Source organism: Eptesicus fuscus, chromosome 10, assembly GCF_027574615.1.
Source record: "Eptesicus fuscus isolate TK198812 chromosome 10, DD_ASM_mEF_20220401, whole genome shotgun sequence".
In the NCBI taxonomy this organism is placed as follows: domain Eukaryota; kingdom Metazoa; phylum Chordata; class Mammalia; order Chiroptera; family Vespertilionidae; genus Eptesicus; species Eptesicus fuscus.
Genome location: NC_072482.1, coordinates 12,774,580 through 13,051,370, shown reverse-complemented (window position 1 = coordinate 13,051,370; position 276,791 = coordinate 12,774,580). Strand labels below are relative to the sequence as shown.

The 276,791-nt window shown below is 52.9% G+C and overlaps 13 protein-coding genes, 1 long non-coding RNA gene and 1 other non-coding gene across 27 annotated transcripts in view; 6 read left to right on the top strand and 9 right to left on the bottom strand.

Annotated features, from left to right (window-relative positions):
- The window catches only part of TTBK1 (tau tubulin kinase 1), a 33,767-nt gene extending 4,329 nt beyond the window's left edge, over window positions 1-29,438 (bottom strand). The window contains exons 1-12 of the mRNA XM_054722362.1: window positions 29,331-29,438; window positions 24,742-24,889; window positions 24,438-24,511; window positions 24,102-24,242; window positions 23,309-23,413; window positions 22,838-22,903; window positions 22,066-22,158; window positions 21,858-21,983; window positions 20,519-20,673; window positions 19,164-19,395; window positions 18,756-18,934; window positions 16,083-16,644 (exon numbers count right to left, since the gene is read on the bottom strand). Of these exons, the coding sequence (XP_054578337.1) occupies window positions 16,083-16,644; window positions 18,756-18,934; window positions 19,164-19,395; window positions 20,519-20,673; window positions 21,858-21,983; window positions 22,066-22,158; window positions 22,838-22,903; window positions 23,309-23,413; window positions 24,102-24,242; window positions 24,438-24,511; window positions 24,742-24,889; window positions 29,331-29,438 (1,989 nt within the window). The remainder of the gene's footprint in view (window positions 1-16,082; window positions 16,645-18,755; window positions 18,935-19,163; window positions 19,396-20,518; window positions 20,674-21,857; window positions 21,984-22,065; window positions 22,159-22,837; window positions 22,904-23,308; window positions 23,414-24,101; window positions 24,243-24,437; window positions 24,512-24,741; window positions 24,890-29,330) is intronic.
- Window positions 29,439-45,778: 16,340 nt separating this feature from the next.
- Window positions 45,779-50,640, top strand: DNPH1 (2'-deoxynucleoside 5'-phosphate N-hydrolase 1). Its single transcript, XM_054722328.1, has 4 exons — window positions 45,779-45,959; window positions 49,941-50,009; window positions 50,148-50,258; window positions 50,430-50,640. The coding sequence occupies exons 1-4, from the start codon at window positions 45,779-45,781 to the stop codon at window positions 50,576-50,578; spliced, it is 510 nt and encodes a 169-aa protein (XP_054578303.1). The 3' UTR covers window positions 50,579-50,640.
- Window positions 50,641-51,063: 423 nt separating this feature from the next.
- Window positions 51,064-88,652, bottom strand: CUL9 (cullin 9). Of its 2 annotated transcripts, XM_008153272.3 has the most exons (41): window positions 88,618-88,652; window positions 86,246-86,849; window positions 85,529-85,683; window positions 84,681-85,193; window positions 84,034-84,169; window positions 83,691-83,884; window positions 83,029-83,434; window positions 81,543-81,735; window positions 78,044-78,251; window positions 76,004-76,200; window positions 75,429-75,646; window positions 74,362-74,611; window positions 74,169-74,274; window positions 73,251-73,478; window positions 72,874-72,964; window positions 72,568-72,739; window positions 71,163-71,268; window positions 70,797-70,892; window positions 70,361-70,536; window positions 69,969-70,102; window positions 69,437-69,616; window positions 69,144-69,253; window positions 68,863-69,045; window positions 68,564-68,724; window positions 68,098-68,326; window positions 67,824-68,013; window positions 62,158-62,297; window positions 61,914-62,043; window positions 61,578-61,777; window positions 60,885-61,135; window positions 59,576-59,921; window positions 55,445-55,585; window positions 55,137-55,301; window positions 54,763-54,926; window positions 54,324-54,417; window positions 53,761-53,835; window positions 53,536-53,646; window positions 53,276-53,393; window positions 52,144-52,277; window positions 51,492-51,562; window positions 51,064-51,398 (listed from the first exon to the last, which is right to left on the bottom strand). In XM_008153272.3, the coding sequence occupies exons 2-41, from the start codon at window positions 86,838-86,840 to the stop codon at window positions 51,215-51,217; spliced, it is 7,551 nt and encodes a 2,516-aa protein (XP_008151494.2). In that variant the 5' UTR covers window positions 86,841-86,849; window positions 88,618-88,652; the 3' UTR covers window positions 51,064-51,214. The 2 variants fall into 2 exon arrangements, with proteins under 2 accessions (XP_008151494.2, XP_027983836.2); XM_028128035.2 differs by having other exon boundaries at window positions 67,824-68,326; window positions 88,618-88,637.
- A 668-nt stretch (window positions 88,653-89,320) lies between these two features.
- SRF (serum response factor) lies at window positions 89,321-99,291 on the bottom strand. The gene is made up of 7 exons (XM_008153275.3): window positions 98,419-99,291; window positions 96,572-96,838; window positions 94,731-94,992; window positions 94,058-94,177; window positions 92,902-93,093; window positions 92,453-92,529; window positions 89,321-91,716 (listed from the first exon to the last, which is right to left on the bottom strand). The coding sequence occupies exons 1-7, from the start codon at window positions 98,929-98,931 to the stop codon at window positions 91,621-91,623; spliced, it is 1,527 nt and encodes a 508-aa protein (XP_008151497.1). The 5' UTR covers window positions 98,932-99,291; the 3' UTR covers window positions 89,321-91,620.
- LOC129150473 (uncharacterized) lies at window positions 98,642-100,867 on the top strand. The gene is made up of 2 exons (XR_008557228.1): window positions 98,642-98,707; window positions 100,741-100,867. It is a non-coding gene; the product is annotated as an uncharacterized LOC129150473 (long non-coding RNA).
- Window positions 100,868-107,842: 6,975 nt separating this feature from the next.
- Window positions 107,843-172,727, bottom strand: PTK7 (protein tyrosine kinase 7 (inactive)). Its single transcript, XM_008153277.3, has 20 exons — window positions 172,487-172,727; window positions 135,422-135,709; window positions 134,848-134,950; window positions 134,263-134,453; window positions 134,018-134,168; window positions 132,641-132,789; window positions 132,117-132,383; window positions 127,881-128,014; window positions 127,606-127,741; window positions 127,331-127,450; window positions 125,690-125,839; window positions 125,421-125,571; window positions 125,195-125,322; window positions 123,876-124,079; window positions 122,978-123,133; window positions 122,111-122,343; window positions 121,059-121,139; window positions 110,312-110,463; window positions 109,306-109,484; window positions 107,843-108,825 (listed from the first exon to the last, which is right to left on the bottom strand). The coding sequence occupies exons 1-20, from the start codon at window positions 172,563-172,565 to the stop codon at window positions 108,665-108,667; spliced, it is 3,213 nt and encodes a 1,070-aa protein (XP_008151499.1). The 5' UTR covers window positions 172,566-172,727; the 3' UTR covers window positions 107,843-108,664.
- A 1,518-nt stretch (window positions 172,728-174,245) lies between these two features.
- KLC4 (kinesin light chain 4) lies at window positions 174,246-189,115 on the bottom strand. Of its 3 annotated transcripts, none has more exons than XM_054721872.1 (17): window positions 189,062-189,115; window positions 188,157-188,247; window positions 187,099-187,384; window positions 184,814-185,044; window positions 183,348-183,429; window positions 182,504-182,714; window positions 181,940-182,027; window positions 180,046-180,147; window positions 179,109-179,282; window positions 178,692-178,791; window positions 178,440-178,492; window positions 178,155-178,225; window positions 176,914-177,022; window positions 176,178-176,318; window positions 175,776-175,891; window positions 175,055-175,115; window positions 174,246-174,391 (listed from the first exon to the last, which is right to left on the bottom strand). In XM_054721872.1, exons 3-17 carry the CDS (start codon window positions 187,357-187,359, stop codon window positions 174,341-174,343), a joined length of 1,851 nt encoding a protein of 616 aa, XP_054577847.1. In that variant the 5' UTR covers window positions 187,360-187,384; window positions 188,157-188,247; window positions 189,062-189,115; the 3' UTR covers window positions 174,246-174,340. The 3 variants fall into 3 exon arrangements, with proteins under 3 accessions (XP_054577847.1, XP_054577846.1, XP_008151502.2); XM_054721871.1 differs by having other exon boundaries at window positions 175,055-175,118; window positions 189,062-189,114; XM_008153280.3 differs by lacking the exon at window positions 188,157-188,247 and having other exon boundaries at window positions 175,055-175,118; window positions 189,062-189,099.
- Window positions 189,116-189,301: 186 nt separating this feature from the next.
- Window positions 189,302-193,026, top strand: MRPL2 (mitochondrial ribosomal protein L2). Of its 2 annotated transcripts, XM_008153283.3 has the most exons (7): window positions 189,303-189,485; window positions 190,849-191,014; window positions 191,550-191,691; window positions 191,801-191,916; window positions 191,989-192,099; window positions 192,371-192,444; window positions 192,777-193,026. In XM_008153283.3, the coding sequence occupies exons 1-7, from the start codon at window positions 189,390-189,392 to the stop codon at window positions 192,987-192,989; spliced, it is 918 nt and encodes a 305-aa protein (XP_008151505.2). In that variant the 5' UTR covers window positions 189,303-189,389; the 3' UTR covers window positions 192,990-193,026. The 2 variants fall into 2 exon arrangements, with proteins under 2 accessions (XP_027983842.2, XP_008151505.2); XM_028128041.2 differs by lacking the exon at window positions 192,371-192,444 and having other exon boundaries at window positions 189,302-189,485; window positions 192,777-192,914.
- A 570-nt stretch (window positions 193,027-193,596) lies between these two features.
- CUL7 (cullin 7) lies at window positions 193,597-207,878 on the top strand. Its single transcript, XM_028128038.2, has 26 exons — window positions 193,597-193,727; window positions 194,539-195,126; window positions 195,550-195,701; window positions 195,838-196,338; window positions 196,910-197,048; window positions 197,147-197,343; window positions 197,606-197,834; window positions 198,368-198,605; window positions 198,695-198,800; window positions 199,713-199,940; window positions 200,214-200,304; window positions 200,405-200,576; window positions 200,746-200,851; window positions 201,139-201,234; window positions 201,421-201,596; window positions 201,912-202,045; window positions 202,376-202,558; window positions 202,820-202,926; window positions 203,020-203,202; window positions 204,959-205,119; window positions 205,288-205,504; window positions 205,620-205,884; window positions 206,603-206,748; window positions 206,890-207,016; window positions 207,097-207,302; window positions 207,502-207,878. The coding sequence occupies exons 2-26, from the start codon at window positions 194,547-194,549 to the stop codon at window positions 207,823-207,825; spliced, it is 5,064 nt and encodes a 1,687-aa protein (XP_027983839.2). The 5' UTR covers window positions 193,597-193,727; window positions 194,539-194,546; the 3' UTR covers window positions 207,826-207,878.
- A 4,695-nt stretch (window positions 207,879-212,573) lies between these two features.
- Window positions 212,574-224,542, bottom strand: KLHDC3 (kelch domain containing 3). Of its 4 annotated transcripts, XM_028128050.2 has the most exons (15): window positions 224,389-224,542; window positions 222,069-222,281; window positions 221,718-221,894; window positions 221,476-221,591; window positions 220,931-221,002; window positions 220,586-220,799; window positions 220,419-220,505; window positions 220,163-220,271; window positions 219,961-220,034; window positions 214,959-215,106; window positions 214,757-214,823; window positions 214,574-214,678; window positions 214,159-214,233; window positions 213,947-214,064; window positions 212,574-213,316 (listed from the first exon to the last, which is right to left on the bottom strand). In XM_028128050.2, the coding sequence occupies exons 2-15, from the start codon at window positions 222,220-222,222 to the stop codon at window positions 213,180-213,182; spliced, it is 1,653 nt and encodes a 550-aa protein (XP_027983851.1). In that variant the 5' UTR covers window positions 222,223-222,281; window positions 224,389-224,542; the 3' UTR covers window positions 212,574-213,179. The 4 variants fall into 4 exon arrangements, with proteins under 4 accessions (XP_027983851.1, XP_027983849.1, XP_054578474.1 ...); XM_028128048.2 differs by lacking the exons at window positions 212,574-213,316; window positions 213,947-214,064; window positions 214,159-214,233; ... (1 more) ...; window positions 214,757-214,823; window positions 214,959-215,106 and adding exons at window positions 217,727-218,344; window positions 219,759-219,837; XM_054722499.1 differs by lacking the exons at window positions 212,574-213,316; window positions 213,947-214,064; window positions 214,159-214,233; ... (2 more) ...; window positions 214,959-215,106; window positions 224,389-224,542 and adding exons at window positions 217,727-218,344; window positions 219,759-219,837; window positions 223,666-223,739.
- Window positions 224,543-224,560: 18 nt separating this feature from the next.
- Window positions 224,561-226,689, top strand: MEA1 (male-enhanced antigen 1). 5 transcript variants are annotated; one of them, XM_054722500.1, is made up of 4 exons: window positions 224,561-224,630; window positions 225,339-225,619; window positions 225,705-225,807; window positions 226,322-226,689. In XM_054722500.1, exons 2-4 carry the CDS (start codon window positions 225,350-225,352, stop codon window positions 226,471-226,473), a joined length of 525 nt encoding a protein of 174 aa, XP_054578475.1. In that variant the 5' UTR covers window positions 224,561-224,630; window positions 225,339-225,349; the 3' UTR covers window positions 226,474-226,689. The 5 variants fall into 5 exon arrangements, with proteins under 5 accessions (XP_054578475.1, XP_027983857.1, XP_027983853.1 ...); XM_028128056.2 differs by lacking the exon at window positions 224,561-224,630 and adding an exon at window positions 224,714-224,800; XM_028128052.2 differs by lacking the exon at window positions 224,561-224,630 and adding an exon at window positions 224,746-224,829.
- Window positions 226,583-248,803, bottom strand: PPP2R5D (protein phosphatase 2 regulatory subunit B'delta). The gene is made up of 16 exons (XM_008153289.3): window positions 248,674-248,803; window positions 243,043-243,120; window positions 231,783-232,005; window positions 231,353-231,552; window positions 231,158-231,268; window positions 230,974-231,066; window positions 230,452-230,582; window positions 230,272-230,331; window positions 230,052-230,160; window positions 229,786-229,839; window positions 229,304-229,474; window positions 229,075-229,202; window positions 228,335-228,436; window positions 228,170-228,242; window positions 227,912-228,028; window positions 226,583-227,766 (listed from the first exon to the last, which is right to left on the bottom strand). Exons 1-16 carry the CDS (start codon window positions 248,698-248,700, stop codon window positions 227,629-227,631), a joined length of 1,815 nt encoding a protein of 604 aa, XP_008151511.1. The 5' UTR covers window positions 248,701-248,803; the 3' UTR covers window positions 226,583-227,628.
- Window positions 234,357-234,462, bottom strand: LOC114226967 (U6 spliceosomal RNA). The gene has a single exon (XR_003613069.1). It is a non-coding gene; the product is annotated as a U6 spliceosomal RNA (small nuclear RNA).
- Window positions 248,804-252,138: 3,335 nt separating the features above from the next.
- PEX6 (peroxisomal biogenesis factor 6) lies at window positions 252,139-264,102 on the top strand. Of its 2 annotated transcripts, XM_054722263.1 has the most exons (17): window positions 252,139-253,096; window positions 254,868-255,031; window positions 255,509-255,592; window positions 259,021-259,123; window positions 259,208-259,341; window positions 259,934-260,045; window positions 260,362-260,570; window positions 261,001-261,196; window positions 261,379-261,455; window positions 261,606-261,738; window positions 261,819-262,024; window positions 262,114-262,175; window positions 262,419-262,527; window positions 262,817-262,933; window positions 263,059-263,136; window positions 263,283-263,422; window positions 263,647-264,102. In XM_054722263.1, the coding sequence occupies exons 1-17, from the start codon at window positions 252,209-252,211 to the stop codon at window positions 263,781-263,783; spliced, it is 2,949 nt and encodes a 982-aa protein (XP_054578238.1). In that variant the 5' UTR covers window positions 252,139-252,208; the 3' UTR covers window positions 263,784-264,102. The 2 variants fall into 2 exon arrangements, with proteins under 2 accessions (XP_054578238.1, XP_054578239.1); XM_054722264.1 differs by lacking the exon at window positions 255,509-255,592.
- A 115-nt stretch (window positions 264,103-264,217) lies between these two features.
- GNMT (glycine N-methyltransferase) lies at window positions 264,218-267,490 on the bottom strand. Its single transcript, XM_008153295.3, has 6 exons — window positions 267,194-267,490; window positions 266,039-266,166; window positions 265,235-265,351; window positions 264,880-265,022; window positions 264,664-264,785; window positions 264,218-264,574 (listed from the first exon to the last, which is right to left on the bottom strand). The coding sequence occupies exons 1-6, from the start codon at window positions 267,436-267,438 to the stop codon at window positions 264,403-264,405; spliced, it is 927 nt and encodes a 308-aa protein (XP_008151517.2). The 5' UTR covers window positions 267,439-267,490; the 3' UTR covers window positions 264,218-264,402.
- Window positions 267,491-276,791: the final 9,301 nt, after the last annotated feature.

Here is a 276,791-nt window from a genome sequence, read left to right as displayed (position 1 = left end):
AATGAGGTCAGATAAGCATGGGCCTGGCATGTAGCAGTTTCTTGATCAATGTTAGCTCCCGCCCACCTACCCCCTACTCTGATTTGGAGATCATTGCTTCTATCCCTGACCTCAGAAACGTCCAGATACCACCTCTGTGGGTGGGGGTGGGGATAGAGTGGTGGGGAAAGAAGGGAGGCCTTTGTGCAAATAGTTAGCCCAAAGGCTGGTGGAGGGGAAAGGCAGAAATCCCCAAGGCCGAGGAGCGGCCCATGGCTGTCTGATTTCTACCATCCCCAGCTGCCATACGCTCCCTCACAGCCAGACCATCAGGTGAGGACTTGCTGATGCGGCTTGGGCGGGGGAGGGGGGGGGGGCGGGTGGAACTGATGAAGACATGGCAGCATCAGCCCCAGACAGGACCCCAGCCCACCCTGTTGGAGCCCAACAGGGAACTTCCTTCGAGCACTGTCCCCTTCACGATCCAGCGGGAAGTCTCCAGCAGCTGTTTTCTTTTCCTGCACCATTCTCATTATTCGTTTATTCATTGATTCATTTAGCAAACATTAACACTGCTTCTGTGCCAGGCCTTGCGTTGGGCCCCTTTGCCATGTTTAGTTTCCAACATCAAGGTTAGAGAAGATGACTGGGCAGAGGTGGAGGGGGTTGCTGTGAGCTCCGGGGTTTGTGGGGCCCCCCGTTCAGGTGCTGGCCCTGACAGCCAGGGCAGGCAGAGAGATGCAGAGCTCTGATCAGGTCTCCCGTCCAGCTCGGAACCCACCCACCCAGCACCAGACACATCCCACCTGGCAAGGATATCCTTCAACCACCAGGCATCCTTTCTCAGCAGAACCTCTGCCTATTTGCCCTGCCCCATCTCTGACACGTAGGGCATCCCTGGCAGAACCACTCTGTCCTCCGGCCAGGTCCTGGATCTCTGAAAAAGCCCATCCATCAGAAGGACCCGCCTTTTACAGCGCCCACTTAGATGATCACAGCTGGAACCTCCTCCCATTCCACCTGAAAGCCCTCCCCTTCCATTACATGGGAAGAAGGAGGGAGGAGAACTAAAAATCAGTCATTGGTGATAATAGCAGGCTGGAACACTGAGGCCTGGAAAGAGGTATTGATATGCCCAAGTCACAGAACCCATCCACCAGGGTGGACTAGAACTCTTTCCACTGCCTCACTGTCCTCCCTGCACCCCACCCTCCCAGCAGGGAAACCTGGGCCCCTCTTCCCTTTAGCAGGAAGGGCTGTGAACCTCACAGTGGGGGCAGCTTTGTCCCACAGATCACTGCCAAGCCCACCTCCGCTGGGCATGCTGGATTTTCTGTTCAAAATCCCTCTGCCCTCCGGATCTGGCTCCATGTGGGAAGTCCTCCCTCACTCTCTCCGGACCTCTCCTGGATGCCTGAGCCCAATGAGCATTCATTCATTCACCCATGCAATCCAGTGCTCATCTGCTCAGCCAGCAATCACTAGATAGCCTCTGTGCGCTTGGGGAACAGCCATGACACCCCCCATCCAGCTCAGAGGGAAGCAAGAGTGCTGGGTGTCAGCAGGGGATGCAGGAGTCCCGGGAAGCTCCCGCCTTCCTGCTCCCTCTCAAGGGCAGCGACCTTTATGATTCCAGTTTGCTCACTGTGCTCTCCAGCCTGGTTCCACAGCATCATCTGGGAGTGCTGCTTGTTTAAAATATGTATGTGTATATATATTATTGATTTCAGAGAGGAAAGGAGAGTGAGAGTGAGACAGAAACATCAATGATGAGAGAGAATCATTGAAGGGCTGCCTCCTGCACGCCCCACACTGGGGATCCAGCTTAAAACCCTGGCATGTGCCCTGACCAGGAATCAAACTGTGACCTCCTGGTTCATAGGTCAACGCTTAACCACGCCAGCCAGGCTTTGGGGGTGCTTCTTACAAATACAGAGTCCTACCCCCCAGAGCCTGTAGGTCAGAGATGAGGCTCAGAACTCTGTTTAAAGCTACCAGTGATTCTACTGAAGTTTGACAAAAGGCAAATGTCATAAGGGTGAATGGCGGTAGGAGCGGAGGCGGCCACTGGAGCTGAGACACAGAGAGAACGAAAGCCCAGCCCTCTCCCTGCCCCCACGGAGTCCAGACCAGAGGGCTAGGGCCTCACCAGCTTCAGAGCCCAGCCTAAGTTCGTGTTTTCTCCAGTCAGCAGGAAAGAGAGGCGGGCGGACAGACTGATCTTCCCTACCAACAGCAAACCTGAACTCTCCTCAGCCCTGACTCCTCTGACACCGACCGACACTGGGGACAGGCTACTACACACACACACACACACACACACACACACACACACACACACCAACACAGGGCGCACGGAGCAGCTCTCCCGCCTGGACCCTGGCCAAGCCCCATCCTGCACATCAGCACACACAGGTCCCAAGGTCGGAGAAGGGGGGTGCTGAGTGACAAAAAAAGGGAGAGTGAGCCCTGATGCCCACCCTTCCCCCCACCTCCCGTGGGGGTGGGAAGGGCTTTGTGCCTCTCACAGTGGTGCCCCCTCCTCTCTCCTCAGCAGCCACCAGGTGCACACCTCCTGTCGCCCCTCCTCCCCAGGGGGAGCTCCCCCTGCCATCACTGCCCAGCCTGAAAGTTGGAGATGAGAGGTCAACAGTGTAGCCTCCTCTGCCAACCCCCACCTTCCCCGGATTCTTTACTTGTCTGTCTGAGTCTCTACTCTCAAGCCACAGCTGTCAAGCTAAGAGCTTCCCCCGTTCCTCCGCCCCAGACTCGCCGGCCAGACAAACCTCTGAGTGGAAGTGTTAGGGGCAGAGAGGGAACAGCGGGGACCAGCTGTAACCATAAGAAATATTAATCATGCTCTGTGAACCATGATGGCTCTGTTCTGATGAGAGAAAGCACATTCTAACCTGGCCGAGAGCTGTATGCCCGGGACATGGGAGCTAACATCGGAATGCAGTCCATCCTCCTTTTCTGAGAACTGCCCATAATCCTGGGAAGATTAACAACCTTGTGTCCGCCCTTTGCCCCCCCCCACCCACACACCCACACACACACACACACAGCCTGCATTGCCTGTAACCTGTAACCATTATAGCTTGCCCACTTCCCCAGGCCTGTAACTCCTACTCACCCATGAAATCTTTGTCCTACCCAATATCAGCAGCTGGCTTAGGGGAGGGGTAGAGCAGACTTTTGCGGATGACCTGCTGCTCTCCCATACTGCCCGCATTATTGGAATAAACGCTCACATATGATTCAACCCTGTCTCTGCTGCATTGGCTCAAGTAGCGACAGGCAGCCTGGACCCACCGGCTGTCCAGTTTCAGAAGGGGCGAGATGGCCGGGGAAGGTGGCTGCCTGCCCTGCATCTATGCAGATCTCCACACACTTGATCTCCAGGTCTCTTTGCCCCCAGCCCATCCCTGCCTGCCCCAAGGCAAGGAGCTGGCAGCCAGGGGCGGGGGTGGGGGTGGGGGGCTTTCTGAGTGCTCTGGAGGTCCAGGCACGCAGCTGCAGCTTGCCCGTCCTCTGCCCCCACACCTGCTTCAGGCCCCAAGGAGAAAGGCGTCTTCCTCTGTGGACACTGCCACCAGGCCTGCAGGGCGGGGTGGGGGTCCCAGAGGGGCGGGAGAGCCCCACCCTCGGCAATCTCAGAAGTTCGAGCCATCCTCTCCTCCATGTCCCCACGCTCTCGTTGGCCTAGTCCTCCCTCAACCCACATGCTATCCTTGCACCCCCACTCCCTCACTGATCCCCCTCAACAGACCTTTCCCCGCAGGCCTGAGCTACCTCAGACCTCCCCTGGGAGCAGAGGCCAGGGAAGGCTCCTGCGGACGCCTCACAGAGCTCCCTGGTGTCCTAGCTTCCCACCGCACCCACTCGACAGTCTGATCCGAACAGGAACTATCAGTGGGCCCACCTCTTACTTCTCCCCCTGGCCTTGGCAAGATGGCAAGCTGACAGTTTGGAGTAGGGCCCCAGAGACCAGAGTCCAGCCCCAAGCCCCTCCTCCGGATGGATGACCGGAGACAGCCAGCAGGGAGAGTTGCCCCAGCCCCACCAAGCTGAAGCCTCCTGGGGACCCCTTCCCTTCCCCTCCCCATCAGCCCAGGTCTTTGCTGCGGGTGGAGGTAGGGGTGGGACTGGATCCATTGATCTGGAATTTGACTCCACAAGATCCCCGAGTCAGCAAAAGACTAGCCCCTGCCCTCTGCCCTCTGCCCTCTGCCCTCTGCCCTGCCGGCGACTCCAGCGTTAGGATCTGCATGAGGGTGGGTTAGGAAGGAGGTGGGTGAAAGAAAGTAGGCGAGGCGCAGGTTCCTGGAAGGCGTCTTTAATCAGGATTTGGTAGTACACAAGCTCTCCGGATTGTCTGCATGAACATACAGGGACTTAAAAAGGCACAAGATCCCTCGCACAGCGACGTGTGACGGCGGGGCGCCCCCACCCCCGCCCGTGCGCGCGTGGGTGCGTGTCCGTGTCCCACCCCGTGGCGGCGCCGCGCGTGTGCGTGTCGGTTTCAAGTGTTGGATTTGTACAGTACTCGCCGTCTGGGGGCGGGGCTCAGTGCATGCGTTTCCACCCGGCCGGCCCGACGCCGCTGTACGCTGAGGGCGCACCCCGGAGAGAGGGAAAAAGCGTCCCATCCTCGTGTGTGTGGTTTTGAGTTTTCGTGCATGCTCGCCGGGGTCGGGGAATAGTGCAAGCTAGAATACAGGATTATTGCAGTACAAAAGGGGGGCGGGAACTTATGACGGGAGGGGAGGCTCGGGAGTACACCAGCTGGGATCCGGGGGGTCCTCTCGCCACCCCCCTTCCCATCCCTCGCTCCCCTCTCCACCGCGATCAGCGAGCGTCCCCCGAAGGTGGGAGGGGGTCCTTGGTCCTTGGAGGGAGGGGGCTGAGCTCCTCCCATCCCACCAGTCCCACCTCTCAGGGGGCAGGGGGCAGGGGCCCGCTCTCTCCTGCCCAAGAGTCTGCCACAGAGCCCCGAGCCCGCCTCCTCCCCCGCGGAAACCCCTCCCAGTGCGGGGAGGGGTCGACGGAGCAAGTGCAAAGGAAGCAGATGTTGGTCCCTGAGTTTTATTTTCGGAGGTGGGGCGGGAGAAGTGCCGGACGTCGGGGCAAGTTTGAGGTCCCCCCGCCCCCGCCAGGGCGCTCAGTGATGGAGTGGGGCGGGGCAGGAGACGCGGACGCTGGGGCGCGGGCTGAAGAGGGTTTGGGTGGCTCTGAGAGACCTAGACTCAGAGCTCGGCACCCCCCTCAACTCTGGGCTCTTTGGCATCCAGTTGCAAGGCCAATGATTTGGGGAGTGGGGGACAGCCGGGGGGCGGTGAGGTAAGGGAGTCAGGGGTGGGGCGACGGGGGTTCTTCGAGCCGGAGAGCCGGCCGGCTCCCCCTCCCAGCCCCTCGTCGGCATCCCCGACTTGGAAGTCCTGGGGGGCGAGCCTCACTCCAGCACCCCCCTCACCCCGAGGCCAGGGAGCCGGCGGAGGGGAAAGCAACCGAGGACTGACTGAGCGACGTCGGGGCGCAGGGGGCGCGAGCCCAGTGGGGTGTGTAGCAGCAGGCAGCTCGGCGGCCGGGGGCGGGGCCAGGTCCCCTGGGGTCGCGCAGCAGCGAGTGAAAAAGACGGAACGTACATTCGAGGTGCAACGGCGGCGGACAGGCCCCGGGGACGGGGAGGGGCGGAAAGTGAGGCTTGGGGTCCCGTTACCCTCAGAACCGCGAGGTGCGGCAGCGCGGGCCTGTGCTCTCCCTGGCGGGGCTGCTGGTCTGCGGTCCGGAGAGTGGATGGCGTGTGCGGTTAGTGTGGCCAAGGGACCCCGCCCCGCCCTCCCCCAGCCTGTGCAGGTAGAAAAGAGGGTGCGTGGGGAACTGACCGTGAGCCTGGTGAACAGACAGGTGTGGGAGGTTCCCATATTCCTTTGGGTGTCGTTGCCCCTGCTCCCCCACTGCTGCGCCTCTCAGCTCCTTCCTGGGGGCGGGACCGCTCAGCCTCAGGGCTCCTGGGCTGCGAGCCCACTGGGCGGCGTGGGGAACCATTGGGGTATCTGAGGGACTGTCCTCAGACTGGGAGCTCTCCCCTAGGGAGAAGGTTGCCTTAGCATTTCCAGAGGCTGGCCCACCGGCCCCAGGGGCTCCTCTGCTCCTAGTGGGAATAATGGGAAGTTTGGGGACATGCCCCCCAACTTAAGGAGAGTGATTTGCCACACTCCTTGTTACCAAGGTCTGCCCATGAGGGTGGGCTGTTCCTGCCCTTCAGGTTGGGATCTCAGTGGAGTTTGGGGTGGGGTGGGGTTCAGGCCCTCCTTAGGGGTCTATGTTTCCATCAACCCGCCGATGTTAGGGGACACAGTATTCTCGGTGCTCCCACAGCCAGGGGCACCCACACCCTCCCTAAGCATGGTCCCCTCCCCTGGCCACCAATACAGACACATTGACACAGCTCTTTCTGCTCACCCCAGTAGCCCAGGCTCCCCCCCACCCCGCCCCCCGCCTGGGCAGAAGCACCGCCCCTCCCCAGAAAAAGGGACCTATGCGGGGCAGAGGAGAGGAATGGTGAGGGAGGGTCCTGGGACCCTCCACAGAGAGGATTGGAGAGGCCTGCCCCCCTTGGCTGGGGAAGCAGGAGTTGATGTGCCAGCCTGGCTCAGAGATGCCATCACCCCCACCTGGGCAGCTTTAGGCCCATTTTCCCCAAAAGGGGAAATGCAGAGGGAGATTGCTGGGCGTGGGATGCTAGTGGCTGGGAGAATGTTAAGTAGTTATTGCTGTGACCCAAGCTGCCTTGAGTGTGTGGAGGGTCTATTCATTATGGAGAATTTACTAGAGCATTTTTCACTGACTCAGAGTTCTGTCCCCCAGAGAAAATACTGGTCCTATGAGGAGGGCCCTTCTCACCACGAACAAGTCCACCGGCCCCCACTCAGGCACACACACACACACACACACACACACAGCACACCCCCTCACCCTGTGCGCTCGCTCTGAGAAGCCCGCCTGGCCCCGGGAGAGCCGCAGCCTTGGACAGAGGGAGGTCGACAGTGCTCAGGCTCACGGCTGCAAACTGAGTTTGGGGTCTCTGCCTGTACACTGGTTTTGTTTGGCTCACACGGTGATTTTTCTTTAAAAAGCTGTTGTCGTTTTTTTAAGTTAGATGCCAATAATTAAAAATTGTGAGACTTCACATAAAAAATTGGAGATTTCAGCAACAATTGGCTGAGCAAAGTGATGGTGTGGTGGGTCCGCTTTTACCACAGTCCCTGAATCTGCCCACTCCCTGACACGCTGGCCTCCTCTTGACACTCAGCTTAAATCCCTGGTCAGTGCTCACCAACGTCAGGACCTGCCCTGTCTGTGAGCCCAACCAGGAGGGTCCTACCGTGACCCCCAGCCCCCCCCTGAGGTCAGGGTTTTGAGCATCTGCTTTCTCCACTGCAACTCTTCCTCAGCCGCCTAAGCCCAGAGCCGCCAGGGGATGCTTGGGGTGGTGGGGGATTGAGAGGTTGGGGTCTCTGGAGAGACAGGCTCTGCCATTTCAACCAACCCCAGTACTCTGGAGTGACCCCCACCTGGACACCATCCGAGTCTGGCTCACAGACAACTCCCTTCTTACCAGATGGGGTGGGGAGGGGCCAACCAGGAAGGACGGTCAATAGACCGAAATGCTTTAAAACTATCAAACAAGACCTCGGGTTTTCGGCACTGGCAGAGGTTATTTTTTTAAAATGTTTTTGTAAATTAAATATTCTAATTAATCCATTAACTGCAGACAATACTGGGCTCTACCTCGTAGGCTATTATGAGGGTTAAATGAGTTAATTTTGTAAAGTGCTTAGACCACTGCCTGGCACAGAATAAGCCCCGGGTGCCAGTGACTATTAAATGTAATAAAAGATAAATAATTGGAAGCCACTCCAGTGGGCTGGGTGTGACCGTAAAGTACAAAAACACCATCTTCAAAGGACGACAGAGTGCTGCCTCTTCTCAAAACTGACGCTGGGGAGCTGTCCCTCTCCCCGGGCAGAGTGGCCTGCTCCTCTCGGGAGGGGAAACCTTCAGAAAGGAGGAGCCTGCCACATGGCAGGCTCACACGCCCCTGCCCGCCTGGGACCTGGGCCACTCAGCTCAATCCAGGCAGGGCTCTGCCAAGCTTCACGTGAACTTGAACATGTGGCTTCCAATGGCCTTAGCTGTTTCCAAAAGTCAAAGCCACCCTCAAAAGATAATAACATCATCAAGATCACCTCCCGTCTGCTCTGAGCGGTATGGCTTACAAGACACTCTCTCCCCGCACCTAGAGGGCATGTAAAAGAGTGTCCCTCAAAGGACAACATGTTTGGAATCATAATCTTACTTTAAAGGACACACCCACTCCCACAGGTACCAGTCCTGGTGTGTGTGTGTGTGTGTGTGTGTGTGTGTGTGTGGATTCAGCCACCTTTGGGATGGATTCCCCACTTCCAAAGGCTTTGGAAACAGTAATATGCACTTGATGCTAAAACAAGGCTGAAGGTAGTGCCACTGTCTTTGATTAGTCACAAGGCACTTTGGGATCTTAGAGTACCTCAGGGTGCTAGTCACTGGTGGGAGCTGTGCTCAGGGTCAGGTAGTGGAACCCTCTAGAAGGGAATGCCAGATAAGGGAGTGCTTGGTTTCATCTAACCCCAGAGAGCGGGGCATTGCCCCCACTGCTGCTGACCTTTGGGGTGGCTGGTGGACAGACTCCACGTCACCGCCTGCCACTAGCTGGGAGGACAGGGGGAGGGCCAGGGGGGAGGCGGGAGGGGCTACTGCTCATCCCACCCCTCACCTTTGTGCTTGTGTTTTCTGTCCCTTCTGGAGAAGTCTCTACCCTGACCCCTTCTCTACCTTCTGCACCCAAAATAGCCTGGAGGGAGGGTCTAAAACTTAGCAGCCAGAACTGGGGTGGGGCAGGGCACAAGGTCCATCCTAGATGGGGAAGGTGATCCCGGCCCAGACATGGCGGGGGTGGGTTTTGGAGAAAGGAGTGAGGTGGGTGTGCATAGCTCACGTGGATGAGTCACACTACAATGCTGGCCATCCAGGAGGGCACTGTGTATGGCCGCCCCCCACCCCCACTTATGGTACCCCCAGGCCTCTGAGCGTTCTCTTCCAATCAGAGATAGCTGGGGAGGTGAAGGGAGTGGAGTGGGAGGGAAGCAGAGGTCAGGGGGAGAAGAGCATAGAGAGAGGAGCCGGGATGAGCGTAGGGACGTAGGAATCCATCAAGGACTGCACAGAGATCTTCCTGATTCCCTAACACACACGTGCACTCTCCAACACACCCACACACGGAACTGTGCAGTGCACAGCCTAAGCAACCACCCCCGGCGGCCCTGCCACGCACACAAGTGCTCACATGGAAGCACACAAGAGTGCAGGCATGCGCGCAGGCACACACAGCCTCATACAAAACACCTGTGCAAACCTTCAGGCCTCCCTTCCTTCCCTCCCTACACAGGCACTGTCCCTTCTGGTGCCTTCGCCATCACTCCCTCCTTGCCTCGGGGGACAGAGGTGCTGGCTGGCATGGGCGGGAATGAGAAAAGGGAACCTTGGGGGTCCCTGCAGTGATAGGTTAGGGGCTGAGAAATGGGCAGAAAGGGCGTAAGCAATCTGGCATCCCCACCCCCCATCTCCAGATCCCCATCTGCTCTGCCGCCCTGTGCTCTGACTTCCCCGCGGCCCCTTGGGACCAGCCAGCTTGGCCGAGCACCTGCAGGAAGGAGCTGTCCCTGAGAGGGCAGGGGCGGGGCTTGTCCTGAGTTCACAGGTCCCGCCTCATCCTTAACAACCCCCTCTCTGTCACTACTTCCAGACCAGGTCCCTCGCCCCTCGCTCCAGCTCCCAGCTCCACTCCTCCATCCTCGGCTCCCAAGGAGCCGGGCCAGGCCACCCACAGTGGGTGAGAGCACACGCGCCTTGGCAAGGGCAGCCTGCAGTGGACGGAGCTCCGGCCTCCTGAGCTGAGTGTGGGAGGCAGGGACGCTGTCCGCTGTGACAGCGGCACGGGAAAGGCTTGCTGGGTCACAGGGCTGCTTCCCCACATCAGGGAGCCTGGAGGCACACCAAACCCCAAACTGGCTGGCCAGGCCCCCCTCTCATACGCAGGGTCACCGCCTTGCCCCACGCAGACAGATGGGCATTCACACCCCACCGGGAGGCCCAGCTCTGCCACCCCCTCGGGGTGGACCGGGCCCAGCCAGGCCAAGAGATCACAGATTAAACAGAATAACCATGCCAGACTGCCTCTGACCCAGCATGCCTCGTGGCCTGACCCTGGGTTTCTGCTGGACTCTGGACTCCCTGCGGCTCCAGCCAAGTCCCCCTGCCCTGTCCCTGAACTGCGCAGACAGCACCGCCCTTCCTGCACCACCGGCTGGCACCGCGGAGGGGCCGCGGGGTGGGCATTACGGTACCTTGGGCCAGCGTCTCGGGGCTGTATTGCACGGTGGGGTGCACGGGGCGTGTGAGTGTGATTATTGCGTCCTGGGAAGGAACCATGGTCTCTGTCTGCTCCCCACCCCCCCCACCTGCCCCCTCCAGGAGGGGGGGGGCCCAGCCTAGGTCTTGTGGGTGAAGCGGGCCCACACCTGCTGCAGCTGGGACCGCGAGATGCGGAGCACCGAGGGCACGAGTCTGTGGTTGCCGGCGGCGAGGGGCGCGTGGCGCCGGTGGGGCGCCCGCACGGGGCTGCTCTCCGCCGAGCGGCTGCGCTGAATGAGGGAACCGGAGGAGCCCGAGGAGCCGCCGCCGCCGGGGTGCGGGTAATGCTCGGTCTCCAGCGTGGAGGAGGAGAACACGGAGGACGCCAGTCGTCGCAGGGGGCTGTACCGCGGGAGGGAGTGCCCCGAGAGTCTGTCCTCCTCCAACTGAAAGAGACCAAGAGAGTGGAGGGAAAAGAGGTGTCAGGCACAGACTCGACAGCTCCGTCTCGGGGACCACCCCCCGCGCACAGCCCGCGGCGACGGCGTCCCGGGGGGTGGGCGGGGTCGGCAGGGTGGAGGGGTGTGCGGGCCACCCCGTCCTGCCTGGGGACGAGGCTCTCGCGCCTCCAAAGCCCCCGTCCCTCCCTCCCTGGCACTTCTCACACCCGGCCTCTGGGCAGAGACCTCGCCGCTCACCTCCTGCCCGCAGCTTCCCGGCTCAGCCCGCCCCGCTCGGGGCTCCCTCTCGCGGGGGAACCCTGCTCTGCAGCTGTCACTGCCATGTGTCGGGCAGCTGTTCCCCGCCTGTCTCCCCAGCCGGACTCCTGAGGTCTAGCGCAGACGCCCGCACACCCTCGGCCCCGCACCCCAGCACATCTCAGGCGGTGCCAGGGTTTCAGTGACGCTCAGAAGGGCAGGATTCTGGAGTCCAACTGCTCACGGTGGAATCCCAGCGCCACCACTTACTACCTGGGTGACCTCAAGCAAGTTGCTTCCTTCACCCGCCTCAGCCTCCTCGTGGGATGCGGGGTGACAGCGGGATGCAGTGCTCCTACCTCACACCTCAGGCGGCTGCCCGGTTAGCTGTGGTAACATGCAGCGCACATAGACCAGCACCCGCAGCTTGTAAGCGGCGTTATTACCCTTCAAATCCCTCGTGAGGAGGAGGAAAGGGAAGAGGTTGGCAGGAGGTGGGGCCCACAGAAATCATTTCTCCGAAGTGGCTCTCCTCCTGTCCTCGCCAAGGCTGGAGCCACAGGCAGAATCCTAACTGGTGCCCTCCTGGCCTTGTGCCCTCAGAGGGTAAAGGGCACATGGGACCGAGGATCCCAGGCATGTGGGCATGGAAATGGTGGCTTGGGTGTCACCGGACTCCTCCCGTCCTGACCCCTACTTCTGCCTGGGACTGAGGCCAGTTTAAGTAGCTTTCGGTGGGGCAGTGAGGACCGGCCGGGCCAGCGGCTAGAGGGCCGAGGGGGGAGGGGCCCAGGACACTCAGCCCCAGTGACCCCTTGCAGATGTCAAACGGGGGCCCAGGGACCCAGCACGGAGCCTCCCGCAGAGAGGGGTGGCGAGAGGATACTCTGATAGGGCTGTCCCTGCCCTCGCCCTGCTTCGCCTTCCGCTTCTTTTTGGTCAAGACCAGGATCTGTCTGAGCTGCTGCTGTCAGCCCTGAGGGTGGGGTGTAAGGCCCACCCCGAGTCACCACGGACAGCGGCACCCACAGTTGCCCGCGGCCCCTCTCACGCATGTGTGGACAGCTCGAGCTTCACAGCCAGAGTTTGGTCAGCCGCCAGGGGGGTTTACTCCCAGCATGCTCCTGCCCTTCCCGCCAGGTGCCACCTGTGATTGTCTTCAACCGCAGCTGAAGCGTCACCGCGGGGAGACCCTCCCGTTTGCCAGGCAGCCTCCTTGTTCCTGGCAAAGAAGAGCTCTCTGTGCCCTCCCAGGCCTTTGATCATGAACCTCAGGTCTACACACTGCACCCCACCCCAACCCTCCTGACCGCGAGCTCTGAAAGCCACATTGTTTGCATTCGTCCCTCGGCCCCGAGTGAACTGCCTGGCACTTGGCAGGGCAATGTCCTCGTGGCTGCCAGCAAATGTCCATGTGCTCCGGGCATGCCGACTGCTGTGCTATCAGCCAGAGAGGACCTGGCAAACATCCGCCCCCAAATCACACGCTGACCGACACTCTCCTCTCTGCCCTCGCTTTCCCAGCCACTTCCAATTTGCACCTTACATTCCCAGCGAAGAACCCAGGTGTGTGTGAAGGAAAGCGGTTAAAGCATCACGGCACGCACACCAACAACTCCTGGGTGCCTGGTCTAATCGCGTGCCAGGCCCCCATTATCCTCGTCCCTGCTCCTCACGGGGGCAGGTGGCAGAGTTACGGGTGCCTATAGCTTTAAGGACTGCTGCTATGAGGAAGTTCATACGTGAGATCTGAGCAGACAAGCTAGGTCTGGGAGGGAGGGATTCCTTGCACAGAGTCCCTATAGAGACTTCCTGCCTGCCCTGAGCCATTCAATCTCGTTGGGGGTGGGGGAAGGGAGGGAGTTCCACTAACTGTAATTCCAGCTGCAGCCAGGTTTGGGAGCCCCCACAAAGTCAAGCTAAAAAGGAGAAACATGCTAGTCCATTTTCCCTCTTTCCATCCCCTGGGCCAAGGAAGGTCTCCGCTTCACCCTGAACTGAAATACTTGGTTAACCATGCGACCCCTGTGGGCACACCTGCTGTTATGGCCCAGCCAGTGCGTGCAAAACACACACACACACACACACACACACACACACACACACCAGTCTGACTCTCTCTGACCCCACCCAAGCCACCTGCTCTCTCAGGCCTGTGTTTGCTCCTCTCCTAAACACACAGGCCTCAGACTGACTGGAGTCAGCTGCCTGGATTCAGATCCCGGCTCTACCACTTGCCAGCTGGTGACCCCGGGCTAACGACAGCTCCCCTGAGCCTCCGTCGCCTTACTTTTCCACGGGGGCTGCCCATTCACAGTATTGTTGTGGGGAACACGCATGCACAGTGGGGAAGTGCTGAGAGCAGCGACAGCCACTGTCTTTGTCATTAGAACGGTCACTATGACTGTTAGTCTCCTTCCAGGCTTCTGTGGTTCTCTACACACTCACAGGTCCACTCCCGACTTTACACAGGCGCGCTGCTGTGCCCCCACACACGTGTGCACACATATGGACACACTGTCACAGCCCTGAGCTAAGCCGACACAGAAACGCACACGCACATGTGTAGAATGCTAACCAACCTCTCTTCTGTCGGGAAACCACGGCCTGCAGTCACCCAACGCCCCTTTAGACACACAAGTCATCGCTCACGGGGACGAGCAGAAACGGAGCCCGAGACTGGCTGGCTGACGGCACAGCAGGCCTGGACCTGCTCCCCCAAACCTCTCTCCTCACCCCCTTGGCCAGAGTTCCCCAGTGGGAGGATGACTCCAGGACACGAGTGGGAGTCTGAAGTGGGAAAAGCCTCCCAGACAGCTCACTCTGAGGCCAGCTGGCAGGAAGGGACTGGCCGAGCCCAGGTCCAGAATCCAGGCCTCCTGACTCTTAATTCTGGGCTTTCTCTCGGTCCCAGACTGGCTCCTTCCTAGACTTTGTGCTTCCTGTGGGCACAACCTATTGTGCATATGATCTCTGATGCCCCGGGTACCCGGCCTAGAGTAGATGCCCAGTAGGTATGGAATGAATAAATGAATGAGCGAATAAGTGAATAAGTGAGAGGGCAGCGGAGGAGTCCCAAGCAGATCTTGCTCCTACTGCTTCCCCAGCGCTGGTCCCGAGGGACAATGCTCAGGGCAGCAGCAGTCATGCCAGCCCACACTGCCCCGGTCGAGCCTCCAACACTGGCTAAGACATCTCTGGGTGAGGGCTCATGGTACCTCTTTCTGAGCCCCCAATTTTCCAGAATCCAGGGCAAGGCCAGGATGCACACTCCTCTGGATCTTGCCTCAGAGTCCTCTCTTCTAGACACAGGGATGGGGCTGAATACAGCCCTGCCTGCCCTTCTTCAGGGCACCGCACGCTCCTGGGGCCGGGTTCCGGATCTGAGCGCGAAGCAGAACTGGCCCCAGCCCTGCACCGTCCCATCTCCTGGGTGCATGTCTCCAATGTGGCACGATAAAGTGACAAAGTGATAAGGTGATAAGGTGAACCGCGGCACAGCCCCTGAGCCCCGGCATCCCCTCCTGGGCTCTCCCAGCCTCTGAGAGAACACGGGCCCCATTCAGCACCCGGGTAAGAGTTGGCGCCACTTTCTGGATCAGACAGAGGTCAGCCTCTTCCCCACACAGAGAAGCCAGGCCCGGCCAGTGGCCTTCCGCTGCGCATCCTCAGCCGGCCATTCGCGATTTGGCCACCCCCCACCCCGTCCTTCCAGCCTTGTCCCCCAGTCCTCCCATACGAGAAGGTGCCGCTGCAGCTAACCGGGTCCTCCCAGGGCCCCCCACGTGCCCGCCCCTGTGCCCAGTCTAGGGTCCCTCCTGCCCTGGCTCGGTTCCTCCCTAACACTGTCTGTTCCTCCTGGCTCTCAGGGCTCAGCTCCCGCATGGAGCCTGCCCCAACCACAGAAACCTCCTGCCCTCCCTGCTGCCCCACCCCTTCAGCCACCCCTTCCCTGGTCTCCAGGACTCCTCCCGGGCGCTCCTCCCACGCTTTGGCCCCTCTTTCTCAGTCCTTCTCCAAACCCCTTTCCCTCTCAGTACCCCCCTCACCTTACCCCCCGCCGGGGCTGAGTAGTTCCTGGCTCTGCCCTCACCCTTGGTTCTCCCCACCCCACACAGGGTCTTGGGTGACATCACCCACTTCTGTGGCTTCCATGACTCCCAAATCCCGTCTCCAGCTGAAATCTCTCCTGAGCTCTGAGGCCTCCATGTGGACATCCCACAGTACCACGGGGTCTCTGTGTCCAACTCTCCAACCATTCAGTGACGGCACCGCCGTCCAGCCAGAATGCTGGGCATCAGCCGAGACCCCCTCCAGCCTGTCACTGCCCCAACACCTCTTGGCTACGTCCACCTTGACCCCCATCCAGAGCTCCCACCCTGGTCCAAGCCACCAGGGCGCTTTCCTGCTGGGGCCGGCCATGTGGCCTTCCTGCTTTGAGTTCTGTGCCCTCCGATCCACTTTCCACACAGCAGCCAGAGGGGTCATTCATAAGGACCAACGTGATCCCGTCACACCCTGTTTAACAGACGCTGGTGGCTTACCAGCTTTCGGATGGAGCCCCAACCCCTTAGCTTAGCCCCAGGCCGCCAGGACAGGCCCAGGCCCTGCCTCGCAGCCTCTCTGTGACAACATGCAATCAGCGCCGTGCTTCCTGACTGCCACCTCCGCGCCTTGGCACATGCTGTCCACGTGGCCGGGGAGGCCTTTCTCCTGCTTTGCCACCTGGTGACACCGCCCATAATGCAAGACTCAACTCAGAACTCGGAGGGCACTTCCTCTCGGAAGCCTCGTCTGCCCCCCACGCAGAATTGCAGACCCTTCGCCCTGTCTGCCCTCATCGATGCATGCAGCTGTTGCCGGCTGGTCGGTAGAGCCCTTGCACTTCAGGCTCTCCTGCCAAGACTGTGGGTGTCCGGGGAGGGGTGTGGGGTGCAAACCCAACCTTACCTGCCTCTGAGGGCCAGTGGGATCCGACTCTCTCCGTCGAGGGCGGGGTCCGGAGTGCAAGGGTGAGTGGGAAGGGCTGCCGGGCGTGGGGGGCTGCGATGTCTCTGATCGCCCGTCGGCCTGGCTCAGCTGGGGTGGTGGGAACTGGGACGGCGTCTGTCGCAGGTCCTCCTCGGCCAGTGTCTGCATGCAGCGTCCCCGGGGCCGGGCGGTGGGCTCTGGCCCTGGCCGCCGCCGCTCCTCGCCCTCCTCGGGCAGCGGCCGCAGCTCCTCCGGCTCCTCGTCCGTGGTGCCCGAGGTGCTGGGCTCGGCCCCCGGGGGGAAGTCCTTGAGCTCCGTCTCCTTGTCGATGATGACCCACTCCTTGCTGTCGAAGTCCTCCTCCTCAGCCAGCGGCACCGAGCGGAAGGCGTTGCTCAGGGCCTCCTGTTCCACGGAGGCCGACACGTCCATGCGGCCGCTGGCCTGCCGGTCGGCCTGGCCCGTGTCCACGGACAGCATCTGGGCCGGCTGTGAGGAGCAGGCCTGGCGCGAGGGTGAGCCGGGCAGGTCCATTCGTGACCTGCAAAGCCAGCCAGGTGGGGCTCAGTGCCGGCCTCTCGGGAGCCCCGAGGACTCCACACAGGTGGCAGGGTGGCCCGCGACATCTGGACCCTCCTGACCCTGCCACCTCTCCCACCCTGGGAGCGGCCCCGTCACCTCCTGGTTGTCACCCTCTGCCCTCACTCCCAGTAAAGCTCTCATTCATCCACTCATGCACTCCCTCGACATGCTTACTGTGTTCCAGGAATGTAAGCGCACAGGCAATAAGGTCTGCTTCCTGTGCTCAAGCAGGCGCTCCCACACCACCCCAGGGAACCTTCATCTCCCTAAAGCCAGCCTTCCGGCTGCCTGCCCCGCGCTCACTCCCCACCAGGCGCTCCCTCCTGCTGCATCCCGGGCAAACGCCTGGCCCTTGGGTTTGCAGATGGTTTTTCTAGCCTCCTCTACTCCCACCTCCAGCCCTGCCTGGCGGGTTTCACCACCTCTAACCAACTCCAGGGGCTCCCAGCCCCGAGGAAGAGTCCACATTCCTGAGTGTGGCACCAAGGCCCTTAACTGCCAGACTCAGGCCCCGTTTCCCATTCCTCTGCCAGACCCACCTCAGGCTCACACGCCTTCCCCAAATGGCCCACACGCTCACGCCTCTGTGCCTTTGCGCATGCTGTTCCCTCCACAGGCCCGTCCTTCCACCCTGTGCTGTCCACCCCAGCTCAGATGTGTGGGTCCTCTCCATCCTCCGTGGTGGACAGTTGCTCCCTGGTCCCCTCTCATCACAGAGCACCTGAGTTTACGTACCTGCCTCCCAGGGGCTGTGAGCTCTGCCAGGCGGGGACGGGCCCGTCTGCCGTCTGACTGCTCACGGCTGGGGCACGGACCTGCCTTGGGACATCTCCCACTGTTACCTTAAACTGTGCCGTGACCCTCACATTGCTTCCCGAGGCTGTCACCCAGGGGTGCACGGCCCCAGCGTGGGGGACTCCTGTCTGTCTGACAGCGTGTGGAGGACAGGCCACTACAAAAGGGAGAACTGTCCCCTCCCAAATGAACCGGGAAGGCTTGGCCCTGGGTGTGCTCACCCCGCCCTCAGCCTGCGGGCAGGGGGCTGGCTCATCCTCCCTGACATCGGCCTGGGAGGGGAGGGGTGCAGGTCGCAGCCCCTGTGGGCTTTCCCGACATACTGCCACCACCGGCCTCTGTAGGACCTGCCAACTCTGACTCCACACTGTTTTTATGGATTTGTTAATAAATCCACTTTGTTAGAATACAAACACCCTGAGGGAGGACGTCCAGGGCCTGACACTGAGAGTCCCGTGTAGACGGCTGCTGTCACTGCCTTCCCTGAGAGCACGGTTTCATGGACATAGAGGAGAGGGGGCACCCAAGGGAGAGAGGGCTGAAGATCGGGGTGAGGAGGGCAGGGAACTGAGGGGGGAGGGGGAAACCCAGATCCCATCTGCTTCAGATTTTCTCCTGCTCCCCGGAGCCTCCCCAAACCTTCTGCCCTGCCTATGAGATCCTGAAAACTCCCTTCCAGAAAAATCTCTCCGCACCCCTCTCCTTACCCTCCCCGCTCCCGGGCTCTCCGGGCCACCGGGTCAAAGGGAGGCCAGCCGAGTGCGTGAGCGTGAGCGTGAGCGTGAGCGCTTCCTGAAGACGCAGCCCTCTGTCCTGGGTCAGCACAGGGGCCTCCAGCCCCGGAGGAGCACCGGAGGGGCGCGGTGCCCCGTCCCGGAGGGGTGTGTGGTTTGGGGCAGAATCCAGAGGCGGGGCCACGCACTGGGTGTGGAAAGGCCCTCCGCCCAGAGCTGGGCCTGGGGAGAGATCCCCCTCCTGGTGCGGAGAAGGCCTCAGCCCTCTGCGGGGTGAGGTCCCCCCAGAGCCACGTGGGTGGGGATGGGGTGGGACATTGCTCCTCCACCCACCAGACCTGCCGGTCCCTGCTGGCCATCAGCCACCCGGCTCCTCTCAGCTCTAACCCCAGCCCTGCGGGCCCTGGCACAGACTCTGAGACCGGGTACAAGCCTCTCTACACTGAGTCCCCCCACCTCTGCCTGAACCCGACCTTTCCTCCCGCCCAGCCCGGGGCGGAGGGAGCAAGGCGCCCTGGACCCTCCCTGGTCCCAGACCCACCTCCTCTCATGGAGCTCCGCCCGCCCATCCGCGGTGGACAGCCTCTCCGACTCCGGGCTGTTGACCCTCCGGTAGCGCAGGGAACGGACTGGGGTTGTCGGTGAGTCTGGAGGGGCTCGCACCGGAGAGCTGGGGACCCCCACCCCTCGGTTCTGCTCCTCTTCCACCACGCAGGGGGTCTGCAGGAGAGGGGAGTCCATGAGCTGGGGCTGACAAGGCGGCTGTGGGTCAGGTGGTTTCTGGGGTGAAGGAGACAGGGGGGGGGGGGGGGGGGGGGGGGAGCACCAGGATGCAGTGATCCTGAGAGGGGGCGAGGCCACAGCTGGGGGCTGGGGAGGGCGCTCAGAGGACGGGGAGGGGCCCGCGGGCTGGGAAGGCCGCCATGCCCTTCTCCCGGGCTGCAGTTACTTTGCCGATGTTGATCCGGAGTTTGTTCCTGTTGACATCTGTCTCCTCCCAGACTTCAGCTTCAGGGCCCCCGGGATGGGGGGCCAGGAGGGGGCCGGGGCCCAGCCCCTCAGGGAGCCGCCCAGGCAGGATGGGGGGTGCGTTCTCCTGGTCACTCAGGTGCTCGCCCTGCAGCACGTCCTCCGTGTTCTCCCGCAGCAGGTCTCCAGGCACCGGCGTCACGTTGACCACCCTGGAGAGGCCGGAGGGGTGATGGGCAAGGCTGGCATGGGTGCCCTCTCCTGCCAGCACAGGCCCTGGAGATCACTGCCAGATGGGCATGGGCACAGGGGAGGCCCCAGCAGGGGTAAGGGTGGCTCTCGGCCCGTCCCCACCCCGGCTCACAAAACCTCCGAGACCAGAGGGTTGTAAGATGTGGCTGTCCGGACGGGCACACCACCACCTCGCTCCATTTAAGAGATCCCGCCCGGCTGGCCTGGCTCAGTGGTTGAGCGTCGACCTATGAACCAGGTGGTCAGGGTTCGATTCCTGGTCAGGGCACATGCCCGGGTTGCAGGCTCAATCCCCAGTGTGGGGCATGCAGGAGGCAGCCGATCAATGATTCTCTTTCATCATTGATATTTCTCTCTCTCTCTCTCTCCCTTCATCTCTGAAATCAGTAAAAATATATAAAAAGAGAAAGAGAGAGAGACCCAGCTGCTTCCTAGGCAGGCCCAGCCGGATTCCCACTGCGATCACTGCTTGGCTTCCTTTAGTCCAGGAGTGGGCATAAAGAGAAGGATCACTTGAGGTTAACTGAGCGACGTCTTTATAGATCTGAGCACCATAGCGTGCTGACAAGTCCTGCGGAGTCTCCTTCCCAAAGGTATCCCCGGAGCCCCGGCCTGTCTCCCTGGCTCACTCCTGGGGTTGGGTAGGGAGCCCCTTCTCACGTGGCCACCTTCTCCTTGTGCTTGTCACCGGTGCTGACATGGCTCCCCACCATTACAATCACCCTCGACTCCACTGAGAGCCTCGGAGGGTCTCCCTCTGCACCCCCGGGGGTGGGGGTGGCCTCGGACATGCTCCCTGGATGAACACACGTGAGCTGGAGAAATGACACCTGTGGGCTCTGGCAGTCTCACTGTTGGCTTCCTGATCCCCACTGAGGTCAGCAGCCCCAAATGAGGACCTAACGCTGCACCCGGGTTGAGGGTGCAGACGTGGCAGAACTTCCTGGGATTTGAGAACCCCCCTGTTGAGCACCGAGAATAGGAGAGACGGCCAGGTGTGTCCAGGTGGGAAGAGGAGGAGAGAGCAGGCAGCTCTGGGCAGGGGTCATAGGCCCCCCCAGCCATTGCCCCTCCGAGACTCACCCGAACATGGCTGCCGTCTGCCGCGTGTTCTGCTGGGGCGGGGTGGAGGTGCTCGTGGACAGGAGCGCGTCCGTGCCAGCCTTCTCCCAGTCAAAGGCCTCGTTCTCAGCGATGCCCCTCTCCTTCATGCTGTTCTCAAACACCGACATGATCAACTGCAGGGGCGGGGGTGGTGGGAGGACAGAGAGGTGACCCTGGGGCTCCCGGGAGGAGGGGCAGTTGCTGGGATGGCAGTGGGGAGAGAGGGGCCTTCCAGGACAGGGTGGGCCAAGAGGAGGCATTGGAAGGAGAAGGGCACATTGATTTTTCAATGAAAACATGCACACAATATGCAAATCAGCATGCAAATTATCATCTTGGTTTAAGCCCCACTGGCTGGACATAAGCCCCCTGAGACCTGTCCCCTGTTGACCCGGCTCCAGACTCCTTTGCTATTTCCAGCATCTCAGCAGAAGCCACAGCAGCTGCAAACCACTGTAGTTCCCAAACCCACCACCTGGGGGCGGGGTGTGCACAGGCAGCTTCCCTGCCGCAATGCTTCCCGCCCACCTCTCCTCTCTGAGGCCTCCCGGGTCCCCCCACCACACAGCTCCCTTGGTTGGGCACAGTGCATGGGCTTGAACTTCACACACCCACCTGCCCTTTCCACATCTCTAGCCGCCAGCACAGGGCCCAGCACAGGGTGTGCTCACAGCCGTTTGGTCTGGGGGACCCCGCGAGGCTGAGCTAAGAACTGGCTGGGGGAGGTGGGGGTGGAGAAGAGGGGGGAATATATGGCCTCCTACTGCCCAAGTGTGGCATCTCTGCCAGCATGCAGGGCTCTGCGCTCAGCTGTTTTCCCCACTCTCTGATCAGGGTCGTGGGTCCTACAGGGGTGTGTGGGCCTTGCAAAGAGCACTGGACTTGGAGTCAGATGTGCCTGAGGCCAGCCCTGCTCCTACCCAGGCTACCAGGCCTCAGTTTCCTCATCTATGACATGGGCACAGTCACCCCACTTGGACTCCTGCAGAGTTTGGTGCAAAGTGCTTGAAAGCACTTGGCTTGATTGTTGAATGCTGAAACAATGACATAAGGAACACACAATTATCACCAAAGCCTTGTTTTGAAACTTAAATAAATTAATGCACGAAAAGCACTGAAAACAGGGTAAACTCTTGATAAATCTTAGCTGTGCCTACTGTTCATAAGAGTGCAAAACAGTTTCGTGCAGTTGGAGGGCCAGGGGGAGATGGTCAGGGCCACGCTGGCAGGGGCACGGGCCTCGGCAGGAGGGTGCTGCTGGCGGAGGTCGCCCACAGAGAGGTGTCCGGGGACGCAGGCGGGCGGCAGGCTCCCCCACCTGGTAGTCAGGCTTGGTGAAGTAGTCGAGGCTGGCGATGTGGTCCAGGAACAGGTGGAACTCAGAGGGCATGTGCTTCAGCAGCATCCGGTGCTCATACTTCTCCTTGATCATCCCTACCTGCTCCTGGAGGCAAGAGGCACAGGGAGATGGAGCCCAGCTGCCCCCACCCCACCGGCCGCCTCAGATCCAGCTGCACGGGACTCACCTTGTCCTTGATCTTCCTCCAGGGCAGCTGCCCCACTGCAAACTCCACCAACATGTAGAAGAGGGACCACAGGTCATCATGGCGGCCCATCTCCTGGGGTGGAGAGATGGGTGGGGGGGGTCACCCACAGCTCTCAGGTCATTCCCTGGGAGCAGGAGGCTGACCCTCCACTGAGGCACATCAGTCAAGGAGACCTGACACCCAGGCATCTGTGGGCACAACTGAGGTCTCCCTGAAGCCATGGCTCTCCCCCCGATCAGCCAGCACACATGGAATCACAGTCAGCACTTCTGTGTGTGCTGCCCGGCTAGTGTGGCTCAGTGGTTGAGTGTCGACCCATGAACCAGGAGGTCATGGTTCCATTCCTGGTCAGGGCACATGCCCAGGTTATGGGCTTGATCCCCAGTGGGGGGCGTGCAGGAGGCAGCCGATCGATGATTCTCTCTCATCATTGATGTTTTCTCTCTCTCTCCCTCTCCCTCTCTGAAATCAATAAAAACATATCTATATTTTAAAAACTTCTAAATGCTTTCTCACCCCACAGAGATTTGTGTTGAGAACAGAGAGGAGAGGAGCCCCACAAACAAGGAAGAAGGGGGAGTCACAGGCAGAACCTTCCTCCAATGGGGGTCTCTGGAATGGCAGCCTCCAGCCCCTGCCCCATCCTTCTCTCCGCACCTCCAGGCTGCCCACCCCACCCTCTCCCTCAGCAGCACGCTCTGCCCCTGACCTTACTGCCCTTACGTCCCTCGGGGCTGGCTCTGCCACTCACCCGGTTCTTGTGGGCATTGACCGAGGCATAGCGAACAGTCCCTCGAAACCCGGCCACGTTCCGAGGCTGCAGAGGAGAGAACACCACCGGGAACCTCACCTGCTGCCCCGACCTTGGCCCTGCTCAACCCTGCTCACCAAGCCTGCCTCTGCCTGCTTTAACCAGGACTGCCTCCCCGCGGCACCCCCCACCCTGTCACCTTGGCCTGGTCAGGAGCAAACCGGACACTCCAACCTCAGTCCGAAACCTGCCTCCTGCCCCGGTGTCCGTCCTTGGCCAGAGTGTGGGGGTGGCAGATCACTGAGTGTGGGGGTGGCAGCCATCAAGAGCCCAGGCTGAGGGGGGAGGGGATGGCCAAGTATGCACACAGAGAGGGGTGCTGCTGGCACCGAACACAAGCCGGGCCTGGTCAGGCAGCGACAGGGAAGCCTGGGGAGGGCCCCCAGGACTGCCGTGTGAAGCGGTACTCACGGGCCGAACGTCCCCCGTGGTGTTGGTGTACTGCCGGGCCAGCCCGAAGTCCAGCATGTAGCACTTCCTGTAGGTGGACGGCAGCCGGCCCATGGCAAAGTTCGACTGCAGGAAGACAGCAGTGTGAGCGCTGGGCTCCAGGAAGCAGCGTGCGGGACCCTCAGCCCACATACCCTCACGTAAGAGTAAAACGCCAGCCGGCGCAGCACCTCATCGGAGGGGCAGGTGGGATTCTCCCCGTTTTAGAGATGAGGAGAATGAAGGTCAAGGGGCTCAGGGGGCTGGTCCAAGATCACACAGCCACTGATGGCTGAGCTGACGGCTGAAACAAGGTCTGTGGCTCTAAATCCTTGGGACTCCCCAGTAGGACAGTGAGGCCTAGTCTAACTGAGGAGGAGGGCACCTATAGTGTTCTTGCTGTGTGACCTTGGGCCATTCAACCAACCTTTCTGAGCCCCAGTTTTCACCCCTTAAGAAGGGCACTTTTTTCAGCACCAAGATCCAAGATGTCACACAATTAGCTACTTGGAGTTCTTGACAAAGGCCCAGCCCTGGTCCCCTTCCCTCAACCCCCCTGTGCTTCCCCGACCCTTCACCTTTCTAGGTTCAAGGACTCTTCAGGTCAGGGGTGAAGGAAAGGGAGAGAAGTTCAGGAGAGGGCATGGGCATGGCCCAGGGCGGACAGGGCTGTGTGCTCCTGCGAGGCAGGTAAGAGGCAGCGACGGGGCTTGGGATGGAGAAGAAACCAGGGGCCCCGGGAGGGAGAGGAGGTGTGGGGCAGGGCAGCCCTCACCGGCTTGATGTCTCGGTGCAGGAAGCCCACGGAGTGGATGGCCTCGATGGACTCCAGGATCTGCTTGCCCAGCCGCAGGGTGGTGCTCAGCGTGAAGGTGCCTCTGGGCTGGCTGCGGCGCAGGTCAGCCAGGTTCCGGCCCTGGGGGGAGGGGCAACCTTGCTCAGCGGCCGCCCCACCACCACCACTGGGCCCTCTGCCCAGCCTCGCCCCCAAGGCTGTGGCCGCGTCCCCCTCCTCCCGGGGTCGCAGTCTCCCTTCCTGCCCCCCCCCCAGGAGTTGCAGCCCACGTCCCTGGGTGACTGGAGGGAGGATGCGTGGGCCACGGGGACTCACCTGGAGCTGCATCACCACGTAGTTAAACTTCTCATTCCGGCCACAGCCAATGAAGCGGCACACGTGGTCCTTCCCTGGGGACACAGACAGGCGGCTCCCAACCCCTGCTCCTCACTCCCCACCCGCAGGTGGGCTCCCAGCGTATTCTGGATTCCTGGTCCCCCTGCCCTTCCTCCCATCGCTCTTCGACTCTGGTCCCCTCTTCCCTCCACCACACTACACCTCCCAGCCTCTAACCCATCACCTCTCCCAGCCCCTGGCTCCATCACCTCTCCCCTCCCATCCTCCTGCCCTAGGCCCGTACCTTGCAGCTTTTTGAGCACGGCCACCTCCATCTTGAGGACCTGCTTGGGCTGCTGGGCCGACTCCACCTTGAGGGCCACGTTCTCCCTGGTCAGCAGGTCCATGGCCTCGTAGATCTCACCAAAGCCCCCACCTCCAATCTTTTTCAGCTACAGAGACAGGTGAGGGGGATGGGGGACACAGGGATCAGGCTGAGCAGCTCCTCATCCCAACCATTGCTGGGTGGGATCCTTCATTGATGGGGGCAGGGGCCATCCTTGAAGGGGAGGACCTCACGTCTCCCTCCTTGCCCCGCCCACCAGGGCCCCCACCTCCTTTCCTAGTGCTGGAGACAGACAGCTCAGCCCATGGTGGACACACACACACACACACACACACACACACACACACACAGGGCCAGATGGCAGTGGGCAGTGGGAAAGGGTATGAGATGTGTGACTTCATATAGACATGGAGCCAAGGTCACGTGGATCCTGAAGAGATAATCGGCTGTCATGAATCTTTTCTTCTCTGGAAGGACAATCAATATCATGCTCCCCCATCCGCTGCCTAGATTGAGCAACCTCCGGAAGGAAGACCAATTTCCAGAACCTCCCAGCTTCAGGGCAGACCCCCCGGAAGGGGTTAGCAGAGTCCGAAAAGGTGTCACCAGAGTATTGGGTGGGGGAGTATTTGGGGAGGAGACCATTCCTGCTCTGAAGCTCACCTCCCTCCCTAGGCCCCTGCAGGTGCCCCCACCCCGGCGGGCCGCCTCTTCGGGGCGGGGGGACACTGGAGCATGTGGGAAAGGAGGTTTGGAGTGAATCTGCTTATTCCCAGGGGCAGTGCAGTGGAGAGCTAACCTGCCAGGTCCTCCTCCTCCTCCAGCGTCCCAGGGCAGGTAGTGAGGGAAGACAGAGAGAACTGTGATGGAGGAAGAATCGGCAGCCGAGATGAGCAAAGCCGAGTTATGGGAGGGATGAAAGTCATGTCAAGTCAGAGGCCCAGGGATGTTGGAGAGTGAGGGTGCTGCTGGCAATGATGGGGGGACAAGGGAGAAGGCGCTGAGTTCTTTGGTTGAAGAAAGATGTACAGCTCAGTTCTCACCTCCGCAGGGAGCCTGCGCCTCACGGGTGGCCTGCCCTCCAGTGCCTTCATGTGCCTCCTGTTGGCTAATAACTGAGCTGACATTAATGACTGGGTGGAGGCACTCTGGTCAGCCAGCCGGTAACTGACCCTGAGCCGCCTGCCCCGCTGAGCCCTCCCCTGAGTATTTATTCCGCGGGAATGAAGGGAGGAGGGGGCGGGCTGGGCGGAGCACTCGGAGCACCCAGCAGGTGAGTGTTGAAGCCTCTCTGGAAAGAGAAGGATGAAGGGAAGATCTGGAAGAGGAGCGGGAGGCCGGATGGGATCCTGAAGACTCTTGTGCCCAGGAAGGAGGCAGGGAGAAGGGGGGCGGGGGGCAGGGGAGAACAGTGAGAAACCAGAGTCCCTCTCTACTTGAGACAGAAGTTGAAGGTCGACTTCCAGGAGAATTTCAGAACCAGGAGGGACAGATGCAGACTCCAGGGAAGCAACGGCACGCCTTCCCTGGGGAACTTTAAATGCGGGGGAGATTCTAGTATCTTCTGGGCTCCTTTGTGGTTTGCTGTGTGTGAGCATGGAGGAAAGGGCGAGGGGGTGGGCATCTCGGTTCTGTGCTCCAGACTCACAGCCGCCATCGCCGCTGATCCCCAAAGGGTCCCAACAACACAGGTGGGGAGTCATAGGAGTCGCCGTTCTGCACAGAGGTAAGTGCCCGGCCCCAGGTCACAGGGCTAGGAAGTAGCAAAGCCGGTGTCCTTCAAACCCGGGCAATCGGATGCAGACCCACACTCTGAACTATGGTGTTATGGGAACAGTTGATCACACTGGGGTTGAAAGTGTCGGGGCTGAGATTCAAGCTCAGATCTACCAGGCTCCAAAATCCTTGCCGGAGAGGGTAAGGAGGGTTCGGGGCCCCCAAGACTCTTCTGACACCTACTCCCCAATTTCCCAGGGTGCCCAAGGTTATTCCTCTACCACTTTCATTTCCAGAGTCTATTGTTCCTTCCTTAGTCCCCTTCTTACCCCCCCACCCACTCTTTACTGAACCTCCCTGGGGTGGGGATCCGGGCCTCTTCACTCACCCACTCACCCAACACCCTCCTCCCTGGGCCCTTACCCACGGGCCACAGCAGGCACAGTGATTAGGCCCATAATACTTTCAGGAGACAATGAAAATGTGTTCGTTTCTTTTAAAACCAGGAGGAGAGAGAAATTAACATTTCGGTCAAAAAGAAAATTTAAATATGTAATATTAATGTGTTCCTCTTTATACCACTGTAGTCATAAAATACAACTTTTAGTAATTTATTATCGAGGAAGGGGCCATAGGAGGAGAAGTGTCCAGGGCCCAGGAAAGCCAGAATGCAGCCCCGCCCACAGCCCAGGAACAGGAATATTCTCTCAAACTCCCTTCACCAGACCCTCTTCATGATCCCCTCCCCGGCCAAAGGGCCCCCCTAAACTGGAGGAGAAATATACCATAATAGGACCAGCATTCACACAGGAAAAAGGAAGCCTGGTTTCACGGCCCAGCTCTGGGTGACCTGGGGTTAGTTTCTTAAATTTTTGGAGGTTCCACTTTTCCTCCTCTGTAAAATGAGAGAGTTGGGCTAGCATTGGTCACAAAGACCCATCAGCTCTATGGTCCGATTCTTGGATGGGCTAATTCTTGGAAAGCGTTACTGTTGGCCCAGCAGTCAGACAGACCTGGTTCTACCTACCGGTCAAGGTAACGTGACAAGTTAAGGAATCTCTGTGCCTCGGTCCCCACACCTGTGAAATGGGGCTAACAGTGTCTACGTTTTTCACAGCGTCTGGCAATAGTAAGTGCTCAAAACAAATGCTGAGTTTTTGTTACTATTATTGTTTGTGATTCTACTTCTGAGAATCCTGCCTCAAGAAGAATGCAAGGTTATTATTTTTAAATACTCCATCTGGTGTCACTGACCCTCATTTTCGCCTGGCTACCGCCTGTCTCTGGCAACTTGTTCTTGGTTCCTGAGCTCTGTCCCATCCCTCATGGGGAGATGGCTGAGGGAAGCGTCTGGCACCCCACCATGGCTAGTTGTCCAGGGGCCAGGGAGGAAGTGAGCGGTAAAGAGAGGTAAGCTGGCAAAGACTGCATGCATGCCCGCTTTCCCTAACTCCCTCTTGTCATCTCTCTCCCACTCATCTCCCACTTCCTCCCAAAGAAACACAAGAAAGTTATAACCCAAACTCACGAACACCATCTTTTTCTCACCTCTTCAGTGCAAATGTCTGCCTGCCTCCAATCTGCCAGCACAAGAAGCTCTTGTAACATTCCTCATTTTACCAGACCTTCATTCCTTTGATTACTGTCCTGGCTCCTCCTCCCCCAATCTCTGTCTTGTTACTCTCCCTCCCAGGAAGCTCCCGTGGGGACACAGACAGCCCCTACCTGCAGCTTTCCAGCTGCTCCAGTGTGACCCCCTCCCGAGACATCCCTGAAAAGGCTGCCACCATTGCCCCTGTCCCTGGCCTCTAAGGGACCTGCCCAGCGGAGTGGTTGTTGCCATGGAGACCCACCTGCACCCAGGCCCCACTCTCCTCTCAACCCCTAACCTAGTTGAACCTCTCCCAACACACACACACACACACACACACACACACACACACACACACACACCGAAAGAGAGAGGCTCAGTATAGACCTGACCTGTAATGCTTTCCTTCTCTTCCTCCTGGCTCCCCACCCAGGTGCAGATCCACAGTTCACACACTGTCACCCCGAAAACCTAGGGCCCAGCAGCCTGCCCCCACAATAAGTGGCAAGCAGAAGCTCTTATGTGAAGGAAAGACGGGGGGGTGGGGGGAGACACGGATTGATTTACAGTAGGTCCTGTTCCCCAGACACTGCCTTTTCCCTAACCTTCAAGTGTCCCCCTCCCATCCAGACCCCCCCCCCCGGAAGGCTTGGACTACAACTCCCAGCAGGCCGAGCAGCCTGAAGTCCTGGGCTGGAGGAGCAAGGCACGCTGGGAGATGGAGTCTCGGCGTGTTGCACCTGCCGCAGGAACCAGTGAGGGGAGGAGGGTGGATGGAGAAGATGGAGTGCGGGTGCGGTGGGAGCAGGCTGCGGGGCCTCTTTCCCGGAACCCAAGCCTTTCCATCCTCTGCGGAAGCGGACGGACACATGCTCACTCACTGCCCTTCTCCAAGGTCCGGCAGAGAAAGAGCCCCCTCCCCCACCCTCCCTCCGCCCCCACTGAGCTCTGCAGCTCCAGCTCAGACTTCCAACCAGGAGTTGTTCCAGGCTGGGACGGACCAGCGTGACCTAGCCGGGAAAGGGGTGAGAGAGGGCGGGGCTGGAGAGACGGCCCTGGGAGAAAGCGAGTGTCCACAAGTGCAGGCATAAATAAGGGCCTGCAAGCACTATGCAAATGAGCTCAGGGGCACCTCCCTCATTAGGTTGGTGCGCTAAAGGCACCTGTTTTTTACTGGTCTCCAGATCCCCTCCTCCCTCCTCTCCCGCCCCTCCCTCTGACCCGCCGGTCACTCACTCACCACCTTCCAGCGATCCTTGACCACGTAGTTGGCCGGCAGGATGTCGGCCTGCTCCCCTCCCCCACTCATGTTGGTTTCGTCCTTAGGAGCAGCCGCTAGGCCCTGCATCCGCCAGCCGGAGGGAGGGGTGTCCGCAGGGCCTGCCCTGGGGGGGCCATCTACCTGGGGGAGTGCAGAGGGGCTGTGAGTGGAGAGGACCAAGGACCACCTTGCAGATATGCTGAAGGGGAGTTCCATCCTTCCCAGGCCCACTAGATGGATGCTCCAGGGGCTGCTGGGGAAAGCAGCCGTGGAGGTCAGAGGAGAAGACAAACACTCTCCACGGGAAAGGAGATACAAACTACTAACTAGAGATGTGAGAACCAGACACACATGCATGGGAAAAGGAGAGGACAATGATTGTGAACAGGCTGTGGGGAAGGTGTTTCCCAAAGAGACATGTGCTAGCTAATGTGGGGGAGACTGCCTACCAAGGAGCACACAGCCTGGCACTCAGGCTTGGACTGGGGAGACCTAGGCCGAGGAGGACCAATCTGAGTGACTCCACCTGTGACCCCTGGCACCCACCCCTTCCCTGTGCCACAACATGCCGGGGAGAGGTGCAACTGAGGCTTATTGAAAGGGGAGAACTGCTGACGAAGGGGTGACCCGTGGGGGACACACGGCAGTGACAGAGACCTGCGCACCCACCAGGGGAGATGTGATCATCAGAGAAGGAGGAGACACCCAGCAGCCCCTCGAGCCTGGTGCTGAGCGAGGAGATGCAGCTGCCGGGAGGCACATGCGTTCTCCGTGTGCCTGAGAGGGCAAGGATAGGAGCGAGGAGGTGAACATGAGGCAATGGACTCAAGGCTTGGATTTTAAAGGGACAGCAGCATAAGGCCTCTCGGAGGGAGAGAGGCAGGTTGAATTGGGGGGAACTGGGGACTGCAGGGAAGCAGCCTAACAAATGAGAGACAGGAGGAGCAGGTCTGGGGAGCGTGGGGTGAGAGAGCCTTTGGCCACACCTTTCTGTGTCTGCTCAGGGACCAAGCAGGAACACGGCTCCTGTTGCATTAGGATAGGTACAAGCTGGGTATGGGGGAGAGCGTCGCAACTGTGAGGCTGGGAGCCAGCCAGTGTCACCCAGGGAAATGCAAGGGTGTGCATGTGTGTCTGCGTGTGTATCTGTGCATGTATCCCTCTGTGTGAGTGTGTGTATTGTGTGTCTTTTTTATTAACTTTATTTGGGTGACATTGGTTAATAAGATCATATTGGTTTCAAGTGTACATTTCTATGATACATGTTCTGTATATTGCATTGGACCCACCACCCAAAGTCGTCATCTTCCATCACCATGTATTTGTCCCCCTTTATCCTTTTGCCTTTCTGTATGTGCCTGTGTGTGTGTGTGTGTGTGTGTGTGTGTGTGTGTCTTTGTGTCTATGCCTGCACATCCATGTCTGTGTGTGCTTGTGTGTGTTTTTGTGTCTCTGTGTGATATGCATGTGTAGGCAGGGAGCCAGAAGAGATAACTTGAGATCTCTGCCAACCGAGTACAGGAGTGGAACCAGGGTCTTTTCTTCCCCTACACTTTCTACAAGCGCACTGCTCTGCCCTCACAATGACCCTGGCATCACAGAGGGAAGGAAGTCACTCGGGCTGGGGTTGGGGTGGGGGTGAAGAGGAGGAAAGTGCCTAAGATACCTATGGATGGGGTGGGAACTCCATAAACCTGTCTTTCCTTGGGATGGGATAATGCCCCAGGGCTCCTGTGTCCAGCCATCCTGATGGGGGAGGGGGGCAGCATGGAATGGTGAAGGCATGGAGACATCCTTCGACAGGTCATGGTGTGCCACGAGGGACATGTGGAGAAGGGATCTTCATGGGGAGGAACACTGTCACTCTTGTTCTGTCTTTCTTCAAGTGACTCAGCTGACTGTTTCCTCCAGTCCACACAACTGCAGAGTATCAGAACTGCCCTCAAACAGGCCTCTGCCCTCCTCCTGCCAAGTGGCACAGGGGGCAGGAACTTGCAGGGCAGAGAGGGCAACGGCAGGAGGAAGGGCGAGTTAGGGTTGGGGGAGGGGGGGAGTCTGGAATACACGTGGAGGAGACAGGTTGAAGACAAGATGAAAGGACCAATTGAACGGTAGGGAGGGGTCCTTGAGGAGTTGAACAGGGTGACCTCTGGTGGGCCTTCCAGTCCTGTGAGGGTGGGTTCTATAGGTTGATGGGGGAAATTTAGGTCCTGCTCCCCTTTATTGATGGGCAAGCCTAGAAGGAACAGATGAGGTGGGAAAGGAAGAGTGGAAACAGGAGGACGAAAGAGGGGTCCCTGCTTCTCCCTACTCACCATCCTTCCCACTCCCTGCCTCAGAGGACTACACGCAACTCAGACTAGGATTGGATGACACGCACACAAGTAATGTGGCTGCCCCACTGCTGCCCCCTCAGGACCCTGTGGGTGTGTGGAGGCATGGGTGTGCGTGAGAGAGGGCTTTCAGAGGGGGTTTTTATGGACCTGTATCAGAGAGCGTGTTTGAGAGTGTGGGGCTGATGAGGGAGAGCGAGGTCTAAGTGGTTGGGAGCTCATGGTATGTGAATGTAGGTGTGGATGTGTAACTATGCAAGGTGTGAGCCAAGCATGTGTGGGAATCTGGGAGCCCAGGTGAGGAGAGGTAACGGAGACCAGTGAGGGCTAATGGGAATAGATGAAAAGATGTGTGGGAGGGAATAGCGGGGAATGGAAGGGACCAGGAGTGACAGGATCAGAGGAGGGGGTTGGGTAAGACAGAGACAGGTGGGAGATCATGATGGCAGGTGAAGAAGGCACAGGACGCTGGGAGGGGTTTCTGGGCACAGCGGAAGGGGTGAGGAAGTTGGGAAGAAGGCTAGTGGCAGGAGTGGAGGGGCAGGACAAGGGAGAGAGGTTGCGGAGACAGCTCGGAACGACTGGCCAGGGGCGGCAGAAGACTGAAGCCCTGGAGACCCGGACGGAGGTTAGAAGTGAGGAGCAAAGCCCGCCGGCCGGCAGGAAAGGGTGGGTCTGTGTGCGGGGGCAGGGAGCTGGTCCAGGCCTCGGTGCGGCCCAGGCAGTGTAGGCCAGCGTCCCGGCCCCGGCGGGCGGAGACGGCAGCAGGGAGGGGGCGCTGGGGCAGCTGCGCTGGGAGGGGAGCCAGGCCCGAGGCCCCGCGAGTCCACAGAAGGAGCCCCCTCCCCGACCCCCGCCCGGCCCGCCCGCCTCACCTGCTCTGTGCCCGCTGCGGCGGAGGCTGCGGCCGCGGAGGCAGCGGCTTGGGGCGGCGCATCCCCCGGGACCGGGGCGGGGTGGGGGCGGGGGCGGCTCAGTGCGGCGCTGGGCGGCCCGCTCCCTCCGGCGGCGGCGGCAGCGGCGGCGGCGGCGGCGGCGGCCTCCGGACCGGGACCATCCCGGCCCGGCCGGCCCCGATCCTCCGCGGGCGACAGCGGTGGCAGCGGCAGAGCGGGGAGCTGCCCACAATGCACTGCGCCGCCAGCATCAGCACCAACCCTGACATCACCGCCCCACCGCCCTGGCTCTTACATCACCGCCCTTTCTCTGACATCACATTCTACTCCGCTCCTCTCTCCTCTCCTGCAGCTCTGGGACTCGCGCGCGTGTGGTTCTGCTCTGGCTCTTAGGATCTCCTCACTGGTCTCAAGAGATCACTTGATCCCCGTCCCCCAGCAGGGCCCCATCACTCCTCACCTGTCCCCATACGCCTCACCTGTCTCCATCGCCCTTTCCGTCTGCACTCCCAGCGTGTTCCCATCACTCCCCGCCTGTCCCCATCAGCCTCAACCGGTTCCCTCGCTCCATCCTCCATTAGCTCATATTACTTTCCTCTAAGCTCACTTCCCCTCCCTGCCATACGTCCCCACCCCCTTCCTTCTACCCATCCCTCACCTATAACTCTCACCTCACCACACATACACCTGACCTCCTGGCCCAACCTGGCTCTCTCTCTCTTTGGCCCTTCCTCCCATCTGCTGGCAAACTCTGCCGTCGTCTCTGACTGCTCACCAAATAAGATGCACTCCTTGACCGAGACATTAAACATTCTTCCTCCAGGGCCCCACAGAGGCTACGACGGTCCTTCTGACAGATTGGGGTGCTCAGCATTCACTGGACACACTTTGCACATTGTCTCTCTCAGGTCCTTCCTCCCATGCTCACGCCTTCGATAAATGCACACTGAGCACCTTCAACAACAACCACAGCAGCAGCTACTGACTCCTGCCACTGTTCTGACTTCACACATATTAATTCATTTAATTCTCATAACAGTCCTATGAGGTAGCGGTACTGATGTTGTACCCATTTTATAGATGAAGAAACTAAGATACAGAGATTTGAGCACTTGCCTTAGGCTCCACAGCTAGCGAGGGGCAGAGCTGGGATCCAAACCCTGGCTCCAGAGTCCATGCTCCTGCCCACTCTGCTGGGAGGAAGTGCCACTGAGGCTGCAAGACCAGTCAGAGGAGGCATCTCAGAGGAGGTGCATTCAATTGTCATTTTTTATTTATTTTTTATTTTTTAAAAATATATTTTATTGATTTTTTACAGAGAGGAAGGGAGAGGGGGAGAGAGTTAGAAACATCGATGAGAGAGAAACATCGATCAGCTGCCTCCTGCACACCCCCTGCTAGGGATGTTCCCACAACCAAGGTACATGCCCTTGACAGGAATCAAACCTGGGACCCTTCAGTCTGCAGGCCGACGCTCTATCCACTGAGCCAAACCGGCTAGGGTTCAGTTGTCATTTGAAGGATTAGAAAGGGCCAGGGCAGAGGTGGGAGAGGTTTCCAGGCTGGGAGGAGAGCCTGAGGTGGCAGGGGGAGGCAGTGCAGGGTCACGAAGGGCCTTTGTGCTCTGCTAAGAAGACTGGGTTTCCTCCCCGTGGTTTCTGAAAGTGCAGTGGGTGGGGTGGTGTCATCTGAGGCCCCTTCAGAGTCTAGGCCACCTTTCCCAGCTGCTTCCCTCTCTGGGAATGTCCCTTGGCCTAGGAAGATGCCTCATCCCAGACCACACGCCCTCCCTGGAGCATCCCAGACCTGATCAACGATCAGCCTGTGAGAGCAAAAGCCTCCACCCTCCTCCTCACCTCAGGACAGCTCTGGAGGGACATCCATTTTCAAAACTCCTGAGAGGGTCCGCCGAGGCTTCTGTTGAGACTGCAGCAAAGCTCCGCGTCCCCTCCGCCCAGCGCTGCGCTCTTCACTCCTCCGTGGATGCTGGTCCTCGGAGCACTTACCTGTGAGCCGGCTGCAGGGTCACCTCTGTTTCAGAGCCAGTGCCCACAGCAGGCGGACCTCCCGACAGGAAATCACTGAAGAGTTCTGAGCAGCAATGAGACACAGTCTGACCTGAGTACCGGGTTAGAATTCTAAGTTGGCCATTTGTTTCAGTGCTTAAAAGTGTTGCTCTACGGTCTTCTGGCTGCATTGTTTCTGATGAGAAATCTGCAGTTACCCTTATCTTTGTTTCTCTCTCTGTAAGGTGTCTTTTTCTCTTCTGACTACTTTTCAGATTTCCTCCTTATCACTGGTTTTAAGCTATTTCATTATGATGTGTAATTTGATTCATTTTTCTTGTGCGTGGGGTTTGTTGAGCTTATTGTATCTGTGGATTTACAGTTTTCATCAAGTTTGAAATATTTTCAGCCATTATTTCTTCAAATATTTATTCTGACCTCTGCTTTCCTTCAGGGGCTCCCATTACCCTGGCTGTCAGGCTGTTGGAAGTTGCCCGTTTATACTCTGTTCATTTTCTCCCCCGCCCCGCCCTGTATTTTTACTCACTGTGTTCATTTCTGATAGTTTCTACTATGTATTCAAGTTTATTAATCTCTTCTTTTTCAGTGTCTGATCTGGTAATAACCTCATCCCCTGTATTTTCATTGTAGCTTACATCTCTAGAGGTTCAATCTGGGTCTTTTAAAATCTTCCATGCTCAGTTTTTCTTCTAACTTCCTCTACATATTGAGTAATTATAAGAACTCTTTCATGCACATGTCTACTAATTTTATTATCTGAGTAATTTCTGCATTTGTTTTTAAAATATTTTTATTGATTTCAGAGAGGGAGGGGAGAGAGAGAGAGAGAGAGAGAGAGAGAGAGAGAGAGAGAGGTCAATGATGAGAATGAATCATGGATCCGCTGCCTCCTGCACGCCCCCACTGGGGAGCGAGCCTGCAACCCAGGCAAGTGCCCTGACTGTGCCCTGACTGGGAATCGAACTGTGACCTCCTGGTTCATGCTCAACCACTGAGCCACGCCAGCTGGGCTCTGCATTGGTTTTAATTTTTCTTCTCACTCTGGGTCCTATTTTCCTGCTCCTTTCCATACTGTAAATTTTGGTTGGATGCCAAATACTGTGAATTTTACCTTGCTGGACCCTGGATATTTTTCTATTTCAGTAAATACTCTTGAGCTCTATTCTGGGATGCAGTTTATTTACTTACAAATAGTTTGATCTTTCCGAGATTGAAGTTTTAAGTGTTTGTCAGGTGGGACCAAAGCAGCTTCTAATCTAAGGCGAATTTCCCCACCCCTGGAGCAAGCCCCCCCGGTATCGTTTACCCGATGCCCCGTGGACGGTGAGCGCTCCCATGTCAGCTGGAGGGAACGGTCACTATTTCCATGCTTGAGTGAGTGCCGAGGAGGTCTGCTCTGCTCCTTTCAGATGGCTCTTTCCCCACTTTGGAGAGTTTCCTCACACCTGTGTGCTGAGGGAGACCCTCTGAAGACTCCAGATCTTTCCCTCCTGTCCTGGGCTCTATCCTGCAGACAGCTGCCTTGGCCTCCCAGGACCCCCACGCCCCCTCCTCAGCTCCAGGAGACAGCCAGGCTCAGCCCTCAGCCGGGGTTCCTCCTGCCCGCAGCCCGGACACCCTGCAGGCCGCACGCGGGGCCACGGGGAAGCTCACCTGGCTTGGTTTCGGTGTTCCCAGGATTACTGCCCTGTGCGGCTGCTGGCCGACGTTCCCACGCCGTTGTTTCATGTACTCCGCCCAGGATTTGGGCTGTTAAACACGGGAAGGTGGCCAGCGAGACTCACAACATTAAGATGAGCTGAGGAGCCGGCACGGTGGCTCCGTTGGTTGGATTGTCCCATGCACCCAAAGTTTGGGGTTAATTCCTGGTCAGGGCACAGACCTAGGTTTTGGGTTTGATCCCTGGTTGGGTGTGTACAGGAGGCAACCGATCGAGGTTTCTCTCTCACATCAATGTTTCTCTCTCTCTTTCTTTCCCTCTCTCTTCCTCCCTCTCTAAAATCCATAAACGTATCCTCAGGCGGGGATAAACATAAATAAATAAAATGGACAGAGGGTCTGAAATAGACATTTTCCCAAAGAAGACATACAAATGACCGACAGGTACATGAAAAGATGCTCAACATCACTCATCATCAGGGAAATGCACATCAAAACCACAGCGAGACATCACCTCACACCTGTGAGGATGGCTGCCAGCAAAAACGGAAGGAACAAGGGTCAGCGAGGATGCAGAGAAAAGGGAACCCTGGTGCGCTGTGGTAGGATTGTAAGTTAGCGTAGCCGTTAGTGTAATGGCAAACAGCACGGAGATCCCTTACAAAATTACAATAGAACTATTATATGACCCAGCAATACCTCATCTGGACAGTTATCCAAAGGAAATGAAGTCACTATCCTGAAAAGATATGTGCACCCCATGTTCACTGCAGCATTGTCTACAATAGCCAAAATATGAAGCTAACCTACGTGTTCATTGATGGATGAATGGGTAAGGAAAATATACTATTCAGCCAATAAAAGAGGAATATGTTGCCAGTTGAGACAACATGGAGGGACCTTACGGGCATTGTGCTAAGTGAAATAAATCAGACACAGAAAGACAAATACTGTATCACATCACTTACATGTGGATTCTAAACACAACAAATTCATAGATACAGAGAACAGGGTGGTGGTTGCCAGAGGCAGGGGGTTGGGGTGAGTGAAATGGGTGAATGTGGTTATAAAGTAAGCAATCCTGGGATGTAATGTACAGTGCGGTGACTATAGTAATAACACTGTGTTATATATTTGAAAGTTGCTAAGAGAGTAAATCTTGAAAGTTCTCATCACAAGAAAAAATAATGTATAACTACGTTCGGTGATGAATGTTAATTGGACTTATTGTGGGGATCGTTCTGCAATATATACAAATACCCAGTCATTATGTTGTACAGCTAAAGCCGATACGGTGTTATATGTAACTCTACCTCAATGTTTTAAAATCCACATAAGAAAAATCATGAGAAACACAAAAAGGAGCAAGGAAAAGCCATGGTAAAGGTACAGCACAAAAGAGGATGATAGGAAAAATCCAAATGTGTAATTAATCACAAATACAAATGGATAAAATTCAGCGATTAATAGAGCATCAGCTTTTAAAAAAATGCAGGTATAATAAGCCCTAGCCAGTTTGGCTCAGTGGATAGAGCATCAGTCCATAGACTGAAGGGTCTCAGGTTCAATTCCAGTCAAGGGCATGTACCTCGGTTGCAGACAGAAGCAACTAATCGACGTGTCTCTCTCACACTGATGTTTCTCTCTCTGTCTCCTCCCAAACACTCTCTCTAAAAATCAATGGAAAAATATCCTTGGGTGAGGATTAGCAACAACATAAAATGCAGGTATAATAAGCTGCTTATTAGAGACACACTCGTACTATAGAAAGACTGAAACTAAAGATGTAAAAATATGTAAGTCCAAAAGAATTTATTAGGAAAAAAAGTGAATCACATCCTAAAGATAGAAAGTATACTACCAAGAACACACAACAGTTCTAACCTTGTACTTAGTGGCAGTCTCAAAACATAAATAAAAATAGGTAAAATTACAAGGAAAAAATTTTAAATCTACTGTCAAAGGGAGATTTTAACAAAATTACCTCAGTAATTGATAAAAAATGGGCATTACCTAAAAACAGTAAAGATATAGAAGATTTGAAAGCCCTAACTGGTTTGGCTCAGTGGATAGAGTGACGGCCTGCGGACTGAAGGGTCCCAGGTTCAATCCCAGTAAAGGGCATGTACCTTGGTTGTGGGCACATCCCCAGTAGGGGGTGTGCAGGAGGCAGCTTATCAATGTTTCTCTCTCATCGATGTTTCTAAATCTCTATCCCTCTCCCTTTCTCTCTGTAAAAAATCAATATATATAAATATATATATATATTTATATATTAAAATAATAAAAAATGTAACAAGCTTGATCTAATGTACTGGAATATGTGTGTATAGACTATCATATATAGATAATATATTATCTGTTACAGTGTATCTATTATAGCTATTTTAGGTACTATATGATCTGTTATATACATGAATATCTATTATACATAGATATTATATTCATACTATTATATGCAAACTAGATAATACATGTATCTCATAGATAATCCTATATAATAAAAGCATAGTATGCAAATTGTCCCCTTGACTGGGAGTTGTCCAGGAGTTCGACCAGGGGGCAAGGCTGGCCAGGGGAAGGGAGGGAGTACCCGGCTGGCAGCCAGCAGCCGGCAACCCCTAGGGACCCTACCAGTGCACGAATTTCACCACTCAGCCAGAACAACTGGTTGCTATGATGCACACTGACCACCAGGGGGCAGATGCTCAATGCAGGAGCTGCCCCATGGTGGTCAGTGCGCTCCCACAGGGGAAGCACCACTCAGCCAGAAGCCAGGCGGCGGGGAGCCTCTCCCACTGAGGCAGCGCTAAAGAGCAGTGAGCCCGGCTTCTGGCCTGTGGGAGCACGGCTCAGCCGGAAGCCGCGCTCATGGCTGGCAAGCACAGCCGTGGTGGCGGGAGCCTCTCCCGCCTCCACTGCAGGCGGGCAGTAAGGAGTGCGGGGTCCCGAACTGCGAGAGCCCCAGACTGCTAGAGGGATGTCTGACTGCCGGCTTAGGCCCGATCCCCAAAGCCGGCAGGCGGACATCTCCCGAGGGGTCCCGGACTGCGGGAGGGCACAGGCCGGGCTGAGGAACCCCCATCCCCCAGGGAACAAATCTCGTGCACCGAGCCTCTAGTAGTATACAATATTCAGGCAGAGATTGTCATCTGTTTCCTTTGCAACATAAATGAGAAAGGAAAATCACTACTTGAAAGAAAGAAACAAACAAAAACACAGGAGGGTAAATCTGGTCCCTGCTCCTCCTTCTTGGTCAGAAGCAGATGTCTGATCTGGGTGTGAAGTAGACAGCGTGTGAGGATAAACTGGGAGGATCCTCCGCATGCCGGATGTCTGTCTTCTGTGCGTCGCTCGGCCCTCTGCACATCGCTGCCTGGCATAATTTGACTTCTCTCATTCTTGAGCTGAGGCTGGCCCTTCCCAAAGCAAACAGAGGCCAGAGCCTCAGACCCTCCTTTCCTCCTTGTTATAGCTCCTTTAGTGCCTGCTGAGTGTCTACACAAAAGAATGCTTTTGAATATGTGTCCCCAGCCCGGCAGGTGTGACTCAGTTGGTTGAGTGTCGTCCCCTGCACCAAAAGGTGGCCAGGTCTATTCCCGGTCAGGTCACAAGCCCAGGTTAGGGCTCGATCCCCATTAGGGGGTGAGCAGGAGGGAGCCAATTGATGTTTCTCTCTCACATGGAGGTTTTTCTCTCAATAAAAACATATTTTTGGAGATGTATCCCCAACACTGTTAAAAGACATATTAAAAAATGAGAAAGGTTAAACCATATGTCCAAAAATGCACATTTGGGTTATAAAGAAGCATAAGGAAGTTGATTTGTGTTCATTTTTTTAAAACTTCTTTTTTGTTGTTGTTGCTGTTAATCCTCACCTGAGAATATTTTCCCATTGATTTTTTTTCTTTTAGAGCAGGGGTCCTCAGACTTTTTAAACAGGGGGCCAGTTCACTGTCCCTCAGACCGTTGGAGGGCCAGACTATAGTTTAAAAAAAACTATGAACAAATTCCTATGCACACTGCACATATCTTATTTTGAAGTAAAAAAACAAAACGGCAAAAACACCCGCATGTGGCCCTCGGGCCTCTAGTTTGAGGACGCCTGTTTTAGAGAGTAGAAGGGAGGGAGGGAGAGGAGAGAGAGAGAGAGAGAGAGAGAGAGAGAAACATCGATGTGAGAGAGACACATCAATTGGTTGCCTCCCACATGTGCCCGGACTGGGACAGGGGATTGAAACTGCAACCCAGGTACATGCCCTTGACCGAAATCGAACCCACAACCCACGTCAATGGTCTGACGTTCCAATCCACTGAGCCAAACTGGCCAGGGCTGTGTCTATTTTTTAAAAATATGTTTTTATTGATTTCAGGGAGAAGGAGAGAGAGAGAAACATCAATGATGAGAGAGAATTATTGCTCCACTGCCTCCTGCATGCCTCCCACCGGAATCGAGCACACAACCTGGGCATGTGCCCTGACTGGGAATCAAAGGTCGATGCTCGACCACTGAGCCACACAGGCCGGGCGATTTGTGTCCATTTTTATCCTTCCTATAAAAGTAAGCACAGTGGTCACTTTTGGAGGGAGCAAGGGGGCTGGGATTGGGATGGCACAGATGGAAACCTCTGGGTGGCTGTATTTCTTTTTTTTTTTTTTAATTTCTTTATTGATTAAGGTGTCACATATTTGTCCTCATCCCCCCATTCCCATCCCCCCCTCCCCACGGATGCCCCAACCCCCTGTTGAACTTAACTGTTAGATAGGCTCATATGCATGCACACAAGTCCTTTGGTTGATCTCTCCCCGCTCCCCACCACCCTCCCCTATCCTCCCTCTGAGGCCCGATAGTCCGATCGATGCCTCCTTGTTTCTGGTTCTGTTCTTGTTCCTCAGTCTATGTTGTTCATCATTTCCCCTAGATGAGCGAGATCATATGTCACTAGATATATACTTATGAGAACTGAATGTGAGACGAGCAATAATAGTTATGCTGACAGGCAAATGAATCAGTCTGTAGTGAGTTTCTTTCTAGACCAACAGTTCTTTTGAGACCCAATTTCAATGTCCACCAGTTCCTTATCTGTACATGTCAGCACTGACCCCTCAGCTCTGGATGGTGGACAAATGGTGGTAACGGAGCTCCGACTCCCTCTGGTTTGGTCTCGGCCGGACCCAGGGGCACGGCTTCACCCGGACTAAGGGGCACGTGACCTCACCCAGACCCAAGGGGCGCGTGGCCTCACCCGGGCCCGGGACCCAGCCTCACCCGGATGGATCCAGTGGCACACGGCCTCACCCGGACCCAGGATCCGGCTTCACCCGTACCCAGGGGCGCAAGGCCTCACCCGGGCCCAGGGACCCAGCCTCATCCGGGTCCAGTGGCGCGTGGTCTCACCCGGACCCAGGGGCGCGTGTGGCTGTATTTCTTAATACAAGTGCTGATTGCGAGAGCGTTTGTCTTATAATGTATTTGCTGTACAGTGGTTTTCAGCTGGTGGGTTTTACCTTATAATAAAAATATTTTTATTGTTATGTCCCCTGAATGAATGATGGATGGATCTAGGCATTGCGTTGCTAACATCAAAAAAGAGAGACAGACAGACCCTGTGCCCCATGAGGGGAGTACATGCCACCACGTGTGAAGCAGTCTTGCCCCAAATCGCACCTGAACCTCGTCAAACTTCTAGGTCCAACTTCAGTCGAAAGGACAGAGGAGCACTTTAAATGACATCACAGGGACATGGTATAGTCAGCCCCCTCCGGACTGGAGGAAACTGCAGGACAAATGAGGGGAGCGGAGAGGACGTGCCGCAGAGCATGTCAAGTAAAACAGACTAAAAGACATGCCCACCCATCACAGTGTGTGGACTCTTCGTGACTCCTGCTTTTAAACAAATAAATTGGAAGCAAACATTTCTAAACAATTGGAGATTTGGACACTGATGGAGTATTTGATGACATTAAAAACTCTTGTTAATGGCCCTGGCCGTTTGCTCAGTTGGTTAGAGCATCGTCCCAATATGCAAGGTTGTGGGTTCGGTCCCCAGCCAGGGCACATACAAGCAGCAACCCATGAATAAAGTGGAACAACAAATTTTGTCTCTCTCTTTCTCTCTCCCTTCCTCTCTCTCTAACATCAAAAATAAAACATTTTTTTTTTAAAATCTTGTTAATGGAGCCCTAGTTGGTTTTCTCAGTGGTTAGAGTGTTGGCCCGAGGACTGAAGGGTCTCAGGTTTGATTTCGGTCAAGGGCACGTACCTGGGTTGCAGGCTCGATCCAGGGTCAGGCAGGTGCAGGAGGCAACCAATCGATGTGTCTCTCTCACACCGTGTGTTTCTCTCTCTCTGTCTCTACCCCTCCCTCCCACTCTCTCTAAAAGTCAGTGGAAAAAGTATCCTCAGTTGAGGGTTAACAACAACAAAAAATCTTGTTAATGGATATGGGTGTAGAAAAAACAAGATTGGCCATAAATTTATAATTGTTGAATCTTATTATACTATTTACTATTTTCCATGCTTTATTTTTGCTTCTTTCAAAACAGCTTTGTGGGGTATAATTTACATATTGATAAAATTCACCAGTTGTAAGTGTACAATGTCATAACATTCTGTAAATTTCTAGAGTTGTGCAATCATCCCTACAATTCAGTTTTAGAACATTTCCGTCGCGCTTAGAAAGTTTCATTGAGCCCTTTCCCACCCCAGCTGGTACTGGTCTGCTTTCCACCCCTCTAAATACATATGTCTTTTCTGGACATTTACACTAAACTAGAGGCCCGGTGCCTGGCATTCATGCACTGGGGGGATGGGGTCCCTCAGCCCAGCCTGCGCCCTCTTGCAGTCAGGGACCCCTTGGGGGATGTCCCACTCCCACAGGGGGAGCGCCGCTCAGCCAGAAGCCCGGCTCACAGCTGGCGAGCAGTCCTACCTCCAAGGCAGCGCTAAGGAGCAGCAAGCCCAGCTTCAGGCTGAGCCGCGCTCCCCCTGTGGGAGCGCACTGACCACCAGGGGGCAGCTCCTGCATTGAGCGTCTGCCCCCTGGTGGTCAGTGCGTGTCATAGCGACCGGTTGTTCTGCCATTTGGTTGATTTGCATATTAGGGTTTTATTATATGGGATGGGGTCATACGACATGTACTCTTCTGATACTCTGTTAATGTGCACTTGACATTTTCCATAATGAAAACAATTTTGTTGACTTGAACGATGACTGACGTTTGCATGGCATTTTGTGTTTTGTAAAGTGCTTTCATAAACCAGGTGAGTAAGGCAGGATAACCTTTGTCACCAATTTTACAGATGAGGAAACAGACTCAGAGGGCTTAGGGCACCTGACCCAGGTCACAGAGCTAATTAGTAACTGAACTAACTGAACTGGGATTCGATTCTGGCCTCCTGTCACCTGGAGATACTCCCCCCACCCTCCATCATGCTGCCTCACTAGACTGCCCACTGCCCTTGGTTCCCCATCCCATCACTTAATGAAGGTGAAGGAGGTTGCCCACCAACCATCTGGCACATGAGGCTTCCTTCCTGAAGGTGCATGTGTGAGGGTGCTGGTGGGGGCACTTTTGTCCCAGGGTTTGTGTATCTGTGGCTGTGCCCAGAAATATCCTGAAATCTCTCCGCCTTCTCTTTGTGTCTTTGTATTTTAAAACATTATTTTTTGTTATTTTATTTATTTTTAAATATATTTTTATCGATGTCAGAGAGGAAGGGAGAGGAAGAGAGAGAGAGAAACATCAATGCTGAGAGAGAATCATTGATTGGCTGCCTCTTGCACACCCCACACTGGGGATCGAGCCTGCAACCCGGGCATGTGCCCCAACCGGGAATTGAACCGTGATCTCCTGGTTCATAGGCCGACACTCAACCACTGAGCCACGCCGGCCAGGCTAAAACATCATTATTATGAAGAAAACATTCTTATTTTTACGCCTGCTCTGGGACCCTATACTTTGACATTTTAATCATTATCATTCAGAAGAAACTCCAGCGGTTTTCTCTGGGGAATGAGATTGGGGTCGCAGGGGAATGAGATTGCATGCCCTTTGTTCCACTTGAATTTTTTGTCCTATATTTGTGTTATTTTTATAATAAAGTGAAGGGGGACTCATTATTATTACCGGTGAGCAATGGTGTGTTTGCCTGTCTCCCTGAAGATCCTCCTTCCACCAGCTTCTTGGGATTGAGCAGATTACAAAGTGCTGCCAAGTGGAACTTATTTAGTGCACTCTTTCACTCAACAATATGAATGCTTCCTATGTTCCAGGCACAAAATTAGAAGCTGGGGATATAGCAGTGAACCAAACAGATAAAAAGTCCTGCCTTCCTGGGACTTATATTCCACCAGGTGTGGAAAGATATACAACAAAATTAATAAATGACATGGTACATGGAAAAGGCAAGCCCGGGAGAGATGACGGAGAATCTGGGGACGGGAGGCTGTCCCATTGAAGAGGGTGGTCAGGGAAGGTGACCTGTAAACAAAGGCTTGGAGGAGATGAGGGAGTGACCCGGGGACAGAGGGGACATTGGGACAAAGGGTCCCAGGGGGCAGGAAATGTAAAGACTCTACAGCCAGCGCTGAGGAGCACCAGGGAGCAGCCTGGCTGCAGAAAGGTCAGCGAGAGTATTTGGAGGGGGGGCGGGTGCGGGGGGGTGGGCAGGAGGGCGGGTACAGAGGTAAGAGAGTCACCGGATCAGGTGGGCCTGGTGGGCCACTGTGGGGTTTTGGTGTTTTTGTTTGTTTGTTTTTAAATATATCTTTATTGATTTCAGACAGGAAGGGAGAGGGAGGAGAGAGAAACATCAGTGATGAGAGAGAACCACGGACCGGCTGCCTCCTGCACACCCCACACTGGGATCGAGCCCAGGACCGGTGACCTCCCGGTTCCTAAGTCATTGCTCGATCACCGAGCCCCGCCAGCTGGGCGGGATTCTGGTTTTACCCTGAGTGAGAAGGAAGGGAGCCATTGGAGGGTTTGAGCAGAGGGTGATGCCCCAACTAATGTGCTCCCGGGGTCAGTCCGGCTGCGGAGTGGAGACCTGACGGTGGCCGGGAAGTGGAGAGGCTGTGAGGAGCTGCTGAGGGGTCAGGGAGGTTTGGGGGAGCATGGCCGCACTGGGGTGGTGGGTGGGACCCGAATCTGGAAATCCTCACAAGGGAGAGCCGACAGGGGTTGCCGATGGGTTTGCGAGAGAAGAGCCGGGGATAACGCTAAGGTTTGGGGCCTGAGAAGCGAGGAGGATGGAGTTGCCCTTGGCTGAGACGGGGAGACTGGGGGGCCGCGGGGAGCCAAGTGGGTGAGGCAGGGAGGACCGAGGGTTCCGGGGGACAAGTTAGAGGTGAGAAGTCCGGGAGGCGGTGGGTTCCCCACACACGGGAGTGCTCACTCATCCTCTCAACCCCGCCCCGTTTCACAGCTGTGGACACTGGCGCGGGCCCGGCCGGGTCACGTGGCCGCGGGCCAGCGCCCCCTGGCGCGGGGAGGGGCGTGCCGGCGGGGATGGCGGCGGCGGCGGGCGCGCGGGGGTGCGGGGCGCCGGGCCGTCGGGCCCTGTACTTCTGCGGGAGCATCCGGGGCGGACGCGAGGACCGGGCGCTGTACGAGCGGATCGTGTCCCGGCTGCGGCGCTTCGGGACGGTGCTCACCGAGCACGTGGCGGACGCGGAGCTGGGCGCGCAGGGTGAGGGGCGGGGGAGGGAGGGGGCGCCGGGACGGGGTGGGTCGGCCGCGCCCCTTTACCGAAACTGCCCTGGGGGGGTGGGGTGGCCGGTGGCCGCTCGCCACTCCGCCGCGCGAACGGGGGGCCCCAGCCAGCGCCCCGCCCCAGAGGAAAGGGAGCCGGACTCAGACCGCGCGTGTCCGCCCGCAGCTGCGGTGCGCGCCCCGCCGCCGCGCTCAGCTGCTCTCTCGGCCTTGAGCTCCTTCTTGGAGCGCTTTCCCCAGCCCTTTCCGGGGAAGTGGGGGCGGGGGCGGGGGGGAGGCAGGTGGGCGCAGACGGGGCTGCTTGGGTTTCCACGTCCCGCCGGTATCTTCTCCCCGACCCGAGACGTCCTCCTGCCTGCGCCCCGCCCCCAGGTGCCAGCCCCTCCTTAGCCCCGACCGCCCCCCGCGCTCCCCCCGCTGTCTCCCTGCCCGGCGGTCAGGCTGTTACTGCTCTGCTCCCGCCGCTGGGGTTTCTTCTTCTCCCCAGTTTTCCTGAGCGATAATTAACCTAAGTCTAAGGTGTACAGTGTATGGGCTCAACTTTCATAGTGAGTGCAAGGATTAGCACAGAAGTTTAGTTAACACCAGTCACCTCGTGAAAAAAATTCTTTTCCTTGTATAAGAACTCCTAGGATCTCTCTTAACAAATTTGAAATAACCATACTGTGGTCATTGTGTACTTTACAGCCCTAGTACGTCTTTTATAACCGGAAGTTGGTACCTTTTGACCACCTTTATCCAATTTCCCCATTTCCTGTCCCCCACCTCTGGTAAGCACAAACCTGATCTTTTTTTGCTAGGAGTTTCAGTTTTTCTGTTTTGGGGTGTGTGTGTGTGTGTGTGTGTGTGTGTGTGTGTGTGATCATACACTATTTGTCTTTCTCTGTCTGACTTATTTCACTTAGCGTAGTGCCCTCCAAGTCCTTCCGTGTTTTTCCAAATGGCGCTTTCCTTCTTTCTCATGGCTGAACGATAGTCCATTGTATATATACACCCCAACTTCTTTATCCATTCATCCACCCGTAGACACTTACTTCCCAGGTCTTGGCTGTTGTAGGTAATGCTGCTCTGAACATCACTCCGATGGTGTTTTCATTCCCTTCAGTTACATTCCCCACAGTGGATTGCTGGATCATATGGTAGTTCTATTTTTTATGTTTTTAATATATTTTTATGATTTCAGAGAGGAAGGGAGGAGAGAAACATCAGTGATGTGAGAATCAGCTGCCTCCTGCACACTCCACACTGGGGATTGAGCCCACAAGCTAGGCATATGCCCTAACCAGGAATCGAACCGTGACCTCCAGGTTCATAGGTCTACACTCAACCACTGAGCCACGCCTGCTGGGCGGTAGTTCTATTTTTCATTTTTTTGAGGAACCTCCACACTGTTGTTCTCCATAGTGGAAATTTATATTCATACCAACAGAGCATAACCCGTTCCCTTTTCTCCACATCCTTGTCAGCATTTGTTATTTCTTGTCTTTTTTATGATAGCTGTTCTAACAGATGTGAATTGGTATCTCACTGTGGGTTTTTTAATATTTTTTTAAATTTTGTTTATGGATTTTAGAGAAAGAGGGGATGGGAGAGAGAAACATTGATTTGTTGTTCCACTTATTAATGCATTCATTGGTTGATTCTTGTATGTGCCCTGACTAGGGGTCGAACCTGCAACCTTAGCATATTGGAATGACACTCTCACCAACTGAGCTATAGGCCCAGGGCTCATTGTGTTTTTTTGTTTGTTTGTTTTAAAAAATATATATTTTTATTGATTTCAGAGAGAAAGGGAGAGGGAGATAGATATATGATGGGAATCATTGATCAGCTGCCTCCTGCACACCCCCAACTGGGGATTGAGCCTGCAACCCAGGCATGTGCCCTTGACTGGAATCGGGCCCTTCAGTCCACAGGTCCATGCTCTATCTACTGAGCCAAACCAGGTAGGAAATAGTATTCTTATTTAAAAATATATTTTTATTGATTTCAGAGAGGAAGGGAGAGGGAGAGAGTGATGAGAATCATTGATCGGCTGCCTCCTGCACACACACCCCTGTAACCCAGGCATGTGCCCTTAACCAGAATCAAACCTGGGACCCTTCAGTCCGCAGGGCTACTCTCTCTGCACTGAGTCAAACTAGCTATGGCTCATTGTGGTTTTGATTTGCTTGTCCTTAATGACTAGTGATATTGAACACCTTTTCATGTGTCTGTTGGCCATTCATGCATCTTCTTTGATAAAAGGTCTTTTCAGGTCCTTTGCCTGTTTTTTAATTAAATTATTTGTTTTCTTGCTGCTGAGTCGTATGAGGTTTTGTTTTGTTTTGTTTTTAATAAAAGTGGGGGGAAAGCACATTTACAGATGTTTATATGGAAAATAATACAAGAATAGCTCTGTGTTTTGCGTACTCACAACTGTAAGCCTACTTTTGCCCCACCTGTATTTTGGATATTAACCCTTGTCAGTACATGGTTTGCAGATATTTTCTCCCATTCTGTAGGTTGTATTTTTGTTTTGTTGATTATTTCTTTTGCTGTGCAGAAAGCAGCTTTTTAGTTTGGTGTAGTCCCATGTTTATTTTTTATTTTGTTGCTTGTGCCTTAGGTGTTATATCCAAAAAAACCATTGCCAAGATCCAAGGAGCTTTTTCCCGTGTTTTCATCTAGGAGTTTTATCATTTCTGGTCTTACCTTTACATCTTCAATCCATTTCGAGTTAATTTTTGTGAGTGGTGTAAAACAGGGATCTAGTTTCATTCTGTTACATGTGAATGCCCAGTTTTCCCAGCACCGTTTATGGGAGAGATAGTCTTTTCTCCATTGAGTATTCTTGGCTCCCTTGTCAGATGTTGGCTGAGTGTACATGCGTGGCTTTATTCCTGGGCTCTTGATTCTGTCCCATTGGTGTTTGTTTTTATGCCAGTACCATACTGTCTTGTTTTACTTTATAATATAGCTTGAAATCAGGAAGTGTGATGTCTTACTCACGGACAGATACACGATTTGTGGGCCCTCATGCAGTCCTGGGAGACCTCTTTAAAAAGACAGAATTGCCGGGCATGTTGGAAAGGGCCTGTATGAGGGACCCTAAAGCTCATGGTTCATGGTCTCACGGTATGTCCACCCCTGCCTGGTGGTTCTCAGGCTTTAGTGTGCTCAGCTATCATCTGAGGGAGCTTGTTCAAAATGCAGATTCCCATAGCTGGGATGAAGCCTTAGAAGCTCTTTTTAACAAGTTCTCCAGGGACTCTGGTCCGGTGCAGGCAGCTGTGAGCCTTTCAGTCCTAACGAATGACATTTAATCAAGCCGAACACCAAGATCCTTACCCTCTTTCCCCAGGATGCCTCTCCTACCTTGATTCCCACCCCCAACAGGCCACTCTGCATTCAGGCATCGGTTCTCAAATTTGGTGGGAACGAAGCAGCTGGGCCCACTGACACCTGGGTCTTTGTCGTTCATCAGGTTCTCAGGTGATTCTGGAACCTACCAAAGCTTGAGAGCCACTCCGTTAGGCTTTCGTCTGGCCGTCCTCCGGCCTTTCCCGGCAGAGACCAGTCCTTGCTCCTGCCTTCCATTCCCCCACCTGGATGCTCTTCCTCCTCCTCTCCACCTGTAATCACTCTGGCCCACAGCCAGTTAGGCCTTCACTTAACCACGTGGATGCCATAAGCATCTATAGACTCAAGCGGCGGAACTTTTTAAATTCAAAATATCGTGGCGGTTAACTGGTTAATCTTATTTGTATCACACATCCCACCTTGCAGAGGATTGATTTTTTTCTTGTGGCTATTCCATTTCCTCACTCCCTTTTCATAGACTTTTAGTTTTGGGCAGGGCCTCAGAGGTCATGTAGTCATCTCCCTCCCTCCCTGAGCAGGGTGGATGTGGGGGTGGCTGGGGCGGGCAGAGGACCAGATGAGGGTGCTGCCCTGACCAGCTTTCCCTCCACCACAGGGGAACAGTCTGCTGAGGGTGACAGGTTCATCCACGAGCGGGACCTGGCCTTGCTGCAGCGGGCGGACTGTGAGTGCCCTCTCCTCCCCGTGCGTTCCCCTGGGGTGTTCCATTCCCTGAACATGCCTGGCCTCCCCCCTCACCACACTCACTGCCGTCTTTCTTACAAGCCCAGATGTTGAGCCTCAGTCTCATTTTTCTTCCCAGTGATTGTGGCGGAAGTGACCCAGCCGTCCTTGGGTGTAGGCTATGAGTTGGGCCGGGCCATGGCCCTCAATAAGCGAATCCTGTGCCTGTTCCGCCGGAAGTCTGGCCGAGGTGAGCACTCCAAGCCCTGGATGGCCACCCCCTCCCTCCCCAGCTGAGGACCCAGCCCTCAGCTCCCTTTCTTGGGGGGCTCTGAGTAGTGTCTATCCTCAACAAGGGCTGGGAAAGAGAGGACGGAGGAGGGAGTGTGGGAGGCACCTTCACCTGCCTTTGCCTCCCCAGTGCTTTCAGCCATGATCCGGGGAGCAGCGGACGGCTATCGGTTCCAGGTGTGGGACTACGAAGTGGGAGAGGTGGAGGTCATGCTGGATCGATACTTTGCCACTTATCCTCCTGAGCAGGTGGCTTCCTCCCTTGACCCAACCACTTGACTTCACCCCTTCATTAAGTTCTTCTGATCCCCTTCCTGCCTAAAAGCCCAGTACCAAATTAAAAGGCATGTCTACACTTCTAACTTACGTCTGTGTGTGGGGTGGGGTGGGGCAGGGCCGGGCCTCAGTAATGTCCCCCCCGCCCCATACTTCACTTTGAGATGCAGAGAAAACCTGTAAGTCTGTAGGCCCCCAAGAGGAGGGCACTTCCTAATGCCGCAGGCCCCTCCCAGGAACGTTCAAGAGTTGAGAGGAAGGCCGACCCTGGGGATGGCCGTTCCCGTCTCCTCTGAGGCTGGGCTGGGTCTGGGGCAAGTGGGCAAGCCTGTGCCACGTGGACCTTCATTTCCCTTTATCAGCTTAGGTCACACGGTCAGCTTTGGGCCGTCTCTGACAACGGAAGACTCTGGAGGTCTAAAGAAAACCAGAGGAGGAGGGTGGGTGTGGGGGGAGCAGGGGAGTTAGAATGGCCTGCTTCAGAGAAGTATATGAAAAAAGTTTATTCAGTAAACAGAAGGTGCTGCAGATGCTGGGAGCCGCCCCCTCCGAGCACCCCAGGACAGTGGTTGGGGATGAACTCCTGGCCCCTGGCCCCATGGCTCTGGGCGGCTCCAGGTGCTCCCTGCATGCTGCCCCTCAGTCATAGCTCTCATCCTCATCCTCGTCCCCGAAGAAGAAAGCGTCCCTGTCCAGGTTCTCGGACTCCTCGTCATACGAGAAGGTGTCGTTGTCCAGCTCCTCATCAAACTCGTCGTGCTGCCACTCGGGCATGTCGTCTTCGCCTTCCTCATCCGTCTCCAGCCCCGAGGAGCCCCGGGGCCTAGGTGGACAGATGGAATCAATAGGGAGAGAGCCGTTCAGCCCGAGGAGGCCGCCACATCCCACTCCCCTCCGGGGCGCGGCCCATACTCACCGACTGGGCACGTTGGACCCTTTCGCCTCCCGGGCCTCTAATGATGGACTCTGGAGACCAACCCGAAAGTCCTGGCAGAGACGGAGGACATGGGAGTAGGAGAGAGAGGCCACTGGGCCTCTGCCCAGTGTTTCTCCAACCATCGTTCTCCGAGGGCCTACTAGGTGCCATGCCCCTGGCAGGTTGTTCCCACCTGCTCTCCCTCCCTCCCCACAGCACCAGAGGTGGTCTCCAGGGACACGGGACACAGGTCGGGCACACCGGCCTTGCTTCAGGAGCTTAGTGTATGCTCATGTCTTTCCTACTCGTGACTTGTCAGTCATACGCTCCCTGAAGGAAGGACTCCTAGTTCAGACTCAACGTTAGCGTATTACAGCTGGAAATTCAGCTCCCTTACTCAGTGGACCCCATCCCCTGGCCCCCACTCCTGGGATTCTGAATCCACACCTGGGAAGTATGTCTGAAAACGTTCCCCAACTGATTCTGTAGAGCAAGGATCTGGGCTCACTCCTTTATTTTGTAAGAAATGCCAGGAGGTTAAGTGGCAGGGTCCAACAGCACCCAGCAGGCTGGCCCAGGAGCTGGGACCCCCTCCCCCCACCCGGTCTCCTTCTGGGTGCTGGGCACGGGAGGTCCAGGTGGGGCAGCCTACCTGGGTGGAATGCTGCAGGATGGCGAGCAGCCTTTCCTGGATCCGCCGGAGCAGCTCCAGGCCCATGTGGAGGCAGTCGGCCCGCAGGAGACGCAGGGCCGAGGCCAGGTCTCTGCACTGCAGCAGGAGCTCCTCTGCAGAGAGGGCAGGGCGCAGGGGCTCCCTCCCTTCTTCCCTCCCTCCATTCCCTCCTCCAGCAAACCCCTACTGTACATCCACCAGTTCTACCAACACCTAGCAGGCCCAGCTCTAGACACCCATTCTCCAGAGGCTTACACTCTAGTGGTGGGGAAAGATCATCCTATATATTAAAGAGGTAATATGCAAATTAACCCTTACGCCCTCACAAGATGGCTGCCTATGACCAGGCTGGCAGGGGGGTTAGTGAGGGACAACCAAACGACTAAACAGCAGGCTGCGTGGGGCGACCAGGCCGGCAGGTGGGGGGCCGTGAGGGGTGACCAGGCCAGCGAGGGCGGGGGCAGTTGGGGGCAACCAGGCCAGTGGGTTGGGGGGCAGTTAAGGGCAGCCAGGCCGGCAGGGGGGTGGGTGCAGTTGGGGGTGACCAGGCCAGCAGAGGGGGCAGTTGGGGGCAATTAGGCTGGCAATGGGGGCAGTGAGGGGCAACTTGGCTGGCAGGGGAGGGACAGTTGGGGGCGACCTGGCCAGCAGTTAGGGGCGGCCAGGCTGGCAGGGGGGGGGGCAGTAGGGGGTGATCAGGCAGGCACGCAGAGGCAGTGAGGGGCGATCAGGCCGGCGGGGTGGGGTGGGGCAGTTAGGGGCAACCAGGCAGGCAGGCAGGTGAGCGATTAGGAGCCAGTGGTCCAGGATTGTGAGAGGGATGTCCTGGATTGGAGAGGGTCAGGCTGGGCCGAGGGGACCACCCCCCCACCCCCGTGCATGAATTTCGTGCACCGGGCCTTTAGTAATCAAATAAAAGGTCAAGTGAAGACCTGTGCCCTTAGGCACTTACAGCTTGTACTGTATGCCTTTCCAGCAGAATTTTAAAAGGCCTGTGGTGATGAGGCTATGAGGAACAAGGAAGAGGACAGAGTGAAGGTGAGAAGCTGGGGGGGGGGTACTCATAGGGGGGGCAGGAGAGAGGACTGAGCAGGCAGGGGGCAGGCCTCACCCAGGAGGATCTGCAGGGCATTGGTGTGCAGCTCCAGGTTCTCGGTCTGCTGCTCCACCACGTCCATTTGCTCCGTTTCCTGGTTGTAGAAGCTGTACACGCAGGCATAGGCCAGCACCTAGGGGGGCCCAAGTCAGGCCTCCCGGCTGCAGGGAGGCACCTGCCTCCCACCTGCTCCCTCCTCCTTCCCTCCATCCAAACCGGTCAGAAGACAGCTGCCCTGCCACCAGTCCCCTTGGCACATTCCTCGCCCCCCCAACCTTTCGAGCCTGCTCAAGTCCCCGGCAGGCATCGCTGAGGAAGGTGAAGGACTTGGGTGGGGGCACCTCATGGATGGCAGATACTCGGTTCCACAAGTTCACAGCAAACTCCTGTGCAGAGGAAGGCGGGTCAGCACAGCGCATGCACACACATCCCTTCAGAACAGCACCCATCGATTCGGACCTCGGGCCCCTCCCGGCCTCTCCCCGCTCCCCGCTCCTCACCCGGGCCTGGTGATGGAAAGTGCACCTCTCGTTGTAGTCCTGGAACCGCTTCTCCTGGCGAGCTGCCTTGCTTACCTGTGAGACACATCAGGGGGCTGCTGTGCTTCGCTGGGACAGCGTGGGCTCGTCAGACTAGCTACCATCCACAGAGGCCTTTTATGCCTTGCCCAAACTTTTAATCCTCAGACTCTGTGAGGTAGGTCACATTATTACCCCTTTTACAGGTGAGAATGCTAAAGAGTGGACAAGTAAACTGACCCAAAGCCACATACTAACTGGAAGAACCAGGTTCTGACTCAGTCCTTGCTCTCCGCTCTGCCCTGCTGCCCAAGAATGCCCAGCCCACCCCAGCCCTCTGTAGCCACCTGGGTGTGGAAGTCCCACTCTGCGCCTCTGGTCCCCGTGCATGGACCTCCCAGCACTGCAGGTCTAGGTGGCTTCTGTCTTCTCCCCGCTGAGCCGCTGTCCCAACAATGGTTAGGCTGCTCTTCACACGGAGCCCTCTGCTCAGGGCCCCTCCTGCCTGCCTTTGGGCCTCTGCTCCTCGGTGCCCAGCCCCTTACCATGGCAGAGCAGTTGTAATAGTCTTTGTGATTTGGCTTCCAGGACTTGAGGCAGCGCCAGCAGAATCCATGGTTGCATTTGGTGCAGGTCATGCTACGGAGGAAGCTGTCTGGTCAGAGGACTCCTGCCTCTGGCCAGGGCCACACCAGGAAAGCCAGGGGCCTAGATGCACCACCAACCGTGTCCCTGGCCCCCCACGCCTAACCTTACCAGTTCCTACTGAAAGCACCCTTGCTTCTGAGTCCCCCATACACTGTAGACTAAAAACGGGGGGACATGAGGTGAGGGAATCACTCGGGAGGGTGCCCAGAGGGTAGTTGAGTAACTGCCCTCGTTGCTCAGCTTTTCAGAAGCCCCACCACCCCTTTCTTACTACCGGGCCTCTACTCTCTCCTGTGCCTGCTGACTCCCCCAGGGCCCACAGCACCCCCTTCTTACTGCAGACACCCTTCATTCTTCTCGATGGGAGTCTGACAGCTGGGACAGCGCTTAGAGATGAGCTTGGCCAGGTGCTTGCTCTGGGCCTCCACACTCATGCCATCATAGTAGCCGCCATCATCAACCCACTGAGACATGTGGCCACAGCTGGCAGGGTAGTGTGCCTGGAGCAGGAGGGGAGGGGAGGACACAGCCCAGCCCTTACTGAAGGTGGCCCTCCTGCTATCGTTTGTGCGAGGCGGAAGGGAGGGAGGTTCCATTTGGAGGATGACAGGAGGAGGCGGCGGAGGATGAGGACAAGGCAGAATCTGCATGTGCTGAGCAGGGACGGGTGTGGGTCCTGGCTCAGCATCAGGGCCGGGGTGGGCACCCACCTCAGGGAAGCTACAGTTGAAGCAGGAGGCCCAGCCACACTTGGAGCAGGTGGTCCCTGAGCCCAGGCCCTGGCGGCACAGGATGCGGTCACAGCCCTGGGGGTTGGTGCACCACGTCAGGTTGGAGCAGCTGTCCACATAGCCACGCAGCAGGGCCTTCTCGTACTGTGGGGACAGAGGTGCCACAGGTGAGGGCCTGGCTCTCTAGGTCGCCACACCTCTAGGCCCCCCAGCACCCCGCAGTCAGCCCATTCCCTGGGGTCTGCCCCTCTGGCTCGCACCGGAGCCGCTCTCAGAGGAGAGGGTACCTTGGAGATGACCTCTGGCGAGGAGACGATGGCACGAATGAAGGCTCCCGTGGGCTGGGCAGGGCAGTCGGCAATGGGGCAGGTGCAATTCATCACCAGGTTCTGCTCGATTCGAGTTGTCAGATACTCATTCCAGCAAGACTGGGCGGGCAGAGGAGGGGCCGCTCAGGGAAGCGTGGGAGCAGCACCAGGAGGCGGTGTCCTGGTCATCACCGCGCACCTCTCCCCAGTGGCGCACAAGGCCAGAGACAAGCAGCTTAGATCAACCTCAAAACGGACCCTAACCTTTCTGGCTTCCACTGATTTTTCTGGGATTGGTCCAAATTACAGTTGTCTTTGAGGATATGTGGGCCAGGATAGCAGCCTAATTATAATTATTGTTGGGATGGACATAGAGGGAGCAGGTAAAGAGAATTAAACAAAATTAGAAAGATTCAAGTTCTAAGAAAGAATTGGCGAGAGCAAGGTCAGAGAGGAAGAAGGCCAGGGAGGTGGGTCCCCTTCCCCACTGGGTGGCCTCGGACACTGCAAACACAGCTGTGGCCTCTCCTCCTGGCTCCACTGCTCATCTCAATGCCTGTCTGGAGGCTCTGTCCCCCCAGACTTGGCCTCTTCTCCACAAAACAGACTTGCCCACTGCAGCCCCCAAATCCTGAGAAACGGCACCCCGCTCCCCTCCAGTTCCAGGATCAGAACCTTCCATCTCTTGAATCCTTGTCTTATGCCCATGTCACTGCCTCACCCTAAACCAGGTCATTGTCGACTCCTAAACTACTGCCGGAGCTGATCCCCAAACCTTCCCAACCTTGTCTCTCCCCATCAGACCCACTTGGTTTATGCGTGATCAGCAGCCTGAGCCTCCTAGAAACTCCATTAAGAACCCCTTCCCTCACACTGCGGATGGCGGAGCTTTCCGCACGATGCACTAGACCCCAGGAGAGGACGTGTACCTGTGGTACCAAAGCTCCAGGATAGTGGGAAGCACTGGCCTGGACTTTCACTGAACAAAACAAGGATAATTTTTTATGGATTTTTAGAGTGGAAGGGAGAGAGAAACATCAATGTGAGAGAGACACATCAATTGGTTGCCTCCTGCACATGCCCTGACCAGGCCCAGGGATTGAACCTGCAACCCAGCCACATGTCCCTGACTGGAAATCGAACCCGAGACCCATTGGTGCATGAGCCAATGCTCTAACCACTGAGATACACTGACCAGGGCAAACCCGCCCCCCTTTTTAAAATATATTGATTTTTTACAGAGAGGAAGGGAAAGGGATAGAGAGTGAGAAACATCCATGAGAGAGAAACATCGATCAGCTGCCTCCTGCACACCTCCTACTGGGGACATGCCCACAACCAAGGTACATGCCCTTGACCGGAATCAAACCTGGGATCCTTCAGTCCACAGGCCGACGCCAAACCAGTTAGGGCCAAACCCCTTTTTATATCGTGAAAGAAACCCTGATAAATTGAGAAGTTGAATGCAAAATTCCTGTATTTCCAAGATAAAACAGGAAATTTCTCCAAATTCAGACAGCTACTTGCAGGCACATAGAGGAAGCAGGACCCTCACCGCCACAGAGGACAGCTTGGTTGACCTCTCACCCTTAGGTACCCCCTCAGCTATGGGCTTGCTCTTGCTCATGCTGTTTCCACTGCCCAGCCCAACTGGTATTGGGTCTCAGGCCCTCTGACAATCCCACCTGCCACTCAAGGCTCTTCCTGGAAAGCTGATGTCTATGAGGGAGGGAACATCAGACCCTCAGCACTTGAGTTCCCTGCCTCTGAAAACTATGTACTTGCTTCCCAACCTACGGCCTTGTGTACATCAGCTTTACAGCAGCAAACCCTGCCTTCCCATACTTTGGGGCTATGTCCTGGTTTATAATACTTCTTTTTATTTTTATATTAAATAAGAGTATATACTAGAGTGGAGCAAAAGCAGGTTTGTAGTTGAGTCCACGAAACAGTTTATTCCTATATTATTATTTATTATCTAGAGGCCTGGTGTGTGGGGGTGTGTGTCCCTCAGCCCAGCCTGCACCCTCTAATCTGGGACCCCTCGAGGGATGTCCGGCTGCCCATTTAGGCCTGATCCAGGTAGGATCAGGCCTAAACCGGCAGTCGGACATCCCTCTCACAATCCAAGACTGCTGGCTCCCAACTGCTCGCCTGCCTGCCTTCCTAACCGCTTCTGCCTGCCAGCCTGATCACCCCCTAACCACTCCCCTGCCAGCCTGATTGATGCCTAACTGCTCCCCTGCCAGCCTGTTTGCGCCTAACTGCCCTCCACTGCAGGTCTGGTCACCACTAACTGCCCTCCCCTGCAGGCCTGGTCACCACTAACTGCCCTCCCCTGCAGGCCTGGTCCCCCCCAACTGCCCTCCCCTGCAGGTCCAGTCGCCCCCAATTTCCCTCCTCTGCCGGCCATCTTGTGTGTTGGGGTGACAGTCAATTTGCATATTACTCTTTTATTAGATAGGACAGAGGCCTGGTAAACAGGTGGGGGCTGGCTGGTTTGCCCTGAAGTGTGTCCTGGATCAGGGTGGAGGTTCCCTTGGGGCGTGGGGTGGCCTGGGTGAGGGGCCTGTGATGGTTTGCAGGCCGGCCATGCCCCCCAGCGACCCAAGCAGAGACCCTGGTATCTGGGATTTATTTATCTTCTATACTTAAAATTTTGTAGCCTTGAGCGGAGCCAAGCCTCCTGCTCGTTCCGTGGCCACAGCCATTTTTGTTGGGATTTATTATCTTCTATAATTGAAACTTTGTAGCCTTGAGTGGAGGCCTGGGCCCGCCGGGGCAGGCAGAAAGCTTGGCTTCCTCCACTGCCGGGGAAACCCAAGCCTCCTGCTCTCTCCATGGCTGCAGCCATTTTTTGTTGGGTTAATTTGCATACTCACTCCTGATTGGCTGGTGGGCGTGGCTTGTGGGTGTGGTGGAGGTATGGTCAATTTGCATATTGCTTTTACTAGATAGGACTAGAGGCCTGATGCACGAAGATTTGGGCAAGAATGGGCCTTCCTTCCCCTGGCTGCCGGCACCGCCTTCACTCTGGCCTAGAGCCTCCTTTCCGCCTTCCCACACTGCCCAGAGGCCCAGAGTGGCTAGGGCGCTCAGTGCCTGTGTATGCAAATTAACCCACCATCTTTGTTGGGTTAATTTGCATGCTCGCTCCTGATTGGCTAGTGGGCATCATGAAGGCACGGTCAATTTGCATCTTACTCTTTTATTAGTGTAGGTTAGTGTATTATTTTCTATATGAACTATAGACCTACTTTTGCTCACCCATATAAAAGAAGTGAAGATGTTCTAAGATAAAGACTTGAATGGTGAAAAGGAAACCATAAACTATTGTCATCACCAATTTAATAACACCTCATTTACCAAGTGCCTTAAAGTACATTGTGTGTGAGATGTGTGTATGTTTGTGTGTGTGTGTGTGTGTGTGTGTGTGTGAGAGACATGTGTGTTAAGATGTGTGTGTGAGACGTATGTGTGTGTGTCTGTGTATAGTCCTCGAATTTGACTGATACTGGAATCACCTGAGGAGCTTTTAACGCTCCATATGCTGGTGTTTCACCTGCAGAAATTCTGATTTACTTGGCCTGGGATACAGCATGATCATCAGGATCTTTAAAAGCTCCCAGTGAGTGCCCTAGCTGGTTTGGCTCATTGGGTAGAGTGTCGGCCTGCAGACCGAAGGGTTCTGGGTTCGACTCTGGTCAAGGGCACATACCTCAGTTGCAAACTCCTCCTGCCTGGGCCTTGGGCACTGGTCAGGGTGCGGTGCAGGAGGCGACCAATCAATGTGTTTCTCTCATATTGATGTTTCTCTCTGTCTTTCCCTCTCTCTTCCAAGAATCAATGGAAAAATATCCTTGGGTGAGGATTAAAAAAAAAAGCTCCCAGTGACTATAATATGCAGCCCCGTTTGAGAATCACTGATGCATACCAATATCGCTGGATCCTAACAAGCACCCTTCAGAAGGTCAAGGCAGATGACAAAACTAGTTTAAGAGGGACTAAGAGACCTGTCCCACATTCCCGGGGTAGGCAATGGCGGCACTAGGGCTAGAACCAGTAGTTGCCAAGTAGAAAGCCAGGGGCAGGAGAGAGCTGGGGCCTCACCTTGCAGCAGTAGTGCCTGCAGCAGAGAGAGGGCAAGTCGTCATCCGGCTCCAGGGGGCTCACACAGACAGGGCAGTGGTCGGGGTGTGTAGGGGCAGCCTGGGGCTGGGGCACCCGCAGCCCAGCTGCCAGCAGCAGTGGCTGGGGGTTATCACTGTAGCTCTGCAGCAGCTGTTCAGCACTCCAGTGGGAATGAGCCAAAAGGTGCTGAGCTACATCTGGCTCCAGGTTCAGTGTCTCCTGCACCTGCCGCACCGTCTGCTCCATCAACCCTTCCACCTCCTGGGGGCTCATGGTGCGGCCTGCAGGCAGCTGAAGGGATGCCAGGGCGGCCACAGCTTCTGGGCTGGGGGGGCAGAAAAGAGTCAGTGGTCAGTCTCCCGGTCCTGCTTATACAAGCTACTAACTGAACCCCACCTTGTCCCCCAGCTCCCTGCTTGCACACCCCTGCTCACACTTGCTTAACCAGCCAGAGAATAACCCCCCAAACCAACTGTCACAGCAGGGTCCTCCACCGAAGCATCTGTAGGTGTGGGGGTTGGGCTGGATGTCAAAATGACTGCGGGCACCTAGTGGGTGGGGGTCAGGATGCTAACTGACCTACAGTAGATGGGACGGTCCCACTGTAGGTCCCACCCAAATGCTACCAGCATGTCTGGTGAGAAAGAGTGTGGTGTGTGGACCAGCAGCACAGGTATCAGAGGCAGCTCTACTGAAGCAGGATCTGCATTTTAACAAGACCCCAGGTGATGTATGCACATGTGAAAGGTGAAGAAGTATTCTCGTCTAGAGAACTCACCCTATACCCAATGCAAATAACAGGCATTGAAGAAGTGCCCTAAAAACTGTTGAATTGGATCTGATGCAAAAGTTTTAGGTACTTAAGGGACAGCTATGGCAAATTCCTCTAGAACAGGATTCCCATTATAGTTTGTATATTTCACTGAGCAGAGAGTACATAGCACTCAATACATATTGCATATTTCATATTTGCTTAAATGAGACATACATAAAGGAGCTCACATGTGTGGATCCCTTGCTAAAGGCTGACTCTAGGAGGAGGGGGACAGCAAGGCCCTTGATTAGAAAGGAAAAGAAGGGGTGATGGCACTGAGAGGAGGAATGAGGACGATCGAATTGGGGAAAATACAGGGAGAGGGAAAAGGGGTTAGACAAAGAAATGATGTGCATTTCCACCAGGGAACCCGGCCCCTCCCACGTTATTGAGGTGCCATCTGTCACGGGGAGCCCATCTCTCTCTATGGGCTTGGAGCCCCTGCAGCAGGGAGTTGGGGCTGGGGGTGGCTACCTAGGCTTGGAGGTCTCGGTGGTTTGGTTGCCACAGAAGGGGATCTCTGCCTGGCCCCGGCAGGGCCCCATGGGCTCTGGGGTGGCATACATCAGCATCTGGGGCCAGTCATCACGCTGTTTCACATAGCCCTGGCCCAGGAGGTGCAGGATACAAGAGAAGACATCTGTACTGGTACAGGCCACGCCCCCGGCAACAGTGCGGCCCAGGCTCCCGGGAGGGTTTGGGCCCTTCTGCCAGGCCTCCAGCACCTGGGTGGGAGGAGGAAACAGGCAGGCATGTTACCTAGAGGAGCAGCCTGCCTAGGTTCGATGCCCAGCTGTGCCACTTACTAGCTGTGTGACAAGGGATAAGTTACTAACTCTCTCATGCCTCATTTTTCTTACCTGTCAAATGAAAAGGACGATAGTAATAATAATACTGCCTATCTCACAGAGTTGTTGTGCGGATTAAATGACTTAATAATGAGAACTCTTAGAGTTAGGACCTGGCACAGGGTAAACACTCATGTCCTGTCTCTACTTTCGGTCTACCGGCCCTATCAGGGATAGAAAACCCAGACAGAAATGTCACTCTGTGAGGGCTCACACAGAGAGTTTACCCTGCCTTGTGGTGACCCCTGGCTCTAACCTCCAACCCCAAGCACAGCTTCCTCCCCGCCTCCCCTAACTTCAGGGCCCCCTCTCAGCCTACCAGACAAACCAGCTGATCAATGTGGAGGCCCTCCTCCCCATGGGCTTTGAGGATACGGACAAGAAGACAGCTCAAGAGGTTCCTCTTCTGTTCCAGGGTTCGACCCTCATCCTTCTTTACATCCAGGTACTTCTGGGGAGGCATCAGCCACAGGGCCTCCCCACAGGGCCGGAGCGCAGGCTCACGGACTCGCAGCACACCTGGAACTTACTGCCAGTTAGTACCCGAGGAGGGGGAGGGACAGAAAGGGGACCCGTTCTCATTCCCTACTACACTACCCCACCCGGGGGCCCCACACCCTATGGGCAAAGTCTCAGGCCAGCCCCACTGACCTACCCCCATGTGGAAAGTCCTGACCCTCATGCAGGGTCAAAGGGCCATTCTCAGAGGTGAGGGGCAGGAGTGCCTGGAGCAGCAGCTGTGGGGTGAGGTCAGAATTCTTCAGCAAGGTTTCTACTGACACCTCCTGGTGAGGAGAAACGGGACAGTCAGAGTGGGCAGAAAGGACGGGAGGAGGAACAGTTTAGAACAGTGGCAGACGAGCGGGGAAGAAGACAGAGAGGCTGAGGAGCTGAGGCACCTCTGTCTGATTGAAATTCAGCAGCAGCCACATCTGCACGGTGGACACATGCAGGGTCTGGCCCCCAAACTGCACCTCGGCCCGGCCCAGCCACGTCCACTGCAGCCGCCGATGTGGCCCCCGGACTGGATGGTTCTGACCTGGGAGCATGTAGAGGAGAAGGGTGGAGACACAGAACAGGGAAAAGGGGGTTAGGCGCTGAGGCGAGGGTGTGCTGTTAGTTAGGTTTGCTCCTGCCAGTCTCTCAGGCCCCAGCATTTACAGCCTCCGGAGCGCAGCCTCCTCTAGGCCGCCTCCCTGGCAAGTCACGGGTACCTGGGAGCCCACCCTGCGTCCCGCCCGGCGTCAGACAGGCTCCACGGAAGGAACACCAGAGGCCTGGGCTTTGCCCTTAAGGAGCGACAGATCCTCCAGGCTGGGTCTATTCCTTGCCCTGGGTCCCAGCTCAGACTGGAGAGCAAGGACGCTGTCAAAGGCAGAGTTTCAAATGGAGCCACCTGAGAGGTCTCTCTGGCCTACGATGGGACAGTCTGAACAACAGAAGAATGACACCCGCGATGGATTAAAACACATAAGATTTTTTTAAATCCATGAATTCACAATGATGATTTTTTTTTTTTTAGAAGACTTCATTGGGCATCTTTAGAGAATGCTAGAGAACCAACACATTATTTTGAAAACTGGTTCAAAATAAAGGGGAGGAGGAAAGAGTCAAACCTTTCCTGTATCAACGGTACGTCAAGGTAACTAAAACGCTAATGAGAAGCTTCTCTGTATAGAGAAAGCATTCCAGCAAATAACACGAGGAAGGAATGACAGAACTAGAATGTCACTAGTCCGTAACCCCTAGTGAAATGATCAACCTATGCAATGACAACGAATGACTGTCTAGTGGAAAGCTGATGGGAAACTATGTGTAATGTGTACATCAGACTAACAACACTGACACCCACTGATCCACCTTACACAGAAAGACAGCTAGACGTAACATGCCTCCTGGAGAAGTACGCAACACCACCTATGCAGTGTTCCTGCCCAAGAAATCAAACCCAAAGCTGAATGAGCTCCCATAGTTAACGATCAGTTTTTAGGAAATAAAGGAGACAGAAGAGCATGCTAGAGGACGCCATGTGGATACAATCAGCAAAATCCAGCCTGTCAACAACTCTACTTGGAAAACAACCCAGTTTCCTCCACAAACAATCGCAAAAGGGGTAGAAAAAAAAAGGGAGACAGGAACCCATAGATTGAGGGAAATGAAAAATAGAACTAAATCAAGTGCAATACATGGGCTTGGTTTAGGTCCTCAATAAACAAAAACACCTAATTTTAAACACTCTTGACAATTACATAAACATGAACACTAAATGTATATTTGATATTAGGATTTGTTAACTTCTAAAGGTTTGATAATGTAGTGTCCTTGCCTTAAAAAGAGAGTCGTTATCTTTTCAATTTCAGAGCTGAGTTAAGTGGGTGGGGATAGAGATGAAACAAGATGGCCCTAGCCGGTTTGGCTCAGTGGATCGAGCGTTGGCCTGTGGACCAAAGGGTCCCAAGTTTGATTCCAGTCAAGGGCATGTATCTCGGTTGCAGGCTCCTCTCTGGCCTGGGACCTAATCAGGGCTCGTGCAAGAGGCAACTAATCAATGTATTTCTCTCACATCGATATTTGTCTCTGTCTTTCCCTCTCTCTTCCATTCTCTCTAAAAATCAATGGAAAAAAATATCCTCGGGTGAGAATTAAAAAAAAGATTAGCCATGAATTGATATATGTTGCTACACTGGACTTTATCTAGTCTGTCTACTTTTGAGTATGTCTGAAATTTATCGTAATAAAAATATTTTTTAAATGAGGCTGAAAATAAACCATTCTCAAACAAAAACTGATCATTTCTACCAATATGCCCTCAATGAGGAAACTTCTAAAGGATAGACTTTAGGAAAAAAATTAAACTCAAAAAGAAGGATCAAGATGCAAAAGGAATGATGACTAAAGCAGTTGGTATGATGGCGAATCTAAACATTAACTGAATAAAACAATAATAATAATGACTAAAAATAGATAATTCTAAAATACTGAACAACAGTAACCAGCAAGATGGAAATTAGCGTTGAAGTTAAGATTTTTCTATGACCCTTTTGTTATTCAAGAAGGTGGGAAGTAATATTAACAAGTCAAACATACAGGTTAAAAATATAAAGGTAACCAAGTATAGAAATAGAATGCATAACTCCCAAAACTGATAGAAACAAAAAAGGAGTTTTGAAAAACCAATCCAAAAGAAGGAAAAAAAAAATCACAAATACTCAGTGTAGAACCATATCTATAAAGGTGTTCAAGTAATTCTTCTTTTAACTATACCTGTTTGTGTTTTTTTTTTTAATATATTTATTTATTTATTTATTTATTTAATATTTTTTATTGATTTTTTACAGAGAGGAAGAGAGAGGGATAGAGAGTTAGAAACATCGATGAGAGAGAAACATCGATCAGCTGCCTCCTGCACACCCCCCACTGGGGATGTGCCCACAACCAAGGTACATGCCCCTGACCAGAATCGAACCCGGGACCCTTCAGTCCACAGGCCGACGCTCTATCCACTGAGCCAAACCGGTTCCGGCTATACCTGTTTTATATACAGGGGTTAGCAAAGTAGGTTTACGGTTGTAATACAAAAAATAATACAATAATTAATAAATAATAATACAAGAATAAACTGTTCTGCGTACTCACAACTGTAAATCTACTTTTGTCAACCCCTGTATTCTGTTGTGTAAATGAAATAACTAAAATGTTAAAATATAAAAATGATGAACTAAAATACAAAAAATGAGGTTAGAAATAAAAACCCAATACATGGTTACTCATAGTAATTATAAACAGGCTAACATTGACAACTCAAAAAGAGAGATTATTAGTTGAATACAAAATAAATTCTAGCCCTGACCGGTTTGGCTCAGTGGATAGAGCGTCGGCCTGCGGACTCAAGGGTCCCAGGTTCGATTCTGGTCAAGGGCATGTACCTTGCTTGCAGGTACATCCCCAGTAGGGGGTGTGCAGGAGGCAGCTCATGGATGTTTCTCTCTCATCGATGTTTCTAACTCTATCCTTCTCCCTTTCTCTCTGTAAAAAATCAATAAAATATATTTTTAAAAAATAAAATAATAATAAATAAATTCTAGGTATTTATAAGACACATGCCTAAAATATTAGACTATGGCAAAAAAAGTAAATGATACTGGAGGAAATTCTGATGAGAGTAGAATATTGGCATGGTTTAAAAGTATCTCCCCCAACAGACTGCTTATTAATAACAGCAAGGGAGAAAAAATATTAACAATACAGCTGTCAAAATTAACATCCCAAAAGAGGGATAGAGGGAAATTGTGTGCTTCCAAATGTAATACCCTGAGCCCAGCTCTTGTGTCTCAGTGGTTGACCTTCAACCTATGAACCATGGTAGTGGTTCCCTGATATACTCTCTAAAAATCAATGGAAAAAATATCAATTCCCAGTCAGTGCACATGCCCAGGTTGCAGGCTCGATCCCCAATAAGGGGCGTGCAGGAGGCAGCCGATCAATGATTCTCTCCCATCATTGATGTTTCTCTCTCTCTCTCCCTCTCCCTTTCTCTCTGACATCAATAAAAATATATTTAAAAAATAAATAAATAAAAAAGATCTAAAGAATTATCCATCCAAACAAAAAGTAAAAGGATAAAAAAAAGACAGTAACCAAGGAAAGCTGGTATACTATTAACACCAGACTTTAAGAGCTTCACTAGGAGGTCACTCCATAATAACAAGATCTAACCATGAAGATTCTATACCTGCACAGCCCATTGTGACAGCCAGGAGCCACATGTGGCTACTTAAACTTAAACTGGTTAAAGTAAATAAAATTAAATATTCAGTTCCCCAGCGAACTAGTCACATTTCAAGTACTCAATAGCCACAAATGTCTATCATACTGAACAGTGCAGAACATTTCCATCCTTGCAGAAAGTTCTATTAGCAGCACTGTTAAATAATTTTAAAGTTGTATGTAATAACATAGTCAAAATATATAAAGGGAAATTTACATACTTAATTTAGAAATTCACTATCATAATGGTAGATTAGAGCACACCTCTCTGTCATAGATCAAGCAGATAAAAATAAGGTTATAGAAAGCTTGAACAATACAATGACAAGGTCAATTTAGTGAAATACGTGTAATCTTGTATCCAGCAACAGAAAAAACACATTCTTCTTAATCACACATGGGACACTTATAAAATTTGACCATCTACTTGGCCACAAAGGAAGTCTCAATAAATGGCAAAGTTCAGTATCACAGAAACCATGTTCTTTGGCCACAATGGAATGAAGGCTGAAACCTAAAACAAAAAGAATACTAAACAGCCCTGGCCGGGTGGCCCAGTTGGTTGGAGCATCATCCAGTACACCAAAAAAAGAACACTAAACAAACAAAACAAAGAAAAACCTGCTTGGAAATTTTAAAATCTACTTCTAGAAAACTAATAAGTCAAAGAAAAAATAATAAAAATTAGAAAATTCTCTGAACTAAACAATAAAAATATTACATAATAAAAACTTATTCAACATCCCAAATGCCCGTCAGCAGCAGAAAGGGTAAATATATTCCTATAATGGAATATGACTCAGCAATACAAAAGAACAAAGTAATGATACAACTGACAACCTGGATCACTCCCACAGACATTAAGCTGAGAGAAGGAAATTAGATACAGCAGAATATATACTCTCTGATTCTAATTATATGATGTTCATATACAGGCAAAAATCTATGGTGACAAAGGGAAGAACAACAGTTTCCCTTGGAAGAAGATACTGACTAGAAAGGAGACATGAAGGAGATGAAGGAGGGAGCTTTCTGGGTGCTGGAAGTATTCTGCATCTTGAGCTGGGGGTGGTTAAGGAAATGCATATGGATATAAAATTCATTAAGTCACAATTAAGATGTGTGCACTTTACTGACTACTAGTTATACCTTAATAAAAAATATTATATATATATTTATATATACATATATATTTAAAATAAACAAATCCACCCTAGCTGGTTTGGCTTTGTGGTTAGAGCATTGGCCCCCGGACTGAATGGTCAAGTGTTGGTTTCCAGTCAAGAGACATTCCTCAGTTGCAGACTTGGTCCCCAGCCCTGGTCAGGACATGTGTGGGAGGCAACCAATCGATGTGTCTCTCTCACATTGGTATTTCTCTCTCTCTCGCTCTCTCTCTCTCTCTCTTTCTCTTTCCCTTCCCTTATACTCTCTCTAAAAATCAATGGAAAAAATATCCTGGGGTGAGGATTAACAACAACAAAAAATATAGATCTTACAGAATGCAGCTAAAGTAATATTGAGAGGGCAATTAATAGCCTTAAATACTTTTTTTTTAAAAGTCTGAAAAGACTAGCATGCAACTTGAAGTTAGAAAAAGAAAAATAGAACCAATTCATATAAAGTTGAAGGAAATGAGAAATTAATGAAAATCTAACCCACACTTCTTCACCCTTCCCTAGGAGACTGCTGTTGCTAGAGAATGTTTCTTCATTCCTGTCCAAAGGTCACCTCCTCTTCCTCTCTTGCCACCCCAAATCTCACCCCAATATCCAACTGCCTGTCCCTATCGCCTCACTCTGGCTGTAGAAATTGGAGAAGCGGTCAAGGGCATCACAGAATTCTGTGGGAAGGCACTTTCTGGGATGGTACAGGTAGCAGAGTGGGGAGACGGGCCAGCAGCGTGGTGACAGGACCAGTATAGAAACTGTTGGGCCTGGGTCCTCGATAAATACTTCTTTCCCAGACTCCTCTTCTTCCTCTTCCTCCTGAGAGAGAGAAGAATTTCGAGGGCTCTTGGGCTCCCTTCTTTCCTCTCCTGTTCTCCCGCTCTTCTTCTCCCTTGCTCTTACCTCCTCTTCTTCCAGGCCCTGTTCTTCCTCATCCTCCTGCTCCAAGAGCAGCCTGTCAAGCCGCTGGAGCTGGAAGAGGTGGAACTGGCACTGCAGCCGCTCGGAGGCACTCAAGCTCTGCAGCATCTGCTGGGGGAGGCGGTTGGGGAAGCAGGAACCGATCTGCTCCAGCACGGCCCCCTCCAGCCAGCTGGAGCCCAGGCTCAGGAGACGGTCCGCCATGTAGTGCCTGCAGCACACACAGCCCAGGCCCGGCTCAGTGTGGACAGTCAGCACATAGGTCCCTCTGTTGCAGCCAAATGGGTCACAGCCCTACCTCACCTCTTCCTTCCCACCAATGCCATGGCCATCCCTGGATCTTAATCTCTCCTCCCCACTGCCCTCCTTCATCTTCCCTCTAAGACTCAGTCTTCGTCCTCTCTACACTCTAGTCCTCCCATCCCCTACTCTGTAGACCTTTACTCACTGGTAAAAGTGCTCAAAAGTAGTGGCCAGCTCCAGGCCAGAAAGGACCATGATGGGCTCCAGGTGCCGCTGAAGTTGCCCCAGCATGTCTGCTCCAGGGGTTCCGCCAACCAGGCAGCCCTGAATCTGCTGGTCGATGTGTCTGGCAAACTGCTCACTCATCTGGGCAATGGAAAGGGCACTGGTGAACCAGGAAGAGGGAGTGGAGGAGAGTGGAGAGTAAAAGGAGATGAAAGGGCAGAGAGGGGTGAGCCTTGCATGAGCTTACGCCCCGCCGACTGGGAGGCTGGTGGTACTCACGTGAGCAGCCGTGAGAAAGGACTGCTGCAGCAAGGCGCCTGAGAAGCCACTGTGCAGGGCCAGCGTGAAGGCTGCCCGAGGCCCAAAGAGCTCTGAGCCTGCTCTCTGCAAGTGCTCATAGAGTGCACAGTAACGAGGCACGAAGTCTGGGGCCCACCAGGCTGCAGCCAGGAACCTGCTGACCTGAGGAGAAAGAGCAAGAAATGTGAAAGGGAAGTCCCAGTATGTGGCCAGACTCGCAGACCCCCGCCCTCCACAGAGTTCAGCTTCCTTCTGCCCACCTGCTCCTGCACCACGCTCAGCCAGCACTGCGTCATGTTCCTCAGGCTACTGCTCGGAAGAACAGGTGAAGGCCCAGGGCTCCGATCCTGACCCTTACTGTTCTTGCTGGCTGTCGAGACACAGGGCAAAGTAAGGAGTTTCATCTCAGCCTCCGGCAAGTCTCAGGGTCTTGGGTACTGACCCCTGGAAATGCCCACAGCAAAGCAGTAAGGAAGAGTAACACCCTCAAGGGGAGGAGCCAGGTATTATCGCAGCCCAAGTTCTCAGCTCGGCCGCCCGGGCGGGGACTTACGGGGCTGAGAGGATGGCTCAGGAGAAGGTCCCGGGGGAGGCTCCACATGCACCAGCAAATGGCAAAGGCGACGAACTCGAGAGGCAAAGGATGCTGCTCGACTCAGGGGGTTCCGGGAGCTCTCCCTCTGCTCTAAGTACTGACCCAGCAGCCATCCCAGGGAGCTCACACCTTCCGCATCTAAAAGAAGATAGGTCAGGAACAGGTCCCCATGGGAAATGGGGCAACAGTCAGCCCAGGAGGAGAGAGAAGGAGCAATTGTACAAACAGGTTTGGGGGCCCTCGCCCCCCTCCCACCACGGTCCAGCTTCAGCTGGAGTCTGGGGATATGGTAACAGACTGGGGGTGGGGTGGAGGGAAGAGTCAAATACCAGAGTCTCAGGGAGCAGTCTGTGGAGGAAGGAAATGAACACTGAGGTGACAGGCCTTCGGGGATAAAGACAGGAACCAAGAGAACCAAGAGCATTAACCCAGGCGGTGCCTGGGAATGGTGACAAGGAGCTGGTTAGTGGGCCAGGGTCGGGATGGTTACCGGGGGAGGTGATGTTCTGCACCAGGGGGCTGACCAGGGCCTCCCAGCAGGTCTTGCCCAGCGCTTGCGCGGCCTCGTCATCAGGGAGGAAGCGATCAGCAAAATTCTGTTCATGGCGCAAAACCTTGTTCAGTCTGGGGATAAACAGTGTGTGGTCCAGGGTTAAAGGCGCACATTTCCTTGTGGCCTCCACTCGAGTGCAGTCACCTCCGAATCACCCCACGCTCAGTCCGCCCCAGCTCTTCCCTGGCACGTACTTCTCACCTGTGTTCATTTCCCTGTGTCCTGGCCACTGCTCTACCTTTCAGACTCCACAGCATATCCCCTTCGCTGTCCTGCTCCCTTAACCACCTCCTCCGGCCTTTACCCTGGGCACTTCCAGCCTCACCCACCTGGGACAGAGCTGGAGGAGGCGCTTGCGGTCCTCTGCTATGTCCCGGCTCCAGGCTTGTGCCCGGATTGTGTAGAAGAGACATGTACGGCGACACAGCTGCTCTCGGAACAGTGGCCAGAAAGTGGGCTTGGGGCCCAGGACCTCCACACCCCGCACTCGGGTGTCGATGCCGCCCTATAACATGCACACACTTATCTGTCACCTAAGTCACCCCGTCACCAAGCACTACCAAAGCCTGGCCTCACCCCTGAGTTCCCTAGAGCTCCTCGAGACAGTCCTGCATCTCTGGGACTCAGCAGGGTCCTGGGCCATCGCCCAAGCAGACTGAGGAGAAGCCTTGGTCCGAGCCTGGCCCCCAAATGCAGGAACCCAGTCACTATGGAAACCCTGTGCTACCTCTCGACCCCCAGACCCCACCTCTGCCCCTGCCCTACCTGCTGGCAGCGCTTTATGCGGATCTGGATGATGGGCCAGAAGCGGTTCAAGTTCTCCAGGAGGACCACCCGGCTGGCAGAAGGCACCACATTCACCTGGCGGGGCAGGCGAGAAGACGGAGAGCTGTCACCTCCAAGGTGGGGCTGGAAGGACTGTTGACAGCAACCAAGTGTGTGATGGTGTGTGCCCGTCACTGCTCCTGCACAGAACCCATGGACCCAGGCGGATCCACATCCTTAATTCCACTCACTGCTCACAAGGAGGAAGGGATATGGAATTCCCCAGGGGGTGGGCCCTTCTGATAAGGCCCTGGGACAAACAGAAGGACAGGGAGTACGGTGCAGGGGGATCACGAGGGTCCCCACCATGTTGAGCTCCGTGCTGATGCAGCTGGTGCTGTCACCCCCATACACCACCACCCTGGCCGGCATGTAACTGGAGTCTTCACTGGCCACCAACAGAGTCAGCTGCCTGGGAGAGGAGAGAGGGCTCAGTCAGAATCAGGACTCTGAGCTTAGCTCACAACTTCAACCCACCACTTCGTCCTCAGACTCCTGTCCCTCTGCTTAAGCGTCAGTCTTCCTAGACCCTCTGCTTTTGCCTTTATCTTCCCCAAGTGACTTCATTCAAGCTCATACTTCCACTGAAATTCCCTAATGACTCCAAATCCACATCTCTACCCTACACTCCTCTCCTGAGCTTTCCTGCTGTGTCCCACAGGCATTTCCATGTCATGCCTCAAAGTGGAAGGCACCTCAAGGTCAACAGGCCCAAGTGGAACTATCATCTGTCTTCAGAAACCTTCTCTCTCCTGGGAAAGAAAACTGCCATCCCCGCAGTGCCACAACCGGACACTGTCACCGTGACATCTCCCTCTTCTGCTTCCCTCCTCAGGCCCATGACCCGTCCCGTGACCCCACCTAAGATGTCCCAGTCCATCATCTCCTGGCTATTCCCATTCCCTCTGCCTAACTGAAGACAGCCATTATTTTTCAACTAGACCGCTGCATAAACCTTTCAACTCCCATAATGCCAGAGTGAGTGATCTAAATTTAAAAATCCAGTTCTGTCTCTTCCCTTCTTAAAACCTTTCAGTGGCTCCCCCACGTTGCAGAATAAAGCTCACACCTCTTAGCTCACACAACTTTTTGTGATCTGGCTCAGCCTACTTTTCTGGCTTCATCTCCTGCTGCTTCACTACACATGACCTTCGATCCAACCAAATACATTTACTTCAAGTCCCCACATACACCACTGTTTCCTACTCCCCTTTGGCTCACATGCTGTCCCTCTGCCTAGAATATCCATTGCCCTCGGTTTCTCTCGCTATTTTCTACTTCAGAACTCAGCTCAGTCCACCCCTCCTTCTGGAAGCCTTCTCCGGCCTCTCGGCTGGGCTGGTGAGCCAGTGCATGTTGGCCATGTTCTCACTCTATGCTCTTAGTCGACCTGGTTCCCCAACTAGACTGCAGGTGCCCTGATGACAGGTCCCATATCTTGTCCTTGTAGCTCCAGACCATTGCAGTGCCTGGCACAGAGTGTACGTTAAACAAATGCCCACAGAAAGAGAGGCTGAGTGAGCTGCTGATCTCCTTCAACACCAAGCACAGGGAGTGACATCTGTACCTGCTGGGGAGCACGTCGCCAGGTTCATGGGGGGAGGGGGTCTCTGTACCTAGCAGTCTGTGTCTACTGTTCACTGCACAAAATGGGTTTGAGTGTGTCCCTCAGAGATTTCAGATGGGGCTGTGCATGTGGGTGTATGCGCACCTAACAAGAATACCACGGCGCATGTGCACGGTGATGTAGTGGGAGCCGGTGCTGCCATTGGACTCCCAGTAGGTCTTGGGGTTGCGGTCCGTCAGCTTGCTGGCCCGGTGCGGGTTGGAGGACACCTCCACCTTCTCCCAGCACTTGTCCTCCTTCACTTCCACACTGGAGCCTGGGGGTGGTGAGAAGGGGTGGCGATCAGAGCCTGGTTATTTGAGAGAAAAAAGGAAAGGGACTGGAGAGCAGAAGAGAAGGGAAGAACAGATGCTGGGTTGGGAGCCAGGAGAAGGCAGAGGGGGCACGAACCCTGGCAGAGATGCCTGAGGAACACGTCAAAGAAGGGGATGTTGATGGGCTGGTAGGTTCGTCTGTGGTCTTCGATCTGGCCCAGCACCATCTGCAGCCGGAACATGAGAGAAAGGGAAGGGAGAGAGGGGAAAACACAGAAAAACCAACAAGATAAAAGACATATGTGAGAAAGAATCAAAGGGCAACAGATACTCAACCCACTTTTCCCCAGATTTTGGAACAACAGGAGCAAGTGAGGTAGAGGCTGGGAAACAAATGGCCCAGGTTTGCTACGACTCATGTCAAACAGGGATGCCAACTGGGGACACACTGAATCCCCTTCCCCTGGTTCTGCCTTCCATCTCCCTTCGCTCTGTACCCACCAGCCTGCCTACCTGAATGCAGCCAGCCAGGATGCTGGAGGTGAGGCTGCTGTACAGCTGGGAGTGCTTCTCGCAGTCGGTCAGCAGGTCGCGAAGCTCGCAGGCCAGCAGCACCGGCGCCGAGTGCTTGTCCAGGACTTTGGAGAGGGCCTCCTTGGCTCCCAGGCAGCAGAGCACCACCGCGTAGTCCTTGTGCGCGGAGGCCAGGCGGTGCAGGAAGCGGAGCAGCTCCTGAACAACCTGAGCCAGAGCCACAGAGAGTAACGTGTGGGAAACAAGGGCAGGTCACGTTAGGGTGGGTTTAGTAAAGGGAAGGTCGTGGCTGAGATTCTGGAGCAACTCGGAAGCCCAGGGAAAGGAGAGGACCAAAGACAGGAACGGGACACCGGGGTGCTGGGAGTCCAGAGTGAGCTGGCAGGAGCTGGGCACATCTCCCCAGGCCTCTTCCTGCCAGGGCCAACCTATCTCAGCAGCCAACCTCGGTGCCCAAACCTCTCACACCCTGAAGGGTGGGGAGCAGGAATGTTTGGGTTGCTAAATGTGGGCTTCTCCTTAACCCAGAATCTAAATCCAGGTGCAGCCAAGAAGCTTATACAGGCCATCTCATTTTATTGTGTTTAGCTTTATGGGGCTTGACTGATGTTGCATTTTTAACAAATTAAAGGCAAGACCCTCCACCAGCAAAAAGATTACAATTCACTTTATTGCGATTCTCGCTTCATTGTGGTCTAGCACCAAACCCACAGTATATGGGACGGACACCTATATGTCAAAGGCCAAGTTCTGGAGACTCTTAGGTGACATTAGCTTCTTCTTCTTACACACCCTTCCAGTGTCCAGACCCCTCCAGAAAGGCTGTGCTGTCCCTCCAGAAGTAACTGGGGCCCGCGGCTCCCTTTCCCTCCCCCACCCTTGCCAGGTCTCTGGTACCTCAGAGTCACTATTGGGGCCACTCAGGCAGTTGAGGCAGGGCTCCAAGACCTCATGCCAGGGAAGGGCCATTGCCTCAGAGTAATCCAGCAGCTGGGTCATGACCCTGGTGAGGGGATGGAAACAAGTGAAGTCCCTACAGTCTGCCAGCCGCCCTTGCCACCAACACACGGTGCCTGGACAGGTCCCTCACCCCAGCGCAGTCAGCAGCAGGGTTTTGTTGGGCCCGGGGGCATCCAGAGTCCGCAGCAACAGGAGGAAGGGCTGGGCCTCCTCCTGGAGGCGCTTGAGGAGGGGCCTCAAGGCACCCCCAGGACCCCCCTCACGGCTCAGCACACGCTCCAAGTCCAGGAGGAGTTCTGCAGATGGGCCTCCAACCAGGGACCGGATCTGCAGCTCGGGGGACCCATCCTGGCCCTGGGCACCGAGGGGCTCCAGTGTTGCTGCCCAGACACACGGGAGGAAGAAAATACATACAAAGAGGATTCATACAAGTTGGCCAAACAGAGAAATGGGCGGGTCTTGAAAATCACCCCCAGATTTTCCTCCCATTCGGAGGGCGCCTGCAGATTTTACAAAACTATAGGGGATTTTCTTTTCTGGCCCCAAATATATACCTAGCTACATCTGAAAAAATGTTTAGTAAGGCAAACACTGTCACATTTACCGTTTTTAATCTCCTATGCCATACAATTATATTTTATTATTAAATGTGAACTATGCTGTTACATATGCCAGTAAACGTTAGCTGGTATAACATAACCCTGCACTTACCTAGCCTGGGGGCTTTAGACACACACTAAAAGACACTGCTTATTTCAATCTCCCCCCTACTTCTGGGTTTTCACTTGTTTGTTAAACACAAAAGGTTTCCTCCCTATGGATCAGTATTTCATGTTTCTAGTCATCAACTTTCTGTACTGGAACTTACAATTTCACCAAAAAAGGCCTCTCTATAAATTACTTCAACCAACCTTTTGGTGTCCAGTAAGACTGTACCAAACCCAGACCACACAGATGGCAGCCTCACATGTCTGAAGCCATTCAGAGAAGGCAATTTCCTTGTACCTATTCTAGGTCTCCCTCCCCTCTTGGGCAGGAAGTTCTACTTAAGACCTAACTTGAGCACCAAAGCCTCACTCATTTCCTGAAGGCTCCTTGTGTCCCTCTAATAAGGTCTGAGGACGTACACGGTAGCCTTCCTGGACACCAGCGGGCTCTGACTGACTCCTCAGCAGAACCACCCCTCCACAATGGTACCTGTGCGCTCAGGACTGCTCGGCGGCTCCGAGTAGCGGTTGAGGAGCATCATGAGGATGGTGCGTGTGGTGGGCATGGGGTCCGTCCCCAGGGCTATCCCTGAGTGCCTAAACAAGGTGTCTCTCAGCTCTTGGGTGATGATCTGGTCTCCCAGGGTGTGGTGGTTGCACAAAAGCAGGCTGAGCAGGATCAGGCCATTTCTCACTGCAGAGGAGCACCTGGGAGGAGAGAGGTGGCCCGGGGAAGAAATTGCCAGAGTGAACACAATGGAAACAGGAAGTAAATGCACAGGGGAGAAGCCCACCATCTGGGGAGGAATGGGCTCCAAGGGTCCCCGACCTCAGGTCACTCCTCCCAATCCCGAGAAGGAAGGAAAAGTTAGGGTGTCTCTGCTCGCTGGGAGTCACCCTACCCTCAACCACTTGGCCTCTCCTCCAACGACAGTTAGAGAGGGCCACTAAAGTTTCACCCAGAGGTACAAACAAGCGAATTTCTGAGGGGCAGATGAGACTTGGGTACAGCAGTGGTGACTGGGGCGTAGCGGGAGTTTGAAGTTTGGAGGGTGATGCCCTGACCCCTCAGTGTTCAGCATCAAGATCACCGCTGCAGGGATGGTAAGGAGCAGGCTCTCAGAGCCTGGGCGGGTGGCTGAGTCGATGCTGGCGAAGATCTCTCTGGTCATCTGCACATCAAACAATGGATGGACAGAATCTTGGCTCGTAAAAATATCGAGGTTCTCCGAGGAACTGGCAATGGCCAGCATCTTCAATGCCTGCAGGAGGGATGTGGAAGCAGAGTTAGGAGTGAGCAGAGCCACCAGGCAGAGGAAGGAGAGAGCCAGGCCATCATTCTAGATCTCAAACTTTGGGGGAGCTGAGCTGTTTTGCAAACAGGTCAAGTAAGAGATGGAAATGGAAAAGGCACCGATGGGACATTAAATGCTAAAAAACAAAAACAAAGGAAAAAGACAAAATAAAGCAAAGAACTCTAAGGCTCAATGGTGGTAACATCAGTCCACAGTTCCTCTCTACCAGCACCAAGGCTGGCTGATGGGATGGCTGCCCCTCCCGTAACGTTGCCTCAGAACGGGGCCCTTTCACAGCATTTAGTTGTCTGCAAAAGCTTTCCTTGAAGTTGTTTCCTTCTTGCTTGACCACTCTTCCCTTTGCAAAACCTCTCTTCCCTGACTTCTATAACTTCATGTCTGCCGGGCTGTTCTCCCTCCCTGGTGTTCCTCTGCCTAGTCCTTAAACATGGAAGTTCCTGTCCCCCTTCTCTTCTCACTCTGCATGCCCTCCCTAGGCAACCGTGGCCACTCCCATAGCTTCAGTTACCACTTACATGACAACACTCCCAAACCTATGGCCCCTGGCCTCCAAAACCAGTGTCCCACCCTCCTCAACAAGGCTACTTGGGCTTTCTCACTGGCAGAATAGTTGTAATTATAGGAAAAAATACTTGCAATGTGCAAACTTGTTTGCTGGTACTATACAAAAAATAAATAAATAAAGATGAACACTCTACCACTGGAGTAGAGAATGTCTCTCCTGGGGAAAGAGTTGGCTCTTGAGAAGAAACCCTCTAGGAATTAAAAATAATTCCCAGGATAATCACCCTCCTGAGACCTGGACCCTCAAAGCAAGTGCTGCCTCATAATAAGGTTTTCTCCCTTTGGTTACCCCACTCTCTCCCAATTAGCTGAATTCTGTAGACCTTACATTCGATACAAAATGATGCAATTTTGTGACAGGGCAAGAGGCAAATGCTATATTTTGGTCATGCAACTTGAAAAGGTCAGGGAATTCTTTAAGCAGACATGGCCTAGGCGATGAATGCTTGGCTGCTCTTGGGAGAAGCAGCACCTAGTAGGCCCACATAGAAAAGAGCCTCCCGGCCTCTCCCTGGGACAGCCTGCTCCAGGAGGATCTGTGCTCCTGTCCACTCACTGCCTTTACATTGTTGGAAAGCACTCTCATACCTGAGGCCTACCAGTCTCCCTCCAGGACCCTCAGGCTATACAGAGCACACCCTGCCCGCATCCTGCCACCCAGCACGTATGTCTGGATCATTCTAGAAGCCAATTCTCTTAAGCTCCCCTGGACGAGGGCCTCCCTTCTCCATTTTCTGGTCCCAGGGTGGCAAGACAATGGCAATGTTGGCTTTGTTTTACACACATATGGGAGGGGGTATTTTCTGCGTAAGGGTAAAAACTCAGATCAAAGGGTAAAAACCTACTCTGTCACATCTAGAAAATTAGTCTTTAACCAGACACTTAATTGTAACTAAAAAGGCATGGAAAATTCAACATACCTAAAAACTCAACTCCTGACCTTCTCCCATTCCTCCTCCTCCTCCAACATTCTTCCACCTAGTAAATGGCCACCTCCATCCATCTGCTGCTCAATTTCAAACCTGCAGTCATTCTAAAGACATCTTTCCCCCTTTCTTCAAGCAGGCACTCAACCTCCAAGACTGTCCAGCTGGAACTCTTAAACCCATCTGCATCCTTTGGTCCCAAGGTCTCCTCCCTGATCTAAATCACCAGAGTACCTCCCCGAGGTCAGCAGGCCCCCACCCTGCCCATCTCACCCATCACTCACCCCCAGTACACTCACCGCCAGCCCCGCCTGCTGCACCAAGACAGAAGTCTTGTATTCTTGCATGCAAACCAGCACAGCGTAGATGCCACCCTCCCTGGCAAAGAGGGGGCGCCATTCATGCTTGGTCATGAGCAAGTACAGGAGGCGCAGGGCCAGCACCACCACCATCTTCTCTCCCACCTGGTTGGTCAGCAGCTCCACCAGTGTCTTCACTAGCTTCTCTCTGGGAGGAGAGAAATCGGAGTTTCCCACCCCAAGAGTCATGCCTGACTCCCCGCCTAACCCTATACACCAAGTTCCAGTCCCTCACCCCTTACCCCTTTCCAACCTGCTCTTCTTGCCTCAGTCTCACTCCTGATGCCCCCTCCACAGCAGTCTAACTGCCTCTGGCTCCTCACTGCATGAGGGAGTCAGCAGAACAAACTAGTTACAAACTCTGGCTCATCTTTTCAAATAGGTCTATAAATTCAATGAAATTCTAATCAAAATGCCTAAAAAGTTTATTTTTTTAAACATGATAGGCAGATTTAGGCCCAGGAAGGTAAAATATGCAGGAACAGTCAAAAAATGTTTGGAAAGAAATAATAGCAGACTTGCCTACTAGTTATCAAAATATAAAGTTCTAATAATTAAAACTCTGGAAATAATACAGGGAAGTCAAACAGATCAACAGATGAGAAGAGAGACAAGGGCCGCATCTCAGTCAGAAAGGACAGGAAGGACCATGCAAAAGTGACGTGGAGACACCTAGCTATCCATCTGAAAAAAATAAAGCTGGACTTTGCTTCACTTCATTTGCAAAAATAAATAGCAAGCATTTTAAAATAAATATAAAAATCAAAATCGTGGATATTTTTAGAATATATATGGAAATATATTTTTTTTATTTTGGTTCATCCTGATCCGAGGACATTTTTTCCATTCATTTTTTTAGCTTTTTAAAAAATTGATTTCAGAGAGGAAGTGAGGAGAGAGAGATAGAAACATCAATAATGAGAGAATCATTGATCGGCTGCCTCCTGCACGCCCGCCCCCCCCCACCCCCCACCCCGGCATGTGCCCTGATTGGTATCGAAGCCTGATCTCCTGGTTCATAGGTTGACGCTCAACCAGCTCAACCACTGAGCCAAGTCAGCTGGGCTCCACTGATTTTTAAAGAGAGTGGAGGGAGGAAGGGAGAAGGGAGGGAGAGAGAGAGGAAGAGAGAGAGAGAAAAAGAGAGAGAGGCAAGTATCAATGTGAGATAGACACACAGATTGGATGCCTCCCGCCCGAGACCCTTCAGTGCGTGGGCCCACACTCTAACCACTGAGCACACTGGCCAGGGCGGGAAATATTTTTGTAATCCTGAAATAGGATAGACCCTCTTAAGTAGGACATAAAATCTAGAAGCCAAAAAAAAAAAAAAGTTGAAAAACATAGCAACACTGCAATCTAAAGCTTGAGCACAATGAAAGACACTATCCACAAAGTTAAGAGATAAGCAACAAGAGTCAGAGAGCGGGTCCAGTGGAAATGCTATCGGAAGGGAAGGAAGAAGTACTCCCAGAGTCCCTAGATCACAATGACCATCACAAGAGGGGGGAAAACCAGGAATGACATCTTTCTCCACACAGAGATGCACATTGCGGAGGTAGTCTATGAACTATGGAGTTAAGAAACACAAAAGGAGAAATTCTGGAAAAAGAAGGCAAATAAAGGTACTGGGAAAGTCCTGTTTTTATCTGTCTTTTCTCATGCTTTATGATTTCAATGTGACTCAAATACGCTTTAAATATATATCCCCTTCTGTAGTCATGGTTCTGACAAATGAGCTAACATACATAGGTACTGTATCTGAATAGGTATAGAAATATAAATAAGGATGTTTACGGAAATGTTAGCAGTGACTATCTCTGCATAAAGGGTTTCAGATGATTTTTACCTTCATAATTTTCCCATTTTCTTACAGTGAGCATGAATCGTTTTACACTGAGGAAATAGTTACGATTTTGAAAAAAAGGCAAGATATTTGAAACATAAGTAACAGATTAATATCCAGAATGTCTATAAATCAATAAGAATATGCCGAAACCGGTTTGGCTCAGTGGATAGAGCGTCGGCCTGCGGACTGAAGGGTCCCAGGTTCGATTCCGGTCAAGGGCATGTACCTTTGTTTCGGGCACATCCCCAGTGGGGGTTGTGCAGGAGGCAGCTGATCGATGATTCTAACTCTCTATCCCTCTCTCTTCCTCTCTGTAAAAAATCAATAAAATATATTTAAAAAAAAAAAAAAAAAGAATAAGACCCAGTAAGAAAGTGGGCAAGGGGTAAGAACAGAATATTTAGCCCGGCCGGCATGGCTCAGTGGGTGAGCATCAAACTGTGAATCAGGATGTAATGGTTTGATTCCCAGTCAGGGCACTGGGTTGCGGGCTCTATCCCCAGTGTGGGATGTGCAGGAGGCAGCCAATCAATGATTCTCCCTTATTGATGTTTCTGTCTCTCTCTCCCTTCCTCTCTGAAATAAAGAAAAATATATATTAAAAACAAAGAAACAAACAAAAACCAGAATATTTATAGAAGAAACACAACAAATGAGTGCAAATATACCTAACTTCACTACAACTAAGAAATTAAAACAAGGAGCTACCAATCATTTTAAATTTTGCCAATCAGACAGATTCTTAAAATATGCTAATATTCAGTGTTGGCAGACGTGAGGGAAACTGATCCATTAGAACACTGTATTTGAACTTGGACATAATCATATTGCAGAGTCCTACGCAGAGTGAAAATATTGAGGCAGCTCTATGTGTACTGACAGGGAGAGCCCTGTTAGACATACTGAGTGTGGGAGAAAAGTTGCAGAAACACGTAGCGCGATTACATATATTAAGATACAAACTCGGGAAATGTTCTATATCCAAACAAACCAACAAATGTAAAACTAGAGAAGGTTAGAAGGATACACACCGGAATGACAGTGGTGAAAAGAAATTAGCTTTCATTCTATGTTCTTTTATAGTCTTCAGGTCTTTTAAAAAGAGAATGTATTTGTATATTATTTACATAAGTAAGGGGTATTAAAAACCCATTTCAAAATAGCAAGTAGGAAGGTAGGAAAAAAGAAGGGAAAAGAAAAAAACTCAAGTTCTAGAGCCAAAAGGACCTAGGTTTGAGTCCTAGCTCTGCTTTCTGTCAAACTCTGGGCAAGTTGGTTAAACTCCCTAAGCCTCAGTTTCCTCACCCATACAATGGGATGAGAATAGGTGTGAATCTTTCTCAGATGATAGGACTTAATGAGAATCCAAGCAAAACTTTAAGCCCAGAGCCCAGCAGAAAATAAATGCTCTGACAATATTAGCCATGGTAATATTCCATCCTCCTGCTCTGTTGCTCCTCAGACTGACCCTCCTTTCACCCCTAGCCTTTCTAATTCTTAATCTCATAGATCCTTCCCACCCGACTACTCCCCTTCCCCCCTCCCCCCCACTAGCTTAAACCAAACCGCTTCCCTCTCCACTATTCCAACCTCAGGGATCTGTCAGGACGGACCAGAGGGTGGTCCCGCTCAGTGACCTCCTCCACAGCCTGAGAAAGGGCATTGAGGCTTGAAAGCTGCAGGTTTGTGTCCAAGCTGGATATCTGCACAGTAGCCACAACAGCCGCCACTTGCTGATCCAGGGAGCTGCGTGGACCTGGACCCCGCAAGGCTCTAGCCATTTCTGAAATTGATGAGGGAAAGGCAGTGTCTTAAGAAAACATGGCACCTCCAAGTTAGAAGTCCTTAAAGGTCAAGCCCAGTTTTCCTACTGACATCCTATATAATAAAGAGCTAATATGCTCATTAGATCGAACAGCAGAACAACCGTCTGGACAACCTTCCGGACAAAGCCGGGGCTGAGAGGGCTGAGCCCCTTGCACAAATTTCGTGCATCGGGCTTCTAGTTTAATGTATTATTCGTTATTGTAGCTTGCATTCAGAACATATCCAATTCTGTGAAAAGCATTTAATAGTCAAACATTGCCCTAGCTAGTTTTCTCAGTGGTTAGAGCGTCAGCCTGCGGAATGAAGGGTCCCAGGTTCTATTCTGGTCAAGGGCACATGCCTGGTTTGTGGGCTCGATCCCCAGTAGGGGTCATGCAGGAGGCAGCCGGTCAATGATTCTCTCATCACTGATGTTTCTTTCTCTCTCTTTTTTTTAAAATATACTTTATTGATTTTTTTACAGAGAGGAAGGGAGAGGGATAGAGAGCTAGAAACATCGATGAGAGAGAAACATCGACCAGCTGCCTCCTGCACACCCCCTACTGGGGATGTGCCCGCAACCAAGGTACATGCCCTTGACCGGAATCGAACCTGGGACCCTTCAGTCCGCAGACCGACACTCTATCCACTGAGCCAAACCGGTTTCGGCTGTTTCTTTCTCTCTATCCCTCTCCCTTCCTCTCTGAAATCAATAAAATAAAAAAATATATATTATATATATATTAAAAAAAAGAAAAATAGTCAAACATTGAAGACAAAGAGTCCCTGGAAAATGGGCCCTCCTTTTCCAGGGATACTAAAGGGAGCTGTGATTGATTAGATACAATCAAGGCCAAAGGAAGAAAAATTGATATATGCTTCCAAATCATTTTCCTGTGCAAACGTGACTTTTTTTTTTTTTTTTTAAATCCTCACCCAAGGGTATTTTTCCATTGATTTTTAGAGAGAGTGGAAGAGAGAGGGAAAGAGAGAAACACTGATGTGAGAGAAATACATCGATTGGTTGCCTCCTGCATGTGCCTGACCAGGGTCCTGACCAGGGAGGAGCCTGCAACCGAGGTACATACCCTTGACCGGAATCAAACCCGGGACCCTTCAGTCCGTAGGCTAACACTGTATCCACTGAGCCAAACCGGTTAACATGACTTTTTTTTCATGTCTTTCCCTCTACCCTGACTGCCCATTTCTCTGGAGACCACCCAGGACTTTTTCCAACTTTACTGCCCTCCCCTCCCAGCACATAACTCACCATTAGCTGCCTCCTTTATTTCGGGGGACAGAGTCATGCCCTCCGTCAGCAGAAGCTGGTTAAACAGTTGTGAATCACTCTGTGCCATGGGGGGCTCAGTTTTTCCCTTGGAAGGCTCTGCCTCTGCTCTGTGGGGCTCAGCCTTTGCTTCGGGGGACTCGGTCTCTTCCTCTGAGAACCTGGCCTCTGACTTGAACTCCTCTTCTGGATCTGGGGTACAGGAGCGACTTCGTGAAGATGAGGAGCTGCTTAGTTCAGCAGGTCGCAGCCCGTACTTGGTGTAGATTTTGGAGTTGAGCAGGTCACTGAGGGTGCTCCCCTCAAACCGATTCCAGAGAACCTGCAGCACGCCTTCAGCCACCTCTTTGGGCACGGAGATTTCACCGAGGGCCTTTTCATCCAGGGTCTGTCAACAGAGGGGGGTGTGCATATCAGGAGCAAGCAGACACAAAGGTCCCGGGGACGAGTGGCCACCTCTCGCCATGCCCTGCACACCGACATACCGCACCCTCACCGCATGTCTCCTCCCACAGCAGCAGCCCTCATAATCTCTAACCTATTGCACCAGCCTCCTCCTAAGCACTCCTGTATCTAGGATTCCCTTGGACAACCCCACTTCTAACCCCACTACAAACCCCCTAGGTGTCTCAGGCCTGTAATACCTCATCCAGGTTCTCCCGAAGATTCTGAAAAATTGGCTGCTGCTCACATACGTCCAACTTCTTGATGAAGAAGAGCAGTTCCCACCACTCAGCCTGGGTCAGGTATCCCAGCTTCTCATTCTTCTGAGGCTCAGGCTGGAGATATGGCAAAGAGTAGAGCCCGTCCACAGGCTTCCAGTCCCAGGAGGGAAGTGCTGAGAATATAGGCAAAGGGTCTCAGCACCCACCAGGAACAGAGTGGATTTCTGAATCTCGGGGACCGCTGCTAATCAGGAGTGGCTTCATCCCAGCCACCCCTCCTCTGTTCAGACACCACACTGTCAATGTCCCCTCTAAGACTCACCTGTGCCCAACAGAGTGGGCCCTGCCCCCTTCTCCACGGCTGCGGAAGCTGTATCCACAGCAGCTTCCTCAGGGCCCAGTATCTCTAGCATGTGCCAGTGCACCCAGTAGGTGCGACCCATCGACTGCCAGAAGACCTGGTGTGGAGCAAGACAGAGGGAAGAAGAATAGAGAGGGCTCGCCATTTGAGTCCTGGGTTGTGCAGGCTTGAGAGGACGTGCTGGGCCAAGACCGGGCCACATAGCCCTCAGATGCACACCTGGCCAGGCTTGGGAAATCCTCCTTATAGCAAAAGGCTCCTTTTCCCTGTCAGAGGAGGCCCCACCTCTCATCGCTTCCTAACCTCGATGGCCTCCGCTTCTACACTTCCTCCCAGCCAACTATACCAGTAGGGGGCAGGGGTGTCTCGATATATGGGGTTCTGCTTCCTGGGTGTGAGTCTCTCCTTGACCTCATAGCCCACCTACTCCCGCTGGATTTTCTCAGGCCCCCAAAGCCTCCCTTCCGTTGCTGATCCCCTTTAACCAGTCTAATTCCCTTGGGAGTTTTCTCCTTGGGTGGCCTGCCAGAGTCCCCTGCATGGACGCCCCAGCTATGCGCCACCCAAAAAGATGCCCATCGGTGTCCCACCGCCACGCACTCGCTCACCTGCACCGGGGGCACGCCATTGTTGCTCTGCCGGAACTCGCCCTCTTCCCCAGCACTGACCTCCTCGTAATCATCCAGCATCCGCACTCGCATCCCTGGCACCAGTGTCTGTTGCACGTATTCACCATAGCCACTACGGCTAGAGAATTCATAACGCTGGCGGAAGGCCCGTTCTTGCTTTCTGGGGGTGGTAACCATGGTGGGGAGTACACCGCTGGGGCCTGAAATCCAGGGCTGAAAGATGGACCGGGATGGCCGGGGAGGCGACATGCCCCTTTCGCCGAGGTTCTGGGCCCAGCCCATGCTCCGCACCAGCTCTGAGATGAGGTTGCCCACAGCCATACTGAACTCCAGCTCCCGCTGCCCCCGGCTTTTCTCCCGGGCGAACTCCTCCCCTGGGGACAGGGAGCCTCGGTCTCCAGCCCCTGGCTCTGGACTGTTATTCAGCTGATCCAGCAAGGAGGTGACACATAGGTAGCGTTTCACCAGGGAGAAGAGCAGCTTTCCTGGGATCTGTAGGACACAGTCTGTGGTGTAGGTTCATCTCCCAACTTTAACCCACCTCCTTTCCCCTCAATAGCATCCTCTACAGGAAAATATAAAGGCCTCATCCACATACCTATAGTTATCAAACTGTGATTTATATAAGAAACACACCAGAAGTGTCTTAAAACACAGATTCCTAAGTTCTAATATCAGGAGTTCTGAGTGGGGAGGGGGGCAGGAACCTTCATTTTAACAATTTCCCAGGTGGCTCTGATGCTGAGGCAGTCCTGAACCACACTGTCAGAAACGGTGCCCAAGGCCTACAACAGCATTTGCCCCACAGCCTGAGGCAGGCTGAGTACCTGAGGCAGATGAATGCCCTCAAAGGCCATGCAGTGCTCCTCAGAGGATGTGGTCTCTGCAAACAGCTCCAGCAAAGTATAGCGGCTGTCAAAGTCCATGTGCTGCTCGATGCCATCTTGCTGGCTCAGTGACAGAAGGACGTGAGCCCGACTCCCTGTAATCCACACCCAATCCGTATCTTCTCCTCAATCCCCAACACTTTCCCTCTGTCTTTCCTAGACTCTCCATCCCCTACCCGGGGTCTTCACTTCTTTGTGGCTGAGACTCACAGTAAGATATACATTTTACATGGCAGCCTGATGTAGGTGTATACGTCTATAACCGAAACATGTATTTCATGCTACAAAACTTACCTTAAATGCAATACTAATATTTTACATTTTTTAAAAATGTTGGTTATAACTCACCAAACTGGTTTTACAACTACGCGCCACCCAAGACAGAGGGAAGAATAGAGAGGATTCACCAACTAATGAATCTCTACCCACAGTTTAAAAATATAAACCTACTCTATTCTCTTCTTTGTCACTGCACTGAGAATGAACAAACAAACCAGTTCCTATCATTTTATCCAATGTAGATTAATAAGTAATAGCCTATTAACCTATAGTTTTCCTTTGCATTGAATTGATATTAGAGTTGGGAAATCCTTCCTCTTCCTGTTCTTACTCCTTATGGCCCCATTCTCTTGCCTTCCTCCCCTGGCTATCTCTTACCAGCATCGTGGGCTGCCAGAGCCTGCAGCAACTTGCCCGCACTCCGACGGATCTGAGGCTCAGGGTTGCACAACATGTGCATGAGCAGGTCCAGGGCTCCTGTCTCCCTGAAGACCGCAGTGAGGGGCCCGATGCTGGCGTAGGCACTAAGCACATGGATGGTGTGGAGCACAGCAGCCGTGAGGCTCGAGGTCCCACCTTCTGCCAGCTGCCTGGCAGCCCTCTGCACCAGCGCCCGTACATCAGCTTCCATCTCTCCCATTGCCACATCATCCAGGCCTCCTGGATCTCGGGGAAAGCTTCCTGAACCCCCCGCTGGTTCACGCTGAGGTCCTTTAGATAGTGCCCACTCACCTAGCAGCATGGGGCAATTGGCATAGACCTCGGGGGCTGACAGCCACATGAGGATGTGCTCTGCCTTGCCCTCTTCCACACCCACTCTACCCACTTCCCCACACTTCAGGACGCTCCACCGGATCAGGTATTCAGGACGTCCATCGTGTCCAGGACGCTGTCGAAGAAGTTCTTCAGGATATGCCTGCAGCCGAGGCCCCAAAGGCACCATGAGGTCCCCAGTGCGCCGTTCCCCCACCATCCTGACCTCCTGGGACACACAGGCAGAAAGATAGAGGTAATATGGAATAAGGGGTGTAGGTTCATCTCCCAGCTTCAACCCCTCTCCTTTCCCCTCAATAGCATCCTCTACAGCCGAGGGGGTAGAATCTTGAGACACAGGTAGGGTGGGTCGTGATTGGTAGGGTTGCGTGATAGAATTTAGGGGCCAAGTAGAAAGGCCAAGAATAGCATGAAATAAATAACTTGAACATACTCTGGGATATATACAAGAATGGAGTGAAAACAGCTAAGAATAAAACAAAGAGGTTTAAGAAATGGAAGCGGTTATGAGGAAAGGCAAGGTAACAAAAAGAGTTGACAGTTAAGCAGGACAATCTGGGCAGAATAGCAGGGTGTCTGAGGGATACAGATCAGGACTCAGAAGAATGACAAGTAGGAGCAAGAAGGACAGCAGCATGGGAGACGGTGGGGTCAGAACAAGTGAGGAAAGTCAGGGTGGGGGAGGGGCGAGCCAGGGGGTATAAATGACAGGGTAAAGCTGGAACGTGGATATAAAGGAGTGGGCCATGGCAGATATAGAGGATATCGATGAAAGGAGGGTGGGCTGTAGACACCACATCCAGATGGCTAGATGGGAAAAGTGTATGAAAGCATTGTGAAAGGAGGGGTCCAGGGAACCAGATAGAGTAACGGGAGGTAAAGACCAGACCCCGTCCTCCATTTATTCTACATGTGTGGTGAGGGTCTAAATCAGGCAGCTATGGAGGGAGGTGGTAACCATGGAGCTGAAGGGCTGGGAATGATGTCAGGAGATGGTTGAGGTATTAGAGAGGAAATACAGTGCAGATTTCAGAGTCAGATAAATGTGACTCTGAATTCTGGCTCACTGACTTACTATGTGTATAGTTTTTGGCAAGTTACTTAACCTCTGAGCCTCAGTTTCCTCCTCCGCAAGATGGGAATGATATTCATACTGAACTCATAAACACTGAAGATCAGCCATGTAAAGCGCTGAGAACAAACAGCCTCTCTGCACACAGTGAATGCTCTGTAAACATGATCTAACAGCATTACTCTTAGATGGAGAAGGCAGGCCAGTCCTCGGATGGGACACGATTAAGTCAGATTATAAAGGGGTGCAGGGTGATGGCCATGCTAGTAACCCCAAAAAGACGGGTATGAAATAAAGAGTGTGGGGCAGCAGGGAATGGCGAGAATAAGAAGGGAAGGTAAACCCAGATGAAGAAATGGTAATCAGGAGAGGGGTCATATTGGGGTACAAGAATAGAAGATGAGAGTAAAAAAAAAAAAAGGTGTGAAGAGAGGGGAAATACAGGATGTGGGCCTCCATGGAAGCAGGGGGTCTAGTTACCACGGGGCAGGACAAGACTGGAAGGAAACCAGTGACGTGGTGACCCACACCTGATGAGCAGGGTGGAGAAGTAGAACGAACGGACAGGCCTAAGTTTGGGGGATGGGTAACTATACGGAGCGACACACTGAGGTATGAAGGTGAGGTCTAGACGCGGGAAGAGGCAGCCGGTAGGTGCAGGCAGCACGGTCAGGCCCAAGCTTGCAGAAAGGCAGGGGCGGTGCAGGCCGGAACGGCGGTGGGAACAGGTTTGGGGGGTGGGGTGAGCGGGGGAAGGGGGGAAACACGCGGTCCGAGGAGGCTGACAAGACCGGGCGAATCTCAGGGAGCAAGACCTGGCTCCCGTGGTCGCCCCAATAAAACTGGGCAAGGGACCGGGGAGGGAGAGGGCAAGGATTGGGTCCACGCGGAACTCTCCTCTCACCTCCCACCGCCCGGCTCGGCCCTCGCTGGAACCCCGAGGCCGGTCCCGCCGTCCTGGCCCCGCCTTCTCAGCAGCTCCCTTCCGGGTCACACGGCGAGTGCACGCCCAGCCGGGCGTCTACGGGTCCCCCCGCGGCCCACAGCGGAGCGGAGCGCGCCCGTGGAGCATGCGTGGTCTCTGTGAGCCGCTGCGCCGGGGCCGCGGCAGGCGGAGCCCGCGGTCGCAGTCACGGTGTTCCATGCCTTTGCAGCAGTAGGCAGCCCTTTCCATCCACAGACAACTTTGAAGAAACCCCCTTCCCTTTCTCTGGGTGTGCCGTCCTCATCCCCCTGAAACCTAGTAACCCACACTCCCACCTAGGGCTGTCCTTTGAGGTTTTATTAGGTCACGTGGCCATGAGTTTCCCAAACCCCTCAGCAATGCTTTAGATTGGTAGAGTCAGTTTCTATTAATTAAAATTGCTTATCTCTGTGTTGACCTAGGCACCCAGCAAAGCCATGCAATTAGATAAGATCCCCAGCCCAGCGAAATGTTTCTTAAATTAAATCGTTCAGAGTTTAACAGCGCAAAGCACTCCTTAGTATTGCTGTTGTTTTCATCAAGCAACTAGGCTTCCTTCTCAGAGAAGCAGCTTTTGGGGTTTAATTCCTGTTCAGACCTCCATCCCTCCCTAGATGGAAAAACAGAGGCAAAGATCCCACAGTCTGTGCACAAAAATGATACATTTATTGAAAGAGTAATTTTTTTTTAATACAAAAGAAAGCTCTGTACATAGGACTGTGACCACGTCCACTATTCCTGGGTCAGCATCCCAGGGAAGTAGAAATCACTGACATACACACCCCACATTCACACACACATTCACTCAAGCGCAAGCACACGCACGCACACACACACACACACACACACCCCAGAGCCACCAAGGAAGGGAAACACCAAGGGTTGCTGCACATATAAATGCCACCTTATCCCTGATGCACGCATGTTCTCCCAAGGCCATGCTCACACAACACACACTATAAGCACTTTGCCTGATTCACTCACTGGGTCTGTCTTTTGTGGGAAGGAGAGGAGGAATTCATCAAGGTCTCCTCCCCTTGTGGGGGAGTTGGAAAGTGAGTGAGTGAGGGTGGAGTGAAACAAGAGCAGAGAAAAGGGCTGGGCAGTTACAGACCTGAGTCCCAAGCCCCCCCACTCTCTGGCCCCTGATTTGCCATGCCCCAGCCTTGTAAGCCACCCATAAGCCCCAGCTCTCTCCAGGAGAAAGCGCAGAAAGGTGACTTCTATCTTGGCACCCTAAATTGGGGCAAGACAGCAATGGGGGTTAGAGGTTAGGGGATACTCAAAAAATGTTGGCAAATCATCCCCTTGATAACTAGGCTGTGCGTAAAATCTCCCCCCACCCCTTCACCTAATCACAGAAGAGGCTTGTTCCTACTGAAGGCAGTCATAGGGTTAATAAAACTCCACCCAACTGCTGCCCTGTTCTGAAAAAGCTTCCTTTCTGGATATTGGGGGTGAAGATGGGCTCTGACACAGGGTAAAAGACCCTCCCCGTGTTGGCCCACCCTGAAGGTCTACCCCAAAGGGGGGAGGGGGGTGGGGCACGGCCCCTGTACAAATTACATAAATACTGAGGTTACACTTAGAAAAATAAAGTCATTTTCTTCAAGGCTTTTTGTCTTAATTTTAAAAAGTTACAGTAGCTGCTCACTCCCTGGGAGAGCTGCCCACTTCTGGTTCCCCTATCACTGCACTCAGCCAAGAGCTGCTCCCATTTTTCTGACCCCCTTTCCTGCCTCTCACCCCCTCCCAGATCCCACCCTGCTCACTGCAACTTGGACCCCAAGCAGCTGCAGGCCTGGGGAGCACAAGGCTGCAATGCCCATGCATGTGGCACAAATGAAGTCAGTTTCCTCTACCTGACACCCCACCATTTGGTCTCCCTCTTCCCTCTCCCTAGCAACAGCCCTAGAGGGCAAAAAAAGAGGCCCAGAGCTGTGGGTCACCCTCCCCATCCCATTGTGGCATGGTCTGAGGGCCCCTCCCCCGGTTTCCTCCTGGAAATAACCCAGGACCGGGCAATCCCAGAGTCTCCCCCACACACTGGTGGGCCCCAAGCTCAGGGGTGGCTCTGTCCCCAGAGGCCCAGCCAGTTCTGGGGAGCCCTGGGCTCCCCAGGGAAAGGGAGCTTGGGCAGGGAGGGGGACGAGAAAAACTCCATAAAAAAAAGTTAAATATTTTAAAAATATATATTTATAGATTTGTTTTCACTTCGTCTCCTCAAATAAAAAGTTCAAAATCAACTTTAAGTAAAGCAGCTGGGAGGAGAGGGGGGGGAAGATGGGGAGAAGGAACAATGATGGTTCCCTCCAACCCAGGAGCCCCTGGAGTTCCCAAGGGAGCGGCAAGGCAGGGCAGACGGCCCCAGGGACCTGCTCCCTGCACAGGCCCAGCTACTTGGAGCTGTAGGGGCTGCAGGCGGGTAGCATGAGGGAAGAAGCCACGTCTCCGCAGCTGGCTCCCTGGAGAGGGCTCTACTGACCCAGCCTGTGGCAGACACAGTACTGACATGGGGTCAGCACTGAGGCTGGACAGAGGACCCCACTGCTTCCTCGAGGTGGGGGGAGGGGGGAGGGAATGGTACCTAGTCCCACAAAGATCTGTTGTGGTAGGTGGGGCACGGTCCCACTGGGAAAGCTAATACTCATGGCAAACATGGAGCCAAGCTGGCAAGGGAAGTCTGAGGAGGGAGGGCAGCCCCACCATCAACAGAAATGGGAGGTGGAGCCAGAAGAAGGGGAGAGTGAGGGAGGACGGGGTGGAGGGTAGGCTGGCCCATTTCTTTGGCTGGAGTGAGAGGGCTCAGTCCTGTGGCTGCCCACTGCTCCTCCCCGCCTCCCTCCTGCGGCCCGTCAACATGTGTGTGAAGAAAACGTGAAAAGGCAACAATAAATAAGTGGTGCCATCCCCTGGGCCATCTGTCCAGGGCGGCAGGGCAGATCAGTCACTCTTGGTGCTGTGGGCGGCGTCCAGGTTCACCACCTGTAACTCGGTGAGGTTGCTGCTGCTCCCGGCCTGCTGCCCTATGACAGCCATCTGGAGGGAAGTGGATGTGTAAGGAAATGGGGGCAGGAACAGGTCAGCCAGCTCAGACCTCCGCTTGCCTGCCCGCCCACCACAGGTCTGACCAGGAAAACAGATAGGCCTTCTGGCTAGGAATCTTAGCTTTGACTAACTAGTAATGGAATCCCCAAGATAAAGAAGTAGCTGGCTGGCCGTAGCCAGTTGCTCAGCGGTTAGAGCATTGGCCCAAGGGCTAAAGGGTCATGGGTTCGATTCTGACCAAGGGCATGTACCTCAGTTGCAGGTTTGATCACTAGCCCTGGTCAGGGCACATGCGGGAGGCAACCAACTGATGTGTCTCTCTCACGTTGATGTTTCTCTCTCTGTCTCTCCCCCTCCCTTCCACTCTCTCTAAAAATCAATGGAAAAGCCCTAGCCAGTTTGGCTCAGTGGACTGAAGGGTCTTGGGTTCGATTCCGATCGAGGGCACATGCCCAGGTTGTGGGCTTAATCCCCAGTAGGGGGCATGCAGGAGGCAGCCGATTCATGATTCCCATCATTGATGTTTCTCTCTCTCCCTCTCCCTTCCTCTTTGAAATCAATAACAATATATTTTTAAAAAATAAAAATAAAAAGAGGACCTGGAAAAAACTAAAAAATAAAATAAAATCAATGGAAAAACATATCCTCGGGTGAGGATTAATAATAACAAACACAACCAAACAAAGTAGCTGGCTGGCTGGGATGGGTGGAAGGGGTTCCCACCTACCTGGTGAAGTTGAACTGCAGAAACAGGGATCTGCACTGTCCCAGATGGTGCTGTCAGGAACACCTGGGGGACGCCACCTGCATTGGAAAGTGGGAGATACGCAAATTGCTTGCTCAAGAGAAACTTCCAGTTATTGGAGCTGATAAAGGCACAAATGACTGGGTGAGTCTCAGATGTAAATGCCCTAGGGTGAGTGTCCAATTGTGTCCAAGTGTGTGTGTGAGTGTGAGGGTTCAAGTGTGCATGAATGTCTAAGTAGACAGGCATGGGTGCCAGAGTGTGTATGCAAGTATCTGTGTGTATATGTGTAGAAGCATGTATGAGCATCCTAGTTTGTGTGGACATATATACCAGAGGTGGGGGAGAAAGCGTGTGTGTGTATGTGTCGGTGTGTGTCTGTGTAAGGGAGACAATGGTCCTCCTTTTCTCAGCCCTACCCCCCAACTCACCTTGCTCCTGGACCTGGCTGTGGGACACCTGCATGGTGGATGGCGCCTGGGAAAAGGCATTGAGCACGGTGAGGCTGCCATCAGCCAGGCCCGAGGTGGGTGCATACATCACCGCATGGGGGCTAGGGTACATCATGTGGCCGCCCACAGTTGTGGGTACAGATGACGTCATGATGGTAGCGGGCAAGGTCACTGGCAAATACAGACACATGTCAGTGAGGCTGACACTGGTCCCCACTGATATCTCCCATCCCACCCCTAGGAATTCCAAGCTTCCGGAGCTCTCTAGCCATTTCCCAGCTCAGCAGCCAGACAAGACTCGTTCCTCTGCTACCTGTCATCAACTAAGAAAAGCCTTATTTTTCTAGAACACAACAGCACCAGCCTTTAATTTATCCTACCACATCGTGCTGTTCAATTGTCTATTTGCTGAGTTCTCTGTTCCAAGACCCTAAGGCCCTGGGAAAAACAAAGATTACAGTAACTGACCCAACCTAAGGAACCTCAGATACTATTCCCCCTTTAGGGAGCTTCATTATTTTTATTTGTTTTCATTCCTCCTCCTTCTTCCTAAATGTGTGGCTAACAAATGCATCTTTTAAACCTGCACTTCTCCAATGTTAATGTGCATACAGTCACCTGGGGTTCTGGTTAAAAATGCACATTCTGATTTAGTGGGTTTGAGGTGAGGCTTAAAAGTCCGCATTCCTCTCAAGCTCCAGGGTGATGCTGGTCCTCCATAGATCACACTTTGTATAACAAGGTTGTAAATAACAAGAACTTAAAAGTAACTTTATTCTGAAAGTGTTTCATCATATCTGGAATGACTAGAGACGCTGAGGAGAATTATGGCTACTCTAACCCTAGGACACCCTCCCACAAGGAGATATCTGCCCTATAAATCCTTCCTGGTAACTAAGCAAATGTGAACCTTTGGGCAAGTAACTTCTCCTTTCTGGGCCTCAGGCTTCTCATCTGAATGAGGAGGAGGGTGGCTTCAATGGTCCCTGATTTCTTCTTTGAATCCACAGCCCTACTGCAGGGCAGGATACAAAACCCAGCCACCCCCACCTGACTTTCTCTTAAGGATTAGGATAAGGGTTAAGCCAAAAGGCTCAGTCTCCACATGAAGAAATGACAGAGCTTCAAGCTATACCTGTCCCGCTGGAGGAGGTCTGCGTGAGGTCTGTGCTGCTGTCGCGAGAGGGAGACGCTTGTTGTGGGGCCTGGTGCACCTGAATGGCCTGCACTGGAACTTGCTGGGCCACTGCCCCACCTATGAGACACAGAGACTTACTTGTGCTCTGTCCTACCCAGCCACCACCTGCACCAAGCACCCTCAAACACCCACATGCCCAGGGTCTGACACACTGCTGCCCAATTCCCATCACTATCTTTTCTGGGAGCCAAAAAGGCCCTTCCAGTCCTGAATCTTGGTCTCCAGGGGCTTCTATACTCTGCTTTTGCTCTTCCCACCTCCTCCCGCCCTATGCCTTGCCTCTTTCCTTTTCAGGGAGTTGGTATTGACCCATCAGGGACATGATCTGCCCTCTAGTCAAGGTAGGGAAGTGACAGAATGTCTACTGTCCCTGTGGCAATGGGGGACCCAGGGCTGGGCTGGCTAGACAAGGCCAGAGCATATGGCTGAAACTTACTGACAAGGATAACAGAGGTTCCAATGGGGAGAGGCATGCTTGCCAACGGGACACAATAGGCTTCTCTCAGGCCCTGGCCCCCTGTTCACCCTCCTTCTGAGCAGGGGAAGAGGTTCTCCTTGTGCCAACCCTAAACCCACTCTTCCCATGCTCAATTTGCCCCTTGTGACTCACCAGGCATGAGGGTGAAGCTGGTAGGCAGCTGCATGAGGCCCCCAGAGGAGACAGGGCCACTGCCTGTACTCTTCAGCACAGTCCCGTTGGCACTGCTGACAGCACTGGGACTGACACTAGCAGACACTGGTGCCAGGTAGTTGGTGATGGGGAAGGAAGGGCCGCTGCTGACTTGCATGGTGGTAGAGGTGCTAGGTGCTGTTTGGATGGTGGAGGTGGTACCCGGCAGGTTGGTGACTGTGAACACTGGTTTCAGTGAGTCCTGCACCCAGAGTAGAGATGGAGCAGTGAGCCTCTACCAGACCCTGACCCTGCAGAAGCTTAATGCAGATTGACAGCCCAGACCGGAACTAGGGTACTTGGGTTCAAATCACAGCTCTGTCATTTATCTGCTGCCTGGTCCATGGGCAAGTTATTGAACTGCTATGCTCCAGTTTCCTGTCTATGAAAGGAGGATAATACCTAGCCCATAGGTGTTGTGAAGAATAAATAGGGTAACATACTTAAAGTTGTTAGAACAATGCCTGGCACATAAAAAGAGCAGTAAGTATTTGCTGCTCTTATTTATCATAAGATAATGATAAATATGATTATCATAATTCCCTGAGTTCTGCCCCAATGGACTATGGCCATCACCTTGGCTGGAGGATCAGGACACCAGGGGTCTGTTCCCAGTTTTGGCATTTGTGTGACCCTGGGAAATTACTCACTCTTTCTGAGCTTCAGTTTTCTTCTTCTGTAAATATGAGAGGACTGGGCTACTGTGCCCTCTTTAAAAGGGTCCTTCCAGCTCATATTTGCCAGGCTTCTGAGATAGGGACCGAGAGTTTTTCAGGGAACTTATGGTTTGAGAGAGATTTTAGGGGGTTGGCACTTTATGACAAATACTTAAGATTTCAATTACCAAAAGAATTTATTCATCCAGCAACATTTTCTGGGAATAAGCCCTACTGCTAAGAGTCTAAAAATTATTACAGATGCCACCACACGAGGGGAAAGTCTAAAGCATTGACTTTCCCCTCAGGGAGCCTTTGTTTTTAGAAGGGGAAGGAGGAAACCAGGGGCTGAGAGCCAAGCCCAGAGGACTGAGGGGCTCTAATACTGGGGATTGGTCAGAGCGGGATGTTTGCTAATCAGACGCGCTCAAAGCCCCTGATTGGTGAAGGCGTTGCTAAGGCAAACAGTGCCGCTTCCTCCAATTGGCCAGTTAGTGAAGGACCCGGAAGGTGGAGTACCCCAGAGGAACTAGGAAGGAAGCTCCGCCCCCTCTCCTTACCGGGAAAAGGAAGGGGGAGGCGTAACTAGGGCCGGCATCCCTAGCAGCCGGGAATACACTCCCTATGGTGCCCAGGTCCGGACATCCTGAGGAGGTAGGTGACTGGCCAGTAAGGTAGTCTTCGGCCCAGCCAGCCAGCCCACCTGCCGACGGTGCTGGGTTCCCAGGACCCGGGAACCCAGGAGTGCTCACTTCCTCCTCTCCAGTGGCCCGGCCTGCCGGGAGGGCTGGGCTGGGCTACGCCCCCACCCCTAGCGGGAGACAGCTGGCGCGAGGAATGCGAGGGCCCTGCCAGGCAGGCGGGCTTCAGGCGGGAGGCCGGCGTGGAGCCGGAGCCCGCCTTATATGGGCACGGAGGCCGCCCGCTTATCTAGTGGGCCGGCCTCCTGTCAGGATAGCGAGGATGGACACCTGCCCCTAGGATGAGGGGTACTAACCCGGCTCCACTCCACACCAGTGTGCACCTACCACCTGTCCTTGGTGAGGAAGTGAGAGGGACCCCCTCCCCTCTCTGCCGGTCAAGTCCCTCCCCTTCCTCTCCCTCCGATTGGGGACCCAAACACACCTTGGTCTCCCCACTGCTGTCGGACTCAGACACCTGGTAGGTGAGGTCTGTCTCTTGAAAGCCCGTGGCACTCATTCTCTGGTCTGTGGTGGGGTCTGAGCGGGGCGGAGAGTCTGGCGAGTTGAGGCAGGTCTGAATCAGTGCCTTGCCAGTCTCACTGGTGATCATGGGCTGCAGTTTTCGAGTGGCAAAGGTATATACATGGCCTGTCTCACTGGCCACCAGCAACAGCACCTGTGTCCCTGTCAGCGTGGACAGCTCATAGGCCTGGGGATAATGGGGAGGAGATGGGGAGGTCAGCAAAACTTATCTCTACCTGCCTTGGGAAGCAGGGGAGAGGGGTGGTACACAGTGATATCCAGCCCCCACTCCCACAATGACCTTCCTCTCTAGAGGTGGTCCTACCAGAACATCTGAAGGTGAACCGGAGAGCAGAAAAATGCCATGCCCCTTCTCTGAGGAGCAGCCCTGCTGACCTGCCAACAGTACAACCCCCTCTTGACAGAACATATAACCTCAGTGGACACAGAGGGGCCCAAGTAGCTGCTCCTCACTACAGCTTGGTGCCCAGCCTCAGAGAGATGGCTCTCGTCCCCTCCTCCGTCACAGGACAAGGACGAACTCGCTGCTGTACTAGAAGTCACTACTGTCCAGACCCACATAAGACATTAGGGAGCCACCTAAACCCTAAAATGTCCCATGTTTCCTCCCAGAAACTGCACAGGCACTAACCTGTTGCCATTTGTCTTCTGCCCTATAATACTGTGCTACTCTTTTTTTCTTCCTTTGTCTTGCCACAGCAGTGTCTGGACTGATGGGAGATGGGGGCTAGATTACCTGCCATGAGCCCAGAAAGGGGGCCATCAAGGATGGCCCCATGGATGGTATCCTCACAGCCAACAAGGTTCCACAAACCCACCTTGGAAGCAGCTCTGACTTTTATATGGGACAAACAGAAACCCCAGCCCATTTTTCCAGAATTCTAGCTTCTTGGTCCCCAGTTCTGCTTCCATCCTGTCCCATATCTTCTACACCCCAAGACAACTCCTTTCCTCACCCCCTTTCACTGGATAATCTGACAGAAAAGGATTTTCTAGGTACATCTGCAAACCTCCCTGCCTCCCCACCAATCTCCATGCACAGATTCTCCCTAGGGCTGGAAACCCCACTGGTCTGAAAGACACATGATTCTGAAGCCTGTCTTACAGGGAGTGTGCAGGCTTCCAGTGGATGCAGCTAAGACACATGGCCATCGCAGCACTTGGTTTGGTCCCTGCGGTTCAGGGCGGCCAGTTCTCCTGCCCTGCTCCCTCACCTGGAGCTCTTGAGCCCCATTCCGTCATCAGCCTTGCCTGTCCTTCCAGCTAGTACTACATCGGCGGTGCCCACCTTCCTCCCACGTATGCTCCCTCATTGTTACACTGCTTCCAGCCTTCTCACCTGCATACCTTCTCTTCTGCTCCCTGGTTTTGGGGAGCCCTTCCCAAACACCAGTGCAACGGACCTACTATTGATCCCTGGATTTCCTTAAACACCTCCCAGCAGCCTCCCAATACCACTCCTCGCCCCTTCACTCGGCAAGGGCCCAGTTCCTCTCTCGCGCCCGTCACTCCCACCTTGGCGCCTTTCCCCTCTTTCCCGGACATTCGCAGCTACTCCCCTCTACCCACATTTCCCTGGCGGCCCCTCCCCTTATCGGTCCCGGGGTAAGAGCCATCTCCTCCCACACACCTCCTGCGGACTCGCCGCCTCTCACCTCCGCCCCGGCTCTGCCTTCCTCCCAGGCTCCCCCTGCGCGTCCCCACCCTCCGGGTTCCCCGCGGCCGGCCAGCCTCCCGGTCCCGTACCTTCTTCATGATGCCCGTCTTCCTCTTGCTGAAGGTCGTGTAGCGCCGCAGCTTGTTGTCGATGAACTCCATCTTGATCTTCACGCGGCCCCGCGTCTTCTTACCCGGCTTGGCCCCGCTCACCGGCCCGTAGCCCCCCGCGGCCGCCGCCGCCGCCTCGGGCCCACCGACCACCATGCCGAGCTCCATCTCACTGAGGCTTCGCTTCAGGCCGCGCCGCTCCGCGCCCAGCTCCTCCTCCTCGCCCGACTCCGAGTCGCCCTCGCTGCCGCTGAAGAGGGCCCCCGCGGTGGGTGCCGGGGTGGTTGTCGCTGCTGCTGCAGCCTCCCGCTCGAGGCGACCCGGCCCGAGCCCCGCGCCGTTCCCGGGGACCCGGCCCCCGTTAGCCCCGCGAGTCCCGCCACCGCCGCCACCTCCACCGCCCGGCCGCCCCGTCGGAGTCCTGTTCAGGCTGCCCCCCAGGGCCGAGCCCCGGCCCAGCGCCGCCGCGGCCCCAGCTTGGGTCGGTAACATGGCGCTCAGTGCAGGAGGACGGACAGGCAGTCAGCGAGGAATTGGAGCCGCCGCCGCCGCCGCCATCGGCTTCCCGGCTCAACCCGGCGCTCCCGCTGTTGCTAGTGCCGCTATCACTGCCGCCGCCGCCGCTGCGAACCCGGGGCCCCTGCACGCCCCGGCCGACCTGGGCCCTCACTTTCTTGCCCCTGTGGCCCGGGTTGCCCCAGGCCGCGCGGAGCGCCCCCTATCCGTATGCTACGGCGGCGCGCCCGGCGGCCGTCAGCGTCCCCCCGGGGGCAGAGGCTGCTGGCCACCGCGGGGACGGCGGGTGGAGGGGGCCGGGACCACGCGCAGGCGGCGAGGGATCCCCCGACCCTTCCCCCCCATATAAAGAGATACAATGTTTCCTTTTATGGCGAGGCCGCTCCTTATATGGTGAGCCCCTAAGCCCCCGCCCCATTGGTCCACCGTTCCGGCACCTCCGCTCCCCATTGGCCCACAGGGGGCGCCTATTTGCATAAACATCCCGAACTCGCTGCAGTCCTCGGGCGTCAGACCGCGACTCCGAAAGGGGCGGAGCCGACGTCTCTTAAAGGAAAGGGAGAGGCGGTACGACTCCACCCCCCTGACCAGAGAGTGGTAGAAAGAATTGGGAGGGACCTGCGGAGAGGAAACCTAGGAGCGGACCGGAGCGCAATCTTGCGGAGGAGAGGGAGCACACTGGGAACCCGGCACTGGGAGGGCTGGAAACAAGCACTGGGGTAGTTCCTGAGTGCATTGTGCGGGCTGCAGTAAATGATATAACAGCCCAGATTCCACCGGAGTGCAGGGATTGGAGCATTTACCCACGCCTTCCTGAGGGAGGCAAAGGAACTGGCCGAGTGGCGGGGGCTTGGGTCCCTAGTGTCCAGACTGGTCGCCCCCTGGCCACTCCGTTCCAACTCTTACCCTCCCCACCCCCACCCCCACGCCCAACTTCCTTTCTCTTTCTCTTTTCAAGGCGACGACACTTTCCCACCAGGCCGGCTCTCCAGTCCTCATTCATCATCTTCTATACTGGGGGAGGTCTTTGGCAGACGTACATCTGGAAAAGACCGGGGAGATAGTCTGCCTCCCCGATGGGGGCAGGGGAGGAGAGATGGAGATCAGTGAAGACTTCCAGCTGCGGGATGGGATGGGGAGGGGGTGGTCCCAGGGATAAAGCCCACCCTTCAGCCAGTGCAGAGGCCTGGGAAAAAGTGTAGCCGAGCAGAAAGTTTAAGCAAGCCAGCAAGCGCGCACACACGCCCTTCTCTGCAAAGCCCAGAGGAGAAGAAGAAAAGTTCCAACGAGGGTGCTGCAAAGGCCAGGTTCAGGGTCTCGTTCTGGGCCTTCGCTCCAAAGCCGTGAAAATAGCTTCGGCTTTGCTGTTACATAAATTATTCAAATCTGGAATCTTTCTCTTCCTAGCCGTGTGCCAGAAACAAGTGTCTGGCCTCTCCAAACTTCATATTCCTCATTGTTGGGACCCATCCCATGAGGCTCTTAATGCAGATTAAGTGAGATGAAGACTAAAGCACAAAGGAAGAGGTCGTTAATAGGAGCTACCTGGGACAATCAGGGCATCCCTGAGATGAACATCCTCTGTGTGATGGGGTGGGAGAGGGTGATGATTCCTACCTTAAAAAGTGGTGAAGATTAAGAGGCAGTGAAGGAAATCAATTTAGTGTACTGCAACCAGCATTTAAAGTAAATGAGTATCACAAGAAGCAAGGGTAAAATATTGTTGCATAAAACTCTTGTTCCCATTATTTTGGGGTTGAACCCTATAAAATTTCTCTTTTATAGGTCAAGAAGGTGGGATAGCGTCATTCATATGGTTCAACACGTGTGTACTGGATGACGTCAACTGCATATCTTACTGGGTCCCAGTCCCAAAACTGAGAAATACTGAAATAAAGTATGTTCAAGTGTTTTTGTGAGCTATGTGTGTATATACATATATACACACAACTATATTAAAAACATGGACTCATTCATCAGACCTCTAAATAAAGGAATTAAGAGCCCTCCCGTTTCCCTTTTCCCAGTAGTTTTAAAGAGCTCTTTTTCTTTTCCTAATTTAGTCTCCACCACAGGCAGTTAAGCATATGGAATGTGTTAGTTCAAGAGGAAGAACAGGTCAAATAGATAAATAGGTTACAGAAGGGCTTCAGGGCCACAGATGGTGCTTGGGACTGCGATTTGAGCAACAGTTCTACAATCACAGCCCTGTGGTCCGTTCCTGCCTGACTTCTAAAGACTTTTCTGTGTGAGACCCCTAGTTTAGACGCAGCAGTGGCACCCCAGAAGACAGCTGCTGCCTGCCACATCCACTGGGTAGCGAACAATTCTCAGCTTTCCTTCAAATAGGCTGCCCTCTCTCCAATTCCACTCAGCCCCTGGGCTATTGCACACCAATGTTAGTACAACTCCTTGGGATGGCTTCATCGTCACAGCCCCTTGTTACCACTGGGCAGGCCCCCCCGGGCCCCCGCCAAACTATGTTGGCTTACTGCAGGTTCAGAAGCTAAAACTGTTAATGTAGATCAAGTCAATTAAAAAACCGGTTCAGCCCTAGCAGGTTTGGCTCAGCGGATAGAGCGTCCGGACCAGGCCAAAGGGTCCCAGGTTCAATACCGGTCAAGGGCACATGCCCAGGTTGCAGGCTCCTCCTCAGCCGGGGCCCTGGTCAGTGCTCATGCAGGAGGCAACCAATCTATGTGTTTCTCTCATATTGATGTTTCTCTCTGTCTTTCCCTCTCTCTTCTACTCCCCCTAAAAATCAATGAAAAAATATCCTTGGGTGAGGATTTAAAAAAACACACAAAAAAACTGGTTCATAGATGTATTTTACTTTATTTTTAAACTAGAGGCCCAGTGCATGAAATTCATGCACTACAGGTAGGGTTCCTAGGCCTGGCCAGCATCAGGGCCCATCAGGTTCCCTGCCTTCCCTTGCCACCCGTGCGTACTGCCACAGCAAGGTTCCCCCCACCTCCCTGCCTCCCCACCTCCTCCTTCCTTCACCACCCGTGTGCTGCCACTACTTGGTCCCTGCCCCCACCTCCCCGCCTCCCCCTTCCCTTGCTCCCTCAGCGCCCCGCCACGGCTGCCGCCAATGGTCACCCGTCATGTTCCACACCGCCCCGTGGTGGTCAGCGCACATCATAGTGCACGATCAAACTCCCGATAGAACTCCCGAGGGGACAGTTTGCGTATTAGCTTTTTATACAGAGAGATTACAGTTTACATTCAGTATTACTTTGTGTTAGTTTCAGGTGTACAACATAGTAGTTAGACAATCACATACTTTACATAGTGGTCCTCCCGAATAGATGTGTTTTGTTTGGGTTATATAATATTTTTAAATCAGGATTTTATATAAAAATCTGAATATCCAACCTCACACAAAAACTGGAATTTTTAGCAACTCCAGGCTGACGTGCCCACAGGAGCACTACAGCCTAGAGCTGAGTTGAATGGTGGCCATGGAAGAGGCATCTGCTCTCAGGCTCCCTATAGCCCATACAGCCCACTGAGCTCAGATAAGCCCTGTCTGGCCTCTCTGGAATGTGAGTTTGGTGCTTCTCTGATAAGGTCGAAATCACAGCAGTCCCCTGGAAGGTGGGAGCTTGCATCTACCCCAGACCTTGAAGCACCTCCAAAAGGGCATCAGAATTCCAGCCAGATCCCCTCATACCACACCATTCCCACCCTGCTCTCTTTCCTTCTCCTGATTTTTATCATTCAGAACAAATATTAAGGAGTACTTTTAAAAATTACTGTCACACAAAAAATTACTAACAATCTAAAACTTTTCATTTGGAGTTAACCTTTACGTGTGCATTCCGCACATAGAAGAAAAGAGGTCTCAATTGTAATGGCAGCATTAGAGGGAATGGAAAGGAAAAGAGGCCGTGAGTCAGTGGGCCTAGGAAAAGTCTGGAAAGCCATGCTCCAATCACTAATGTTTACCATTGGAGAGGATGAGAGGGATTAGCAGAATGGATCTCTTGCTTTATACAAGTCTGCACCGTTTGATTTCTTCCATGATCAGTATTACTCTTATACAATTTTTTTTTTTCTCTTAAAATGAAGCAACGATAGAAACAGGGAAAAGGTATAGTAAGTGGATCTCGGTGACAGACTGCACGGGGAGGGGGGTACACAGAAGAGACTCATGATAGATTGAGATTTTGAATAAAATCTTCAGTGGTACCATTAATGGAAAGAGAGAACTTGGCTTAGAGAACCAGGTTTGGGAGAAATTCAGTTTGGGCCCATGGAAACAAGCAGCGGAAAATGTCTTGTAAGAAAGGGGGAATGAGGGGAGAAACCAAGATGGCGGCATAGGTAAACACCTGAACTGCTGCCTCGCACAACAATTTCAAAACTACAACTAAAAGACAAAACGGACATCATCCAGAACCACAGGAAGGCTGGCTGAGTGGAAATTCTACAAGTAGAAGGAAAGAGAAAAGCACACTGAGACTCAGAGGAGCTGCAGGAGGCAGAGGTACAGAGGTGCGCGTGCGGAGAGGGCTGGCAACTGAGTACGCGGCTGGCTTTCTCAATCGGGAGGGAGACAAAAGCTCCCGACTGCTCTGAACTCCAGTTCCGGGCCAGACTCTAGGGACCCAGACTCATATGGGGAGAAACTGGACTGTCTGGCAGTGGGCGAAACTTGAGGGCAGCTTTCTCTCAGAGGTGCTTGCAGCAATTACCGCAGGACACTGAGACCCAGGGGCCTCTTAGGGCAGGGTTGACCGGAAGCCATTGCTGTGTGCTCTGCCCTGAGACTCCGCCCCATCCAAGCTGAGCGCAGAGGCTTTTGCGTATGAATGGCCTGGTCCTTTTAATTCTAAACTTACCTAACAAACTGCAGCTGAGTCAGTGAGACCCAGAACATCCAAAAGAAGACCAAGGCCCCACAGCAGCTTGCATTGCTTCATAGCTGGGCCTCATCTGGGCACCTCCAAAACCCAAACAAAGAAGAGGAATCTGCAGATCTCTCTGTAGCTCCTGCTGCGTGGCCTCAGGCAGAGGCTAAATTAGCACCTCCTTGGAGATCCAAGAGCCAGTGTATCCAGGGGTCAGAGTGGGACCATCCAGATTACAACTCCTCAGATCCATAAGGGACACACTCAGGGGGGCAGACTCAGTGAGCACCAAAGCCCAACTGAAGCAAGTCATGTCTCATAAGGGTGTCTCCAGCATAGAAGTTCTCCCATCGTAGACACAGCTGATCCTCACAGCCAATTGGCCTGGAGGTCAATTCCTCCCAGTGATACCAACATCAAGGCTTAACTACAACAAGACTGTGCACACAGTCCACAAAGGGGTGCACCAAGAGTGTCCACCTCAGGTAACTGGGGAGGCTGAGCCACTGGGCCCTATAGGACACCTAGCACACAAAGCCACTCTATCAACTCAGGAAAGCAGCCAAAATGAGGAGACAAAGAAACAGGTCACAAATGAAAGAAATGGAGGAAAGCAAATACTGGATATAGAGTTCAAAACCATGGTTATAAGGTTTTTCAAGAATTTTCTAGAAAAGGCCGATAAATTTAGCGAGACCCTTGAGGACATGAAAAAGGACCAACTAGAAATTAAACATACACTGACTGAAATAAAAAATAATATACAGAGATCCAACAGCAGAATAGAGGATCGCAAGAATCAAGTCAAAGATTTGAAATACAAAGAAGCAAAAAACACCCAACTGGAAAAGCAAAAAGAAAAAAGAATCCAAAAATATGAAAATAGTGTAAGGAGCCTCTGGGACAACTTCAAGCGTACCAACATCCGAATTATGGGGGTGCCAGAAGAAGAGAGAGAGCAAGATACTGAAAACCTATTTCAAGAAATAATGACAGAAAACTTCCCCCACCTGGTGAAAGAAATAGACTTACAAGTCCAGGAAGCACAGAGAACCCCAAACAAAAGGAATCCAAAGAGGACCACACCAAGACACATCATAATTAAAATGCCAAGAGCAAAAGACAAAGAGAGAATATTAAAAGCAGCAAGAGAAAAACAGTTACCTACAAGGGAGCACCCATACGATTGTCAGCTGATTTCTCAACAGAAACTATGCAGGCCAGACGGGAGTGGCAAGAAATATTCAAAGTGATGAATAGCAAGAACCTACAACCAAGATTACTCTACCCAGCAAAGCTATCATTCAGAATTGAAGGTCAGATAAAGAGCTTCACAGATAAGAAAAAGCTAAAGGAGTTCATCACTGCCAAACCAGTATTATATGAAATGCTGAAAGGTGTTCTTTAAGAAAAGGAAAAAGGTAAAGATAAAAATTATGAACAAATACATATCTATCAACAAGTGAATCTAAAAATCAAGTGAATAAAAAAACCTGATGAACAGAATAAACTGGTGAATATAATAGAACCAAGGGCATAGAAAGGGAGTGGACTGACAATTCTCGGGGGGAAAGGGGTGTGGGGGGTGCGGGAAGAGACTGGACAAAAATCCTACACCTATGGATGGGGACAGTGGGGCCGGGGGTAAGGGCAGTGGGTGGGGTGGAACCGGGTGGAGGGGAGCTATGGGGGGAAAAAAGAGAAACAATTGTAATAATCTGAACAATAAAGATTTATTTTTTTAAAAATGGGGAATGAACCCTAGCTGGTTTGGCTAAGTGGCTAGAGTGTTGGCCTGTTTGACTGAAGGGTTCCGGGTTTGATTCCAGTCAAGGGCACATGCCCGGGTTTTGGGCTCGATCCCCAGTAGGGGGCGGGCAGGAGGCAGCCAATCAATGATTCTCTCTTACTGAAGTTTCTATCTCCCTCTCCCTTCCTCTCTGAAATATATACATATTTAAATGTTAAAAAGAGAAGAAATGGGGAGGTGTGTCTGGAGCTTGAGGAAAAGGCTGGAATTGCAGCTAATGCTTTGAGAACTGTCCACACTAAAGGGCCAATTAAAGCCACTTATGTGAGATTCCTACAGGGGAGAACACAGAGAGAGCAAGGCCAGGAAGAGAATTCAGAACCACAGTAGCCTCCAGAGCAGGCAGAAGAAGGACGCCTCAGCCAGAGCTGGAGAAGGCCTGGTCAGAAGAAGATGGTGACTGCATGCCATCACCACAGTCAAGAGGGGGAAGTTTGGAAAGGCAGATGTGGCCGACAATGTTAGCCACTGCTGAATGGTCAAGAAAGACCTGGAGTGAGAAAAGGATTAGTGATGAATGACCTTGCAGAGTACTCCTGAGTGCAACCCATATTAAGAAATCATTTTCACATCACCATCAGTGGGGAACTAGGCTTTTGCTCCCCATTTTTCACACCCTGTGTTGGACTTCCATATCCCCATCCTTTGCCATGTGACTTTGCAGAACCTATTACTGCTGCTGGGTTTTGACATGTGACGTGCTCTGGCCAATAACATGTTAACAGACTTGTGGTTTCAAATGTATGTGCTTGCGTGATCTGGCTTGATCTCGTGTGCTCTTGCTACTACACGAGAGCATGTTCTAGGACCAGCAGGTTAGACCCAAACCAGTCCTACAGCCTACAATCAAGCCCAGCTGAACTTAGCTAGATCCAACCAAGACTAGCTGAACCTTACCAACCTTCAGATCTATGAGGGAGAAAAATGATTTGTTGTAGTGACTCAAATTTGTTGTGACTGTTATTATGCAGGATTACCACCCAATAGCTGACTAATAACATAACCCAGTATACACAAACGTCTATCAAATATTACAAACAAAATGTTGTAAAAGGCAGTTTCTATCATGTTCCATATTTTTAAAATGCTAACTGTAGCCCCCCACAGCTTGAAAAACACTGCTTTAGAGCCCAGCCGTGGTGCTCAGTCGTCCCAGGCACCCAGAAGTCACTGGTTTGATTCCGGATCAGGGGACATGCCTGGTTTCCAGTTTGAAAGCTCGATTCCCAGTCAGAGGTGTGCAGGAGCCAACGGATCGATGTTTCTCTCCCCCTCTCTCTAAAATCAATAACAACATAGTTGTTGTTTTTTAAAAAGGAACATGGATCAGAGTTCATGTTTTACCAAAAACAGCAACAAAAAACACTGCTCTAGAGAAATTGTTCTTGGGTTGTTTTTCCCATTCCAGCACATCTGTGGGATGTAACACACTGTATGTCAACAAGCAAGGGGCTCAATTACCAGCTGTGTGACCTGGGGAAACTATCTGGCCTCCCTGAGCACTTTCTAATCTGTGAAATGGGAACAATACCATCTGGCTGACAAAGCAGTCACAGAGATTAAGTGCGATAATGCATGTTAAGTGCTTAGCCAAGTGACTGGTACAGAGCAAGTATTCAATAAATATTAGCTGTTATTCTCATCACTGAGAAGGATGGTGAGGGACAGAATGAACTAGAGCGACTTCACAGTTAAGGACTCATTTCATTAGGATGGGCACAGGCTGAAGTTACTGGAATGAGGAAGAAAATAACTGACGACATGGGTCCATGTAAAGAGGAGGCAGGGATCAAATCAGCTGAGGGCTCTGGGGCTTCGGGGCATCAAGCATCATCTTTGCTCAATACTATCCACTCCATCTCCCTCCTAAAGTCTTAAGGGTATTCAGAGACTTGAATCTGTCATTAACTCCTCCTCCAAACCTACTCTAACTTGTCCGCCCTCACTCTTCCACCCGCCCCACCTAAGCGTGAGTGCCAGGCCAGCCAGCGGAGAGTCAGTGGTTGGCAGTCGGAGGATCTCATGGACAAGAGGTGGTCTTGCCTCCTAAGCCCACATCCTTAACCGCTCCACAAAAATCAGAAAGAAGGACCAGTGTCTGCCAGTTATTCCCGTCCAAGCCTCTTTAGACTCCATAAAGCACATGGCCCCTTCTGGTAAGCAAGGGAAGGTGGGACATGATTCATGGGCAACGGCGAGAATGAGCATCGGAAACAGGTTGTAAAAAAGGCTTCTTTATTGAGAACAGTGAGTGTAAAAAAACAAAACAAACACACAACAACAATAAAAGTGTGAGGCAGGGGTGGCTCGCCGTCCCCATCTCCTCCAAGACACGCCCCTCCCTCCCATGCCCTCCCACCCTACGCTGCGAGTACGAGTACGGTACATACAAAAGCCGCCCATGGTGCATACAAAAAGGGCGGGTTATATAATGTCAAAAGCTCCTGAAACTCCTTCATCTGCCAGGCACTTAGGATGAGGAAAGGAGAGGAGGGTGGGGAGGAGACACAGGTCAGGGCCAGCGTGCACAAGTCCATGTGGGGAGGACGCACTGGCCGTGTCCTCCGCGGTTCTGGCGCAGACGCTGAGATGGGCCCCGTGGGCCGGAACGACCCGGGAATTTGAGTATATCAAGGGACGCCCCTCCAACCCGGCTCCTCTGCAGCCTAGCCCTCCCTGGGCCAAGTTAGCAGGTGAGTAGCAGAACTGCACCTGGCCAAGGGGCGGAGACCCAGGCCAGAAATTGGTGTTACCTGAGGCACCCACACTGTCCCCGATGGGGGGAGGGGTGGCAGAAAAAGCAGCCCAGCCCAAGGCCCTAGTCACCAGTCCGGGTCCAAGTCAACCTCCCCAAGGGCTGAGGGTAAGAAAGAGGAGGAAATCGCAGGCCCAGCCCAAACCTCAGCAGTGCCTGTGGTGCCAGGGTGGGGCCCGTAGGGCCGAGGAGGACAGGGATCTTGCCCATCATGCTGCAGGCACCTGTCAAGAGGTCCTCCCCTGCCCATGCCAGCCTGAGGCACAGCCTGCCTGGGCTGCCTCCTCATGGCTTGCTGTCTGCGGGGCTGTCTCCCAGGGTGTTGGCGATCTCGCTGAAGGAGGGCCTGTCCTTGGGGCTGAGGGCCCAGCAGCGCTGCATCAGCCGGTAGAGCTTGGAAGGGCAGCCCTCAGGCTGTGGGAGTCTGGTCTTCCCAGCCTGCAAGTCTGCAGGAAAACGGTGGGAGGAGAGTTAGTCCAACTTGTACCCTCCTGTCCAACACTCTGTGGAGCCGGCAGTACCCACAAGCAGCCACCGGAGGGCGACTTGGGGTGGGGGTCACTGGCCAGTGGCTGGTGGGCACTGACTCAAGGAGTACAGGGGAAATATCTTGCAACCAAAGGGGTAACTCCCCTGGCCCCAGCTCTGCCCGGCTGGTGGGGGCCGGGTCCACACAGCACCGGAGGCAACCAATGCATGGGGGCTGAAGTGGGGTCAATGGGCAGCGCCAGTGGCTGGAGTGGTCCCTGTGGGCGAGGGTGTTTACCAACCAATATGCAGGTATTTCAACAACTGGAGTGGCCATATCTGTGTGCCTGCTATGACCAGCCCTGAGGGCAGGCAGGCTGAGCTGCCTCCAGGGTCCTGAGCAAACTCTCCACCTGGAAACACATGTGGAAGGGTCCCCTGGAAACACAGCCGCCTACCTGCCAGCACCTCGTCGTCGGCCTGCCCGCCATGGGGCATCTCTCCATGGGTGAACACTTCCCACATCAGCACACCAAAGGCCCAAACATCAGACTTGGTGGAGAAGTCACTCTCCAGGATGGCCTCGGGGGACATCCATCGCAGAGGCACCCAAGCCTGGCGGAAGTGGTAGTACTCGCTGCAGAAGAAAACCACACGTGGGGGTGGGGGCAGGCCTCCGCGGCTCACCGAGTGGGGTGGGTTGTGGTGAGGGACACAGGTCTCTCATCCCAGGTCTGGGTCTCATCCCTCATCCCAGGTCTGGGTCTCGTAACCCAACTTTTCTACCTCAAGGCACTCGAGAAACCGGTAACACAGGGGTACACCGAATGAAATTTGGGGGCATCCACATGGGATTGATGGTTAAAAATTCCATTAAGAACCAAATTTTGCCTACATTTTAATATAAAAATAAAAAGCTGATAATCATACATACTTTTGGCACTGGTTTTAAAAATGTGAAAAAAGAGAACATGTTAAATGGAAAGAACATTTAAAAAGCTTTAGTAATACATCAATCATGACTAAAGCAACAGCCGAACTGGGGCACTGAGCCCTGGGGCGCCTGGAGGGGAAGTTCCCGGGCGCCCCCAGGCGCCGTGCAGTGTGGAGGGGCATCTCTGGCCCTGGCGCTGAGCTTCCAGCCTTAGGATTCAAAATAATAATTAGGCAATTCAGGAAGTTACAGAGGGAACCATACAAATAGTTAAATTATATGCAAACTGTTACAAAACCTACCAGTTATTTTTACAAGGTTTATGGTATTTTATCACTAGAGAAAAATCTATGAGCGACAGGGACCTGTGTCCCAAAGGCTAGGACGCCTGCTGCGCCCTTGGAGAGAGGATAGGAAGTCTCTGTCCCTTCTGGGCTCTCCGCTTTAGACTAAGTAGACATTTAAGCAGCCCTTCCCCACACCTCCCACATTTTCCCTCTACCCTCACCCCGCCCACCATGTCCTTCTACCTGTTGTACACATCCTTGCTGAGCCCCAGGGCCGACACCTTCACCTGTCTCTGGGCGCTGACCAGGCAGTTCCGAGCAGCCAGGTCCTTGTGCACAAAGCGGTTGTTGGACAGGTGCTCCATGCCCAGGGCCACCTGGGTGCACAGGGCCACCTGCAGCAAGAAAGGGACTCACTCATCAAAGCACCCAAGTCTAGGGGATCAAAGTGACCACCCCCGACCCAACCCTCGGTGGACCCCAATGCCATCGGTGTGATGCTTAGGGAGCCCCAAGCAAAGCCACAACAGCTTTAGTTTCCTTCTCTGCAAAGTGGGGGTCACGGGGCCTGCCTCACTGGGTGTTGGAAGAACAGGATTAAATGAAATTACGCTCTGGGACCACCTGGACATGCAGCAGGTGCTAGACAGGTGAGTGGCACGTGGGTGGGGAGAGCACACAGTCACCACTTGTGAAAAATAACCGGGCAGTGATCACAGCTCAGATCCTAATGGGTTTTCCTTATCCTTTTTACTTCAAAATTACGTATTTTCTACTAGTTATATAGCAAAGCTCATCAAATATATGTGCACGTTCACAAATAATTACAAAAGCTCAGACCCAGGTAACAATCGCTAAGTGAAAAACACAGAGCCAACAATGCAGGCACCCCAGAGCATATACTCTGTGTGCTTCCAGCCTTATCTGGTTCCAAAACGGGGAAACCGAATCACATTGTTCAGGAACGTGTGTGTAAAGGCAAAACCAGAAAGAACAGCCAAGAAGTTATTACCATAAAGTCAGGACAGCAGTCACCTCTGGAGGGGAGGGCGAGTGCACAAGGAGGAAGGAGCCCTTAGGTTTCACACACACACGTTCCTAAACAATATAATTGTTTTCCCGTTTTGGAACCAGATAAGGCTAGAAGCATACGAAGTGTATATGTTTTTTTGCCTGATTTGTTCACTCAGCATTGTGAGATTCATCCTTCGGGATGGGGTGCAGGGACTACTTTACTGAGTTTTCATCCTGAATATACCATATTTAATCATTTTAATGCCATGGGTATTTGGATTTTTTCCCCAGCTTTGTGCTATTAAGAACAGTGCTTGTGAGGCTGGGTCCCGGGTCCGGGTGAGGCCTCGCGCACCTAGGTCCGGGTGAGGCCACGCGCCCCTGGGTCTGGGAGAGGCCACGCGCCCCTGGGTCCGGGTGAGGCCATGTGTCCCTGGATCCGGGTGAGGCCTCGCGCACCTAGGTCCGGGTGAGGCCACGTGCCCCTGGGTCTGGGAGAGGCCACGCGCCCCCGGGTCCGGGTGAGGCCACGTGCCCCTGGGTCTGGGAGAGGCCACGCGCCCCCGGGTCCGGGTGAGGCCATGTGTCCCTGGATCCAGGTGAGGCCTTGAGCACCTAGGTTCGGGTGAGGCTATGTGCCCCTGGGTCTGGGAGAGACCATGCGCCCCTGGGTCCGGGTGAGGCCACGCGCCCCTGGGTCCGGGTGAGACCAAGCGCCACTGGACCCGGATGAGGCTGGGTCCCTGGGCCCGGGTGAGGCCATGTGCCCCTGGGTCCGGGTGAGGCCTTGCGCCCCTGGGTACGGGTGAAGCCGGATCCTGGGTCCGGGTGAGGCCGTGTGCCCCTGGATCCATCCGGGTGAGGCTGGGTCCTGGGCCTGGGTGAGGCCACGCGCCCCTTGGGTCTGGGTGAGGCCACGTGCCCCTTAGTCCGGGTGAATCCGTGCCCCTGGGTCCGGCCGAGACCAAACCAGAGGGAGTCGGACCTCCGTTACCACCATTTGTCCACCATCCAGAGCTGAGGGGTCAGTGCTGACATGTACACATAAGGAACTGGTGGACATTGAAATTGGGTCTCAAAAGAACTGTTGGTCCAGAAAGAAACTCACTACAGACTGATTCATTTGCCTGTCAGCATAACTATTATTGCTCGTCTCACATTCAGTTCTTATAAGTATATATCTAGTGACATATGATCTCGCTCATCTAGGGGAAATGATGAACAACATAGACTGAGGAACAAGAACAGAACCAGAAACAAGGAGGCATCGATCGGACTATCGGGCCTCAGAGGGAGGATAAGGGAGGTTGGGAGGAGGGGGGAGAGATCAACCAAAGGGGTTGGGGCATCCGTGGGGAGGGGTGTGGGATGGGAATGGGGGGATGAGGACAAATATGTGACACCTTAATCAATAAAGAAATTAAAAAAAAAAAAAAGAACAGTGCTACTGTGACTGTCTTATGGGTGCGCACATGCATGAATTTCTTTAAGATATCTAGGTGTGGGTCAAGGACTATGAGTATCTCTAGCTCTACAAAATAAGGACAAACTCTTTTCCAAAGTGTAGGAGTTAAAAATATATTTCACTAATTCCCTTTTAAAATTTTTGAGCCATGTGACTATTATATAGCTAGTGCCTCGGTTCACGGATTCATGCACATTGAAAGGAAATTAATTAGAAGGTGGCTGGCGGGGCAGGACTAGGCGAGAGGGGCCAGACACACCCTGGAGCCAACCTCCCACGGTCCCTCTCCGGCTGACCGCACCTGGAGTGGCACCACAGCTCGAAGGTGGTCTGCGGAGTGAGCAGGGTCCCTCCGCAGGTGGGGTCACTCGGCCTGGCCTGTGGGGATTGGGCTGAAACTGGCTCTCCGACATCCCTCGAGGGGTCCCAGATTGTGAGATGGTGGTTCTCAGGTGACACACCCCAGAATTGAGCTCCCTCCTCTCTGGTTCCGGGTACATCACCCGAGAACCTCCGCTGCCAAGTCATCACACCTCGGCAGCTCCTGTGTTGAGCGTCTGCCCCCTGGTGGTCAGTGTGTCATACCTACCAGCTGATCAGACGGTCGCTTAGCCTTTTATATATATACTAGAAGCTCTGTGCATGAATCCATACGCCAGTAGCTCTCTGCGGGTTCGGGCCGCTCTGCGCCCACTGCCCAGAGGCTCTCCGCTGCCCAGAGGCCCAACTAGGCCTGGACAGAGGCCCATCTGCGGCCAGGCACGGAACGCTTGCCTTGTCGCCAGGGCAATGACACAAGCGTTCCCTCCCCACACCCCTGGCTGCTCCATGCCCGCTGCCCAGAGGCCCTCCGCAGCCAGGGTGGAATGCTTGCCTCGTCGCCGTGGCGACAAAGCAAGCATTCCGCCAGGCTGCTCATGCTGCCCACCCTCAGCGGCTGCCCCCCATGGGACTGGGGGACTCCCGCAGGGTTGAGAGGACTTGGTGCCGCCATCTTTGTGATGGAGTGATGGTTAATTTGCATATCATCCTTTTATTAGATAGCACTAGTAGCCCATCATGTAATATTGCGCGCAGTAGGCTGCCTGCCGCTTCCACGGGAGCCGGAGGGAACCGCAGCATGGGAACCGCCGGGAGCTGCGCTGCTTCTGCGGCGGGCGGGCCCGCCGCCTCCTCTCCAGGCCTGCGCTCGGCCGCGGAGGCTGCGGCCGGCCCCCATCCCTGTCCACGACTCGCCGGACCCCCCATCTCTGTCTCCGCCTCCTCTCCAGGCCTGCGCTCGGCCACGGAGGCTGCGGGCCGGCCCCCGTCCCTGTCCACGACTCACCAGCCCCCCCATCTCTGTCTCCATCTCCGCTCCGGGCCTCACCTGCGCATGCAACCTCCTCCTGTCTGGTTGTGACCCGTTACGGCATCCCAACCTAATTTGCACCTTTTTATAGAACATTCTGAATAGAACTATGTTGTCATATTAACATTTTAAAAGTATACACCAATAGACTGAACAAATACTAATTGAGCATCTACTGTACACCATACACAGCTGGGTGCTGGTGAAATACAACAGAAAAGGCAAGACAGGGCTCCTAGTGAGAGGATAGTCTAGAGCAGTGGTTCTCAACCTTCCTAATGCCACGACCCTTTAATACAGTCCCTCATGTTGTGGTGACCCCCAACCAGAAAATTATTTTCCTTGCTACTTCATAACTGTAATTTTGCTACTGTTATGAATCATAATGTAAATATCTGATATGCAGGATGTCTTAGGCGAACCCTGTGAAAGGGTCGTTCGACCTCCAAAGGGGTCACGACCCACAGGTTGAGAACCGCTGGTCTAGAAGGGAGACAAAAATTATTCCCGCAAAAGGCTGCCACCACTGGGGGAAGGTGCTCCACGTGGAACAGAGGTAAAATTGGAGCATAGGTCAGCGTCGGTAAAGACCCATGGTCACCTTATCCAAACCTTGGGAGCAACCACTGAGGGACACATGGCCCCTGTAGTGTTTCTTTGCATATAAAAACAAGGCAAACAGAAATGCACAGAGATCCCTGTGGCCTGGGGAATATTATTTAACAGGTTACAGCCAGCTGTGTGGTTCTGCCATACAGACTCATTCTCAGGATCCACAAGGGGGAGGTCACCCATCACATAAATGCACTCATGGAGAGATGAAGATAAGAATGGGGCCAAAAGCCAGTATCGTTGGTGATCAAGGAAATATAAGCCACATCCCAATGATATACCATTTTATACAAGTCTGATGGCAAAAAGTCAAAAGTCTGCCTCCAACTTATCTCTATTGGTTACAACAATACATAAGAAATAATACACATAAATATTAAGAGAATGAGAAAGCAAATATGAACCAATGAATCTGGATAAAGGGTTTGTAGGAGTTCCTTGAACTTTTCTTAACACCCTTTTAAAAAATATATTTTAATTGATTTCAGAGAGAGGAAGGGAGAGAAACATCAATGATGAAGAGAATCACTGATTGGCTGGCTGCCTCCTGCACGCCCCCTACTGGGGGGGTCAAGTCCCCAACCCAGGCATGTGCCCTTGACTGGAATCGAACCTGGGACCCTTTAGTCTGCAGACGCTCCATCCACTGAGCCAAAGCAGCTAGGGCCTTAACACTCTTTTAAGTTTGAAATATCAAAGTAAAAATTTACCACACACACACACACACACACACACACACACACACACACACACACACACTCGTGCACGTTAAAAAATAACTCACTAAATAAATGAAAGCAGCCCATGTGTGGACCAGTAATGAGTATGTCATAAATTATCCAAAGATTATGGCTCATGTAATTCTATGTTCCTGAAATTCAAAGAGGAATGAAGTGAATGGGAGTGGTAGAGGGGCTGTTGCCAATTTACCTAGTGAAAGAAGGCCACCCAATCTGAGAGGAGGAGACAGGAACACTTGTTGAGTACCTACTGTGCGCTGGCCCGAGCGAGGTGGCTGCCCCTCTTATTTGCACTGTGAGGTGGGGCTCATCCTCAGCCCTGCCCAGGATCCCATCTGAGGCTGTCCACCCAGCCTGACACCAAAGCCTGGCTCTCTCCTCAGTACCACAGCTGCCCCTCCCGGCTCCATCACTGGTGTTGGGGGCACGGGAGGGGCCGTCTGCTCAGCAGTGAGCCCAGTGGTGGGGTGCTGGCTTCAGCCTGGCCCTTCAGCATCGCTGCTGGCTCTGTGCACCTTCCCCAGCCTGGCTTCCAGAGGAGCTGAGCCAGGCACTGGCAGAGGGGTCACTCCAAAGACAAATCTCGGCCGGTGTGCGCTGGCCAGTGACATCCCTGAGGGCCAGCTGCCTCCAACGGTGGTTTGCTAACTGTGGTTTGCTATAAGTATGTCCTGAAACCAACTTAGTTCATCTTAACCAGCATTAAAAAAACGGAACATCGCCCTGGCCATGTGGCTCAGTTGGTTGAGTGTTGTCCTGTGCACCGAAAGGTTGCCAGTTTGATTCCTGATCAGGGCAAAGGCCCAAGTTGCGGTTTCAGTCCCCGTTGGGGTACAGGAGGCAACCGATCGATGTTTCTCTCTCACATCTGGGCAATGTTTCTCTCGCTCTCTCTCCATCTCCTTCCCCCCCCTCTAAAAACCAATACAAACATATTTTTAAAAATCAGAACAGAAAATATCAGAGTGCATTACTTTGTAAAGGTATCATTCATAACATTTTTCACTTCTACAATATATAACCATGCCAATGTTGCTGGGTTGTGATGCAAAATGTACTTTTTTTTGCTACTGTGGGTTTCAGTTGAAATGTTTAAGAAACAATGGTCTAAAGCTGTGCTGTCTGAAACAGAAGTCCCGAGCCCCGTGTGACTATTTGTTAACCAAAACCTAACAAATTAAAAGCTCCGCTTCTCCGTGGCCATAGCCACGTTCTCTGTGCTCAGTAGCCACCTGGGGCGAGTGAAGACCGCACTGCACAGCAGCAGATACGGGACACGTCCACCACTGCCGGGAGTTCTGTTAGCACTGGTCCAAACCCCCCCATCAGTTCTGTTAGCACTGGTCCAAACCCCCACCATCAGTTCTGTTAGCACTGATCCAAACCCCCACCATCAGTTCTGTTAGCACTGGTCCAAACCCCCACCATCAGTTCTGTTAGCACTGGTCCAAACCCCCACCAAGCAGACCCATCGACAGCCAACTACCGACAGACACTGCATACGCTGAGCAAGCACCATCAAGCGCTGGGGAAAGTCTCATCTTGGTGCATTTTCTTTATCAAAAGTGAAGACACAGCCCTGGCCGGTGTCTCTCAGCCGTTAGAGCGCCGGCCTGTGCCCCAAAGGGTCACAAGTTTGCTCCCTGCCCCACGTCTGTGCATGTGCGGGAGGCAACCCGTCCATGTGTCTCTCTCTCACGTTGATGTTTTATTCCCCCTCCCCCTTCCCCAACCCCCACTCCCTCCCTGCCACTCTCTCTGAAAAGCAATGGAAAAAATATCCTCAGGTGAGGATTAAAAAAAATAATAATAAAGTAATGAGACAAAAATCTCTGGATAGCTTCCAACCAAATGTGTGTACCAGAGAGGAGGGTTAAAGAAGAGATCTACCAGGGTTACTAAGCGCTCCCTGGGTACAGAGCCTGCACTGCATCTCCAAGGAAAAAGCAGAGGCCACACTCCCCAAACAGTCCCCAGACTGCCATCCTCAGAATACCCCCAGTGCCACTGGTGGTAAAAGGGCCAGATGACCACTGAAGTGGGCATCGTAAGTGAATGGACTCTACTTCAGGCTTCAAAACCCCAGGGCATTGCTCAGCCTTGCTTCGTTATCTGTAAGGGGCAGACAAAGGCTTTTGTAATGTGCCCTCATCACAGTGCTTGGGGAAATGCTGGCTACGTGAGGACGGCAAAAGGGAATTCTGTTAGACCCAAGCCAATGAAGTGTTTCCTTACTGCTGGGCAAGCCGCCACCAGAGGGCCACAGGATTAATGTTCAAACACTGTTATAAAGACCAGACCCGCCCCTTCCTTTCCAACTCTTCAACAGGTTCCGCTAACCCACTGTGACTCTACTGTGCTCGTCTCACAACAGGCTGTGTGTACCACAGGTCCTGGCGTCTGACTGCATAAAGCTCTGTCCACCAGCTGCTAGCGACCCTACTTCTCGTCCTGTCATGGGCTTGAAGGTGATCCACAGAGAACTCACAGGTTACAGTTCTCCGACTTTAAAATCCCCAGCATCTTATCAGCTACTTAACAAGCATTATCTACAATTATGCCACCGCCCAGGGCCAGGGTCTTTTGACTTTTTTTCTCTTAATCTTTATGGTTGAAAGTATTAATATGTTCCCCTTTTTCCCCCATTGGCCCCCTCCAGCTTGCCCCCACCTCCCTGACTTGTATCACTATCCCACTGCTATCCCGAAATCCTCCTGGGGATCCCCCAACCCACCCACACCACGCATGGCACCCTGGTTCCAGCTCTGCCTACCACTCCAGCTCTCCTTAAAAACATAACACTTGCCCAGCCGGTGTTGCTCAGTGGTTGAGCGTCGACCTATAAACCAGGTCACGGTTTGATTTCTGGTCAGGGCACATGCCCCGGTTGCAGTCTCGATCCCAAATGGGAGGCGTGCAGGAGGCAGCCAATCAATGATTCTCTCATTGTTGACATTTCTCTCTCTCTATTCCTCTCCCTTCTTCTCTGAAATTAATAAAAATACATTTTTTAAAAAACTTAACTCTTTCTCCTTCCATTCCCCAGGTCTCCTAGGCATATAAAGTTAACAGAGTAGCTCACTAAGTTACTAGCACAAGGAAGTATCTACAGGTTTAATATATATTTCCTAAGAATTATCATTTTCATGGAATCACCCCAAAGCAGTATTTTTTAAACTACTGATTGAGACCCACATAGGTCTCAAAACCACTGGCAAGGACTCCTCAAACTTCGATGGGCTTACGAATCGGCTGAAAAGGTTGTTGGAAAATTGCAGTTCCTCAGACCCGACTTTCAGATTTTCTGATTCCCTCAGTCTGAGTGAGGTATGGTCCAGAAAGCTTTTTTGTTTTGTTTTTTGAAGCAATCTCACCCCACCAGATGCTGAGTACTGTCCCTAGAGAGTGTGGAACCCAACTCATTGAAGCTCCGCCATCAAATTCAAGATGCCTCTTTCAAAAAAGTGTGGGGGAGATCTTCAGCGCAGGCGGTGATGACTTTCAGTAAAATACCGTCCCTCAGGCCATGTGACAGAGGGAACCAGCTTCCTGCCAGCCTACGTCCCTGTCCCATCTCCCAGCCACAGAAACCTACCTTGAGTCCCCTCTCTCCTGAACCCATCCCCTTCCTGCCATTCAACTACTTCCTGTCCGTGAGAACTGAACTCAGATGGCTTTCTCTACCAGGAAGCCTTCTTTGTTCACCACCGCGGTCTGTCCACCTGAGGGAAGTGGAGTCTCCAACATCTCTTAATGAATGCCTCTCGCTGCCGTCTGTGTGGTACCTGAAGTCTGTGTGGCACATGCATCCTCACTTACCCAAGCTCCCCTGCTTGATCCTAAGTGCCCCAGCGATGCCCCGCAGCTTCCATTTTACATCCCCAGGGCCCTCAGGGCATGGCCCCAGGCATGTCCTGATCTGTGAGCTCTGGGGTCCTGACGTCCCACCAGCTGGAGCAGCTTGCCCTGTCCTCTGGCTTCTCAGAGATGGAGGCAGGGGTGAGGTGCCAAGAGGCCCGCTCTAGCTGGCCTGGGGCCAGGTCACTTACCCTCTCTGGGCCTAGTAAACTCCCCTGTAATGGGAGGCCAGCCTGAAGGGCCCAGAACCACTTCCCCAGAGAGATCGGGGCAGCCAGGGTCCCACGCACCTGACTCATCAACCAGCACACCTTTCTGCCCTGCCGAGTCTGTGACCTGAGTCAGCCTACAAGGCAGGGGTGGTCACCTGGAAGGGCCCAGCAATCAGTGTCTGCCCACCTGCCCTGAGCTTTGATGGGTTTCTGAGGTGACTTTGCTGTCAGCTTAGAAACAGAGTACCAGGCACATGAGGGAGGTGGGTCATCTCAGAGGAGAGGGAGCAGGCTGTGGACAGGGAGAGCCGGGCTGCAGAAGTGATCATCTGCTGTGGGCGGGGGAGCAGGCCAGCGTCCCTTCTGCACTGCTTCAGCCCAGGCCTGCTCCACCACGGGCTCCAGCCAGGGCTCTGTGCCCACACAGCCCGCTGCCCTGAGGCAGGAGAACAGGAAGGAAGGCTGCACAGCTACAGCCAAAGTGAGAGTGAAAGTGAGAAAACCACAGTAGGTGAAACATGGCCAGCCCACTCACTAAAGTTTCCACACGCGGAGCCTGAAGAAACACACTCAGGGACACACCCAGGCCAGCAGGCCCCTAAAACTCAGGCAGCTCACTGCTCCTCACCTCAGGGCACCCTGCTGCTCCTCACCTCACTGCTCCCCGCTGCTCCTCACCTCAGTACTCCCTGCTGCTCCTCACCTCAGTACTCCCTGCTGCTCCTCACCTCACTGCTCCCCGCTGCTCCTCACCTCAGGGCTCCCCGCTGCTCCTCACCTCGCTGCTCCCCGCTGCTCCTCACCTCGCTGCTCCCCGCTGCTCCTCACCTCGCTGCTCCCCGCTGCTCCTCACCTCAGTGCTCCCCGCTGCTCCTCACCTCGCTGCTCCCCGCTGCTCCTCACCTCAGGGCGCCCCGCTGCTCCTCACCTCACTGCTCCCTGCTGCTCCTCACCTCAGTACTCCCCGCTGCTCCTCACCTCAGTACTCCCCGCTGCTCCTCACCTCAGGGCCGCCACGCCCCGCTGCTCCTCACCTCAGCGCTCCCCGCTGCTCCTCACCTCACTGCTCCCCGCTGCTCCTCACCTCAGTGCTCCCCGCTGCTCCTCACCTCAGTGCTCCCCGCTGCTCCTCACCTCACTGCTCCCCGCTGCTCCTCACCTCAGTGCTCCCCGCTGCTCCTCACCTCAGTGCTCCCTGCTGCTCCTCACCCCAGTGCTCCCTGCTGCTCCACCACCTCACTGCTCCCTGTTCTTCCACCTCAGAGCTCCCCGCTGCTCCTCCCTCAGTGCTCCCCGCTGCTCCTCACCTCACTGCTCCCTGCTGCTCCTCACCTCACTACTCCCTGTTCTTCCACCTCAGTGCTCCCTGCTGCTCCAGCTCAGTGCTCCCAGCTGCTCCTCCAGTTAAATGCTCCCTGCAGGGAGCTAATGTCTTGCTCCAGTGGCAAAGGCAAAGAGCAGCTCTTCTATATGAAAACAACAGGGCAATACAAAGCCACTTCCAGGCTATGTGATTTGGACAAGTCACTTAACCTCCTAAACCACAGTTTCTTCACCCACAAAATGTGGATGGCAACACATTAAGATGATTATTGTAACCACGGAGAAAACATGGGCACAGTACTTACCATCGGGCCTGGCCCACAGGGAGCACTCAGTGAGCAGAACCTGTTATGAGGACTGCCCTTGCTCCTGGCCCACCCCCGGGGACCTCTCTCTTCTCCCTCCCTGTCCTCACCTTCTGCTTAGTGCTGAGGGGCTGTGACTTCAATTTTTCATCCTTGCTCTTGGAAATCCTCAGAAACTGTTTGAGGTCTCCCTGAGGGAAAAGCAAAAGTCTGTCATGTCGGAGCCCAGCCGTTATATCCCAGGCATCAAAGCAAGCAGGCGCTCACAGGTGCCTGCCCGGCAGATGGTGAGAAGTCCTGACCTGAACGCCCACCCGACTGGACCCCCCTCCCGTGAGGGAAGTCCGGTGGGAATTAAAAAATACATAGCAGGTGCCTCCCAGAAGCTGTCCGTCAGAGAGGACCGTCCTATCTGCCCTCAGAGGAGCCTCAGAGAGGCGGTGTCGAAGCCCCTGCCTTCAAAGTGCCAAGAAGAAAAACAGCACCCCTACTGGCCCCCGCCCTCCAGGGGTTTATCATCTTAGACATAAACAGGGGGTGACCCCCGCAGCAGAAACGTACACAAAGCACTCAAACACTTCTGATGGGAGCAAAGGGTGACTCCTCCCCTTCCTGCCCCAGGGCTGGGGGCGGGAGGGGGTGCTGATAAGCAGCCCTTAGAGGACTGGAGGGTTAGGCGTAGGTCAGTCAGGGAATGAAGAGCAAGGGGCAGATCTGGCATGACAACCAGGGTAGGAAGAAAAGGCTGGTGGCTGGGCTAACACTGGTGCCTCACACGGGGATGCCGGGAAGGAAGGGAAGCCGGGTTCTGTTAAGTTTATTCCCAAGGGGTGACAAGCCCTAGGAAAAAAGAAAAATAACCACAGGAAACCGGGGTCAGAGAAGAAGACCTGGAAGGTACCCGTGCAGGGTGCAGTGAAGCCGGGAGAAACTTGGTACCGGACACAGGGCTGGCAGAGGAGGTGCTGGTCAAGGGAAGGCAGGTGTCAGAGCTGGGGGCAGAGGGCAGGGGCAGGAGGCAGAGCATCTCAATGGTGTAACAGCAGGCAAACCCGAGGCCTCAGCTGAGACCACCAGAGGGGAGGTTCCCATGGTGTACCCCCCAACTCCCGTGAGGACGCTGCCCTGCCCGAGACCCGAGGTCCCCCTGCTAGCAGCATACCAGGTCCACGTACTCCAGCACCATGTAGTGGGGCTCGGCCTCCCGACACAGCCCCAGGAGCCGCACGACGTTGGCGTGGTTCAGCTTCCCAAACATCTCGAACTCCCTCCGGAAGTCCAGCTGCTGCTGCTCGTCCCGGCTCTGCAGGCTCTTCACAAGCACCAGGGTCTCTGCCACCCCCTCCTCCAAGCCCTGTGCCTTCGCCAGGAACACCTCTCCAAACTCGCTTTTCCCTGTGGGTACACATCCGAGTCCGCCAGCTGCCTGCCCCCAAGCGGGGAAGCCCCTGACCTGGGAAGGTGCCGCGCCGCTCCGGCATGCAGTGGGAGTCTCTGCTGTTCCCACCCACACGGACGGGGCGGTGGCCAAGTTCAGCCGTGTGACCCTGAACCAACCTTTCCTCTCCCACCTGAGCTTCAGGTCCCCAGCAGTAAAATAAAGGGGTGGGATTAATACTCAGGGTGTTCCAAATGGTGGTTTGTATGAGAATGGCAGGTGGCTCATGATAAACATGTCTTAATAGTTCTATGTTTAATGTATACTCAGAAAAATTTAACTGGCACCAATCCCTAATTTCTCACATATTTCCCTAGAACAGAGCTAACTTTAGTTATTTTTTTTTTTTTTTAAGGAGTCAATCTAAAGAAAACATCAAGTCAGTAACACACAGGAACGACACAAGTTGTGAGGTGGGGTGTGAACAAGCAATGGGGACACCCTGGACCAGATCTCCCCCGCCCCCCCCCCCCCGCCCCCCCATCTCCAGGTTCTGGGTTTCAGAGACTTCAGAGCCACAGCCGTGACTTGGCCTCGGACAGAAGCGGTGACCCATAGCCAGGCAGGGGAGTTGTGGCCAAGGCAGCCTACCCAGTGTGGTGATGGGCTGCAGGCTGGCCCTCGGAAAGTGCATCTTATCACTCGTACTGTGGCGTTTGTTGGTGGCTGCGGGGCCAGAGCCCAAGCTGGTCAAAGCCACTTCCTCTTGGATCTCGGCCGAGGGCTGCCCATTCTGCAGAGGCCCGCCTGGGAAGAAGGAGCACAGGGAAGTGCCAAGATGACACCTGTCACTCAGGTCGCGATGGGGGCCTCAGTTCCCCCCCCCCCCAACCCTCTACTTCCACCAAATGGGTCTGATCTCAACTGATGAATGGAGGGGATGAGGCAAGGATGACAGCCTCTGAAATGGCTGAGCAAGCTGAGCAAGTCTCATCTGAATCACTGGTCCCTGGACACCATATAGGCATACGGGTTTTGGCTTCCACAAGGCCATCTATAGGCAAAGCCCGCAACCGGCACAAAGGGGAAATCACAAGGGAGACCCAGGCCCTGATCTGAACACCTCAGCTTAGAGGGGAGACGCAGAAATGCCCCTGGGGAGGTCCCAGTTGGAGGAGAGAAACAGATTGCCTTTGGGGCACTCAAAGACTAATAAGCGGGGGAGTGGGGAGCAGGAGAGACAGACAAGAGGTGGACCAGCAACATGAGTATATATAGGAGTTAGATCTGGCTTAGTGCCACGGGGAGAAGGCAGGGAAACACAGGAAGCTGGCAAAGGCTCCAATGAGGAAGTCTTAAGCCAGATTCCTCAGAAGCCCAGGCCCTGGGAAGGGGCCAACTCCAGGCTTCCAGCTGGGATGGGAAGCTCTGCTCTGGCTGCAGGGACAAGGGCAAGCCCCAGCCCCGCTGCCGGCATCCTCCAATGGCCACCAGAGGGCGCTCAGCACCTGCACACGGCACCGCCTCCCACCTCCAGGGGGCCCCTCACCATTGAGGCACTCCATCTCTGGCTCCTCGCCCTCTGGCTGCTTCTGAAGCCGCTTTGCCTTGCAGCGCTTCTTGCAGTAGAACATGAGGCCCAGGACGGCAATGATGTAGGCCACGGCGGCGCCCACCGACAGCCCAATGGTCTGGATCATCTTGTAGGGGGGAGGGCTGCCCGGGCCCTCCGACTCCTCTGGCATGGGCTTGTCTTGAGTGAGACACAGAGAGGTCTGTGCAGGGGTGCTGAAGCAAACCCAGCCTACTGCTCTACCAGCCCCTCCACGACCCACACATGACAACCTCCCACTGGATGGCCTGGTCAAGCCAGAGAGAGCCGGGGAGGGTCACCACCGTCACCGGCTTTAACAAGGGCTGTCCTGTCTTCAGGCCCTGCCGAGGTCCCAGGCAGTGATCCCCTGGCTGGCTCTGCACCTGAACACCAGGCCAGGGGCACGAATGAAATCCACACCCGTCAGGCACCACAAGCCCACACTGTTTGCTAAGAAGCTTCTTCGGTGACTTGACCCTGGGTCAGGCCCTGAAGAGCAGCATCTGAGAACTTCTGGTTCAGAATCCCAGACAGCGCCCAGCACAGAGCAGGTTCCTGGAGAAACGTAGGTGCAGAAAGGCCCTTCTGGTCTAGGGGCTTCCAATGGCCTAGGGTCTCATGGAGACACTGACAGAGACCCAGGATGCAGAAGCCCCCAACTCCCACACATACCCAAGGGCTCCAACCAAGGGGCCCTGTCACTTCACTGTTGTCCAGTTCAAGCCGCACTGCCTACTTTGTCTAGAAAAACAGTTCTGCCGCTAAACCAAAAAAAGGCTGAGACCTGCTCATTTAAGCCACTCCCATTTTACAGATGCAGAAACAAGCCGTGAAGAGGAAGCGACACCTGCCTCTAAGGGCATATAGACTGTTAGCAGCAGGAGCGGCCAGACCCCAACCCCAAGTCCCTGAGCCTAGTCAGGGCCTTTTACCTGAGGCATCATCCTCCCTGGCCCTCCAGGACAGACAAAGGAACCTTGTCTTGATGCATCCTGACCTGATCCCCTCCCCGCCCACCCAGGGAGACATGTGGCTCCTGCAGGAGACCTGAGAGGAAGCACTATAGGACAAGCACCCTCAACACACACACACACTCCAGCTGTGGACGATTAAGAAAAGGACACCAGCTCTAAGCAAGGACACAGACTGTGACATGGCACAGCAGACTTCCACCCCATCACAAAAATGGTTGAAGTGCCCTCCATGCACAAGGCTCCGATTAGTAAAGCTGAGAAAGAAGTCTGGCCCCATAGCTTCTCGTCCCCAGCCCATACCGACGACGAGGAGGGGGGCCTCCGTGTGCTTGATGTTGCAGCTGTTGCCCGCAATGCAGGTGTAGCTCCCCGAGTCTTCGGGGGCCACGTCATGGATCACCAGGGAGCCATTCTGGAAGATGTGCATCCTGCCAGGAGAGAAGCCACAGCACTGCCCACCTCGCCGGCTCCTGGGAGACCGGGCTGCAGGAGAGGTGGGGTGAGTGTGGGAGGGACATGGCCCTACCTAGGTCCCAGCTTGGTCGGGTCCAGGATGCGGTCTTTGCCCTTCCACTGAATGAGTGGCTTGGGGTCCCCCTGGGCCTCGCACCGCAGCAGAGCTGTGTGGCCCTGGTACACGGTTGTGTGCTCTGGCTCTACCTTGAAGGTGATGAAAACTGGATGGGAAGAGCCCAGCGAGGGGCAGGGGGCTGTGAGCAATGGGGCTGGCAGGGAGCAGGCTGCTGCCACACAGGGCCTGCCAGCCCCAGCCCCAAGGCCCTGCCACAGCTGCACCTGCCACAGTAAGCTGGACATGGGCACGGATCTGGCCCTGGAGCCCATTGGAGGCGATACAGGTGTAGTTGCCGGCATCATCGCGGGTCACCCTGGAGAAGTGCAACGTCCCAGCGTTGTCTGTCACCCACTCTGGGAGGCTGCTCCCATCTGCAGGGGCAGCAAAGGGAGATTATGGGATTGACCAGAGTTACATGGGTGGCTGGCTGGCAATGCCCCCAGTCACTCGTATCTACTCAAAAACATGTCATCACTCCTGAGTACCTACAGACAAAGCCCAAACTCGAGCCAGGCATCGGGAAGCTCCCATTATTTACTCCTTTTTCAGTTTTTCAGTCTCACCTCCATCTGTTGCCTGTTTAACATTCCACTTCTGCCAAACTGCACTTCTGAGTGGGCATCGAATTTGCCTTGTTCTCACCTCACTGCATGCCACTCCTCACTCCTAGAGCCCATTCCTGCTCTCTGCCGCCACCCCAGGCTTCTGATCCACTGCGAGCCACACATCCCACAGAAAACGCCCCCAGACCACCTGAACAGAGACCCCACTTCCTCCTCAAAACCTACAACCTCCTCTCTAACTCTCACTGTTCATGGGAATGTGAAAACTGGCCCAACCCTTTATAAAACAATTTGGCAATCTGCATCAAGGGTTGTAAAAATGTGCATACCCTTTTATACATAATTATTCCATTTCTGGGAATCTTTCCCAAAGGAAATAAACCCAAATCCAGAAAAAACTTTGGCTTAAAGATGTTTATTGCAGCAATAAAAAGAGAAAGAGAGCCGAAACCGGTTTGGCTCAGTGGATAGAGCGTCGGCCTGCGGACTCAAAGGTCCCGGGTTCGATTCCGGTCAAGGGCATGTACCTTGGTTGCGGGCACATCCCCAGTAGGGGGTGTGCAAGAGGCAGCTGATCGATGTTTCTCTCTCATCGATGTTTCTAACTCTCTATCCCTCTCTCTTCCTCTCTGTAAAAAATCAATAAAATATATAAAAAAAAAAAAAAAAAAAGAGAAAGAGAAAGACAGAGAGGGAGAGAGGGGGAGGGATGGAGGAAGGATGATTAGCAACTAAAACCTCCAACATTTAGAGAATATTTAAGTAAATTATAGTGAATCCAATTATTGGAATATTATCGCACTCATCAAAGCCAATGTTTATGTATTCTGTTAGTTAGAAAGGAATACAAGGTTACAGAGTTATTTGCACCTTCTATTTTTATAGTAAGTATGACAAGTTTAACAAGTGAATAAAATAAAACATAAAGCTATGCATAGAAAAAGAAAGAGGGCACACACCCAGAGATAATGGATGGTGGGATTATGTACTTTTTTTCTCCCGAAACTTCCTAAGGGAGCCCACGTTACTGTTATGCCAAAAAGGATGACTATTTTGAAAAGGGCGTTCGTTACCTGGCTCAGTCAATCACTGTCCTGACTCGTCTCATGTGCTGACAGCGTAACCTGACCTCTCCTGTATCTGGCTTTTCTCTTCCTGACTGGACGAGTCTGCCCTACATTGCTTGTCTGTCCCCACCGTTCCTGACATGCTGCTGGGCACTCAGCTGCCCTCAGACGTGAACACATCTGACCAGCAGACGGTCCTGCCTGCTCGCCCGCAGGCTCACACGGTACTGACCTGCTCGTACCCACTTAATAGTGGGCTTCTCTCTGCCGGTGGCTGAGCAGGGCACCGTGGCCTCCTTGTCAAACTCCATGCACTGCTGCGGCCGGGGCGGTGGTGTGAACTTGAGCTTTTCTGTTTCCGTCCAGGGAGGGCAGGTGGGTGGAAAGGAGGGATTGAGGCAGCTGGACAGGCTGGGGCAGGCCTGAAGGTCCTAGAGCCTGCCGCTCCTTCCCTTTCCTCTCCCGCCCACCAGGCCAGGCGCTCTCCCCACACACACGCCGGCTCACCCAGCACTTGCACACGGGCTTGGGCCTCAATGCTGCCAGCTGGGGTGCTGCTCACGCAGCGGTACCACGTCCCGTCGTACACCTCCACGCTGTTGATGCGCAGGGTCCCGTTCCTGGAGACCTCGAACCGCGAGTCCTGCAACACAAGCCTTGGCCTGAACCCCCGCCAGCGCCGCCCTGAGGACAGCCTCGGGGAAGGAGCGACGTGGAGGGGAGCACCAGGGAGCGGCGGGAGGGGGTTCCACCCCACCCCCCGTGGCCAGCCTCGCTCTCACCTCCGAGATGAGCATCTGGTTTCTGTACCAGATGACTGTGGGTTTCGGTGTGGCCTGAGTCAGGCAATGCAAGTAGCCTGGCTTGCCCTCCTCCAGCTGGCTGTCCTCGGGCTTCTTCAGCCACGTGGGCACCGCTAAGGGACAGGGAGGAAACAGCGCAGGCCGATGATATCATGTCTGCACCACCACAGGATCCAACCCCAAGAAATTCTAACCCCACATTAGGTCCTGAGTTCAGTGTCCCCGTCTATTAACTGTAGCAGTTATCCTTCGTGGTGGCCTACGTGCCAGCACTTTTTGAACGTTGTCCTGGTTAATGATCATAATAAACGCCCAAGGTATGTACACTGAGTGGCCAGATGATGATGATCTCTGAATGCATAATAATCTGGCCACTCAGTGTGTGTGTGTGTGTGTGTGTGTGTGTGTGTGTGTGTGTGTGTGTATTAGAGGCCTGGTGCATGAATTTGTGCATGGGTGGGGTCTGGCCAGCCTGGCCAGGGGGAGGGGACATGGGCGGTTGGCCGGCCTGCCTGTTGGTCGAACTCCTGGTCGAGGGGACAATTTGCATATTAGCCTTTTATTATATAGGATATACACTGAGTGGCCAGATTATTATGCATTCAGAGATCATAATAATCTGGCCACTCGGTGTATTTCTTTACCCATTTACAGCTAAGAAGACAGGGGTTCAGGGCACTAATGGTGATTTGCTAAAACATGATAGAGACAGGAATGAAAATTTGTCTGTATGACTCCAAAGTTTTCCTTGCTTTTTGTTACACTCGAATGCCTCAGCTCTCTGTGCTGTTGGAGCCATACTCACTCCCTGAAAGATCTCATCCAGTCCACAGCCTTCAACACCATTATGAGTGGATGATTCTCAAACGTGAACCTGACTACCTGACCTCCCCCAGGAACTTCAGACTTGCAAAGACAAACTTGAGAGGTACAAAGAACACCCGATTCCCCCCAAAACCTGCTCACCCCGTTTCCCCACCTCAGTAAATATAGCCACTCTCCAGCAATTGCAGACGTCAAAAACCTAGCCTTGACTTCTCTCTACTCCCACCCCCTCACGCTTATTCTACACAAGCCCATTCTACCTTAACTCCAAAATGCTGAATTTGACCTCACCTCCACCACCTGTGTTCTAGCCCCTTCCACCCATCCCCTACACAAGTACAGTCATCTGACTACTGGTCTCCCTGCTTTGACTCTTGTCCCTAACATCCCAGCCTTCTCAAAACAGCCAGCGTGATCTTTTGAAAATGTCACTCCCCAACTCGACACCCCGCAAGGACTTCCCGCCCTCTGACTTGGTGGGAGAGACTTTGCAAAGATGGTTGTAAACAGCCCCCCCATCCCTTCCGCCTCTTTGTAACGTAACGTTGCCACCTCCCCATCTGCCTGTCCCCCTATTTCCTGGAGGCTGGGTGGCCTGCCTTGTCCCAACAGTGGGAGCAACACTGCGCCACTTCTGAGCCCAGCCTTCCTGCGAGGAAGCCCGGGCCAGCCTGCTGGAGCAGCCGAGAGGAAGAGAACGGAGATGCCCTGCGCAGTACCACCTGCCAGACATGTGAGCAAGGCCTCGGGAAGAGCCAGCCGCCAGCTGACCCATCAGCTGACCCATCAGCTGACCCATCAGCTGACCCATCAGCTGACTGCAAATGCAAACGAGCCCCGCCAGCAGCACATGGGGCTGATGAGCGTCCCAGTTGAACCCTGTCCAGAGAATCATAAGTGAAACAATGTCTATTGTTTCAAGCCGCTGGTTATGGAGTCATCTGTTAGGCAGCAATAGATAACGGACAGACTTGGAATACAAGCCTATATTCTTTTTTAAAAAAATTTTTTTAAATTGATTTTAGAGAGAGAGGAAGGGAGAGGGAGAGATAGAAGCATCAATTGGTTGCCCCCTGCACGCCCCCTACTGGGGATCACGCCTGCAACCCAGGCACATGGCCTGACCGGGAGTTGAAACCGCTGCCTCCTGGTGCATGGATCAATGCTCAACCACTGAGCCACACTGGCCGGCACAAGCCTATATTCTTGCTTGGCCCCACGATTTGGTCTCCATCTCCCAACCTCAACCACACGCACCACCACTTATTCAACTCAAGCCACTCAGGCTACTGCTGTCCCGCCAACATTCAAGCCCATTCCTGTCTCAGGACCTATCCACATGGCTCCCTCCTTAGTTTAAGTATCAGCTCAAACGCCACCCTTTGGAGAAGTTCTCCCTAAACTCCCCTGGCCCTCGTGTCTCTCTGTCACCCTATTTTACTTTTCTTCATGGCTCCATTGCCGCCTGACATTACGTCTTTGCTCATTCAGTTGTTTTTCTTGTTTCCTTTGTTGCTTCTATCAGACTCTGAGCTCCAGAAGGAGAGGGAATTTTGTCTGCTTTGCTCATTGCTGCATTCCCAGGACTGGGAACAGTGCCTAGCACAATGAACACACTCAATAAATCTGTTGACGGAATGCAGTCACGGAGCTCTCCCTTCTCCCAACTCCAGCCTCCACCCCTCTCCACCTCACCCAGCCCTGCGTGCCACGCACTTCTCACTTCACAGGCCTCCTTCTCAGAGTGCAGCGCAGGACTCAAGGCATGGCCCAGGCAGTGCCTGCCGAGTGGCTGGTCAAAGCCAGCCTCCCCACCTGCGGCACGCATAGGCAGCACCCGCAGCACCTGTTAAACACGCCCCACCTGGGCCCACCCCCACAGCGTCTGGGTCAGGAGATCTGGGATGGGGTCCCAGATTCTGCATTTTTATTTTTTTAAATGTGTTTTATTGACTTGAGAGGGAGAGGGAGAGAGAGAAACATCAATCATCTGCCTCCTTCATGTTCCCTACTAGGGATCAAGCCGGCAACCTGGGCCATGTGCCCTGACCAGAAATCAAACCAGCAACCTTTTGGTGCATGGGACACGCTCAATCAACTGAGCCACACCAGCCAGGGCTGCGTTTCTTAAAGTGCCCCAGCCCTAACTGGTTTGGCTCAGTGGATAGAGCATGGGCCTTCGGACTGAAGGGTCCCGGGTTCAATTCTGATCAATTGAACACGCCTGGGTTGCGGGCTCAACCCCCAGTAGGGGGCGTGCAGAGGTAGCCTATCAATGATTCTCTCTCATCATTGATGTTTCTCTCTTTCTCCCCTTCTCCCTTCCTCTCTGATATAAAAAAAAAATGTTATATATATAAAAAAAAGAGCCCTTAAAGAAAAACATGGCCCACAGACCCAGACTGGAGAAAAGCTGGCTGCAGCTGCTTCCATGTGTGTGCACACCGCAGGGAGTGCCCTGAGCGCCCTGTGTGCTGCACGCGTTACCTGTGTGCGGCAGCTTCCCCCCTGAACCAGGTACTTGAGCACGGGACAGCGGGACCCTGAAGTTTCAGTATTTTAACCGGATCAGTGTTGTGACAACTTCAAATGAACAAAGTACTTTCCATATTCAAAATCTCTTTGAATTTTTGAAATTTACTCACTTAAAAGGATGTAGAGATAAGTGGAAGCAGCAGGTTGCAAATGTGTGTGTATGTGTACTAGTATGTACATAAGAGTTTGTCTTGTGTATCCTTTTATACTATCACAAAGGTTTGGAACAGGCATGATATAAAGAAAAAAGCAAATAAATCTCTATGCCTGTAGCAAGGGTATATAGGTCTTTATCATATGCACTTTCAGCCTGTTCAGTGTAATAGCTAATGCTATTCCCTGCTCTTATTTCATTAGTATGTTCATTGTAGAAATCTGGAAAGCATAACAACAAATAAAATAATTATCACATAAGTTTGTTCACCATCACCTTCCCAAAAAAGAAATTATTTTTAATCTATTTCATTAATCTTTCCGACCATCTTGTAGGGTAGGTGGGTAATGAGCCCCATTTTAGGGATGAGGAGACTGAGACCTAGCAAGGTGGGTGACTCGCTACTCCTGGTTACTCCGTGCCTTGGGGACAGAATGGGACCTGGGTCTCTAACTCCGTTCCATTGCTCTTCCCTCTGGAGCCAGGGGACCACTTTTCTGTGAGGACTGTCACCCCAACCTCCGTGCCTGGCTCCCACATCACCTCCCAGCAGCTGACTGATTTCCAAGCCTGCAGGGCCCAGAGCTGAGAGGGCCTTGGGTGAGCACCGAAGAAGCTATCCATCACAGCCAGAGCCCAAGACCCCCTCGGCCCTGGGCTCCCCTCCACCTCCCGTCCACCTTCAAGGCATGGGTGCTCACTGGCCACGGTGATGTTGACATCCTGTCGCCGCTGACCAGCCAGGTTGGCTGCGTGGCAGGTGTAGACACCGGCATCACTCTCAGCAATACTGGCAAACACCAGCTCATGGCCCTTCTGGTAGACTCTGCCGTGCGTGGGCAGCCGGACTCCTACGTGCTCCCACCACATGCTGGGCTCCGGCAGACCCTGGGGGGGCAGGCAGGCCACACGCTCCTCGCTGCCAGCTGTGAACACCCGGGGTTCAAATGGAGGCATGTCTTCAATTTCTGCAGGGATGTGCACGGGAGGGAAACAGCCCCGTTACTGTGGGTCTCAGGATACTTGATGCTCTCCCACCACAAGCTTTGGCCCTTTCCCGCACAAACTCTCCCTACAATCTTCAGCATCTCCTCTTCCTAGCCCAGCATCCTCGTCCTCCCTCTGTCCCTCAAGCTGTTCTCTGAATGGAAACAGGAACCTAAATCTCTACATGCCAACAATTTTGAAGGCAGGCCCCACCTCGGCACCCCAGCCCGAGACCCACCTGCCAGGTGAAGTGTGGCCTCCAGGACGACGGGAGGGCCCCTCTGGCCCTGGCCTATGCAGCGGTAGACCCCGGCATTGCGCGGCCGGACCTGGGTCAGCAGCAGGGACCCGTTGGCAAACACCGTGGCTCTGCGGAGGTGTGGGGGACTGCGGGGGGAGAGAGTGCTGATTGGAAGAAGTGGCCCACAGGCCGCCTTCTAGAGGGGAAGGTGATGGTTGGAGATGTAGGAAGGTATCAGCCAGGAACAGGGCAGAGAAGGAAGCCGACACATCGTGTGTGTGTGTGTGTGTGTGTGTGTGTGTGTGTGTGTGTACACGTGCATGTGTGCACCCGTTCATGTACATGTGCAGGCGTGTGTTCCAACTACAGGAGACTTGCCTTTTGGAGTGGCAATGGGAGCAGCAGTGTTTATGAGAGCGAGTAATGGCACCGTGCAACTGTGGAGACAGAGGGGCCACCTTTCTGCAGGGTCAAGATAAGCTGCTAGCCCTGACTGGTTTGGCTCAGTGGATAGAGCGTCAGCCTGATGACTGAAGGGTCCCAGGTTCGATTCCAGTCAAGGGCATGTACCTTGGTTGCGGGCACATCCCGTGTGTGTGTGTGTGGGGGGGGGGGGCGGCGTGCAGGAGGAAGCTGATCAATGTTTCTCTCTCATCGATGTTTCTAACTCTCTATCCCTCTCCCTTCCTCTCTGTAAAAATCAATAAAATATATTTAAAAAAAAAAGATAAGCTGCTAGTAAGGCACCCAGTAGCCCCTCAGCCACACCAGATGAATGAATGATGCCCTCACAGCTGAAGCCAGGTGGTATCCAAGTCCCTAGCCTAGAGACCAACATCCTAAGAACCATGGCCACACCTGGCACCACAAAGGTGCTTTCTGCTTTCACGGGGCCTGGGTGAGGACAGAAGTCCCTATAAAGGAGCTGGCATCTCCCAGCACCTTCTAGACGTGTTTGCTTCCTCCAAAACACATGCATGTGTGTGCCTGTGTGTCCTGAATGCATGTGAGTGTGTAAAGGTGTCTTTGCCATCCTATCCAGACTGTGATCACCCAGGTCCCCTGTGTCCCTCCATCCCTGGGTCTCTACCCCTGATGGCAGAAGACCCACATGGGTCAAAGCAGAGCCACTGCCAGCTCAGCTCATACGCTGCCCTTGTGGGAACTGGAGAAAGATGCTCTTCCCGGAGACTTCCCTTTGCTGGACTCTTTTAGTAACGACAAGACACTGCACTGCCATCTGCCGGAATTCTGAAGTAGCACAGGCACTGAAGTATGGTGTCTGCGATACGATCCGCATCCCCTTTTAGAGAAGGCACTGTGCGGTACTCAACCTGCACCACCGTTCTGGAAGGCCCCTGCCAGATGCCTTACCGGCTGCGGTTAGTGATGGGAGTGTCATCCTCAAAGACCCACTGCAGGCTCGGGGGTGGCTCGGCTGAGAACTGACAGTGGAACATTGCCTCCTCGTTCCTCGCTACTACCACATCCTGGGGCGCCAGCACCACCCTGGCAAAGCTCTCATCTTGGGGGGGAGAGGCACAGGCACATGAACAGGCAGGTGAGTAGGCCCCTCCCATCCCGGCCCTACACCTTCTCCATCCCCATCCCTGGCTCACCAGCAATGCTCAAGGTAAAGTTCTGGCTGCTGCAGGTCTGGCCAAAGGCATTGTGGGCGCAGCAGGAGTAGACGCCACTGTGCTCAGGGCTGGCCGGCCGGAGGATCAGGTTCCGCTCCTTGCTGCTGACCGTGTGGTTGCTCTGACCCTCGGAGAGGGGGCTCCCATCTCGGAACCACTGGTAGCTGGGCCTGTGGGGCGAGGGGGTCAGCAACAGGGAGGCAGGGGTGTTCAGGGGCCCAGTGGGTGGGATACAGAATCAGAGGGGCAGGGCGAGACCCCTCAATTTACAAGTGGGGAAATAGGCCTAGGGAGGGAAGTGACTTGCACAAGGGCACACAGCAATTTAGGGGCAGAATCCTGTGGAGATTCCAGATCTCCCAGCTCCCAGAATCCAGGATCCAGGATCACTCCGCACACAATGCTGCCCTTCAGGTCACCGGGGGCTGGTGTGGAGCAGCATAGGGGCAGGGGTTGTTCCAGAACGAAGAGAAATGCATCTGAATCGAGTCCAAGGTTTGGGGGAACACCCCTGCCTGTCTAGAATAACCCTCCCCACCCCCATCCTCAAAGCCGGCTCCTTACCGAGGGTGCCCATCAATGTGACAACGCAGAGTGACCTGGGTCTGTGGCTGGATCTCAGCTTCCAAGGCCGGATGCTTCAGGACCACAGGGCCGGTCTCAATCCCTGTAGCAGAGGCCATGGTTGCACAGTGAGGGGCAGAGCAGAGCAAGCGTGGGAGGGCAGAGGGAAGGAGGACAAGCAGAAAACAATGGAACCTGGAGGCTTTGAGCCAAAAGACAGTGCAGGGCAGCCCTGTGACGCGGAGGCTGGGGCTGCAGACGGGCCACCAGAGACCGAGTGCCTGCTAGTCCCTGGCAGGTCAAGCCTGACACTTGGCCACTCTGCCTCACTGCTCCTGCCATCTGCAAAAGCGCCCACCAAATAAATGGTCCAAGACTCTGGGGCGCGGGGTGAGGGGGACTTGGAAAAATGAGCATTTTTAACTTCTCTGATCCATGTAGCAGAAAGAGCTGACCACTGTCATCGGCCTGCCCTATTCAGCTGGAAATGGGAGAAGCTGAAGGAAAGGAGGGGTCCTGCAGGGCTCAGGAGTTGAGGGCCTGGCAGGGGGGCGGGCACAGCCCCAGCTCTCACATTTGATGTTGAAGGAGGCGTTGGCACTGCGGGCCTCCTCTCCAGTAGCCTCGTCCCGAGCCACGCACTGGAAGGCTCCCGAGTCCTGCAGCCGGTCCACAGCCGCGAAGCTCAGGCTGCTGCCCTGGGCGAAACGCCGCTCGGTGTCCTGGACAGGGGCCCCATCCAGCAGCCAGTACACGTGTACCGAGCCTGAGGCCTCGACCTCACAGCGGAGCAGCGCCCGGCGCCCCTGCAGGGCATCCTGGGAGGATGGCTCCTTGATGAAGACGATGGCTGTCTGGGCACCTGCAGAGGGGGACAAGGGACATGCAGGGTCAAGAGGAGCTGCAGCCACTGTCCTCACACAGGTCACCCCTCAGGAGGGAAAAGGGGCTGTGTACAGGCGGCGTCCAACGTCCAATGGGTGCAGGTGGGAAGGCTCACGGGACCACAGTTGCCAAGTGTCCAATGAGGAACGTTTAAATGGTGCTGGGTGCTCACGGGAGGCCAGTCTGAAGGGGGACACAGAGCAATTACAGAGGCCACGGCGAAATTCATGACGAGCGGTGTGGGCAGTCAATGGCTCTAGAGCACAGGGGAGGGAGGAAGCCCAAGGGTTGGGGTGGGGGTGCTGATGGCTGCACAGAGGAAGAGGCCCCAGACCTGTGGGACCAGATCAGAGGAGGTCTTGATGCTGGGCTGGGAAACAGGGGACATTAGCAGACAACCCTCCTCACTGCCTTCAGAATCCAGGATGCTGAGCAAACTTAAATTAAATCATAATCCAAAGAGCATCTTTCAAGGATGACTGGGGGTCCACAGGTCAGGGAGGGAACCTTGAATCCCCCCCGCAGGACTCTGCAGCCCAGTGTCCCCGGGGGCTTCTCCGGGAGAGCCCGCCCCATTACAGGAGAAGCCAATACTCTCTAGAACTCGGGCTATTCCCAAAGACAAGCCAGGGCCACCCCCACACTCCCGCTCTACCCCTAAGAAGCCATGTGTGACCAAGGCTGGATTTTCCGTGCTAAGCTGAGAGGAGAGCCACGTGGTTCCAGGTTTTCACTGAAATCCATTCCCCTTCCTGCACGGCTACAGCTCAGTGCTGGCCACGGGCCCCTCAGAGAAGGGGGGCCCTGCCACCAAGGTGCGGCCATAGCCAGTGAGAACAAAGGGAAGAGCGAGAAGCTGTGCTGAGCAGCAGATGGGCCTGGGAGGCGGAGGGCAGGGCCAGGCAGGTGGCATGGTTACAGCAGCAGGAATAACACACTGGGCTTTGTTCCGGGCCCACGTGAGGACCCTGCAGAGGCCCAAAGCTGCTGGGCCTGGAAGACCAGCCAGGGGTGGGTGACAGCACAGAGGGGGGCGTGCTGCCCCTCCAGGAAGAGAAAATGGACCACCTGGGGCTGCTACCTGAAACAGCAGGCTCTGCCGCTGGCCAAGCTGGGCCCCACAAGGGCAATTAGAAGAAGGAGGCTAGTGGGCCCTGCCCATTCCCTCCCGAACAACTGGAAACCGATTTCAGACCCCACAGGGCTGGGTCCAGAGGAGGGGCTGCCCCTGGCGTTGGTCCTCCCCCCAACATTCTCAGAGGGGCCAGCCCACACGATCCACGGGGCTGGAAACGGCTCAGAGCACCCCCATGACTTCTCAATAGGGTACTGTTGGCTCTCTACATGGGACCATCGCCACCATGCTGGGCTATCACACCCTCTGTGCAAGTTAGCCAATCGGCCCCCTGGGCACTGCTAAGCACCCCCACTCACCCTGACAACCCAAACACCCCCACTCCCTTCCAAACACTGCATGGGAGTGTGGCTCTCCCCCTGCTGGGCAACGTGGTACCATCCCTTTGTAGTACAGATGGGCAAACTGAGGTCAAGGGAGAGGAAGGCCCTTACCCAAGATCAAACAGATCATTGTGGCAGAGCCAGGACCCAGCCTGCAGCCCCACGCTTCCCCCAGCCCCGCCCAGGAACTGAAAACTAACCCTGGAAGTATCTGATCCCACAATGATCTTCTCACTCCCCACAGCCAGGGAGAGAGGTGGACACACCTCTTGCAGACAAATGCCAGGCGCACAAAGGCGCTCAGCTGACTACTGGCTGACCCGAGGTAACCTCAAAGGAAGAGATGGCAAACGTGGCGGCACCTGGAACCCTCCCCGACCACCTCTCATGACACAAGGGCCCCCCTAGGGCCTCTTCGAGTGTGACGCACCAAAATCTTGGGATCACAGACCCAGAACTCCAGGATGCTTGTCCAAGGCCAAAGAGAGATGACCTACCTCAAAGCATAGGTGAACCCCCACTTCCCCACTCAGCTACTCTGGACACAGTGGGGAGCCCGGAGCCTCACCGCACAGGGGAGCAGAGGAGCGGTAGTTAAGGTTTGGAATCAGACAGGTGCAGCTCAAATCCTGACCCTCACACTCTGTGTGTCTGACCTTGCGCAGAAGTGCCTCGGACAGAGCTAACTTGGTAAATGGCAGCTGCCGTTATTACTACCGCGATCACCCTTCCTGCCCGAGGTCTTGCATTTTAAGAACATTAGAAAGCTCCCCACCTACAAGGCCCAGGACCACTCCCCGGTCCTGGCCGGGCCGGAGTGACCACAGCAGAGAAGTCGGATGGGTGGGATGCAGGGAAAGGGGCCATGGGTTGCAGGAACCACAGACCAGTGGCCACAGAAACCTGAGCTGGGAGAAGAAATGGCATGACTCAGAAGGGACCCAGCCTGGCCTGCAGCATCCCCTCCTGGGGCTGGGGCTGCCCCATGGCTGTGGTGAGAGACGCTGCATTCCCAGACTGCCACTCAGAGCCCCCTGCGCCCCCACGATAGGGCCTGGGAAACATCAAAGCCGGCCCTGCGGGGCCCTCTGTCCTGACGTCAGCTCACAGCAGGTCCTGGTTAGTGCTTGGCTGGGGCAGACTTTAGATGTTACAAAAGGCAGGGAGAGCAGCCACCGGGCCCTCTCCAAGCCCCCAGGGCCTGCTCTGAGCCCACAGCTGGGCCAGAGGCCCCTCATGCAGGAGGCTGGCCCAGTGCTGTGGCATCCGCATTTGCTGAGAAGGCAGAGCGAGGCGTGCCTGGTCTGGCCACTTCCACGGCTTTCAGGAGAGGTCAGCTGTTTTGTCGGGGGAAAGACACAGGAGACAAGAGGCAGACCCAGGAGCCCGGGCAGAAACGCCAGGCTCCCGCAAAAGCAGGACTGGGAAGCGAAGACTTCTTCAGAAGCTTCGGCTGAAACCACAACCAAAGAATGAAGGGCAGCAATGACAGTGGAGGAGGACGGCTGTGGGGGACCGAGGTGGTACCTGCCTCAAGGCGGTACCGTCACCAGCACATTCCTGTCCCGGTACTACCTCCAGCTGGAGGATGCCCCCCGAGCTGTGGCCTAGGGCAGACCTTTGGTGGAACACTGTCAGAGGCTCCCCAAAGCCACGGTCTGGCCACACCATCTATGAATCATGCCTTCTACACACAGGACCTCACAGAACACACAGCCGATGTGCTCCTTGAGGCAGCTCGCTCAGGGTAGCAGCTTTGATGCTGCCCAACAGCCCTGCCACGCACGCCCTCACAATGCCAACTTAGTCTGGCTTCTCCCCTTGCAGTGAAATGGGGACCCCGGCCCTACCACTCAGACGGTGAGGCTAAGTGGATTCGCACAGTCAAAAGCCCATAGCACAGCGCGGAGCACACAGAAGGTAGGGGGCCATCCCACTGGGCACAGTGGGTGCAAGCAACCCCCCCCCCCCCCCAATGACAGGCAGCAGAGCCAGCTGCCCACACGTGGCACTGACCCCAACAAAGCTGGAGCAGCAAATACCCAATAAGGACATTTTCCAAGCCGTTTTCCCGCCTCCCCAACAGCCATCGATATGCAGACACTCCCTCTGCCGGAGCCCCGGCCCCAGCCCCCTGAGAAAGGGCTGTGTGGGCAGCAGCCCAACTCCCGCTCCCGCCCCCAGCACGCATCTGGTCTGGTGTCTGCCCTCGTTGCTGCTCTCTGGGCTCCAGGCCCAGTCCACCCATGTGTGTATATGTGTGCGTGTGCGCACACACATATGTGTAAACATGATTTTATAGAGAGCAGAGAGCAGCAGGAAGTTTTTCTGCTCTGAAGTAATTTTAGCTTTAGTCCAAGTATCCATCTGGGCCACTCAGAGACCCATGTCTCGGGCCAGTCCTCCGAGTCTGAAGAAAACACCCCCCCAGGACACTGCAGAGGCCCAGGACCTGCCAACGGGACCAGCTGATCTTATCTGCCCTCTCTCTTTCCCTCTTATGAAAGAACGCCCATGCTTTAAACAGACGCCTTAGGACCAGACCGAGAGACCAAGATGACCCTGGCTGCCCCAGGACGGGCATTTTGCAGATTCTGTGTGATCGAGTGACTGTGACCTCTCCCACGCACGAGGCCAACCAGCCACAGGAAAGTGGCTGATTCCTCCACACCTACAACCAACTCCTCCTGGCTACAGGGCCCAGGGCCCTGTGAGGAACTTCCTGATGCCTGGCGGACCCCGAGAGCCCGCCCAAGGTGGCTCCTGGTGGGGCACACAGATCCCTGAGGGAGAGGTTGGCCAACTTCCTGTGCCCTCTCTGGGGCAAAGCATCAGGACACAGGCCGGGAGAGGCTGCCCTCAGCCAGAGGCACAAATGCGCCCGTCAGGAGAGGGGCCGCCAGTACCCTCACCCACAGGAGGACAGCCCTCCTCACAAGTCCCCTCCATCTGGAAACTCTAGGGACACCGAGTGAGAGCCCCAGGAGTACCCTGCCCCCTGCTCCTCCCCGAGGGACCCACGCACGTGGCACAGACCCTTGGCCTTCAGGGGTTTAACCGGCACACTTTCAGGGGCTCTGGAGCCACTCAAAGGCCCGTGGCCCAGAGACATTGGGAAGTTTTTGGAGAAACAAATCGCTGCAGGAACAAGGCCCTTGGATGGACAGCAAGCCCAGTCACCTCCCATGTTTACCCAGGTCATAGAAACACAAATGCTGAATGGGACTGGCAGGTCTGGGCACCTCCCTCTCCACTACCACCACCACCGATACGCTGCCTGTGGCGTAGGCACCTGCAAACAAACGGATAAGCCCAGAACATTGGGTTCCGAGGGTCGCTGAGAACAACCACAGCTGGCCCCCGAGATCCAGAGCAGAGCACGAGCTCTGTCCCCCTTCTGTCTTCCCAGCGTCTACAAAAGGCCCAGGTCCGCTGACAGGCGCCCCGCAGCCTCCACACACTGTACAGCCCTGGCTCCGAGCGATGCAGGAGGGAGCAGAGCCAGGGGCCCAGCTGAGTTTTCCTGTCCTGGGATTTAACTGTAAATATCTGGAGAGGCTCCCACATCCGGATTAGAAGAACAGAACGAAGTCACCAGGGATTAGGGCAGAAACAAGCGAGTGGGCCAGCTCTTCTCCCTTCGATGAAAACCACAGCTCAGGCCGGGCCTGCTCACTCCCGGGAGGCCCTGGAGGGGGAGACCTTGTGTCCAATGGCGTCTGGGCCCAGAGGGACACGCATGCCCGCGGGAGATGTGGCTTCAGATGCTCCCCAGCCAGCAGCCACGCTGTCCGACCCCCTAGAGCCAGCCTGTCTTCCACTGGGGCGAGGGGGCCATGCCCGGGACACACCTCTCACCCTCAGGAACCCTGCCATGGCTGCAAGGTCTCCGAGGAAGCAGCAATGAATTAAAAACCCAGCCGGAAATAAATAAAAAACCCATCCAGGGTGAGGATGTGCGATCTTGCAGAAGGAACGTGGGGCTGGGAGACCTGGATTCCAGTTTCAACACAACCACTAACACATGGAGTGGCCCTGGCATCGGCACCCCTTGCCCCCACCAGCCAGACAGCGTTATTATCTGTAAAACCAGAGAAATAAGAGGGTGAGACTGGACAGCCACCAATACCTAACACTGGGTTCACTGCAACAATGATCCTCAGAGGCAGTTACAGAAGCAAAGGGCTTACTCCCCAGGGTCCCCTCCTTGCCCCCCCCCCTCCCCCCCCCCCCCCGGAAGGGATTAAGAGTGCTGCCATAAATGGCAGGTGTGCAGGTTGGAAGCAGCTGGAGGTTGCAGACAGGGACCCAGCACAAGCTGCTCCCATTCCTGTGGCTCCCTAGGACCGTGGTCGGCAAACGGCGGCTCGCGAGCCACATGCGGCTCTTTGGCCCCTTGAGTGTGGCTCTTCCACAAAATACCACGGCCTGGGCGAGTCTGTGTTGAAGAAGTGGCGTTAGAAGAAGTTTAAGTTTAAAAACTTTGCCTCTCAAAAGAAATTTCAATCGTTGTACTGTTGATATTTGGCTCTGTTGACTAATGAGTTTGCCGACCACTGCCCTAGGAGCTCCTGCCTCTTCCTTGGCCACACACTTGCACTGACAGCTCGCTGCCTGTGACATCCAGCATATCCCTACCTGTGCTGTATCCCCCAAGCTAGACTGCAGGCTTGAGGGGAGAGCAGACATTCGTGCCCAGCATGCTATGGCTGTGCTCTTCAGAGGGCCTGGGCCACAGAGTAGGTACCCTGCGAGCCTTCCGGGGGCGAATCAAGTCACTTAAGAGTCTATGTGACCTCAATTCACCATAGCTAAGATTTGGAAACAGCCTAAGTGCCCATCAGCAGATGAGTGGATTAGAAAACTGTGGTACATCTACACAATGGAATACTACGCTGCTGTAAAAAAAGAAGGACCTCTTACCATTTGCAACAGCATGGATAGACCTGGAGAGCATTATGCTAAGCGAAATAAGCCAGTCAGAGAGAGATAAATATCACATGATCTCACTCATTTGTGGAATATAATGAACAACATAAACTGATGAACAAAAATAGAACCAGAGACATAGAAGCATCAGACTGTCCAACCTATGAGGGAAGGCGGGGGGTGGAGGGAAGAGATCAACCAAAGGACTTGGATGCATGCATATGAGCATAACCAATGGACACAGATGGGGGGGGGGGGGGGAGGCGTGAGGGCATGTGCTGGGGGAGGGGGGTGGCCGGGGAGAGGTCAATGGGGGGAAAAAGGAGACTTATGTAATACTTTAAACAATAAAGAATTTAATTTTTTTTTTTAAAGAGTCTATGTGACCTGAAATCTTGTTCCATATCCGTTAGCCAATCTTAGACAACTCAATGTTCCTCTCTGGGTCTCAGTTTCCACACCTGGAAAATGGCAGCCTTGAAACTGATTTTAGTGATTCTTTTTCAGGCCCCTAAGACATTCAAATGAAATGTACATTTGGTACAGACCAACAAAAGTCTGCATATTTTTTAGGGAAGTAAAAAACCCCAGAAGTTCCAGGGAGGAATGGACCTCAGCTGAAAATGTCCTTTGACCTGGTGAAGGGGGCCGGGGAATGGCTCTGGAATAGAACCGCCAGGGAGAACCAGTTCTCGCCACACTCTCTGCCTTGGGATAGATCTACTCTCAGCCCCAAGGAGAGGGAGGGACAGACAGAGAGACAGAGACAGCAGCCAGCTGTCTCCTGAAGACACCAGCACATTGTAGAGAAACCGATGGGGCTGCTGGGCTAAGAGACTGGGAACTGAGCCAGCAGCTCAACCCCAGGAAGAGCTCACGGACGCTCAGCGGGAGTGCTCAGGGAGTCCAGAGGGGACGAGGGGGCGAGTGGTCACCCGGAGAAGGTGGAAGGGGATTCCCTGTGGGCTCCGCTGCCTTTCATTATAGGGGTCCAGACGCAGGGCCCAACGAGGTCTGACTCCCAGGTGCCGTGGTGAGGGCTCTGGGAGACCACAGCGAGAACAGCAGGCGCTCAGGCCCGGAGTGAGCTTCCTTCCCAAGGCGCTTCCTCAAGGACAGCCTGGGACCGCTACCTTGGTCCACTACTGGCTGGGCCAAGTCTTGGTTAATTAATTTTCATGACGAGCTCAGAAACGCTGTGAGACTCCGTTTTCTGAGCTCTTGTTACCCATATTTGCATCACCCCTCGGAGACGGATAAGACAGTGAGCACAGACCCCAGACCTAACCAGAATGGTCACAGACGTTCACCCCGAATTCCCTGTGGAAGGGAGAAGATGGCTTCCTGCTTTAGGTGGAGCGGCCTCAACTACATTTAATGGGGAAAGTCCTCCCCTGGACCTGCTCTGTCCAATATGGTAGCCACTGGTCACATGGGGCTATTAAAATGAAACAAAATTGAAAACTCATCTTCCCGGTCACACGAGCCACACTTCAAGTGCTCAGGCCACCACACTGAACAGTGCAGACGGGACACTTTCCACCCCTGCAGAGTCCTCCTGGGCCGGCTGCCTCAGCTCCTCGGACACGGGCTGCGGCCCTGTCACAAGCACCTGACTCCTAATCCAAAGAGCCCTCGCCTCGGGCCAGCCTCACTCGGAAGAGGACACTGGAGTCGAGGTTATTCCAGTAAACGCAGGGCCAGGAGCTGCCCCTGGGTCTGCCCGGCTCCGGCGACTCCTGAGGCCACACTGGCTGCTTTTCGTCGCTTTCCCTTGTCCCCCACCCCCACCGCCCCAACAGTTCTATCGGGTTTAATGTAGAACCTCTCCTTGTATGTGCTCTGGCAAAACGTGATTGTTGTTTCACCTGCAGGTATTCTGACCTGTGTAAATTGTCTTGTATTCTCTCCCCCTCTGCTTGTTACTTTGACCCGTCTGGCACTGTATTGTGAAGATCCTTCCCTGTGGCCATCACCTACATCCCATCCCGCTGCTCCCCTCAAAAGATGAACATACTGTTGGGTTTGGGAGGGTGGGGAAAGGAACAAATGAATCTTTTAAAAATAATGGTGTGGCTGAACATAGCTGTCAACAGTTTGAAAATCAGTCTTTGAGCCTCCACCCTCCTCTGTGTGTGCCCCCAGCACCCTGCCCTGGCCTCCATAACACACCTAGCCCCACAGTCTGTTTCCCCCACTCATCTGGGTATCATCAGAGACTGGTGAAACACACACACACACACACACAACACACACACACACACCCCTGCTTCTCCTGTCCCCCACCACCCAAGCCCAAAAAGTCACTGAAGAGGCTGGACCTCAGCTGGTTTCAAAGGGATAAGAGAAAAAAAAGTCAGTCTCATTCTTTTAAATTTAGAAGTGCTGTGCAAACCACTTCCTGGAGCAGATAAGAGTGGGGACTGTGAGGAAATCACTCTGCTATGTGTGATGTGGGAAGCACGAGCCACTCAGGGCCTGTGGCCGCCACACACCCAGTGACACGCGGTGACGCTTAACCCATGTGCAGGAGACCAACAGTGCCCCCTGGCAGCCTGGGGGAGACCCCCTCGGACAACATGCTCAACAGCCTGGCTGTCTCTCCCTTCGGGGCCAGAGATGAGGCAGGGCCCCGGAGTCAGAACTAGAACCCATCTTCCAAGTGCCCAGCCCCCAACCTTCCTTTCTTTCCTTCTCCACCTGTCTCACCAACAGCTGCTTCTGGAAACCAACCCTGCCCTCCAGGGAGGGATCTTAGAAAGGGATGCTCCAGGCTTTAGGGCTCAGCCTGAGACACAAAGATAGGGATCCAGACGGAGGGAGAAGGCTTGGACGAGCCACTGGCTTCCAGAGACAAGGGTGCTCTCCTGGACTCTAGTCTGCTGGGGCTGGGGGATGAGGGAGGGGGAAGATATCTTGCGGTTGACATCCAACTACCGCAGCCGTGATCACGGCTCAAATATTACTCAGATGTACTGGAGTCTGGCCCGGTGTCGTCGGGTGAGGGGGCGCCAGTGGAGAGAGGAGGTGGAAGGCAGGCCAGATGCTTACGGAGAGTCAAACCATCAGACGCTTCCTAGACCCTTATAAACCTCATTTTATAGCTTAAAATATAAACTTCCTAATAAGGCAAAACTAATTTTATTCTTTTGTTTAATCTCTTAATTGCATTACTAATGATTTGTCCCTTTATTTTTTTTTAAGGAAAATAACCAAAAAAGAGTCATGTGTTTTTAAAAAAATCAGCTGTTTATAGAAAAAGCACTCTGGATAAAAAGATGCCAAAGTAAGTATTTCAACCTCCAAATCAATAACAAAGATGAAAAAAACCCACACAAATTGATGAATAACAGAAACGATTTCTTGTAAGTTATTTTTAAAAGCACCAAAAACTTGCAACTCATCACCAGATGCTTAAGGCCTAGGGACCTAACCAGAACTAACCGACTCTGGGGGTTAAATGTTATAAAACATAAAGCACATATGAATAACTGCAGGAAAAAAGCCCCTAAGAGTGGCTGATGTAATACTGAATGGAATAGCCAAACAAACAAAACAAAAAAGACAAAGACCTAAAGTTTATTTCATGCCTATTCTGCGATCTTTAAGTCAGGATCTGGAAGGCAACAAAGATCTGACTTCACTTAAGTCTGGAACGGGCTGTCCCTCCACTCCCAGAGGTGCCTCTGACAGACCTTTCAAGTCCGGGGTGCAGGGGAGGGACGCTGACAAGCAGATATAAAGGGACACACAGACTGAGTGACTGGCTGCATGACCAACAGAGAGACAGAGAGATCTACAGAGAGACAGGCCATAACAGACAGAGGAAGACTAACAACTGACAGAGACGGAGGGAGATGAACAGACTAAGAAAGTAAGAGATACCAGCAGACAAAGACCCAGATCTGACGGACAGAGGGAGAAGGTAAGAGAGCAACAGGCAGAGACACAGAGATAAACTGAGAGACAGAGATAGAGTAACACAGAGTCGTAGAAACCCAGAGAAAGGGTTAAGAAAGACAAGAACCCTAGCCGGTTTGGCTCAGTGGGTAGAGCATCAGCCTATGGACCGAACGGTCCTGGGTTCGATTCTGGTCAAGGGCACGTACCTAGGTTGCAGGCTCCTCGCTGCCCAGGTCTTGGTCAGGGTGCGTGCAGGAGGCAACCCATCAATGTGTTTCACACTGATATTTCTCTCTGCCTTTCCCTCTCTCTGAAAATCGATGGAAAAATATCCTCGGGTGAGGATTTAAAAAAGCAAAGGAAGACAATGACATAGAGCACAAATGACTTACGTGCACATAAGCTCCCATGCCTGTAGAGCAGGCACCAGCCCCACACTGGTCCCAGCTTCCCCAGCAGATCTGTCCCTGTGTCTTCAGTAAGGAGGCCTCCCCATCCCCTCCCACCACTCTCTCCAACAGCCACAGGGGCTCAAAATTCAGACAGCCCCTGGCCACAGGCAACAAGGCTGCCCAGATAACACCAGAAACAAAAGGTTAGGGCTAGCCTGCAGGTGGGAGATCTGGGGGAGCAAGAGGAGAGGGGAGGGGAGGGGGCTCTACAGATACCAAATTCAGACCATCAGTAATGGAGAGCCCTCAAATTAGAGGCTCCTGGTAAATAATTCACCAGGAAAAGTACAGTACCTTCCCCAGGCTCATCCATTATTCACCAAGATAAATGTACCATATTGTTATACTTCCTGACATCTAAAAATGGTCTGAGCCATTAGGCCAGGAGCAAGAAGACAGCAGGGCAATTTCCACCCAACTTTTCCAGAACCCCTGACCCAGCAGTCCTGCGACTTTTGGAACTCAGTCTTGCACCTCACACAAGGGCAAAGCAGTCACCTTCCAGAAAGGGCCAGGCCTGGGCTCTGACCGTAAGATCCTCGAGCAGGCCCCACACAGCCCTCAAGAGCCCAGTGCCAGGTCAGAGCCGAGTCCAGAAAAATCCTGAACAAAACCCCCATGGGCACCAAACCCCAGAGGTTCTGGTCCTCTCAATGAGAAGAGACACGCATACACTTGGCACGTGTCTAGGGCAATTCTGTTCCTAGAAGGTCCAAAGGGTTTGACTTTGATGCCAAATGAGTGACAGCTACCAAAGGCAGGAAGACCGGCATCCTCGACCTGGCTCTGTACAAGCCACTCTGTCCTTCAGGCCTTCCTTTCCCGCAGGTAAAACCAGCTCACTGCTCTTCCTCCTGCGGGGCTTTGACAAGGATGAGAGGCCCTCTGGGAAGCTTGAAGAGCTACACAACTTGCCGGCCCCGGCCCCACATCACTCAGGCAGGATGGAGATGGGACAAGAGCTCAGGGTCCAGTCTGACCCCCTGCACGCAAAGTCTACTCTCCCACTTACCGGCTTGGGCAGGTTGTTTATCCCTGTGGTGCTTCCATCTCTGCATCTATAAAACAGTACTAATAACAGTACCTACCAAGTAGACTTGTGAAAAGTAAATACACAAGTTAACAAATGTAGCATGTTTGGAACAGGGCCTGGCACGTATTCAGGACTACGTGAGTGGACTCTTAGCCATTAGTTATTGTCATTGCTACATTGGAGCTTTTTTTTTTTTTTTAAATATTTTATGAACTACATCTCATCACAACCACCTGTTACCCAATAAAGGACTTGGCTGGCATTCCTCTCATGTAGGCCATTCAGAGATGCAAAGAGTCCTGTTTGATCTGCCACTCACCTAATCTTTACCATCTTGGTGTAGTGGTTCTCTCTGAACAGACCCTGAGGTCTAAACTTCGTCCCACTGCTGCCCGACAGAGCCTTGGAGCCACGGTCACTGGATGTACCTAACATGGGGCTCCCCAGTTCCAGGGTTGCTACCCCGTGTTGGTGAAGCTCTGCGGGGTGGCTGCTGCCCGCTGCCCTAAGGGCCCCCAGCAGTGCCCAGATTAGCAGTTGCTCATACTTCCATTCACTCCCCTCCAAAAGCTTCTCAAATCACCTTCAATATGAACAGGAGTCAGAGCAAGTGTCTGCGTGACAATGGTGCAGACCATCCTGATCCGAGGCAGGCCTCTGGCCTCACGGAACACAACTGCAGGGGGAGGGGAGGAGAGTCCAGTGGATGTTTACGTACCAACTCACATCTGGAGATAACCATTAGACTTCAGCTTTCTGATCCTATAAGACCCCAATAAGAGACAACTGGAAAATTCTATGCTTTGTAAAGGGAAATACCTGACTACATACAATAGAAGTTGTATGCATTTCTCAACGGTAAACAACAAATTAGGAAAATTATTTCCAGCAATTGACAGAAGTGGGGTTGCTGGCCTTCCTATCTAGTTACAAATCCATCATAATAACTACTAAATTCTAACAGTAACATGATCTAAACAACATGACGAGTCCTCAAAACAAATGTAAATGATTAATAAATATAAGAAAATGTTCTAATGCATTAGTAACACAAGCAATGCAAATTAGAACAAGCTATTCTGCCTGTCCGATGAACGCCAAGAATTTAAAAATAACTCAACACTGGCAAGTCTATGGAGAAAATGGTCCTCAAGCTTTGCTGATGGGGGTGTAAATCCTAATAGTTCCCTTCTAGAGAGTGGTTTAGTAAAATTGTACCAATATCTTAAAAATTCATGCCCTTCCTCCCTGGAGAAGTACCTGATTCCAGGTCTGCGGCAGGAAATGAGATGAGCCTGGGACATCTTATCCTAAATGGAAATGAGCAAAGACTAGCAGGGTCACGTCCAAGGTTCAGGGCCAGCGTGAAGAGACTCCCGTGGGCCAAAGGCAGGGCCACTTACGCATCCATGAGGATAATAACCACACCAACTTAACACATCCAGTAAGTTTAAAGTCCATGCATTCATAATGATGATGTGTTTTGTTTTTTCCAATCCTCACCCAAGGATATGTTTATTGATTTTAGAGAGAGGAAAGCAGAGGGAGAAACAGACAGAGAAACATTGACGTGAGAAAGAAACATGGATTGGCTGCCTCCCATACACGCACTGACTGTGTGTGGATCAAACCTGCAACCTTTTGGTGTAAGGGATGACACTCCAACCAACTGAGCTACCCGGCCAGGGCAATGGTGTTAGTTTTCTGTAAATATGTTGTGTGTGTTTTTTATTGATTTTAGAGGGAGAGGAAGGGAGGAGGAGAGAGAAACATCGATGAGAGGCAACCATCGATCGGCTGCCTCCTGCATGCCCACTCCTGGGGGCCGAGCCCGAAATCCGCAGACCCTGACCAGGAATCGAACCGGTCACCTCTCGGTGCATCGGACGACACTCAGCCAACTGAGCCACACCAGCCAGGGCAATAATGTTTTTCTAAATTAAAAAAAAGCCCAAAGTCTTCCATTGGTCACTGCTGAAGGAGGCTAGAAAACCAACTCATCATTTTAAAAACTGGTAAAGAATCAAGCACTTATTTTCCGTTTCGTGAGCAGCTATACCTCATGGTAACCATGAGTGCGTGACGGGAGGCTTGTCTTGACAGAAGTCTCCTCGCTGATAAACAGGAACATCACCATTTTACAACCCCTAATGAAACAGCGCATCTAGCAATGGTTGTTTATGGCTGCTAATTCCAGAGAGAACCAGATGTGTGTCTACTGAGGGATGCACACATGGGGGAAAAAATCAATTCTGAACCTCATCAAGTCTCTACATCTAAGGCTCATTATTAAAAAGTTTAAGAAGCTTTCCAGAACAAACTTGGAAAACAAGGAAGAAGTTAGATAACAACATGCCACCAACCAAAACAAGTGTGAATACAGATTGTGTCTTCTATTGCTCCCACAGTTATTAAAATCGAATGTTTAGCATTTCATGTACTTACAATCTGTCTTCCTGACTAGATTCTAAGCTCCCTGAGGACAGGGCTGGCCTCACACTCATCCCCCCACTGCAGGTGCTCAGGAAACACCAGCGGGTCTGCAGTGGTTTTACTGAGCCAGATACTGGGCCCCATTACCCCTGCAAGATGTGGAATGAGCCCTAGCTGGCTTGGCTCAGTGGATAGAGCATCGACCTGCGGACTGAAGGTTCGATTCCAGTCAAGGGCATATGCCTGGGTTGTGGGCTTGATCCCCAGTAGGGGGCGTGCAGGAGACAGCCGATCAATGATTCTCATCATTGATGTTTCTCTCTCTTTCCCTCTCCCTTCCTCTCTGAAATCAATCAAAATATATTTTAAAAAAAGATGTGGAATGAGCAGAGGGTCACAAAGCCCAATATGGGATCCTGGTAGGCACTTACGTTAATTATCATTATTAATTCAACAAACATTTATTTAGAGCCTACTACTGCCAAGTACTCTGCAAGACACTGGGGATGGAGAGAGAAAAATACACAATTACTACAATTACTATCTTTAAGCACCTCAGTTTAGTGGGGGAGTTAGATAAACAAACATGTACAGGATTACAATAATAGTTAACACTTACTGACCACTTAACTATTCACCAGGCACTATTCAGAGATTTAACCATAATAGCTTGTTAATGCGTGTAAACACCTAGTTAGGTAGGCACCATGATCCCCAGTAAGCAGATGAGGAAACTGAGGCACAGAGAGGTGAAGCGACCTGCTCACACAGCTGGTAAGTGACAAATGCAGGATTCAAACCTCTTGGCTCCAGAGGAAAGCTATGACAATCACTAGGCTTTACCACTTTATCACTCAGCGTGGTGGTGGGTGCACAAGACAAAATCAGGGGCGGGGGGGGGGGGGGGGCAAGAAAGAATCCTGGAAGAAGGCCCTTCAAAACAAGGGTTTAAGAAGGAATGGGGCTTGCCGGGCAGAGTGGCTGAGTTGGTTGAACAGCGTCCTGTGCACGGAAAGGTTGTGGGTTCAATTTCCGGTCAGGGCACATGCCTGGGTTGCGGGTTTGATTCCCAGTCAGGGCAAGTACGGTGTGGAGATAGCAGATCAATGTTTCTCTCTCTCTCCATCAATCGTCTCCTCCCCCCTCCCCCTCTTAAGTGTATCCTCAGGTGAGGATTTAAAAACTAAATATAGAAGAAGGAATGGGGCTTCCAAGTAGAACAAGACAGACGCACAAAGATAAAGCATGGTCAGAGAATGCCAGGTTATTCAGGATGCTCAGAGTTTAAGGGATGATGAGGGAGAACACAGCAAGAGGCAAAGGAGGGGGAGACAAAGGAGGTGAGATACAAATTTCACCTGCTCAAGCTGTCCCCTGACAAAAAATAACTTCCCAGGAGGTCACTGTTAGGGTAGAAGATGGACTGAAGCAGCTTTGTCATGCAGAGAACAGCGGCCAATCACAGATGCATTATTATGGGAAACTGATATACCTGTTCTATTAGTTTCCTAAAGCTGCTCCAACAAATTACCATAGCTGGGTGGGATTAAAACAACAGAAGTTTATTCTCTCACGGTCTGGAGGCCGGAAGCTGGAAATCAAAGGCATCGGCAGGCTTGGTTCCTACGGAGGCTCTGAGGGAGAGCCGGTTCATGCCTCTCTCCCCGATCCTGGCGGGTGCCGGCAATCCTCGGGGCTCCTGGGCTTGTAGAGATGTCACTGCAATCTCCGCCTCCACCCTCACAAGGCCACCTTCCCTGTGTGTGTCGGTGTCTCTTCTTGTAATGACACCCCCCCGCCCCCATCACATATGCTTAGAGCCCACCTTAATGACTTAAGGATTACATCTGCAAAGCCCCTATTTCCAAATAAGGGCAAACAGACTGGCATCAGGACTTAGGGCTTCAACATAACCTTTTGGGGGACACCATTCAACCCATTACACCTGCTCTTCTACGACTTGCTTTTTTCACAGCACAGTTAACCGCAGCTATCGTTCCAAGTCTGGTCACGTGGTTCTAGCCTATTCATGTCAACTGCTGTGCATTATTTCACTGTATCAGTGACCCATAACTATTTGTCAAACACCCTAATGGACACTTAGTTTTAAATATTTTGCCATTACAAACAATGCTCCAACGAAACCTCTCTGTACAGGAACTTACGCACATGGGTAATGGAAGCGTTTCTGTAGGATGACTTCCTAGAAACTGAACTCCCCCTGGACCCAGTACAATTTCGAGTTTTTGGTAAGTGATGAATTGCTCTTTATAAAGGTTGCGCCCATTTATGCTTCCTTACCAACACTGGTATTTATTAACCTTTGTCAATCTGAAAGACATAAAATAATACTTAGTTTTAATGTGGTTTGTTTGAGACATTTAGTTTGCCCTTTAACAAGATAAAGCAATCTTTCATAATTTTACTGGTTAGCAGAATTCCTTATTGTCCGTTTTCTATTCAACTTCCTTGCCTAGTATTTCCTTATTTTTATTGTTTATCTTGTTAATTTGTAATCAGCAAGATCAGGAATATAAAGCCTTTTCTGCATTACATGTTGCAATTTCCTCCGGGAATGGGCATTAAGTTACTGAAATCAGCCTACTATGTGCCAGGCACTACTATGAAATCAGCCTACTATGTGCCATTTCCTCCGGGAATGGGCATTAAGTTACTGAAAGCAGCCTACTATGTGCCAGCCTACTATGTGCCATTTCCTCCGGGAATGGGCATTAAGTTACTGAAAGCAGCCTACTATGTGCCAGCCTACTATGTGCCATTTCCTCCGGGAATGGGCATTAAGTTACTGAAAGCAGCCTACTATGTGCCAGCCTACTATGTGCCATTTCCTCCGGGAATGGGCATTAAGTTACTGAAAGCAGCCTACTATGGAATACAGCAGTGAATGGGGCACTGAAGGCTCCTGTTCTCAACTGTTATTTAACCTCTCACAAGAAAGGGTGATTGCACATGATTTAGGGCAATAGATAGGAAGCAAATTTCCCCCTGGAGTGCAGGATTGCCTTAAGATTAATTTAAATACTGTCCTGTTTTGATCCATTTGAGAGTCTTCTGGGGGGAAATCCACTCCACTTCCCAGCTGTCCTGGAAGCATCTACAAAGGAGCAGTGCGGCTCGGGAAGGGGGAACTAGGAATAGTGCCAGGCAGCTGCTCCTTTCCCGCAGCCACACCCCCAAAAACCACACCCACAGGTGTCCAGGGTCTTCAGTGGGTAAGCCCCTTGAGTTCAGAGAGCAAAGGAAGTTTTAAGAAGCAATAAGTCTTCCCCATTCCAGTAGCAGGGGTACCACTGGAGCCTCACTCCATCTCCTCCACAAGCCCCTGGGAGGGGTATATCTGATTGGGCATGTTTGGCTCTGACCCTTCCCCCCCAGAACTACTTAGGGTGCAGATAGAACATATTTTATACAGGTAGATTTATCCTCTTCAGATTAAAACTTTGTTCCTCACCCTAGTCAGTTTGGCTCAGTGGATAGAGCATCGGCCTGTAGACTGAAGGGTCCTGGGTTTGATTGCAGTCAAGGGCACATACCAAGGTGGCGGGCTTGATCCCCAGTAGGGGGGCGTGTAGGAGGCAGTTGATCAATGATCCTCTCTCATCCTATATAATAAAAGGCTAATATGCAAATTAATCGAATGGTGGACCAACGGGTCACTATGATACGCACTGGCCACCAGGGGGCAGACGCTCAATGCAGGAGCAGGCCCCTGGTGGTCAGTGTGCTCCCACAGGGGAGTGCCGCTCAGCCAGAAGCCCTGAGCCTGGCAAGCGCAGCGGCAGTGGCGGGAGCCTCTCCTGCCTCTGTGGCAGTGCTAACTATGTCTGACTGCTGGCTTAGGGGAGCCGGCCTAAGCCATCAGGTGGACTTCCCCCGAGGGCTCCCGGACTGCAAGAGGGCACAGGCCAGGCTGAGGGACCTCCCTGAGTGCACGAATTTCGTGCACCGGGCCTCTAGTCATTGATGTTTCTATCTCTCTCTCTCCCTTCCTCTCTGCAATCAATAAAAATATATATTTAAAAATTTAAAAAAAAACGTTGTTCCTCAACCGAGCCTTTAATAATAATAAAGGTGACACACTGATCTCCATCTGTCCAATTCCTGTGTCTGTTTTCTTTCCTCCCTGCCTCCATCAGTTTCAAATTCAGAGTGATGGGTGATATTGACTGGCTCCCTCAACATAATTTCCATTATATTGCATTATGCCTGCGTATTTTATGGGTTTTTTGTTGATTTTGTGAAGGGGATAAATGTTTCCATTGTATTTTCTAAAAGGTTAATTGCTGATAGATATTGATCCTTCTGAGTTTGGTGTAGTTTTTTATTTGGCCAAATGACTCCACTGTCTTATTGATTCCAGTGTTTTTCAGTTGATATTTGGGCTTCATGTGTCAAAAAAATTATACCATCAGCAAAGAACAATAACTTTATTTTGATATTTGCTTCTTGTAGTATTTTTTCAGCCACAATTTCCAGAATGTTAAATTGTAGTGACTTGATTGTTTTTTAAGATATGTTTTTATTGATTTTTAGAGAGAGAGGAAAGGTGAGGAAGAGAGAGAAACATCAATGTGAGAAAGAAACATTGATCGGTTGCTTCCCGAATGCACCCTGACCAGGGATGGAACCCGCAACCTTTATGTGCCCTGACCTGTGTGGAACCAGTGACCTTTCATGGGGCATTGCTCCAATCAACTGAGCCCTGCTGGCCAGCAGCACATGACTTGATTATTTTAATGAGAACAGTATATTTTCATCTTTAAATATAATATTAGCTCTGGTTTGAGATTTTTTAAAATCAAGATGTTGCTGCCCAGTCAGTGTGGCTCAGTGGTTGAGTGTCAGCCTATGAACCAGTTGGATTCCCGATCAGGGCACATGCCCGGGTTGCAGGCTGGATCCGGGGGGTAAACGGGGGCGTGCAGGAGGCAGCTGATAGAGGATTCTCTTTTATCATTAATGTTTCTATCACTCTCTCCTTTCTCCCTTCCTCTCTGAAATTAATTACATATATATAAAGATGTTGCCCAGCCGGTTTGCTCAATGGTTAGAGCACTGGCCCAAGGACTTAAGGGTCAGCGTCACGTGTTTGATTCCAGTCAAGGGCGCATACCTCCGTTGCAAACTGAAAGAGCACAGCTAGAAAGTTGGTGAATATTCTATTGATACCCTCCCCTGAGACCTCTCCTAAAATTCCCACCTCCGAGAAAGAGATAAATACACTCAGGACAAGGGACCCAGTGTGTGCTCTCCCTCCAAGGAGCACGCCACTGCCACTCCCTCCCTCCCTTTCCCCCACAGGCACGTATCCCCTAACCTCTAAGGGACCCAGTGAGATTTGTAACCAGGGGAGCAATGGGCAGCGGCAGCTCTTCCCGGGCTAACCCCTGGACCTGTCTCCAAGGACCCCTTTTCTCTGACTTCTCAGTGAGCCAAAGCAATCCAGCCTAGGCTTTCCTGTTGCTGCTCCTATGCCCTTCCTTGTTCCACTGGCCTAAGTATATTTTCACTGCCATCGTGGACCCAGTACCCTTTGGCTCAGTGCTGTGTAGCCCTTCCCTCTGGATACCCCTACCCCCCATCTCCTTTTCCTTAAATAAATTCAATTCTTCTTTATTCGTGGTCTGAGATGGCTCAGCCTGTCCACGCACCACTGACTTTAACCTTTCTTTTTTTAAAAAAAATATATTTTATTGATTTTTTACAGAGAGGAAGAGAGAGGGATAGAGAGCTAGAAACATTGATGAGAGAGAAACATCGACCAGCTGCCTCCTGCACACCCCCCACCGGGGATGTGCCCGAAACCCAGGTACATGCCCTTGACCGGAATCGAACCTAGGACCCTTCAGTCCGCAGACCGACGCTCTATCCACTGAGCCAAACCGGTTTCGGCAGCCTTTCAAAACGGAATTCAGAAAAGTTAAACTACATCCAGGACTCGAATTCTGGTCTTGGGAATCCAAGAACTTCCTGAGCAACCACTGAGCATCTGGGACCACATTAGGCTTTGTGGGAAAAGAGGACCAGAACTCAACCCACCCTACCAAGCTCATCATCAAGAGGTGGGGGTGGGGTGGCAACAAAAAGCACACATCTGATAGAATGGAAAATAAAAAGGAGCAGCTAATTCAGAGAGAGCTCCGAGGGAAAACATACATGATCTCAGAGATCACGGAATAAGATCCTTGGTGGGCACTGGGCTACCATACCCCCAGTGACGTGGAACAACCCTGGCCTACGTTAGTTGTCCTGGCATAATCATTAACAGTGTCTGGACCAGATGATAAATCCTCTGGTTCCTTGTGAGGAAAACGCCCCACATCTGAGCCATGCTTACCAGTTTTCCCACAGTGATGTTCCGTGTGATTTTCACAGGCCCACTGTACAGCGGTGATTCCGAAATTCCTCCCTCCCCGGAAAACCCCTTTCCCCAAAAAATTATGACATAAATATAAAAATTTTAACACAGATGTTAAATGTTCATATCCTTTGACAGAACAGCTCCACTCACTTCTGGGAATGTATCCTACAGATATACAAGTACAAGGGCAAAGCTAGGCACAAGGATATTTGTGGTGGCTCTGTTGAAAATAGCAAACCCTCACGACACCCTGAAGTCTCTCAGCAAAGATTGTGTGAAATAGCCTGGGAAGAGAGTGGGGGTGGGATGGGGTAGGGTGAATGCAGACAGCACTTGCTTTAGGCCAACCTTCCTTTTAAATTATGAAGGGACCTTCCTGTCTGTCCCCCCCCCCCCGCCCCCCAAAACTCAGCAGGTCCCAGGGGAGGAAGAGACGGGGAGCAAGCGCGCAGGAGGCGGCTAAATAATGAATTGTAAGTGTGTGTTTTCTTTGGCCAGGGCAGTCTGACCAAGCTCTGGGGGCTGCTGGGCAAACATTTTTCATATTTTAGTAGCTGGCCTATGCCCAAGGCAGTCAGAAGTTAAGTAAGCTCTGAATGAGCTGCACCCATCCTCTCCCCAGCCCCAAGAATTCTTAATGAGGTTCTAAGGCAGCAGCTTCCAGCAAAACCGTCTTGTTGCCTTAAATATCACTCACCCTTCACTACTTTTAATGAATGCAAATGATTCAGCAACAAAACACTTAGCCTGGAGTGAAATCCGTCTTTGTGTGGCTGGGTGTACAGCCCAACTCAGGCAGGGCCCTACTGGGCGGGTGGCCCAGCAGAGCCCCAGGTGCCCAGGCTAGCCCAGGCAGACCCCTGGGCAGCAGGAGCAGACTACAGGAAGCGCTGGCACCAGAGAAGACCCCTGGCCCCCTCCCAGCCCCCACTACCCCGCACCCCCTGCCCCCAGATGCAGACCCTCACAACTCCACCTCTTTACGACTCTGGCTCCAGGGCAGAGGAAAGTGTGAGAGGGAAAACAAAAGGTATTTCTTTGATCTAATGGAAGGGGCTGGTCCCAGGCACCTCAAAGGCCTGTCCGGTCACCACACATCCTGCATTCAAGGGCACTTCACCCCAACACGCCCACCCCTCCTCCTCTTCACCTGATGCCGGGTACCTGAGCAACCAGAACCTGAAAAGCTCCCTTGGACCGGCGCCCTCCTTCACCAACTTCATGGAAGCAACAAAAACAGAGACAGTATAAATAACCCAATTTACACCCTGTTTTCAGAGTTCTCTTTGGCAGCAAAAACTGAAAGCAATTTGTCAGGAGTCTAAGAGCAACTTTTAACAAATTTACTTCCAACCTGGGGCTCAGGGGGATTTGTTGCCCGTCAGCCTGATCAACACCTCTCCGGAGGGCTGAGGCCACAGCCCGGCCGAACAGGCAGCTGTGAACTCAGCTGCCACAGTCGTCTCCCCCAAGGCCAGCAGCTGGCAGGAGGTCCTTGCAAGTCCTCTCTAGGCTTTTCTAGTCATGGATGCAAGCAAGGAACCGGGAGGCTGTGACTCAAACTGGGCAACTGGCTAACGTGAGGACAGCTGAGGGCCCATAGGTATCACTTGGGGTACCTGAGACATAAAAAGGGCTTTAAAGTATTTGTTGACTTGGTTTGGAAAGAACCCCACTGCCTCTTTTTTTTTTTTTTTAATCATCACCTGAGGATGTGCTTTTATTAAATTTTAGAGAGGAAGGGAGAGAGAAAGAGACATCAATATGTATGTGCCGAACTGGGGATGGAGCCCGCAACCTAGGTATGTTCCCTGACCAGGAATTGAACCCACAACCTTTATTAGTATACTAGAGGCCCAGTGCACGAAATTCGTGCACAGGTAGGGTCCCTAGTGGCTGCCAGCTGCTAGCCGAGGCCCCCCTTCCCCCTGACTGCCTGCTGCCGCAGCCACCACCACCGCCCCCTGATCAAATTCCCGGTCAAACTCCCAGTCCTAAATTTGCATGTTAGGCTTTTATTATAGAGGATGAGATGACCCTCCAACCAACTGAGCCACCGGTCAGGGCTAACCACTGCCTCCTTCAACCCTCACAGGACAGAGAGGATGGGAAGGTCGATACCCCAGAAGAAAATTCCACATTGAATTTCAGAGGGCCTCCAAAAATAAGTTCTATGTCATGAAAAATGCCCTTACCATTATAGCAAAGGCTTTCAGGGAGAGAGCATTGGAATTATCTAAACACCTCAATCACGTTCTTTCTGATTGTTCACAGCCCACCATCTATCTACACCAGGCGTCCTCAAACTACGGCCCGCGGGCCACATGCGGGTGTTTTGCCGTTTTGTTTTTTTTACTTCAAAATAAGATATGTGCAGTGTGCACAGGAATTTGTTCAGTTTTTTTTAAACTATAGTCCGGCCCTCCAACGGTCTGAGGGACAGCGAACTGGCCCCCTGTTTAAAGAGTTTGAGGACCCCTGATCTACACCATATTCTTCTTCAAAACACTGCCAGGGGAAGGTAAGAGAGGCACTCACTCCACGGAAGGGATGGGCCTCATAGACCTCGGACCTGAGTTCCTGCCTTCCAGGTGGATCCATTAATCAGCCCCTTTGCTAGCTGGGTACTGAGGGGTAAAATTCTGGGCAAGAACACAGAAAGAATCCTGCATTCTGAAACCCCTATAAGGCAGAGAAGCCTACAAAAGTAAACATCTAGAAGGTTTGAAAAAAATCTATTAAGAAAGAAAAAAGCCCTGGCCTGTGTGGCTCAGTGGTAGAGCCTCGGCCCTCCCACCAAAGGGTCTCGAGTTCAATTCCTGGTCCAAGGCCAAGGGCACATGTGGGAGGCAACCAGTTGATGTATCTCTCACACATCAATGTTTCTCTCTCCTCCTCCTCCCCTACCTCCACTCTCTCTAAAAATCAATGGAAAAAATATCCTCGGGTGAGGATTAACAAAAAAAATACATTTTTTTTGAAAAGGAAAAAAAAAGCTTTGCTCTTGACATTCACTAGTACAAACATCTGACACCTAAACCCCAACCCCACAACCAATCCATTCTACCACCACATGAACCAGAACTCAACCAAATGCAGAACCCTCTGGCCCTGGGGCCTCCTGAGTCCTGGAGAGGAAAAGGTGCCATTCAGCAGCAAGTGCTCGGGCAGCACAAAGCAGAATGGACACCAGTTATATCCACAAAGCGTGAGTCCATCCCACACAACTGTGCCACCTGGGCGTGGAGGAAAGGCCAGCATCTCCGTCTGCCTCCTGCCCGCCCCACTCTGGTCTCCATCCTCTGGCATGCATCCTCCTCGGTGCTTCTCTGCGTCCTTAATTACTCTCTTCTGGTTCTGTCTTAATTTGCCTACCAGACAATCCATTCTTGGAGTGAGTCTCCAGTGTCCCGGAGGAGTAGCCCAGCCTTTTAAACGGAGACTCTACCATCAGAGAGGAATTTTCTTTCCATAATAGACTCTTTACCCTCTTAGGGACATCTACCTCCTTTCTTTTGTGGGCATCTCTTGCCTTCTAAGGAATTAAAAGTCCCCCTGCCATGCCTCCCGCCACACACACACACACACACACACACACACACACACACACACCATGATGCCGCCTTAAGCATCATTAGTTATTTATGTGCCAGGCTAAAAAGAAAACAGTTTCTATTCAAAGTTACTGGTGGATGAGAAACAAAAACAGGCCTGTACATAAACCACCCTCATCACACTGTAACCATCTTTTATTGAGCATTCACTGTATGACTGACTAAGTCCTTCACAGACACAGATTCTCACAGATGTCGCTTGTTTTAAGTTGTGCCATTATTTAGGTTCCACTAAAAGGAATGCTACCAATGAAACGAGAAACAATGCTACATAACTGATGTCACAACCTGTTTCCAAAGATGTAAAACTGAAGGGAGGACAAGAGCACCTTACAGAGCAGCAATTTGTAACCTTCTTCGTCTCATGGCGCACGTAAACTAATTACTAAAATTCGGCGGCACACCAAAACATGTGTGTGTGTGTGTGTGTGTGTGTGTGTGTATTTTGCAGATCTGATACACACACAAAGGTGTAATTTTGATTCATTCACACCAGACAGCTATTGTTGCGTTGGCTGTTGTCTTTTTTTTTTTTTTTTTTTACAATCTAAGAGAAAAGAGGTCAGTGCCCGCAGACTAGTCTGGTATTGCATGTTTTAGAAATCCTTGCGGTACACCGGTCGAATATCAGTTATAGAGTAAATGAAATATAGCACTGGCTCTCTTCATTCTCTCGTGGGATTGGTGTCATTATGCCCATCTTACAAACAAGGGAACTGAGGCTCAGAGAAGTGAAGTGAACTAAGGTGTCTCAGGGAGCACACGGTGACGCCAGAGCTCGGCTCCTAAACGGATTTCTGAATTTGCCTGGGGTGGGGGAGGGGGGTGACCAGGCCTCAGGCCGCCTTGGTTAAGCTGCCCCTTCAAAGGCACCTAACACTTGCTTGGCTGATTCCTAAAATCATGGCCCTTTTGCCATTGCACCATCACAGACCCTACTTCCAGAAACAACAACCAAGGAAAACAGGTTTCCCCAGCCTCTTCCTCACACACCGGCTGCAAGTGAGAGGGAACCTCTCCGCCAACTTGTTACATGTAAAGCTCATTTAATGAGCCCTTCAAGCCCTGGGAGTGGGAGAAGGAAGGGTTCGTTGGAAATCTGATACTTCGGCAGCCAAGCAGAGGGACAAGGCCCTTTGCATCAGCCCTGGGGGATAAACACCATCCCAAACCCCTTTGTCTGACAGGAGATACTTCCTGGGGGGCAGGAGGCAGCTATATTTTTTTATGGCAAAGCCCACCTAACAACAACCCTCCACCAGAGACCTGGCCGGGGTCCTTGTACAACCCACCTAACCATAAACCGTGTGTCCTTTCCCGAACCTGCTGGGGTCCTTCTTCCCACAAATACCTGTGACCGCCATAAATGCCCTTCGACAGCCCCCGTTTACTGCCCAGCCTGCCTGCTGCTAAATGAGGGCATTTGTTTCAAATTTGCAAATACCGACAGCAGTGGAAACCTAAGTCCACTCCTAAAATGAAATGTTCTGCATTCCTCCAGGCCTGAAGCACGGCGCTTCAAAAGCGGCCAGAGGCCCTGGCTGTTTACTCACTGGTGGGGCGATTGGGAGAGGTATTTCCCTGTCCCCTGAGGAGGCTGCTTTGATCCCTGCCGGTGGGAAGGGGACAGAGGGGTGCCACCCAAGCCCAGGCCAGGCCGGCCCCAGGTTCTCTGTCCCCTTTCTGGGTCTCGGCAGCAGCTTCAGGGGGCCTGGGAAAGTGAATCTCGTGGGGAGGCTCAAGTAGAGACTCGCCTAAAATTGCTGCCAGAGCCGGCAGGCCAGCTCGACAGGACCTCTCAGACCATCTTCTAAAAGCCTTTGAAACAAAGGTAAAGAGACAGCATCCCAGCCTCTTACACAGAAATAAAGGGACAGTAAGCCCTGGTCGGGTAGCTCAGCTGTTTAGAGTTGTCCTGATACATCGAGGTTGTGGGTTCGATCCCCAGTCAGGGCACATACAAGAAACGACCAATGAATGCATAAATAAGTGGAACAACGAATTGATCTCTCTCTCCTCGCCCTCTTTCTGTCTCTAAAAATCAATAAATAACATTTAAAATAAAGGGACAAATACACACACACACACACACACACACACTCTGCACCAAGCAACTCAGGGTTCTTTATCCAGGCAGGGGGCATGTGTTTCCTAAATACAAGCTTTCTGTGTTAAGGAGTTTTCAGAAATTGGGGGGGAGGGGAGGGGGGAATGGAAGACAGAGATCCTCCTGCAGGCCCCCCAGGGTTGTTCCAGGCCCCAGCATCTGCCCCCCCCTCCCCCTCCCTTCACTCAAAGCTCCTCTGGCCAGGACTCCGGGGTTGGAGGAGACCAGATCACAGGTGACAATACGGCTAGTTAAGTTGGACATATTTTAAAGGGGTCAGTTTAACAATTCGTTTAACCTGCTAAAGTAGCCAACCAGATAGAAGGACTTGCTCTTGGTAGCTGGGGCTCCAAGACCAACAGCATTTCCTTGTATTTCTTCCCCCTAAGGCTGCAAGACAACCGTTTTCTTTGTGGTTTGTTTTGTTTTTCAGGAAATGAACGTGGGATCTCAAATGCCATCCCAGCACATCACCTTTCTAAGGGCCGGCTGGCATGACAGGGTCCTGCTCACTCGTCTCCCGGCCAGGAAACAGCGCGGCTTTGTGTTTTTCAACAGGTGAGCGAAACGGAATCAGAACACCGAAGTGTCCCTTTGCACCCTTCCACGACAGAAGGTAAGTTCTATCGGAGAACTTCGGGGGCAGAAGAACCAACTCAGCAGGACTGCCAAGAGCGGTCACAGCGCGGCTAAAGGGAGACAGACCTGGCGCAAAAAAAAAGCCCCCATCTCCTGGAACGTCAGAGGTCATTGTCCAACCTCTCTGGAACCTCTTGAGAATTAAAAGACTTCGCCTCCAGCCCAGCTGGTGTGGCTCAGCGGTTGACCGTCGACCTAGGAACCAGGAGATCACAGTTCGATTCCCAGTGAGGGCACATGCCCGGGTTGCAGGCTCGATCCCCAGTGTGGGGTGTGCAGGGGGCAGCCGATCAATGATTCTCTCTCATCATTGATGTTTCTATCTCTCTCCCCCTCTCCCTTCCTCTCTGAAATCAATAAAAAATAAATAAATAAATAAATAAATAAATAAAAAAGACTTCGCCTCCAAAGTCAGAAATGAAAGGGAAACCTACATCCATTGTATCCCTACTGTGTGCCGGGGTCTTTACCACTAAACTCGGGCACATCTATCCATACAAACGCTGTTAGAGACGGCAAACTAGTAGCCACAGCAGGGATGACTCTTTACCACCTACGTGGCCTGCACCAGGCATCACCCAGTGTGCAGCTCCCAGCAGGCACGCTGGTCTGGAATGTGGCAGCACACCTGCAAGCTGGGGCCTGTCACTGCCCGTGACCTTCTAGAAGCACCAGGCGAAGAGTCTAAGAACCGTGGGTTCATGAGAAAAGCTCAGATCTTGGGGATCTGGGCACGGTCTCCTGGACTTCTAGATTACACACAGTCTGACCGTAACTCTAAAAATGTAAAGATGTATACAAACTTCAGAATGGGCCACTGAAAACCTTAACCTGACTGTTCTGTAACAAAAACAGGGGAGAAAACTTGTCTGTGGCCCTAAAGCTCTCTCCAAATAAGTTACTGATATACTCCTTATGCAGAAAGAACGAAGGTTACTCCTCCCTCTGACTCTAGCTGGACGGCTCCTAAACCTACTCAGAGAGAGAGTTATCTCATCTGCAAAATCCACTCCCCAGAGATGACCCGGTTCCAAGGCATGTGTGTTCGACATTTCATAGCTTCTAGTGAGGACACACATTACAAGGACATATGAGCACGGGGGATCAGCTCTACTATCAGCTCCACAGTCCTGAGCAGATCACGCTCTGTGCCTTGGTTTCTGTACCTGTCAAATGCCCCCTCCCCCCTCCCCCTCCAAAGCAAAACAAAACAAAAAACCCTGCATCCTCATCCTGCCCTCTGAGCCGCGTTTGATAGGATCAAATGTCAGTGTGAGTGAAAGCATTTCGTAAACTGCAAAGCTGGGGTACAGCTGGTTATTACAGAGGAGGCTCTCCCCAAGCACACCAGTCCCTGCTTCCCAACATTAAGCCTCCCTTCAGTGGTCTCCTGTCTGTGCAACAGGCACTAGCCCCTCAAATACCTGAGGACTAACCAGGGAAGTATTTCTGCCTTCTCTTACTCAGACAGAAACTCTCTCTCATAAAAACTCCCTCCCAAACCGCACCCCCCCCCCTAAATTTACTCAAGCCTTTCCATTCCCCTTTGCACCCAGGGAATTATACCCACAGCACCAGTCGATCAAGTCTAAACCCATCTGTGCCCACGCGCTAGAGATTCCAGAATGAAAGGCAGCCCTCAGATTAAAGGGCTCTCCCCAAACCAAAGGCAAGGAGGGGAGCCTGCAAGTGTGGCAGAAACACAGCTGGAGGGTGTCCATGGCAATCCTCGGTCGGGTCAGTCTCAAAGGTCACCCTATGAAGGGTCCTCCAAGGCCTTCTGCTCTCAAGTTGAGGCCCAAGCGGTGGGTGGGGCTTGCCCAACGTCATTCGAACAGTCTGGGACACGTGTGGGGGGTAGGGTCCATGTCTCCCAACCCCCAGCCTGGTCGGTGTTCCTTCAGTGCCTCCTCAGGCTAAGGGGGATGTACACCCCCCGGGTACACAGAGCCCGCCCAGACCGAGGCCCCGTCCCTGTGACTGAAGTCATTTCCACTACAGGACTTCCCCTAAAGCAGGACCGCCCCAACGCTTTCTGTGGGGCCACGGGAGGCCCAGGTGTGCCCAGGCAGAGAGGGAAGCCGGAAGCTCCTCATTAACTGGGAAGTCAGCGCTGAGCAGCCCTGCCCCTCCAACCTGAGCACTCAGCCAGCCTTCTCTATCAATTATCACAGAGGCTAAGAGCCTCCATCTGCCAGGCAGCAAAATCCTCTGGCGGGGAGCGGAGCCCAGACACGGGCTTAGACCTCAGCAGCCACAGGCACAGACTGCGGAGTGGGCGCAGCCAGGGCCCCGACCTCCCGGGCTTCTCCTCCTGTACGAGGCAGAGGCCCCACCCCGCCACCACAGGAGGCAGAAGAGCAGTGAAAAGCGTTCACCTGAAACATTATCAGAAGTCACCAAAATCACCTCGGTCCGTGGGAAGCAAAGAGCCGCCGGTTGCAAAGCCCTCGTGGCAACGGGACAGTCACGTATGACTGTGCAGGTTGTGCTCGGCTCAAGATGCCCGGCCAATCGCCACACTGCCTGTGCTCCCCCAGCCAGGCCCTGTGTCCTGGGGCAGGGCTGCGTTCACTTGCAGGAACGGTGCCTCGTCCTCCTTTGCACAAAGGCACTGTATGAGCTAGCTGCCGAGACACCCCGGCAGTCCCCAAAGCAGCCAAGCATCCTCCTCACTGCCCCACCACCCCAAGAAGCAGACAAAAGAGAGCCAGTGTGTGCTAGTGCCCACTCTGACCACCTTCACCACCCCTAGGGCGACCACACAACACCTCAGGAACCTCCCAAGGCGCTGACAGAAGTTCCCACAAGTCACACAGAGTGACTGACTGGGGAAACCCCCACAGCCGCCCCGGGGGGGACAGAAGCCCCTCCCTCAGGTAATATAAAAGTCTGCCCGGGCAGCGAGAAGCCAGCCGAGTCCTACCCGCTCCCTGGACGAACGTCAGCATGCCGGGGGAGATGGTGGCCCTGCGCCAGCACTGACCACCCTGGGGAGGAGCGGCTGTTGGGATAGACGGAGGAAGAATTCCCACCAGGAAATGCACAGTGTGGCTGTGCCCACATTTCTGGGCTGCTGTTAGAATACTGAGACCCATTGAGAAAATCTGTGCTTTAGAATGAGGAAACCATTTCTAGAGCTGCCGGTCAAGAGCGACTTTGTTGAGCCCCTGCAAACCATTCTAGAGACTGAGGACGGGGAAGAAAAGCTGACACCGTGCGTAAAGGGATGCAAAGGGTCAGGACGGTCTCCGGGAAGAGACATCAGGGCTGGCCAGAGGGTGGCTTCGCTGGGCAACCATCTCCACAGCCAGGAGCACCAGCCTGCAAGGCAGCGACCAGCATCATTTGCATTTTGCAGAAGAGGAAACTAAGGCTGGGAAAGGTTAATGAAGCAGCTGAGGGTGGTGTGGGTCGGCAGCAACCGAGCCAGGACCAGGACAGACAAGAGCCAAGTGTCACAGGATCATCGATGTCACCACTCTTCCTTTATCATGCCTGGATGTTGGCGAAATTATAAAAAGGACCACCCAAGTTTTCAGACTCCTGGTCCAATGCCCTTATGCAGCCTATAGCTACTAGCTAGCAGCGCCAATCCTCTCTCCTCTCTGAAGCCCTTCCCATTTGCACCTGCGTCGTTGACTTACCATCCTACACATTCTGGAATGTTCTTCTATTTAGCACAATTCCGAATGGTGTCTTTCTTTATACTTCATCTGATTCACATCTCTCCCTCTTGTCTCCCTCCTGCCTCCTACCCCACCTGAGACAGCGTCACCCATAGAAGAGCCTCCAACACTTTTAACCGCGACCTGCTCCTCAGCCCCTTGGTATTAGTACCAACCTCTTTCTCATGGCCACACCTCCTCTTTAGACTGACCGATTCTCCGCAGGGCCACCCAGTGGTTCTCAAACTTGAGTGAAGGTGAGAATCTCCTGGGAAGCTCCTGTAAAATGCAGTTTCCTTTTGAGATTTGAACTATGTAACCGGATTGGCTATTCAAAAAATACAATATAATCTACAGAAACTGAAATACATCTTCTACGCCTGCCCCAAACAATTCTGATGGGCGAGTCTGCAGTAAAGCCCAGGCAACCCAAATCTTAACCAGTACCTATGGTTACCTGCCCTCCACTCTATTCACAGATGGTCTCTGGACCACCTTTTTGAGAAACAACAAGTCTACACTGTACTTCCTCACATGGGACTCAGAATCCATACCCCAGGACTCAGGACCCAGCTACATACACACCTAAGCCAGCAAGTGCACATCCTACTCGTCATGATGGCCGAAGCTTTTGGCAGGAACTTGGGATCTGCAGGGCCCCAGGTAGACTGCACCCCACTCAGCTGTGCTTCATTCAGTGTGAATGCGCCCCGGGACACCAGAGCGTGGAGAACCCAAACCAAGCAGCAAGAGGGAAAAGGCGCCTGCGTGCGTCTACCCTTCCAACAACGCGTCCTCCCTGCCCCACGGCTGCTGGCAGGAAAACGGCCCAAATCCAGAGAAGAAAAGAGGATGGAAAAAGTGACACACTACAGAGGGCTTCCTCAAACCGCCGATTAGCTGTAGCAGCTCCTGTGCCAGCTCCACCAAAGCGCCAGGGGGCTCGGCAGGGCCAAGTGTGCACTCAGCAGTGAACTCAGAGAACCCCAAGACAGGACTCTAACCCAGCCGCCACGGCAGGACTTCCACACCCTCAAAAAAAGGACCAGGCCGTGGGGGGCCGGAGCAGGAAGTGAAGACAGAGGCCGGCCGGCAGCTGGAGGGCAAGGCTAGAGCCCTCACCAGCAGCCGTGGCTCCGAGCCTGTAACCCCACCATGTGGCCCTGCCCCTGGAGGGAGGGGGGCGGGGGCTGAGCAGCAGAGAGGCACACTACTGAGGTTAGGGAGGCCAGCGGAGGCCAGGGGACCCGGGTCCTAATGACCCCTTCTTCCATTAGGAAAACATCAAAGACTCAATCCCTGGCCCCGAACTGCTGCTGGCTAAAAAATTAAGTCTGAACCGGCCAATCTCCATCCCAGATGAATCCCACAGAAGCTGCACTGGCTTAAACACAAACTCACACAAACCCCTTCATCACTCCAAAACGTGAAATGCTCCAACACGGCTCTCAGGCCCAGTGAAGACGTCACCTCCCTTTAGGAACCAACGGTATTCCTGAAAAGTCGTCCCCTGACCAAATTACTGCCTGACAAATTCAATTTCTCCACTGGCTTTCGTTATAAAATGAGACACATGCTCCTCTGAGAAAAACCGAGACTCCAAGAGGAACAGAACATCACACTTACGTAGTGAACCTTTTAGAGTCACCCATTTCTTTAAAAAAAATTTTAAATCCTCACCAAGAACGTTTTTTATTTTGAGAGAGAGAGAGAGAGAGAGAGAGAGAGAGAAACAATGATGGGCCACCACCCACACTCACACACCCTGACCAGGGATCAAACCCAAAACCCAGACGACTCTCAGTGGTTAGAGCACCAGCCCTCACACCAAAGGGTTGCAGGTTGGATTCCCGGTCAAGGGCACATACCTCGGTTGCAGGTTCCCCAGCAATCGATGTGTCTCACATCAATGTTTCTCTCTCTCCCCCTCCCCCCTCCTCCCTCTCTTCCAATCTCTCTAGAAATCAATGGTGAAAATATCATCAGGTGAGGATTAAAAAAAAAAAAAAAAGCCGGAACCTAGGTATGTGCCCTGACTGGGAATAAAACCCACCACCCTTTGGTGTAAGGGATGACGCTCCAACCAACTGAGCCACCCGGCCAGGGCTAATGTCGCATATTTAATGGACAAGTACCCTAAAAGAATTTGATTCAAATTCAATCCAGAGTGTGAGGTCATTTTTAAATACACACATCACACCGAAGAGTATGCACATTAACTGGATCAGTCTCCAAATACTGTGCAAGATCCAGGGCCCCTAATCTGTCCTGTGAGTTTCTGTGTAAGGAGCGATGCCTAGAGCAGGACTTCTGGAACTCTGGGGAGCAGTCCGGTGAGGAGACTGTTAAAATGTAGTTTGGGATTCTGATTCACGCTCCCAGGAAATGCTGATGCCACTTGTCTTTGGACCTTATTTTGAGTGGCACAGTTGTGGATAATCAAGGCTCCTACCCAGTTCATGGTTTTTAAGCTGTGGCCTTTCCAGGCATGTCAGCTTCACATGTAGAGGTGGTTGCCCACACCCAGGAACGCTTGGAGAAGGCCAGTAGCCACATCAAAACTCAGAAAGCACCACAAAGAAGAGACAGCCCAGAAAGAGAGAAGAAAGAGCTGGTCCCTTCGTTGGGTCCCGGTAGAGCAGACACAGGGAGGAACCACAGGCAACCCAACCCAGAGAAGCTGAAAAGGGCACACAGACCCCAATGCCTAGAGGCAAAGGGCTGTTCACCTTTGCCCTTGGTTATTCTGCCATCTACCCAAAAGGTTCTCCGACCTTTTTAATAAACCTAGATACGGACCCATGATAAATTACTGTACTGAATTCTAAAGGGAGAGCCCTTCAATAAATTAAAACCCAACGCCCAAATATATGGGACAAAAATAAGGAAGTTGTCCTAGGAGTTCAGAAGTTCATCAGGCATCCACTTTCTGGCAGGAGAGAGAGGACAGTTTGGGGGATGAAGTGGAGGTGGAGCTGGGCCAAAGAGAGATGGGGAGCCCTAGCTGGTTTGGCTCGGTGGCTAGAGTGTCGGCCTGCGGACTGAAGGGTCCCGGGTTCTATTCCAGTCAGGGGCACATGCCCGTGTTGCAGGCTCGATTCCCAGTGGGTGGCATGCAGGAGAATCAATGATTCTCTCATCACTGATGTGTATCTCTCTCTCTCTCTCTCTCTCTCTCTCCTCTCTCTCTCTCTCCCTCTCTCTCCCTTCCTCTCTGAAATCAATAATTTTTTTTTTAAGAGAGAGAGATGTGGGGAGGCAGTCCATGACTGGGGACTGGCCAGAGAGGAATGAAGGTCTGAGAAGCCATGTGTGTTTTCGGCGTTAGGAATGAGACTAGTTGGGGTGGAATGGAGGGTTCCAGTTGGTGGAAATGTTTATTGTTGGGGTGACTATAGAGCTGGAAAGGTATGTTGGAAGCACACCACAGGAGAGGAAGAACAAGAAAGGAGCCCTTTATATACTCATTACATTTAATCCTCAGCACAACTCCAGGAAGTAAGTACCTTTACAGAGGAGGCCAACTGTGAGGTCAAGAAATTTGCCCAGGGACACAGGGCCTGCCAGAGTTGGAGGTGCTGTTTTGCCAAACATTTCATCTCCACAGCCTGAGCTCTCTCCACCACTCAAACCCTGCTCTGAGCCCCTGGGCCGTCCCACTGTACTTCCCAACATCTAAGAAAGCCCATCACTGATAACAAGCAACTCCTAAGCCTGAATTACAGGCTGCAGAGCCTCGAGGAGTCTGCAGGACAGCCTCTCTCAGGACGTGACCATTTTACTTCCCCAAAGAAACAGGAGCCCAGAGGAAAGAATGGAGGGGGTGGGGGGTGAAGATGGGAACCAGGATGTGGAATGACCACAACTGACCAAGCAGTTGGGGCTCAGAATCCCAGGTTGCGCACGTTAAGCCCTCTCCTCCTCCACCACCATATTAATCACAACAGGGATCTCAAAGTTTGGAAAATTACTCAGCCATTTACAGCATAATTACCCAGACTTCAAAATGGTCTAATCCACAAGCCTAGCCACCTTATTCCAACCTAAGTCCCTTATTCCAACCTTATTAACAGCGGGGTCTCCCTACAACTCCAGCCAATTACACAAACAACGAGATGGGAAAATCTACCGTAATCTATTTAAAAATCATTGCCCCCTCAAGTCATGCCGGCCAGGGGTGGACTGGGTCCCCCAGTTTCCCTGGGAGACAGCAGGCGCCGAAGCCTTGACTGAAATTGTTTACAGCACTCGGACAGGTTCCACACCAGGCCACATTTGGTGGAACTGATTTAAGGCTCTCATTAAAATGTTCCTTTGTTGAGCTCAAGACATCCCCCCACCCCCAGAGGAGATTCCAGACCTCCAGTCCCAAGCCCTCAGCCTGCCCTAACTTCCTCCACAGGAGCCCCCCCCCCCCACGAAACACCAGTCACCCGATGAACATCCGTGAACATCAGAGTCCTCTTCTCACGGAAGGAATTGGAAGGAATTTAGCATTTGTTGTTGCACAAGAGCCCCGTCTCCACCAGAATCTCCCCTTGACTCCAGAACTCGAAAAAGGCAGCCATACCAGGCAACCCGCACGCCCAAACCCCAAACAGCTGGCTGACCTAGGAAGCCTGCGAGCTGGGGCTGCTCACCCATATGGCTGGGCCCCCCATCCTGGCTGCGCAAAAAAACTTCCCTACTTCCTCTGGGAGCAGATGTGGGCTCTGCCAGGAGCAATAACCACCCCACACATCACAGGGAACACAGGGCAGCTCCAGAAACACCTCCTACAAATCCCTGGAGCCCGTTCTTACCTCGGGGTCCTGGGTTACAGTGACCTCTCCTTTTACAACCAGGGGTGGGGGGAGATGTTGAGTCCATCAGCACCCAAAACCCCTCAACAGCTGGCAGGCCAGGGCGAGGTCAGAAAAGGCAATTCTCCACCCCCACCCTCCCTGAGGCCACTCTTCAAAGGAAGACCGTGAGGAGCTGGGGCCAGGTCCCCTGGGTCGAGTTCCCCAGAGAGGGTGGCTGCCACGATCATCCTCAAAGTTTTTTTGTGGTTTTTTTTTTTTTTGAAGGGAGAAAGATGGGGGCATATTTCCAGTCCAGGCTGTGCAGGTAGTTTGGGGCTTTCCTGCAAAGCGCTTCCATACCTCAGCGGTGACTCTCAGGTGTGACCCAGACTGGGAATAAAGGCGGGAAAGGGGTAAGGGGGTAAGGAGGTGAGGGGGTAAGGGGGTAAAGGGGTAAGGGGGTGAGGGGGTGAGGGGGTGGGATCCAGGAGAGAGGGCCACGCCCTCATCGAAAAGCCGAGCGCTAGAAGAAAAGACAGACTGAACTCTTCTTGCCTGCCTGGCCTGTGGAAAGCGAGATTTGCTTTCCTCGGCCGGAGGCACAGGATGGAAATCCAGGAAGAACAGCACAAACCCCGTCCGCACCTTTGCAGGCCGGCCATGCCCGATTTTGGCAGCGGCCTTCACACATTAGTCACCGCGACAGCCTGGGACTCCGCTCCCCAGACTCAACCCTGGCTGGGAGTGGGCTCGGGCCCAGGAGCCGGAGGCGATGGGGCGGCCCCTGATTCTTCCCTTCTTCCGCCCTCGCCAGCAGGGCCATCAGGGGTCCCGGCTCGGCCCCGGCGCTCGGCGGAGGGAAGCCGGGGGCGCCGGGCCGGCCGTAGGTAACAAAGCTCCAGCGCGCCGCAGGTCGCCCTGCATCTGGCCCCAGGCCGGCCTCCCGCACCTGGGCTGAGCCCGCCGGGGGCACCCCGTCTCCCCCACCGCCAGACCCCTCACTGACCGCCCCTAAGTGGGGGTAGTCGGTTTTCTCCCGAAAATAAACTCCCCACCGGGGCCCGGGCGCCGGCAACTCCCGGCAGCTCCCGAGCAGAACTCTCCGCCCAGGCCGGGAAAACTCTGTGGAAGCTGGAAACGCGACCTCGTGGACGTGGGTGGCACAGGGTCCCCAACCGACCGAGTCCGCTCAGGGCTTGGCCACCTCCCAGCCGCCGGGACCTCGCACCCCAGCCAGCCTCGCCAGGGTGACTTCTCCGCTCCGGCCGCCCAAACCCACTCCCCGGGTGCCCCCTTGTACCAGCGGGGCTCCCGCGCTCCCGAGCCCGCTCCCCCAGCTCGCCGGGACTCACCTCCCAGCAGCGGCAGCAGCAGGACGCTGAGCAGAGGCAGCCGGCGGGGGCTGCTCGGGGCTCCCCGCGCAGCTCCCATCACGGGGGGCTCGGGGAAGGCACCGGGCGGGCGCACGGCGGACGCGCGGACTGCGCTCCGCGGCGGGCCCTGGAGGCCGAGCGCACCTAAGCGCGGGCGCCGATGCAGCAGCCGGAGCCGGAGGCGTCCCCAACCGGAGCCGCGCGCGCCCGGTACCTCTGAGTCCTCGCGCGTCTCCGCCGCCGCCGCCAAGCCCCGCCCCACGACGCCCCCTCCCCGCCGGCCGCCGCGCGGCGCCCCGCCCCCTCAACGCCCCCTCCCCGTCGTGGCGGGGAGGAGCTCGCAGTTGGGGGAGGGGTCTGGAGATGGATCCCGGGCAGAGGGAGGCCCGGAGAGTGCCCTGGACCTGAGCGAGGTAGGGTGAGATAGACTGTGCCTACCGCCTAACGTGCAAGGATCGGGGGACCATAGTGACTTTTGATTCCGTGACCCCTGGGGAGGATGGTCAGTTCTGGGCCTTCTAGGGGACTCTGACCAACAATTCCCCCAAAGTCTCCGGGTGGGAGGGAACTTGGCAACCTGAAATCTTTAGGGAGACCTAGAACAGAAGGCTATCCTTGGTGTCCCCCAAGCAAGGTAACCTGGAGATACGGTGTAGCCCCAGGAGAAATGAGGGCCCGGTGCATGGCCGGGGTCTGGTTTGGCTCTGGACCAACATTGAGCCCAAAGGTAGAAACTGACTGGACTCAGAGCGCCAGGCTGAAGGCTGTTAAACTGACAAATTCATCCCAAGTCCATCTCCAGGCAGTCTGGGCTGTGTCAGGGCATGGCCAAGTCTCCAGCTGTGGGGAGGCCCAGCACAGCCCTTGTTCCAGGCACCCCCACCCCAGCGCCACCACCCCCACATTCTTTCTTTGTTGTGAAAGCAGCAAGGGGTGTAGGAGGCGGGTCAGGAGGAGTCAAGCTTTAGAAGATGGGCCCCAGCTGCTGTTCAGGCCTCCAGGATATGCTGAGAGGGGATGGATAGTGAGTGCCTCCTTCCCCTCTGGCTCCGGAGGGCCCCCCAGGCCTGCTTAGACCTCCCTTCCCCCAAGCAGCTGGGAGGAGGAGGGGCAGCCACAGAGGGCCTCACAGCCCGGGAGCAGTGGCGCCAGGACTCCAGGGTCCTGCCACATGGCCACCACATGTCCCTGACAACCCAGTCCACAGCACCTTCTCCTTGGGTTGTGGGCCTCCTCCCCCATCCCCCAGATGCCTTCCTGCAGCCCTGCTGGAGAGGATACAAACAGGGGAAGGAAGAGTGGAGAGGTCCAAGAATCAACACTCCTCCTGTTGCCCCATCCATCACTGCCCCTCACCCTTCCCTTCCGTGAAGGGCCCCAACACAACCCTTGCTTCCTACCCTCTTCAATCAGGACTCAAGTGGCAGAATGGTTACCTGATTCTTTTATTTAAGAAAAGTGAAATACATGGACCTGAAGTGAGGCAGCCGAGGGAACGAGAGAGGCCAGGGCCAGGTATCTTACTTGGCCAGCCCAAAACCTCTGACAGAAAAGCCAGCAGCAGGCTGCATCTCTGAGGTGCATACCTGCTCCTTACCCACCCTGGGAGCCTCAGAGCTAGCTACTGAGAGGACCACGGGGTGGGGAGAGGATGTCGTGAGGGTCCTTGAAAAGGATTCCTGAGGAGGGAGCTGAGACCCTAAGGGCAGCAGCAACCTTCTGGTTAACTGCGCCCCTTCACTGTCCCACCAAGGGGCTGGAAGAGCCTGGAGCAAGAGGGAATGCTGTGAGGGCTGTGGGGGGACCCAGGAGACCTGGGGGGTGGGTTGAATGTCAGCTTCTTGAAGAGAGGTCCATAGTGCTGGCACTGAGGCCTCGGGAGACCTGAAACAGACAACATAGGCCATCAGCCCCGGAACCTCAGCCTCCTGAAGACTGTCCCCTGGAGTCTGTCCATCTCATGGCTGCAGTCTTATCTCTTGACCTACAATGGAACCTCAACCCCAAGATCTGAGGCTTTGCTAGGATTTTCCAGAAGGCCACAGTCTGGTGGAGAAAAGACCTGGAAGAGCCACATGAATATTGGCATATACTTTGAATGTGTTGATGCAAGTGCTCATTTCCGTTAAAATGTCATTACTGTTTTTTCAAAAGGAGATGATTGAATACTTTTTTCTTTTTCCCTTTTTCTTGACTACTGATTCCCCAGGGTAAGGTGTATGGTGGCTACAGGAGGAAGAGCAATTAGAATCCCCAAATCTTTCTTGAATTATTACTAATTCTAAAGTACCAGTTTAGAGAACACAGACTCCTGTTACCCCCTGATTAATTTAATTGCTACTATCTCTGACCTGAAACTGTCCCTTCCTAGTCACCACCACTACTACCACCTCCAAGCCGTCTGCCTGATTCCGTCTGCCAGGTCCGGTTCTGTAGCCAGAGTCTTCATCCCAGATGACTCTCTCTCTTCCCTAACTCCCCCTGAGCTTGCTCTAAGGCTGTCTTTTCTTTCTCAGCCACCAATAAGCTCACCAGCACTGTTCTCACCTGGAGGGGTGCTGCACTGGGATGGTTCAGATAGTTTAAGGAGGCTGCCCGCTTCATGTTGCTGCTACAATGGAAAAGAAAGAATTAAGACCTCTTCTCTTCCTTTTTTTTTGTTTTTTTTTGTTTTTTTTTGTTTTGTTAGTCCTCACCCAAGGATATTTTTTCCATTGATTTTTTCTTTAGAGAGAGTAGAAGGGAGAAAGAGAGGGAGGGAGAAAGGAAGAGAGGGAGAGAGAAGGAGAGAGAAACATGGATGTGAGAGACACATCAATTCGTTGCCTCCTCCACACCCCTGACCCAACCTGGGGTCCGGAATGGAACCTGCAACCAGAGTATGTGCCCTTGACCAGGAATCCAGCCCTCAATCCTTCAGTGCTCAGGCTGACACTCTAACCACTGAGCAACACTGGCCAGGGCACTTCCAGTGTTACTAAGGCTGTGGGTCTGCCACACAAAAGCAAGTCACTGCCTCCTCCCCATCCCGCCTCCCCACCCCACCCCCCCACACACACACTTTCTTATCTTCATCAGTAAATAGCATCTCCTCAGGTGTCCTTTCCCCCTACTGGGGCACCCATTTTTCCTGAACTCTCTCCATGGACATCCCATTGACCTGCTCTATGATTCTCTCCAAGACACTTCTCCAGAGGTGAGAGGCCAAGAGGCTTTGGAGGACAGGGCTCACTTGCCTGCTTTGCCCTAACTCAGTCTCATTGCGTACCTGGAGGACCGAGGTTCAGTTCCCTGGAGCTTCTTCACCAGGAGTTCACTGCTTCTACGAAGCATATCCCGGATCTTGCCGAGAGAGCCACTCCTCTGCAGGGTCCCACTGCCATCCTGGTGGAGAGGGATGGGGAACAGAAGCTAAGGGGACCCAATGCAGACTGGCTTCTGAGTCTACTCCTGCCATTTCTTCTGCACACACACCCCTCCCCCAAAAGCCCAGGGACTGAAAACCAGAGCCCTGTCACTAGCTGGCTGGTAGAGCTTCCTCCGAGAGGGAGAGTCTTGACTGAACTGGAGTGGGGACATGTTCTCCTGTCCTTCATGGACAGGCTCAGAGCCTCTCACTACCACCAGCAGGCGGGGGCAGGAGAGATCCAGGGGCAATTGTCAGACTTACCCCTGACCACTCCACAGCCACAGAGGCATCGTCACCTCCCTCGTATTTCACGCTGCTCCCAGGACCCTCCTGGGAGGTCCTTCCACTGTCACCCTCCCCAAGCAGCTCAGCCACCTTGGTCTGGCTGATAGGGTCAGTGCCCTGGAAGAAAAAGGAAGAAGCTGGGACTTGCCACTCCTTACTCCTCAGGATGGGTCTTTCAAACCTTTTTCACCATCAGCCACAGGAAGGAAGACACTTTTCCGTGTGATGTCCCAGTTCACAAACTGGAACAATACCCGCCTTTTCTATGTGCAATGCATTCCTACATATAGATGCATATATATGTTTAGCCATGGCACATACTGAATTGATTTCTTGACCCACTGATGAGCTAATACCCACAACTGGAGAAACTCTTGACATTGGGCTCCCCTCATCCACACCATCCATGCATGCCTCTCTTTAACAGAGTCTTCAAATTGTGGAAGGGCAGGGCTTCCCTTTTAATAATCCCTTTTAGTGAAGTGAACCTTGAACTTGGAGTTCTGACCACAAAGGGCAGGTCTGGGTAAGAACACACTTAAAACCACCACAACCACAAGGGTTAGCACCTTCCTCTCTAGGTCTCCCTCCTCAGTCCCTCCTCTTATTCTTCCGAGACTCAGAAGAAGCCTCAGTGGTCCTGTCCCTAGGGAACTGCCTTCTGGTCCCTAGGGCCCTACCTCGGGACACCCTTCCCCTCCCAGTCTCTGACCTGTTTCCGGGAACGCAGAGCACATTCCTCCAGGGTCTCGGCTGCCTCCAGCTTTCCCTGGCGCCTGTACAGAGCTCCTAGGTTTCTCAGAGTGGTGTTCACTGTGGGGCTGTGGGGGGTGAGACCAGGGAAGGAAGTGAGGATGGGCTTTAAAAAGAAACAGGAGCCCTAGGCGGTTTGGCTCGATGGACAGAACATCGGCCTAAAGACCGAAGGGTCACGGGTTCGAGGGAAGCTCTGCCCTTCCACAATCTGCAGGCTCCTTTGAGGTCCGGGCCCTGGTCGGGGCTTGCGCAGGAGGCAACCAATTGATGTATTTCTCTCACATGAATATTTCTCTCTGTCTTTCCCTCTCTCTTCCACCTCTCTCTAAAAAAGCAATTGAAGCTCCGTGTTGTATAGTGATGCTTCAGATGTTTTGTAGTTTTGGCATAAGGACACAGTCTAAACAACTGACTTTTCCCTCCCTCCCTTTCTGAGGAGCCTTCCCACCCACACCCACCTCCTAACCCACACTAGTTCATTCAGTGATGAGGCTGAGCAGTGAAGAGCATTTCCATTCAGATAAGGTGCCTCTTAGGCCACTGGAAAGGAACCTGCACCCAGGGGGCCTCTGAGCCTTTTCCCGTCCTCTCCTGCCTACCCAGCCTCTTGATTTGTGCAGACACTTTCTAATTGTGTTCCTTTCTGCTGCCACAATCAGCATGATTGTAGAGTCCAGTCAGACCAATTACATACCAACAGTTACATTAAAGCCGAATGCACAGATGAACATGTCATAATTTTTGTTATAATAAATGCAAAATTTACAAGTAAAAAAAAAATAAAATAAAAAATCAATTGAAAAATATCCTTGGGCCGAAACTGGTTTGGCTCAGTGGATAGAGCGTCGGCCTGCGGACTGAAGGGTCCCGGGTTCGATTCCGGTCAAGGCATGTGCCTTGGTTGCAGGCATGTCCCCGGTGGGGGGTGTGCAGGAGGCAGCTGATTGATGTTTCTCTCTCATCGCTATCCCTCTCTCTTCCTCTCTGTAAAAATTCAATAAAATATATTTTTTTAAAAAAAAGAAAAAGAAAAATATCCTTGGGTGAGGATTAAAAAAGAAAAAAGAAACAGGAGAGGGAGAGAGCAGAGCTAAGGCCAAGGAAAGTCAGAGGGGAGAAAGGGAAAGGTCCGGGAGGCCAGGATCAGGGCTGCATGGAGGGCCTCAGAGGCCAAGCCACCTTCTCACTGCCGCTCACCTGCTCACTTTGCAGGCCTTGTACCAGCCTCCGTACTCTACGTAGGGTGTGCCGCCCTCCCGGTGCTGGGTCTGCAGGAGGACAGAAGGGGAGAGGAAGCCAGAGATGTGACTACAGAGATTTGGGGTGCAAGCTGGAGCTGGGCTAGGGTGCAGGCTGGGTTGGGGAAGGCACCGTGCATCTGGGGCTGGTGCTTGGTTGGGAAGTGAAGAACTGGGCTAGTGCCAGGAGTAAGACAGAGGCCCTGAGAGCCTCCGGCTCCCCAGGCTGGCTCCCCCCACTCACTTTGCTCATTTCCTCCCGCTCCTCTGCATGCATCCAGATGGGCTTGTGGTTATCTGGGGGTGATACATGGGATGGCATGGCAAGGTTAGAAAACTGAGCTTTACAGTATGGGGGGAGCCAGGACCCAGTGGCCCATAGGGCTGGACTAAAGGGATCTGGCTCCCCCTGGGAACCACTGTGGCCTAACCCCCAACCTTTGGTCTGCATTTCTTTTCCTCCCAGCAGCTCCCTCTCCAGGCTATCACCACTCACCATCCACAGACCCAAACTCCTGCACATGGGCTTGGGTCAGGATCTCTTTGTAGAGCGTCTCAGCCTCGGCATATTTACCCTGTTTCAGGTAACAGGAAGCCTGGGGGCAGGAAGGCAAAAACACAGGAGCAAGAGATGGAGACAAGCTCTCAGCCAGGCTCAGGGACGTCCACTTCTTGTTCCCTTTATGACTTTCCCCAGAGATCCTCCTCACACCACTTTTCCTAGCTATGGGTCAAGAGTGTTCCCACTCCACTCCTAAGAGGCTATAGGACTTCTGCTTCCCACTGGAGTGAAGCAGATCCCTCAGCCCCAAAGGCAGCCCCAGAGATGGCACAAAGGTGATGGTGTTAATGTACCAGACTATGATGCTGTCCCTTCCCCTCCTTCCACCCACTTTGCCCCCTCGTCCCTTACCAGGTTATTCTTGGTCCGGGCTACATTAGGGTTGTCTGGTCCCAGCTGCCCTTCATAGATGGCCAGTGCCCTCCGGTAATAGCGTTCCACAGCCTCATACTTGCCCTGGTTTTGGCACAACAGGGCCAGGTTGTTCAGCTGCTTTGCCACATCTGGGTGGTCAGTGCCCAGGACCTGAAGGGAAGCAAAGGAGGGACAGATGGCTGTAAGTATGTGTGTCCGTGTGTGCACATGCATGCACATGCACCTACAGGGAACGGGGAAAGGGAATGACAGAAGAGAAGACAACCAAGAAACCAGAAACACCAATCAGAAAGGATATATGCACCTCTATGTTCATAGCAGCACAATTCACCATAGCTAAGATTTGGAAACAACCTAAGTGCCCATCAGCAGATGAGTGGATTAGAAAACTGTGGTACATCTACACAATGGAATACTATGCCGCTATAAAAAAGAAGGAACTTTTACCATTTGCAACAGCATGGATGGACCTGGAGAGCATTATGCTAAGCGAAATAAGCCAGTCAGAGAAAGATAAGTATCACATGATCTCACTCATATGTGGGATATAATGATCAACATAAATTGATGAGCAAAAATAGATCCAGAGACAAATGGCAAGGGAGGGGGGCAGTTAGAGAGCAAGCAAAGAACTTGTATGCATGCATATTAGCATAACCAATGGACACAGACACTGGGGTGGTGGGGGCTTGCCCAGGGTGGGAATGGCTGGGGGGGGAGAGGTCAATTGGGGAAAAAGGAGACGTATGTAAAACTTCAGACAATAACAAAAAAAAATAAAAAAAAAAAAAAGAAGACAAGGCAGAGCTAGGGAGGTGAGAAACAAAGAAGTGAGGCAAAAGGGTAAACCAGAAGAGAGATGGTGGAGAAGGGGTCACAGCAGCAGGGAAGAATGGGGAGAGGATGTGGGCACCTTTTCTCGGATCTCCAGTGCCCGCTGGCACAGCGGCTCCGCCTCCTTGTATTTGCCCCTTTTACCGTAGAGCACAGCCAGATTGTTGAGTGTGGCAGCCACCTAGGAAGACAGGCCTGTCCCCTCAGACACTGGTGCTTTCAAGGATGTTGAGAGTTGGAGGTCCTCCCCCATGCTGCACAACCCCAAGAGAAATGGACTCTGCCACCCTCGCCAGAGTCAGGGGAGGGGGAACTGCTGAACTGGATGGTCTGGGGTTCTCTATGGGGGTGGTATAGCCACCTAAGGGCATTTTTTGACATTTCTGAAGGTGGGTTTTCTTTGTGTGGTGTTTTTTGTTTGTTTGTTTGTTTGTTTTTTGTTTGTTTTTTGTTGCCATGAATATTGGGGGCCTTATTACCTTTTAGGAGGCAAGGAAGCTACAGATGTTCTGCATGTATGGAATAGCTCTGCCAAATTTTGAATGTCCTACCTGACATTAAGACACTGAATGTAAGCTTTGACACTTGGTGGGATATCAAGACACGAGTTATGTTTTCTGAGATACAGCATCTCTGCCTATCACATGTCATAACATAGAGAATTATTTTCACACAGTTAGTTCGCTTCCAGAAATATCTTATTTCTCATTTTCTTCATTTTGACAACCTATTGTTTACCTTAGCATGCTACCCCTACTTATTTCTCTATGTTTTATGATATACAAATAAATCTGGTCTGTTGTTACTTATTCTAACACTATATTTTAATCTCATATCCACCAATCTTTCTGCTGTCATTTTTAATACTTATTTTTTTAAAATAAGTTGTTATTAATTTTAGAGAGGAAGGGAGAGGGAGAGAGACATAGAAGCATCAATAATGAGAGAGAATCATGATTGGCTGCCTCCTGCATGCCCCCTAGTGGGGATGAAGCTCGCAACCCAGGCATGTGCCCTGACCTGGAATCGATCTGTGATCTCCTGGTTCAGAGGTCAATGCTCAACCCCTGGGCCACACCTGCAGGGCTTAATACTTATATAGAATGGTTTCCTGGTCTTACCCCTTCTAAATATAAAGTTATTCATTATATATCAGACTACTATATCATATCTTCTAGCATAGTTATATTCAGTACAACTGTTACATTGTATTTTTATTTCATTGTAATGTATTGTATACATTATTTTATTACTAGAGGCCCAGCACGTGAAATCGCATGCAGTAGCCCGCCACTGCTCACAGCCCTGCCCACCCACCCACAGCCCCACCACACTCGCAGCTGTACCCACCTGCCCGCTGCTGCTCCTCTCATTTGCCACCCCGCCCAACCGCCCTCATGGTGACCTGTCATTTGGTCATCACGTTCGTCACGGACACTGGCTTTTTATATATATAGGTAAATTACTTTCCCTGTTTCACTTTTATATTAATAAGGTATCATTAAATGTTTTGAAAATTATATGTGTAGGTAGATTACATATCTATGAATTAAGTTTCTGGAAAATATTCATTATAAGAAGGAGTCATTTTGCCCTGGCTGGTGTGGCACAGTTGGTTGAGTATCATCCCATGCACCAAAGGTCACTGGTTTGATTCCCAGTCAGGGCACATGCCCAGGTTTTGGGCTCGATCCCCAGTAAGGAGCATGTAGAAGGCAGCTGATAGATGTTTCTTTCTCTCTCTCTCTCTCTCTCTTCCCATCTCCCTTCCTCTTTCTCTCTAAAATCAATAAAAACTTTTTTTTTTAAGGCGTCATTTGGGTCTCAGAATTGGGATCAGTAGACAGTGCCTGGAAGAAAGGAGTCCTCACATCTCCTTCTTGAGCATCCCCAGTGACTAAGCTGCAGACAGAGGATGGACAAGTTAAGAGAGACCAAAAGAGCATGAGGGAAGGAGATCAAGGAATACTGACCGCAGGGTGGTCCCGGCCCAGGGTGCTCTCCCGGATGCTGAGGGCATCATTCAGCAGGTGGGCAGCTTCCTTATACTTATTCTGGTCCCTGGAAGAGGACAAAAGTATCAAGGGGTTACTGTGAACTCTGCCCCCAAGCCATCTCCTTCCCTCCTTTCCTTTGGGATGCCTGAGATACATTTAGGGATTGGACCCACCATGAAGAGACACGAAGCCCCATGTGAACAGTGACAGGGGCTCACCAATACACCCATACTGTATGCAAAACTCTACCATGTCAAGAGGAGGCCACCAGTTATTGGACACAAGAAACAGAGAAAGAGACCCTTCCCAGGAGAAAGACTGGAAAAGCAAAGAGCCTGAGAAATGAATATTCTCTAAGATCAAGGGCTCAGGTATGGATAGAATGAGAGTTCTGGTACAGAAGAAAGCTTCCAAGTGGCATACACCTGGAAGGCCCAGCAGGGAGAAGAGATAGCCAGTGGAGAGGAGGAATGGGAGCCAAAGATGGATCAAGGTGGAACCTGGAAGCAGATTTGTGGCCAGAGGGAGGGCAGTACTCACCGATACACCAGAGCAAGGATGTTGAGCATGGTTGCAACATCTGGGTGGCCCCGGCCAGATGTGCGCTCCAGGTCCTCCAGTGCCTGCTTACAGAGTGGCACGGCCACCTCGTAGCGACCCTGAGCTGCATACTGGATCACCAAGTTGTGCAGAGTCCGTAATCTTGCTGGGATCTCATATCCACTATGTTGGGCGCCCTGGCCACGTGACACTAAACCATCCCAGAAAATGAACAGGAGACTTCCTCAGGGAACTCTTCCTCTCTCCTTTGCTGTCTGCCCTCCCCACCCCTACTCCCTGTCTTATTCCACGCCTGCACCTTCCCGCCCCCACCACCACTAGGCTCTCTCTCTGGAGATCGGCCTCAACCTTTATTCTTTTGCCCACTCCCTTGAACCTGTCCCATTTGTTCACCCAGTAATTCATTCACTCAACAAACATTTACTTCATAAGTATGAGCCAGGGGCTGTGCCAGAGATACAAAGATAAGAGAGACCTGGTTCTTTCCCTTGAGGAGCTCGTGTTCCTCCACTCCAGAGTCGCTCTCCCGCTCAACTGTGAACTCCGTACTGGCCAGACCCCTGTCGTTCTCATCTCGGTATGCCTAGTGCCTAGCACAGTACCCGGCACATGTTAAGTGTTTTACTAAATGTTGATGAGTAAGAAATGATGGGGAGGCTGAGGAAATCAAAGTACCAGCCAAGTCTCTGCCCCATCTCCAGAGGAAGAAGGAGAACCTATTTCTGGATGGTGAGCATCCTTTGTCTGGGGGCTGGGGGAGGGGGCACAGCTGGCCAGGTTCCTGCTGCCCCTCTTCACCCTCCCACTCCAGTGACAGACTCACAGCCATTGCCTGGGTCTTCTTCTTCCTCATTGGGGAAAAGGTCATCCAGGGAATCCTTGGTGGCATCACCCTCCTTCTCCTCCTAGAAAGAACGCAGCAGCATATCTGGGCAAAGATATCCCCCCAGTAACCTTCTTAGGGCCCCTCTGAACCATGAAATCCCTGACAGGTGAGGTCCAGGAAACAACCTTGTTCATGTCCCTGCCCCTGGGAAGGCCAGCATTTGTTTCACCAAGCTAAGGCCTCTTGTTTGCAAATCTCGACTTTCCCTTTCTTCACATTCAGAGAGCTTCCTTCCTAAGTACCTTCATTCTCCAGCCTCCACCTCTCGCCCCCTCAACTCCTGTAATTATAGTCCTATGTGTTTACATTGATTATATGTCTGCCCTGTCTGTCCTGAGGGCAGGGAGTGTGTCTGATCTTACTGACACATACCCAAAGTGTCTACCTCAGCCTGTGCCCATCATCTGCCCTGCTCATGCTGGACTTAGTGCCCAACCCTCACTGTCTAACCTACTTTCACACTGGGCAACTCCGCTGTGCCCACAGGCACTGCAGCCTTGTACAAACACCTCCCACCCTGCTGCCCAGCTTCCCCATTGTGTCCCATGCAACCAGCACACCTCCCCTGGAATAGACCCTGGGACCTTATCTATGACACCCCCACCCCCCAGTTTAGAAAGCTCCTCCCTCTCCATCATCATCCATCAAAATCTATCCGAACTCCTAACCATTTAAATTTAAAAATCTAACCTACATCTTACCATCCCTGTACCCTGCCTCCTCTGTGACTCTTTCTTGACCATTCCAGTCCCCAGGAACCTATCTCCTTGCAATTCTTCCCACACTGACTGGACCCCTCACCCAGCACTGAGCACTTGTTGCTTTGTGTTGATCCACATGTGTTCTCGTACGTAAGTCTTGTTCCTACAGCTACATTATGAGCTCAAAAAAACCCAGAAACTCTCTTTTCTAGTTCTTTACATGTCTCCTATACATATCTTCTTGAACTGCTTAAAGATATATAAAGGCCTGTTGAGTGAGGGTTAAATTTCATACATTTTAAGAGCAAATTTTAGGAGTTTCTTGCTCAACTGGGCTATGCTTTCCCTAATTGTAGCACTTAGGATTCTGGATTGGAACTGTCCAGGTGTTTTATCTGTTTCCCTACACAAATCTATAATGGTGAGAGCAGGAACTCTGCTTGTCCACTGTTGCATCCCCAGGGGAGTGCACAGTGCCTAGCATATGTGATAGTCACTTAGTTAAATGTCGATTGAATGAGCGACTATTCTTTCCCCTTGCTGTCAGCTGGAGCTGGGGTCAGGACCTGAATTCTGCCAGGTGGGGCAGGTTGAGCAGCAGTGTTGCCCCCTGCAGATGATGGGGCAATTGCCCCATTAACTGTGGTGACTCCCAGCTATCTGAACGCCCCCACCCTGGCAGCCTTGCCTGTACACGCTTACCGTGGTGTGCCCATCCTCGTCATACTGCCGCAGCTGCCCCAGGAACTCCAGGTGCTTCTTTTCCTCCTCCAGCTGAGCCACGGCCTGCTCACTGTGCTGTAGCCGCTGCTGGGTACCTGCCAGTTCGTCCCGGAGCCACTGGTTCTCCTGGCACAGCCGCCGTACCTGAGCCCGCAGCTTCTGTTTCTCTGACTCCACTGTGCTCAGGTGGCTGGCCAAAGCCAGCATCACCTAGGTGGGCACATCCTGTGAGCACCAGATGCTGGCTAGGAGTGTTCAGGGATAGGCAGGAGGAGTGGTGGCAAGACTAGCAGAAGCCAGGAAGTGGGGTTGGGGAGCAATGGCTCTACCTTCAAAATATACCCTGAATCCAATTTCTCACCAACTCCATAGTCACCACCCTCGGCCAAGCCACCATCAATTCCTACCTGAATTACTACAATAGCCTCCTTACTGGCCTCCCTGTTCCTGCACTGGTTCCCTTAGAGTCCATTCTCAACCCAACAGCCAGATGATCTTTTTAAATGTTATTTCTGCCGAAACCGGTTTGGCTCAGTGGATAGAGCGTCGGTCTGCGGACTGAAAGGTCCCAGATTCGATTCCGGTCAAGGGCATGTACCTTGGTTGCAGGCACATCCCCAGTAGGGGGTGTGCAGGAGGCAGCTGATCGATGTCTCTCTCTCATCGATGTTTCTAACTCTCTATCCCTCTCCCTTCCTCTCTGTAAAAAATCAATAAAATATATTTTAAAAATAAAATAAAATGTTATTTCTCCTCTCCTCATGATGACTTACAAGTTCCACACGATCTTCCCCTTCTCCCCAACCCCATTACCTCTTGAACTTCATTTTCTATTTTGGTTCCCCTCATTCACTCTACTGTAGCCACACTGGCCCTCACTGAGCTCATTGAAAAGGCCCTGGTTCAGGGCCTTTGCACTTGCTGTCCACTCTGCTTAGGATGCCTTTTCCCCGTTTATTGCATGACTCATTCCCTCCTCTTCAAACCTTTGCTCTAATGTCACCATTTCAGTGAAACCTTTGTTTTTTTTTAAAAATGTTTTTATTAATTTTAAAGAGAGGGGAAGCAAGAGGGGTAGAGAGATGGAAAAAATCGATGAGAGAGAATCATTGGTTGGCTGCCTCCTGCATGCCCCCTACTGGGGATCGAGCCCAGGCATGTGCCCTGACAGGGAATCGAAATGGTGACCTCAGTGGTTTACAACCACTGAACCACCCTGGCCAGGCCAGTAAAGCCTTTTTTTGACCACTCTATCTAAACTCATATGCTCTCTCCATACTTCCTAGTCCCCTTCCCTGCTTTAATTTTATTCTTTTATCCTTAGCAATTATCACTGTGGTATACTGAAATCATTTACTAATTTATATATGCACTAGAGGCCCGGTGCATGAAAATTCATGCACTGGAGGGGGGGTCCCTTAGCCCTGCCTGCCCCCCTCACAGTCCAGGAACCCTCAGGGGTGGGAGGCAACCTGGCGATCAGGGAAGGCGATGCCCCATCACACCTCTGCTGCTGCCACTGCTGGCAGTACAAGCCTCGGCCAGCCCTGGTTACCTGAGCCTCGGGTGGACCTGGGTGGCTGGGCAGCCGCCATCCAAAGCTTGCCAGCACCTCAGGCCAGCCCTGGGTGGCTGGGGGTCTGAGGGGACTTGGGGACTCCAGAGGCAGGTGTGCAGAGAGGCCAGGCTCACCTGGGGGCAGGCCTGACCTTGCTGCGCGCCTGCTGCCCTGGCAGGGCTGAGTGGACTGGGCACTGCCATCTTATGGCTGTGGGCACTGCCATCTTTGAGGGCATGGCAGTAAATTAGCATATTCCCTCCTTATAGGCTGTAGGTGCCACCATCTTTGAGGGTGGGGCAGTCAATTAGCATATTCCCTCCTTATTGGCTGTGGGTGCCGCCATCTTTGAGGGCAGGGCAATCAATTAGCATATTCCCTCCTTATTGGCTGTGGGTGCTGCCATCTTTGTGATGGTGTGGGGGTCAATTAGCATATTCCCTCTTTATTAGATAGGATTATCTACCTCCCCTAGCAAGAAAGTAAGCTCTAAGATGGCAAGGATTTTTGAGTGTTGTGTTCATGATGTGTCTCTAGTGCACAGAAGAGTGGTGCCTGGCACATAGTAGGAGCTTAATACATATTTACTGAATGAATGAATGAATGAATGCAAGAATCTAGGACCAGGGGATCCTAAGTAATCCCAAACCTCCAATCAGACAACTGCTCCTCCATGGACCACCTGGCACCATGTCTTCCCTCTCACCTGGGCCTCACTCAGCCCCAGCTCAATGTTTTCCATGGAACGGCGCAGCTGCCGGGCCTTCTCATGCACCACCAGTCCTTCTTCATGGCCTCCCTGCTGCAGACACTCAATGGTATGGGACAGGCTTTGCAGTACAGCCTGGTGTTCACTGTGTAGGGCCTCCAGCCCTTGGCTCACCAGCCGAGTGCTTCCCAAGATCTCCTCCTGGCTGAGCCGGTGCCCTGCAGGTTCATCTCGCTGCCCCAACACCAGGCCCGACATCCTGCCCTGGAGGACCTTGCCTGGGCTAGGAAAACAACAGAGCTCAAGTGAGGTAAAAATAAGAAAGAGAGGCTGAGCATCTTGGTTACAGGGTGGTGAGGATCCGAGTTAAGAGATGAGAGAGAGTATGGGCAACCTTGTGTTTTAATTGGAGAGAGACAGTGACCAGTGGGGAGGGAACCTACAACACTAAAAACATAAAGCTTAAGGTTGTGGGAAAGAAAGAGGGAGAGGAAATGACTTAAACCAAAACACTCACACACACACACACACACACACACACACACAAAACAACAACAACAAAAAAAAACAAACAGAGAAGGAACAAAGGTCCTGATAACTAGCAGAGGGATTTAGAATTGAGGACCAAAAAAGAAAAGGAAGTGGAGAGAGAGAGAGCTTGGTTTAGGAAAAGGAATCAGGAGATGAAAGACAACATTACAAGGAACACAGGGTGTTTGTGGAGAGTTGCACAAAGGGAACAGCATTAAAGCAGACAGGAGAATATGCAGAAAATAGTGCAGAGGTTTTGGGGAAAAGGAAGGATACGTTTCAAAGTTAAATCAGGGAAAAGAAGAAAACAGGAGCCTTCATCACAGGACCCAGATGAGAGGGCCCCAACAGGCTCAAGAGCTTCAGGCTGCGGCACCCACAGAACCAAGACCCGCATCTCCAAACCTGGTCAGCCCTAACTCTTTCCCCACTAGTTTTCAACCCATATTTCCCACCCTCCAGGTCTCAGGCTACTTCTTACGTCCTCAAAAGGGTCTTGTTTCTCATCGTTGAAGTCCTCTTACCTGTTTACCGAGCACAGCCCGTGGCTGTGGCACTCAGGCCGGAGCCCGGAAGAAACTCCGATCAGCAGCCAGGGACTCAGAAGGATCTGCCCTGCCCAAAGTCCAGAAGTCCAGCGTTTTTACCCCTTCTCTCGCCACTTCACAGCCACCCAGAGGACCTGGCACAGAGCCCCACCCAGGACAAACACCCTCCCTCCTGCTGCAAAGACGACCAGTGTCCCTCCTCCTTCCCCAAGCCAATCTCTCCCTCACCCCAAGCCTGGGGAGCTATTTTCTCCCAAGAAGGGAGTGAGCCTTGATCTGGGACCTGACCCGCGAGAAGAGGCGTGTCTGGTTAAGAGTAAGGAGGAAGACCTGCTCACTCCTGGCTCAGTCACTTCCATGGCTGCCTGTTATGATCACCTGCTAACAGGCTCTGAGAGAGTCGCCTTAAGGTGCCTCCCAGAGGCCTGATGACGCAGGGAACAGTGTCAGGTCTGCTGAGCGGCTGCGGGGTCACAGGGAAACATGGCGCTGGGAGGTGGTCTCCCGGGCTTTGGAATGCGGTTGAGGGCCCCAGGCCGCCCACCTGCCCTGGGGCCCAGGATGGGGGTAGAGTGAGATGGGCGGGGGTGACGGGGGAGGTGCAGGTGGACGGTCGAGGTCTGCGTCGCGGGTGAGGACTCAGCGGCCCAACAATCCCGAGGTCTGTGAGTCAGTTGGTAGCGCAGGGGGCGGGGCAGGCCGACCGCCTGTCTGTCTGTCTGGACACTGAGGGGCGGGAAGAATCGCAGGGGGCGGAGTTTTTTAGTCAGTCTGGAGTGGTGTGAGGTCAGTCGGCGGGGTTTGTTATCTGTCCGAGAGTGCGGGAATAAGAGGTAGCGGGACCTCAACCCTCAGCCCCAGAGTTACTCTCAAAGACTCACCCGCACTGTGTCGAGCTGGCTGCCGCCCTTGCCGGTACTGCCCCTTTAAATCCATCATGGCTGCCGCTCGAGGCAATTGTTTTGACGGCTCCGAGGGGTGGAGCCTGCTCCCCAGTCACGCGACCTAAGAGCCGCCCGAGGATTGGCTCTGAGGACGCGCAGGGACGAGCGGAGGTGTGTACACAGCTGGCTCTCCGGTTCCCCTTCCGCCCCTTTTACGTCATGAGGGGGCGACGGCACAGGAAATCTTTAGCGTCATCTCGGAGCGCCAGCCGCCGGGCTAGAGGTAATGGTGGCGTGCTGAGCCCGGCGGTGCCTGGCTACACTCATGGCTCTGCGGGTACTGACCCGTGCTCTGGGCTCTCTGAGTCTGGCGCCCCCGGCTGCCGCCGCCCCCGGCCCGCGTGTGCTCCCAACCGCCCAGGTAACCCAGCTTACCCGGGAATGAGGCTGTTTCCGTTCGGGCCGCCGGAAAGGGGACACCCGGGGATAGGAGGCGGGGATGCGAGTCTGGTCATTAGTCACGCCGGCCCGTGACCTTGGATAAGTCACTCTAATCCTCAGTTTTCTCCTCTGTAAGTGTTGCTATCTGACAGGGCCGCTGGATTCCTCAGACGAGATATTGGAGGTGAACGTGCTTTACGAATAACCGGTTGTACAAGTCTCAATAGTAATTGACATTTATTGAGTGCCTATCATAAGCCAGACATAAGTAATAGAGGTTTTAAATAAGTGAACCCTTTTCAGATCACTCTGTAAGGTAGTTATACCTTATATTCTCATGAGCGAAAACTGATGAGTAGTTTAAGGTCATACACCAACTATTTGAGCTAGTCGGACTGGCTTCAAAGCCTGAGATTATGCAATGGTTATGATATCATAACCATTATAAAAACCATTAAGGATGAGATTAGAGAATGCAGAATGAGATACCAAGAATAGGGGCCTAAGGTTCCTAGTGGGCAATTCATGAGTCACAGAAAAGAAAAGTTGAAAGTCTGGCTCTGGACCTCGGGCTGATGGTAGAGTTTGGCAGATGCATACCTTTTTTAAAAAAAGATTATGTTTTTGTTGATTTTTAGATAGAGAGGAAGGGAGGAGAGGGAGATAGAAACATCAATGAGAGAGACATTGATCAGCTGCCTCCTGCACGCCCACTGCTAGGGATGGAGCCCACAACCCAGGCGTGTGCCCCTGACTGGGAATTGAATCCGGGGCTTCTTGGTCCATGGAATGACGCTCAATCCACTGAGCTACACCAGCTGGGCAGCAGAGGCATACTTAAAACTCAAAACCTACTCTGTGAAATTCTGGGAATACAAGAGGGAACAAGACAGAAATGATCCCAACCTTCCATTTATATCTGAAAAACTCCCAGAAACATAGTGCAAATGGGCAAAAGGCATTGGTGCTGATGGGTGGTACATGGATGTGTGGAAGTTACCAGCTCTGGAAAAGGGAGTTGTTTAGGGAGGGAAAATTTTCCTAGAGAAGGAGAATTGAGCCAGAATTAGGAGACACACCAAGGGGAGAACATTTCATTATAGAAATACTTCAAAGGTAAAAGGATCAAGTGAGGAGAGGTAATCAACGCGCATACACCTGGGTAAACATTCCACACTGTTATTTGTACAAGCTGTGAAGGGTAGTTTTTAGACAGCTGATATGGGACACTTCCAGTAGGAAGTGGGCTACAAGCTAAACTTGGTCTCTACCCTCTCTCTTGTTTCCATGATGCTTCTCCTTCAGTTAGCTTTCAAGTGAAAGAGGTTTATGTTTATCTCCAGGTGACAAACAATGCTCTCCAGCTGCCCTCTGCCTCGATGTTGCTCCCCTGCCGCCCATTCCTTACCTCTGTGGCCCTTAGTGCCAAGTTTGTGTCCTGGAAAAGTCGTACCACGTATACCACTGCACCATTGAAAATGAGGAAATCTGGAGGCCGAGACCACACAGGTGGGAGCAAGGGCAAGAGGATTTAAACAATAAAGGGAAAAAACATGGTAGGACTCTCGTTCTGTATGTTGGTGCAGGCAGAGGAATACAATTAAAACACACTTACTGGATTTCTTCTACATGTAGGATGAGTATAAGAACAAGAGTAGAATACAAAGCAACAGGCAGGTGGTCTGTGCACCTAAAGACAATCTAAATAATTGAAGAAAACGGCATACACAGCAAGTTTCATGACATTTTTCTTCACATTCTTCAAAAAATTGGTAACAGTTGAAATTGATAATGGCTCTCAATAAACTTACTGAATTTAGTAATTTATAGAGAATTTATCTGGAAGTTTTATACAATTTTAATAATCATATAATTATGTTTTTACCAAGGTCCATGTGTTTCCCCAACCCCATTTATCCCATTGTGCTGTGAAATTTTTTTATAATTTTCTGCTTGACTCAGAATGTTTAGAAACACTGCTCTCTGCCCAGGACAGGCCTGTTATTCTGACGTGGATTATGTCCCCTCACTGTCCTGACCATAGGCCGAATCCGAGTGCATGGTATTGGTGGGGGTCACAAGCAACGTTATCGCATGATTGACTTTCTTCGGTTCCGGCCGGAGCAGGAAACCAAGCCAGGACCCTTTGAGGAGAAGGTCATCCTCGTCCGCTATGATCCCTGTAGGCAAGTGGGATGGGGGGTGATGATGGCACGACTGAAGGACTACTCTGTGGCTTTTCAGAAATGTGGGGCTGCCTGGATGGTCTGCTCATCTGTCACTCACCCTGAACAGGTCAGCAGACATAGCTCTGGTTGCTGGGGGCAACCGGAAACGCTGGATCGTTGCCACGGAAAACATGCAGGCTGGCGATATAATCCTTAATTCTGACCACATAGGCCGCATGGCAGGTGAGAGGTGGCCACCGGATGTGTGTGGGCTGGGAGGCTGCATTCTGTTGCTGATGAAATTCTGTCTTGTAGTTGCTCCTCGGGAAGGGGATGCACATCCTCTTGGGGCCTTGCCAGTGGGGACCCTCGTCAACAGTGTGGAGAGTGAGCCAGGCCGGGGGGCCCAGTATATCCGAGCCGCAGGTATGGAGAAAGCTGCTTGGGGGCGTGGAGGGGACGGGTCTTACAATTTGGAAGACCAGGTGGTACCCAAGGTCACGATTCTCTGAACCAAAGACCCACATCGGGTCCATTGGCAGAGGAAAACGAGGATGAAGAAGTGCTTATGTTTTGACCTAAAACACTGCATGCATCCTGCTCCAGTTTATATGCTCCTAAAGGGGCGTGGCCCTATAAGTCTGCCCCCCACCCCCTCCTCTGTGGAGGGTGGCAAAGCTGCTTCTCCCTTCCCCAGGGACATGCGGTGTGCTGCTACGAAAGGTGAATGGGACAGCCATCATCCAGCTGCCTTCTAAGAGGCAGATGCAGGTGTGTGGGGGGGTACAGGTGGGAGGGATCAGCACAGGAGGAATTTTTGGAATGTACCTTTCCTGGCCCACATAGCTCCCAGGTGTTTTATGTCAGGCACTGCCCTGAGCTGGGGCTGCATGAGGGGATAACCAGTCAGGTTGGCACCACGATGGCAGAGAGAACAGTGTCTTTTGTTTTCAACTGTAGGACCTGCACTCAGGTTCAGTGATGCTGTGCTGCGCCCCTGTCCTCTCCCTTCTCATCTAAGACCCTTCCCAAGAGTCCTGCCCTCAACATGGTCAGACTCTCCCCCCCACAATACTATCTCTTCCCTCTGCTTTCTCTGTCAGGTGCTGGAAACGTGCATAGCAACAGTAGGCCGAGTATCCAACGTTGATCATAACAAACGGGTCATTGGCAAGGCTGGGCGGAACCGCTGGCTGGGCAAGAGGCCTAACAGCGGGCTTTGGCAACGAAAGGGGGGCTGGGCTGGCAGAAAGATTCGGCCACTACCCCCAATGAAGAGTTATGTGAAGGTGCCCTCAGCTGCTGCCCAAAACTGATATCTCTGGACTCTAATAAAATGACGCCCCATTTTTATCTGTCGTTGGTGTTTTGGGAGGGGAGATGGCACATACTGGATGGGAGGAAAGACAGAGCAAACGTGTTTGGGGGAGAAAGGGAAGGACAATATAGGGCCAAGACTGCGGCTGCAACCTGCGACCTCCTCGTTTCCAGCCGCCCCCCTTCTCTCGGTTCCTGCATAGATAATGGAGGAGGGGGTAATAAATGATCTCCAAGGTCTTACTCAGTTATGACTTGGGGAAACGGGGAAGGCACTTCCGGTGGCAGGAGGAAGGACGAAAGGAAGAGGAAAGGGCGGCACAGCAGAGGAGAAGGAGGTGCAGCGCTTCGTTGAGGTGGCAACCACGGCTCCGCCCCAGCGCTCTCCCAGGGCCCCCGGCTTTCCGCCGGGTGCAGGAAACGAGCCGAGGCTCCGGGCAGGTGGCAGAGCCCCCGGAGCGGGGCGGGTGGCACACGGGCTGGGACCCGCCCCGCCCCGCCCCGCCCCTGGGGCTGCAGACCTGCGCGCGCTGGCGGCGGTGACAGCGGCGAGGTCCCTGCACGCCACGCCCCCAGCCTGACGCCTGTCCTGCGGAGGCACGCCCCTTCCCGCCTCTCCATCTCGACCCCCTTTGGGGGCCCAAATCTGCCAGCCACCGTGGCCGCCATCGCCATCGCCAGCGCGTCCCTAGCTCAGCGAAGAACAGGCCTCACCAGGATCTCCATCTGCTGCTGAGGTGGCCAGAGCCCCGCCGCGGCCCCGCGCCCCTCCCTGGGTTTGCCTCCGCCACCAGCCCACCGAGCCTTGCTCTCCATACCGACCGGGGATTCTGGTTTATGCTGCCCAGCCACCCACCCCACCTTGTCGCGCTCCCACCTCCCAGCTCCTCCCGCTGCTCAGGTCTGCCACCCCGCTCCTCCCAAGTCTCGCGCCCCTCACGCACCCGGCCTCCTCCCCACTTTGTCCTGGGCCTCGTGTTGCCCCCGCGGGCCTTGCTGCTCCTGTGCCTCCAGTGCCTGCAGCCCACCAGGCCTCCTCCCAGCCCTCACGCCTTGCACCCTACTCCACCACCAGTTCTGTTTCCTCTGCCACTCACACTCCTGTGCTTCAAGCATGGGAGCCAGCACTGCTCCTCGTACACACTCCAGTGTCGCTCCCCAGCCCCGCCCCCAACACAACCCTCTGGGCTGCACATACCCCTTTCCCAGCCTGCCTCCGCCTGTCCCAGGACCTAGGATTCCCTTGTGACTCTAAGGTTGCCCAGCCCCCACTCGCCTTCCCAATGCTCTAAACCAACCCACTCCAGGCTGCAGGGCCTTAGCCCCCTCCCTTTTAGCCCCCACATTTTGTGTTTTCTCACAACAAACACCCCAGTGTTCCTCTGCTTAAGCCTGGCCCCGCCAGCCTGCAGCAGGCAACTCCTGGGCCCTGCTTTACCCACCCGGCCAACAGCTGGTGCCACATTTGCTTCCCTTCTGGATGTCCTTGATTTTCTGACCTCTCTTCTCACTCTCGCTGGCCTATTCTCTTTTCCTTGTTTGTCCCAGGTGCCAGGATGGTGGGGGAACTCCGCTACAGGGAATTCAGAGTGCCCCTGGGGCCCGGCTTGCATGCCTACCCTGATGAGCTGATCCGCCAGCGATTGGGCCACGATGGGCATCCAGAGTACCAGATCCGCTGGCTCATCCTCAGGCGTGGGGAGGATGCGCAAGGGGGCTCTAGTCAAGTGGACTGCAAGGCTGAGCACATCCTGCTATGGATGTCCAGTGACGAGATCTATGCCAACTGCCACAAGATGCTGGGCGAGGATGGCCAAGTTATCTGGCCTTCCCAGGAGACTGCCCGGGAGGCTGGGGCCCTGGACAAATCTGTGCTGGAGGAGATGGAAACGGACGTGAAGTCCCTGATTCAGAGGGCCCTTCGGCAGCTGGAGGAGTGTGTGGGCACCATCCCTCCTGCTCCTCTGCTTCACACTGTCCATGTGCTCAGTGCCTATGCCAGCATTGAGCCCCTCACTGGGGTCTTCAAAGACCCAAGGGTCCTGGATTTGCTCATGCACATGTTGAGTAGTCCAGATTATCAGATTCGCTGGAGCGCGGGCCGGATGATACAAGCCCTGGCCTCCCACGATGCTGGTGAGGAGCAGAGTGGGGAGGAAGGGAGAGCAGGAGAGCGGCTGGGTCAGCTTAGGGCCTCTCAGGGGCCTCTGACCTCATCAATACGTAAATGATCTGTTGCACTTCTCTCATAGTTGGAAGAAAAGGAGGTGGGGTGGTGGGTAGGGGCACCTCTACAGAAAGAGGAAAGACTGAGTCCCCAAGAACCTCATATGAATTGGCTGTCTAGGCAAAGGAAGTTCAGACTTTAGACTCTTCCAGGATGTGTATATATATATTCATTCATATATATGAAAAGGCAAGTTTTGGCTTCCGAAGCAAATCATGTCATTCCTAGTGTATGGTGGAAAAAGGATTGGGTTGAGGGCATAGGGGGTCCAGGAGAGATGCCTGGGAAAGTTAAGGTTAGGGAGCAGTTACTGATTGGGGTGTGGGTTACAGGAACCCGGACCCAGATTCTCCTGTCCCTGAGCCAGCAAGAGGCCATTGAGAAACACCTGGATTTTGACAGCCGTTGTGCCCTGCTGGCTCTGTTTGCACAGGCCACACTCTCTGAACACCCCATGTCTTTCGAGGGCATTCAGCTGCCACAGGTATTGTCAGGGGCATTGGGGGTGGAGCTATGAAGATCTAGCGACCAGGACTTTACACCTGTCCATAGAGGATGGTGTGGAGAGAGGGGCTAAAGCCGGAACAAAGTGGACATAGGCCAAAGATTGTGTCCTACAGGTCCCAGGAAGGCTGCTCTTCTCCCTGGTGAAGCGCTATTTGCATGTCACCTCCCTCCTGGATCAGCTGAATGACAGTGCTGCAGAACCAGGAGCCCAGAACAGCTCTGCTCCTGAGGAGTTGAGCAGGGAGAGGGGTCGGCTGGAGTTGGAGTTCAGCATGGCCATGGGCACCCTGATCTCAGAGCTGGTGCAGGCCATGCGCTGGGACTGGGCCTCCAGCAGACAGGGGCCCTTGGCTCGGTCCTCCTGTTCCATCTTCCAGCCCCAGCTGGCAGATGCAGGCCTAGGGCTGCCGCCCACCCAGCCCCAGTCCTCCCTCAGGAGGTCAACACGGTTTCGCCCTCGCTCTGAGTTCGCAAGTGGCAATACCTATGCCTTGTATGTGCGGGATACCCTGCAGCCGGGGATGCGAGTGCGGATGCTGGATGATTACGAGGAGATCAGTGCTGGGGACGAGGGCAAGTTCCAGCAGAGCAACAATGGCGTGCCCCCGGTGCAGGTGAGCGAGCGCGTGGCGGTGGGACACTGATGGGGATCTTTTTGGGTGGCGCATAGCTGGGGCCTCCATGCAGGGGACTCTGGCAGGCCACCCAAGGAGAAAACCCACAAGGGAATTGAAATGATCAAAGAGGGGCCTATTGAGAAGGGGCCATTTGGAAGGCTGGAAAAATCTGGGTTTAGAGGGCACTGATGTCAGGAAGACTCCCGGGAAGGTAACTGATACAGCCAGACTTCCCCCAAGGGCCAGGGAGTTAGGAGGATAAGGACACATATGTAATACCTTAATCAATAAAGAAAAAAAGTTTTTAATAAAATAAATAAATTTTTAAAAAAGTATCTGCTGCATTTTTTGAGGTAGTTGAGGACAGGCGGAAGTGTAGGGGCATAAGCCATCAAGGACGGGTGAGAGGAGAGGCAGGGCCAGTGCCAATAGGGGAAGGCTGTGTCCATGCTCTCCATGTGCCAGTGTTTTGGCCAGGGGTCACCTGAGGGTCCTCACCATTCGGCCACAGCCAGCCATTAAGTGAGCTTTCTGACCCCCTTTCTTCTCTTTCCCCATGTTCTTCCAGGTGCTGTGGGAATCTACTGGCCGCACCTATTGGGTACACTGGCACATGCTGGAGATTCTGGGTTTTGAGGAAGACATTGAGGACATGGTTGAGGCTGATGAGTACCGGGGGGCAGTGGGCAGTGGCGCCCGGGGTGGAGGTGAGCCCAGAGAGGGAGCTGGAGTAAGCTTTGAGCACGGGAGCGGTGGTCTGGCTGGATGGGCAGTGATCCTTGCGCCCGGTGCCCCGTTTCCACAGCCCTGCCCTCCTGGCGATGGAAGCCCATGGCAGAGCTCTATGCCGTGCCCTACGTGCTGCCTGAGGACGAGGACACGGAAGAGAGCGAGCACCTGACCCAGGCCGAGTGGTGGGAGCTCCTCTTCTTCATCAAGAAGCTGGATGGACCTGACCACCAGGAGGTTCTCCAGATCCTCCAGGAGAACCTCGATGGGGAGGTAGACCCCGAAGCTGGAGGGCTGCACTGGGCTGGAGCATTGGGAGGGCTCCGAGGGGACATGGAGGTTGACGGTGGAAGGGGCTGCAGGGGAGGGGTCTAAAACGTTCGGAGGTGTTGGCGAGTCCTTTGCGAGGAGCCAGCTGCCAGCCATGACAGGTTCAGGATGGAGAAGGCATAGGCGGAGACCCCCACCCCTACCACGTCCCCCGAGCCTCTGCGCTAGTAGGGCTGCCCGCAGTGAGAGCTTCTCCCGATGGCAGGTTCTGGATGACGAGATCCTGGCCGAGCTGGCCGTGCCCATGGAGTTGGCCCAGGACCTGCTGCTGGCTCTGCCAGAGCGCCTCGATGACAGCGCTCTCAGGGACCTGCTCAACTGCCGTGTCTACAGGAAATATGCGCCCGAGGCCCTGGCAGGGCAGCCGGCTCACCCATCCCTGCTGGAAGCCCAGGCCCAGCCTCAGGAGCCAGCAGATGCAGCCAGAGTGGAAGGTGGGGCACCAGACAGACAGAGTGGCTTCTGGGCGGGCCTGAGCCCCGGAGATGTCTGTGCTGAGTTTTGTGCGATCCTGTCCGGGAGAGGTGGCGCCCGAGGGAGAAACTGAAACCTAAGAGATGAGCAGCAAATAAGAGAAGGAGACGTTGTGCTCCCTCCATGGAATGAAGGAGGATGTAAAGTTAGAGAAACTGGGAGAGTTTAAAGCCTGAAAAAGCCCCCCCTCCACATTTTTCCCAGTGTAGAGAAAAACTAAGTGTTACCTGCTTTTAGATACAGGGAACTTCTCTGCTGTATGTGGACGGGAAACTCCTTTGCCATTTTAAGGATATAAAATACAAAATTTGTCTTGAAGCTGTCATGAGTACATTATGAGATGTTATGAGACCCTAAAACCAAGGGGACAAAGCAAATCAAAAACATTTCTAAAAGAAATTAGGAAACAAGATTGAGAGTTAGGAATTTGTCCTTTTCTGATCCTTCACATCACTAACAGTGGCCAACCCTTGTGACTTCCCTCGTCCTGTAGAAAAAGAACCTCCGACGCAGTGCCCCCGCAGCCCCCTGCGGCGTCTGGTGGAGGGTTGTGGGCCAGCTGGGAAAATTGTCCTGGATCTGGAGCAAGCCCTCAGCTCAGAGGGGACCCAGGAGAGCGAGGTCAAGTCGCTGCTGCTGCTGCTGCGGCAGCAGCCCCAGCCCTTCCTGGCGCTGATGCAGAGCCTGGACACCCCAGCAGCCAACAGGGCCCTGCACCTGGCCGTTCTGAGGTGATGTGGTGGTGATAGGTGGGGGAGGGGGGGTCAGAGGGGGTTTCTGAGACTCGCTGCGTATCTCTCCTCCCACCCCTGCTCCCCAGAATCCTGATGCGGCTGGTGGACTTCCCTGAGGCGCTGCTGCTCCCCTGGCACGAGGCCATGGACGCCTGCATGGCCTGCCTGCGGTCCCCAGACACTGACCGAGAGGTACCCCGGCCCTGCTCTGGGGGATGCTGAGGGCAGAGGACGCAAGGCAGCCTCTGATGAGGCAGACCTCCTGGGTGGGGCATTGTGCCCTTTGGTTTGGGTTTGGGTTTAAAATTGAATTTTATTTCTTTAAATGTGTAATACATTCACACAATTCACAGATCAAAACGATATGATAAGATATATATTGAATTCTCACTCCCACCTGAATCCCTGTTTTCCCAGTGCCCCCCAAGGGCCCCTTATATATCCTTCCTGTGTTTCCGTATGCAAATATAAACAAACCCCAATGTGTGATCTGATTTGCCAGCTCCTTTTTTACACAAAAGGGTATGTCCATATGACATTAAGAGCCTCAGTGGGTAGAGGAGACAGAGGAGACCATCACATCCCAGAGTCCCCTGCCACAAAGACATCCTGGGCACAGAGGCTTGGGAAGGGTCAGGGAACTAGGGTCCTGGTGGCAGTGGGTGTCTGCAGCATGCACCTTGGCGGGTGGACTCGCTGTGCGCGCACACGCTGGTCCCTCTCGGCCCCCTCCCTGCCGACAGGTGGCTGCTTAGGGCCTGAGGATCTCGAAATGCAGCCCCACAGCCTGTTCTTGGGACAGTTGGGCCTGAAAAGAAACACGCTGTGGTGCTCTCTGCACCTGCCGCAAACGTAATCAGGAGTTGAGAACGCCAGGGGGGCAGAGCATCTCCTGGCTTTTCCATTTCAGTTTGTCTTTGGTTCTCTCACTCCACCCAGCCCTCGTGTCTGCCCCATCCCTGTCATTTTACTTCCTCACTCTGTCTTGTTCCCTGCAGTAGCCCCAGCACCCAGCACACAGTGGGTGTATAGTAAGCACTGCTGCAGATGCCCCTGGGGCCTGTGCCTTGTCCTCTTTATTCACTTGCCCCGCCCACACCCCAGGTGCTCCAGGAACTGATCTTCTTCCTGCACCGCCTGGCCTCAGTGAGCAGGGACTATGCCGTGGTGCTGAATCAGCTGGGAGCCCGAGATGCCATCTCCAAGGCCCTGGAAAAGCACCTGGGGAAGCTGGATCTGGCCCAGGAGCTGCGGGACATGGTGGTCAAGTGTGAGAAGCACGCCCACCTCTACAGGAAACTCACCACCAACATCCTGGGAGGCTGTATCCAGGTCAGGAGGAAGGATGGGAAGCCTGTGGGTTCACATGGTAAGAACGTGAAACCCGAGCAGTGGAGGGGAGGGGGGTGTTTCTGAAGTTGGAAGAGGCAGGTGAGTCTAGTGAACCTGGGGGCTTTGTTCTCCACGCCTCAGCCCATGTGGACCTGCTCTGCCCGTGTCACGGAGCAAGTCCCATTGCTGCTGGGTCTTTCTCCATACGTGCTCCTTGTTTCTCCGTGTCCCTCCCTCGCCTTGTGCCCCCTCTCTCTGATGTTCCGGCTGCAGATGGTGCTGGGTCAGATCGAAGACCACAGACGAACCCACCGACCCATCAACATCCCCTTCTTTGACGTGTTCCTCCGATATCTGTGCCAGGGTCCGTGCCTGTCCCCACGTCACGCATGCCCCCGTACCTACGTCTGTTTTCCCTCCACATCTACCAGGCTGTGACCGCCACCCCCTCCCACTGCCCCCAGGCTCCAGTGTGGAAGTGAAGGAGGACAAGTGCTGGGAGAAGGTGGAGGTGTCCTCCAACCCGCTCCGGGCCAGCAAGCTGACGGACCGCAACCCCAAGACCTACTGGGAGTCCAACGGCAGCACCGGCTCCCACTACATCACCGTGCACATGCGCCAGGGCGTCCTCATCAGGTAACGGGCTCCCTGCACATGCGTGGCCTCACCTACACTTGCTCACGATTTCCGTGTTTGTCTTGGGGGAAGCACCATCCCCGTGAACATGACCAAAGGGTCCCCTTGGCTCTGTCCACAAGGATATGACTGGTTCCAGTTCCAACTGGTTCCTCTCCCCTGCTCCCAGGCAGCTGACTCTGCTGGTGGCCGGCGAAGACTCGAGCTACATGCCGGCCAGGGTGGTGGTGTTCGGGGGCGACAGCACCAGCTCTCTTAACACAGAACTCAATTCGGTAGGGACCCCTGTGCCATTAGACCACCCCTCACAGGACCAACCCTCCTGCCCAGACTCCTACATTCCTCTCTGCCTTGTGCCCCGTAGAAAGTAGAGGCCTTTATCCCTGTGCCTACGTGATGGCATCAGGCCCTGAACAGTGAGGGTGGCATTAGCACCCTTTCATCAGGGCCTCCCACGTCCTGGTCTGGGGAAGGGAGGGACACCGCGAGGGACGGGAACAGACTGTGTGCTCTCAGCACTCTCATCCCCACATGGAGGTGACAGCCTCCCCACCCCCCGCAGGTCAACGTGATGCCCTCCGCCCGCCGGGTGGTCCTTCTGGAGAACCTGAACCGCTTCTGGCCCGTCATCCAGATCCGCATAAAGCGCTGCCAGCAGGTAGGGCAGGGGGTGAGGTGTGGCTCCCGGGCACCGGGCTCTTGCCCTGCAGCTGTTGCAGATCTTGGACCAGAGCTCCAGCCTGGGTCGTGGGCAGCTCCAGGAGTGAGGCCTGAGGGTGTGGCTGACGGCAGCCCATCCTGAGGAGACTGCGGACCAGGTGAAGCAGGCCCGTGCGCCTTGCAGGGCGGCATCGACACGCGCATTCGGGGGTTGGAGGTCCTGGGCCCCAAGCCCACATTCTGGCCAGTGTTCCGGGAGCAGCTCTGTCGTCACACACGCCTCTTCTACATGGTGCGGGCGCAGGCCTGGAGTCAGGACATAGCGGAGGACCGCAAGCGCCTCCTGCACCTGAGTTCTAGGTGTGTGCGAGCATGTGTGTGCCTGTGTGTGCGAAAGGTGAGAGATCACGGTGCTGCTGGGCGGGCTCCGTGGCGGTGGGAGAGAGTTAACGTGCTTGGGGAGGGGCTGGAGTGTTTGTAGTCTGAGGAGGGAAGGAAAGAATCAAGACGAGACTGCTCTGCTGCACTGGGAATGGAATGTGCCAGTCAACCTGTGGGGGGTTGTCAAGTACCCGGTGGGGATTGGGTCTGGGTGCTGGGGGGGAACTGGCAATCTTAGTCTGGGTGGACGCTGGGGCCACTTACGACACCTTCCTCCTTCCTCCTCATCCCCAGACTCAACGGGGCTCTGCGCCAGGAGCAGACGTTTGCTGATCGCTTCCTCCCTGACAACGAAGCCGCCCAAGCGCTGGGCAAGACCTGCTGGGAGGCCCTGGTCAGCCCCCTGGTGCAGAACATCACCTCCCCCGGTAACCATCGACCCCTGACCCTTTACCATCCAGGTGTCGGCCCCACTAACTGGCCTCTTCGTGCTCTACGCTGGAGCCACCCGGTTTCGCTCTTGGCCCTTTTGGGACCTGCACGTTTATTGGGGAACCCAGTGCCCCTCTTCTCACAGCCCAGGGGCCACCTTTCCCATGTCTCTCGGGTGCCAGCCGACCCCATAGGATCAGAAGGGGCCTTGCTACCTCCCTCCCCAGGTCATTCTGTCCCCTGCTCTTTCTCCACCCCCAGTCCTGCAGCCTCTCCCACTGCCCTGCAGACACGCCCTGCCGTGGCTTCTGTTCTCTGCCCTGCAGATGAGGATGGCATCAGCCCCCTGGGCTGGCTGCTGGACCAGTACCTGGGGTGTCGGGAGGCTGCCCACAACCCTCAGAGCCGCGCGGCAGCTTTCTCCTCGAGGGTGCGCCGCCTCACCCACCTGCTGGTGCACGTGGAGCCCTGTGCGGGGCCCGCTGCGGCGGGGGCCGCTCCTCGGCCCAGTGAGTACCAGCAGGCTCAGGCGGGAGCTCGGTGGGGGCATTGCCCGGTGTGCCCCCACTCATTCTACGGCTTTTGTCCCTCCTCACCCTACCCCTCCCTGTGTGCTCAGCCTGTTCGTCTTCCAAGTGTGTGTCACCCCACCCACGAGCATCATTTGGGGTGGCAGCATGTCAGGAAAGGCCCCGGGGCTCAGCCTTGAATGGGGACCCAGGAGCTGAAGGGCTGCCCCCACCTTGCCTCTGCCCTCCCTGTCTCCACAGAAGGCAGAAACAGAAGCCACGACTGGGGCTCCCTGGCTGCCCCGGGGCTTCCCAGCAGCATCATGAAAAACCTGACCCGCTGCTGGCAGGCAGCAGTGGAGGAGCAGGTGGGCGGGGCGGGGGGAGGGCACAAGGCGGGAGGGAGGGACTGCCGTGGTGGCTGTTGGGTTGCCTCCTCACACTGCTGCCCCTTCCCCCAGGTGAACAGTTTTCTGACCTCACACTGGCGGGATGATGACTTTGTGCCACGCTACTGTGAGCACTTCAATAATCTGCAGAAGTCCAGCTCCGAGCTGTTTGGGCCACGGGCAGCCTTCTTGCTGGCGCTGCAGAACGGCTGTGCTGGGGCCTTGCTGAGGCTCCCTTTTCTCAGAGCTGCCCACGTAAGCCTCCTGCCCTCGCCTCTTCCCAAAACTCTCCCTTCCCCACCGCCTCAAAAGGGCCCACCCTGCCTTTCCCATTCTGTAAGCAACATGCATTGGGACATAACCATATTGTTGTTGTTTTGGCTTTATTTTTTTTAAATATATCTTTATTGATTTCAGAGAGGAAGGGAGAGAGGGAAAGAGAAACATCAATGATGAGAGAAAACCATAGATCAGCTGCCTCCTGCACGTCCCCCAATGGGGATCAAGCCCACAACCCAGGCATGTGTCCCTGACTGGAATCGAACCCGGGACCTTTCAGTCTGCAGGCCAATGCTCTATCCACTGAACCAAACCAGCCAGGGCTTTTTTGGCACATATATATAAAAGTCAAAGAAAAGCCCTGGCCAGTGTGGCTCAGTTGGTTGGAGCACTGTCCCGTAGACTGAAAGGTCGAGGGTTCGATTCCCTGTCAGGGCACATACTTATGTTTCCGGTTTGATCCCCATTTGAGGACCATAGGGGAGGCAACTGATCGATGTTTCTCTCTCACACTGATGTCTCTCTCCCTGTCTCCCTTTATCTCTAAAATCAGTAAACATATGTATTTTTTCATTCAAAGAAAAAAACACAGTGACCCGCAGCATGCCGTCCTAATACATCTTGATAGACCTTCTTCTATTTGAATGCACGATTTAATAGTTCACTCATGAATGCCTAAAATGCCATGTCCTGTTTTCCTTGATCGTTACATTAAAAGCCTTGGCCAGTGTTGCTATTTGCACTCATTTTTCCTTTGTGCCTAAATTCCATCTAATGGATGGACTATAATTTACTCCTGCATTCGCATCATCCCATAAATATTTAACAAGCGCTTAAAACGTGTCAGGCACTGTGATAAGAGTTGAAGATAGACCAAGTCCATTCCCTAAAAAGTGTACAGTCTTCCAGGGAAGACACGGGATTAAGCAGACGATAAACTAACATGTGACAGGCTCTCTGGTAAGCACGGAACGATGCAGTGGGCGCGTGAGGCAGCGGCTGCCTGAGTGGCTTTTGTTCGTTCTATTTCATTAGTAATGCTGCAGTGTGACCATTTTTGTACATATAACTTACTTCCTCATATTAGAGTTGCCAACCCTGGCCAGTGTGGCTCGGTTGGGCATTATCCTGTGCACAGAAAGGTTGCCAGTTTGATTCCCATTCAGGGCACATGCCTGGGTTTCAGACTCGTTACCCAGTAGGGGGCATGTAGGAGGCAGCCCATTGATATTTCACTCTCACATCAATGTTTCTCTCTCACCCTCTCCCTCTCATTAATGCAATTGTTAATGACTTTATAAAGCAGTTTTATGGCCCAGCCAGCTCAGTGGTTGAACATTGACCTATGAACCAGGAAGTCACGCTTTAATTCTCTATCAGGGCACATGCCTGGGCTCCATCCCCAGTAGGGGGCATGCAGGAGGCAGTCGATCAATGATTCTCTCTCATCATTGATGTTTCTGTATCTCTCTCCCTCTCCCTCTCTGAAATCAATAAAAATATGTTTTAAAAAAGTTTTATGAAAGTGTTGACCAATTTATGAAGCTTTGAGCCATTTCATATCTACCGCATCAGACCTCCTCACTGCTCCCACCCACCAGTGGTCGGCAAACGGCGGCTCTCGAGCCACATGCGGCTCGTGAGCCGCGGTTTGCCGCTCTGTTGACTAATGAGTTTGCCGACCACTGCACTAACCCATTCATGGTTTTCCTGTGCTCTTCCCACCGCCCAGGTGAGTGAGCAGTTTGCCCGGCACATTGACCAGCGGATCCAGGGCAGCCGGATTGGTGGGGCCCGGGGGATGGAGATGCTGGCGCACTTGCAGCGATGCCTGGAAACCGTCCTGATTTTCTCTGGCCTGGAAATAGCCACCACCTTTGAGCATTACTACCAGTGAGTGTGGACCTCGGGAGTGGGAGGTGGGGGGAGGCAGGCTGACAGAGGCCGGGGCAGCTTGTGGGTCTGGGAGCCTGGGGTTCAGGCAGCCTGGAGGCCTGGAGCAGGAGGCTGGGCCGTGCCGAGTGCCCACACTGAGCCGGGCCTGGGCTGTGTGTGCTGCAGGCACTACATGGCGGACCGTCTCCTGAGCCTGGGCTCCAGCTGGCTGGAGGGGGCCGTGCTGGAGCAGATCGGTTCCTGCTTCCCCAACCGCCTCCCCCAGCAGATGCTGCGGAGCCTGAGCACCTCTGAGGAGCTGCAGCGCCAGTTCCACGTCTACCAGCTCCAGCGGCTCGACCAGGAACTCCTGAAGCTGGAGGACACAGAGAAGAAAATACAGGTGGGGGCCCGGGGAGCGAGGAGCAGATGGGAGGTCGGAAAGCAGAGCGGCATGGAGCAGACCCGGGGAGGCCCCTGGCTTTTGGGAACCCTGTGTTCCCTCTTCTGGTGGCCAGGAGGCCAGCGGCAAGGAGCACGAGAGGGAGCGCGAAGAGGACGCCGAGGAAGCCGGGGCCGCAGCAGCTGCAGATGTGACGGAAGAGGATGAGGAGGAGAACGAGGACCTCTACTATGAGGGGGCCATGCCGGAAGTGTCTGTGCTGGTCTTGGCACCACGCTGCTGGCCCATTGCCTCCATCTGCCACACGCTGAACCCCAGAACCTGCCTGCCCTCCTACCTGAGGGGCACCTTGAACCGATACTCCAACTTCTACAACAAGAGTGAGGAGCGGAGCAAAGGAAACGGGGGGCTGGGAAGAGGCTGGGATGCTGGGGAGGAACTGGGGTTGGGGCAGACCCTGGGGTTGGGAGGCTTCATGGGGTAGACTTGAGAAGAAAGGGCAGGAGCTTAGGTTTGGGGGAGGGGGTGGGGCTATCAGGCACTAGATCGCCAAACTATTGCCTTCTTAACGTAAGACCCCAGCTCTCTTTGTGGGTGGTGAGGAGGATGGAGGCAGGGGGCACTGAGGCCACCAGAAGGGCTCTCTCTCTCCCTCAGGGGTAGGTCAGTCACTGTACCCCAGCTCCCACTGGGGGCTGACCCTGGGCTGGGCAGTGACACGGGAGGGGGAGGAGAATCAGACCGACCGTCAGGGGGTCCCAGACTAACCAGGGAGACATTGTCTTCTCTCTCAGGGGGATTCCAGGTGACGAGAGCCCCTGCGCTTCTTTACTTTGTGGTTTTTTCTCCCTAAAGAATGGGGAACTCCTCGAGGGTGCCGATCAGAGCCTGCCTGGTACAGGGCTAGGCACGCGGTGGGCTCCCAGGTGCCTGAGGCTCCCCTGCGGGGAAGCAGAGAAGGCCGAGCTCCGGAAGGCTCAGGCCAGGAACCAGTGTCCACAAATGCTGGCCACACGCTCTGCAATTAGCGGGGCCAGAGCGTAACCAATGGTGTGCCCTCCCCAGCCCGACCCCCTCCACCTCCCTGATCCTTCTCAGGTCAGAGCTACCCTGCCCCGGAGCAGGGCCCGCAGAGGCGGCTGCAGTGGACGTGGCTGGGCCGGGCCGAGGTGCAGTTTGGGGACCAGACCCTGCATGTGTCCACCGTGCAGATGTGGCTGCTGCTGTATCTCAACGACCTGAAGGTGGCCCCGCTGTCTGCTCCTCCCTGCTCTCTCCCACCTCATCTCTCATCTTTCTCCCCAAACTTTGACTCCTGTCCTCCTCCCCTCCACCTCTCCGCCCCACCCTGTGAGGGAGCCTGAGTGTTCCCTCCCTTTCTCCAGGCGGTCTCCATGGAGAATCTGCGGGCACTCTCGGGGCTCCCTGCAGACACCCTGAATCAGGCAGTTGGGCTTCTCACCTCCTCACGAGGCCCCCTGGACCTTCACGAGCAAAAGGACGTCCCAGGAGGTGTGTACTTGGGGCAGAGGGGCCTGAGCCGGGGCGGCCTGGTCGTGGGCCCCTGCCCGAGTGACCGGTGCTCCTTTCAGGTGTGCTCAAGATTCGAGATGACAGCGAGGAGCCCCGGCCAAGGAGGGGCAACGCGTGGCTCATCCCGCCTCAGACGTACCTGAAAGCTGAGGATGAAGAGGGCCGGAGCCTGGAGAAGAGACGGAACCTTCTGAACTGCCTCGTCGTCCGAATCCTCAAGGCCCACGGGGACGAGGGGCTGCACATTGGCCAGCTTGTCTGCCTGGTAGGCGGGGGTGGGCAGGGGGGATGGAGCTTTGGGGTGGGGGGTGTAGTCCACAGAGGGAGGTGGTCCTGGGAGGGTTGAGGTTGGGGTGCACCTGGTGCCCTTGGAGCTTGTGGCCCTGGCAGCTTGTGCTTGGAGTGGAAGCTAGACGCGGTGAGCTGGGTGTCTGACGTGTTGTCCCCTCCCCCCTCCATACCAGGTGCTGGAAGCTTGGCAGAAGGGCCCATGTCCTCCCAGGGGTTTGGTCAGCGGCCTGGGTAGAGGGTCTGCCTGCAGCAGCACCGATGTCCTCTCCTGCATCCTGCACCTCCTGGGCAAGGGCACGGTGAGACGCCGTGACGACCGGCCCCAGGTGCTGTCCTACGCAGTCCCCGTGACTGTGACGGAGCCTCACACCGAGTCCCTGAACCCGGGCTCCTCAGGCCCCAACCCACCCCTCACCTTCCACACCCTGCAGATTCGATCTCGAGGTGTGCCCTATGCCTCCTGCACCGTCACCCAGAGCTTCTCTACCTTCCGGTAGCCCTGCAGCTGGGACCAGGGCTAGGCAGGGCCCGGCATCCTACAGAAATAAAATGCGGGAGTTGGAGTGCGTGGCCTGTGTGGTGACTGCTGGGGATCTGGCGGGCTTCGCTGGCTAAAAGGGAAGAAGAGTCCTCTGGTTCCGAGGCTCTCTCGTGCCGTCCAGGAGTCACCAGGGTGAGGGGGACAGCGTGGGGAGAATCGTGCAGGGAGTCAGGTGTGACTTAGCATCCGCCCCTCCGCAGGGGATTAAGTGGGCAGGGATGGATCGCCACCCCTTCTCAGAGGGTGTGTGGTCAGAAGTGCTCTCACCTGGCGGGCTGCAGGCTCAAGCCCATTTTGCCGCGCGCTGGACGGCATGTAACTTGGGCAGATAATCAAGCAGGGCTCCGTTTTCCTTGGGGAATTGGACCAGTCACTGTGGCATTCTCAGGAGCACTGGGTGTGGGAGCATTTGACATGGTAAAGATTTTGCCAAAGGCCACCACACCCGGCAGTGCGTGCACCTTCCCTAGGTAAGGCTGACAACGTGAAGGTGAGGTGAAATACCCTTGCAGGCACCCAGGAGCCGGAAGGTGTGCCTGTCCGGATGCAGCTCCCGTGAATTCCTCGTCGCCGCACAGAGCTGCCCACTGTCACCAAAGCTAGATCCCTGCCCTGTAGGCAGGCCTGTGCTGCTGTGATTGCTGCCCCGGCACCACTCACACGGAGGGAGGGCAGGTGAGGCTACGGGACCCGGTGCCAGGGCTGGAGCTCTGCCTCTTGGCAGGGGCATTAGGGGAGGAGGGAAGGAATATCCCAGGCATCCAGAGTTCATGGTTCTCGCAGCCAAGAAGTGATGAGGAGAAAGCTTCAGAAGAAAGGCGGCGGGTGAAGGGGTGAGTCAGGTGGTGAGAGAGGGCACAGAGGCCAGACAGGGAGAACTGGGTGCCAGCCAGGGCTGAGATTTGGAATAGAATCTGTAAGGGAAAAGAGGTCAGGGTTTGAGAGTCGGGTGCCTAGGACGAGGCAACAAACCAGAGGGCCAAACAGGGTGGACACGGCGGGCCTGGCCTTGCCTTGGTCTGCAGTAGGGTGGCTCCAAGGTGCTGTCGGTGGCCTGTTGGTCTGCCTGTCCGTAAGGCAGAGGATGGCAGGCAGCAGCAGGCTGGGGCTGCTGCAGTTCTCACTGGGGAGCCTCTCCCGCTCTGAGCCAGAGATCATGGCCTACTCTCTTGTATTGGTCCCGGCCATGCCGTGTGTGTGTGTGTGTGTGTGTGTGTGTGTGTGTGTGTGTGTGTGTTTTTAATCCTCACCAGAGGATATTTTCTCCAGTGATTTTTTTTTTTTTAAGAGAGAGCAGAAGGGAGGGAGGGGGAGAGGGAAACAGTGATTGGTTGCCTTTGACACGCACCCCGACTGTGGGACTAGGGATTGAACCTGCAAACCAGGTACGTGCTCTTGACTGGGAATAGAACTTGAAACCCTTAGGTATGCAGGCCGACGCTCTAACCACTGAGAACGCTGGCCAGGGCAGGCCATGCCTATTCTTGAGCTTGCCTTTATGCCCACAGCTTTTCGCTCTTCTGCTCTTTATGAGCCCATTTTTCCCGGAGATGGGAGACCCAGGGCCCCTGGGCTGTAGTAGCCAGGCCAGCATGCACCACATGTAGGGGACACGGTGAGTCTTTCTCCCCCTCCACCCATGTTGCTGCTGCCTCCTTGGCTCCTGCGTGGGCTGAGCTCCACACCACACCACTAGTCTTCCTCACTGCACTCCTTCAACCCCTTATTCATCCTCAGCCACCTGCCCCTCGGCCTCCCACAGGAGACCTACCTGCTCATCTGCAATGGACGCGTCTCCGGCAATTCTTAAGGGAAGGACACACCAGCTGTGGCCCCCCAAAACGTTGCATGTTCCTGTCTGCAGTCCAGCTCCTGTGTTGCCCACAATCTAACCCCACCCCCAGACTTTGCCCACATTCAGCCATCCAGTGAGCAGTGCTGACTTTGCCCTTCTCACCAGCACCACTAAAGACCTGAGCCTCTTTGTCTGCCCTCAGGACTTCCCATCCCTAGAGGGCGGACCTTGGATCACTCTGGACAGAAGTTTGCTACCCTGACCCCGTGAGACCATCCCCACAGCTGCGGTTCTTTATATTCCGACAGCTGGTTTGCACAGCAAGGGCCACATATTGATTCCATTTATATGAAATGTCCCAAAATAGAGACAAAGTGGTTAGTGGTTTCCTAGAGCTGGGGGCACTGGGAAGAAATGGGAAGTGACTACTAGAGTATATGGGGTTTCTTCTTTTGGGATTGTTGAAAATGCTACACAATTGATTGTGGTGATGGCTGCATGATTCTGTGAATATATTAAAACCATTGTATTGTACAATTTATTTATTTATTTTTTAATATTTTAAAAAAATTTTTAAAATATATTTTATTGATTTTTCACAGAGAGGAAGGGAGAGGGATAGAGAGTTAGAAACATCGATGAGAGAGAAACATTGATCAGCTGCCTCCTGCACACCTCCCACTGGGGATGTGCCCACAGCCAAGGTACTTGCCCTTGACTGGAATCGAACCCGGGACCTTTCAGTCTGCAGGCCGACGCTCTATCCACTGAGCCAAACCAGTTTCGGCCAATTTATTTTTTTAACATATATTTTTTATTGATTTCAGAGAGGAAGGGAAAGAGAGAGAGAGAGAGAGAGAGATCAATGATGAGAGAGAATCGATTGGCTGCCTCCTGCATGTCCTACATGGGATCGAGCCCACAACCCGGGCATGTGCCCTATGACCAGGAATCAAACTGTGACCTTCTGGTTCATAGTTGATGCTCAACTACTGAGCCACACTGGCCAGGCAAATTGTACATTTTAAATAGGTAAAGTGTATGGTATATATGAATTATATTTCAATAAATCTGTTACCAATGGGGGGGGGGGGGAACAGAACAAAAGCAAGCCCCACCTAAACACATCCATAGCTGAAGTTCAGAGCTGGCCAATGTCTCCTCTGCACCCTTGAAGGGAAGAGTAGCAGTTTGAAGGCTTAGGGGCCAGTCCAGCCTGAAGTGGACATACGTTTTCTTGACCACCTTCCATCTGAACCCCCTTCTCATGCTTGGAAACTCCCCACCATAAATCTAGATGTAAGGTAGAGTCCACCTCCCACCATATAAAGGACTTGCTTTCCCAGCATCCTCTTGCAGCCATGTGACCAAGGCTTGGCTAATCAGATGCCTCTGCTGATCTAGAGCAAAGCAGGAGGGAAAGTGGGGAGGACCTTAGGTGGCAGCAATGACATCTTCACATCAGCACTCTGGTGCCGAGGTAGAGTTTAGTGCATTGAACTGCTCAGATAATCAGGGGAATACTAATTAAAAACACTAGGAGCTTCCTCTTCACACCTGCTAGGATGGCTATAACCAAAATTACAGTAACATGTTGACTAAGCTCCCCCGCCCCCCCTTTTTGAGCTCCTCTCCAACCTCCTCGGTGTTTCTATGAGCCTAATATTAAATGGTCTTTTTCTGCTTTTATCAGCCAGAAGCTGTTCTTTGGCTTTAAAGTAGTATTGACACGCGTCATCGGGGACCCTGCAGCACTAGATCCCTCACTCCCTCTGGGCAGGCAAACTATCCGGCAGCTACAGCCCTCCGCTTCCACCCAGTGGGAGCAGAGCATCCTATGCTTCATCTGACATTTCTGTCATCAGAACGCCTTTCACCCGCCCCCCCCATCCCATTAGCATCCCGCAATAGACGTCCTAGTTTCTAATTCTGTCTCTCTCCCTTCTCTTTACAGCTGTTTTCTTTTTGTTAGTCTTCCTAATGTCTTGTTAATTTCTTGATTTAATTTTTTTTCAATCCTGCTTGGAATTTCCTGATTGTTAGTGTTTATAAACTTCAATTCTAGAAAATTCTCAGCCTCTTTGAAGTATTCACTCCTTCTGGAACTCTGGTTATATCACACCTTCTCACTCCATCTCAGTGGTTTTCCAACCTCTTCACCTTAGTTTCCATTTCCTTGTATCCCTGGGCACTTTCCATCTGTTTAACTTTCTCAGATCTACTTCAGGTTCATTCTCCTTTTAGGTGTCTAACCTGCTGCTTAACCATTAAGTTTCTCAATTCATATAGCATATTTTTCATCTTTAAGTTTTACTTTAATCAAACCAATTTGGTCCTTTCTTATAGTCTTTTCATTAGTCATACTTTTCCTTTAAATGTAAGACATTTTCTATTTTTTACTTTCAACATCTGTTGTTGCTGTTCTAATTCTGTTACCTCTTGCTGGTGGTGGGTTCTTTCCTTGTGTGCTTGGTTTATTGTAAACTCGGTCCTTGAGGTCTATCTGAAGGAATTCCTTCAGGCCTGGGTTTACAGTACAGTCCCAAGAGAGAACTGCATTTGCTCCTGCTGGGTCCTGGAGGCTCTACCAACCCCAGGCCACCCTGAATGATCAGGTTGAGGGTTTTCCAGCCCAAACGTGTAGTATGAATTCCAGACCCACACAGTATTGAGCCAGCCGTGCCGACATTACTGGAAAGCTGTTTTGTCCCCGTCTCTTACCTCCCCTTGCATCCAAACGAAAGCTAAGCAGGTGAGTTGTGGGATTGGTTCACTCTTTAAATGATCTGCTCTTGGGTCTCTGATCTGACTTCTCACTTTGTAGGAGCCTTAGATTTTGGCCCCTAAGACAGTAATTTTAGGCTCCCTGCACCCCCTTCCCCCCACACACACACACACACACAAAGCAGTTGAGTGACAAGAATGTTTATTAACTGGCTCCTACATAAAGTCCCAGTCCTGGGAGCCGTCAACAGACTCTATGGCCTTCACTAACCTTAAGGTCCCTGACCCCTTTTCTTCTCTGTCAGAATCATTGATTTCACAGCAATGAGGAATGTCTGGCCTGTGGGCCAGATAAGGCCCATGGCATCATTTGGTCTGGCCCTGCCAAGGCATTAGGGGTGAGTTTTAAAAAATTAAATGTTTGATTAAATATGGCAGCTAATTTTTAAATTGATAATACTGTACGGCCCACGAATGATGTTATAAATATACAAATGGCCCTTAGCAGAAAAAAGGTTCCCCATCCTTAGTTTAAGGCAAGGATGGGAGGACACGAGTACATGATGAACCAGATCCAAGCAGAGGAGTGTGGCATGGCAGAAGGCTGAGCTGTTCTTGTCCATCCCTGGGGCAGCCCAAGAACCCTCTAGTCATCACTGAGACAATCTAGTTCAAGGGCAGTTGTGATCCTTGTCCTTGAACGGTAAAGATCCAGAAGAGGCCAAGCCCGAGTCTGTCCCCACAGATCCATTTCTCACTGGGGCAGTGGCAGAGCTGAGGTCAGTTCCTTACTAGTCTTTATTCAAAGGGAGATGTCGCCTGTCTTTGCCTGCGTTTCGGCGCCTTTTTCGACTCAAGAAGCTGTCTAGCTTCTTGCTGCGTTTCAGCTCCTTGAACTTCTCAGCTAGGACCAACTGGCGCTGTTCAGCTAGAGGACAGGGAGAAAGCAAGCTGGTAAGCAAAAGCAGAAGCACCACACTTGCCCTGTTCCCCAGTCAATAATTCTCAACCACTGTGCTGGGACACATGACTTAAGAGTTCATGGGTGTAAGCAAGGTGTCTTTTTCTCTGATTCCATTCTTTCACAACTCAACCAACTGTGAGCTTCTATGTGCCCAGTCCAGCATATGTGGGGGGTACAACAGAGATAAAAGCAACACCCTGCCCTGGGCACGTAGCTCAGTTGGTTACATGGTCATTCAGATATGCCAAGGTTGTGGGTTCGATCCCCGATAAGAGAACATACAAGAAACAAGCAAGGAATGCATAAATAAATGGAACAACAAATTGATGTTTCTCCTCCCATTCCTCTCCCTCTGAAAATCAAAAAACAAACAAACGAAAAACCATACGGTGTCATATCATCATTAAAAATAAAATAAATAAAAGCAACACCCCCTGCCGATAATCTAATTTTAGGGAAACAAGAATGGGTAACTCCTCCCCACAGTATTGCTACTCTCCTCCTAATATACGATGGGATCCAGCATTCATGCCTCCTTTAGGGCCTCCGACCCCCTGCCCTGTACCTAGCCTGTCACAGCTGTGCCCCACTCACATTTCTTCAGGAAGTATGGACGATGGCCCTGCTGGGCCTGAGCCCGCCGCTCCTGCTTCAGAGCCAGGCGCAGCTCCTGCTGCCGCTTTCGTTCCTGCTGTGCCATTTCTTGCTGCTCCTGAGGAGCAAAGATGAGATGGGTGTGTGAGGGACTGCGAGTTGCCTCCTGCCTTGAACTACTTTTACCCCCACCCACAATCTGACTCACTCACCATTCGCTGAAGCAGCTGCTGCAGCTTCTCATGCTTCTCCCCTGAACGGTGCTTCTTCAACTGCTTTTTCACAAGCTGCACCGTGGGAAATGGATGTGGTGATTAGCATGCTGTAAATGTTAGCTGAAATTCTGTGCGAGGCATTACTCTAAGAGGTTTGCATGTGTTAACTCAGTAACACTATGAGATAGGAGTTATTATTTCTTTTTATGATTAGAAAACTGAAGCAAAGCCAAGTTGAGTAACTTGCCAATGGTAAGCTTGTAAACTGATGAGCCAGGATTTGAATATAAGCACCAGATTAGGGAGAATTAAATCTGCCCACCACTACGCTCCCAGTTCCCTCTGCCTGACTCTAACCTGTGCCCTAGTTTCCCAACCCCGGAAACCAGTGACCCAGCCTCAGGCAGCACACCTGTTTCTCTTTGGCTCGGATGTCATTCAGGAATTGATACGTTTTGTCAAACACTTCAGGATTATATTCCCCCGACAAATCGTCAAAGCGGGGGTCCCGGGCTACCTTTGGAGAGAAGAGAGAGAATATAAAAATACAGTTCAGTCTCCTTTCACAAGAAAGCACTTCCTGCCTCTTTCTCACCTTCTTACTGATGGGGACGACTTGACGCAAAAATGGCACCCGGACCTTGGCTGACATTTCCAGAGGCCTGTGGAGAAATTCAAGGACAGGTCAAGGGGACGCCAGTCTTGGCCAAAGGCCTCCCACCTGCCACCTAAGAAAGCAGACACCGACTCAAGGTCCCACACATCCTCCAACTCCTGGGGCAGGCCTTGCTCCTCACCTGTGCTTATCTGCAACACATGCATTTTGGACAGGTGGTCTAGAGCCTTGCTTCTTAGTGCTGCTTCCAGCTACCAATTGTTTGTATGTCTTAGTCCCCACTTGGCTCTGCAATTCCAACAGCTCCTCAAATGACACGTCAGATGTGTCTGCAGAAGGAGGTGAAGATAGGGGACACACACAATTCAGCTCAGCATTTCCCGCTGCCAGAAAGAGCATTCCATTCTCCTTAAGGTAACTGATCCTTTCCAATACCCCCATCCAACCAATCCCTACAGGTCCTGAGCAGCACAGGTTGTCATGGTGCTGTCATCCAAGTCCCCAACTGTTTCAGCTACCTTGGGCCCTCCCCTTGCTAAGGTGTGTATGTAAGGCCAGCGGTGGACCAAGTCCCAGTCCCTTCTTTTTCACCCTCTTAAATGGTTCCTTCACAGGTCTCCCCCCCCAGAAGGGCCTGTCTCCCTTGCCCAGTTACTGTTGCCAATGCTCCGGTTCATCCTCTCAGCACCTCACCCTAATCAGTGCTCGAGTCTCCTACCTGGTCTCCCAACCTCCAGTCTCACTCCTCTCAAGTCATGCTCCCCACTTCAGTTTGAGAGACATCTAAAATGAAACTCTGCTCTTATCACTCCAACCTCATTACCTACTCCACATAAATATACTTCAGATCATGTCACTCCAGAACTCAAAACTCCCCAACGCCTTCCGTCTTTGCTCAGCGTAAAAGTGGCCGGAAGCCCCAGGAGACCTAGCCCCCATGTTGTATCTAATCTCATTTCCTACTAATCTCTTCCTTCCACTCCTCTCTCAACTGGCCTCCTAGCAGTCCCTGAGCAGGAAGGTGTTCTTTGCACTTGATGCTGCCTCTGCTTGGAGCACTTTCTTCAGATACATTTATTACTTCTCTGCACCTCTTTCAACCATGGCTCAAATGTCACCTACGCAGTGAGGCCTCCTCTGATTACTTATAATTGCACCCCCTCCCCTGCTTTCTCTCCATAACCTTGTCACCTTTTTGGAAAATTGAGATATAATTCACATGCCATAAAATTCACCCTTTTACAGTGAATTTACAATTCTGCTTTACTACCTTTTAATAGACTAATTTATGTGTCCTTTTTTTTATGATAAATTCCATGAGGACAGTTTTTGGCTGCTTATTCACTATTGTATCTCCAGCATCTAGAACTGTGCCTAATTACACACACACACACACACACACACTGAGTGGCCAGATTATTATGATCTCTGAACGCATAATAACCTGGCCACTCAGTGTATATCCTATATAATAAAAGGCTAATATGCAAATTGTCCCCTCCACCAGGAGTTTGACCAGCAGGCAGGCCGGCCAACCGCCCATGTCCCCTCCCCCTGGCCAGGCTGGCCGGACCCCACCCATGCATGAATTCATGCACTGGGCCTCTAAAATACACACACACACACACACACACACACACACACACACACACACTGAGTGGCCAGATTATTATGCGTTCAGAGATCATAATGATCTGGCCACTCAGTGGTGTGTGTGTGTGTATTTATTTATTTATTTATTTATTTTTATTATTATTATTATTATTATTATTATTTTCCCCCAGAGAGGAAGGGAGAGGGACGAGATAGAAACAAGTGAGAATCATTGATGGGCTGCCTCCAGCACGCCCCCTACTAGGGATGGAGCCCGCAACCAGGCACCTGCCCTTGGCTGGAATCAAACCTGGGACCCTTCAGGCCGCAGGCCGACGCTCTATCCACTGGCCAGACCCGCTGGGACTGCCACATTTCTTTCATCTTGACGTACCCAATCCTTCCCCCGCACCCCATGCCCTGGCCTCAGTGCTTTCCCATAGGAGTCTTCTCCCTGGGGAATCCTTCATCCTCCCTTCATCCTGCTCAGGATGTCCCAGCCCAGGAAGCACGCCCCCTCTCCCCACTTCCCATTGCGTGAAGGCCGCTCCTGGTTGGCCTTTGGAGAACTTAGCAGGCTCTCGGTAACCGCGCTGCCGGCTCGGACACCGCCAAGGCGGGGAGCCCGGACCTGCGCTCCTCCCGCCCCGCGGCCTCCCCGTTCCGCCGGTCCCCGGCCCCCGCCGTCCTCCCCGTTCCGCAGGCCCCCGGCCCCCGCCGTCCTTCCCGTTCCGCCGGTCCCCGGCCCCCGCCGTCCTCCCCGTTCCGCAGGCCCCCGGCCCCCGCCGTCCTCCCCGTTCCGCCGGTCCCCGGCCCCCGCCGTCCTCCCCGTTCCGCAGGCCCCCGGCCCCCGCCGTCCTTCCGCCCCGCGGCCTCCCCGTTCCGCCGGTCCCCGGCCCCCGCCGTCCTCCCGCCCCGCGGCCTCCCCGTTCCGCAGGCCCCCGGCCCCCTCCCGCCCCGCCGGTCCCCGCGGCCTCACCCTTCCGCAGCCCCCCGCCGTCATCTGCGCTATCCCCGGCCCCGCGGGGAGACCCGGCGGCCGGCCCGGCGCGGGACCTCGCTCTCGGCATCAGCTCGCACGGCGCGGACCTACGGCGTGGTTTCCGCTCTGGTGGCTCCTGCCCCGCCTCTTCCGGCAGCTCAGGAGGCGGGTCCGCACCGGCGGAGACGCCAGACCCCAACCCGCCCAGTGCCCGCTGCCGGGCAGGGGCGCTCACTCCAGGTAACGTGGCCACTTTGTCACCTGGCCCTGGACTCCGCGCCGACGAGAAGATGGGCCAGGCCACGTGGCATTTGACCTGTGAGTGCCCCCTGGGCAAGCTCCTGCCATCCCATTTATTCCACCAAGACAGATCATTCGTTTAGAGGTCTTTAATTCATTTTTATAAAATCTGAGCTGGCTGTGAGCATCAGGGTTACAGCAACAGCTCAAGGAAGGGGTAGGATTATCTGCTGGTCCTCGCCTTCCCCGGGTCAGGGCGAAGGAGGTTTCATGGCAACAGCTGCAACTTCTCTCAGCTCCCAATCAATGCTCATGGCTCAAGCAGGGGCGGGGTGAAAATAGAGCGGAGGGAAGCTTCCGAGGACCAGACACTGCTTGCTTCTCCCTTCTCCCCATTCCCTTCACTTCTCAGAGCCCCGCTGGCCTGGGACAGAGCAGAGTCCAGGAGCAGTTGGAAGAAGGTGGATGGGACAGAGCACCAAGGGAAGGGGCCCTCGGCCCAAGGGTGGGGGGAACCTAGCCCTCCCCCCACAGCTCCCCACTGATTCACAGCACAGAAAACACCTCTAGTCCAACAACTCCATGTGGAGGTATACCAGGGTCCAAAGGGGCAGGCGGGTGAGAGACAGGCAGGGGCAGTGAAGACAATAGCAGGCTCAGGAGGGATGGTGGCAAAAACTTCCTTCTACCCATGGGAGGAGACGATGGGGCGACTGATATTGCTGTTGGTGGTCATGGCATTCAGCTCCCACCTGGAAGGCCAGCAGTGACAGGTGTAAAGGACAGGAAGAGTAGCCTCCACCCCCAAGCCCAGAATTGCTATCAAAACTATGAATACATCAGTGCCTTCAACTTCCTTAAACCTTAACTACCCACAGCCACCTCTTCCTTACAGCTCTACTAGATTTAACATCAGACCCCGCCCACCACCAAATCCAACACCACCCACAGCTCCACCTGCAAGCTCATGTGGACTTCCTGTTTATGTTTACAATTTCTTTTGCCCAACACCTGGAGAAAAGCATGGGTGTATACATCTCAGTAAATTTCCCAACCTATCTTTCCTCTGCTCAGATCCAACCAGGCAGCTCCTCCTATCCCATTTCAGGAATGCCCATTTTTGCTCTCAACTATTATCCCTTTCAGAAAGAAGTCTGATTTGGCTCTCCTACCCTCCCACCCCAGGTCTTCCCCACCCATCCCATCATATTAAAATTAAATCCCTCTTTTTGACAATTCTGTCATTATTAAAGATTTACCAAGACCCTCCCTATAGTCTACTTGATTTAGGTATGAAAAGGAAAATGGGGGCGGGGTGGGGGGCTTGCAACCTAGTTCAGTATCTGGTTAAAACTGTAGTCTTACTTCCCCACTCGGACTGACTTGGGTGGAGCTGCAGAACCTAACCCCAGGGCCCTACTACAGCTGACTTGGGCGGAGCTGCAGGGACCCTCAGGGGCCCACCACAGGAGGAGAGATATAGGTCAGAGCCTCCCCACGTTCAGTTCAGGCTTTGGATCCAGAATTCCCCTGGACTAGCAGATCTGCGAAATAAAGGTTAAACTTTCCTCCCTCAGAGTACTGGCTGATCGTGCTCCCATGCATTCTGCCACAACAGGTATTTGCATATATGTCAATACTAGGCCAACCTATGAGCCACCAGGTCAGCCTTGTACATACCATGTCACTGAAGACTGATCACATACATCCTCAGCAAGTAGGAGTTAAACTGAACTGACACAAGGAAAAGGATGTGACGCAGAATGACCCAAAAGGACATAATTATATACAAAGTACTTTTGGTACCTGATTTAGACCTAAGAGTGAAATTAAAAGGGAAGGAGCTAGGAAGAACCTTCCTTAATTCCAGAACTAAGGTGATTCAGAGGCTCCTAAACTTGTCTTTACTTTGCAGGTAGGTTCTAAGATTTAATAAACTTTTTCAGAATGTTAACGAAACAACCGGTATAGGCTCAGATCTCAGGAAGTGATGCTCCTGAGCTTTGTTTGAAAAACAATTTTTTTTTCATGTAATTTACACCCAGTGGACAGTCTATATGTCCTTCCATCTCACTCTCCACAAGAATTCTATCTCCTCCATATGAGGTCATGCTTGTGCTGCCACTTACTCTCAATCAATCCCTCCTTTCCAACCACTCACTGTACCTGATGTCATGGGGCAAACAGGACTGGTCCAGGTTATACTGAATTACAGCCAGTTTGCACAGAGTCTTCAGACTAGGGCCTTTAGAGGAAGAATGGGAGACAGGGACATAGTCAAAGCCAAGGAAAAGATTCGGTCCTGGATGTCACCACCCAGAGACAGGGACCCTGATGGCAGGAGCACTTTGGGAATAAGTATACTTACTAAAGTCCAAAATGTGTAAGTCAGAATGATCTATGAGGTCAAACTCATCTCCCAGGCCTTCCTCAGGAGATGGACTGTAGAGATCAAAAGAGAGAGAAAGGAAGGAGGAAAGAATGCTCATGAGACCCTTCTTGCTCAAATGCCTCCCAGTTTCGTCACAGACTTAGGGCCTTCCCTGCGCCCTCCCCTCTCTCCTACTAACCTGGTACCCCCAAAGAGGACAATTTTGTCACCAACAATACAGCAGCACTGGCGCCGGCGTGGACATGGCCCCTTTCCCTTCGGTTCAATCTTTTTCCAGGTAAAGGACACTAAAGAGAAGTTTACATGGAGATTCAATACCTGCCCAGGCCAGATATCCTCTCCAACCTCAACCTCTGACCTACTCAGGATTCTTTCTTTCTTTCCCTCCCCTCTCACATGCTCCTTGCTTCTCCCTTAGAGGCAGTGTTCTTTACCAGGGTTAAATTTCCACAGGTCATGGAAGTGCCGGTTCAGCCTTGCATTATAGCCACCAAAAATGTACAGCTCCCCATTGTAGCCAACTGGAAGGACAGAGGAATGTCAAGAGTGTGAAGACAATGGGTGGGAAGGAGGACTCTGCAGGGACATAACAGACACTCACATGCTGAGTGGCTCCGGCGCCCCTCGGGCAGCACCGGAGTGGCTGGACAGTCCAGCCAGGCCTCAGTCCTGGTGTCAAAGACTCGGATGCGGTTGCAGTAAATCTCATTGTTGGAATGGAACGGCCCAAATCGGTCAGCGCGACCCCCAAAGACATACATGTGACTGCCCAGCATTGTGGCTGAGTGGAAGTCCCTCCAGCGTGCAGGATTGCCCTGGGCAGGAGGGTGAGCAAGAGAGAAAAGGGTGAGCAAGAAGGCTGGGAAAGGATCTGCTCTCACTATTGAACTTCCTATGGTTTCTTCAATTGAGGGTGGGGGTCTGGGAGAAAGAAGAAAGGGCAGACCTTTGTACAGATAAGGGTCCATGTCATGGTGCTGGTATCCAGCTTGTGAATGTCATTGGAAAAGCAGTCCGCCTGAATGGGAAGAGGAAGGAAATGAAGGAAGGAATGTAAGATTGGGTCAGTAGTCTCTGACCTCCATCCCTCCTCTCAAAATCCTGCAAAACAGCCCCAGCTGGTTTGGCTCAGTGGATACAGCTTTGGCCTGCAGACTAAAGGGTCCTGGGTTCAATTTCAGTCAAGGGCACATACCTCAGTTGCAGGCTTGACCCCAAGCCCTGGCTGAGGCACATGCCAGAGGCAACTAATCGATGTGTCTCACACATCAATGTTTCTCCCAGTCTCCCTCACCTCCCTTCCACTCTCTCTAAAAATCAATGGAAAAATATCCTCAGGTGAGGATTAACAACAACACACAACAACAACAACAACAACAACAACAACCAAAAACCCTGCAAAACAAGCCAAAGCCTCCCATTCCACCACCCTCAATTCCCCTTCCTCTGTCTCATTCCCACCCCAAACCTCTACTTGCTTTCCAGACCTACCAGTTGCTCGTAGCCCCCAAAAATGTACATGGTCTTGCCCAAGACACAAGCCGAATGTCCATCCCGGGCCCCAGGAATTGTTCCTAACACTCGGGGCGTGGACCACTTGTGAGTATCTGAAGGAGATGAGAGGTTGGGCCAATTAAGCAACTCTGACCCTCCTGAGTTGCCCTATTCCCAACCCAGCCGACATCTTCCCAGCCCGTGAGGTACCATTTGGAAGAACAGAGCCCCATACTCACTGACGTCAAAGGCGTAGAGCACATTGCAGGCTCCTTCCGTGTCATTCCGCCCGCCCCAAAGGAAGACCGTATCATCGATGAGGACGGTTGAGTGTCCATACCGCATGTATGGTACCACAGGAGGCTGCCCACGGATGGTGGGTCTCACCGGGGGCAGCTTTGTCCAGCGCAAGGACACTGTGGGCACAGCTCAGCTCAACCCTGGAACCCTCCTTCCAGGCTGTCCACCTTTTCCCAAACCAGATCTTCATTCCTTCATCCCCTTTGGCCACAGGGACCACCACCCAAACTCATTCAACCACCTGTTTCCCTCCCAAATGGCACCCAGGGATGTTCCCGGTATTAGCTCACCTGCATTGAAAATGTGCACATCAATCTGACGCAGCGTTTCGTAGTCTTCACCAGAGCAGTAACCCCCGAAGGAGAATACCCGGTGCCCAACAGCCACTGCAGCATGGTTCACCCTGCGGGGCCCGCCCTCCAGGTGCACTGTCCACCGTAACATGCCCTGGGCCACTGGTTACAGCAACATGCCCCCCCGGCACGGCCTGCTGCCTCTGCTACCTGCACACAAATTAGGGCCACACAGGCCTTTGCCTGTCTCACCAGGACTGCCCAGGACCAGCACTTGCCTCCCAGTGTCACCCGGGTGCTCCTCCCACACCACCCCTCCACAGCTCAGGTGGCTGGCCCTGCCCCAGAGGAGCTGCTGAGGTCAAGGAGCTAGCCCTGGCCCTGAGTTCTCCAAAAGCAAAGGGTGGGGCCGCTCCAACCTGACTGCCGGCTCAGAACTGCTGATCAAGGGCTCAGCATGACCATCCCCTACTCATGGAGGCTCTGCCCTGCCCGTGGCCTGGCACAAGCTCCAAGCCCCCTTCCCAGGCTGCTGGGTTCCCTGGTACCTCTGGCTCTGCTCTGCTTACTGCCACCTCTCTAAGAATCTCTGTGCTCTTTAAGGTGGGGAGAGGGATCTCAAAATACTCAGAGCTATTAATAGCTCAGCCAGCCCCAGACAGTCCATTGAAAGCTGGCATGGGGACTTCCAAGCAGAAAAGCTTTTAGAGTAGATTAGTTCCCCTATCCAAGATGGGGTGGGGTCCAGGACAGGGACCTCCATATTACCATGGATGGTTAACCCCTCCTAGGAAGCTCTTGTCAAACTGAGCTGTTGTCATTGGGGTCACCAAGGGCCCTTCACAGGCATGAGGAGTTCCTTTAACAGCTGGGCCTGGTATGCTGCCAAAACTAGGAACTTAATCAGAAAGGTATGTGTCTGCTGTAGATTGAGGGAGTGGGGGTGGGGAGGAAGGGTTTCCTCCTCCTGCCACTTCCCCAACCCTACTACGGTGCCAGAGACAAGCTGTTCCCAGCAGCTGTCCTCCCCCAAGGGTCCCGAAAGGGGGGTGACGGTGGGAGTGTGCACTGGAAACGAGAAGGGAAGCAAAATGCCCTTGGGCAGGGCATGAAAAAGACCCAGGTTCGAGGGCTGATCTCTTTAAGACAACCTGCCAGCCTAGTGATAATGGGTACATCTGAAGCCCGTGTCAGGCAGAGCCTCCCGTGACTGGCACTGCCTTTGCTGGCAGGCACCTGCTGGGTCTGGGTGGATCATCTTCTCCCTGTTCAAGGCAGAGCTTCAGGCACAGAGAGAGAGCTCAAGGGAGGCCCCTCGAGAAAAAAAAGGCATGGCTTTCAGCTGGCTTGCAAGTCCCTACCCACCTCCCTCAACCCCCACCCCAGGCTTTAAATAGCCACCATGCCAAACCTGACAGAGCCCCAGCAGGAAGCTGGTCTCACTTGATTACTCTTGTCCTCAATCCAAAATACCTGGGATCTGGGCTTGTGGGGATAGATAGGGAGGCTGAAGGGCTTAAGAATGGGAGTCCTTTGTCTTCCCTCATAGCCATAGCTTCTACTCCCTGCAACTCCATCACGGTAAAGAACTCACAGGAGTAGAGAGAAGCAATTCCATCCAGAGGTGGAGAGAGACTCTTAGCTTCTCTTCCGTAAGGACAACTCCAGCTCATGGAAAACAAGCCCCCAAAGTCTCAAGGGCTGTGTTATCTTGGAGTTTCCCCCACACTCCATCATGGCCGCATTCTCAACTTCTTCAATTCCCTTCATGTGCCTACCCCCTCTCTGGTCTCTTGCAATTATCACTCCCCCCCCCCCTTTTTTTTTAATCTGAGAGCTTTGCAGTTTTCTCCTTTTTCCTTTTCCCAGCACCCCAAGCTCCACCCAAAAGTTCTCCATATTCCCTCTTCCACTGAGGGAAAAACGCTAACAATCACTGTCCCCTTTGGCCAGAGATATTCTTCCCTGTATGTGACGCTATCTCTGGATTCTTCCAGTCATCCCAACCTCCCCTCCCCCACAGCGCCGGCCCGCTCCTCCCCCCCCCCATTATCCTTAGGCTCCCCCGTTCTCTTTATAACCAGTCTTCCTTCCAGGTCCCTCAGTGCCTCCTCCAGCCACCAAGTCTCTCTCACCTGTTACCTCCCCATTCCTCCGCGACCCTTCCCCATTAACACGCTCCTTTCCCATCATCCCCTTAGTCCCCTCCCCACCCCCACCTCAGCACCCTCAGGCCTCTCCCTCACGGCTCCCCCTCCAGACAAGGACGCCCCCAGCACCACCAGTTTCCTTGTAACATCAACCCACCCCGGGCTACCTTGTCAGGCCGGGCCGGGGCGGGGCCGCGGGCAGCCTGGAACCCGTTGAGCGCCAACCGACGACTTGGTCTCCAACGAGATAAACACAGCCAGGCTCGATTCTTCCGGCGGGCAGCGGTGTGCGCACGTGCAGTCCGAGCTGAGTTCCGAAGCCTACCGGGACTTGTAGTCCATCAGTTTCGGGAGGCACGCGAGGTGCTGAGCAGTGGACGGCGCTCGAGGAGATTCTACGCATGTGCGGGTGTGCCAAAAACCGTGGGGGTCACTGGGTAATGTAGTTCTTTGTTTGAGCCGGGGATGATGGAGGCGGGGCAGGGGGCGGAGTCGTTGTCCCCTTTCGCGTCCATCATGAGGACTGGGCGGGGCTGGAGGACTAGACGCCCCGCACGTCCTGCCCCGGCGGAAGTGAAGGTGCGGGTTCGGCCGCGGGCTCTGAGCGGGTGAGGCGCGCGGAGACACCGGCGCCGACAATCGGTGGGGTGGGGGTGGGTGTGGGTGGGAAACGCCGCAGCTGGGGCCATTGGAGGGGAGCCCCTGGGGCCTGAAGGGCGTTTGTCAGGTGGTACAGAGGGGAACCCCATTGAGAGGGGAGAAGGGAACGGGTACGCCTTGCCTTTAGGAGCTTGTTTGCCCTTCCGAAGTTCCCAAGTCAGGAGTGGGGGCGGGAAGGCGGGGTTCTGGAAGGGGTGTGTTTTGAGAGATGGCTTAGCCTCTGGTTCTGCTGTTAAATATTTAAGAAATGGCCGAGCAAGGCGGGTGGGCCTCGGCTCGAGGTAAGAGCCCGACTTAAAAGGTGAAGGGCTCAGGAGATGCTAAGGTGGGTCGGGGTGCAGAAGGTTGGGCGTTTAAATGTTTTGTGGACACAGAAGGAGACCACAAGGAGCTGGATGAGTGGCTGAATGCACAGCTAATTTAATCAGATCCCTCTCATGCCTCCCTGTTCTTGCAGCCCTTGCCCGGATGGCAGCAGTAGTTCTAGGGGGAGACAACATGGGCCCAGAGCGTATCTTTCCTAATCAGACTGAGGAGTTAGGGCCGCACCAGGGCCCCACAGAAGGCACTGGGGATTGGAGCAGTGAGGAGCCTGAGGAAGAGCAGGAGGAAACCGGGGCAGGCCCAGCTGGCTACTCCTACCAGCCCCTGAACCAAGATCCTGAACCAGAGGAGGTGGAGCTGGCACCAGTGGGGGATGGAGAAGATGTAGTGGCGGATATCCAGGACCGGATCCAGGTAAGATGGAGGAGGCATTATTCCTGGAGGCGAAGTTGGGAATCCTTGAAGAGCTGGCCCTGAACTGTCTTCTCTGGCTGTTCAGGCCCTGGGGCTTCACTTGCCAGACCCACCATTAGAGAGCGAGGATGAAGATGAGGAGGGAGCTACAGCATTGAGCAACCACAGCTCTATTCCCATGGACCCAGGTAAAAAATCATTCTTTTCATTATGGAGGAAAGGAACTGGCCAGAGCCAATAGAGAGGTCACAGAGCAATACCCTGTTCCTAAAATGACAGTTTGTAATCTAATATTTTGCAGACTTCAGAATCCAGGTGAGCCCCAGCTGGTTTTGCTCAGTGGATAGAGCATCAGCCTGTGGACTGAAGGGTCCTGGGTTTGATTCTGGTCAAGGGCACATGCCTGGGTTGTGGGCTCAGTCCCCAGTAGGGGGCGTGCAGTAGGCAGCCGATCAATGATTCTCACCATTGAGGTTTCTCTCTCTCTCCCTCTCTGAAATCAATAAAAAAATTTTGTTTTTAAAAAAGCATCCAGGTGAAATGCTATTCTGTTAGACTTGGGGAATGGGCAGGCTTGCCTAGAAATAACAGACAGATTTGGTGACTTTACTAACCCAGTGGTTCTGGGTTAATTCAAGGAATGGGCAGGGAAGCTGGTCCCATCTTTTCTATCCTCTAATTGGTCTCTGCCTGTGATTTCAGAACATGTAGAGCTGGTGAAAAGGACAATGGCTGGAGTAAGCTTGCCTGCACCAGGGGTTCCTGCCTGGGCTCGGGAGATATCAGATGCCCAGTGGGAAGACGTGGTACAGAAGGCTCTCCAAGCCCGGCAGGCATCCCCTGCCTGGAAGTGACCATCTTGAGAGCTGCCTTATCTCCCTGCATTCTACTGGAACCAGCACAGGACTGAACACATCCCTGGTTGTAACGCCCATCTCCCTTCCACATCAAGGCAAATCAAACTTCTCAGAGACCCACTTTATTCAGTCTGTACATATGGGGACATCGGCCCAAGCCCAACCCACCACAGCATGTATCACTCTGGAGAATAAAGCACCCTATGTACACAGCCCCAAGCTGCACTGCCTGTGCCCCTGGAACCCGGGTCTGGCTCTCCTAAGCCTCTTGCCTCTCCATGGTGCCTGAAAGGGACAAGTGAGGGCCTGCCCGGCATTAGCACAAACAAGGAAAATAAATAGATGTTGGAGGGAGCCATGCTTAGACACTGCTCCCTGCTTCCTTCCTCTTAGCTTTGGGAACCAAAAGCACAGGAAAGCAGTCAGCTCCAGGTGGTCCCTTCCATGTTTGTGGTCCCAGGGCTGCTGCTCACCAAGGAGGGGGCACAAGGCAGGGTGTTTGTTCATCCCTTTCTCTGATCCATCTGGGCCCTCTATTCATTACCTGTTGTCCATAGCTTATGCGGTTCTCCTTTCGACCTCCCACATGGTCTTGGTCAGGCAAGGGGTAAGAGGAAATCATACAGCCCCCTCAGCCTGCACACTGCCGGGGCTGGGGGCCTCTTTGTGCTGTTGGGGGTTGGCGCCCCTCCAGCTATTGACTTCAGGGGTCAGTGGGGCTTGGCATAACTTTGGTGAGAATAATCTGCTGCTCCCTGTGTGCCTCTGCAGGGGAGGGAGAGAAGAGACCCCTGGAGTTCAAATGAAGATGAAGGGGAGAGGAGAGGAGCATATGTATTCCTTTGTGTATTTCTCAGAGCAGCCTCAGGTAGCTGTGGGGTTAGGAGCAAGAGGGTACAGGCATCCCCAGTTGTCTGAACACTAAGCACCTCAGTGCTCAGCCTGTCTGTACTGGCCACCAGGAGGCACGAACACATTTTGGGGAGAAGAGGGACCACTCTGGGCATCCCTGCTTCAAGTGCTGCATCACCCTCCCTAGAAGAGCTAAAGAGGCACTGCCTTGCCCCATGTCAGCCAGTGGGGAGCAAAGGGTGGAGGGCTGGGGCAGCGTCCCAGGGCTGAGTGGGCTGTGGCCCTGTGGAGGAAACGGCGTCAGAGCGCCTCCTGGCTGGCAGTTAAGAACTCTTCCGCCCGCTTGTGAGCCTCCAGCGCCTTAATGGTGTACACGTCCTGGGGCAGCTCTGACTTCCTCCGAAGCAGCACTTTTTCTTTCTTGATATCCTTTAGCATCTGTGTGTGGACAGGGAGAAGGAGAGGAATGGTGACCGATTCCCAGTGTTTTCTATTGTTTCCCCGCACTCCTTGGCTCTGCTGCTCCTGTCTCCTCCCCCTTCAGAGCTTTATTGCCGCTCCCCCTCCCTCTGTGCCCTGCCACCTGCACGGCCTCTGTCTCCATGGTCCTCTTCAGAAGCTGGATGTCCTCTGCTGTGGGGGTCTCTGTCTCCATCGAGTACACAGGGGGTAGCGGGGGTGGAGCTCGGAACATGGGATACTGAGAGGAAAGGAGGCATGGTCAAGTGGGAGAGCCACTTCAGAATCTGTGAACCTGTTTGTCTCTATTCCTCCTCAAACAAACCCTCCCCCCCGCCTCAGAGGGGCCCCTCAGTTCTAGACAGTGGCAGAAAAACCTCACCTGGGGATTAAGTCGGGCCAGCTCCTCGATCTTTTGCCACATCTCTTCTCTTTCCTTCATTCGGAACCGGCCCCTGAGGGAGCAGATAGGATGGAGATTGAGTTTGAAAGAGAAGCGAAGGGGGCTGGTGGTGGACAATCGAAGGCTCTGAGTGGAGACACTCACTTCTGCTTCTCTGCCTTGTATTGTTGTGTGCAGTCATCAAACAGCTTCTGATTCATCTCCATAAACAGCTTCAGGGCATTGTAGATCAGTCCATGGATTGTCCTGCCACCGCAAGAAAGATGGGGTGTAAGAGGCCAGAGCCTGCCCTCAGTGCCAGGCCCCAGCCTGCTCTCTCCTGGAAGGTGTCTCTGCTAAGAGCTTTCTCATTTACTACTCCCATTTCACTAACGGCTATACAGTGTAAGCTCATCTCTCCGGTCAAATCATGTGACCTGAGATCGGCATTTCAGGGTTTTTACAAATATTGGTGTGCCTGTCCATCCTTCCTTTCACCCCGTGCTCCGAGACCTTCCTCCTTCCCACTTGCCTAGCCCACAGAATGGCCTCCCAGCAGCATGATGTGCATCTGCACCACAGGGCGCTTGCTTTTAGCAGGAAAGCCTTTTACAACACGGATTCAACACATACTAAGGTCACATCAACTTCTCACAGCATGGAATTAAGTGACCAAAGCAGCAAAATGTCTGACTCCAAGAAGAGGTGTAATGCAGGCCACTGCTCTGCTGTTTGGTATCAGAGATCTCTCACATAGGTATCTTTTCTCCCCAATCCTCAAGGTCCTATCAACAATACAGTGGGCACCACCCCTACTTGCAAAGTGACCAGATGAGACCTTGGGCTCTGTAGGTCTTCCACACCCTCACAGGCTCCAAAACCACAGCCCCACCGCAGCCCCCTACTTGTTCCAGTGGCTCTTGGAGTTCCTGTAGAGTGCAGGGAACATGATGGGGAGGACCCGGGCAGCATTGTCACTTATCAGGCTCATGATGTACTCATTGTTCCAGTAATAGAGAGCTCGCTCTGCCACCTGGTGGGGACAGGCAGGACTCAGTGAGGATACAGCTTGCTTTGCTCAAGACCCTCTCAGTTTCTGGGAGATGGGCTGGGACATGCTGGTCTGGATCTCACCTGGAAATGGGGGCTGGAGACACACTTGGCAAGCTGGCGGAAGAGTGGATCCATTACTTTGCTGAACTCTGAAGGTTCAATGACATCCAGAATCTCCTCCAGCTCATTCAGGAACATCACCTCCTTGGGGCTGTGGGTCTTCGGCCAGAACTTGAGAAGCCCCACAATTACCTGTGAGACGAGGAGGACATGGGGATAAAATTCTCACTCAACACCTGCCTGGTTCTCCAGGACGTCTTCTGCCCCCCCCCCCCCCCCCACCGCACCCCGCAGTGGGTGTAGCTTGGGTGGCCTCAGCTAACTGCTCATGTTTCTCTGACTTGGATCTGTTTCCAGGTGTACTTGGGTTTTTCTTCAGAGAGGAAGCCATGTCACCTGTTGGGCTCCATCCCTCCGGAGCACCTGCTTACGGCACTGCTCCACAGATACAGACGTACTGCGGACAGACAGAGGTGGACGCTGGGGCTTAGAGAGGGACTTACCGGCTCGGTGAGACTGCTCTCCTTCTCCAGGAATTGTACCACACAGTATGCCAGCTGCAAAAGGTTGAGGCAGGAAGGAGGTGAGGTGCAGGGCCCAGCTCTCACGGAGATCAGTGACAGAAGCAAGACCCCAAATGGAAGAGGAGGCGTAGACTGGAATTATCCCACCCACTCCCTCTGCCTCCCCATCCAGCTGGAATACCTCCCCTCCCTGTCTTCTCTGCTGCCAGGCTCAATCAGGGATCATCAAGAGGAAGGCGGCTTACCTGAGGGTGGTAGACACTCAGGGACTTGACCTTGTGAAGGGGAAGCAGGACACGGATAAGGAACATCTTGTGCTCTTCCTTAAGGGGCAAGGCAAAGCCGTTGATGATGCTAGGAGTTAAGGGAGGTTTGTTAGGACCAAAGGGCCTGGTCCAAGCTCAGTGAACCAACCCTCCCAACTTTTCTCAGGCATGTGTGACCCCATCCCACCCCACCTCTCACCTGCCCAGGATCTCCAGGAGCTCGGCAATCCCGTTGTGATGCTCCGTCTCATAGATGAACCTGAGGGAAGAAAAAAGGGTCTCTTGACAACCTGATGCCCCCCTGAAGTCCCCCCCTACCTCCCTTCTCCCCCCACCTTAGCGGTGCTGCTTTGCTCCTGAGCCTGGCTCCTGGCCTCACCTGTAGAAGATGTGGTTGATCTGCCTACGGATATAAGCCCGGAGCCCCAAGAACTTGCCATAGATTCGATGCAAGATGGTCTTGAGGAAGTCCCGCTCTCGAGGATCCTCACTGTCAAACAGGTCTAGGAGCTGGGAGCAGGCAGGAAGAAAGGTGGAAGTGAGGCAGGGGCTGAGGCAGGCAGGGCTGGGGGACAGGGTCCTGGCTGGGAGAAGCTCAGGTTCTCTGGAGAGGGGCGTGGGGACAAGGCCCTGGAAAGAGGAATTCTATTACACTGCTCTTCCCAAGGTGACAGCTGAGTATGCATGTTGCATACTTTGTTGCTGCTTTTGTTTCCTTCCATTATGCTGGAAGCTTCCTGCGGGCAGAGTAGGTTTGTTTAACCCTCATAGCGTCCTGTTCAGACGCAGCTGAAACCCGATATATTCTTAGAAGGAGAAAGAACTGGGACCCGGAGTAAGGGATGTGGGGCCAGAGTCCATACACTGGAAGGAGGGGAAGGACAGGAACTCAGGGACTCACAGCAAGGACAAACTTCTGGTCAATGTACTTCTTGGCTATGTTTGGCTGGAAATCAGGAGACTCAAGGAAACGTAAGAAGAACTCGTACACCAGCTGTGGAGGGAAAGGAGCACCCTTCAGGGGGCATTCCCCAAGGACCGGGAGATCCCCTGACTACAGGTCTGAGTGTCCCAGGCCCTGGTACCTGGAGGTGTGGCCAGGCGGCTTCCAGGGTGGGCTCATCCTCCTCTGGGTCGAACTCGGCCCCGGTGGGATTGGATGAGGGTGGCAGTGTCCGGAAGAGGTTCACTGAAAACTGAGGGGTAGAGCCCAGGTGAGAGTCTGTCTGGGCTTCTCCAGGGCGCCCGCCCTGCCCACTTTCCCCTTTGCCTGCGCCCACCATGGTGACAGCCTCTGGGTAAATGGCCTCGGTGACGACATCGCGGCTATGGGTGATGTACTCCACCATTTCGTTGAGTCCTGCCCGCTTCACCTCCTTGAATTTGAGGTCGCTGAGTGGGTCTGACACAAAGTCAAAGAGGACGCAGCACTGGCGTAGCTTCTGGATAAACAGCTCCTCCCGCTCCTGGGTTGGCGAATCTAGAGGGGGCCAGCAGTCAGGTTCCCTCCCCGTCCTTCACTGCCATGCCCTAGCGGCCTCACAGGGCTTTCCCCTACCTGGTCCTGCTCCCCTGGCACCCTCAGTCCCCAGTGGAACTCCCCTCACATTTGCTAGAACTCCCATCCCCACCCCCCACCCCCAAATAACCAAAACCACCCAGTGCCCCCAAGCCTGGTGCACCAGCCCCCCCGTGACCTCCTCCAAGTACCTTTCAGGGCAGGAAGCTTCTGCAGCTCCCGGTTCTTGCTGAGATTGAAGCGGGAGGAGCTTTGCCGTCGCTCCTTCTTGACAATCTGGGGGCCCCCTGAGTACTTGATTTTGCTGAGCTGCGTGGGGGGTGGCGTGCTGTTGCTGGGACGCTTGTTGGATGCCGGTGGCTGAGACTGGGACTGCGGCTGGGGCTGGGGCTGGGGTGGTGGCTGCGGCTGGGCCTGGTCAAACAAGTGAATTGTGGGAGTCCCTTCCCCAAGCTCCCCAGATGTCTTCCCGAGGTGAATCTGAGTAGGCATGTTTGCATACTACAGGTGGTAGGTAACTTGGCCACCCAGGCCCGGGCCAGCCTCCATCCCCAGTCCGTTTATGTCCCCTGCCCTGAAGGAGCCAAGGCCAGGGTCAGAGACGCCTATGGTTATTGGTTATCCCTGGGAGTGATCACAGAGTGAAGTCTCCAAAGTGATGCACAGAGCCTTCAACACGTTCACTCCAGTTCACAGGTTGTGGTGAGGGTGAACAGGCAAAACTAAGTCATGGATTGATGGACTGAAGTCAGAAAAGAAGCTATCTTTCCAGGGCCTCGCTGGAGGTGGTGAGGGGTGGTGTGTGAGTACTGACTGAGAAAGGGCAGGAGGAACCTTCTGAGTAATGGAAACATTTTTTATCTTTTTAAAAAATATATATGTGTGTGTGTTTCAGAGAGGAAGGGAGAGGGAGAGAGAGATGGAAACATCAATGATGAGAATCATTGATCGGCTGCCTCCTGCATGCCCCGCCACTGGGGACCGAGCCTGCAACCCGGAAAGCCCTCCTGACTGGAATCGAACTCGGGACCCTTCAGTGCACAGGTCGACGCTCTATCCACTGAGCCAAGCTGGCTAGGGCGAAACATTTTATATCTTGACTGTATCTGGGAGATAGTTCATAGCATATATACATGTAAAAATTAATTGAGCAGACACCTAAGATTACTGTACTGTATGACTTTACTGAATGTATGACATTCTTCCATTAAAAGTTAAAAGAAATTCATTCCCAGGTCTCAGTTTAAGTACTAGAAATATAGCTTAAGAAAAATCCTAAATATAAAAAAAGTCTTTTGCCTTGGCTGGTGCAGCTCAGTTGGTTGGGCACATCCCATGTACCAAAAGGTTGCCGTTCAATTCCCAGTCAGGACATATGCCCAGGTTGTGGGCTTGATCCCTGGTGGAGGGCGTGCAGAAGGCAGCCAATTGATGTTTATCTCTCCCACATTGATGCTTCTCTCTCTCTCTCCCTCTCCCTTCCTCTCACTCTAAAAACACACAAAAATTTCAATTTAAAAAAGAGGCTTTGGCCTTTTTATACTTTTTAAAACCTTATTTATAATAGCAAACAAATAACTAAATGGGCTGTCATGGAGTTAAAATCATGTTTATAAAACTATGTACTAAATGTAATCATACATGGGACAGCTGTAAAAAATATTTACTCAATCACAGTTATTTACCCAAAATTGGTGATGAGTAGTTTGAGAAGAGGGGAGATGTCTGTGCAGAGGTATAAGACACTGAGGTTTGATTTTCCACAGTACAGTCAATAGATAATATAAAAATCTCAAAAATTAAAAAACAAACAAAACAGTAACAGAATCTTATTTGGAAATACAGAAGTCACTCTCCAAGGAAAGTTAGGAGTTGAAAGTGGCTGCCACGGAGCAGCAGGAGAGGAGCCTGGGAGGGCTGCCCTGACATTGCAGCCCAAGTACTATCTGATTTTCTGAACAATGTACATGTTCCTGCTGATCACGGCGATAAAAACTTAAGATAAAACAAAAAACTAAAACTATGTGATGACAGAAAACTGCTTGCTATGCTAAGCAAAATAAGGGTAATACAAAACTGTGCATACATGAGCTCCCCCACAATGCAACACACGGAGCCTGAGCCAGGTCAGAGGGAAAGGACAGGAGTAAGCCCACCACTGTGGCCATGCCCATCTCCTGTGGGAGCAGAGTGACAGGTGACGTTTTTCTACATTTTGTGAAGACAGCTACCTTTTACAAACTATCTCCTTACTTCTGCCCAGACAAGGGTGTCAGAGCCTCACAAAGCCCATTTTCTTTAAAAAAAAAATATTTTTTTTATTGATTTCATAGAGGAAGGGAAATGGAAAGAGAGACAGAAACATCAATGATGAGAGAGAATCACTGATAGGCTGCCTCCTGCACGTCCCACACTGGGGATCCAGCCTGTAACCTGGGCATGTGCCCTGAGCGGGAATCGAACCATGACCTCCTGGTTCATAAGTTGACGCTCAACCACTGAGCCACAGCGGCCGGGAAGCCCATTTTCTTTTTTTAAAACAAACATGTTTTTATTGATTTCAGAGAGGAAGAAAGAGGGAAAGAGGGAGAGAGAGATAGAAACATCACTGATAAGAGAAAATCATTGATTGGCTACCTCCTGCATGCCCCCTAATGGGGATCCAGCCCACCACCTGGGCATGTACCCTGAATGGGAATTGAACTCCTGGTTCACCGGTTGATGCTTAAACACTGAGAAACACTGGCCGGGCATTTTTTTTTTTTTTTAATATGGAACGCTTCACGAATTTACATGTCATCCTTGCGCAGGGGTCATGCTAATCTCTCTGTATCATTCCAATTTTAGTATATGTACTGCCGCAGTGAACACGAAGCCCATTTCAGCCTACACAGACATTTCAGGGCTGTCCACCCACAGGTAGTGTCCAGGTCCCCCCTGTTGGGAGAGGAGAGAGGCTGACCAACCAGAAATTACAGTAGGACCAGAGGGGTGAGGCCATGTCTAGCTGGGTACCCCAACCACAGGAAAGTTGTCCTCCTGTCCTCATACCTGCCATCCCCACCTCCTCTCCAGCCTCCTCCACAAACTCTTACTTCATACAATAAGAATGGGAAAATCAGAAAGCGTCTGGAGGAGGGGGGAGGGAGGAAGACAGAAATGTTATGCTTTGTAAGCTCTGAATTTGAAAAAAAAAAAAAATTACTGATTTTGAGAGAGAGAAAGAAACATCCATTTGTTGTTCCACTTATTTTTGCATCATCCAATGATGGATTCTTGTATGCACCCTGATCAGGGAATCGAACCCACAACCTTGGCATGTTGGGACAATGCTCTAACCAACCAAGCTACCCGGCCAGGGCGTAGGCTCTGAATTTTTTATAGAAACAATTATGTCAAGCTTGTGACCTCTGTGGGGATCGGAGAACAAAGGGGACAGGGTCCAGCCCAGGGCAGCCCTTGGGTCCAGTGTAGCTTTGCCCGTATGGCCCTCTCTTTTGCCTGAAATGACAGCCCGACACCAACTGGATGAGGGGAACGTAAGGAGGCGGGGCAAAAGCAGCCATCACACACTTCTCCTGCCATGACCAGCAGACTTGGGCCTGACTGCCTCGGTTTGACTCCTGACTCTGCCATTAATTAGCTGAAAGTCATACAGTCTCTCGGTGCCTCAGTTTCCTCGTCTATGAAATGGAGATGATAATAGTACCTATTTTTTAAAATCTTATTTCTCGATTTTAGAGAGAGAAAGGAAGGGAAAGAGGGAGGGAAGAAGGTAAGGAGGGAGAGGAAGAAAAACACAGAGGAAAGAAGAGGAACGTTGATTGTGGAGATGGAACCAGCAACCTTGGGGACAATGCTCTAACCAATTGAGCTACTAGGCCAGGGCAATGGAAATTATTACCATTTCCCACCCTGTGGATTTCAGGAATGCAGCCTGGAAATTCCTGAAATTAGCACACTTCAAATGTTCCTCAGAGTCTATTATCCTCCTTGTTTTAAAATGGGGCATTGCATCTTTCAAGACCCAGCCTAAGTCCCACCTTTTTCCAAAAAGCCTTCTCACATTCCAGGCCTTGGGTATCCATGCCCCTTCCCCAACTGGATCTGTGATCATCCCTAGTGACACCTCTTACTCAGTCTGTTCAAGTGTCATTCCTCTACCGGACAGCAAGTCCCTCGAAAGCCTGCACCCCACTTTGCACCGCTCTGGGTCCCCTCAGCACTGGCAACTAACAGGCAGTTAGCAAATGCTTGGTTGGCTGACTGACTGGGGGCCAAACCCAGGCCCCTCCCCACAGGGTTTTCCTGTCCCGACTGAACCCTCAGAACAGAGCCCTGGACGGTGGCAGAGCAGAGTGGGAGGGAGAAACGTTGGTGACACTAGGGTGAGGGCCTTTGTAGCAGCTAGGAAACAAAACTCAGGAAAAACAGGTCTCTCTCCATCCTCCGAGATAAGATGCAGACACCCTGCACCTCCACGAACCTCACACCAAGGGGACATCCAGAGAAAGGAGGCATTCCTTCCAGAAAGGGAAAAGCAAGGCCTCAATTTTCTTTGCTAGTGAGGAGGAGGGTGGGACTAGATCAGTGTTTTCCCAACTATTCTCCATGGAGGTGTCAAGAGAAGAGAGGGTTGCATGGCAAAAAATCAAAGTTTAAAAACAATCCCGGTTTTATAAGGCCGCTGGCTCCCAGGCCTCAGACATAAGAAGCATCTGAGAGACAGCTGGCCCAGCCAGCAAAGCCCCCGGCTGCCAAGCCTGGATGAGGCGTCTCCTGGTCTGTGCGTCCTTCGCAAGGAAACGTGCTTGCCAGAGGGAGGTATGGGGATATGCCAGCGATGCACTTCGCGTTCAACACTTTCTCCTGAAAACTCCAGCTTCTGACTTCTCCACCGACCTGGGCTGGAAGTGGGAGGCAGGTGAGCCCCCTGAGAACCTTCTGCAGCTATCAGAGCATCACTGGGCGCCGACCACAGGCATCGTGGCCGACCTGCTCTCCACCCCTCCTATGTCCTGCCTGGTCCCACAGCCGAGACTCTAGTGGCCATCTCCTCTGCCCGAAGTACCTTCTCCTCCTACTTCTAAACTCTCAACAGGATCCAAACTCCAGGAAGCTTTTCTAGGTTCAGGCCTCCAGCAATCGAGTGGTGCTTTGATTTACACACCCCTCTCTCACACTCGGTATATACTGCAACTGTATTTGCTCATTCTGAACGAATGCAGGTCCAACCGGATCCTAACACAGCCACCATTAATAATTCAACCCACGTACTTAAACATAAATAAAGTAGGAGATAGAAATATTTAACATTATAGAAAGTATTGTTAACAGAATGATGAAACATAAACAGTGAAAAATGCAAAAACTAATGTTATATCTTTTATATAATGAACTAGTGGCCCGATGCACAAAATTTGTGCATGGGGGGGGGGCGGTGTCCCTCAGCCCGGCCTGCACCCTCTCCATCTGGGACCCCTCGGGGGATGTCCGACTGCCGGTTTATGCCCGATCCCTGTGGATCAGGCCACAGGGATCAGGCCTAAACCGGCAGTCGGACATCCCTCTTGCAATCCGGGACCGCTGGCTCCTAACCGCTCACCTGCCTGCCTGCCTGATCGCCCCAAACCACTCTGCCTGCAGGCCAGCTTGCCCCCAACTGCCCTTCCCGTTGGCCTGATCACCCCCAACTTCCCTCCCCTGCTGCCCTGATCACCCCTTACCACCTCTGCCTCTGCCCCACCACCATGGCTTTGTCCAGAAGGAAGTCCGGAGGGTCTCCTGGAAGGTCTCCCGGTCTAATTAGCATATTACCCTTTTATTAGTATAGATTACTAGCCAAATAAAGATCCTTTTGGTTTAAAACCCTGAAAACCACAGAAGCTTTCTCTCCTATCCTGACATCTAGAGCTCTATTTAGCTGTGCTTAATTCTTTCCTTCCTTCATTTATTCAATAAACATCATTAGAGCCCTAACCGGTTTGGCTCAGTGGATAGAGTGTCGGCCTGCAGACTCAGGGGTCCCAGGTTCGATTCCGGTCAAGGGCATGTGCCTTGGTTGGGAGCACATGCCCAGTGGGGAGTGTGCAGGAGGCAGCTGATCGATGTTTCTCTTCGATGTTTCTTTCTTTCTTTATATATATATATTTTTTTATTTCAGAGAGGAAGGGAGAGGGAGAGGGAGATAGAAACATCAATGATGAGAGAGAATCATTGATCGGCTGCCTGCTGCACGCCCCCTACTGGGGATTGAGCCTGCAACAGGGGCATGTGCCCTTGTCTGGAATCGAACCTGGGACCCTTCAGTCCGAAGGCCAATGCTCTATCCACTGAGCCAAACCGGCTAGGGCTCATCAATGTTTCTAACTCTCTATCCCTCTCCCTTCCTCTCTGTAAAAAATCAATAAAATATATTTAAATAAATAAATAAATAAATACATAAACATCATTAGAGATTAAAAGGTAAGACATGGCCCTTGCCCTCAAAGAGCTCACAGTCCAGTGGGTAAGACAGACAGAAGACATGGCCCTTGCCCTCAAAGAGCTCACAGTCCAGTGGGTGAGACAGACAGAAAGCAGCTATTAGTACAAGGGAAATGCAACAAAGGCTGTGGGAACCCAGAGGGCTGAGCTACAAACTCTGCCTGAAGGATTAGGGAAGATGACCCTGAAGAGGTGACTTTTAATTTGGCTCTTAATGGATAAACATGCGTTTAAGCAAAGGAAGAAAGGAGAGAAATAAAGCAGTCCAGGCCTACGGAATCACATCAATAAGGGCTCTGAGTCATAAAAGGGCTCATCGTGACAAGAAACCAGGATGGGAGCTAAAAGAATGGGGTGCAGCCAGCTCAGCAGGGCTGACAATGCGAATCTGAATTCGTGAACAATGAGGTGGGGACAGAGGGTGTTTTTTATCCTCACCCAAGGATATGTTTATTGATTTTTAGGGAGATGAAGGGAAAAGGAGAGAGAAACATCAATGTGAGAGAGAAACATCGATCGGCTGCCTCCTGCATGCGCCCTGACCAGGGATCACACCGGAAACCTGACTGCGAACCGAACCCTCACCTTTTGGTGTACAGAACGATGCTCCAACCAACAGCCACCTGGCCAGGGCTCCGACAGAGGCTTTTAAGTAGAGCACTGATAAGACCAAAATGTTTTAGGATAACAACTCTGGATACAGGGAGGTCAGGCTGAAGTGGGGAAGAACAGGATAATTTTTCCTCCCCCTGTCCTCACTCCCAGAACTCAGGACATAGCAAAGTCCACAGCACTGAACTGCTTTCTCCACAGACAGTCCAAGAAAGAACCCCTGCCTGCAGCAGCAGGTCAGAGGAAGTCTGGCCTAATCTCTTAGGGCTCCTTTCCATTCCAAGACTGTCTTCTAGAATCTGAGAGCCGGTGTATCATGTCATCAAGAACACAGGGGAACTGGCCCTGGCTGGTGCGCGCAATGGTTAGCGCATCGGCCTGCACACCAAAGGGTCTTGGACTCAATTCCTGGTCAAGGGCGCATTCGTGGCCCTGGTCGGGGTGCATGTGGGAGCCAACCAAGCCATGTGTCTCTCTCAAATAGATGTTTTTCTCCCCGCCTTCCACTCTCTCTAAAAATAAAAATAAAAAACACAGGGGAACTGGCTCCCCAGCCACATAGACCTAGGTTGAATTCGCTGTTTTACTGCCAAGTAAAAGCTAGTTAACACTGTTAAACCTCAGTTTCATCTGTAAAACGGGGACAATGATAATGGGATGACCTCACGGGAGTGTCGTGAAGATTACATGAGAAGGTTATAAAATTAAATGCATGCAAAGTACTCAGGTACTCAGCACAGTGTTTGGTACAGAGTGTAGTGAGTAGAACAGTGTCCCCCAGATCCACATCAACCCAACATCTGTGAATGTGACCTTATTTGGAAATAGGCTCTTTGCTGATGTAATCAAGTAAAAATGAGGTCATATCGGATTAGGATGGGTGCTAAATCCAACAGGACTGGTGTCCTTGTAAGAAGAGGGAAATTTGGACACAGAAACAGTTAACACACAGGGCAGAAGGCCATGTGGAGACGGGGGTAGAGGCTGGAGTGATGCCGATACCAGCTAAGGAACACCAAGCAGTGTTGAAAGCCACGAGAAGCTAGGAAAGAGGCGCGGCACAGATTCTTCCCTAGGACCTCAGGGGAACTGGCTAGCTGACACCTCGATTTCAGACTTCTGACCTCCAGAACTGTGAAAAATAAACCCGCTGTTATAATCCACCCAGTTTGTGGTCATTTGTGATGGCTGCCCCAGGACACTAATATACAAGTCACTGTTCAGTAAAATCAATGTTGGCTGCTATAATTATTAGGGTCAATTGGAAAGACTGGCAAATGCTTAACACAGGGTAAATTTGGCTGTAAGAGCCCAAAATTCTGGACTACACGAAGGGCAAGGAAAACACTGCCAAACAGCTTTTGATGACCTGGGCCTCACGGCCTGGCCACCAACTTTTCCACTGTCCCTCCGCGTGGGGCCACCTGGGTACGTGTCTAGGAAAGCATGTGGCAGAATTCCTGTAGCTGCCTTACAGGTAAGCCCTGAGCAGCGTTTCACAAAGCCGCGCAAAAGGTGAACTCAACACGCCTGCCCCAGAGGGCTTGAAATTGACCTACTCCTGCCTTTATCAGATTTGTCCAGAAAGGCAGTGGAGAAATCCTAGCAGCTGGTCTTGGCATATTTCTTAATCTGTTGGAGCCTTCGTTTTCCCACCTATGAAAGGAGAGGTTTAGATTCTAAGGTTCCTTCCAGCTCTAATTTGAAATTGGTTTGTTTGCTCATTCAGTTTTCACTCACTAATGCATTCAAATGCTGGCGCCTCCCGTGTGCCAGGCCCTTCGACACTGAACGAGAGCCTCACAGAGCTCACACACTAACCAAGGAGCCAACTCCTGAACGATGGATTCACATGGAATTTTTCATTACAACTGCGGTTGCGTGTTGCCGTGGATGGGACTGGGTGCCAGAAGAGCAAAGAGCCGGAGCCCTGTGTCCTGGGCAGGTGGGGATGGGGGTGAGGTGGTGGTCAAGAAAGGCTGCTTTCAGGAAATGACATCAATCCTTTTTTTTTCTTTTTAATCAGTTTGATTTAAAAATATATATATTTTTATTGATTTTAGGAAGGAAGGGAGAGGGAGAAAGAGATAGAAACATCAATGATGAGAGAGAATCATTGATCTGCTGCCTCCTACATGCCCCCAACTGGGGATCGAGCCTGCAACCGGACATGTGCCCTGACTGGGAATCAAATTGTGACCTGGTTCATGGGTCGACACTCAACCACTGAGCCACACCAGTCAGACGTAATCAGTTTTATTTAAAGTAAATGAAATACAAAAAATAAAATAAAGTAAATGAAATACTATAAATGTTTTGGGCATTTATATTCTTACATAGTAAATCTTTTATAGTCAACACCATAGACTCAAGTTAATAAGATGCTTATTTCTTTGTTCCATTAAAGAAAAAAATAGCCCGGTTGGTGTGACTTAGTGATTAAGCATCGACCTATGAACTAGGAGGTCATAGTTCAATTTCCAGTCAGGGCACATGCCCAGGTTGTGGGCTCAATCCTCAGTAGGGGGCATGCAGGAGGCAGCCAATCAATGATTCTTTTGCATCATTGATGTTTCTATCTCTTTCTCCCTCTCCCTTCCTCTCTAAAATCACTAAAAATATATATTTTAAGAGCTATAAAAATAGCCGTCAGTTTTAATGATTGCTTTATTCTTTCTTTATATATTTTTATTGATATTTTGTGTGATATATTTAGTGCTATGCCAGCTTTTTAAAATTTTTATTTGCATGAAATACCTTTTTCCCTTTACTTTCAGTATGTGTGTATCTTTTCAATCTGAAGTGGGTCTCTTGTAGACAATATATATATATACATATATGTGTGTGTGTGTGTGTGTGTGTGTGTGTGTGTGTATCTTTTTTTCTTATCCATTCAGCTATTCTTTGTCTTTTGATTGGAGAACTTAGTCCATTTACATTTAAAGTGATTATTGATAGGTATGTAGTTATTGCCATTTTATTTTTTATATTTATGTTCCTTCCCCCCCCCCCCCTTTGTTCTTCTTAAAAAGTCCTTTTATTTCCTATAATCCTGGTTTGATGGTGATAAGTGACATCAAACTAATAACTGAAAAAGTAGGTAATAAGCAAAAGCTGGGAGCAGCCCCCTAACTATCCTTTCCGTCCAGCTTCTAAGTCTCTCTTGCTGCTTTGACTATCAGCTGCCAGTTCCCAGCGGCCTTCCCTGTGGGTTCCACAGGTGTCATCATTCCTACAGGGGAGGCGGAGCCCAGAGGGAGTGCTCCGAGGAAGTCTTGACCGATCTGCTGCGGACGTGCAGGAAGAAGCCAGCTCCTTCCCTCAGAGCCCACAGTCGTGGGGATAACACATGTGAGAACAGTTACAACGCCCAGTGATAAGGACTATTCTAGAGACCTGATCAGATTACTGTCAGTGTAGAGAAGGAGGACTTTATCTTCTGCAGCCCACAACTTCCGTGTCTGAAAAGTGGGGGACACCCACCCGGCTTCTTCCAGTTACTCAGATGAGGCCTCACACGATGGTCACAGGCGTGAAAAGTGTGCAGATCTCTTTAAAGGTGACAGGGACCAAAAATACCCAGAAAAATCTAAGTCCAGAGTTAACCCCAAACACTTGTTAATCTATCTCTTCTCCCAAAAACACTCAAGACCTGCCCCTGTTTTCTGTTCTCCTCCATCCCTCTGAACAGTTTAGAACAGGAAGCAGGAAGCAGAGAAATCAAGGTCACCAGCTCCTGGGAAATAAGAGCATTTGTTCAACGATGTCAGGATCATCCCCCTGCCTGAGCATCCCCATGAGCACACTGAAAACCTTCATGGACATACTCTGGACTTCCTTAAGGCCCTCCACCCTCCAGTGTTCTCTCCGATTGCCATTTATTGCTTTACAACCCTAGATTGCTGGGCTGCGCTGACCTCTGCTCATAACTGTCCTCCAATTTGGTCAGGACCGGCCGACTCAGGAACACCAGCCACTCCCCACTCTCCCCCCCTCCCCCACCCAGAGCCATGCTGAAGCCACTCACCACCTAGCATCATATACTTCTCCCCTTCTTCCCAGGACCTGGTACCCCTAGCTTTTTGCCCTAAGGAAAAAGGAACTCAATACTCAAAGTTGTTGAGACAGAGAAACAACTTTGACAGGAATCACCGGGGAGGCTGAAGAATGGGAGAACTTATTTGGTCCGCACCAGCCGAAGCGAAACATGCCTGAGGTCCCTCCCAGGCTGTGGAGCCTCCTTCCCTCCTGCCCCGGTAACTTCTGGCCCCCTGGGATCCCTCACCCCACTAGCCAGCCAGCAGTTGGAGCCGGTGTGCACAGCATAACTAGGGCTGCGCCCACGTTCATTACCTCCTCAGCACTCTCGCCTCCGCCATCCTTGCCCGAGCTGCTGGACTTGGCCGTGCCTTTGGCAATCTTGGGGGGCTCCTGAAGGAAGAAGATGGAGGTAGAGTTAGTATTTGCCAGGGGAAGGGAGAGGCCTTGTCTGGACCCCTTAGGTCTTGGCTGTAATGATCCTCTGTCCAGTTGAATCAATCAATCAACCAGAACTACTGAGCACCTGCCTTGTATCTAGCCCAGGGGAGGAGGGGTTGGGTACAAAAGGGAAATTTAATCCCTCCAAGGAGTTTAGAATCTGGTTGGGAAGACATCTCCCACACACAATAATGAAGCATGATAATGCTCTGTCGTCTCCCAAGGCTGGTAGGTGAGTTAGGGCCTGGGAGTGCCTCTGTCAACAACCAGGTGAAAAGTCTTAAGGGAAAAGCATGACGGAACAAGCTGCTCACACTAGCTCGCTCGGGCCAAAGTGGGCAGAGGGTGCCTGAGGCTCTCATGCTGGAGGGGAAGGAGTCACCGCGCTCCCCGCAAAGCCATCTGGAAAGAGCGGGAGGCATTTTTTCCAAATGTCACAAATAGCACCCAGATGACAGGGTGATACTGGCACCATCAGTGGGGCCCAGGAATGCTAGCATGTACAGGAATTGTCCCAAGAATGCCTCAGTGGACAGGACAGAGACGGGTGGGAGTAAGGCCCTGAACTCCTACAAAGAGTGAGCACTAGTCCCAAGTCTCCCTCGGGAACCTGGCCACTGGCTCCGAGCCCTGGCCTGCCCAGCATCTCTTCCTATGCTTCGGGCCAAAATAAGCAACTGCACAGGGACAAGAAGGGGAAAATGTGGAAAAGACGTGGGGATTTAGGTCTGACTGCGAGCTCCAAACAATCCATCTGTGCGCCATGGATGCCCGGCAGCTCACTGAACCTTCCATCCAGCTGACAGGCCTGTGTGGAGCGCTTGGCATGGGGAACCTTGGCACTGACGGACGGGGCCATTGTGGAGGATCTGGTTCAGCTGTGAGCAACAGACTTCGGGAGGGACAAAGACAAATTCTAGGTTTTCTTTGGGGTGGGGGTGGGGGGGAATACAACCCATACTGGAGTGGATTCAAAAGCATGTCCTGAGACCAACAGCTGCAGGAACTGGGAGAGGTAACAATGGCAGGGAGGAGTCAGGCAGGAGGGGGAGCAAGAGGGTTCTTTACAAATAACTAAAGGGCTGTCCTGTGGACAAGTGATGCAACTTGTTCTATGTGGATCCAGAGGCTCAAGAGGCTGAAGTGGCAGGAAGACAAGGAGGCTCCAAACAAGGAAGAATTTTCGCCAGAGCAGCTGCACAGAAGCCGGCTGCCTAGTGAGGCTGCAAGTCCCCAACCCCGAGAGCATTCAGGCAGGGGCGCAGGGACGCCTCCTCCGAGGCGAGCTGCGGAAGGGGTTTCGAGCCTTAATGCAGACTGGACTGGAGGACCTTGGAAATCACTTCCAGCTCTGAGATTCTGCAACTCAATGGCATCCAAGCTCCTCCAGTGAGAAGCATTAATCAAGTGGTTGTGACTATGGGGGCAAATGGATTTCAGGGAGAAGAAAGCTCTGTGTGGGTGGAGTAGGGGGAAGGCTTTGTGGGGGCGGGGAGAAGGAAGCCATTCCCAGGTGTGGAGCAGCTCCGAGCGAGCAGTCACGTGAGCAAGCAGGAGCAGGCAGGCGCTCCTTCTCTGGGTTGAATACTCTTCCACTGCCTACTGACCACGCTGGGCACACTGACCCCCTCACCAAGGGGCCAGGGAGTGGCTCAGATCATGGGGTGGAGAGGAAAAGGGTGAGGGGGTGCAGGCAGAACACAACACAGGTGACTGTACAGACCCCAGATGTGGGCCCCTTGGACACAGGTGACCCCTCTTCGGGAGGGACAAAGACGTGTCTCATCTTTCAACTTGATCATAAGCTACTGGGTCTTTTTTGTGCCCCCCCGCCCCCACCTACCCTACAAGCACTCAGTCATCTCTCTCAGGGAATGCACCTAAGAAAGATCCCAGCTTCGGGGCCCAGCACTCTCGCTCCCTGGCTCCTGCAGAACAGGTGAAGGGCACACACGTCAGCCCAGCCCAGCAGTCCAGTGCGGCATGGCACCATGGAGCCAGCCCTGTGTTCCGGGCCTAACTCTTACCAGTTACATGATCATACGCAAGTTAACTAGCCTCTCTGAGCCTCAGTTTCCTCATCTACTAAGTGACGACAATCGTGGTTCCTGATTCCCTCAGCACAGTGTCCATGAAAATCTTAATGTTAGTCAATGTTATTACTATCATTATGAACAAGAAGAAAGTGGGAGGGAGCAGGGGCACCTGACTCAGGAACCTAAAAGATGCAAGTCTCAGATCAGAACATGAGGGAAGAAGAGGGATTGACTCAGCACCCATCCATTGAGGGCCTACTGTGTGCGAGGGAGATGCCAAACCAAAATGGAACTTAGTTATTATCTCAAGGAGAAGGACTTGTCCATAATTAACTCCAGTCCAAAAGAACACAAAAGGGGCATAAGTGACCGACCAAGTGTCCTGTAAATCCAGGGGATGAGGAGAGCTCACTCCCACCTGAAGGTTCAGGAGTGGCTTCAGGGAAGAAGCTGTGAAGAATGGCCAGGACTGGGGCCAACTCAAATGGAGGAGAAAGGAGAGATGTGATGGATGAGCATCACTTCTACCCATCCCTTCTTTCTGCCCCTACCCCATCCCATCCAGGCAAATCTGTCCCATGTCACCACCTTCCTCCTCAGGACTTGCCAATCATTGATTGAAGAAGGCCAAAGGCAATTGGAAATCAAAAGCAGAATGTTAAACCTCGAAGGGGATCAGAGATGGCTGGCTCCAGGTACTCCAATCCTTCCAATACTCTTTTCCAACCAAATACTTATCCCTGTGTTCCTAGCAAGTCAAATTCAAATTTCTTCTTCTCAGTCATCCAATAGAGAAAGTCTTTCTGTGGATGGGACAATATCTGTTCCATCAGACTAAAAACTAGATAGGTGGAGACCTCACCAGCTTCCCCCGAATTCCATGCCCCTCTGCACTCTTTTTTAAAAAATATTTTTTTACTGATTTTTTTTTTTTTTTTTTTTTTTGAGAGAGAGAGGAAAGAAGAGGGAGAAAGAGTGAAACATCAATGTGAGAAACATGGATCGGCTGCCTCCTGCACACCCCCTACCAGGGATGGAGCCTGCAACCTGGGCATGTGCCCTGAACAGGAATTGAACAGGTGACCTCTCTGTTCATGGGACAATGCTCAACCAACTGAGCCACACCGGTGCAGGGCTTTCTTTCTGGTAAGATTTCCTTCTCTTTTTTTAAAATATATTTTTATTGTTTTCAGAAAGGAAGAGAGAGAAAGAAACATCTATGATGAGAATCATTGATTGGCTGCCTCCTGTACGCCCCACACTGGGGATCCAGTCCACAACCTGGGCATGTGCCCTGACTGGGAATCAAACCATGACCTCCTGATTTACAGGCCTACGCTCAACCACTGAGACATGCCGGCCAGGCAGGGCCTTTTTTTTTTTAAATCCTCACCAGAGGATTTTTTTCCCCCATTGATTTTTAGAGAGAGTGGAACAGAGGGAGGGAGGATGAGAGAGGAGAGGGGGGAGGGAGAGTAAGAGAGAGAGAGGGAAAGACAGAGGGGGAGAGGGAGGGAGGGAGGAAGGGAGAGGGAGGGAGAGAGAGAGAGAAAGAGAGAGAGATGTGAGAGAGACACATCTATTGATTGCCTCCTGCATGCGCCCTGACCAAGCCGGGGATCAAACCTGCAACCCAGGTACCTGCCCTTGACTGGGAATCGAACCTGTGACCCTTTGAAGGAGCCCTTTAGCCCCTTGTGTGTGTATCATCTAAAGCTAAGCTGCCCAAACCACTGTAGCATGCCCACTTGCCGAGGACAGGGCCTGGGTGAGGCACACAACCCTGACCAACTCAGTGCCCCACGAAGTTCAGTGCCTAGTGCACCATCACAACCCTACACTCAGAACATCAGGACCTGAGAGGGTATGGGGACAACCCTGGCAGATCTCCAACGGCCCCAGGATAGAGTTTAATTGATAAGGTCAGAGATGGAAGCCCAGCAACCCAGCCCATCAGAGGACAAACGAAAGCATGACACCTCTCTCTGGGGTCGTAAAGTAGGTTGCTTTATGTTGGTGCAGAACACCAGGCCAGAGCTGTCCCCTCAGCACGAGGAACCAGCCCAGGAAAGGAGAAGCTGGGGGAGGCTGGAACTGGTATTCTAGCATCCTCTGTGTGAATCTGTACCTCAAAGGAACCACACCTCTGAGTCAGATCTCAGCAATAGCAGGAAATAGAGGGCAGAGAAAGGCAGGGATGAAGAACAGGGGAAGGTGGTATGGAGGTAGACGAGGAAGGTAGCTCAGTTGGTTAGAGTGTCGTCCTGATATGCCAAGGTTGTGGGTTTGATCCCCAGTCAGGTCACATACAAGAATCAACCAGGGAATGCATAAATAAGTGGAACAACAAATTGAATTTTCTCTCTCTCTCTCTCCCTCCCTCCCTTCCTCTCTCTCTCTAAAAGTAACCAGTCAACAAATAAAGCATTTTTTTTTTTAAAGGAAAGAAACAGCCTGTGTCAGGACACCATTCAGGGGTGGCTAGTCCGTGGGGTAAGAAGGAAAACTAATCTGATAGTGAGGGCAGATTCCAGATTTATGGACAGTATGGCCCAGGAAAGACAGAAGTCCAGTATTGTGCAAAAAATAAATGCAAAGGTTACCCCAGGATTAGGGGAAGGAGCCTGCTCAGACTGGGAATGGTGGCTGGTTTGAACCTGGGAGACGGTTGATGCCTGTTAGAGGGGACTTGGGTAAGAAGGGGCCTCTCGGTCAGGAGCCCTGGTATTGCAGCTGGGCCCCCAGCAGGTTGTGTGACCTTGGCCAAGTCCCTTCCTCTGTCCGGGCCTCAGTCTCCTCATCTGTACCACTCCGGATCGCACTGAATGCACTCAGCGGTCCCATCCAGCACTGACATTCTGAGGTTCCACGGACAGAAGGAAAGGCTCAGTCCTGGCTCCCAAGTTTGTGTGTGAAGGAAGAACTAGAGGGAGGGGCCTAGGCCAGATTCGGAGGAGAAGAGAGCAAGCAGAGCTGTTCTAGGTCAGGGAGCTTGGCAGGGCGGGAGAAGGGGCTGTAGGGAAAGGTGGGGAAGGCCGGTGCAGGCCCGGGCGGGTCGGAAGAGGAGGGAAGGGACTGGGAGGGTGGGTAGTTCTGGAGGGACTACCTCAGATGAGGGCTGTCCCAAACCAGCAAACGGGTGGGGGCGGGGGAGTGAGGGGTGGGGGGAGAGAAAGCGGGGAGTGACCTGGGAGTGGGGCAGATCTGGAGGGAGGGGTTACCCTGGGCCGGGGTAGGTCGGGAGGTGTAAGTGGGGGGGACTCTTATCTCGCGCAAGATGAGGGTGCTTTCCCAGCTGCAGCACAGGCGGGGGGTGCGCCCGGCAGCGGGGACAGAGGGCTGGCCCCGGGAGTCCTGCGGGGGCCGGACGGGAGGGTCAGTCCGGGGCTGTCCCGGGCCTGGCTCGAGCCCCTCCCAGAGCTCCGCGCAGGCCCCAAGGCGGAGGCGGGAGGAAAAGGGCCACGCTCACCTTCTCCTTCTTCAGTTTATAGGGCATCTCGGCCCGTCCGGACCCGGCCTGGCTCCTGCGGCCCCGCTCCGGCTCCGGCTTTGCTCGGCCGCACTCGGCCCGCTCGGCGTCTCCTCGCCACCGCCTGCGCGCTGCGCCCGGGTGGATCGCTGTCTGCGCCTCCAATTGGCCCGAACTCTCCCAAACCTGCCTGACAACCAGACGCCGCCTCTTCGGATTGGCCATTGGAGCCAAGCTGCTTCCTTTTTTTCTCATTGGAAAAGAAGAGTACAAACCGCCAGGGTTCGGCTCCAAGAATTGGCCGGAGTGGGAGGTCCCGCCCTAAAGTGGGTCGAGCTTAGCGAAGGAGGCGGAGGTAAGGGGAAGCCCGAGCTGGGGACCGAGTGCCGCACTCCGGCGTCGGTGGTACGTCGGCCTCGGCCTTTCTTCACGGCCCGTTCCCTTTTAAGGGGGCTCTCACTCGTTCTCCACTCTGCTCCTCTGCCCAGGAAGGAAAGAAGCCCTAAAATGAAGGGGTACCTTTCTTCTTCAGGGTAACGTAGCACTAATTGGTGGAGAGTGCTCCATGGCATCCCTTTCCTAGACAGGGCTTGCAGAGAATCAAAGGGGAAGCCTCGCAGACTGGGGCCTGGGTGCAGTAAGTTGAGAATCCCGGGTTTGTTGCTACTTTGGGAAGTGGGTCCCTGTTCCTACTGCAGATCTCCTGGGATTGGGGAACCAGCTAGATTTGCGCACTTGGAAACTCAGGGTTTAGTGTCTTGGGAAATACATCCCTTACTCCCCACCCTGCACAAGCTAATGTCCTAATAGATAAGATCAGTTCCTGCCCTCAAGGAGTTCCAGTCAGGTGAAGTTCACAGACAGGTATAAACAGATGGTTAAGATACAGTGTAATAAATTACACAAACCTAGATTGGGCTGGAGGACTATGTTTCAGAAAGTTGACTCCAGTAGCAGATTGACTACATGAAGAAACTGGAGAAGGCTTAAGAATAAGCCTGTGATGCCGAAACCGGTTTGGCTCAGTGGATAGAGCGTCGGCCTTCGGACTCAAGGGTCCCAGGTTCAATTCCGGTCAAGGGCATGTGCCTTGGTTGCGGGCACATCCCCAGTAGGGGGTGTGCAGGAGGCAGCTGATCGATGTTTCTAACTCTCTATCCCCTCTCTCTTCCTCTCTGTAAAAAATCAATAAAATATTAAAAAAAAAAAAAAAAACTTGCCCAGGAGAGCAATGTTATAATACAACTAGAGGCCCAGTGTAGGAAATTCATGCATGGGTAGGGTCCCTAGCAGCTGCCAGCTGGGGCCTTCCTTCATTCCGCGCTGCCCCCTGGTGGTCAGCTCGCATCATAGCAAGTGATCAAACTCCTGGTGAGTCTAACTCAGGAGGGGACACTGCAGATTAGGCTTTTATATATATATGTAGATGGCCATGGGCCTGGAGAAGAAGGATGGAATTGGGAAATGTGTAGAATCAACAGGATTTGATGATTCACTAGATTGTGGGGAGGATGTGTAAGGGAAAGGGAGGAGTTGAGGATGACTTCAGGAAGCTATCAGGGATGCAAGAGGAAAACTGGTGTCACAATGGCAAAGGAAGTAAGAGAATTGGTCAATAGTGTCAGATTCCAGAGGAAGAATGAGTAAGATAAAGATCAGACAGCGTCACCTTGATTCTGCAGTTGAGAGGTTTTGGTGATCTTTACAGGAAAGTTTCAGAGGAGTAAAAGGAAGCTTATAGTGGGTTGAAGAGCCAGCCCTAAGAGGTGTGGAAGTCTTATAGAAGTAGTGTTTGGCTCCCAGTGACTAATACAGTTTTAAGGTAATGCAGATTGGACTGTATGCCAGCCATTATTTGCTGAGGGAAAAGCCTGGGAGGAAAGGACATATATTTATGGATGGATATTTGTGTCCATGTGGGTGCCAACTGAGACAGGATACCAGATGTATTTACCCATTCTGGAGGCCTCAAGAAGTACCACAGTCCTAAGGCCTAGAGCTTGCCTGCTACTGTGTAAAGCAAGCATATCCTCTTTGGACCCACCCCACCATCCTTCCAGTCCTTGGTCCTCTGGAAGGCAGGGAACAGAGGCACATAACAGTTTAGAATTACCAAATAGGAATTTTCATCCATGCGAATTCAGCTACCTAGTACATTCTTGCATGCTGTTCTAAAGATGTGGGACTGTGCAATTTCAGGTTTAGGACTAGAGGTACCTCCAGAAACTATAATCAGACATTTTTCAAAAATCTTATCGCTTTAGGGATGGAAATGCCTTATATAGAAATTTAATATTCAGCTCTAGCATTTTTAGGAACGCATGATGTACAGAGTAGAAGACTGCCTCGAGATGCTCGCTGCGAAGGAAAGGAGCAAGTTGGGCAGTAGCTGGGAGAGCATGCAAGGTCCAGAAAGAGTCGATTACCACCAAGGACCCACTGATTCTCAGTGCATATACAGTACAGGGTGTTCCCCCAAAATGTATATACACTTGAACAGCTGTAGCTCAATTTTGAAAATGTATTTTAACACTGGCTTTATAATTATTCAAAGTGTATGTATACATTTGGGGGGAACCCTATATATTGTTAATAACTGGAACCGTGGCCTACCAGTATCCAGTGTCTTGTACAGAGCAGGGAGATGGAAACAAGTATGAGATCTAAGTAACAGTACAGGTGGGACGCAAGCTGTTGGTTTGGTGCTCATGACTGAGGCCTTGAACCACACTCTCTTCTGCCTGCTCTGCAACATTCCCCCCCCCCCTACCAATGCCCCTAGAAACAGGAAATGCATCTCCAGTTTGCAAGGATTGGCTGGGGGAGAACAGCTGGTTTTGGAGGGATGAAAAAGCAAAGCTGCTTTGTCTTTGCTTCAAGTTTGGTGGGAGTAGAAGAAACAGGACAAGAAACACTGGAACGTGGGTTTTGTGTAGGATGAGTTGGAACAGGTGTGGCAGCACTCAGCTCTGCGGGGCTCCATGAATCACATGCAGTAATTCAGCCAGCAAGCACTACATACCCATAAGCATGCCTGAGACAGTTTAATAATCCTACCACTCCCTGCTTCAACCTTCCCACACCCCCCGAACCTCAGTGCCTACACTTCCAGTGGGAACTAGGATTTCCACAGAGAAATGGACTCCTTCCTAAACACTCCACCCACAGCTCCCAGCCGCTGCACGCTGACCGTTCGCTGATGATTCAAGAAATTAAGTGCATGCTACGGGGCAAGGTGGTTGAGAGGACGTTACTCCCTTAGCAGGCGTGCAAGGCAAATCCCTGGAAACAGTTTCAAAGGACGCGTGCGTCAAGACTAGGCAACCGCAGCAAATTGTGCTACTGCCATCGAGGTACCAACCAGATCCAGCCAGGGCGCAGCTCACCCTCAGAGCAAGCGCGCTGCGCCCCACGCCCCACCCACCTGCCTCGCACCTCCCCCGACGGAAGCGGAAACGGCGCACGCCGCGGAGCCGAAGGGCTGTCCGGCTCCGGGAGGCGCGCTGCTTCCGTGGCCCCCTTGGTCCCTGTCACCATGGCGCTGGCAGTCTTGCGGGTCCTGGAGCCTTTCCCGAACGAGACACCCCCGTTGGCGGTGTTGCTGCCGCCCGGGGGCCCGTGGCCTGCGGCGGGGCACGGCCTGGTGCTGGCCCTGCGGCCCGCAGGGGAGAGCCCGGCGGGGCCGGCGCTGCTGGTGGCGGCGCTGGAGGGAGCGGGCGCGGGGGTCGAAGAGCAGGGTCCCGGGCCCCCGCAGCTGCTGGTGAGCCGCGCGCTGCTGCGGCTCCTGGCCCTGGGCTCCGGGGCGCGGGTGCGGGCGCGGCCGGTGCGGCGGCCCCCGGCGCTGGGCTGGGCGTTGCTCGGCACTTCGCCGGGGCCCGGGCTCGGACCGCGAATCGGGCCGCTGCTGGTGAGGCGCGGGGAGGCCCTGCCCGTGCCCGTGCCCGGACCGCGGGTGCTGGAGACGCGGCCGGCGTTGCAAGGGCTGCTGGGCCCAGGGACGCGGCTGGCTGTGACTGAGCTCCGAGGGCGCTCCAAACTGGGCCCGGAGACGGGGGACTGCAGCCGGCCCCCGCCCCCGCCCTTGGTGTCCTCCTTCGCGGTTTCCGGTGCCGTCCGGCGACTCCGGGGAGTTCTAGGGGGCACTGGAGACTCCCTGGGGGTGAGCCGGAGTTGTCTCCGTAGCCTCGGCCTCTTCCAGGGCGAGTGGGTGTGGGTGACCCCGGCCGGCGAGGCATCGAGGGCTTCCCAGCCACGCTTGGCCACGGTGCAGGTGCTGGAGCCTCGCTGGGACCTCTCGGAAAGGCTGGGGCCCGGCTCCGGGCCGGTGGGAAAGCCTCTCGCCGAAGGACTGGCCCTCGTGCCTGCCACTCTGGCTTTTAACCTCGGCTGTGATCTCCTCGAAGTGGGAGAGCTCAGAATCCAGGTAGGATACAGGGCCGAGGTCAGGAATGCTTGTGCGCCTTCTCCCCTCTTTGTTTCAATCAGTAGTAAAGGCCCTTTACGACTTAGGGCTTGGACTTTCCGCTTAATGTCTCAGCCTGATGTATCCTTTCTCTACAGTCAAAGTATCCTTATCCGCCATAGTGCGGTGGTGCATGGGAAGGCCTTCTACCCAGGTGAAATGTGAGGTGCAGAAGGACCAGGGTCAGACATTAATCAGCTCACTCTAACAAGTGTTTGTGGAAATGCCAGTGTACCCGTGTTGTGCTGGGTAGTACGGAGGATGATACTTCAATGCTTTTGCTCATGCTTATCCTTGGCTTCACATTTTTTTTTTCTGTTCTCCCCTTTATCTGTTAAAAGTCCTACCATCCTTTCCTTCAAGGCCCATATAAAGATGCCACCATCCTCACAAAGCCTTTCATAATTTCACCATCAAAAATTTAGCATGACATCCTCTTACATATATATCATTGTGCCTTTTTTTTTAAGCATTTATTTTATTCTGCCTTTTTATGTTCATGTCATCTGTCTAATCCCCAATTATATACTGTAAATTTCTTAAAGGGAGGGCCCTTTATTATCTTTGGTGCCTGGTGTGTAATTGTAATATTTTATTAAATACTGGTGGCCCGGTGCACGAAATTTGTCCCTCAGCCTGGCCTGCACCCTCTCCAATCTGGGATCCCACTCGCAATCTGGGACCGCTGGCTCCTAACTGCTCACCTGCCTACCTGCCTGATCGCCCCTAACCACTCTGCCTGCCAGCCTGATCACCCCCAACTGCCCTCCCCTCCTGGCCTGATCGCCCCTAACTACCTCTGCCTCGGCCCTGCCACCATGGCTTTGTCCAGAAGGATGTCCGGAAGGTCTCCCAGTCTAGTTAGCATATTGCCCTTTTATTATTATAGATATCCAAGTGAAGTTTTTGGTTTCTACCTTTAAGGATCTTACTTCAAGAAGATAATTGTGTTTTTGTTTTTTTTTTTTGGGGGGGGGAACAAATATAGTCTAATGTTTAATTAAGCACGTAGATGGATGTTTAATTGTCCAATATGGAAGCCACTAGCCACTTTGTGACTTTAATTAAAACTAAATAAAGTTAAAAATTCAGGTCTTCAGTTGTTTTAGTCACATATCAAGTAAGTACTCAATAGGCACCTGTAAATACAGGACATTTCTATCACTGTGGATAGTTCTGTTAGATGATGCTGGCCTAGCCAACTGGGGCCACGGGGTGTCAGGAAGAGATGTGTGCATGAATGGGAGCCAGGACTGGGTTTCCTTCTGAATGGAGGAAAAACTAGAGTACGCAGACTGGAGCTCATTCAGCTGAACCAACCCGTTAAGCTTCAGTGAGTTCCTATCCTCTCCCCACCGCCTGAATTCAGAGTGCCTGCTCTAATGTCCACTTAACATCCAGCCCAGTGGCTGCCTGGTGCCATTCAAAGGACTGGGAATTAAGTGGCTACGATTTTAGTGGCTCTGGCCCAACTTGAAGGTATCACAGAAGAGTTATGGGGAACTTTTGGAGTTAATGTCAGAAAAGTCAGAGTCAGAAACCTTTTCTTGTGCTCCTTAGGAGAGGTTTCTGTTTTCTAGGGAAGATACAGGTCTTCAGCTCTGCTTCCTAGACCTCCCGTCCCACAAGCCTTGGGGTAATGGGAATGAAAGTAGAAATATTGGCTGCTAAGAGAGAGGGCAGAGCCTGACTCTGGGAGAAGATTATAAGGTGATGGTTATTTCTCTCATAGAGATACTTGGAAGGCTCCAGCGCCCCTGAAGACAAAGGAAGCCGCTCAGTGCTGCCTGGGCCTCCGTTTGCCAAAGAGTTACACATCGAAATTGTGTCCTCTCCCCACTACAGCACGAGTGGAAATTATGACCATGTTCTGTATCGGCACTTTCAGACACCCAGGTTAGCTGGCTGCCCCTTTTAGGAGGATAGCATCTCACCCCCATTGCTCTCCTGTCCCATCACCTAGATCCAGGTACCACGGAGCCTCTGGTTTTAAAAAGCCACATTTTAAGCAGTATTGTGGCTGGAAGCCTCTTGGTGTGTCAGGCAGACAGGAGAAGAGAAATCTGGACCTTGAGGTGAATCTGGACATTCTAAACGACTTTGATTTGAGAGGAACCCCAAGAGAGCCAGGATCCTGCGTCACCCCTCCCTGGTTCCTGACTCCCCTTCCCAGCCTCCCCGCCATTTCCTCCTGCCCATTCTAGGTCAGACTTGCTCTCTGGACAACTGCTTGGGGTCTCTGGGTGGGCAGTAGACCCCTAGGAAGTAGTCTTCATGTTGATGGTGGGAATGGGGAGGGGTGGGGGAGGAATATGTCAGGCACATGCTCTTGACTCCCACTGTGAGCTGACCAGGGCCACTGCTGTGTTACAGGGCGGTCCAGGAAGGGGATGTTCTCTGTGTGCCAACAGTTGGGCAAGTAGAGATCCTGGAAGGAAGGCCAGAGAAACTGCCCAGGTATGCAGCTGCCTCCTCTCACAGCTGGGGTTCCTACTCTGGGTGCAGGAGTTTTGCAACCCCCTCTTCCCAAGTGGTGTGGGATAATTTTGTGCATAAGAACATTTTGTTGTTCTCCATTTTCCACTCTTCAGGTTCTCATTAGGCACATAACGGAAAAAAAAAGATTAAGAGTCACTGCCTGCTAGCTTTGGGTGTGGTTTATCCTCAAAGGGAATGGTGGCCCTAGGTGAGGTAAAGCATGAGAAATAAAGGAATGGCCTAGACCCAGGTGGAATTCCTTGTTTTCCATTCTCAACCACAATGTTGTTTGGGCCATACCTCCCACATACTCAGCACGAGGAGACCCAGGCTCTGATTTCTACCCTAATTGATGGAGTGTGCACATGCTGCTGTTCGGTTTTATGTCCCGAAAGGGGGAGCAAGGGATTGCTGCTGTCCTAGAGAGGCCTCCCCTCTTTCCATATCCTCAACAGAGAACGAGAAATAAGAGCATAAATGAGCCAAGAACCTTGAAACAGGAAGAGTCCAACCTTTCTCCTGTTGACTCTTGACCACAGAGGCTCCTTGTAAAATGGTGAGGAAAGGAATTCAGAGACTGCTTTGGCCTTATATGAAGGGGGAAGAACGTGTAGTGCCTGTACCCCAGTCAGACCCTCTATTCAGGACTGATTTCCAGTGGCGACTTACTAGGAGAACACAACTGGCAGATGCACAAACCCAACTTTCAGGCAAAGCTCAGAGAGGTGGTGGGACCAGCTTGCGGGGTCTTGGGTTTAAGCATCATCAGGACCAAAGTCTCAGGCCCAGCCAGCCTGGGTTTTCTGCCCAGAGAGAGATGCCTTGCCTGGAGTGCCTGATTTATTCTTGACCAACATCCAGGGCTGTGGTAGTGCCCCGTGTAACACATGGCACCTCTTTGAGCTTTCCCAGATCAAATCTACACCTGGGACCTGGGGGAAAGTGCCAGGCTGGCAGGTACCAGTCACTTCCCACTTCTGTCTTCCATCCTCCCATGCCTATGAGCTAGCGTTCTGTAGGAGAACTTCAGTATGTCTACCCTTCTCACTGTCAAAGGGACACAGGCATTAGGCCCTCCTGAGACAGACCAGCAAGCCAATCCTATTCCTGGACGTCTGCCATCCTAACCCTCCAGAGAGCTGTCTCCCTCTGGGTGCTGAGCACATACTCCTTCCCCCTGAGCAGGTCCTGGAAAGCAGGGTTGGAAGGACAGTTGTCTACAAAGACAGGTGAGGATGAGTGCTTTAGCCCTGTCCCCTGAGCCTGGTAAGGGAAGCCCTGCAGGGAGTCTCCTGTGATAGTGTAACCTCTCCAGGTTCTACCCTGCGTTCCACTTCCCTAACCAGGCTGACGGGAGCCAGGCTCCCCTGTCTCCCATCTGGCTCCCGGGAACACAACCCAGTGTTCCCCAGCAGAGTCCAGATATGTTCCAAAGTTCTGACCCTTGTACTCGGCGAAGTGGTCCAGCTGCCCTCCACGGAAAAGAGGAGTCTCCCCCTAACCCTCCACTGGAGCTGTGCCTCCTTGGGTCCCAGCGCTGGCCATATGTACCCTGACGCACGAGGCTGGGCTTGATTGAGATCCTAGGTTGTAGACCCATCCATTGTTTGTTCGTAATGAATGATTAACAGGAAGACAGTTTTCCTTATGTCCTAGTTTTTAGCATGATCTCTGCCTGCCGTAATAGTTACAAGAATTTCATAATACTAGCGCGATGTGCTTCCCCCTGCCACCTGGAGGCATTCCCACCACTCCCCTTTTGCTCCCAGAGGGGCAGCTTTGTGACTGTAGGTCATTGTGAGCAAAGGAATTTGCAGGTTGATTGGACCTCAGTGAGGCCAAGGTTATGGACTGGCTCTGCCATTGCCTTGCTGCCTGAGGATTAAAGAGGACAAGTTCATCATTTCTTCATCTGAGAAACTGGGCCGGTAACAGCTCCCTGCCGCAGCAGCAGCAGGTTGGGTAACCCTAATTCTCTATGACACTGGCCAGTGCCTGCATAGCCCTGTGTATGGCTGCGGAGCTTTTGAAAAATACAGAGGCCAGAGCCCCACCCCAGACCTATTGGAACAGAATCAAGTGAAGCTGGGGCCTGGGCAGTCTTCATTTTTTTCCAAAGGAAGGGAAAATGTTAACTTTTAAATTGAGATATAATTCATATACCATCAAATTCATGCTTTTGGAATGTACATCTCAGTGGTTTTTGGTATATTCACAAGGTTGTGCAACCTAATTCCAGACTCATTAGCAGTCACTCCCTAGTCCCTCCTTTTTTCAGCGCCTGGCAACCACTAATCTGCTGAATGGGTTCATACATGTGAGAAATGTTGATTTTTATGCCCTGGCTGGTATCTCAGTGGTTAGAGCATCAGCCCACACGCCAAAGGGTCTTGGGTTCAATTCCCAGTCAGGGCGTGTGCCGGAGGCAACCAGTCCATGTATCTCGCTCACATCTATCTCTATTTCTTTTTTTTTTTTTCCATATATTTTATGGAAAGGAGAGGGATAGAGAGCTAGAAACATCGATGAGAGAGAAACATCGACCAGCTGCCTCCTGCACACTCCCTACTGGGGGATGTGCCCGCAACCAAGGTACATGCCCTTGACTGGAATCGAACCCGGGACCCTTGAGTCCGCAGACCGACGCTCTATCCACTGAGCCAAACCGGTTTCGGCTATCTCTATTTCTTTATCCCTTCCTCCCTTTCACTCTCTCTAAAAACCAATGGAAAAAATATCCTCGGGTGAGGATTAACAAAAAAAATTTTCAAAAACAAAAATAAGAAGCCCCGGCCGGTTTTTCTCAGTGGTTAGAGCGTCGGCCCTTGGACTGAAGGGTCATGTGTTCAGTTCTGGTCATTGTGTCTCTCACATCGATGTTTCTCTCTCTGTGTCTCTCCCCCTCCCTTCCAATCTCTCTAAAAATCAGTGGAAAAAGAATATCCTTGGGCCCTAACTGGTTTGGCTCAGTGGATAGAGCATCGGCCTGCAGACTGAAGGGTCCCAGGTTCGATTCCGTTCAAGGACATGTACCTTGGTTGCGGGCACATCCCCAGTAGGGAGGTGTGCAGGAAGCAGCTGATCGATGTTTCTCTCTCATCGATGTTTCTAACTCTCTATCCCTCTCCTCTTCCTCTCTGTAAAAAAACCAATAAAATATATATTTAAAAAAATAGAATATCCTTGGGTGAGGATTAGCAAAAAAAAAAAAAAGAAGAAGAAGAAAGACCATCTACTTTTCCTTGCCCCAGTTCTCCCCACCCCGGTCCCTGCCGGGTCTGGGACATTTATTTGTGCTGCTCTTGAGTTTGTCCCTGCAGTGGACCCCTGTGATTGACAGCCACCTTGTCCTTGGGGAGGGGCTTTGTGGGTCTGGGTCTGGGACTCACGGGGCCTCTTTCCTGCAGGTGGCAGGAGATGTTCTTCAAAGTGAAGAGAACAGTTGGGGAAGCTCCAGATGCGCCAACCCGCGCCTACTTGGCCGACACCACCCATACCTCCTTGTACTTGGTGAGGCCCTGGGGGTAGCAGTAGACCTGAGGAAAGGAGCAGAAACAACTTCTAAAAACTAAAGGTTCCTCACACCTTTCACAGGTGGGTTCCACCCTGAGCCCTGTTCCAAGGGTCCCTTCGGGAGAATCCAGTCTCTGGAGCAGCTTATCTCCTCCGGGCCTGGAGGCCTTGGTGACCGAGCTGTGTGCTGCCCTGAAACCTCGCCTCCAGCCAGGGTGAGTGAGGCTGCAGCAGCTTCGGGGTCGCCACATCCCCGGAGGGGAGCAGGCCAGACAAGTAGTCCCCATGCCCTGGTGGACGTGCTGTCGGCTGGACCGCCCTCACACCAGTCTGCCCAGGCTCCTTTCCTGGGATAACATCCATCCTCCAAGGCTGGCAGTGGAGGAATAATCTCCACCAGGGACAGCTGTCTCTGACGACCCTTCCCCTCGGGGAGCCCACTAGCCATGCCGGTCCTCACCAACCACCCTGACCTGGAAGGACACAGCTCTCCAGACCACTGACCCAAGTGTACACACAGACCCTTCCCTGATACCAGTCCAGTCCAGACCAGACACACAGGGCTTTATGGAAGGAGCAGGGGTGACGACGGGAATCAGTCCTGGCTGCTGCCTACGCTCCACGCCCCGGCCAGAGCACCATAGGTGGCGTGGGAAACATGGCCTCAGGGTGTGGGGACAGCCCAGGGACGGGGGTGCTTCAAGGAGAGAGAAATGGTGTATGCTCTCTAGATCCAAGGCTCTTGTGTTACCGGGGACTCTGAATTTGGGGCAGAGTGGAAGAGATGTGTCTGTCCTCTGGTTGCAGGGGTGCCCTGCTGACAGGAACTGGCAGCGTCCTTCTACGGGGCCCCCCGGGCAGTGGGAAGACCACAGCAGTGGCTGCTGCCTGCAGCCGCCTCGGGCTCCACTTGCTGAAGGTGAGGGTACCTGGAGAGTAGAACCCAAGTGCTTCCCCTGCCCAGCCCAGATACTCCCTTCTCCCTCTCCCCTCTCCCTTCTGGCTACTAGCCTGGCTCTAACTCCTCAGCCCAGATGCTTTCAAGGAGGGGGTTTTAAGATTTTGATGGACAGTCCAGGGAATGAGGGTAGGGTAAAGAAGAGGCAGGACTGGCCAGCAGTACCTTCTTTTCCCCATCCCTGCCCTTAAAAGAGAGGTGGCCTGCACCTTCTGACTCCTGCCCCAGTCAGTCCCACCTGGCCCTTGCTCACAGGCCCATCGGGACCCCTCCCCAGGTGCCCTGCTCCAGCCTCTGTGCAGACAGCAGCGGGGCTGTGGAGACAAAGCTGCAGGCCACCTTCTCCCGGGCCCGGCGCTGCCGGCCTGTGGTTCTGTTGCTGACAGCCTTGGACCTTCTGGGCCGGGATCGTGATGGGCTAGGTGAGGACGCCCGTGTGGTGGCCACGCTGCGTCGCCTCCTCCATGATGAGGACCCCCTCACCAGGTATACAGAGCTGGGCCCAGCCCTCGTCCCTCTCTTCAGCCTTTCATCCTCTAGCCTTCCCCCGTTCCATGGCTTCTCCAGTGTCCACTGCCAGTTTGGCTGCCCTCCCGACAGCCCTGAGGAGCTTAGGGGTACCCAGAGGGAGAAGGATGTGGTCCCTAGTTTTTCTTGGGGAGCACTAGGTTGAAGAAAAAGCATAGCGTCTACCCTCAGTGAGCTCCCTGTGTGAGGGGGGCACAGGTCCCCCTCGAGGTATTCCCATGGAGCCCATCCAGGAAGCCTTGGGGTGCTCATCTCCTTATCTCAGCACCCAGCAACCTCCCGCCCTCCTGCACCTGCCTCAGGACAAGGCAGTGCTCAGCTGCCAGCAGAGTTCTCCCCCAGTCCCCACTCCCAGTCCCCACTCCCTGTTCCCGCTCCCTGTCCGCAGCTGCCCTCCACTGATGGTTGTAGCCACCACAAGCCGGGCCCAGGACCTGCCTGCCGACGTGCAGACAGCATTTCCGCATGAGCTGGAGGTGCCTGTGCTGTCAGAGGGGCAGCGGCTCAGCATCCTGCAGGCCCTCACTGCCCGGCTGCCCCTGGGCCAAGAGGTGGACCTAGCACAGCTGGCTCGGCGGTGTGCAGTGAGTACCAAGGCAGGGTCCTCCCACGTTCTTTGTCATAGGAGCTCAGACCTGCTGCCCTGCAAGCGAGGGTAGAAAACCCCGAGGCACCAACATTGGGCCTCAGCTCCGGCTGGAGGACCAGCCACCCAAGGTTCCTGCCTTCTGTGCCCTGCTCATGCGTCCTTTCCTGTGGTTCCCAGGGCTTTGTGGTAGGAGATCTCTATGCCCTTTTGACTCACAGCAGCCGGGCAGCTTGCACCAGGATCAGGAACTCTGGGTAAGAAAACTGGGTATAAAAGGGCAAAGGTGACAAGAGGAAATATGGGTGGGTGGGAGCTGGTAAGGAAGGGAGGAGGGAACAGGACCCTGATGGGGGGAGGCCTCCAGGTCAGGTCCTTCAGACACCTCCCTGGGTTTCTCTTGGCAGTTTGGCCGGCGCCTTGAGTGAGGAGGATGAGCGGGAGCTGTGTGCTGCTGGCTTTCCGCTCCTGGCGGAGGACTTCGGGCAGGCCCTGGAGCAGCTGCAGTCAGCTCACTCCCAGGCCATCGGCGCCCCTAAGGTAGAGACTCTAGGCCCTTGGAGGTGGGACCGGAGCTCCGTCCTCCGGCATATCCCCACTGGGCTCTTTCCATCCCCTAGATCCCCTCGGTGTCCTGGCACGATGTGGGCGGGCTGCAGGAGGTGAAGAAGGAGATCCTGGAGACCATCCAGCTCCCTCTAGAGCACCCTGAGCTGCTGAGCCTGGGCCTGAGGCGCTCAGGCCTCCTGCTCCATGGGCCTCCTGGCACTGGCAAGACCCTCCTGGCCAAGGCAGTGGCCACTGAGTGCAGCCTTACCTTCCTCAGGTGACGAGGGGCCTGGAGAGATGCTGGGTGGATTGAGCCGATCGTGTTTGGGTGTCTAACGAGTGTTACCCCCACATCCTCTCCCTCAGCGTGAAGGGGCCAGAGCTCATCAACATGTACGTGGGCCAAAGTGAGGAGAATGTACGGGAAGGTGAGTGAGTGGACAGGGCTTCCAGTCCTTCTGAAATCGATGGCCCCTGTGCCCCACCCCCACCCCCCGACCCTCAGGCTGCTCATGGGCATTCCTAGTCTTCCTTTCCACAAGTCCCGGTTCTGCCAGTGGGGCCTCTTTCCTGGAGCTAGTAATGAATTACCAAGCCTGGGTTTTCTTCCCTCCTATCTTGCCTTTAAAGCCCCCCTGAGCTTCCCCTCCTGTGGGCCCCTCTCTCCTCAGTGTTTGCCAGGGCCCGGGCTGCGGCTCCCTGCATTATCTTCTTTGATGAACTGGACTCCTTGGCCCCAAGCCGGGGGCGAAGTGGAGACTCTGGAGGTGTGATGGACAGGTGGGGGCCTGAGCCAGCATGGAGCCTGGGTCCAGGACGGAGGGATGCGAGATGGGTTGCAGCAGTCGTCAGAGCCCAGAGTGCTGTCCTTCCGGTTCTGAGACAGAAGCTAAAAGGGGCTGTGGCTTTGGGTGTGGGACATTGAGGAGAATGGGTGCCTGCATGGAGGGTACTCAGGGCCCGACTCAGCAAGGGGCCCTGTGGGGAAGGCCTGCAAGGAGAGGCACCACAGGCAGGCAGGGCAGAGCTGAGGGTGGGCCCAGGACTCCCCTTCACTCCTCCTTTGCAGGGTGGTGTCTCAGCTCCTGGCTGAGCTGGATGGGCTTCATAGCACTCAGGATGTGTTTGTGATCGGAGCCACCAACAGACCAGACCTCCTGGACCCTGCCCTCCTGCGGCCTGGCAGGTGCCCATCCTGTTCCTCTCCTCCCCCAGACCCAGTCAGGCTTGTCCCTTGGCCCCGTCCTGTGCCTTCTTCATTCACCCTTATGCTGGGCTCCCTGACACGTGTGCCCACCTCTCTCCCTAAAGATTTGACAAGCTGGTGTTTATGGGGGTGAGCGAGGACCGTGCCTCCCAGCTCCGTGTTCTGAGCGCCATCACACGCAAGTATGCCCTGATGGAGACTCCCAGAGGGCTTGGGCCTTGGTCTGGTTAGGGAATAAGTGCAATGTGCAGAATACACTGGTCAGGGGTGCCTTTTGAGGGAGTAGGGCATGCCGGGTAAAACTTTCTTTCCTGTGTCCCTACAACAGATTCAAGCTGGAGCCCTCCGTGAGCTTGGTGACCGTGCTGGATCACTGCCCTCCCCAGCTGACCGGTGCGGACCTCTACTCCCTCTGTTCTGATGCCATGACAGCTGCCCTCAAACGCAGGGTTCGGGACCTGGAGGAAGGTGAGCCACTCGCCTGCCTCAGAGGTCAGCCAAAAAGCTAGAGGGAAAACCAGGCCCTGTTCTGGATTTCAGAAGAGGGACTCTTGGCGTTTCAGGGACTCTGGGCAAGAAGGTACCCCCTCTCTCCCCCCCCCCCCCCAGGGCTCTCCTTGCTTGGACAGAGCCAGAGTTCCCCCCGACAGGCTGGGAACCCTGGCCTCCCCTCCCCCATGTCGTCCCCCTAGGGCTGGAGCCCAGGAGCTCAGCACTGCTGCTCACCATGGAGGACCTGCTGCAGGCCGCCGCCCGCCTGGAGCCCTCCGTCAGTGAGCAGGAACTGCTCCGGTACAAGCGCATCCAGCGCAAGTTTGCCGCCTGCTAGGGGCCTCCTGCAGTCTGGGACCCTACCGCACCCACAGCGGCTAAAGCTCCCTGGGGATCCCCGCAGACCTGAGAGAGCAAAGGGCTCTGTCCAGGCTGCCGTTACCCACCTGAAGTCTGCCTACCTCCAGGAGATCCCCTGGGTGCAGCGGGGAAGAGGCCTGAGAGGATTCAGGAGGCATCCCCGGCCCATTTTTCCAGGCCAGCCCCAACACTAAGGCCCATCTGCTCAGGAAGTGGGGTGGGGACCTGGGGTTCTGGGAATTGGGCCCTGAGGGGGCCAGGTGGGTAGCTGAAAATAAAGTGTATGCTGCCCTCTGCTGGTGGTGTGGTGGTTGTGGGGAAGAGCAAGACAGAGGAGTAAGGCCAGGGGCGGAGGGCAGGGTGGGCTCCACAGGAGCCTGATCCTTCTGACAGAAACACAAGACATGCAGGAACTGAAAAAGGCACAGACTGTATTGTTCACCCTCACATTCGGCTGAACCCAGATCCCTGCACCCCAGCTGCAGTTGGCCCCTCCGCACACCGCCAGGATCTGCATGTGGAGCTGCTGGTGTGGGGCTCCCCAGACAGAGCCTGGCAAGGCCCCGGGCACAGGGCTGTGGGAGCTGAGGCCACGCTCAGTCCGTCCTCTTGAGCACATGGATGAAATAGCAGGGAATGTAGGCCTGGCCCGGCTTGTAAGGCTTGAAGTCACCCAGGATGCTGTGCTGGCACTTGCCCCCAAAGGCGGCTCGGAGCAACTCGGTGAAGGACGTTAGACAGTGAGGGTAGTAGGAGAGCCGAAACTTACTGCAACAGAGACACGACCAACCGTGAGGACTGGCGGCCTCAGCACCGCCCCCCCCCCCAACTCATCCCCCACCTAGCTAAGTGGATACCTCAAGCCAAGAGAACCGTCCTGGCCAGCCCCCGGCACCTGCACCGTGTAGTCCAGCGTCACCATGTGGGCCTTGTTGTTCACTGTCAGCACTGAGGTCGTGATGTCCTTGGTCAAGTCACTCTGTAAGTGGCGGCTGCATTAGTCTCTGCAACCGCTGTGGGGCCTGGACCCCAGGATCACACCTCCCACTCTGGGCCCTCCCTCAGGGGCCCACCTTATAGTAGATGTTCTTTCCTGGGGGTGCACAGCCTGTGCTGAGGATGTGGTCGTAGTTACGATGATCGATGACCAGCAAGCCCCCTGGCCGCACCATGTTCGCAATGTTCTTCAGTGCCAGACGGTGCTCACTCTGGTCCCCTGAGCTCCCGGCAGGGGCGAGAGGCTGTGTCTACTTAGGGCCCCCAGCACCAGTCTCCCCTCCATCTTTCTACTACCCAAGGATGCCAGTGCCAAGGCAGAGAGGGGCAAAAAGCATAGTCTGCTCTGGCGGGAGAGCAGGTGCCCAGGGCTCTGTGGAAAGGGGGTATAGCTCAAAGCAGGGGCCATGCCAAGGCCACACCCTCTCTCACCTTTGCAGTCTGGCAAGTGAGCAAAACTGTTTCCAAGGCAGATGACAGCATCGAAGCCGCCCTCTGGTGGCTGGGGCACATCTTTGTCCAGAGTCATCCAGTTGGCTTCCTCAATGACTGGGGGCCGGGAAGGGGAGATCAGGCGGGCACCCTGGTACCACCAGTACCCATCTCCACCAAGTGCAGCTCTGCCTCAGTTTCCCCTCAAGAGAGACACAGGGACTCCACATCGAGTTAGAGGGAGGGGATCATTATGGACATGGAGGGTGAAGGGGAAGAGGGGTCGAGAGAGAAGGAAGCCATGGTTCAAAAGGAGGGCTCTGTGCTTATGGGCTTTTATTTGGGGGGAGGGAAAGACATTATAAATATAATTAAGCCCGGCTGGCGTGGCTCAGTGATTGGTATCCAGCTGTGAACCAGGATGTCACGGTTCAATTCCCTGTCAGGGCATAGGCCTGGGTTGCGGGCTCGATCCCCAGTAGGGGATGTGCAGGAGGTAGCCGATCAATGATTCTCATCATTGATGTTTCAATCTTGCCCTCTCCCTCTCTGAAACCAAATATATATATATATATATATATATATATATATATATATATATATGATGTAATTAAAACTGGCTCCTCATACCTGATATCACATTATCCCATTCTGGCACCTAAGCCTCCCTTTTAAGGGAAATGACAGTAATTGTGCTGTGTCCTTTAAGAAAACAAAACACCCCACCCAGGAGCCCAGGGCAGAGAGAGCAGTGTCCTGGGTGTTGGGCTGGGAGGGCCTGCCTGACTGGACCGCATCGCATACCCCACTTGTCGAAGGCGGGCTCATGGCGTCGGTTCCAGCGCTCTTTAAGCGCATATTTCAGCATCTTGTCACTGGCGTCCACACTGGTCACGCTGAAGCCCTCTTCCACCAGCATGATGGAGTCCACCCTGGGTAGGACGGGGGGTGAGAGGCAGAGAGGGGCAATCAGGGGGCCTGGGGAGGCGAGGAGGCCCCTGGCACTCCATTCCTCCACTTCCTCTCCCTAGGCCCTCTCCGCTGACCTCAAATGACCTGGAGAATCTATTACCACCAGGCAGCAACACTGTGTTTTGGTTTTTAGCACCTATTCAGAGTCAGATATTCTACAAATGTGCATTAAAACTCATAGCAATCCACCCTAGCTCAGTGGGTTGGCTCAGTGGGTAGAGCATTGGCCTTTGATTCCGGTCAAGGGCACGTACCTGGATTGCAGGCTCCACCCCAGCCCCGGCTGTACAGGAGGCAACCAATCGATGTGTTTCTCTCACATCGATATTTCTCTCTCTCTTTCCCTCTCTCTTCCATTCTCTAAAATCTATGTATCCTCGAGGGGGAGGATTGAAAAAACAAACAGAAAAGGAGGTGCCCCATCTGAGAGCCGGGGCAAACAGGCTCCTGGAAGCTAAGAAACGCGTGCACAGAACACTGCATGCAGGTCGTGTAGAGCACGGGCAGAGTCTGGCCGACCTGGTCTGTTCTCCTCTCCGCCAGATGGGGATCTTCCCCTCTCCGAGGCCGAGTTTCCATCGCTGTAAGTGGGATTCCACTGCGTCCTTACCTCCTCGGGTTTTGTGAGGATTTTCAAAACATGTTTCAAAAGCTCTTGGCACAGGCAAATGCTGAGCAAATGTTAATTGTCAACAATTGCCATCACCCGAGGAGTAACGCGGGAGCAGGATCCGATCGCTCCGGCCCAGAGCCCAGCCCTGGCGCTGCCGGGGCGCGCAGCCTTCCCCACCAGCTGTGCCCACCCTCACTCTCGGTCTGGCCTCGGCGCCCTCACCCCGCCGGCCTCGCCCGTGCGCTGGGCCCGCCTGTTGGCCGGCGGGACAGACGCGGCGCCCGGCCCAGGCGGCGGAAGCTGCCCCGCGGTGCCAGGCCAGGTCGTGCGGTGCGGCGCCCCGGTTCCCCGGACCCCGTCCCCGCCAGGCTCACCCGGTGCCGCAGGCCACGTCGAGCACCCGCTGGCAGCCGTGCTGGCGCAGCAGCCCGAGCAGCCAGGCCTTGTACTCGGCCGTGCGGCTGCGGGTGTCCCCGATGTAGAGCTGCCACACGCGCGCCGCCTCTCCATCTGCGTACTGGTCCGGGAGCCCTTCCGCCGCCACCCCCAGGGAGCGGGTCCGGTACACGCTGTCCACCATCCTGCGACGCACCTGGCTCTGCGGCACCCGGCCCCGCATTTATAGTCCGGCCTGTGCGGGAGGCCCGGCGGTCCCACCTGCCCAATGGCAGGTGAGCGTGGGGACACGCCCCTGCTGGGTCCCGGCCCAGCACCCGCGGGGAGGGCCCTCCCTCAAAATCCTGGGCGCACCCTTCTCGCCCGCTGGGGATCCAGGCCTCTGGGCAATCCCTCTGGGCGGGAAAGGACTCTCCTAGCCCCGTGCCCCGCTGGCAGGAGGACCGGGAGGGGCCAGGAGAGGGGGGGGGGGGGCGCAGTGAGGGTGCCCACTTCACCCCCACCCCAAACCGGAAAGAAAGGAAAGACTTTTCTTCAGCGCCAGCCGGTGCCCACGCTGGTCCTCTGAGCTTCAGGCGGGTCCACACGGAGCTCAGCGCCCAGGACTGGACCATCCTTTGTGAATGACGGCATTAGCATATCCAAAGGAGTGGCCGCCACGGAGGCCTGGAAGGAAGGAATGGGGCGTCTCTGCGGAGAAAGCTGGTCTGGCCCCCCACGTCCAGGAGCAGTTCTGAGTCAAGGGATCAGTCCGCCCACCTGGAGGCAGGGGCTCCTCTGTCCTGTAGGTGATGCAGCCAGCGTTTCCCCAGCCGCTTAAGGAGTGGGGTCCTCAGCAGTCCGCAAGCTTCTGAAAGCCCTCTGCTTTGCGCGGTGATGCCCACGGGGTGGGAAGTCAGGGTCAGGGTGCGAGTGCTTGCACTCTTGCCGTATCTTGCTCATTGTCACTTCATAAGTTGGTCTTGGTTTGGTTAGTGTATACATCCACCCTTCCTCCCAAAGCAGGTCTTCACCCAGGTCCTAGGACAAGACTCCGGACTGAGATGGATTCAGTAAGAGGATTCCACCCAGCCAAGCCCATACAGCAAGAACAGCCTTCCCACCTGCCTGCCCCGCTGGCTGCAGGAGAGGGAGGTACAGACATAGGCCTCAGAACAAAGGAGCCTCTTCTCCTCTCATCCTTGTGGTTGTTGTTGTTGTTAGGAATCCTCAGCCAAGGATGTTTTCCCATTGATTTTTAAAGGGGTGGGAGGGAGGGAGGACACACAGAGAGAAACATCGATGTGAGAGAGACATATCAATTAGTTGCCTCCCACACATGCCCCAACCAAGGCTGCGGATCAAGCCTACAACCCAGGTATGTGCCCTTGGCCTGAATCGAGGCAGGGGCCCTTCAGTCCGTGGGCCAACACTCTATTCATGAGCCAAACCGGCTAGGGCCCCTCACCCTTTATTGTCTATAGAATCTGGGAGCTGGTAGAACCCCAAAGATCGTGTAATCCTTTTTCAAAAATTGATTTGAGAGAGAGAGATAGCGAGAGAGGTAAACATCGATTTGTTGTTCCACTTATTTATACATTCATTGGTTGATTCTTGTATGAGCTCTGGCCTAGGACGATGCTCTAACCAACTGAGCTACCGGGCCAGGACCCATGTAATCCTTCCTCATTTAGTACACAGACTGCCTCGAATGGGCCTGTCTATGCCCAAGTAATGGAGCCTTGTCCTATGCTGACCCTTCAGGCAGGTCTTTGGCAACAAGCTTGCAAAGGCACTGTGCTGGGGAGTAGCAAGTAAACCCAGTTTTCTTTTGTCAGAATATTCCAGGGGAAATCTACACCATCACTCCTAGACTTTGAGAAAAAACTCAGGTGAAAAAAATTGTCCTCTCAGTTGTGGGCAGCAATCTGTGTATGCAACCACCTCTCTATGGGGTGGTTTTTTAAAAATATTTATTTATTTAAATTATTTATTTATCCCCTTATCTCGTTATCTCTTTATTTATTAATTTCTAAGTATGAGGCCTTTCCAAGGAAATTAGTTCCTTCCTTGGGTAGGAAAATGCATTCTGTGTTGTTTTTTTTAACTGTTCTTTTTTTAAAAAAAGGAAGATGCATTCTTTACTTAAAATAAACTTGATACTATTTATTCCAAATCAGGAGGAAAGGAATAAATTGTTTGGCTATAAATTGATGAGCTGGGAGTGGTATCTGTTAACTTAATTTGGCCATAAGAAATACAATTTTAGGGGAAAATAGACTTAATAGATTACCTACTTTTGCATATTGGAGTGCTAAAATGCACTTAAGAAATTTGAGAAAAAATGAAGAATGATGTTCAATTAGAATAACAACCAAAATGGTAGGAAAATAACATTTTTGTCATTATTTATAAATGGATTGACTGGATATAAAATATATGGGAAGTTATGTGGCCAGGCCAGTTTGTTTTTCCCCCTTACTATCGCTTTCTTTTCCATTTACTTTTGCCTCTTACACTCTCTGAATGGGTCTGCGGTAAGCCTGGGCTTTCCTCTGGGCTCCAAATGCTGTTGGGGAACGCCAGCTTTGAAAGACCAGGGTAATCATGTCCATAGATTTACCAGACCCTTTGGTTCGAAACACTTAAGGACAAATATTACTGTGATTTTGAATACTTTCTTCTCCTAACATTTTTATATATAATAGTGAAGACTTGGAGAAGAGCATTGACTTGTAAATATAGACATCTTTGCCCACCCTTTCATTTAGAAATTGCCATTCAAAGATTAGACTCTGAAGCTCTTTGATAAAATTACCTTGAAACAAAAAGGAAAAAATTACGTAGAACAACTATTTAAGTGTCTTGTTTTTGATTTGGTGTAACATGATTACCCATACTGTACCCAGAAAAATTTTTTTCTTTTCCAGAAACTATTTATTCTTTCCCTTTCCTGTTTTAAAATAAAGTTGTTTGGCCCAGCCGGCATGGTTCAGTGGTTGAGCGTTGACCTATGAACCAGGAGGTCATGGTTCAATTCCTGGTCAGGGCACATGCCTGGGTTGTGGGCTTGATCCCCAGTGTGGGGTGTGCAGGAAGCAGCTGATCAATGGTTCTCTCTCATCATTGATGTTTCTATCTCTCTCTCCCTCTCCCTTCCTCTCTGAAATTAAAAAAAAAAATAAAAAAATATATATATATAATATATATGTATATATAATATACACTGAGTGGCCAGATTATTATTATCTCTGAACGTATAATAATGTGGCCACTCAGTGTATATCCTATATAATAAAAGACTAATATGCAAATTGTCCCCTCAACCAGGAGTTTGACCAGCAGTCAGGCCGGCCAACTGCCCATGTCCCCTCCCCCTGGCTAGGCTGGCTGGACCCCACCCATGCACAAATTCATGCACCGGGCCTTTAAAATATATATAATATATATGAATACACACACACACACTGAGTGTCCAGATTATTATGCGTTCAGAGATCAGTGTGTGTGTGTGTGTGTGTGTGTGTGTGTGTGTGTGTGTGTATGTGTGTGTATCTATATCTATAACATAAAAGTTATTTGAATTTTAGGTGTAATGCATAGCTATGAATGTTTGGATAGCATTTTTGTGATTGGTTGCAGCCTTTAGTCTAAAGGCCATTTTCTCCATACTGCTAAGGAATTTTATTTAAGTATTTGGTTTTTATTTAAATAAAAATATATATTTCTAAAAAATCTTAAATGTCAATATTTTAACAAATATAAATAAAATGCTCCCACAATTTTTCAAGAGATGAACATGTGGATGATTATAATCAAACTAGAGGCCTGGTGTATGAATTCATGCATGGGTAGGGTCAGGCTGGCCTGCCCCAATTGGGCCGATGGTGGCCGGCCAGCCGGGGGAGGAGCCATGGGAGGTTGGCCGGCTGGCTCTGCCCCCGATTAGGCCGGTTGGCCAGCTGCAGTGCGCCTCATAGTGACCAGTTGTTCCGGTCATTCCAGTCATTCTGGTCACTTGGCTTTTATATATATATAGATATAGATCATTTTCCAATGAAATTTTTTTTTTTTTAAAAAAAAATAATTCTTTATTGTTTAAAGTATTACATATGTCCCCTTTTCCCTCCATTGACCCCCTCCAGCCCACACACCCCCTTCTTTGCCCCAGGCTTTCAGCACCCTATTGTCTGTGTCCATGGGTTATGCATATATGCATACAAGGTTTTTGGTTGATTACCTCCCACCCACCCACCCTCCCCCGCCTTCCCTCTGAGATTCCACACTCTGGTCCATCCTTCCATGTCTCTGGATCCACTCCGCTTATCTGTTTATTTTGTTACTTAGATTCCACATATGAATGCATTCATGTGATACTTGTCTTTCTCTGATTTATTTCACTTAGCATGATACTCTCCAGGTCCCTCCATGCTGTCTCAAAGGGTAAGAGATTCTTTTTTTTTTTTTTTACTGCTGCATAGTATTCCATGGTATAAGTATACCACAGCTTTTTTATCTACTCATCTACTGAGGGGCACTTGGGTTGTTTCCAGATCTTAGCTATTGTAAATTGTGCTGCTATGAACATAGGGGTGCATACCTTCTTTCTGATTGGTGTTTCTGGTTTCTTAGGATATATTCTATAAGTGGGATCACTGGGTCAAATGGCAGTTCCATATTTAGTTTTTTTAGGAAACTCCATACTGTTCTTAATAATGGTTGCACCAGTCTGCATTCCCACCAGCAGTGTACTAGGGTTCCCTTTTCTCCACATCCTTGCCAGAATTTGTCATTTGTTGATGGTAGCCATTCTGACAGGTGTGAGATGGTACCTCATTTGTCATTTTGATTTGCATCTCTTGGATGATTAGTGACTTTGAGCATTTTTTCATATGTCTCTTGGCCTTCTGTATGTCCTCTTTGGAGATGTCTAGGTCCTTTGCCCATTTTTTAATTGCATTGTTTGTCTTCCTTTTGTTAAGTTGTATGAGTTCCTTGTATATTTTGGATATTAACCCTTTATCAGATGTATCATTGCCAAATATGTTCTCCCACACAGTGGGCTATCTTTTCGTTTTGTTGATGGTTTCTTTTGCTCTGCACAGAAGCTTTTTATTTTGATGTAGTTCCATTTGTTTATTTTCTCCTTAGTTTCCTTTGCCCTAGGACAGTGGTCGGCAAACTCTAGTCAACAGAGCCAAATATCAACAGTACAACAATTGAAATTTCTTTTGAGAGCCAAATTTTTTAAACTTAAACTTCTTCTAACGCCACTTCTTCAAAATAGACTCGCCAAGGCCGTGGTATTTTGTAGAAGAGCCACACTCAAGGGGCCAAGAGCCACATGTGGCTCGCAAGCCGCGGTTTGCCGACCACTGCCCTAGGAGATGTATCCATAAACATATTGCTACAAGTGATGTCTGAGATTTTGGTGCCTATGGTTTCTTCTAGGATTTTTACAGTTTCACGACTTACATTTAAGTCTTTTATCCATTTTGAGTTTATTCTTGTGTATGGTGTAAGTTGGTGGTCTAGTTTCATTTTTTGCATGTATCTGTCCAATTTTACCAGCACCATTTATTTTTTTTCAGCTTTTATTGAATGAGGACTTTCTTTTATTTTTATTTTTTTTAACATTACAAAGTCTCCTTTTCTGGTAAGGTAGATCTTACACCCAAAGATAACCTTCAACAATTAAAAAGAAAATTAAAGGAGAAATCCATTGTTCATGAACAAGAAGATTTTACAGTAATGATGGCAGGAAACCAATACCCTTCACAACCTAGGGGCTCAAACTAAGTATCTAGAGCAGATTGTAAAGTCTGAAAGATGACAGGAACTGGATAATTATGAAAACTGCTCATAGTGCAGAACCGGGCTCTGATAGTACAGAACTCACGCTTGCTTTGCATTGTGCCTCAGAGCCTTTGCATTTGCATAGGTTCACCAGGACATGGCAGCTCCCCCTCCTCCCAGTCTTTTGTACAAATCATTAAGGCAAGTCTACAAAGGACCTGTAAGGCACAGGGGTACAGCAGCTGACTGGAGGAGGTCTACGTAACTTCCTGTAGTTTGATATCTAGTAGCCTATAATGCAGACACTGGTGTGGCGAACTCCGTGTTTTGTTTTATTTTGTGTGTTTTTTTCAGCATCATCCTGCACCCAGAGCACAAGAGGTCATTTCACATCACTTCAGTGGAATAAACAATACATTGCATTTTTAGTAAAACAAACAATTCAAAGAACTACAAAGAATTAAAAGCAAATATAAAGGAAAAGCCCTCGAGTTTAGACTTACAAGCAGAATATCTTTGATTCTCCAAGGATTACCATGTTGGCTTGCGAAATTATACCAATTAATTAGGACTCTTCTACATTTCCATTATAGTCAGATCATTATATAATTTCGATAGGCAACACCATTTATTGAAGAGACTCTCTTGACTCTATTGTATGCTCTTGCCTCTTTTGTCAAATATTAATTGAGCATAATGGCTTGGGTCAATTTCTGGGTTCTCTTTCTGTTTCATTGATCTATATGCCTGTTCTTGTGCCAGTACCAGGCTGTTTTCATTATGGTGGCTTTGTAGTCTAACTTGAAATCTGGTATTGTGATTCTTCCAACTTTGTTTTTCTTTCTCAAAATGCTGCACCTCTTCGAGGTCTTTATTTTATTTTATTTTTTTTAAAATCCTCACCTAGGAGATTTTTCCATTGATTTTTAGAGAGAGTGGAAGAGAGAGGGAAAGACAGAGAGAAACATCAATGTGAGAACACATCAATTGGTTGCCTCCTGCATGTGCATGGACCAGGGCCCGGGCTGAGGAGGAGCCTGCAACTGAGGTACGTGCCCTTGACAGGAATCGAACCCAGGACCCTTCAGTCTGCAGGCCGATGCTCTATCCACTGAGCCAAACTGGCGTGGGTCTTTTTTATTCCATATAAATTTTTGAAGTATTTGTTCTAGCTCTGTGAAATATGCTGTTTGTATTTTAATAGAGATTGCATTGAATCTGTAGATTGCCTTGGGTAGTATGGACATTTTAATGATGTTGATTTCATCAATCCATGAACACGGTATATTGTTCCACTTGTTTATATCTTCTTCTATCTCTTTTTTTCAATGTCCCTTAGTTTTCTGAGTACAGGTCTTTTGCCTCCTTGGTTAAGTTTATTCCTAAGTATCTTAATTTTTTTGTTGCTAGGGTAAATGGGATTGTTTAGTTTCTCTTTCTGAGAATTCATTATTGGTGTATAAAAAGGCCATTGATTCTTGGGTGTTGGTTTTGGATCCTGCTACATTGCCAAATTCGTTTATTAAATCTAGTAGTAGTTTTTTGGTGGAGTCTTCAGGGTTTTCTATGTACAATAGCATGTCATCTGCGAATAATGAGAGTTTTACTTCCTCCTTTCCAATTTGGATGCCTTTTATTTCTTCTTCTTGTCTGATTGCTGTGGCTAGGACTTTCAGTACTATCCTATATAATAAAAGGGTAATATGCAAATTGACCCTAACAGCAGAATGACCACTGGACCAGTCACTATGAGGCGCACTGACCACCTCTTGGTCCCTTTCCCCAGCCGGCAGGCTCTGATCACCTGATGGCCACCTGCGGCGGGGACAGGGCTGGCAAGTGGGTGGGAACAGCCAACCTCTCGGTCTCTTTCCCTGGCTGTCAGGCACCCATCACCCGATGGTGAATGGGGAACCGGGGGTGGGTGGCGGTGGGTGGCGGGGCCGGCTGTGGATGGTACCCACACACGAATTTCGTGTGCCAGGCCTCTAGTGTTGAATAAGAGTGGTAAAAGTGGACATCCCTGTCTTGTTCCTGTTCTTAGGGGAAATGCTTTCAGTGTTTGCCCATTGAGTATGATGTTGGCTATAGGTTTGTCATATATGGCCTTTATCATGTTGACACATGCTCCTCTATTCCCACTTTGCTGAGAGTTTTTATAAAAAATGGGTTTTGGATTTTGTTGAATGCTTTTTCTGTGTCTATTGATATGATCATGTGATTTTGTCTTTCAATTTGTTTATGTGATATATCATGTTTATTGATTTGTGAATATTGTATTAACCTTGCATCCCTGGAATAAATCCCACTTGATCATGGTGTATGATCTTTTTAATATATTGCTAGATGCGATTTGCTAATATTTTGTTGAGGATTTTAGCATCTGTGTTCATCAGGGATATTGGCCTGTAATTCTCTTTCTTTGTAGCGTCTTTATCTGGTTTTGGAATTAGGATAATGCTGACCTCATATAAAGAGTTTGGATTGTTCCTTCCTCTTGGATTTTCTGAAATAGTTTGAGGAATATAGGTGTTAGTTCTTCTTTGAATGTCTGGTAAAACTCCCTGTGAAGCTGTCCGGACCTAGGCTTTTGTTTGCTGGGAGTTTTTTTGATTACTGCTTCTATTTCATCAGTTGTTATTGGCCTATGCAGGTTTTCTGTCTTTTTTTTTTTTTAAATCCTCACTGGAGGATATTTTTTCCATTGATTTAGAGAGAGAGAGAGAGAGAGAGAGAGAGAGAGAGAGAGAGGGAGAGAGGGAGTGGGAGAGAGGAGGGGGAGAAAGAGAGAGAGCAACATCGATGTGAGAGAGAGACAGTGACTGGCTGCCTCCTGCCTGCACCCCTACTGGGGCTGGGGAACCTGCAACGGAGGTACATGCCCTTGCCCAGAAATCAAACCCATGACCCTTTGGTCCATGGGCCGACGCTCTGAACACTTAGAAACTTGCCAGGGCTGGAATTTTTCTATTAATTGATACTGTCCCCAAAACAAATGTTTGTTTCAACTCTTTACATGAAGATGTTATTCTCTAATATTCCATTAGGTAGAAAATTGTATCTGATTGTTTTTAATCTTCTTTAATTATTACTGAATGTACCAAATAATTGCAGTCCTTTATCTTTAAATTGTCCATGTCCTCTGACCATGGACATATATTGAAGCTGTCTTTTTTTTTTTTTTCTTGGTTAGTCCCTGTGAATTTTAGGTAACCCAAATCTGAGGCCCTGTATCATGGAACAAAATGTCACAGAATATAAATCAATTTATTGTGACTTAACAAAAGTTATTTTAAGCTCTGACTGGGTAATTCAGTTGGTTAGAGCATCGGCCCAATATGTCAAGGTTGCAGGTTTGATCCCTGGTCAGGGCACATACAAGATTCAACCAATGAATGCATAAATAAGCGGAGCAACAAATCGATGTTTCTCTCCCTCTCTCACCCTTCCTCTCTCTCTTCCTCTCTCTCTCTCTCAAATAAATTAAAAAAAAGGTAATATTTTACATATGCAATGTTTATTATTTGGAATTGGCTGAAAAGGCTAACATTCTTCATGTTTAAAAAACACCACCACAGCTCTTTAGCTTGAACTACTCTATGATGCAGCTATTCCACTTCTGGGTATTTATTCAAAGAAAACAAAAAACATTTATTAAAAAGATATGTGGACCTCTGTGCTCACTGCAGCACTATTTACAATATCCAAGGTATGGAAACAACCTAAGTGTCCATTGTCAGATGAATGGATAAAGAAGATGTGATATATGTACACAATGGAATACTAGTCAGCCATAAAGAA

Coding starts and splice junctions, on each gene's coding strand:
- DNPH1 (XM_054722328.1), top strand. CDS start 45,779: ATGGCGGCGGCGGCGGGCGCGCGGGGGTGCGGGGCGCCGGGCCGTCGG. Junction 45,960..49,940: donor CGCGGAGCTGGGCGCGCAGG/GTGAGGGGCGGG, acceptor CCTCCACCACAG/GGGAACAGTCTGCTGAGGGT. Junction 50,259..50,429: donor CCGCCGGAAGTCTGGCCGAG/GTGAGCACTCCA, acceptor TTGCCTCCCCAG/TGCTTTCAGCCATGATCCGG.
- CUL9 (XM_028128035.2), bottom strand. CDS start 86,840: ATGGTGGGGGAACGGCGCACTGGGGACCTCATGGTGCCTTTGGGGCCT. Junction 74,612..75,428: donor GAGCAGTCCTGAGCGCACAG/GTACCATTGTGG, acceptor GTGTCTGGGCAG/CAACACTGGAGCCCCTCGGT. Junction 71,269..72,567: donor CGCCGTGGTATTCTTGTTAG/GTGCGCATACAC, acceptor CTCCTCTCCCAG/GCAGCTGACTCTGTTGGTGG.
- SRF (XM_008153275.3), bottom strand. CDS start 98,931: ATGTTACCGACCCAAGCTGGGGCCGCGGCGGCGCTGGGCCGGGGCTCG. Junction 94,178..94,730: donor CAGCTTCACCCTCATGCCTG/GTGAGTCACAAG, acceptor TGTGTCTCATAG/GTGGGGCAGTGGCCCAGCAA. Junction 91,717..92,452: donor CTGCAGTTCAACTTCACCAG/GTAGGTGGGAAC, acceptor ACTTCCCTCCAG/ATGGCTGTCATAGGGCAGCA.
- PTK7 (XM_008153277.3), bottom strand. CDS start 172,565: ATGGGAGCTGCGCGGGGAGCCCCGAGCAGCCCCCGCCGGCTGCCTCTG. Junction 134,454..134,847: donor CACATTGATGGGCACCCTCG/GTAAGGAGCCGG, acceptor CTCGCCCCACAG/GCCCAGCTACCAGTGGTTCC. Junction 127,451..127,605: donor AGCCCGTGTGCAAGTGCTGG/GTGAGCCGGCGT, acceptor GGACGGAAACAG/AAAAGCTCAAGTTCACACCA.
- KLC4 (XM_054721871.1), bottom strand. CDS start 187,359: ATGTCGGGCCTGGTGTTGGGGCAGCGAGATGAACCTGCAGGGCACCGG. Junction 179,283..180,045: donor CACTGGAGATCCGAGAAAAG/GTGCCCACATCC, acceptor GCTTCCCTTCAG/GTCCTGGGCACTGACCACCC. Junction 178,226..178,439: donor AGCGGGAGGAAATGAGCAAA/GTGAGTGGGGGG, acceptor GTCCTCCTGCAG/ACCCAGCACCGGGAGGGCGG.
- MRPL2 (XM_008153283.3), top strand. CDS start 189,390: ATGGCTCTGCGGGTACTGACCCGTGCTCTGGGCTCTCTGAGTCTGGCG. Junction 191,917..191,988: donor CCACATAGGCCGCATGGCAG/GTGAGAGGTGGC, acceptor TCTGTCTTGTAG/TTGCTCCTCGGGAAGGGGAT. Junction 192,100..192,370: donor CCAGTATATCCGAGCCGCAG/GTATGGAGAAAG, acceptor TCCCTTCCCCAG/GGACATGCGGTGTGCTGCTA.
- CUL7 (XM_028128038.2), top strand. CDS start 194,547: ATGGTGGGGGAACTCCGCTACAGGGAATTCAGAGTGCCCCTGGGGCCC. Junction 196,339..196,909: donor ATGGCGTGCCCCCGGTGCAG/GTGAGCGAGCGC, acceptor ATGTTCTTCCAG/GTGCTGTGGGAATCTACTGG. Junction 205,120..205,287: donor ACCTTTGAGCATTACTACCA/GTGAGTGTGGAC, acceptor TGTGTGCTGCAG/GCACTACATGGCGGACCGTC.
- KLHDC3 (XM_028128050.2), bottom strand. CDS start 222,222: ATGTTACGGTGGACAGTGCACCTGGAGGGCGGGCCCCGCAGGGTGAAC. Junction 220,506..220,585: donor GCGCCGGAGCCACTCAGCAT/GTGAGTGTCTGT, acceptor CTGTCCTTCCAG/TTGGCTACAATGGGGAGCTG. Junction 214,679..214,756: donor TCGTCCCCATCAGTAAGAAG/GTGAGAAAGAGG, acceptor TTCTCTCCAAAG/GTAGCCCGGGACCCCCGCTT.
- MEA1 (XM_054722500.1), top strand. CDS start 225,350: ATGGCAGCAGTAGTTCTAGGGGGAGACAACATGGGCCCAGAGCGTATC. Junction 225,620..225,704: donor ATATCCAGGACCGGATCCAG/GTAAGATGGAGG, acceptor CTGGCTGTTCAG/GCCCTGGGGCTTCACTTGCC. Junction 225,808..226,321: donor CTCTATTCCCATGGACCCAG/GTAAAAAATCAT, acceptor CTGTGATTTCAG/AACATGTAGAGCTGGTGAAA.
- PPP2R5D (XM_008153289.3), bottom strand. CDS start 248,700: ATGCCCTATAAACTGAAGAAGGAGAAG. Junction 230,161..230,271: donor CTCCTGGAGATCCTGGGCAG/GTGAGAGGTGGG, acceptor CTTAACTCCTAG/CATCATCAACGGCTTTGCCT. Junction 228,243..228,334: donor TACAAGGCAGAGAAGCAGAA/GTGAGTGTCTCC, acceptor CTGCTCCCTCAG/GGGCCGGTTCCGAATGAAGG.
- PEX6 (XM_054722263.1), top strand. CDS start 252,209: ATGGCGCTGGCAGTCTTGCGGGTCCTGGAGCCTTTCCCGAACGAGACA. Junction 260,046..260,361: donor TCGGGCTCCACTTGCTGAAG/GTGAGGGTACCT, acceptor ACCCCTCCCCAG/GTGCCCTGCTCCAGCCTCTG. Junction 263,423..263,646: donor GGTTCGGGACCTGGAGGAAG/GTGAGCCACTCG, acceptor TCGTCCCCCTAG/GGCTGGAGCCCAGGAGCTCA.
- GNMT (XM_008153295.3), bottom strand. CDS start 267,438: ATGCGGGGCCGGGTGCCGCAGAGCCAGGTGCGTCGCAGGATGGTGGAC. Junction 265,352..266,038: donor GCCCGCCTTCGACAAGTGGG/GTATGCGATGCG, acceptor CCCGGCCCCCAG/TCATTGAGGAAGCCAACTGG. Junction 265,023..265,234: donor TCACTTGCCAGACTGCAAAG/GTGAGAGAGGGT, acceptor CCGGGAGCTCAG/GGGACCAGAGTGAGCACCGT.